The sequence below is a fragment of the Panthera pardus genome, unplaced genomic scaffold (genome assembly GCF_024362965.1).
Source record: "Panthera pardus isolate Hobbes unplaced genomic scaffold, ASM2436296v1 HiC_scaffold_20, whole genome shotgun sequence".
In the NCBI taxonomy this organism is placed as follows: domain Eukaryota; kingdom Metazoa; phylum Chordata; class Mammalia; order Carnivora; family Felidae; genus Panthera; species Panthera pardus.
In genome coordinates, this window is record NW_026526766.1 from 14,143,872 (window position 1) to 14,397,933 (window position 254,062).

Sequence of the window (254,062 nt, forward strand, 5' to 3'; positions counted from 1 at the left end):
ATGTCCATTTTCCTATGTGGAACCATCGCCTTGCAGTACCAAGGCAGTGAGAGCAGAACCACAGGTATCTGAAATTGAGCTTCCAGTTCTGGGACAAGATGGAGTAGACACATACCTCCCTAATCCTCTGGCTAAGTACAGCTAGAGACCCCGGACATTGCATGTAAAACAGACATAAGAAGATTATAAAAGGTGGAGAGAAGGCAGGCCTGCTAGGGATTTCGGGACCCAAGAAGCATGGTGACAGGGTTTTCTTTCTGACTCCTGAAGCCCACCCTGGGTGCTGGAGAAGCCACTAGTCACAGACAAAAAAAGCAGCAAGAAAAGTCAGCTCCCTCTAGCTAAAAGACAAGGAGAGTGGCAGCCTAGTGAAACAGATTAACTTTCGGACAGTAACTGCTCTACTCCAGCCAAACACATGGAAAAAAATGTGAGTTAAGAGCCTAGACTTATGCCCTTGCCCAACTATATCAAGACACTTCTCTGTCCTCCGCCTGGGTGGTGTCAAGGAGGCCAACTCGGGAGTCAGAACTTTTATCCACACCTGGCAGTAATGAGACCACCCTACCTCTGCCCCAGGTTGTCAGCAAAGACCACCAGGGAAGCCAGGAACCCCAGCCCTGCCCAGTGGTAATGAGGCACCCCTCCCTGCCAAGGTGGTGTCAGAGAGGGAAGCGTAGACTTTTACCACATGCCAGGGGTAACTAGGCATCCCCGCCCCCCTGCGGTGTCAGCAGAGGCTTAGTGGGGGCCCTGAGCTCCTACCTGCACCCAGCAACAGCGAGACGCTCTTCTGCTTCCAATCTCAAGGTTCAATGGAGGCCAAGTGGGGAATCTGAACTTCTACACCACCTGCCAGTGATAAAGCATCACCACCCTTCTTCCACTGCTGTGGTGTCACAGGACGCCTGCTAAAACAGAGGATTGCAATATGATCCAGGATCTCATAACATAATACAAAAAATGTTCAAGGTACAATTGAAAATCACTTAGATCAGGAACCAGAAAAATTCCACCTTTTTAAATTTTTTATTAAAAAAAATTTTTTTTAACGTGTATTTATTTTTGAGAGAGACACAGAATGTGAGTGGGTTGAGGCAGAGAGAGAGGGAGGCACAGAAGCAGAAGCAGACTCCAGGCTCCGAGCTGTCAGCACAGAACCCGACACGGGGCTTGAACTCATGAGCTGTGAGATCATGACCTGAGCCGAAGTCAGATGCTTAACTGACTGACCCACCCAGGTGCCCCCAGAAAAATTCCACCTTAAATGAGGATATAATCAATGCATACCATACCAAGATTTTACAGATGTTGGAATTATCTGACAAGGATTTTAAAGTAACTATTAGGAAAAATGCTTTAACAAGCAATTACAAAGACAACATGCCATTTGCTGTATTTCTGGCCATATTGGGTGTATTATCAACTTTCGTCTGATAGTCTCAGGAATCAGAGGTTTCATTGGGTGTTCTAATTCTTTGGATAATGGTTCTTTAATTTTTCACTCCCAAACCATAGAAATAAATTCCTTTATCATGTGACCCTATTTAGTATCCAGAATACTGCTAAATACTTTCAACTGGAAGCCTGGTGAACAGTTAAAAAATCTAAGTAAATCTTTGCATAGATGTTGTCAGACCTCACCCTTCCCTTCTCCAGCCAGCATAATGGCCCAACTAGAAATTCTCGTAACAAGAACGTATCAATTTGTTATCCTTCCCTCCCCCAAGAATCAAAACTATCCTCTTCATCTATTTCTTCTTCTTCTTCTCCTTTTTTTCTCTCCATTCTTTTCATATCCAAGTGAGTTCTGCCAGTTAGCATTTCCCCAATGTTTTTCTCTCCCCATCCTTGCCCCATTTGATCACAGGAATTGCAAGAACTGCAGAGTCACCTTGATTCTGTTGAGGTTTGGTTTAAAGCTTTGCTATAGTGAGTGCAGTGTTGCCTTTGTTATAGGGCCAATTAGCCCTCCTACTAGATCCTTCTCAGATCTCTTAATGACCCCAAATATCCAAATAAGTCCATCTGGGTCAGATGAATGGAATTCAAATGTCCTCAAGTCTGTGTGAACTCGTCAAGTCTGTCTGTCTGTCTTTCCTCCCCCATTCCCTTCCCTTTTCTTCTTTCCTTCCTTCCTTCCTTCCTTCCTTCCTTCCTTCCTTCCTTCCTTCCTTCCTTTTTGCCTGGCTTTGTGGAATTTCACTCTGTGCACACACAGAATAGGGTAATATTCAGTCAAGAGGCCAAGAGGACCCTTGGAAACATTTCTGGGGCTCTTTCCCTATGCATCTTGTTCCCTAATAGTATTTTGCCCTGCAAATTCCAGCCACTGCAGCCTCCCCATAGAACTTGTTTCCTCATCCTATAGAAATTAGCACATTCCATATGAGTTTCTTCCTTTATTACAGCTTAAAAATTGCTTCCAGTAGGGTTACTGGATTTAACAAAATCCCAATATTGCATTTTTATATATACTTATGCTAAAAATTATTCATTATGTATCTGAAATTAAAATTTCACTAGATATCTTGTATTCTCTCTGGCAACCCTACTGGAGGAAGAAAACCAGAAAAATTGTGGGGCTCAATTCAATCGTTTCTCTAATCTCAGGAATCACAATTTTGAACATCCTGTGGTCCCAATATCTGAAAACAGCTGTTTCATAAATGTTGTCCAATTTTCTAGTTGTTTACAATGGAAGGACAATTCTAAACCAGTTAGTCCTTCTTGACTAGAAATGAAACTCCGTAGTGCATCTTTAAAGCAAGCAAACAAATAAATAGGATAGCTGCCCTATGTGGAATTGTTCAGGAGAAGTCATTAAGAAACAGTACATAAATGTGCCACTTCTACTCATCCTGGACTCTGCTATATATATATAATTACTCACGTGAAAAAGAGCTCTATTACAATTTAAGGCCCCCCCCCCTTTTTTTTTAAGAGCAAGAGTATGAGCAAGGGAGGGGCAGAGAGAGAGGGAGAGAGGGATTCCCAAGCAGGTTGCATGCTGTCAGGGGGACATGGGGCTCGATCCCACAAATTGTGAGATCATGACCTAAACCTAAATAAAGAGACAGACGTTTAACCCCCAATTCAAAGCATCTTATTTAAAATGTCTTACCTAAAGTCACTATTTCTCCTTTGCTCTATGGGCTTTACATTGATCTGTTTCATCTGGTCTGTACAATGTTAACCCATCTCTTTGGGAAGTCACAAGAATCCTGCAAGGTGAATTCTGGACACTTCATAGTCTATTGTTAGAAACAGCAGTTCTAATACACCCTCAAAAGTAGTGAGATGTTGTGCAGCCCTTTTCACTTCAGAGAGTCCATTTTATTTACATAGATTATTACAACAGTAACTCATTTCTTGGGAAGGTCAAAGAGAGAGTGTTCATGAAACAACAGTTACATGGCATGGTAAAAAGAACCTGTGGCTTGTGAAGATGAGAGGGCAACTACTATTTATTGAGTATCTACTCCATGCCAAGTGTTTTATATTCAGTGGTGTGCTGGAGCCAGTCTGTGCCAGCTCACATGTGCTTGTGAGAGGCGATTGTTAAGTGTTCAGGAATCTTGCCAGCCATTTCTTAAACTGCTGGAAGCTTGAAATTGACAACAGGGGGAATATTTATGCTCTGAACATTATCAAATGCCCCAAATCATGGTTCCTCCATCAATTCCAAGAGCTGATTATTAAGCTTTTACCGGCACACCACTGTCATCACAATTTTCAATTTATTTTATCCTCCAAACAACTCGATATTTATTAAAATGCAAAGTTTAAAGATGGAAAAAAAAGATGCCAGTTACATAAGTAACATGTCCAAATTTTCCTAGAGAACAAAAAACAAAACTAATTCTGCGTAATTCTGTCCTTTCTGCTTATATCTCTACACCTTTGAGCTAGGAGACTTAAAGCGGTTTGTTGCCATAACATTGACCGTATATTCTCGGACCGATACCTGATCACTATGGATCAGCATTTGTTCATCTGTAAAGTTGGAAGCAATGAACTACTTAACAACCAAGGTCTCTTTTGGATGTAACAGTCTCTGTTGTTTACGAATTCTACCGCTGCCCAAATGTGGCAGAAATGCTAAGAACAAACACCTACCAGGTGGTTGTTAGAAAAAGGGATTTGGACCAGGAGGGGCTTCATGGGACTCAAAGCTATGATACTATCAGATTTTTCTTTTCTTTTTTCTTTTATTTCTCCTTTCCTTCCTCCCTCCCTTTCTTTCTTGCTTGCTGTAAATGTCCACCATCAAGGAGATAAAACAGAGAAAAAGTATGTAGCAGGTTGATTTATTAAGAATTTGACAGGGCAAAGTAACTTCCTGTGAACTCACTGTCTTGTTTTCTCAGACTTTGACCAAAAGTTATCCACCAGTACCCTCTGGTCCCAAAAGAATAAACAAGTCTTTGTGTCACTGATGAGCTTATCCCCGAGGACAGCTATGTAGATCTTTGTTTTCAATGGATTCATTAAGGGAAAAAATTAAGGAAGAGGACTTCATAGGTAGAAGAGAATAATCCCATTTTAGAAGATGGATATATTTCTAAACATTGGGAGAAAAACTGCAGGTTGTAAGGTTCAGAAAACTCAGTTTATGGGTTGCATATGGGAAAGATTGCAGGGATGCCTATATGGACCAGGTACTAAGTACCTTGGCTGCAGGGCTCCAACAAAGTTTCTATTAATGGGACACCACCAGAGTAGAGTCTCTAGAACAATTGCTAACCTTTGAATGGACCAAAAAGTGATTTCTGAAGCAACCACTGAGAAAGCAAGACTGAGAATCAGGACTTCCTTGCTTAGCTTAGGAAACAAAAGCGAGTTCTAAAGACTGACTATTGTTTGATTTTAATTATTAGGCCTTACACCAAGTCGAATCTGGTTGTCATGGAGAAATGTATACCTGTTAAATACAAATAGACATAATTCATAATATAATACTATCAGCAAAGAGATTTCATAATTACACCTGTGTAGCTGAGTGCAGAAAAATGATGATCTTACATGCTGGCATCATGGTCCTTCTTAGGGAGTATTTTGGTTCAGGTCTTCCAAGAAGCAGATGGAATTATATGTGCGATAGATTTACTGGGGAGAAAGATGTGAAGGATAAAGCAGAGAGGGGAGGAACAGGCAATAAGCACCTTCCAGTTATGGTGAAGATCTGATGGTGGTAAGATGAGACTAAAAGGAGGAATTTGCAGGGTAAGCAGCATAGTGCTGAGAAAATCTTGGCCAGGTCAATGGGGAGTCCCTGAATAAAGTTCCAGGGACTCACATGGAGGACTCCCATGTCAGGCAAGAATGACCACTCCAGTAGACTCACTGTGTATAGTCCTTGGCTGGGAGCTGCTTGGGGAAAGCACAGACTCAATGTGAATGCCACAGTGGAGACAATGGCATGGTGGCTGGAAGATATCTGAGGTCTGTGGTCCTGCAGGACATTCCCTTGAAGGGAATTCAGAGGGGTGCCCGCCATGTTTCGGAAAATTAAGTTTTAAAAAACATACAGGAGGTTCTGTTGTGAGGTACAAGGTAAGACCCTGAGGCATGAGCTCACTGGGGAAAGAGCAATAAAAGAGTGATCACGTTTTCACCTGGATGGGATTAGAAATTTGGGGGCATGAATCAAGAATAAGGTAGACACAGGCTGAACATGGCAAAAAAATTCCTTTTTACAGAGAGGGGTATCTAATATTCAGAATTAAATTTTTTAAGCTCCAAAGCCCCTGTACCCTCCAAACCTTAAATAAAATCTAACATATGTACAATCGCCTCATGGGACTGTGTGTGTGTGAGGTATGTGTGCGTGTGCGTGTATGTAAATTAAGGAGAAAGGCTGAGTTCTATCTATGAGTCAATAAGATACAAAACAGAGACTTTGCACATGGAAAAGAAAGACAATAGATGACTGAATTGATTCTGTAGAAGCCATTTCAGAGTCAGGGTGGTCACTAAAGAGCATAACCTCTAGGACTTCACAGAAATCTTGGGAGGTCATTAGAAATTCCACAGGTTGTGCAATGAGAACATTGGATCAATCTTTAGCTCTGCTAGGGTCCATGAAGATTGACTCCAACTATAAGGCCTTATGCTTAACCACAGCCAACCCACAGACGTGTATGGAGATGTGAAACCGAGAAAAGAAGCCAGGAAATCACATTGCTCTCCAGGGTTTCCCTGCCTTTCTGTCTTCTAGGCAATGTCTAGTGTAATCTTGCTAACCTCTCTTTCTTCCTTCTGTACCTCTTCTACAGCAAAATAGTTTCCATGGTCTGTCACATAGAACCCTACTCCTCAGGCTGGGCAAGGAAGAAACTATAAAATCTATAAAGTACTAGACATTATTTTTCTCCATTCTGTAAACAAGATTTTGTTTTAAGGCCAGCCGATCTATTAGCATTATTCCCAAAACCAACCACCTGCCTCAGGCCTAAAATGCCTTCTTTCTTCATTTATCCTAATTTCAACAGTTGCCTTGAAGCTTTCCTCAATTAATAATTACAACAATAATAATTTGTGTATGAATTTCTATCTACCTATCGATAGACTGATCTATCCATCCATCCAACTCTTTTAACTGCATTATCTAATTAAGTCTTTGGCAAGACCCATAATGTAGACTGGACAAGTGTTACATGACAACCACTTATAGATGAGGATTGTGAGGTTTAGAAAGGATTGCAAAAGTCATACAGCTAGTAAGACATTTAAATCTAAATAATTTTTGCTCCAAAGTCCCTTCTCTGCCCATTGTACTACTTTTCTAACATTCCTTCCATGTATGTAGGTAACTTCTAGGATTCAGTGACTCTAGGAGTTGCAAATGTTTTAAGCAATGGCAGTATCTTTTAGGAATTCCCATAAGTAGAAGTAGATCCCAAGACAAAACTTTCAGTGCAAGCAGTTTATTTGGAGGGGTGAAGGCTATTCAGGAGGGGAATGAGGAGGTGAAATGGGGGAAAAACAGCCAATAAAGTCTATAAAGTGAAGCCTGCTAGGACAATGAGTGACTAGAGCTTAATCCCTTAATCCCTCTGGGAAAACTAGTAGGAGACTGTGTAGGACACATGGCTCTGAGTTATACCACCTGGGAGGCAAGGAAGCTAGAGTGTAAGCTCATCAGTCTTTGATTAAAGGTTGCTCCCAATGAATGTTATTCTGTAATATTTCCAGCTGGTTGGACAGCAAAGCTGGCTCAGAGAGCAAGAGATGGCTCTTAAGGAAAGAAATACAAATGCTGGCAGATGGTAACTGGGCCTGAGTGCACGAAGCGTAAGACTGAGGGAATGTGAGGCACCAACAGTACCTCATTGGAAGCATCAATGAAATATTTTATACACGGTCACCATACATTTTTTCCTAATAAAAAATAATCATTAGAATTAAATATAGCATTACAATGTAAAGAGGCCTTTCACATCTATCATTTCATAGGCTTATCAAATGGGTCTTTGAAGTAAGCAGCATTGCACAGGTAGAAAAGCAAGATGTATAGTTTATCTCCTTTTAAATATTTAATTTATTAAAAAATTTTTTTTCAATGATTTATTTTTGAGAGAGAGAGAGAGAGAGAGAGACAGAATGTGAGCGAGGCGGGAGAGACAATCTGAAGCAGGCTCCAGGCTCTGAGCTGTCAGCACAGAGCCTGATGCGGGGCTCAAACTCACGAACTGTGAGATCATGACCTGAGCTGAAGTCAGATGCTCAACCTACTGATCCACCCAGGCGCCCCTCCTTTTCTCTAAAAAACTTTTTTTAAATTTAAACTTTATTTATCTTGAGAGAGAAAGAGAGAGAGAGAGAGAGAGAGAGAGAACATGAGGTGGGGAGGGGCAGAGAGAGAGAGATAGAGAGAACCTGACATAGGGCTTGAACCCATGAACTGAAATCAAGAGTCAGACGCTTAACCGACTGAGCCTCCCAGTTCCAATTTTCCTTATTTTGGGAATTTGTAGAACGTTTTTTGGGGGGCAGGCATGCAAGTCAGAAATTGTAAGAGGTGGGAGTGATAGAGAACATCTAAACATCTTTTTCTCAGAACTATACAAGCTCAAACAGCATATTGGAACATTAAAAATATACAAAGCAGATATTAGTTGTAATCAGAAAACAACAAAGCACATATAGGTGAAATTTAAGTCAATTAAATTTGTTCATTTAAACACATTTTGTCACAGTATGCAGAAGGAACATTTTTTTCATTAAGTGGTTTAAACCAGTGTTCCTCCTTACCCCTTCTCCAATTTTGGCAAAATGAGCTCATTTCAATGAAGCCGCCACTGGGAGTATTGAGAGAATCCTAGGACAGTCACAGGCAGGTTTTGTATTTACTGGCTTGTGTTTCAGGGTGGCTAAGTGAACGGTAACTCTGCTTGGACCACACTTTTAATGAGATTATCTCTTCTTGGTTGAATTGCTGTTTTGAAGAATTTTCCATTCATGGTTGGCTAAAGCAATGACTCTGCTGTCAACACATTATAACGAGAAAACGAAAAACACAGATTATGACAAGAACTCAGTCAAGGTATAGTTCCTTGTAGGCCATATTTTTGTATGGTATTACGTTAAGAAATTAAAGGATTTACATTTTGAAATTCTCAATAAAAAGGATTAAATCTTATTGTTTATTAACATGGTAGTAGTTACGTTTTAAAAGTTAAACATCAAGGGACGCCTGGGTGGCTCAGTCGGTTAAGCATCCGACCTTGGCTCAGGTCATGATCTTGTGGTTTGTGAGCTTGAGCCCTGTGTCGGGTTCTGTGCTGACAGCTCAGAGCCTGGAGCCTGCTTCGAGTTCTGTGTCTCCCTTGCTCTCAAAAAACAAAAACAAAAACAAAAACAAAAACAAAAACAAAAACGTTAAAAAAATAAATAAATAAATAAAAATAAAAGTTAAATGTCAAACCTCTAACAAATTATTCTTTTATCAGTGGAGAAGCACTATGATTGAAAAAATGTATTCAGGATTTAAAATTTTAATTTTAGTAAAAATGAGCACTAGGGATTTGATACTACAGGCTAAATCTTTTCTAAAACCATGGGGTTTTTCATTTCAGTTGTTCCAGTGTTATTTGTTTGTCCTGCCTCCATCCTTTCCAGTTTAACTCTCAAAACTAAGAACACAAAGGCAGTATGTTTAGGGACAATAGGACACATTTGGAGCCAAAGCGTCATGGGAGCATGGCAGGCAGGGTTGGACAAGACAAAAGGTGCATTTGCTCGCACTTGCTATGGTTCATCCAGCTGTTACTGCCTTCCCGGACTGAGTAACACTTTAAGGCATGTCAGATAGGAACTTCTGGTTGCTTTAGATTCAACAAGTCACATAAATATGGCCAAAGGAAGAAATGGGCCAGCATTTATCACAGAGTTGCACAGACTCAAGTTCTCTGCAAATCTGCCAGTAAATTGGCACATTATCAACAATAAGAATTCCTTAAAAATTATCTGAAAGTTAATTCATGGCCTGATCTTCATTTGTTCCTTCCTTTTTTGTTTTTTTAAGTTAATTTATTTATTTGGAAAGAGAGAGAGAGAGAGAGAGAGAGAGAGAGAGAGAGGACATACGAGGGGGAGAGAAACAGAGACACAGGGAGAGAGAGAATCTCAAATAGGTTCCACATTGTCAGAGCAGAGCCTGATGTGGGGCTTGAACTCATGAACTGTGAGATCATGACCTGAGCTGAAATCAAGAGTTGGACACTTACCAACTGAGCCACCCAGGTGTCCCATCTTTTTTTGTTGTTGTTTTTTTAAGTAGGTCTCACACACTCAGCATGTAGCCCTACATAGGCCTTGAACTCACAACCCCAAGATCAAGACCTGGGCTGAGATCAAGAGTTGGACACTCAAACAACTGAGCCACCCAGGCCTCCCTAATCTTCATTTCTATACACACATCCACTTTTAGAACACAAATAACCCCTTACATTTTTATATTCCTTTAGAGCAATGAAAGTATTTCCATTTAGTATTATCATTTTCTTCATAGTTAACATCCAAGGTCAACAATGGATACTGTCAATATTACCCTTTAACTGAAAATGAAACCTCAGCTCCAAGACATTGATTAGTAGGTCTAAGATTTCAAAAGCTGCCCATCCTCCAACCCCACTTATACCGTTAATTTGCTGGTTTTTCCTCTAATAATTTAAAGATTAAAAAAGGAAAATATAAAGTCACAGTTCTGACTTATGAGGGAAAGTCCTACCTCATAATGAAAGAAAATACAACATTTTCTGCTCCTGATATTAATTCAAGTGTCAGGAAGTTTTCAGTTACCAAGAAAGATAAGGGTAAAGATGTATAAATAGGGAAAGACACATTCTCTGCTCTTCAGAGTTTCTCAATCTAAGATAAAATAGCATATAATGTCTTGAAGGGCAAATCTGTAAAGTGAAAGGCTTCTGTCTCTGAGGTTCTTCTTTCTTTATAATGCTCTGTAGGACACTCTTTATAGAAGTACCTAGAACTGGCAGCATTAAGAACGTACATAGTCCAATATCTCATGTTTCATTCCACCTTGGAATGGGGCTTCATGTAGATGTTTTCTGTGAAGCAATGGGAAGGACCTGAAAGACTGGTGTAGCCACTGGCTACTGTTAGGCTTTATGACGACGTGTCCTTTTATATTATTTAATCATTATTTGTTGCTTATTTCTCTTCAGTTGTGAAGCACAAAAATGCAGAGACCAAATGCAATGTAAATAAAAGCTTAATAAGTGCTGAAGAGTCAAGACTGACCCCTGGTCAGACTGCCACCATTATAGCCTGTTTCTACCATTTAAAAGACATTTCCATACTATTTACTCATATTCAAATTAATTATTAACCCAGGCTTTTTTCTTTCTTTCTTTTTAACATTGTGTTCTAGGTATCTCATGAATTGTAAAATATTTCTGAATTGACAGGATGTTTGGGCTGTATTTGCATCTATCTGCCTTTCTCCTGATTGTGGGTATTTGGAAGGATTCATTAGTCTTAAAGCACACTGCATTATCTCCTCCTATTCTGCTTCTTTCTAATATGGATTAGCCTTTTCCTTCATTTTCAGGGTCACTCTAAATTCTATTTCCTATTCCCTGATATTGCCAATTGCATACCTTTCTATGTTCATGATTCTCAAGAGGAGTACTTTCAAATCCATCATCTTGGTCAATGATGGTTATTAATGCTAAGCTGAAGGCTGATTATGCATAGAACCACTTCATATGTCCCCTCTTAAGTAACTCAGATTGGTGCTGTCATTTAGAAGCCACGGTTTCAATGGCAACATTGGAAATGGTATGTTGTTTTTGTTTCTTGGAACTTCATGACTTTTTAAAATAAGAATCATAGAAGACAATGGCTGTGAATCTGGTAGGTGAAGCAGGCTCCTAGCAGCTTTCTAGGGAAATGCAGATCTTCTGGACAGAACCCGATCTCTTGAGCAGGTAGCAACTAATTCTTACCTCAGGGTGGGGGTAGCCTTGGTTCTTGGTTCAGGCAGTAGCTCATAGCATGGTCTTCCAGGGCTTCAACAACAGTCACGTTGCTCTTAACTGAGACACACTTTGAGTAGTTCAGTTATCTGGTTTCCTAGATAATCTGAGTAGAAACACAGGAGTAATCAAGTTAGAGCAGAGGAAATAAGCTCACAGAAGCAAGTGGTGGCAGTTCACAGTGTGAAAGGACAACAGAGGAAACTGGAAAGCAAACATTGGAACCCAAAAAGTAGAGCAGGCTGCGGCCTACTAACGTAAGAGCAGATGACTAATTTCGTAATCCTTGCTGCCCTTGAACTGAGGATACCAGGAGAAAAAGATGAAAATGTTTGAAATGTGGCAAGAAACTTCCCAAATTTATTGAAAAACAATAACCTACACACCCACGAAGCCCAAGGAAGAGACCCACAGACAGACCTTTCAGAATAAAAAGGCTGATAGTCCAAGACGAGGAAAATATCTTGGAAAAAGCTGGAGAAAAACAAAGCATCACTTACAAGGGAATCCAGTTTTCAGCTGACCTGTCAGCAGGCACAGTGGAAGCCAGAAGGCAGTGGGAAAACATTCAAAGTGCTCAAAGAAAATACTGTTAACCAAGAATCCAATATCCAACAAACCTATCTTAAAATGAATGTTAAATACGGACTTTCCCGGATAAACAGAAATTGAAAGAATTCATTGCTAGCCAACTCATCTTACAAGAAATATTGTAGGAAATTCCTCAGACTATAAGAAAGTAATATCAGACAGTAACACAAATTCACAAGACCAGAGAACACTGGTTAACTATAAATGCATATTCTTCTCATTTATTTTCTTAAATAAGTTAAACAGCAATTTCATAAAATATGTATATATAGCTGACCCATATACCACACCAGGCACTATCTCCCTACACAGTAAAAAATCCACGTAGAACTTTTGATTCTCTAAAAACTGAACTGACAGCCTGAGAAGACTTACCAATAGGTGATTAACATATATTTTGTATATGTACTGTATATTTACAATAAAGTAAGCTGGAAATGAAAAGGTTAAGAAAATCATAAGGAAAATAGGGGCTCCTGTGTGGCTCAGTTGGTTAAGCACCTGACTTTGGCTCAGGTCATATCTCGTGGTTCATGAGTTCTAGCCCTATGTGGGTGGGGCTCCTCTGCTGTCAGCATAGCGCCCACTTTGGATCCTCTGTCCCTTTCTCTCTGCCCCTCACCTGCCTGTGCTTTCTCTTAAAAATAAACTAAACACTAAAAAAAAAATTTTTTTTAAATCATAAGGAAAATAAGGTACTATATTCATTGAAACAAATCTGCAAAAAATGGACTTGTGCAGTTCATGGTTGTCTTGTTCAAGGGTCAACTGTAACCTATTACTGGGCCTATAACATTTGGAAGTGTAATATATGTGTAAGTGCCAACAACAGCACAAATGAGGTGAATGCCAGCAAAGCTGTAATGAGCTGAGGAAATGACCACAGATGGTAAAGTAACAATTGTTAACAATGCATTGTGTAACATTAACAGATGTAAAATGAAGACACTGCTTAGAAAATACTTGTTACTAGACTTGGTACTCATGGAGATGTTTCAGATACTATTCAGTTTGTTATATTCCCTGCAAACCATCTCCCACCCCCCAGAAAACATCATCCAAATGCAAGGAATCCTTTTATTTGCTGCTCTGACAGCCAGCCCAAAACCTTATTTGGAGTTACTTCTCTTTGGTTTATCATGGGATCCTGATTTCAGAAGCCCAGACTTCAAAACAAAACAAAACAAAATCTTTAACTTCGGTGAAGCAATCTATATGACCTCTGACTTTGCCAGTTTTAAATTTGAATGTATTTACAAACCCACATTTCATCTAAGATTTATAATGTAAAATGGTAATTGAATGTCTTGATTTATAGTCCATGAATCCACCATACTTTGGATAATTTGGAATACAGCAAGTACATTTAAAAATTTAAAATTCAGATACTCCTATATCCATAAACCTACCGGCTACCCTTACCTCCTCATTTCAATGTACTGCTGTAGGTAGCAATTTTGAGGGGGGGGCGGGGAATAAAATCCCCAAACCCTCAATCCTGAATTAATCTAGGACAATTGGAGACATTTGCATTTTATCAGTAAATACAAACACCATCAATAATTTAAAAACAGCATTTCCCCATGATTTTATTTTTTCTAATATAAGGGTTTCATTTAAGGCACACACACTATTGAAACATTTTTCTAGAAGCACTATAATTGTGTTATGCAAATTTAGTACATGGCCTACAAGATAAAGAGGAGTAAAATAATTTCAAGTCCATCTGGTTTCTAATGAAAGAACCAGTTTAACAGCTTTTAGTTCATGGACATTTATAAAGACTCTAGGCTTTACTTCCTGTTTTTTTTTGTTTTTTTTAAACTCAGGTCTAGTGGGTCATTCCCAGGCTTCCTTCCTTAGCATTACTCAACTATTGAGTCAGATGCACAATCTATTAGCAATGTAGTAGACAAATGTCTTCTCTCTCCTTTCTGCATATTGTAACTCACAACACCATTTCAAGTATCAAATGCATAGTTTTTTGGTTACTGGGCATTTGGCATGTTTACCATCATTAGAATGCAGCATGCTACCACAGTATTTGAATATAATGCCTGTTTTAAAATTAAAGCAAAAAATAAAAGCCCACCCATCACCGATCTGTAATAACTGCTTTGATCCTTTTTTCAATGTAACTGCTTCTCCTCAATGCTATACTTTGTAGTAAATGTGCTGCTTATAGTAAATACCTGTTTATTCCTGTGACCAAAGTTACCATCTTCATTAGGTTGTAACAACCAAATAGCTGTTACTGAGCCTAGTGAAATGAATTAAAATACTTAAGATATACAAATCATTAATTTGACAAATGTGAAAGGCACAAGCTACCAACTTAAATAATATAATTCAAAAGGTTCACTGGTACATTAGTGCAGATAAATTTGATGAAGAGAAGATAAGGAGTACAACTAATGACAATTACATTGTAGATTTTGGCAAAGTTACTTCTGTTCTTTGGGTTTGCTTCTTTGTCTGTAAAATGAAGGGATTAAGCTACTTCACATCTAGTTTTTATGAGTTCATCTGGCTTTCCATAATTTGTTCTTGAAAAGTTGTTTTTGTCATATAGAATATCTAAATGCACCAAGAACATTGTTTATAGGACAATAGATGTCAGTTTACAATTTAAAAAATTTTCTTTATCCAAGCGTTTGTAAAGTGAGCAATACCTATATATTTATAGATATCACCAAGAAAAACTGCAATATATTCTCAGGTAGGATATAGAACTGGTAAATTTAAGTTAGAAGTCTGGAAAAGTGTATAGATGATAAACCAACTTATTAAAGTTCTTGATCTGCTTTATGTACTCAAGTACATATTACCTGACAGGATTTAGGTACACTGCTGACCATTTCCCCAGGATTAGTGTTATCATCCAGATTGTACCACATTGGTATGCACCAGGCCAAATATCAAACTGAATTATCTGAGGCTACAGGTTAAAATTTTTTAGAGGGGTCATTACAGATGAACGGGGTTGAAGTTTTCATTATATCAGAAATCTTAAGGGATTACATCAATCAGTTCCATCTCTTCATTTCTAGTGAGGAAACTTCTAGTGGTTCAAAGAAGTAACTTGGCAAGGGCACAGATCCAATTGGTATCAGTTGAGAAGAGAACCCAGATCTGATTGTCAATTCTTCTACAGGATACTGTCTTCTGGATATCACAGAGTGGGCAATACTGAGAAGGTAGGAGAAATAGAAATGGAATATAAAATCTTTAATTAAAGGGGACATTCCATGGTCCATCTAGTTCAGCTTCACATGTAAATCTGGAATTTCTTCTGCAGCACTGTGACAGACGTCATTCGGCTTCTGCTCTGTTCCTTTGGGAAGATCCTCATTGACCTTAGGAGGCAATCCCTTTCCCTCATGGACAAACGACCATACAGTTCTTTCTTATGCTGAGCTCTAACCTGCCATTTTGCAATTTTTACCTAGTTCTACTCTTGAGTCAAAAAGAATCAATTATACATGTCTCTCAAATACTTGAACATAGCTATCATTCCTTAGTTACATGGTTTGTGCTTTAGTTTGTGGGACTCTTTCCAACTTGGTAAAACATTCCAGAATTTGCACTAGTTTGTGAATATCCTTTCACTGGATCCTGAAATGAAATTAATATTTACAGATGTGGCCTGACTGGCATTTTGTATGAGATTATCTTCCCATGATGGATTTTTCAGCATCCTAAGATTACAGCCAATTATAACCGGCTCACATGCTATTTCTGGCAAACTAAAAATATCCAGGTTTTTTTTTTTTTCATCTATAAACTCCTGACAAATCCAATTTCATAATCCTATCAATGGCTTTCTATTGTGTCTAGGGTAATGATCAGGGCCCATGATACCATGTATGATTGTGCCTCTAACTAATCTGCCAGCCTCATCTTTATGCCATCCATTCCCCTTGCCCACTGGGCAGTCTTTTTACATTTTAAATGCACTATCCTTTCTTTAGGCTTCCATATACTGTTCCCTTCAGGCAGCAAGGATTTCCCTTGGCCACCATGTTTAGTCATTTCTTAGTCATCCTTAAAGCTCAGATCAAAGATCACTTCTTTGTCAAATTCTTCCTTGCCCTTCCCACCATGTTCCCCTCCCAAGAGTACCTTTTACCTATTATATATAAGCTACAAATGTCCTTCAGCCCTTATCCAAATAGCAATACTTGTGCAATAAGGTGTCTGTGTCCTTGGTTACATACACCATGAAGTCTATGAGGACATGGTTGACTTCCATCTTTATCTGGCACAGGGTTCTACATGACTGAATAAACAGTTGTTGAATGAATGAATGAATACTGAATTGGTATGATCAATATTTTAAATTTAACAGGTAATCAAAGAAAACACTTAGCTACACTTTGGTGTTTATGTTGTACAAAAATAGGAATTGTACAGGCTCCATTAACAATCTTGAGAATCAAAAAATTCTCTCCAAAAAAAGAAGTAATGATAAAATTTAGAAAACTACAGAACTACGTTCTATTAAGATGAATGGTAATTTTTTCCCGACTTGATGGTAAGGGATGGGAAACATGGAAGAAGGCAAACAGGCACAGCTGGGTGGTATATTTGTTGTTTTACTGTTAATTTGACACATCTGAACCAAAGCATTCACAATACTTGATATACTTTGAAGAGAATCATATACTATAGTCTTAGACATAACCACAGAACAAGCAGAACAATTAAAACTACATAAGGCCTTAAAATATATCCACAGTGTGTATTATTTCAATATTCATTCATTTACAAATTAGACTACATACCATTAATTTTATTTTTATTTTTCTTTCATTGTTTTATTCAGGCAGGATTCATTCAAGGAAAGGCAACTTAGTTTTTGTGTGTGAGCTTTGTTTTTTACTACATTGGTTAATATAAAAGTTATGAATTAAATGTTCTCTTATCTCCTGTATCAGGAGTGAATCCATGAAATTCTCAGATAGTAATCTAAAACAACAGGTCCTATTAAAAATAGCCAAAGTGAAAAATGACCAAATAGCCAGCCTGTTTGTGGTCTTGAAGAACATCTAACGAACGGACTCTCAGGTTTTCTTATAATGGAGAGTACAGCAATTCTATGAGATTAGTCAAAATTTAAAACAACATTGCATACAAAATCATTCTTGAAGCTCTAAATGCCTTTTAAAAAACAAAAATGAGAATTTTAAGTAGTTGCCTCATAGTACCAAACCTATAAATCAGAACTAGTTAAAATCCAGTGCTATCATGACTTCTCATTTACAAGGTAACTAGTTGGTAAATTAATAGATGGCATAAAAATTAAGACTTACATCATTTGTTTTTTAAGGAGAAAATGTATGATAACCAGAGAATACAGAAAATTCAATGTATTTTACAATAAAATAAGTGTTTAAACCTTTATCCCTGTACAACAGGGCTTAGGTCATCTCTAGTGAACTTGCACATTTTCATACAGTTTATTCTATTATGAGTACTTGAATTGTTTTAGATATACAGCTTTTTATTGAAAGAATATTACATTTGTATACCTGGATAAGATTTAGTACATTGAGATGTTTTAAAAATATTTATAAATCTGTTTCTGATATGCAAAAGCATTTGGCAATACTTTTACAGCATTTGATTTTATAGAATTAAAATTTCATACAGTACTCATTTTGATGTTTAAAAAAAAATTCACAGAAAAAATATAAATTACACAGCTTGACTGCATGATACTGTTATTTCCAGTTTCTAGTTCTGGTAATTAAAACCTTCATTAAGTCTGTTAACAAATCATTACCTGTACAATTATGAAGGCAACTGACATGATTTGCAAACAAAACCTTCAGGTTTTATGTTATTTACCAAAGAGTGCAGTTCAGCAAGGAAAGAAAACCCAGTATGCAAATTTACAGAATATTTTACAAATTTACCAGTTCCTGTGACACAAACTGTTTCAACCTTTCGAGGTACTGTCCATAAAGTTCCACATCATTGTGACCTGCCCCTTCAACCCACAGAGGCTCCACAGGTCTTTGGCAACGCTCGAACAATGCGAGGCCATGTGAAAAGTCAATGACTTCATCTTCAGTCCCATGAATTATTAATACTGGGGAGGTTATCTTAGAGATTTTGTCAATGCTGTAAGAGAAGAGAAGGCAGAAGGAAGTCAACGAATTATCTATGAAAAGAAACGTAAAACAAATTCTCTTGTGCCATACCGAATACCAAAATAGTCTTTGAATCAAAACAGAAGAAACAGATGCCTCTTGGATTTCAAATAAGATTTAGAAGTCACTTTACATACTCCTTTTCTTAAGATTATCTGAGGAAGCTAACTTTAGGCACTTCTGTTTCAGGGGAATCATTCAATAGTTACTGTTAGCCTCCTGTACCTTTCTACAATATTGAGCACAAAGAAAACTTAGTTTGGAAGAAGAGGAAACTAAGGACCATTCAAACATATGCTAACTTTATACCTCCCTGCACTCGTATTTTTTTCTGCCTCTTAATCTACTAAAATGACAACAAAATGTTTTTTTGTCTTGTGGCATCAACTCCCTGAAATAGGGAGAATATAAAAAAATACATAATTTTGGAGCTGGGTAACAAATTAAAAGTATAAGAGAAAACCAATTTTAAGAGGATAGAAGATAAAGTGAAGACACAACCCAATTTATACCACCGCATACACCCGAAGGTCAGAAATTGATATGGGGATGAAGGCAGGTGATGGGAGTCTACAGAATCTGTTCAAAGTTTGTTTAGCTCAGAGGCTGACTCGGGGCTCGATCCTTTGAACTGAGAGATCCTGACCTCAGCCGAAATTAAGAGTCGGACGCTTCACCGACTTGAGCCACTGAGGTGTACCCAGAGGGGACTTTTAGAAAGAATCTTTGTTGAAGACCACATCCACTTTAAGAGGAAAGATACAGAAAATAGTGACATGGGGTGGGATCCCCAACTAACTGATATGAACAGATCCCTGTATAGTTAAGCTCAGTCAACAAGCCTTTGTCACCTGCTTCAGGTCCACTCTTTAGTTCCTCTCTTACACATGAACAGACAACGAAGAATTATCAGATATCAGAGAACATTTTAAATATCAGAGATCAAAGCAATTTTAAAAAGGCAACATTGAGACATAAGCTACACAAAGAACTCTTACAAACAAATTTTAAAACTTAAAATTATGACCTTTTTCAGACAGTTTGCAGTTAAGTGCTGCTTTCTTTGTTGGTGTAGCAGAAATTCAAGAGAGAGCTGGACAGAGAATATAAGCTGGCAACAGCATTACCCCAAATACTCCCTACCATTCCTACTGTTCAGTTAGAAGCAATATAATGCACATACCTTCCAATAGACTATTCTCTAAAACAAAAACCCTGAATTAATGTAAAAACAAAACCCTCTCACAGCTTGCTCTGGTGATAAGATCTTATGCTCCCATCATTAGCTTCCCTACAAAAATGACCCCTTACTGGCTAATGATGAAAAATTTGCTTTTGAAATGACCTTCGTTGTTTTTATGAAGAAGCAAGTGAGGACTCTGGCCTTGGGCCCATCTATCATTCACAAAAAAATTCTTTGTATAGCTGCCAGTTGGGGAAAAGAAGCGAGACTGAAATTTGCCAGCTTCTCACTTCTTGCCTTTGCCCTCTGAGAAAAAAGGGCCATCCATTTTTTCCCAATTATGAAGAGGAGCTGGAGGAATTTCCATTTATCTTGTCTTGAGAAGCAGAAGTAGTTCTTTCAAATTTGTATAATACTGTGTGTTTGCAGACTATGCAGTGGCAACACGTTTTAAAAAAAATTGTTTTAGTGTTTATTTTTGAGAAAGACAGAATGCGAGCAGCGGAGGGGCAGAGTGAGAGGGTGACACAGAATCCGAAGCAGGCTCCAGGCTCCGAGCTGGCAGCACAGAGCCCGACGCGGGGCTCGAACTCACAAACTGTGAGATCATGACCTGAGTTGCAGTCCATGCTTAACTGACTTAGCCACCCAGGTGCCCCAATACTGTTTTTTTTCTCATGTTTTTATTTTATTTTTGAGAGAGTGAGAGAAAGACAGCAAGCTGGGGAGGGGCAGAGAGAGAGGGAGACAAGAGGATCTGAAGCAGGATTCGTGCTGTCAATGCAGAGCCCAATGTGGGACTCGAACTCACGGTGAGATCATGACCTGAGCCAACTGGACGCTTAACTGACAGAGCCACCCAGGTGCCTCTAGGATGGCAATACTTTATTCTTAAGACTCAACTTGTTTGCAATTCACTTCTTTTGTAAACCAGCTATCCTTAATTAGACATCATTCACTAATTTTTATGCACACGTGTCTCATTTCTCCTCTACACTTCCACTCTTCCAGTATCATGTCTCGCTGAATTGTATCATCCACTAGCAGCTCAAGTCAGAACCTTAGGAATCAAATTCAAGTTCTCTTGTTTTGCATCCTACATTCACTGTGACACGCAGTTCTGTCAATTTTATTTCTCAAATTATCCCCTTATCTCTAATACTATTGGTGCCACTCTCTGGGGTGTGAGGCCCTTAGCACTTTTCACCAGGGTTACAACTGCTCAAACATTACACCCTCCTGACTGGTCTCCTGCCACCATCCTCTTCAAAAACTAGTTTTTCACAATTTCTATAATATGTGTAAAATAGACGCTCATGGCTGAATGAATCATATTATGGATTCCTAAGTGATGAAAAAAATTCCCGCAAGATTTCTTTGAATTAATTTGGAATATCGATACTTACTTTGGGAATGCATCAAAACAGTAGGTCTTCTTGGTATCAGGAAAAGCGACTCGCATTCCCGAGGTCAAAGGAGAATGAAGAATAACAGCAGCACTCTCATACCGAGCAGCGAGATCCACAGATGGTACTGTCCCTATACTTTGGCCATATATAATCACATTTTCAGGGCGAATGCCATATCTACAAAGTTCAGGAGTTAAAAAAAAAAAAATAAAGTGGAGAGTTGGACTGGTATGAAATATTCAATCATTTTCTAGGGACTTAATCTTATAATAGAATGACTCAGAATGAGACCATGTCAACAAATTTATATTTAAAATATACACTTTCTTAGCCATCATTATCATATTTAATGCTATAATAATATCTGTATTCTTAGCATTTTTCATCTGTTTCATCTTTTAGAAAAATAATGGCTGAGGTCTTTTAAAATTTTAAACTTAATTCATTATATCATTTATGCAATTCAATGTGGCGTATTTTTTACTAAATGCTGAACATATTGTATCATTGACATTTTAATGGGTTGAGACTTCATAGACATTTACCATCTATCTTCCATTCAAAGTAACAAAAAGTTCTTTGTCTAGATATTAAAAGTGGCTCATTTTATTTTCTGAAGCCAGTCACAGTGATGAAAATCTTGACATACAGTTACTGTATGTTATGAATAAAAAATATGTATCATTTTAGCCAAAAGCAAATTACTACTTTTTCTGAAATTTGCCTTTATTTGCTCATAGAAATGGACTAATGATTGGAAAGATAAACAGATGAATGAGAATTCCAAATGCCTTATGATTCAGTTAATTATGAATAGACTTCATGCTAAAACCTCAAGAGAACTGCCTTACCCCCTTTAAAAATGCTGCAGATTTAAATGTATCAACTCACTGATTCAATATCAGGTATATACTATGCTTCAAGCACTGTTTACTGCCTATAGTACAACTGTCCCAACTGTAAAGTACTCCAAGCAGAGTGGAGGTGCTACGGGAGCTAATAAATACAGAATTAAGGGTTAGAGTGAGATCAAACATGCCCTTCCACTCTAGAAATCTGAAAGAAGTCACTTCTGGATGGGAAGGGCCACTTGCACAACAGCCTCTGGTCTTCTGAAAAGGTAATGGAGCTTTTCAAGTATCGGAACACAAAAAAAATAGCAAGACAAACCCTACGTGCTTCCTCTGGCCCTTTCCAGGGGTGCAAGACTCTGAACCATCCAGGTAATAATGACCATCCATAATTTCTTCCAATCAGTCCTATGTAAGCATTTGGATATGTCCCAGAGGTTGGACATATCTACTCCAGACTGACTCCAAATGTAAATAAACTCAGAAAACCCTTTTCTTTAACAAGACCTAGCTGCACATATTTCAAACAGTGAAGAAATTTTATGAAAATGAACATTTGCAGCACAGCATTAACTCTTGAGGCTGTAAGGCTGCCGTTAGCTGAATCGCAGCACTGTTGGTGGCAACTATGGATTTTAGACTAATGCTAGCAATGGCAAGGCTCCAGAGTAGAAGCAGCTGCCAGTTTAGCAGAGAATTCAAAGCAATAACAGAATTTCAGAACAGTACAAGTTAGAAAGGACTTCAGAGACCATTTAATCTAGTTCAGCTGCTTCCTGAGCAGATGTTCAAAGTCAGAGTAAGTCAGAGGCAGATCTATAATTAGAACCCAGGTACCCTGACTCCCAGTCCAGCGCCTTTTCCATTATAGCACGCAGATAATGAATTCAAAGACTATTGGACTATTTAGAAATGTATCTATTCTGCTCTTGTTCCTCATTCATCAAGTATGCATGATCATTAAGTATGTTTAAAATTGTTTTTTAACATTTACTCATTTCTGAGACGGAAAGTGAGCGGGGGAGGGGCAGAGAGGAAGATACACAATCTGAAGCAGGCTCTAGGCTTAGCCGTCAGTACAGAGCCCAACGCGGGGGCTCGAACCCACAAGCTGTGAGACCATGACCTGAGCTGAAGCCGGATGCTCTGCCAACTGAACCACCCAGGCGCTTCAATCATTAAGTATGTTTAAAAAGATTAATTAATCAAGACTAGAAATCATTTCATAAATATTTCTTCAAATTGAAATCAGACAAGATGCAAAATAAAAGTTAACCACTTACAAGAGTGGATTTTTTTTTTTTTCTAACATAGGCAGAGAACACTCTATTGGATTCTAGTGTGTTTTGGTTGAATAAGTTATCTTTTCATGTTTTTGAGAAGCACTAACAATAAAGGCTATCTGCTTTAACTTAGCATCCTTAAAAATTGTACTAATCCACTGAAGTTGTACTTTAAAAGAGTTATATCTCAATAAATCTGTTATTAAAAATATCTATTATCATACTTTCCTGACAGGTATTATACTCCATTCAATTGGCTGGGTCTGGAAAGTGTGCACTCATTTATTTTGGTTTGTAGGACTGAGACGATTTTGACTTTGGTCATTTAAGGCAGTTTTTAAGTTTATAAATTTTTATCATTCCCTGCCCCCTCCCCAACTATTTATTTCTTATACTACTTATCTATTTTTTCCTACTTGTCAGGTATGTTTTCATATAATTGCAAATGATTTAAGAATCCCCTTTATATGGACCTCAGAGACTATAGTTTTATTGTATCTTAGAGTAAATGTTTCTTTTTTAAAAAAAAAATGAAATATTTTGCAAGAGAGAGCGAGCATGAGTGAGTAACGGAGGGGCAGAGAAAGAGGGAGAAAGAGAATCCTCAAGCAAGTTCTGTGCCATGAGGACAGAGCCTGATATGGGGCTCGAACTCACAAACCATGAAATCATGACCTGAGCCAAAACCAAGAGTTGGATGCTTAACCCATTGAGACCCCCAGGTGTCCCAAGGAATAAATGTTTCTAAAGGTATTTTCTAACAAAGGTTATGCCTGCTAACAAAATTGAGGTTCTAATCGAAACCATTAATATTTAAACATTAAATTAGAAATGGTAAATTTTCTTTAAGTCCTTTAGCTTTAGTCTAAAATACTTTGGGGAAGTCAGGCAGCTTTTCAGGAGGTAATATGAAGAATAACTTGAGCTCAGGTATCTTTATTTATTGTACATGAACCATTTGATTAAAAAAAAACACCTGAAGTCTACAAAACTGCAATGTATTTCATGAAAAATTTCTAAGTATCTTGGTGATTAGGAAAGATTAAAGCAATTTCTAGTTCCCAAAAATGTATTGTTATAACCAAGGAATAACTGACATGATAAGAAAATCTGCTTAAATGATTTATCATAACATTACCTTTTTTTTTTTAGCTTAAGATCATCTCTCCAAATTTTATTAGTCCAGAATGTAAAGTAAAAAATCTCACTTTTACAGAATGAATACTTTAAAAATAGTTCCAATAAGGTATCTTTGAGTCACATTGTCTAAGAGATTGTTATAGAAAATAATGCAAACTCAGGACTCAGGCTTACAATTCACCAAAACAATCCAGTCTCTTACACTCTTAAGTAAATGATTAGCTAATCAGTGTTTATTCAAATCAACATTTTTTCTTTATTTTAGAGAGAGAAAGTGCAAGCAGGGAAGAAGGGCAGAGGGAGAGAGAAAATCTTAAGCAGGCTCTACATTCAGCACATAGCCTGATGTGAGGCTTGACCCACAACCCTGGGATTGTGACTTCAGTTGAAATCCAGAGTCAGACGCTCAACTGACTGAGCCACCCAGGTTACTCTGAATAAAGATTTTTATATCACACTCTAGTAAGTTTATAAAACCAAAACTTGTCATTGGCTTAAATTTTAAAGAAAATCACCCACGGGCACTAACAGACACAAATTAGATCTGTGTAAAAACTTTACGCTGTTTGTAAAAATTTTTAATTACATTCTAAGAGCTTAACTCTCCACAGGTATATTTTGGTACATATAATCTCTATTTACTACTTCAAAACATGTTATGTTATAAAAACTACTTTTATTCTTTTTTTATATAAAGCAATTTCAATTAAACATCATAATAAATGTGGAAAATACTCCCAATCACCATTTACCTTGTCCTAAGAGCAAGCCAAGCAGCTTCTATATCTGCATAGAGGTTTTTCTCCGTTGGTTTCCCAGAACTTGCGCCATATCCAGAATAATCATATGAGAATATATTACAATTAATCCGTGATCCCAGTCCTATGTAAAAGCTGCTCATCTGACCAAGATCAACAGCATTTCCATGTGAGAAGAGTAAAGTGTACTTGGCATTGGGTGAACAGCGCACAAACATGCAGGCAATTCTGTTGCCTTTACTGGTTCTAGTCATGAAACACTCAATAGCATCTTTTTCCCTAGAAGAGTACTGCCAGTCTGCTCGTTCTGATAGGTGTAAAGTCCAGCGGCTTCCACTTTCATCACACATCAGTGTATATGTTGGATCAGGTGGCAAAAATGCTAATTTTGAAGCAATTTTCCCAGGGCAAGGTGGACAGCAGAAGAGGCAACATAACTCACTGAATGAAAGATTATTCATCTTCTGAAAAAGAAAAGGAGACAGTAAATGTTTTAATTACTAAATATGGATTCTGCATTTGCATACAATAGAAGGTTAAAACAGAGACACCAGTAAATTCTACTGGTGTTCAGTGTCTACTATTATTTCAAGAATCCTCTGCCCAAACACATTTTTTGGCATCTTTCTAGAAATAATTTAAATCCTGTGGTGAGGCAAATTTTCCTGACCAGGAGACACTCAAACAGTATAGGATGTTTCAAATAGTAGTTATTATATATTATAATATTTAACCAAAACATGAAAATATGAAGAGTAGAGGTGATATTTGTTACTTCTCCACCGATAACAACATAGGAGGTGTGAAGTATCATTAGAGTAGCGCACAATTTCTGGGTTAACTTAGTGAAAATTCTCAGAATCTCAGGGAGAAGCTAGATATTTAACATGATAGAGTGAAGATATAACAATATTGCATGTATTATTCCTTTTTAGTGCTTACAATTTGTCAGGCATGGGCTACATATTCTATGTGTTTTAATTCTCAAAACAACTCTGTATGTCAATCTAAGAAACCTATACAAGATTCATGCAGCCCAGATCTGACACCAGACTCAACCACTGTCTTTCACCCTGGGCTACACTGCCTCAGAGGCTCAGAAAACTATGTCTCAGAAGCCTGTTGTTTTAGTCATGGTGCCAGAGGCGCAAATCATGTATAAGACTTTGAAATATGTCTGTATGTAATTACTGCCCAAATTTAAAAGGCTACAATATAAAGTCCATTATGGAAAAAAGGTAAAATCTGCTAAAATTTTCTCCTCTTCTATGGTTAGATTGGAAGGAGTATAAGATTTGAAGTCAGAGAGAGCTGGGGTGGAATCCCAACTCTATCACTTACTAGCTGTTTGCCCTTGGGTAAATTATTTATTTTACAACCTTCACTGTCTTCATAAGTAGACGAAGCTAATACCTTCACTGAACAGAGTGATTGTGAAGAACAAATACAATGCTTATAGTTTTTTTTACTACAGATATGGGTGGCACACTTAAGGATGGTCCACCTTCCCCTGTCTTTTTAAAATATTAATATTTTAAAAGTTTCTAGCTGATATGAAGCCAGGAACAAAACTAGAGTAATTAATACTTGTTTCCCTGCCAGCATTTCTTTCTATCTTGTCCTTTCTCAAATTCCTATCCTTTTTAGCAACAGGTGACCATTGCTTAGTTCCAGGAAGAAGGCATTCAAAACACCTCCAGAGATCTGGTGACACGTAATTTTTTACAAAAAAAAATCTAATATAAGGACAGAAAAAAATGTCTACCATACCATTATGCCAAATGTAATTACATAAGAGAAGAAATTACCTCAAGAGACTGACTAAAGTAGTGAGACTATTCAGAAAGAAAGAAATGACCTTTATATCCACTACTCAATCAAAATTCAAAATCTAGTTTATATGCTCAATACGAATATACTGATTTCCCAAAATCTAATCCATATGCTCAATATACATGTGTTAATTTCCCAGTGTAAACTAATTAGGTAGAGAGAATAAGAAACAGCACAGATAGAGAAACAAGGATAGGAGAGATTAAAAAAAGCTCTCTAAAAGAGGAGTAAGAGAAGGGCAGAAGAGTGTCCGCTGGATATTAGAAAACACTTTTACTTGCTATTCTACCTTTATTTCCTTTTCAACCTTCAAAACAAATAAAGCCTGAAGGGAAAATAGTCTGATAGAACAGAAATGACAATGAGGTATCATCTTTAGTGGTAGCTCTAATTGGCTCCCTGAAATATTGTACTCAGAAGCATTTTGAGGGCATGCCCAAGGCTTGGTAGGCAAAGAACGTGTAATAAACTAGTTATGTCTACTATAGAATTCGGCTATGAATTAACCTGGTCATGAGGATACAGGACCTGGTGAAGAGGATGGCAAGAAAGAAAGCTCAAAGGGTCAGTTCGAGAGGGGACAACCTAGGGAAAAAAACAAAAAGATGAGGTCGGGGGCACCTTGGAGTCGGTGAGGTGTCCAACCTCAGCTCAGGTCATGATCTCACAGTTCAAGCCTGCTTCAGATTCTGTGTCTCCCTCTCTGTCTTCCCCTCCCCTGCTCATGCTCTGTCTCTCTCTGTCTCAAAAATAAATAAAAACATTAAAAAAAAATTTTTTTTTAATTTCTATCAAGAATAAAATGTTTTTCCTCAGTAATTTGTTTAGTTCTGATTATATTAAGGTTATTTGTTTTACTTATACATTTTTTTAAGGAAGTCTATGTTGCTCTCTCATTCCTGTTATTAGAAAAGTGGTAATTTGCAAGTTATTTGGTGGATACCAGTTATCTGGTTTAGGGCAGCAGAGGAAGGAATAGTTTCTGCCACCACCATTAAGAAGGTCAGGTTGTCCTTTCATTAGACTAGACCCTGGCACTGCACCTTTTCTCCTGCTTCTCTCCTTTGGTGTTCATCCCCAGATTTATTTCAAAATTACTTTTTCTTAACTTATTTTCAAGAGAGAGTGAGAGCACAAGCCTGGAGGGGCAGAGAGAGGAGAGAGAGAATCCCAAGTAGACTCTGGTCTGCCAGCACAGAGCCCCACACGGTGCTCAAACTCACAAACTGTGATCATGACCTGAGCCGAAATCAAGAGTCACGGACGCTTAACCAACTGAGCCACCCAGGAGCCCCTCTTGATAGGAATTTTAAAAATCATTGAAATATCTTGCTAAATTTAGATAATTTTAAGTCCAGTGTGTTTTATGTAAAAATCATCTGAGTAAAAAATGTATCATTTGCCAGTTATTTCTTGGCAACAAAATCTTGAGGAGACAAAGCAGTGAATAATGATAAACATCTGAGAGTACACAACAGCCATAAAAGACAAACAACAAATTAAGTAATTTAGAGCAGAACTTTTAGACCAGACATAACAAAGATTTAAAATAGGGTACCTGGCTGGCTCAGTCAATGGAGCATGCAACTCTTGATCTTACAGTTTTAAGTTCAAGTCCCACGTTGGGTACAGAGACTACTTAAAAATATTTTTAAAATTTAAAATAAATTAAAATAAACCTGTTAAAAAAAAAAAAAAAAGAACAGGAAAAGACCTATCTGACCTCAGCCGTAGCAATCTCTTACTCGACACATCCCCAAAGGCAAGGGAATTAAAAGCAAAAGTGAATTACTGGGACCTTATGAAGATAAAAAGCTTCTGCACAGAAAAGGAAACAACCAACAAAACTAAAAGGCAACCAACAGAATGGGAAAAGATCTTTGCAAATGACATATTGGACAAAGGGCTAGTATCCAAAATCTATAAAGAGCTCACCAAACTCCACACCCGAAAAACAAATAACCCAGTGAAGAAATGGGCAGAAAACATGAATAGACACTTCTCTAAAGAAGACATCCAGATGGCCAACAGGCACATGAAAAGATGTTCAACGTCGCTCCTTATCAGGGAAATACAAATCCAAACCACACTCAGATTATCACCTCACGCCAGTCAGAGTGGCCAAAATGAACAAATCAGGAGACTATAGATGCTGGAGAGGATGTGGAGAAATGGGAACCCTCTTGCACTGTTGGTGGGAATGCAAATTGGTGCAGCCACTCTGGAAAGCAGTGTGGAGGTTCCTCAGAAAATTAAAAATAGACCTACCCTATGACCCAGCAATAGCACTGCTAGGAATTTATCCAAGGGATACAGGAGTACTGATGCATAGGGGCACTTGTACCCCAATGTTTATAGCAGCACTCTCAACAATAGCCAAATGATGGAAAGAGCCTAAATGTCCATCAACTGATGAATGGATAAAGAAATTGTGGTTTATATACACAATGGAATACTACGTGGCAATGAGAAAAAATGAAATATGGCCTTTTGTAGCAACGTGGATGGAACTGGAGAGTGTGATGCTAAGTGAAATAAGCCATACAGAGAAAGACAGATACCATATGTTTTCACTCTTATGTGGATCCTGAGAAACTTAACAGAAACCCATGGGGGAGGGGAAGGAAAAAAAAAAAAAAAGAGGTTAGAGTGGGAGAGAGCCAAAGCATAAGAGACTGTTAAAAACTGAGACCAAACTGAGGGTTGATGGGGGGTGGGAGGGAGGGGAGGGTGGGTGATGGGTATTGAGGAGGGCACCTTTTGGGATGAGCACTGGGTGTTGTATGGAAACCAATTTGACAGCAAATTTCATATATTAAAAAAATAAAAAAATAAAAAAATAAAAAGAATACTTGGGCTGTGTCTCTTGATTTCAGCTCAGGTCATGATCTCACAGCCCTGAGACTGAGCCCTGCGTTGGGCTCCAAGTTGGGTGTGTAGCCTGCTTAAGATTCTCTCTCTCCCTCTCCCTCTGCCCCTCCTCCTGGCATGTGCTCTTTCTCTCTCTCAAAAAGAGAGAGAGAGACAGACAGACAGACAGACAGACAGTACTTAAAGATGAAATGCAAAAGTGTCCTAAAGAAAAATCCAACTGGAATCCCGGATATAAACAAATCAGTATCTAAAATAAAGAACCTGATGGATTGGATACAAGAATCAATAACTTACAAACATGTTAGTGAGATGGACAATCCAATTGAGGAATTCCCAAATGGAATTTTTTAAGATGAAAGGGATGAAGAGACAGAAAATATGAAAGAAACTTTAAGAAGGACAAAAGTAGAAATACCAGTATCAATACTTTGGGGGTACCAGAGGGAAGAAAAAGAGGAGAAAACAAAGATAAGAATCTAAGAATTTCTCAGAATTAAAGAAAAAAATCCAGACTGAAATAGCTCAGAGTGCCAAACAGGTATTTAAGGAAATTTTCATAGACAAATTATAGTAAATATTACGATTGCCAGAAACAAAAATATGAAAGCTTCCAGAAAAGAACAGATTGCCTACAAAGGAACAAGAATCAGATGAACATCTGACTTTGCAAAACTGACACTAGAAACCAGAAGACACTGGAGAGATAGTTTTAAAGAAAGAAAGAATAAAAACGCACAAAACTTTGAACCTAGAATTTTACAGAGATAAAATACCATTTTAATAAAACAATAAAATAAATTTAGCTATAAGCATACTAAAACTCAGAAGGCTTACCAAACTGAGACCCTCTTTGAGAAACTCCAGCAAGGACAAAATAAATCCAAGGGAATTCTATGAAATATCTCAGATATGATAAAGAACAGTTAATATAATGTGTGTGTGTATTTGTGTTTAAAGCAAGCAATGGAGGAAAAAAAGCAGCAAAGTATACCCCTAAACAATCCAGAATCATAACTTTGGGGAATACCAATATAGAGAGAATTGGAAAGAGTTAGGGATTTAAAAGTGAAAAATGTGCTGAGGTACTTGTCACTTAACTTGTTCAGAATGGTATAAATGTTAATAAACTTCAGACATGGAAGAACATACCTATGACTATTAAGAAGTCAGATATACCATCATAAAATTACAGGTTGTAGGATACATCTGAAGTAGTTATAGTTATTCATTACAAATGTCCAGCTTTGAATATTTGTCCGTGTGTTAAACTCAAGAAGTGTAAACACAAAGAAATAAGAATTAAAGGACAGATATCAACAAAATAGAGAATAAAAAACAATAGATATTAACAGAACCAAAAGCTGACTCTTAGAAAAACCTTCCACTATCAATAGCAACTCGCATTAACTGAGCAGTTATATCAGGCACTATTCTGAACAGTTTTCATTTATTAACTCATTTAACCCTTTCACGACCTTCTGACGTAGAGACTATCAATTCACCCATTTTCCATTTCAGGAAACCAAGGCACAGAGTAGTTAGGTAACCTACCAAAGGTCACAGCTAGAAAGTGACAGAATTGATATGTGGCAGAATGATTCTGGAGCCTGAACTCATAACCACTGCTTTGTAAAAAGAGTACCCACACAAGACTGATGAAGAGAAAGAGATAAGCGAAAAACTAATATACTAAATGAAAAGACATACATAATTTCTAAATTAAAAAATACTGTGTCAATAAACACAGTAAGTTTGATGAAATGCATTAAATTCTTGAGTAACATAAAAGAAAAAAAAACCCAATTAAAAAATGAACAAAAGATCTGACTAGACATTTCTCCAAAGAGATACAAATGGCTAACATGAAAAGATGCTCAACATCATTAGTCATTAGGGAAATGCAAATGAAAGCCACGATACCACGTCATATCCACTAGGATGGCTATAATACAGACAAGACCAAAGCTGACAAGGATATGGAGAAATTAGAACCTTTATACACTGTTAGTGGGAAGCAATTAATTTGGAAAACAGTTTGGCAATTCCTTAAAAAGTTTAAACACAGAGTTAACATTTGACCAAGCAATTGCAATCCTGGGTCAATAACCAAATACCCAAGAGAAGTAAAAAACCTATGCTGACACAAAAACTTGTACATGAATGTTCACAGTGGTGTAATTTGTACCAGTCGGAGGTAGAAACCACCCCAAACATCCGTCAACTGATGAAAGGCTAAACAAAATGTGGTATATCCACATAATGGGATATTATTCAGTCATAAAAAGGAACAAAGTATTGACGCATGCTATACAGTGGATACATCTTGAAAAAATTATACCAAGTAAAAGCCAGTCACAAAAGACCATTTATTATATGAGTCCATTTATATGAAGTATCTAGAACAGGCAATCAAAAGAGACAGAAAGAGATCAGTGGCTGTCTAGGGCTAGGGAGGATGGAAGGGTTGGGAAGCAATGGCCCAAAGAGTATAGAGTTTCTTTGGAGGTAATAAAAATGCTCTAAAATTTATTTGGGTAATACTTGCAGAGATTTATTATAATATATTAAAAACCACTGATGTGCATATTTTAAATGAGTAGGTTGTATAGTATGTGAATTATATCTTAATAAAGCTATTTACTGGAGTACCTGGCTGCTTTAGTTGGGAGAGCATGTGACTCTTGAGTTTGGGGTTGTTAAGTCTGAGCCCCATTATGGGTGTAAAGATTACTTAAAAATAAAATCTTCAGGAGTGGCTGGGTGGCTCAGTTGGTTAAGTGTCCAACTTCAGCTCAGGTCATGATCTCATAGCTTGTATGTTTGAGCCCTGAGCCCCATGTTGGGCTCTGTGGTGATAGCTCAGAGCCTGGGGCCTGCTTCAGATTCTGTGTCTCCCTCTCTCTCTGCTCCTCCCCCACTTATCTTCTCTCTCTCCCTCCCTCTCTCTCTCTCACTCACAAAAATAAATAAAAAACTTAAAAAAATATATCTTAAAAAAAAAGAAAGAAAAGAAAGCTGTTTACCATCCCATCTAAGTCAATGGGAAGCTAAGGTAATTTTGCCGAGAGCTCAAGTGTGTATGTATTTGTGGGGGTAGCTGGGAATTTTCCCTCCCAGGTATTGAGACAGTCAACACAAAGCCAGCCAAAGTCATAAAGACAAACTAATGCTGACACAAACAAACACACCTAGTAGTAATAGAATACAGAGCTTATTAAGAGACCAAAATCCACAAGAGATAAAATATTGGTCGATTTATCTTCATTCAAATAGAGATTTTTATTCAGTGAAAAATGCTTCGGGAATAATGATTTCTTCATCCAAAACTGACAGAATTGATATCTTAAGTACAAGGAACTTCTACAAAAACAAACAAAAACTCAGGAGAAAAAATGAGCAGAAGATACTAACAGGCAACTTATAGAGGGTTAAAAGGCTATCAAATATATGAAGGACTCTCACCAACCATCAGAGAAATGCAAGAAATATCATTTCAAAAGTGTAAGAAAAATAAAAAGTAGAAAATTGAGTAATATGAAGTACTGGTGAGAATAGGGGAAAGTAGGAACCTTTTTGTGAACTTTTTGATAAGCCATTCTGTTAACCAATGACCCAGAATTCTACTCGTAGGTAAGTACTCCAAAGAAATACTTGCAGAGGTCCTTGAGGTAATATGTATGGGGTGCTTGCTCACTACAGCATTATTTGTATCAGGGTACAGGAAGGAACATAGATTCCATCATCGGGAAAATGAATACATAAACGTGTCGGATGCAGACAATGGAATATTATGCAGTTTGAAGTAGTGACTTTGATGGTTACAGCTTAAAAATATAGTACTGGGTGAAGAAGTAAGGAATAAACTGAGATCTATACTACCATTAATGTAAATTAAACACATACATTAAGTGTTATATATCTAAGGACATGTGTATTTGAGTGGATGCTTGTGGAGGGGAAATGGGTAAAGAGGTTGAAGGCAAAGAAGAAAAAAAGTTAATAAAACAAAAGTAGGTTTTATGTTCACAGATCAATGATGATAATGTGCCATGAACTAGACTACAAGTTCCAGAGGCAAGAATCCCATCTGGTTGCTTATCACTGGACCTTTAGTGCCAAGGCAGGACACCTGACACATAACAGGGTTTCTAATATTTTTTGGATGAATGAGTTAGTAAATTAATAAGATTAACTCAATTCTCTGCACCTAAGAAACTCCCACAAAAGGAAAAAAGGTTTACTAAATCATATGTTAAAAAAGAAAGCAAATGTTTTGTGGTAATTAGGTTTTTTTGTATAGGTGCAAAATAGAACCAGTGTGATAAAAACCTAGGAACCTGAGCTAGGGTGGGGAGTGCAGGAGGGAACAGCACAGCTAGTTAACCAAATCAGTCACCGCACTATGAAGCACACAACAGGGCACTCTTCTGGGGAGGAGGCAGTCTGGCCCCTCTCAAAATAAAAGGTCAACTGAATGTTAAACAGATGGTCCATTGTGAAAATTAAGGTTTTCCTTTTGGCAGGAGACTTAAAGTTATTTCACTTATAGCCGGAGGAATTTCCTAAAATTGTATGAATTAATAATTTCAGAACCTGCTTCTCCTGATAAGTTTTTCCTGCTTGATGACAAAGGATAAAAGATGAACATCTGAGTCCCTTCTCAGCAAAACAGGAAGACTAATGTTAAAAAATGTCTTTAAATAGAATGACCTACTATATCTCCTTCCTCTCTTCACAGAAGAAATTATTGAAGTGACTCCTGTCAATTCCTGATGTAATAACAGTTGACTGAAAAAAATTTCACTTTGATTGATCTCCTTTTTTAAAACATTTTTTTTAACATTTACCCATCTTTGAGAGTGAGAGAGACAGAGCATGAGTGGGGGAGGGGCAGAGAGCGAGGGAGACATAGATTCCAGCAGGAGCAGGTTCCAGGCTCCCGCTGCCAACACAGGGCCCGATGAAGGCTCGAACTCACGGATTGCGAGATCATGACCTGAGCTGAAGTTGGACGCTGAACCGACTGAGACACTCAGGCACCCCTGATCTCCTTTGTAACAGTTTCTTGGTAACACACATCAATTCACATTACTACCATCTACAAACTACAAATGATTCTTTTTTTTTTGACAGAGAGAGAGAGGGAGAGCGAGCGAGCATGAGCGGGGGAGGGGCAGAGAGAGAGAGAGAGAGAGAGAGAGAGAGAGAGAGACAGACAGACAGACAGACACACACAGAATCTGAAGCAGGCCCCAAGCCCCCGAGCTGTCAACACAGAGCCCCATTCAGGGCTGGAACTCACAGACTGCGAGATCACGACCTGAGCCGAAGTCAGATGCTCAACTGACTGAGCCACCCAGGCACCCCCAACTGATTCTTTTTGGGTTTGAGATGTTGTGATGAACTGAACTAGTACTTAAGTGTTTTTAGAGAAAACATTTTTATTTATTTATTTATTTATTTATTTTTTTAAGGTTTATTTTTGAGAGAGCGCAAGCAAGGGAGAAGCGGGTTTCTGTGCTGACCAGAGAGCCAGCCCCATGTGGGGCTCAAACTCAGGACCTGTGAAATCATGACCTGAGCTGAAGTTGGAAGCTTAACCCAGGCGCCCCGAGAAGACATTTTTAATTTTTTTTTTTTTTTTTGGAGAGAGAGAGAGAGAGCGTGAGCATGAGCAGGGGAGGGGCAGAGAGAGGGAGACCCAGAATCTGAAGCAGGCTCCAGGCTCTGAGCTGTCAGCACAGAATGCAACGTTGGGCTCCAAACCCATGAACAAACCATGAGATCATGACCTGAGCTGAAGTCGGACAGTGAACCGAATGAGCCACCCAGGCACACACAAGAAAACTTTTAAAACATTTTAAAACTTTTAAAAACATTTAAAAATGCTTATATCTCTTCTTCATTTTGAGAGATATTTTGACAACTATGCTCTAAATAGGATATATGCTGATTTAAAGTCTCATCCAATTTAGAGTGTAGGTAGGTATATAATAAGCCACTTAAACAGCAGCACTTCTTAGAGCTTATAATTTCTTAAATAAATCCCTGAGCATTCAAAAGTAAAAAAATATTTGAAGATGAGAAGTCTGCACAAAATGTAAAGACTGGTCCATTTGCCACCGTAAAAACAAGAAACAAAAAACAAAAAACCACCAATCCATTTTGGATGCTTATCCTTGGGTACAGAAATTAAAGCCTGATGTTTTCTTAGATACACTGAAAGAAAAAAACAAAATAATGAGATTTATAGCAGACCCTGACTAACACGAGAAATCAACACATGAAGTGGATGCTTAATTATTAACAGCAAGAGGCAGCAAAGATCAGAATGGATTAAAGTCAGAAGTGATGAAAGAAAACTATTTAACTATGAAAAAGCTGAGGGAAAAACCAGATTTTAGGTCAATTCTGTTCAATGGGGCCATGAGTCCAATATATCCCAACAGACTGATCCAAAGGAAATCACAATGATACCACGCAAAGGTGGTTAATTATGTAACAGTCAGTAGCCTTATGGGTGTGATCACTACCCCAAAGTAAGGAAAATGAAACTGAACTTCAACTTCAAGGATACCAAGTGAGTAATCTGTAGCAGCATTTACAAAAAGTACAGCAAGTGAAACTACGAATGTTATAATGTATACATTACAGACTTTAGTGCATACAAAGATGTGGAATATTCATTCACCTTTATTTTTTTGAAGTTTTAAAAAACTTATTTATATTGGGGGGGGGGGGGGGAGGATCTGAAGCAGGCTCTGCTTGGACAGAAGAGAGCCCAACGCGGGGCTTGAACTCCCAAACCATGAGATCATGACTTGAGCCAAAGGCAGACGCTTAACCAAGTGAGCCATGCAGGTGCCCCATATTCATTCACCTTTAAATGAGTCTGGCAAGGGGTGCCTGGGTGGCTCAGTCGATTAAGTGTCCGACTTCAGCTCAGGTCATGATCTCTCGGTCCATGAATTTGAGCCCCGCGTCAGGCTCTGGGCTGATGGCTCAGAGCCTGGAGCCTGCTTCCAATTCTGTGTCTCCCTCTCTCTCTGCCCCTCCCCCGTTCATGCTCTGTCTGTCTCAAAAATAAACGTTTAAAAAAAAAATAAAAAATGAGTCTGGCAACATGCTCCTTTTTCAGTCAAGACAGCATCCAAAATACTTATGATGATCAAAATAAGTGTAATTTAGAAACTAGGTGTTTAGGATATTTCTTCAAACACATTTTCTATCTTATTTGTATAAGTCTTATGTGGAAATACAGCTTGTAAAACGTTTTTGGGGGTGTAGGTTGCATTTCCTTCTTTTTTTGGACCATTTTATATAGCATTCAGCAGCAAAGGCACTCCCCTGTCTGAGATCACAGGACTCGATGAGGTGACTTTGGTAGGAAAACTCAACTCTGACTAAAGACACCTTACAAGGGCTGTACTAACATGGGAATAGAAACTTGAAACCTTAAGGAAAAAATTTTTTTGAAGTACTATATTTATTTCAAATCGAAAGGAGAAATTTTAGTAAAACGATTTTCTTTTAAAAGGAATCATGTCAGTTACTTTTTAAGGTAGAATTATACTTTTTATTTATTTAATTTTATTATTTTTTTAATTTACATCCAAATTGGCATACAGTACAACAATGATTTCAGGAGAGTTATCCTTTTTAAATACTAGTAAGATTCTAGAAATACCTGGAGAACAACTGGGTCAATGAGTCACTTGAAAACACCCTAGGAAATGTAATTTTAGTGGTAAATGGAATAGATGCCTTAATTAACTGTGAGTTTAGAAAAGTTTATAGGAAAAACTTACCAGGTCGTGACAAAATAAGATTCCTTTCCCACTGGTGAGAAGAATTGGGGTTAGACACACAAAAAAAGTTGAGGTGAAGGTGACAACAATCTACCAGAGTTACCAAAAGTCTCAATCCTAGCATTTCGTTATGAACCTATTTTTTTTTTTTTTAGTTAAAAAACAAAAGAAAACAAAACAAAACAGGCAGTAAGGATTGGAAGATCAGAAGTGAGGAAGTTGCAGAGCCTATAAACTATTCCAAACAAACTTATCTGGACCAGAAATCCTAACGTAAGTCAATGTGACCACTTCTATACTTATGTTCTCCCTCAGTTTCTTAATATTTACTGTAATATAGGAGCCATTAATTATATATAGCTATCTAAATTAAATATTCAGTTCCTCAGTCATACTAGCCACATATGACTAGTGCCTACCAAAATGCATAGTGAAGAATGAACATTTCCAACACTGCAAGAAAGCCCTATTGGGCACTGCTGAACTAGAATCTTTCAAACTCAGGCAATCAAGAATGAGAGTTTACATGCTTCCTATCCATACTAGCTTGAAATGCTGGAGAGCTTTCCTTCCTGGCCTGTCCACCAAAGTATATATGGGCAATTTTTGTAGATCCTATTGAATACCGTAAATGTCACACAACAAAATGAGATTACCTACATAATACTGTTTTAGAAGAATGTATTTTGGGAAAAACATTACAACATCTAACCCAATTCTTTTTTAAGTTTTTAAATTCCAGTTAACATACAGTGTAATAGGGGTTTTCAAGTGTACAATATAGTGAATCAACATCTCCATACAACACCTAGTGCTAATCACAGCAAATGCACTCCTTAATCCCCATCGCCTAGTTCACCCCTCCCCCCACCCACCTGCCCTCTGGTAACCATCAGTTTGTTCTCTGGTAGTCTTTTCTTGGTTTGCCCCTCTTTTTCCCCCTTTGCTCATTTGTTTTGCTTTTAACTTCTACATATGAGTGAAATTATGTATTGGGTCTTTCTCTAACTTATTTTGCTTAGTATTATACTCTCTAGCTCCATCCATGTAAATGACAAGATTTCATTATTTTTCATGGCTGAGTAATTGTGTCTGTGTATGTGTACACGTACACACACACACACACACACACACACACACACCTTTATCCATTCATCAGTAGATGGACACTTGGGCTATTTCCATAATTTGGCTACTGTAGATAATGCTGCTATACACATCAGGGTACATGGATCCCTTTGAATTAGTATTTTTGTATTCTTTGCATCAAACCCAATTTTAATGTAAAGGCCATTTTATTAAAAATGAGCAATGAGGGGCGCCTGGGTGGATTCAGTTGGTTAAGTGTCCGATTCTTGATTTCAGTCCTAGTCATGATCTCATGGTTTGTGGGATCAAGCCCCACCCACATCATGGTCCACGTTGACAGAGTCTTGCTTGGGATTCTCTCTCTCTCTTCTCTCTACCCCTACCCCTGCTTGCACGCACTCTCTCAAAATAAACGTTTGGGAAAAAGGTGTGTTAGAAAAAAAAGATCAATACAAATCAATTAAGACATTTATACATTTCAATGCATGTTTTTGATGTATCAAAGGGATTCACATTCTTGAAAGGTTCTCCATGGGCTGGAACTGCCAGCAAACCATAAGAAACTATAAAAACATTTGTGATTATATGCCAAGTAAATTTTTTTTAATGTTTATTTCTGAATGTAGTCCATCCAATATTCTAAACACTTACAATCCTGATGATGCACTTAAGCCCTAACAAGCAAATCAAGCCTTCCTAATAATTAAGTAGAAAGATAGTTTGTTGACTTTTATATATGTCATTATCACAGATTCCTATAAAGCTTTTGGTGACTGGAAAATGAATTATAGCTTAGCTTTCAAAGTCACACCTGTACATGTTGCTGAGCATAAACTAAAACATGAACAGGCACATGTTTTCCCCCCTTAATCATCAGTTTTTGGCACCACTCCTGAAAGACTTTCCAAAACATGATTATCCTCAAAGTTCATAGAAAAGCTTCATAATACATTGGTACTATATACCAATACATATTCCACAAATATGTATTATTCCACAAATACATATTATTCTCTTCATTTCTTTAAAGAGTTTATTTATTTATTCTGAGAGTGAGAGAGTGAGAGCGAGCACGTATACACGAGTGGAACAGGGGCTGAGAGAATCCCAAGCAGCCTCCACAATGTCAGCACGGAGACTGATGCAGGGCTAGACCTCACCAACTGTGAGATAATGACCTGAGCTGAAATCAAGAGTCAGATGCTTAACTGACTAAGCCACAGGAGCCCCTCTCTCCTCCATTTATAAGCAGTAAGATCTTTTTCTGGGAAACTTCTCAGGTGAACACTTACTCAATGTGTTCCACAGTATATAATACCCATCTATAGTAGGATAAAATCTAAATGACTACTTCATTTAGTAATCGAAATTAACGACTACTTCATTGCTGACTATAAATGATAAACACAATCTTTTCACAAAGAAGACTCATATTACTGGTATCTCAACTGAATTCCTAAGAGTTAAAAAAAAAAAATTCAAACCACACAGGAGGTTAAAAAATAAAAAAAATAAGGCTCACTGCCAGGCTAAAATAGGGACTGGTTAAAAGTCAATTGAAAAATTCAGTTTCCTAGATATCCTCCCCAACTAAGAAGACCAGAAGTTACACTGGAGGAACTATTAGACTAATCTGAAGGAAAGATCCAGAAATATGGGAGGTTCCATGGATCACTGGGAGAATGGGAAGCATGAATGTTGTCACGGTAACGGAGAGCTAGATCCTCTTCTGTAAGCAGATGTCAATATGTAAGAAATAGTGATATAATACCGTTATCTAAAGATACAGAGGTAAACATACAAAGAATCCTTCAAAAATAAGTACATGCCCTGGGAAAGGATATATCAAAGAGATAGAACGGGGGCCTGGGCTTGCCAATTTTCATAACTAACAAATCATTCGGCTTCTTAACCATGTGCTTATATGAATTCAATAAAAAAAATAACTTAAGACAAGAAATCTCCTAATTCCAGTTCAAACCCAAACTGGGTTCAAATCAAATCCAGAAATTATGACTTTGGGTCATTTGTTTTTAGTTTTGGTGTTTCCTACTATACTCATTTAACCTTTATTATGATGTATCCTCATTCTAAGATTCAGAAAATTTACCCTATTTTCTTTCATCTCTGCTTATTCTGTATATTTGTAGTTTTCATTGGTTATTTTAATAACTTTAATTATTATAAATAATTATATTTATATAATTGAACCTTTACTTCTTGTTCCATCAAATTTAGGAAGTTTCCACTGGCTCCTCATGTACTCACATACCTAAGTTTTATCTTATTTGCAGCTTGTTTTACAACTATTATGTTTTCCTATGTTTTTTCTTTAGGTTGATTTTTAAAAATTGAGTAGCAACAAAAACTATTTATAATATTACTCACTGCCATCAAAGCAGTGCGATAAAACCCAGAGAATGAATAGTTATTTTAGGTCACTTAATTCCAAGTGTTAAGGTGTTTACAGTCAGGTAATTGCTCAAAAATAAGGCACATGTCAGTTTGCTTCATATTTGGACTTTCTGAAAAGATTAATTTTACCCCACAAGCTTTTTAGCATATTTAACACATTCTAACTTCTTACTCTTGGAATCTGTGCCAACAGAATCCATGTTGTTTTTGAAGACATTCGCAGACCCCAGTGAGTTCTGTTTTAACCTGAAACAATTATGATCTGGGCCAGTACATAGCACAGTTGTTGGTCTACCCAGAATTTCATTTTTCATTACATATTTGTGTTGTTTCTTAATCTCACATTTTAACCTTTTGGTGAGATTCTTTGGTTTTGTTGGAATATATTTCCAAGTCTTTTGCCCTGCCTTCTTCCCAAGGACCTGGGGAAGAAAACCAGATTTTTACACACATACTTTCAAAAAGCTCTTATTTTGGTTTCATACCTAGGAGAAACTAGGTAGGCATGCTTCACAATTATAGATTGTTTTTAAAACTTTCCCTCAAAATTTAAATTATTGGCTCACATCTTCTAGCATCCTATGGTGATGTGTAACACCAATCTAATTTTTGTTTTTTGAAGTGATGCCCATCTCTATCTCACAAAAAATTGACAAGATTCTCCTTTATCTTTCGTTAGCTCTGAAATCAACGTGTGTGTTATTTTTCATCCATTCTATTTGCATTTAGCAGGTCCTTTTGATCAAAAACCCCAGGACTTGATTTAGCAAAGACTTTTCCTTCTATTATTTTTTAAAAAATTATTTCCTCTACTGTCTCTGTTCCATTAGGAATTCCAATTTAAAACTCCTAGGATCATCTATTATACCTACTTTTCTTTCCTTTTCCCATCTCTTTCAGCTCTGTGCTCCAGGGAATTTTTTGTAAGTTCATCTTACAGATCATTACTTTAATATTCTAGAGTGTAGAATCAATTCTAACATTAGGATTCTGTTTTAGTTTTATGGGTGCAATATCATCCTCTCAAATCTGTCTTAGAATATTAATGTAGACAGATTTTTGTTGTTCTGTCCATCTGTGTTTTTTGGATAATGTTTGTTGCCCTGTTCATCTTGGATTTTCATGCTGTGGGATTGGTTCTTCACTGTTCATTCTAATAAAATAAGGAAGATTTCTGGGGATATACTACTTTATGTGAGAATAGGACTCAAGTCTCAAATCTCTCTCTCACATACACCTTGTACACACACACACACACACACACACACACACACACACACACACCATCCATCTATCTCTGCCTATGGCACAAACAAGTGTCTTCTGTTTATCATGCCTAATGGGAATAGAAGATACTGTACAAATACTCAAGGACACAAAATAGTTTAGCTCAAACTATTTGATCTAGTAATGCAATTAGGGCTTCTAACAGGTACAGGGTGGGCCAGAAACCACTAAGCTAACAATTAAGAGACTTGGCTTTGGCTTTCAGTTCTAATTTTACTACTAAAAAGTTGGGAGTTTAGGAAAGTTAAGCTCTTTATATACAATTTTCTTTTTCTATAAAATGAGAAGTTTGGACTAGATATTAAGGATTCTTCCTTATGCAACTTTATGACTAAGATGCTTTTAAATTCTCACTTCTGATTCATTCAATATTCTGTAGCATGTAAAAGAATAAAGAAATTTATAATTTGACAAACTTCAGATATGCTCAAAGCTTCCCCCCAACAACTAAAAACAAAGCACCTCAAGGACATTAATTTGTATTAGGCAAGTTATAGTTAATGACATAATTTGGGAGAGGGGGAGGTAATAAAGGTAGAGGAGGAATGTGCAGGTGTTTGTGAGGGGGTGAGAGAGATTTCTGAATCTTATAACTATTTTCCAAAATTAGTGATTTCTTTATCTCCTGGCCACTGTGGGGAAACAATGCTTAGTTTTAAAAATTGTGGTAAAATATACATAACATTTATCATTTTAAGCATTTTTAAGTGTACAATTCTGTGGCATTAGTACATTTACATTATGTTGCACTCATCACCATCAGCTGGATCATATGATATTTGTCATATAAAATATCCTATTTGTCCTTTTGAGACTGGCTTATTCCACTTAGCATAATATCTTCACGTTTATCACATTGTAGCATGTGTTAGAATCTCCTTCCCTTTAAAAGCTGAATAATATCCCACTTTATGTATATACCACATTTTCCTTATTTATTAATCTGTCGGACACTTGTTGGCTGAGAGCAATGCTATTATGAACATGGGTGAATAAACATCTGTTACAGTCTCTGATTTCATTTCTTTTGGTAGGGAATAATGTTTTGAAAAGCATAAAAATATTTTTAGTTTTACTCTAATGTAGATTTATTGTTTGAATTATTTCTTACTTTCCATCAATCAAAAACAAAGAGATGTCACATCCAGCAACTTGTATAGTTAAATAAAACTGGCTAATATTTCAAAGTAAATTTTAAAGTTGGAGTTAAATATACTTAAAAATTTAACATATGATACATGAAAATTATGTGAGCTCTCAAGTATTCAAAAAAAGAAAAAAAAGTTCCTGGGGCTCCTGGCTGGCTCAGTCGGGAGTGAATGCAACTCTTGATCTTGGGATTTTGAGTTCAAGCTGCATGTTGGGGGTGGAGTTTACTTAACAACAACAACAACAACAACAACAACAACAACAACAACACTTAAGGTCCTAAAATAAAACTTTATGTATTTCAATTAAAAAAATTTTTCTTTAATATTTATTTTTATCTTTGGGAGACAGAGTGCAAATGGGAGGGGCAGAGAGAGAGGGAGACACAGAATCTGAAGTAGGCTCCAGGCTCTGAGGTGTCAGCACAGAGCCGGACACGGAGCTTAATCCAATGAAGCACAGGATCATGACCTGGACCTAAGTCGGACACCTAACCAACTGACCCACCCAGTTTAAATTTATATTTAAACATTCACCCTGCAAATTCTCTAAAAAGTTTTGAACATTTTATATCTACAGTACACTGAATTATCACTAAAAAATTAAATTCCACTCCATACATCTTTTTATTTAAAAAAATTTTTAATGTTTATTTATTTTTGAGAGAGAGAGAGACAGACAGAATGCGAGCGGGTTGAGGCAAAGAGAGAGGGAGGCACAGAATCTGAAGGCGGCTCCAGGCTCCGAGCTGTCAGCACAGAGCCCGATGCAGGGCTCGAACTCAGGAGCCGTGAGATCATGACCTGAGCTGAAGTCGGATGCTGAACCGACTGAGCCACCTTTCAGAAAAGTATCTTCTGAAAGTATGGAAATGTATGGCGCACCTGGGTGGCCAGTCGGTTGAGCGTCCGACTTCGACTCAGGTCATGATCTCGCGGCTCGTGAGTTTGAGCCTTGCGTCCGGCTCTGTGCTGACAGCTCACAAAGCCTGAAGCCGGCTACTGATTCTGTGTCTCCCTCTCTCTCTTTGCCCCTCCCCCGCTTCCACTCTGTCTCTGTCTCTCAAAAATGAATAAATGCCAAAAAAATTTTTTTAAAGTATGGAAATGTATATGAAGGGCCCAGGAAGTCCGGTTTCAAGGAGCTAGACTTCCTGGGCTTAAAAATGTTTCTTTTTTGTATAATTAGCCAACTGACTACTTTGTAAATTACCAACGTTTTGAACCTTATTACATACATATTTCATTTCATATACTTAACATTCAAGTATATCTACTTCTCGCAATGGCTGTCACACAGAAGTCACTCAAAAGCCCATGTTAGCTGAGCTTAAGGTCATAAAACAAGACAAATCAAATAGTATTATCACTAACTTTCACACTGAAGAATCTAAATTTGCAGGTTTGAAATTGTGGTAGGTTATGAAAGCCAAGCTACTGTTCATTTATAAAAATACAATTATATGTAGCTAGATCCTATAAAACCTTCCTAAGTATTAACCTTATTTAATCCTCAGAACAACCCTGTAAGACAGATGCCATTATCCTCCCCCTGGTGCAATTTAGAGAAGAAGAAACAGAGAAGTTTAAATCTTCTAAGATCACATTGCTAGTAAACAGTAAAACCAGTATTCATATTCAGCAGTTTGGGTCCAGGGGACATGCTCTTTAATCACAGAGTTAAATTAGTGTGTAAGAATGAAACGTTTTGCTATGGTGTGAACATGGAGAGAGAATAATAAATCCAGCAGCAGAAGAAAAATAAGGATGAAAGACCTTCCCTTTTCATATCCAAAAACCCCAACAAATATTAAGTTAAAAAAAAATCCAGGGGCACCTGGGTGGCTCAGTTGGTTAAGTGCCCGATTTGGGCTCAGGTCTTGATCTCAGGGTTCGTTAAGTCTGAGCCCCGCGCATTGGGCTCTGTGCTGACACCTCGGAGCCTGGAATGTGCTTCAGATTTTGTCTCAAAAATAAACATTAAAAAAAACTAAGACTGGATGAAGAAAATAAGTGGTTCAGAATGTGAGAGAATGTATCTGGGGAAAGAGGAAGTGGTTTTGGTTACCAGACGGCAAAAAATAAGTAAAATCTGAACTGGTATCTATATATTCACAGCTTTGCTTGCTCTTTCCTGAAGATTGAGGTCGCTCTTTTAAAAAGGCAAATTTTGGAGCGTTTTGGGGCTGGCTTAATCAGAAGAGCATGTGGCTCTTAAACCAAGGATTGTGAGTTCCAATTCTACATTGGGTGTAGAGATTACTTAAATAAAACTAAAAACTAACTAAATAAATAAATAAAATAAAAAGGGCAAATTTTACTTATTATGTGAAAATAATATTATTTCAGTGAGCTTCAAATGTGTAAGGATTTCACAAGTCTTTGGATATATCCTTCAATATTATTAAATGGACCACCAAACTGTTCTCAAAGGTGGTATCAGTTTGTAGTAACATCTGTACTACCAACCCATGGGGATTTGTCATTTGGATTAACTTTGATACGTTAATGAATGTAAGTGATACTCTGTTAAGATGTCAACATCTAGACATGTACTGCATCTAGAAATTAATTTGGGAAGAACTGAAATCTTTCAGTGTACAATTTATATTCTTGAACAAGATATCCCTATTTACATCTTTTTAAAAATTCTATTTGCAACTACGTGGATGGAACTAGAGGGTATTATGCTAAGAGAAATTAGTCAGTTGGAAAAAGACAAATATCATATGACTTCACTCATATGATTCTAAGGCACAGAAAAGATGAACACAAAGGAAGGGAAGCAAAAATAGTACAAAATCAGGGAGGGGGACAAAACATAAGAGACTCTTAAATATGGAGAACAAACAGAGGGTTACTGGAGGGGTTGTGTGTGTGTGGGGGGGGGGGGGCTAAATGGGTAAGGGGCATTGAGGAATCTACCCCTGAAATCATTGTTGCACTACATGCTAACTAACTTGGATGTAAATTAAAAAAAAAAAAAAAAATTCTACTTTCTTATCTTTGTTGATGTATAGAAATGCAATGTTTTTGTGTACTGACAGTACACACGTGAGTTTTTGTAAATTCTTATTCTCTAATTGTTTTTTCTTCTTTTACGGCACTTTACTACCAGAATTCCAGCACACTTTCTTAATGTTGAAACACTGATGGTATTCTTTTTCTAAGGATAACTTTTCCTACAGAATTTTTATGGATGTCCTTTAGAGATTAAGGAAGTTTCCTTCTTTCCTAGTTTTTCAGAGCTTTAACAGGATAAATTCCAAAAAGCCAACTTGACATTCGTGGAATAATCCTAATTTGGTGATAATGTAAATCTTTTTAATGTATTACCAGACTCACTTTGCTAATAAACTAGTTTACATAGAATTTTTTCATTTATATTTAATGATTGAGAATGGCCTTTCATGGTCTATTTTCATATACTCGTCAGGTTTTTGTAGATTACATGTTAACCTCATATAATTTAGTTGGGGAGTGTTCTCTCTGTGCTAAAGAAAAATTAGTTGTATTTTCTTATAGTCAATAATTAGATTTACTAACGTGTTTTTTGTTTTAAAGTATTTTGATCTGTTGTCTCTTACTATCTTTTCCCTCTATTTTTAACTCTTTTTAAAAATACTTATGGTCAACTATACTTCAACTGAAAAAAAATCAAATTGTGTACTTTTAATATGTGCAGCTTATGGTCAATTACACCTTAATAAAGTATTTAAAAAACAAACACTTCTGTAGTAGCTGTCTACCCCAATGAAGTCAGAGAAATGGATGATACCTCACAAAACAATGCTACCTACCGCACAGAAACTGCTAATATAATGAGTCTATTGAACAATGTCTGATATTTAGACTTTTAGAATTAATAGATTCACCATTCAGTGTCAATTACTTGAGGACAGATGAAGAGGTCTGTCCTTGCAATGATGTATAATGGGAATACTACCTATCTCACAGGGTTGCTTTGAGAATTAAGTAAAATAAGCAAGACCTAACACAAATCTGAAATTCAAACTGAGAGGTTTTCTGTTTCAAGAAACACTAAGAGCTGAGATCCAATCAGTCACTGGTACCAGAATTCTATCTCCAAGCCTTAAATGTGCTATTGAATGATTTGTTTCTATGAAAGCTTGGCAACCTCCCTGGGCTATATGTTAGCATGGAAATAGAGACGGAATTGGTATTGGTGATACATAAACCAGCTTGGAATGTGAGCCACTTTGGAGCCCTTGAATAATTCCTTTCCCACTAAGGTACTTGTGGCCATTGTTGTTGTATTTCAGGATTTTACATTTTACTTTTTTTTTTTTTAATGTTTATTTATTTTTGAAAGAGAGAGACACACACACAGTGTGAATGGGGGAGGCAGAGAGAGGGAGACACAGAATCCGAAGCAGGTTCCAGGCTCTGAGCTGTCAGCACAGACAGCTATCAGCACAGCCCCCCTGATGCGGGGCTCAAACCCACAAACCATGAGATCATGACCTGAGGGAAGTTGGATGCTTAACTGACTGAGCCACCCAGGTGCCCCTATATTTTACTTTCTTTTTGAGCCCTCTTTCTCTAGTCTGATATTTCTGAGTTTTATTCTGTTACCTTCAGATAGAAGTTTGAGTTTCTGTCCAGTTTCCTTATGCCTGAATTCTCCCTTCAATTTTTAAGACTTGGTTATGTGCTTTATTTCACTTTCAAATCACTCTTAGCTCCATGCTTACAAGCACATAAATCATCCACCCAACCCCTACACTAAATCCAAGCTTCTACTTGGGTAGAGGGGGCTAAAGATAATAATGTGCAGAAGGCACTCACTGTAAAGGGAGGCAAACTGGCTGCCCAGTGTACCTCGTGAGAGGGCAGACTAATCCCCAGTCTGAGAGCCACTGGGTCCACTGGGGACCCTGGGTGGCTTGTAACTGAAAAAGATCTGAAGGCAATGTATATGATAACTGAGTTTACTGGCAGGAAGCCTGATGACAATTCTGCTTGTGCTTCAGGGTGACAGACCATTTTAACAAAGGTAGGCCACCTAAAATGTCTCAGTTCTAAACAGGAAAAAAACCTAGGGTGGCTGGATCCAAATCCATCCCTCTTTTTTTATGTTTCATTTCAGAATTTTCATCTCCCTGAGAATAGCGTCTCTTGGAATTATTAGGAGGCATGGATATGGTAGACTCCTGAGCAATGGAAAGCTTGGTAGACCTTGCACTTACCCAATGGACACATTCACAGTGAGACCAAAAGTCATCCCTATCCAATGAAGTATCATTATCAAGGGAAAGTAGGTGGATAAATGCACAAGGATGTTACACAGGAACTTTGACCTAGACGTCTGACAGGGGCTTTGAGGAGCAGCATGTGTTTATGTTGCTCCTTTACTCTGTCAGTTGTGGGGCCAAGTACAAATCACCAACCCCATGATTACACATTGCTTAGAAGTCCTATCCTCTGTCTCCCCCACCATGTCAACAACAATTTGAGTTTCAGTGGTTGCCATCAGGAAGGTGTTCTTAGATATGGAAGCCAAGATACTATAACCCTTCAAGGACTGACTAGACCTAATTACATGCCTAAGGCCTATGTCCTGGTCAAATGGGCATATTGTCTCTCAGGGCTGAATTAACTATTTTTTGCATCTTACTCAAGATTTTCCTGCTTTTTGCAGAAGAGCAGTGTGGAAAATTTCAGCTCTGCCAACTTTAAGTGACATTTCAGGAACCGTTCTCACTGCTGCTTGTTCTGCCCTCTTAGACCAGCTTTGACTGAACTAGGGATGCATTAAGAAAAGAAGGCTATAAGCCAGAGGCACCTGGGTGGCACAGTCGGTTAAGTGACCAGCTCTTGGTTTTGGCTCAGGTCATGATCTCATGGTTCATGACTTCGAGCCCCATGTTGGGCTCTGCACTGACGGGGCAGAGCTTGCTCGGGATTCTCTGTCTCTCTCTCAAAGTAAATAAATACAACTTAAAAACAAAAAAGAAGGCTATAAGCCAATGTTGATCTGTAAAGTAGAAAAGTGCTACATTACCTTTCTTTGAAAAGTGTGGGTAATCTGAAGAATGTATCAAGCCTTTTAGCCTCTACCATGCCATCTAGTCAATACTCTAATGCTTAATAAATTGTTTCTTATTAACATCCTCTACCCCAAATGGCAATACAGTGATATACTGCTCTCAGACTTGACGTTGGACAAACCCTTATGTGGATGGTTCTGAGCTAGGTACTCTTTATAATCAATCCCATGCAAAATTGAAATCAGTATGTTATCAGCTTGGGGTCAAACCTGAAAATCACCTGAGCTACCACCACTATTAAGAATATCCGGGGATGCCTCAGTTGCTCAGTCAGTTAAGCGTCCAACTATTGATTTTGGCTCAGGTCATGAGTTCAAGCCCCACTTCAGGCTCTGTGATGACAGAGCAGAGCCTGCTTGGGATTCTCTATCTCTCCCACTCTCTGTCCCTCCCCCACTAGCTCTCTCTCTGAAAATAAATAAACATTAAAAAAAAAAAAAAAAAGAGGGCCTCCTGTGTGGCTCTGTTGATTAATTAACCATCTGACTTTGGCTTAGGTCATGATCTCACAGTTTTTGAGTTTGAGCCCCACATCAGGCTCTGTGCTGACAGCTCAGAGCCTGGAGTCTGCTTCAGATTCTGTGTCTCCCTCTCTCTGCCCCTCCCCTGCTCATGCTCTGTCTGTCTGTCTCTCTCTCAAAAATAAACATTAAAAAAAGAAAAAGAACATCTGTGGCTCTAGAACTGCCAAAACTGTATGCAAAGTTTGTAGAAGCAGCATCCAAAACATTTAATAACAGAGTGCCCTGGAAACAATCTTCTCAAAAGTCTGGAAGTTCTTCAGTTAAGATTTCTGTTACATATTCATTTTATCCTCAAGTCTTACCATGCACCCAATCTAGAATGACTATGGCATCTTACTTTTTATAGAGGTATCTGAAAAGCTATAAAAACTCATCCCTTTTGCATGTATGTGACGGAGATCTCCAAAGTTGCACGGAGGCTTTTCCGTCACAAAAGAAACCAACCTGGATGTTAACCTACCTATACCTTGATTCTGTAAATACTCATTCTGTCCCAAACTTTACTTCTCATATGATTAATAGTCTCAGTTCTAGGCAGGAATTTCTACTTTGTACTCCTGACTTCAATTTCTTTTTTCTCTTTTGGCACTGCACACAAACTAAATTACAATTCTGGTAGCTGACTTCTTATTCTTGGTCTGGGGATATGCCTTCACCTGGCCATTAAGGAATACCCCTAGTTCTTTCACCTTCCCAGTGGAGGTTCCAGAGGACTTGGTCAAGATATTATACTTCTAAAAAAATACCTTGAGCCCTTATTGGAGGTAGATTTACAGATAACTGGGGAGGGGAGAGGATCAGAATTCTGGTCTGTGAATATAACGAGATGCCAGAGTTTTACAGTAAGGCTGCCAGCTTTTCACAGAAGATCTGTAAAAAGGTACTAAAATCATCACGCTAATATCAACTGAAGAAACAGGGATATACACATTTCTCTTCTCCTAAAAGACATACACAAACTCCTTTCTAAGGACAAAGGACTATCACTTTCTCCCCACCTTTTATTTAAATGTTTGTTTCTTTATTTATTGAGAGAGTGTGAGCCGGGGAGGGGCAGAGAGAGAGGGAGACAGAATCTGAAGCAGGCTCCAGGCTCTGAGCTGTCAGCAGAGCCCAACATAAGGCTTGGGCTCTAACTCGTGAACACTGAGGTCATAACATGAGCAGAAGTCAGAGGCTTTAGTGGACTGAGCCACCCAGACACCCCTATCCCCACCTTATTTAAAAGGCAAATGTGCTTCCCTAAGAAAAGAGAAAACACCAAATGGTGGAGGACACCAGTGCTGTGGAAGGGTCCTGTGATGGGAGGCCAGAGCGTAGCTTCTGGTAGCTTTTACAGCAGCATCCAGGAGTCAGGGTCGTGGTGGGAGTCGAAGCCGCCAAGACCACAGAGCTCACAGAGGCAAGGCTGAGGAAAAGGAGTGGATCCTCATGACCAAGCTGTGCCGCCTGGTCAAAGACATGAAGATCACTTCCTGGAGGAGATCTATCTCTTCTCCCTGCCCACCAAGGAATATGAGATTACTGACTTTTTCCTGGGGGCATCCCTCAAGGATAAGGTTTTGAAGACTATGTTGGCACAAAAGCAGACTCCCAGTGGACCAGGTTCTAGGCATTTGTTGTCATCGGAGAGGACAACGGACATGTCCATTGTGGACTTAACTGGGTGTTAAGTGCTCCAGGGAGGTAACCACTGCTGTCAGTGAGGCCATAATCTCCGCCAAGCTTTCCAGTGACCTGTGTGGTGAGGTGATTGGGGGAACAAGATCATCAGGCCCCACACTGTCCCATGCAGGGTGAGCAGCTGCTGTTGCTCTGTGCTGGTCGGTCTCATCCTCAGCCTCAGGGGCACTGGCACTGTCTCAGTCCCTGAGCCCAAGAAGATACGGACGATGACAGTACTGACGACTGCTACACGCCAGCCAGGGTCTGCCCTGCCACCTGGGCAACTTCACCAAGGCCACTTTTGATTCCCAAGACCTACACCTGTCTCCCCTCCCTGACCTCTGGAAAGAGAATGTTCATCAAGTCTCCCTATCAGGAATTCACTGACCATCTTGTAAAGACACACACCAGAGTCTCTGTGCAGAGGACACAGGCTCCAGTTGTGTTTACCACATAGTCTTAAACAAGAAAGAAGATAATTAAAGCCTGTTAAAGAAGAAAAAGGCAAATGTCATGATTAAAAAGAAAACTAGAAAAGAGAAAATTCATCAAGTCTATGTATACATTTTCATGTTGATACATAAAGGGTTCTTTTTGGGTTAGGAATATTGTGTGTGTGTGTGTGTGTGTGTGTGTGTGTGTGTGTGTGTGTGTGTGTGTATCTTCCAGAAGCTTTGGGGCTGTTATATAGAAAACTTCTTAGAATAAAATAAGGCTTGGGATATCTACTTGTAGACTCCACAAAGTAGGGAATAAGAAAATTTTTATGGAAGACACATAAATTTCTAACTAGAAATAATTTTAAATGCCAATTAATGCTAATAGATTGATTTACCCTTCTTACCTAAAGATTAATCCAAGAAAAGTTACAGCTCTCTTTCTCCCTATAAAGAGGAGCTCCAATAAGTTGTAAAATTAATAACAGTTGGCTTAGAGGGCTTTAACAGATCCATATTATTAACTTCTTGTAACCTTGTTATATAGGATATGAAATCATCTAGCAAAGAAACTACTTCCTAAGACATAAAACCTCTAACAATGTCAAGGGCTGGAAAAAATCATGAGCTTCTCCTTACAGTGAGGAAGAAATGTCAACTATCATTTATTTTAAAAATCAGAAGAACATATAAAAGTATACACAATGACTACTGTGAATTTAACTACGTATCAGGTTTCATCCTCCCGCCTTTAAAATTTTTTTTTTCCATAACTGGTCTGTGGTATAGTATAAAGAACTCTAGTCTATGAATGAGAAAGGCTGGATTCTATTCCCTACTCTGACACTAACTAGCTCTGAGACATTAAGGAAGTCCCTTTTCCCTGGATCTCAGCCTCCTTATCTCTAACATCAAAGGCTTGAATTCAATGGCACTTAAATTACATTCTAGGATACAGGCCTCTTAATCTTGAATGTAAGTATAAAGTAGCTAAGAACGACTAATGGAGTAAGTGTCTGAATATAATGGGAACAAAGTAATAATTTATTCATTCCAAAAGGTTTTTTGGACTCTTGGACTTTCCTCTTATTAAATGTACCTAGGGTCTTATCTTTTTTTCTCTGACAGTTACCTTTTCCCTTAGTTTCTTTAGCTTTTATCTTCTACTTTAACATTTTGTCCAAAAACTCCTTTTTTTAAGAAAAAACATTTTTTAATGTTTTTATTCAGTTTTTGGGAGAGACGGGGGGGGGGTGGAAGAGAGACATGGAGGGAGAGAGAGACAGAGTGTGAGCAGGGGAGGGGCAGAGAGAGACAGATTCTGAGGCAGACCCCAGGTTCTGAGCTGCCAGCACAGGCTGGAACTGTCCACGGGACTGGAACTCACGAACCACAATATCATGACCTGAGCCCAAGTCGGATGCTCCACCACTCACTCAACCAACTGAGCCACCCAGGCGGCCCCCCGAAGACTCCTTTTTGAAAGGAAAGAAATTTCTAATGCCTTGTTTTGATGACATTCTTCTCTATTATTGGACAGACTGAAAATGGAAGTGGTCCAAATCAGCATTTATGTATTAAACATTAATTCTCAAAAGAATAGGCTCTTTCACTAGGCCAGTTCTGAGATAACCTCTTAAAAATGTTTATTCGGTGAAGGAGTGAAACTTCAGTTATTTACATTAAGTCAGTGTTACCCTACCATTTATTCAATAAAGCAGTAGAGCAGATATAAATCTGTTTTGGCAAATAAGAAGCAAAACCAAACCAAATGACATGATGGTTTTGATCCACAGAGTGGATGAGAGTAGAATTTCAACTGTCCCTCCAAATATTCATTTTGAAAAAGGTATTTTTATCAACCATGTGGAAAAAAGAACAACAGAACTGCATGATAAGCAGCATGTAAGTATATTCCTCCTATTAGTCTATCAGTCCCTTCTCCATCTATATAATTTCTATGTTTAGTGGGGATACAGGGAGGGATTATGGCACTTATGAGGTCAAGAGTAGTATTCCTGAACAACATCATTGCCCCTCTTTACACAGACTGTAACAAGTCGGCCAGTCCTCACTAATATGGCCTTCAGTCGGTCTACCAACAGTCTGGCCATCTATACACGCTGCCATCTCCACCACTTCCTTTTCCTCTTCCTGCCAGCTGCGTTTCCTTAGCTATACGCATCAGTAAGTACAGATTTGAAGAAACACCACTACTCCTAGAAAATGTGTAATCACCACTTGTCACCCTCACTTGTGCTTAATACCTTTCCCATCTCAACAAATCAACATTTTGTCAATGTTTCTTCAAACATGAAAATTTTACCTTTTGTGTACATTTTCTTAAGGAGTACATAACAAGAACTAGAATAATTACTTCAAAAAAAAAGTTTACATGCCTAATTAAAGAAAACAACAGCACACCTGATCAATTGAGAGTCAATTTAAATTCTTTCAGACTTTTGGTAAATCATTTAATGGCTCTGAGGTTTTTTTCTTCAGTTGAAAACATGGCAACTAGTTTCATGTTCATTCAAGTCTCTTTTTATCCTAAATTCATGTGTTCTTTTGTAAATTGGTAGTCAATATATTAAACGCATTATAATGAATGATACGTATAATTTATTAGTAATAAATCAACGCTCTTTTCATCTTATAAAAAATTAAGTACTTGTAGAACATGGGGTAGATGTTAAGCTTCAGAAATCAAACATAGGTATCAATAATTAGGAGAAACTTTGTGAAGTTAGAACTGAGACCAGGATGTGATTTCCAAAAGCAGAGAAAAAACTCTCCGGGGTGAGAGAATAATACAGGTAAGAGTACGATCATAAGAAAGAACTAAAGCAAAGGGTGCATAGTAGAAAGGAGGGGGAAAAAACTGGAAAAGGGAAGAATTAGATAAATGAAAACATTTTAAAAACTTAAAATTTAGAAACAAATCTCTGTTCAACAATGTATAGAAACGACTGTAGTTCTTTACACATGCATTAGACAGAATGATACAGTCATTTAGGCAACTGCATAAAAGCCTACATACCGATGACTTAAGCGGAGCACAGTGACTTGGTAACTATGGTACTGCTGAAGAATTACATTTTTTTATAATGTTTATTTTTGAACTAGAGAGAGTGTGAGCGGGGAAGGGACAGAGAGGAGAGAGACAGAAGATCCAAAGTTCTGTACTGACAGCAGAGAGCCCAATGTGGGGCTCAAAAATCATGAATCGTGAGGTCATGACCTGAGCCAAAGTCAGATGCTTAACTGACTGAGCCACCCAGGCACCCCAAGAATTTATTTAAATTTTAAGATTTCAAATTTAAGATTTTCAAAAAGAAGCCTCAAAAAGGCACATATTTCAACCTACTACATGGTGGCATGTGAAACACACTATTAGGAAGGTAGAAAATCAACAAATGGTTATCATATTGCAAAATATATAAACCACATCCTTCAGTTAAATATCAACACTTGAGTACATTTAAAATTTTTTTTAATGTTTATTTGAGACACACACACACACACACACACACACACACACACACACAGAATGTGAAGCAGGCTCCAGGTTCTGAGCTGTCAGCACAAAGCTCCAAGCAGAGCTTGAACCCACAAACTGTGAGATCATGCCCTGAGCTGAAGTCGGACACTCATCCGACTGAGCCACCCAGGTGCCCCAACACTTGACTACATTTAAAAGTAATGTTTCTTCACATTAGTAATACATATATCTACTCTGCAAAATAAAGATAATCTTGATTTACTGGATGTTTCTGTTAATAAAAATTTCATCTTGTATTTTTTTTTAAAGAGGCAAGTAGCAAAGAAACAAGTGAATATTCCAGACTTATTTCCTTTTAGAGACAATTTCTACACGACATCTACAAAGTCTTAGTCAAAGCTGACAGAGAACAACATTTCTGATGCTTAATGCCAAGTAATGCAACTAGAGAAGAGGAACAGAGGCTTGCAAAAAAACCGCTGGAGCAAATCTTTGATATCTGATTTGAGAAGTATCCAATAGCTAGTTTTTTGGTGATCTACATGTGTAGTATACCTCTGGTGTAAATACTTGTTAGGATGAAAGAGAAAGCAAGCATTAAAGATGGGTAGTCCATTCATCCTTCATTAACTGGGTTACATACCAATCGGGTTGTAGTTATAATTTTATTTAAAATGAATTCTTATATCCCTAAGTGTGTCAATTTTAATGAGAGAGCTGGAGCTTTCCAAGCAAGAATATTTTATTTTATTAAATCTCTATTTATTTATTTACTTATTTATTTATTTAGAGAAACAGAGAGAGCAAGCGAGCATGAACAGGGAAGGGGCAGAGGGGAAGGGGGAACAGAGGATTTGAAGTCGGCTCCTCACTGACAGCAGACAGCCTGATGAGGGGCTTGAACTCATGAACCGCAAGATCAGGACCCAAGTCAGATGCTTAACTGAGTGAGTCACCCGGGCACCCCAAGAATATTTTATTATATTGAATCCCAAAGGAAAAGGAAGCTTTTCCTTTGTAATCTGCCTGGATTTTTTTGGCATCATATCCTATGTTCACATATCTTTCTTTATACAACTAAATACAGTTCTCTTCCCCTCACTGCCCCCACAGAAAGAGAAATCTGATTGTACATTCTATTAATAATACCAAGAATACAAAAATAGTCTCTAAATATGACTTTCCAAAAAAAGGAAACCTATGGAGCATTACTAAATACAAGTCAAAACAGCATCAAATAGCAAGAAGTTTACACTGGCCTCCATAGCTTAAAGTAAAAATACAAAAAAGAGAGTTCAATGGAGAAGTCATTCAATTTCTATTATCCTTAACTGTGGATAAGACACACAATTCTCTTCATTAAGTTACTTTTCTATGCTTTACTACAGTTCCCAGCTTTCGCAAATGAAAGGACTGACCAGGGTTATGTAGAATAAGACAACAGAAGGAATTCAAAATGTGTGAGTAAACAAACAAATGGAAAGTATTTGAGAGTAACTGTGAATTTCTCCCATATGTTCTCCAAATCTACAATTTCTTTTCTATACAGCCTACAAGGTGATAACCTGCTTAGGAACTCTTCTATGGCTTCCTTCAGTACTTCCAAGAAAATCTTACTTCTCCACAGGTTCTTCTTTTTTTTTTTTTTTTAATTTTTTAATGTCTATTTTTAATCTTTATTTTTGAGAGAGAGACAGAGTGTGAGCAGGGGAGGAGGAGGAGAGAGAGAGAGAGAGAGACACACACACACACAGACACAGAATCCGAAGCAGGCTCCAGGCCCCGAGCTTGAACTCATGAACCATGAGATCATAATCTGAGCCGAAAAGTCGGACGCTCAACCGACTGAGCCACCCCGTCGCCCCTCCACAGGTTCTTAAAGACCTTACGGGATCAGGCCTCTGTTAGCTTTTCCAAATTTATTTTGATACCTCTCCTTTCATCACTTATGGTTGTGGATGCTCTCCTCACCTTCCGTTTCTTTAAAAGCATGAAAGTTGTTTCCACTTCAGGATTTGCACACTCTCTACCTGATTTCTCATTATTCCAATCTCAAATGCCCCCTTTTCAGAGAGATCTTGTCAACCCCAAATGTAAGTTAGGTTATTCCTTTTCATAGCACCCAGTTCTTTTCCATTTCAGTTGAAAACTGTGGTCCCTGTCGTGTATTCACCTGTGGGCTTACTCGATAAATGCCTATGGCCTTTACTATGAGGTCAGTGACCATGTGTTTTCTCTAGCACTACATAGGAAGTACCTGATCAATAACAATCTAAATGAAAAAGAGTAAAGAAAATAAGAACTTACAGTTATACCTAAAGACCTGATAGAATATAAACTGAGTTCATGCTAAATATAATCAAAATAGATTTTATTTTGTTGTTTTGAACCAGGATTCACAACACTAATGTAACTTATGGCTTGAATCTTTCTGGAAATCATGATGATTAGCAAACTGTATTTCTATTTACACTGCACTCTATGCATTAAAACACCTTTTGATATATTTAAAATCCTTAAGAGAGGCAGTTAAATAAACAGACCATTAAGTTGAGGACAATTACTGCACATACAAATTACTAATTTGCCAGCTAAAGATGTTTTATCTGGCCAATTCCCATTAAATGCAACACAGCAAATCAATTTCCTGATTATAAAGCTGTAATATTTTTATATATCAAGTTATATCATGAGTGTCTTTTGAAAATGTTGGGAAATACTTTATCTAAAGGATTATTTGATGGCTGGCCAAAAAGAAAAAAAGTTGAAATGCTTCCCAATTGATTAATTTGGGAGGCCACTGTAAAGAGGCTAGTACTCATGAATTATTTTGAAGAGATAATTTAAGTTTCCTTTTGGCAAAAATGGAACAACATTCTGTTACGTTTGAGGGTTTCTTTTGATATAAAATGTGTGCTAACAAGAAGGATTTACATCTTGAAGCATTCATTTTTTTAAAACCGTTTGTTTATTTATTTATTGAGAGAGAGGCAGAGAGAGAGAGAAGACAGAGAATCCCAAGCAGGTTTTGCACGGTCAGCACAGAGCCCAATGTGGGGCACGATTCCATGAAGTGAACTGTGAGATCATGATGTGAACTGTACTCAAGAGTTGGACACTGAAGTATTCATTTTTAAATTGTTCAGGCATTTAAAATAAATGATTTGTTCCTGTAGCCCCCAGGTGCAGCATATTGTCTTTAAATGCTAAGGTACCAAGCAATGCCCTAACACACCCATAAAAACAGCAAGTTTATCTTTAAAGGCGACTTGCCTTGTATCTACTTAGGGTAGTCAACTGACAGCTGCCCAAGGCCTCAGGTGGCAGAGACTACCCTCACTCAAATTTGAAAGTAGACTATCCAGTGACCAGGATACCCAGACGGTAAGAAGCCGAGTCCTTCCCTTTTCCTTTTTTAGCATCAACATCAGGGAATATCAGCAAATGTCTTGCTAACCATGTCCATACCCTTCAGGACCTAGGGGAGGAGAATACTGGCAAGAATGGCGGCTATAAGCCTCTGAACCTTGATTTTTTTCTGTATTACTCTAATTGCTTTCCAGTATTATTAAAGGCAGAAGCAGAACTTCAGATTTAAAGAACATGGAGCCTACTTAGCTCTGTTCTTCACTTTGGTAGGAACCCCCAAAAATGTGTTCATTAAAGATGTGCTGTTACAGCTGACTAGGCAATAGCTACATTTCTATAAGCAAATAAGTTTATGCATACAGGAGAATATTCCCAAACCAGGACAAGGTAAGAGAGTAAGCGGTGGTATGTTAGAGCAGTTTGATGCCCTATTTCTAAAAACAGTTGGGGACACCTGGCTGGCCTGGTCCGTGCAGCATTCAACCCTTGATCTCAGGGTTGAAAGTTCAAGCCCCATCCCATGTTGGGTGTACAGATTACATAAAAATAAAATCTTAAAAAGAATAATAAAAACAATTGGATTTACAATGACTTTTGGCAATTTTAAAAATAAGTCATAATAAACAAAACCCAGAAGTATCTAGTAAGTTAACAAAAGGAAATAGTTCATGAATTAATGCTGTGTATTTCTGAGTTGCTTCAGTTTAAAATTTTGTTAATTTCTTAGAAATTTGGTAATGAGGAATAACTTTACTGCGAAACAAAATATGAAAGAGTTTCTAACAAGGGAAAAATACAATATTTAGTTTTTCTTTTTTAACATAAGTGTTCAGCTATAACAATTGAAGTTTGTTATACAACAGTAACAATGTACTATATTTTTGTGTATAAAATTGTCATCTCAGAAGTCTTTCAGGAAGGGTTGTTTGAGGACTGGTACTGGTATATGATAAAGTTATCATTCTTTGGAGAAATGAGAAAAACTAAGGACAAGAGTAGTGGGCTTAATGATTTTAAAGGTTTCCCTTCCATTTGGACATTATGTCCTTTCTATTTTTGTTAAAATACACATTGTTGTGAAAAAGAAAACTTATGTAAAAAATTGTAACAGGCACTAATGTCAAAAAATTTTTTTGAAGTAATTTCAAAACTTAAATTGGTAGCCTCTTCTTGTTCTTTCCTTTTTGGGGAAATTTGACCCTAAAAAAAAAAAAGTTTTAGTACTAAGCTTTAGATTTAGACATAAATGCAATCAACCCACACCTTAGTTACCTTAAGTTTAATTCACCCGAACCCATGGGTTTAAATAGTATTTTGGTCTTTTGTCTTCCAGTCTTTTTTTTTTTTTTTAAGTTTATTTATTTTTGACAGGCAGAGAGAGAGTAAGTGTGAGCCTGGGAGGGACAGAGAGAGAGGGAGACACAGAATCAGAAGTGGACTCCAGGCTCTGAGCTGTCAGCACAGAGCCCGACGCAGGGCTTGAACTCACGAACTGAGATCATGACCTGAGCCGAAGTCAGACACTCAACTGAGCCACCCAGGTGCCCCTGTCTTCCAGTCTTTTTATCTCAATCATACCCGTGGCTTTAACTACTTCTTACACAGTAACAAGGCCTAAATCTAAAAACTTAAATCTTTAGCACAGACATCTCCCCTAAGCTACAGACCCTGAACATTTCCATCTGTATAGCCCTCTCCTCCCTTTCCCTTTCTTCATTCCTCTCGTTCAATCAAGGCCCATCATCTCCTATGTATCTCTCTCCACTCCCTCAGCCACATCTTCGCTCAATCACTTTAAAAAAATTTTTTTAATGTTTATTTTTTTAATGTTTATTTACTGGGAGAGGAGGGGGGGGGGGGCAGGCGGGGAGGGGGAGGTGGGGACGGACAGAGAGGGAGACACAGAATCCGAAGCAAGCTCCAGGCTCTGAGCTGTCAGCACAGAGCCTGATGTGCGGCTCAAACTCACAAAGGGTGAGATCATGACCTGAGCTGATGTCAGATGCCAACAGACTGAGCCACCTAGGTGCCCCTTTGCTCAATCACTTTTCATTTAACATTAGAAAATCACTCACTAAAATCTATCTCATATCCCTCTAATCCACACTCTATACTGATGCCAGGTGATGTTACTTTTTTGTTTAACATCTTTCAATGGGCCCTACAAGCCTTCTTGAATAAATTCTTTAGTATGTCATACAGCATTTCCTCATCCTGTTTTCCCAGTCTCTAGCCTTATGTCTGAGCATTTCCCTATTCATCCGTTCTACTGAACATCATACTATTCCTTAATGACAGACCTGTTCTTTCTTCCCTCTATGCCTTTGTGCATACTGTTTCTTTTCTGTTGGCTGATTCCACCCCCCGACCCCACCGACTCAATCACTTCCCCTACAAATAAATGAAACAACTTTTACTGTTTTAAAGCCCCTGTTTAAGTTTTACTCCTTTCCCTAGGGGGAAAAAATCTCCCTTGAACAATGTTCATGCTGACAGATAGATTCTCTTCGGTGAAACTTTCTGAGTGTGCATATACATGTATCAAGTCATGAAGCAAAATGTCTTTCTTATGTATTCTAACAAAAAAATTGAAAACCATTACCCTAGAGGATTATACCTGAATGTCCTTAATGTATAATTTTAAAAAGTTATTCTCACTCTTAATAACTTTACTGCCCTAAATCTTTATTAATAAAAAGCAACATTAAAATCTGTTAAAAAGCTCTGAACAAAATGTACTTGTAGTACATTTCATTTCCGCTATAAGCTTGCCCAAACCAGTTACCAAATAACTGATATGCAGAGAATATATACCTTTGGGGGTGGGGATGGCTAAGCTACAGAGTAAAAAATTAAAGTATCTAGGTCACAGTCAGTGGATAGTATTTTTGGGAAAGGTTTATTAGAGGAATTATTTCCATTGATTTTAACTTAAAAACACATTTAAGAACAATCTAAATTCAGAAGCATAACAAGTTTAGTGCAAGTGATAAAATGATAATGTCTTCTATTTTTGTTCCTAGAGGCATTCTTGTTTCACTCTGGGTTTGTTGAGATGAGAACATATACTTGCTTACTACACCAAGTTAATGAGGTTATTTTCAACCCCCTTTCTTCTTCACCCTGACCTATACTAAGCATATACTTATTACCCTAATCCTATTCTTTTAATGTGACTACCTCTTAAAAATAAATGTTTCATAATCTAAGACAACCATAATGTTTGAATTTCTTTAGCAGTATGTATTTTTAAGAGTAAAGACCTCTATTGCCAGTTCTTTTTGTTGTCATTATTTATTTTGAGAGAGTGAAAGCACAAGCAGGGCAGAGGGACAGAGAGAGGACAGAGAATCCCCAAGGAGGCTCTGCGCTGCCAGCACGGAGCCCTAAGCAGGGCTTGATCCCACGAACAGTGAGATCATGATCCGAGCTGAAATCAAGAGTTGGATGCCTAACCTACCGAGCCACCCAAGTGCCAATTCTAATAACGCATCCTTAGATACTACGAGAAGCTTCATGGAAGAAAACTGAAAATAAAGTCATAGCTAGAATATTGTTTGTGTCCTAATGATTTTCCAAAGGCCACGGTTTAACAATATAACATAAGCTACATATTTTTGCTTTTATACAGTCAGTTTTAGCAATGTTGTAGAAAGGAAAAAAAAGGAGCACAGGGAAAATGTAACCAAATGTAATCAGATTTCATCCAAATTCTCCCTGAATTTCTGTGTCATTTATACCATTTAGCAGCTTCAATTCTTTCCAAGTGCAAGAGGATACATACCCACTGCCTCCATCACAAAGATGGTACGTGGTGATCAATGAGCTAATGCCTGTAATACAATTTGAAGCTCTAGCACAAAGACATTATAAATACAAAACACTTTCTCAACCAAGCTGAGAGGATTTTCACATATAAAAAGGGTTACAGGTAGTTTACAAATGAATGTATGTTAATAAAATATATTATGACACTGACTTGTTCTTCCCATTTGTATTTCAGAATAGGTGGGATAAAATTTATCAGCTGGTGAGACAGATAATTACATGGTGATACATGCTATGAAACTAGAGTACAGAGTGCCATATGAGAACCAGGTGGGGGCAAGAGGTAGGTGTTTTCACTTGTTATCTCCTCTCATCTTAATAATACTTTTCTCAGGTTATCATCCTTTGATACAGGAGGGAATCAAGGCTTCAGTTAATTTGTCCAAGTTCACACAACTTATTAAGTGGCAGAACCAGGGATACATGTTTAACCTGAAGACTATATTCTGTCCATTCTTCCAAGATTTTGCTAGTATCTGCATGGCTATTGCCCTGGCTGCACATTTCTGCTCGTGCTCCCCTTCTCAGTGAAGCTTACCCTAACCACCTTATTTAATGTGTCAAACTGCCTCCTTTTGATTTCTCCTTAGCTTTCACTACTTTTTCTTTAGAAGTACTTATCACTTTCTAAATATTAGATATTTAAAAATTTTTGTATATTCCCTATGGTCCTCTGCTAGGTGGCAAGCCCTAGGAAGCTAGGGATCTTTGCTTGTTTACAGATGTACCCCCAAAATCTGTAATAGAAACTAATACACAACAGACACTAACCTAATTTCCCTTTACCACTTTTCACCTTTCACTGTATCCAAGAACTTGTGTAACCATTCTCACTTCCAATTCTAGGGAAAACAAAATAGTTAAGAGCTATATCTGAGCCAAATTAACATTAAAATAATATTTAAATTTAGTCTAAAATTGTTTAAAAATTAGGGTCATAAATAACCATTAAAAAAATTCTAGCCCAAATACAAAGTGATGAAAACACATGTAAAACAAACCAAAGTGTGTAGGGTGTAAATGACGATGAAAGATCAGTATTTAATGAATGCCTGCTCACTTTCTATGATGCTTCAGAAGCTTAATGTAAGACAGAATGGAACATGGGAATTAGAGTACTCTACAGCAGTGGTTCCCAAAACTTAAGAATTTCAAAAACCAGTTAAATTTTTATTTTTTATTTTAAAAAATTTTTTAATGTTTAATTTATTCTTGAGAGAGAGAGAGAGAGAGAGAGAGAGAGACAGACAGACAGAGCATGAGCAGGGGAGGGGCAGAGAGGGAGACACAGAATCCGAAGCTGACTCCAGGCTGTGAACTGTCAGCACAGAGCCCAACGCAAGGCTTGAACCCACGAAACTGTGAGATCGTGACCTGAGCCAAAGTTGGATGTCAACCGACTGAGCCACCCAGGCACCCCTAAATTTTTTAAAAGTTGGAATGGTAGAGTTCCCAAATTTTAATTTTGCCACAAAAGTTATTAAAAACTAAATACAATCTACTATCACTCATTTCATCAGAACACATTAGCATAAGCAATGACATAATTTCACTATGGAGAGTAGTGATTTTATTGAGTAAATTTAGGTTCACAAACACCTCATATAAAAATAGTCCCATGTGAATTTAAGATCTAAATATGGAGATGTAAAACTTTAAAAAGGTGTATTAGAATATTTATAACCTCAGGATAGAAAATAATTCCTTTTAAGAGAAAAGGCACAATCATAAAAAAAAATATTTGGGGGCTCCTCCTGGTTGGCTCAGTTGGTAGACCATGGGGTCGCTGAGTTGAGTTCCAGCCCAACGTCAGGTGTAGAGATTACTTAAATAAATAAATCTTTTTTAAAAAATAATATATTTGACTAGAATTAAGAATGTTTAGTCACAGGGGCGCCTGGGTGACTGTCGGTTAAGCGTCTGACCCCCGGTTTCAGTTCAGGTCATGATCTCATGGCTTTCGTGGGTTCCAGTCCCGCATCAGGCTCTGTGCTGACAGTAGGAGCCTACTGGGGATTTTCTCTCTCCCTCTAAGTAAATAAATAAAACTTAAAAAACCCAAGTAAACAATTCACAGAAAAGGAACATGAATGGAAAAAAAAATGGCCAAAAAATAAATGAAAGTGTTCTCAACTACAGGACTAACTGGTGACATGCAAACGAAAACTGTAGTGGGGTACCTCTTCATATACTCCTCAGAATGGCAAACCATAAGGAGTCTAATAAAGTTATCTGGAAGGTGAGAATATAGACCCTCTCATCCATTACTGATAGAAACATTGAGAGAAAACTGGTAGTTATCCAATAAAGTTGAAGCTACTCCTACCCTTTGTTCTAGCACTCTACCATTAGATTTACATCTCAGGGCAATCTTCCTCAATGGGGGCTTTTTAGTTGTTTAACAAATGGGGGGCACTACTGAACAGCTGCCAGGGACACCAGGCACTCTTGGTGCATACAGATAATAATGCTGCCCCATGTCTTGTGACTTTTGAATATTCTGCTTGACACTCATTTAAGGGGATGAGGAGGGGGTGGGGGAAATAAGGTCAGATATTTATAAACAGGACTTAACACAAAGTATATTTGTATTGCTTTAACATGGATGAAGATTTTAAAGAATGTGACCAGTATATAAAGAGAGAAGACCGCACTTTTATTTTTGTCCAAACTTTACCAAAAATAGTTACTTCAGAAACTCATTTATCAATGATAGTGCCACCATCGGTACTTAATCCCATTCAACACACCTATCGTAATTTGCATCAGCAGCTTACTCTATTCATGGTGATACTAACATGGATGCAAAGTATCTGGGTACTACTGTTTCTTCTAGCAGTGCTTCTTGGACTTTAACATGCAAACAAATCACCTGGGAATCTTGTTAAAATTCAGCATCAGTCAGTAGGGTAGGGTCTGAAATTCTGATTTCTAACAAGCTCCCAGAAAGCTGATTTGCTAGTCTACTATCACCCTCAGTAGCAAGATTAGAGTGTGGTTTGGTCTGAGCATTTACACAGTGAAATATACTACTTTGTTATAAGTTCTCATATTTTAGTAAGAGCATTACTTTAAAATATAATGTAAAATTTACTACAAGTTTTAATGTTACTAATAAGTTTGTAAAGTCATTTAAATTTTAAATGAGTGTATTATTTTGAATTTCATTTTAGGGCAGTATTGGGAAAGCTATAAAATATTTTTTTAATTTTTTTATTTATTATTTTTGAAAAAGAGAGTGAGCAGGTGTGCAAGTGTGGGGGAGGGGCACAGCAGAAGGGGACCGAGGATCTGAAGCAGGCTCTGCACTGACAGCAGAGAGTCTGATGCAGGGCTTGACCTCAGGAACCTTGAGATCATGACCTGAGCTGACGTCAGGTGCCTAACTGACTGAGCCACCTAGGCACCTCAAGCTATAATATACTTTTATAAAAATGGGAGACAGGCTCAAGAACCACTGCCCTAGAGGAAGTCTTGCACGTGAACCCAAGTAAACATATACAAGAATATTCCCTACATCAGTGTTTAATAAGCAGTTGGAAAAAACTAAAATGACCAAAGGAATGTGACAGCCACATAATGGAACACATACCATTACCGCAGTAAAAATAAACTAGAGTAACCTGAATAAACATAGATAAATCTTGGAAAATTGAGTTTAGAAAACAAACTACAAATACAAACATATTTAAATAGTCTTAATCAAAGAAATATTATATACGTTCATGGACATAAAGGCATGTAGTGAAGTACAAACATAGGAAGGATATATTTTAATTTCCGGTCAGTGGCTGGGAGTGGGGGAAAGAGGAAGGAGGATTTAAGAGGGGTGTACAGAGTACAAAGAAAGCTTCGTTTCATTTTGTATTTGTTTCTTCAACTGAGTAATGAGTGCATGAATATTCATGATATCATATGTTGCCAATACTTAAAACTGCTGTGCTATTTCTCATTTCATCCGAATTGGCAAAAACTGTTGGGTCCAGACAGCTGTTTGGAAACACTACTCCAAAGCAAAGAATTCAGGGCTAGAAGTCAGAAAACCCAGGTTCAAGTCTCAGTTCTGCTTCTTAAAAATTATGTAGCTTTAGGCAATTCAAAGAATTAACTTCTCTGGGCTTTATCTGTAAAAATGTCATAAAACATCACTTGTCCTCCCCAACTCACAAGGCTGAGCTTGAAAGGTATAAACACAGAGCAATGTATATGAGAATTTTTTAACAAGGTAGGAAAAGGAGTAATTTTTGAGAATGAAGAACAAAACCTTGGATATATTAGAAATAAAATCTACCAGTAAAGAAACCAACAAAGCAACAAATTTGTCACTATGTTCTTGTCATTACTGATTCTAAAGATATTAACACCAATCTTAACAAGGAAGCAATTGAGTTATCAATTCTTAGATGATGGCCCAAGGGTAGACGGTCTCCCTATTACAATTCTATTTTTTTAGGCTAATTCTTCAAGGATACCGAAATAAGAGAACTGCATTAAAAAGTACTCTTATTAAACTAAAACAATTAATGCCATATAACCAAAGTAACTTGGTTCTCGTTGCCCTCTCTACAAAGTGAGCAGGTGGCACATTGATTAGCCTTATATCACAGATGGAGAAACTGATTCAGATGTGGGATAGCTTGCTTGTCCTAAACAAATTCAGTGACAGAACTTAGAACAGACACTAATTGCCCAGTACTTCTGTGTTCATTAAGTTACCAAAAACATTATTTTGCCACGATGACTTATGATAATTTTGTTTGTCACAGGATACAGAAAATTCTTTGTCAGATACCACTGCATCCATATTTCAAAATAGGCAAAGATATTCAAGGAAACAAGCCACTTACCCAGTACAGTCCTTAACAGCAAGGGACAAAATTAAAACTGCCTAGCCTGCTACAAATCTAATCCTATCCTTCCCAATTAACCTTATTAATACCAGAGTAGGAGAAAAGAGAGGTCAAAATATGGGTGCGGGTGCTATTCATTACCTCATGGACCTCCAATAATACAGCAACTATTTTACAACAGGGATTTTATTTCCTTTGTAAATAGGAACATGGCTATCTCCACTGTTCTTTAAGCCCCCACCTCTATTCTCACAATAAAAATTAACCAACAAGCAAAGACTTAGGCATAATTATGAATATTAAAATACTGATTACGATTAGATACTAGATATGTTACACAAATCAGTTTATGCTATCAACGTATAAAAGAGACAAACTATGGAGAAAAGTTCATTTTTTGTTAAGTTTTCCTGTTAACGTAAGGAGATACTATTACAACATGTACCTGATTTTTTTACTCAGACACATTAGGCAGTTCCAAATGCTGACACAAGCTCTCCAAAATTCTTTTTATTGGAGCCTTAGGAAAAAAAAAATCAATGAATCATCTTGCGCATCAAGTATTATATACACATATACTACGAAAGATATTAAAACAGAAAAATACCTTTTCATAAACAGCCAAATTTAAAGGTCACCCTCTCTGTATTCCGTTATTCCTCTTTTTTGCTTATCAAACCCACCTCACGCAGACTGAAATCAAAGCACCGTGAAAAAAAAAAAAAAAATCCAACCGTGTTCTGGCATTGGCAGAAATCTCCCCAAGGATCAGAGCTCTTAACTTCTTTATTTTTTTAAAACAAGAAGCGAGGGTTAAACTCACTCTTCTTTAAAAAAAAAAAAAAAAAAGCCTTCAAAACCGTACACTGTAACTCGACAGAACTTTCGTTTCAGGGTTAAAAAAAAAAAAAAATCCAAACAAAACCTCTCATTTTCCAACTCAAAGCAATTACTGATGAGCCTACCCTAGGGCTCGAAAACAGAATTCGGAACAGTTCAAGCTGAGCCACCTAGAGAAAAAGAACCCTACGACGGCCCGCCGGGAACACACAAATCTTCGAGAACGGGGCCGATTCGATCTCAGATCGAGGCTGGCACACACACGAGGACATTCAGGAGAAAGCTTACAGGCATCGCCAACCTCACAGGGAGACGGGGAGGAGAACGTGAACCTGACCCTATCTTGCGGTCCGCAGGGAGACCAGCAAAGCAAGCGAAACGTGACCCTTTTCTGCAAGGAGGACCCAAGACCTTTCCCGGTCTGTCTGTCCGTGTCTCTCCCGCCCCCAGACCCCCGCAGCCTCTCCGATCGCAGGGACTCTCCTACCGCTCTCGCTCCCGGAACCACCGGAGAAGCCTCTCAAAACCAGAGCCGATCCGAAGTGGCTTCCCCGCCTTTCGCCGGCGCCGAGAGAGGTCCCGGTCGCCAACAACAAAGACGCCTCCCGCTCCCCTCCCCCCTCCCGGCCCGGGCTCGGCCCTCCCGCGCTGCGGCTCCGGGCCTAGCGCCCCCTCCCCGAGCCCGGCCGCAGCGCCCGGCCCGCCGCGGCCCCACGCACCTGCACCTGAGGGGCCGCGGCCAAGGTGTCGGGAAGAAAGGGCCGGCAGAGAGCCTGTGCGGACGCGCTGTCCTCCACAAGGTGCGACCCACGCTGCTGCCGCCGCCACCGCCGGACTCTCCCGGCCTGCGGGCGGGCGCGGCAGAAGAGGGGGGGACGAGGGCTGCAGCCCCCGGCGCCGGGACGAGGAGGGACGGCGGCGCCCGAAGGGGCCGGCTCGCGCTCTGGAGTCTCGCCTCGCGCCGGCCCAGCTCCCGCACACGGGCTCGCGTTCTGCTGACTAACGGCCCCGGCGCGAGGCTCTGGAGCGGCCGCCGCCGTCGGCTGCTCTCGGGCCTCACGTCCCGCGCGGCCGTGGTCGCAGCCGCCGCCGCCACCTCCCTTTCTGGCACTGCAGACACCACCCAGACCCAGCGAGGTCTTTCTTCTCTTTAATCCTCCCTTCTTCGCTCCTCCTCAGCCTGCCACCGCGGGGCTAGGTCTGGTGGCGGGAGGAAGGCTGGAAGGGAACCGAGGGGGGCGAGCAGAAGCCTCGCTAAAGCAGGAGTTGGTCACTGACTGGAGGGAGATGCCAAGCTGACCCGGGCTCCAGCCTCCAAGCGGGCTGGGGGAGGGACGCAGCCCAGCTTTGCCGGGCTTCCGCCAATCACAAGCCGCACAGCGGAGTCGGGCTCCGGGAGAGGCTGAGCTTAGTCGGCAGGAGGCGGGGATTGCGGAAAAGAAGAGCCAATAGAAGCAAATGCTCTCCGCCTCTCCGCCCTGATGGACTGCCATGTTCGGACCAATGGGGGAATAGTCGCTTCGAAGGAAGCGGGATTCAGATGCCAGGTTTGAGAGAGAGGTTGCGCGGAGGGGGATGGGTCGAGACTGGTTAGCATGGAAGAACCTTGAGGGTTCTGAGGCACCAGAGGATGTCCTTTGACCGCCTTGATGAGTCACGTGGGCTGACGGGGGCGGGGCGGAAAGGCTGGATAAGTTCCTTCCGGGTCAGTGACAGAAGCGTGGACTCCGCTGAGTAGTTGTTGGCGTCTTGGTCCGCTCCGCGTCTTCCTCGTATCAACGCGAGGTGATTGTGGTTTCCACGATGAGCTCCCAGAAAGGGAACGTGGCTCGTTCCAGGCCTCAGAGGCACCAGAATACGTTTAGCTTCAAAAATGACAAGTTTGATAAGAGTATTCAGACCAAGGTAGGAACCTGCCTGTTGCACCAAATCTGACTCTAGAAAGGAATGGTTCAGTGGAGGGGAAAGAGGAAATGCGAGGAGTTGGCGCGAGCGATTGTGGACCGCCGCCCAGAGTTAGTTTTGGCTGCAATACAACCTTTTCTAAAATGATTTTCCCACGCCCTTTCTTTGACCAGGACGTGTTATCTCCTCCTAAATATATTTGGCGGTCAACAATTAACCAGTTGCACAGTGAACCTAAAATGCAAGTGGAGAATTGAGTTGTTGAAGGGTTCCCATGTCGATCACATATTTGCAGTGGGAAATGAGGATAATGTCACGAGTGTCTCTCAAAGTTTGCACCAAGTTTATACAACCGCTATTTTTTTTTTTTAATGTTTATTTTTGAGAGAGAGAGAGAGCAAGCGAGTGGGGGAGCAGCAGAGAGGAGAGACATAATTCGAAGCAGGCTCCAGGCTCCAACCTGTCAGCACAGAACCAGATGTAGGGCTTGAACTCAAGAACTGTGAGGTCACGACCAGAGCCAAAGTCGGACTCCCAACCGACTGAGCCACCCAAACGCCCACCACTATTTCTTTGTGTCAGCTCCAAGCCCACACGTTTGTAGGAAGAAAGTGAAGGCTTAAGTGCTCTTAGCCCCAAGTGTCCTCACCAACATAATTGGAGCATCTGTTTCTTTTGCAAGATTGTATTGAGGATCAAAGTATTTGGCTAATGTAAAAACGCTTGTTTTGTTGGTTATAAGTCCTTTACTTCTTAAAAAAAAATTTTTAATGCTAATTTATTTTTGAGACAGAGAGATAATGCGTGGGGGAGGGGCAGAGAAAGAGAGAGAGAGAGAGAGAGAGAGAGAGAGAGAGAGACACACGTAGACACAATCCTAAGCAGGCTCCAGGCTCCTAGCTGTTAGCACAGAGCCTGACAGGAGGTTGGGGGAGGGGATGGGGCTCGAACTCATGGACCCTGAGGTCATGACCTGAGCAGAAGTCAGAGGCTTAACTGACTGAACAACCCAGCTGCCCCAGTCTTTTACTTATTTAGGAGGATTTTTTGTGACCTGGGAGAAAATTCAGACTTTTTATAGATGCCCAGAGGCCTTGGATTGTACACAACTAATTTGCTGTAGGTATCTCCCTCTTCTCCCATAGCTTTATGGAAAGGAGATAATTGAAGTCATGGGCATCTTGGGTGCGGCCATCATATTAGATAAAACTGATTTCACATAAATGAGAGTTTGGATTTACTAAGTGTGTGGCTTGCGTCATTTAATATTTAATTCTCTGAGCTTTATTTTGTCTCAAATGGAAACTTCCTAGGCTTCTTGTGAGGCTAAACTAAATGATGTAGGTAATTGGTCTGGATCATAGTAAGTGTCTCAACCTTAATTAAGAAAGCAAAGTAAACTGTTCGTGGTCACCTGTGATCTCCTTTCCTTTTTCTCTGTCTTCACTTACTTACCTTGCAGATATTTAATGAGCACCCTCCATGTACAAAGCTATATGTGCATATATTTGCAGTGTTATAAAGAGTTGACTCTGCCTTCAGGGATCATATAGTTTTCTGCATCATTGGACAGCAAGCAAGCACAATAATATATATGATATATATCATTATGATAAATTCTGATGAAATGAAAGATCAGTAAGAAAAGAGGGGTATTTTTTTTTCATTATTATTTTTTATTTGAGAGAGAGAGAGAGAGAGAGAGAGAGAGAGAGTATGTGCGGGAGTAGGGGAGAGGGGTAGAGGGAAGAGAGAGTCCCAAGGAGGCTCTACACTCAGCGGAGCCCGATGCAGGGCTCAATCCTATGACCCTCGGATCAGGACCTGTGCCGAAATCAAGAGCTGGTCACTCAATGGACTGAGCCATGCAGGCCTCCCAGGAGGGATAGTTTCAATTGGGTGCTCAATGGACTTCTTTCCCTTACTTAAGTTCAAATTCAGAAAGAAAACCTGAAGCAGCATTTGAGAAGACTTTTGCAAGTTTTTGCTCATTGTTAATAGGTAAACCAGGATAAAAAGCTATGCTATTCCGAGTAGAGGTCTGCCTTGTCCTGTATTTTTGCTGTAAGGTTTTGTACAAGCATTTAATTCTGATTATTTTTCATGAGATGATAAAAAGCAATTTTAGTAAGTATTTAGCTACAGTGTAGCTTACTATACCTCTTGTAAGTATGAGACTTCTTGGACTTGTACTTCTTGTGCTAGCCTTTCTCCCTAGACTCCTTGTACTTTTCTTTGTTCATTTTCCTGATGTTCTCTAACAACCATGTCATTAGATCTTTCCATGAGTCTCAAATTCAGTCACTAAGTTTCATTTTATAATTTTTATCAGTAATTTCTTTGCCTCTTTTAAATCACGAGGAAGTCTCACTTGTCTGTTGATAGAATGAGCAGGTGTTTTGTTATTGGAGAATCTGACAAAAACAGAAGAAATATTTTACTGATGAAAGGCCATTAGGTTGATTGTTCATCTAATGGAGGAGTAATAATTGGCTGTGTTCGTAGCAAATTCTCTTGATCCAGCTATGTGCATCTATCTAAAGCCAAGATTTTGTCAGAAACATCTGACCCTGTCTTCATTCCTATGCTTCATACCAAAAAGCTGCTTGATTCAGTGCCATCCAACAAAAGGGTGGTGAGAGTGCATGGTTGTCTGTAACTCTCCTTAAGGGACTGTAGTGACAATTGCTTATTTGTACCTCATTTGTAAGAGTCCTGCACGATAGCTTCCCTTTTCTGCCAACCGGTTCGTCAAGACTCGACTGGGATTAGAAGTTGAATAATGACAGATGTTTTATTGGGAAGTTTGTCTAAACAAAGGACTCATTCTCGAAAGGACCCAGGTGATAGCTGTCTTCATATGCTTGAACATATTCCAGAACAAGAGAGAAGCTCATTCTGTGGTTTTCTAAATGGCCAAACTTGGACCAAAAGGTCAATGTTACAGAGAGAGATTTCAGCTTAATATGAGAGTTGTCTGATAGGAACATGCACTAGGATTTTGTAACCTACCCTTCCCTGGGATTATTTAAGAGAGGCCTCTATGGCCATTGGTCTGCAGTGTCCTCTCATGACTTGCTGAGATGGAAATAGGTTTAAATCTCTTCTAGTCATTTCATGCTAAAATGTTGATTGTATCAGGACTGCCTTGTGTCCCTGGAAAGGCAGTGATGTTTAATGAAAAGACCATTGATGAAGAAAAAGGATCTACATTTTAGCCTCTGTTGTTTATTTTGCTTTGTGATGTTAGGCAGTTTACCTAGATTTTAATTTGCAAAATGGAGTTAATACTATCTCTTGTCTTATTTGTCTCTCAAGATTGCCATAGGGATCATTACAAAAATGTCTTTACGAAATAATATACAAATACAAACTGAGCATAAAGCAGATGAGAATTTATGTAGACATACTCAAAGCAAATTAATTAGAAAAGAAATACACTTATTGGAGAATACTGAAAATGGAGAAATGTGGATAGTATAAAAGTAAAATTACCTTTTCCCAATCCTATTCCTCTTTAAGTGTAGTCACTGTTAATTTTTTTTTGTTAACAGTTTATATATGTATATGTGCTGCCGAAGCGAGCACCAGTTTATATATGTTTTTAGACATCTATGCACAATATGGTATATATGTAATAAAAGAACATTTTTTCTTCCTCATTCAATTAAGGTGGGTATGTCAGAACACAAAAATTAAACTTACTCTTTTTAATGGCTGTATAATATAAATGTAGACTACCTTACTTTCCTGTTAGTAAACGCTTGAGTTATTTTCAGTTTTTCACTATGACAAAGCTGCAGTGAAATTCTTAGATTCACATATGTGTTTCACATTTATTATCTAGCACCAAACACTGTGCTAGATGCTAGAGATATAGGGTTGAACGTAATATAGTTTGGTGGGCGAGATGAAAGCAGTAATCAATCTTTCAAGTATGTTAATACAAATCACAGTAAGGATGATGAAGGAAAAGTCTCAGGGAACCTGAGTATCAAGCAGGAAGTCTTGATTAAGTTTGGAGGCTTAAAGAAGGCTTCCCTGAGATCTGACAGATGGATAGCATTTAACTAAATGAAATAGGAAGAGTGTATATCTTTTTGATAAGAATACCATTTGTTTTATGTGTGTAGTTAGTGTTGTTTCTACTAGCATTTCCCAAAGTGCCCCAGGATCCTATTTTCTCGATAGGGCAGGAGTTAGTTTCGTGGTCAAATTACTTTGGAAATAAGTATATACCGGATCTCACTGTTAGGGGTCATAGTGTGCATTGGCATACAACACTAAGATGTTTCGCTCTCTAAAAGTTGTTTAGGGGGGCGCCTGGGTGGCCAGTCGGTTAAGCATCCGACTTCGGCTCAGGTCATGATCTCACAGTCTGTGGGTTTGAGCCCCGCGTCGGGCTTTGTGCTGACAGCTCAGAGCCTGGAGCCTGTTTCAGATTCTGTGTCTCCCTCATTCTCTGACCCTCCCTGTTCGTGCTCTCTCTCTCTCGGTCTCAAAAATAAATAAATGTTAAAAAAAATTAAAAAAAAAAAAAAAAAGTTGTTTAGGGGCACCAGGCTGGCTCAGTGGGTAGAGTGTGCATCTCTTGATCTCAGGGTTGTGAGTTTGAGCCCAACACTGGTGTAGAGATGACTTAAAAATACAATCTTAAAATAAAGTTATTTAACCAAAACTTGCTTGGTTATGGAACCCTTTGGTTTCCATAATACCTACTGACCTTGAACTTATTTCGGGAGCAAGAAACTCATTTGGGAAACTCTGGTCTTTATCTTGAAGTGGAAAAGGAAAATGAAAATTGGAGGCAAATGAAAATTGGAGGCTATACTCTCTAAATCATTTTGGAAGAAAAGTTTTATTAGTAATAGCTAATACTTGTGTGCTTAAATGTGTTAGCCACTATGCATACTTAATATACATCATCTAATTTTGGTCTTCAAAATGACCCTAAGATAGATGCTATAATTATCCCATTCTGTGTATTGGGAAGTTAGGACTTAGTGATAGTTACATAATTAGCACATGGCTATCCGCTGATTAGGTGATGTCTCTGTTAGGAGACCTCAAAGGACAAGTAAATCAAAGCCCCTTTTTTGTGTATGTGTGTTGCAGTTGTTGTTTTTAAGTGATCTACACCCAATGTGGGGCTCCAGCGCACTACTCTGAGATCAAGAGTCCGGTGCTCTATAGACTGAGCCAGCCAGGCACCCCGATGTTGTTTTTTAGTACTGTATTTTTGCGTGTAATAGAAACACTGTGACACCACATTAGGGTCAGAATAGAGATGCGCTTTATTGCTACTGCCCCTAACTACTACCTATTTGAAATGTTCCAGGGGAAGGTCTCTCCTCACAAGGTTTATTTAGCTGACTGTAGTGTGACATAGCACAAGTATGGGCTGCTTGGAGTGGGTCTCATCTTTTCAGCCAGGGCTCTGGCAGAGGTAAGGGTCCTTTCCCTCTCACTGTAATGCCAGTAGAGTCAGATCCTTCAGCTTCTGGTTGGGTGGAAGGCTATCTTAAGTTTAAGGTGGTATGATTACATTTACAGCAGAACAGGATTCTGTGTTTACAAGCACCTTTATTCACAATAGGCAAAGACTGGAAAAAAAACCAAAACACCCAAATATTTATCAGCAGGAGAGTAGATAAATGGATTGTGTCAGTCATCGATTGGGATACTACTTTGTTATTAAAAAAGCACCATCCCTGGGTGGCTCAGTGAGGTAAGCACCTGGCTGTTGATTTTAGGTCAGGTCGTGATCTCATGGTTTGTGGGGTTCAAGACCCTCATCGGGCCCCTTGCTGATGGCGTGGAGCCTGCTTGGAATTTTTTCTCTCCCTCTCTCTCTCTCTCTCTCTGCCCCTCCCCTTGTCCCATGCGTGCTCTCTCTCTCTCAAAATAAATAAACTTAAAAAAAATTTTTTTAAATGGAGCACCTGGGTGGCTCACTCAGTTGAGTGTCCAACTCTTGATTTCAGCTCAGGTCATGATGGCAGGGTTGGGGATTGAGCCCTGCATATGGAGCCTGCTTAAGAGTCACTGTCTCCCTAGGGGCACCTGGGTGGCTCAGTTGGTTAAGCCTTCAACTCTCAGTTTTGGCTCAGGTCATACTCTCAAGGTTCGTGAGTTCAAGCCCTATATTGAGCTCTGTGCTGACAGTGTGGAGCCTGCTTGCCATCTTCTCTCTCTCTCTCTCTCTCTCTCTCTCTCTCTCTCTGTCTCTCTGTCTCTGTCTCGCACTCTCACACTCTCTCTCTGCCCCTCCCACCCCCCAAATAAATAAATAAACCTAAAAAAAAAAAAAGATTCTCTCTTTTTCCTCTGCCCCTCGCCCCCACTCTATCAATTAAAAAAACAATGAACTACTGATACATGCATCGTTTGCATATATTGCATGCATTGTGGACAAATCTCAGAAATGCGTGGAGAGAAGAACCGGGTGTTTCTTCTATCTACAGAAATCAGAGCAGCAGTTGCCTTCACTGGTGGGGGGATTGACTGGAAGGGGCTCAGGAGACTGTCTGGAATGATGGAAACGTGAGGATCACAAGAGTGAAAACATTTATCAGAGCTCATTGGATTGGGCATTAAAATCTGTGCATGACATAAATGTAAATTTTACCTTAATTAAAAATAGATACTACAAGGACTCCTGGGTGGCTCAATCAGTTAAGCATCTGACTCTTTTTTTTTTTTTGTCTTTTTTTTTTTTTTTTAACAGTTTGGCTGCTTTTTTTTTTTAAATTTTTTTTTTTTAACGTTTATTTTTGAGACAGAGAGAGACAGAGCATGAACAGGAGAGGGGCAGAGAGAGAGGGAGACACAGAATCTGAAACAGGCTCCAGGCTCTTAGCGGTCAGCACAGAGCCCGACGCGGGGCTCGAACTCACGGACTGTGAGATCATGACCTGAGCCGAAGTCGGACGCTTAACCGATCGAGCCACCCAGGTGCCCCAAGCATCTGACTCTTGATCTCAGCTCAGGTCATGATCTCATGATTTCAGGGATCAGACCCCTTGTTCGACTCTGTGCTGGCAGTGTGGAGCCTGCTTGTGATTCTCTCTCTCCCTGTCTCTGCCCCTATCCTGCACACCTGCATGTGCTTTCTCTGTCTCTCAAGATAAATAAACTTAAGAAAAAATAAATACTGCTTTTTCTTTAAAAAATTGATATCATGAGGTTGTATTCTTCCTTGTTTACCTTTTGTTTGGGGAAGGTATAGAAACACTACTTATACCAGTCTTTAAAAAAAAAGAAAATGATTAACTCTTCCAGAAAGAAAACAAAAAAGTTGACCTTCTTATATATTGAATATCTTAGCTGACCACAGGTTAAAATACTTCTAATAATTACATTTTAATATTTTCCCTTTATGTATGAGTGCTAGTCATGACCCTTGAGTTTACTTTTTTCTGTCAGAAAAGTACAGATGATCTTTACAAAGTGGACCTTGTGTATAAGATTACTGAGCCTGGGTATCATTTTTTTGTTAGTTTTACTCTTGGATAGAATCATAATTAATAGTGTATGAATACATATTAATAAATCACTAAATAATGAATAAAACCTTGGTGTGGAAAAGGATGTCCTGTTATTTGTAAGTCTCATTTTGTCCAGATAGCTTACAATCAAGTGGTATGGGATCTTTGTTCTATTTCCCCTAGCCCAGAGCTATTGCACTGTAGTGCAATATTGCACAGTCCCAGATTGGTTCAGATAATCCCTGGTGTGAGTAATTTCCTTGTGAGTGATCTGGCGCTAGTCACGGGAACAGATGTTATTTCTCAGTCAATAGGTATCAACAATGAAGGGTTAAACAAGTGGTAGCCATTGAACAAATCTGCAGTTGGGCAGATAACACAATCTATGATCCACTGTAGTTTCTAGCTAACCATCTCTGGGACTCTTAGAGATCACCTGGGACTCCCTTTGATCTTTTTCCAAATTAGGAAATGTTCTTTGGTAGGTTTCACCAATGCTGTCTATCAGATGGATTTATGTTAAATCTGTCCTCCCCCCAATTGATTTGTTAAATTCAACATGATTTTTCAGTTGACCAGGTGACAATTGACAATCTATGGTATGTTGGGCATTGCGACGTATGTGAGAATCTTATTGCTCAATAAAAGTCATAGTGCTAATGACACTCTTTACTTTTCCTTTGTGGTATTTTCAGTATTTAGAAGTGTTGTGTTTTTGTTATTTACATTTTATTTTCTCTTTTCCCTTTCATACGGGGATATTCCGAATGTCTGTATTCCCATGGTGCTTCCACTTGAAGCCAATAGGGTGATTCTGCATGTTTCTTAAAATGAGGGCTGTAACAATATAATTGTTTTTTTTCTATGTCAGTCATATATTTTAGACATTTCATTTATGTACGGTGATGACCAGAATTGATTTGTCTTGATTTGATCCATTGTATTAGGGGATAGTACTATGCTCACCACTGGATTATGAAGCTTTGTAATTATGTGGACAGCCCTTGCTTCTTCAGAAAGTTGAATACACACTGTTAGAAAAAGTAGTCTCAGAATTCCTCATCCGGGTAAATTAGTTCATCTGAAGGCGAGAAAGTCGTAATTTATATGAACTCTCTCCGAAGTGGGACATTCTTCTGTTTAGAGAAGGACTGTCTAGGGAGTGGCGTGCAGTTGGACAAAGAACCTCAGGGCTGACAGTTACAGGCTGTTGCGGTATTTGTTATTTTAGGCTGCCGGAGTCTTTCCACACCTGCACAAGTGTTACTGTGAGGTCACAGGCAGGTAGGTGCGCGGAGAGTCCTGCTTATCCTCGGAACAACCCTGCTCCTGGCTCACGCCATCCTCAACTGTGGTTGCTCTTTTTCTCTCCGCTGACTTTTGTGAAAGGAAGAAATGAAATGAGAAGGGGATAAAGGAAAAGCTGACATGCCTGAGATTCCTTTCTGGGATTTTCCCCTCCAGGCCAACTAGCCCTTGAACGTATTGAACAAATTAAATAAACATTTCTTTTTCTGAACTTCTGAGAGGGGTGCAAGGCCTGCTACATGTAGGTGATTATCATCAGGATTCTTCAGTTGCTAATTTAAACAGAAAGAAAATGTATTGGAAAGATACTGAGCTACTCTCATTAAACTTAGAAAAGGTGTTTATTTTGGTTGATTTTTCGGTGTCCAAGATTCCCAGGTTAGCTGTTATTACTGGGAAATTTATCCTCAATCGGCTCTACACATATCCTAAGCTGACACAGTCTTCCGGTCTTTCAGCGCCCCCTCCCCTCACCCTTCCAGTTGGCCTCCTGGAATCGATAGTTTATTATCATCAAATAGAGACATAGTCTTGAATTAAACTGTTTACTTTCTTGTCCTACCTGACTATTTCCAGGAACTCTGTTTCCTTATAGTCCTTAAGTTATGATGTTTGTTCACCCCACATCTTCAGCCTCACCTCTGCCCCCCGTTTCTCCCGTTTGCTGCTTCAGTTTTTTGTTTTGTTTTGTTTTTTTGCTCGAAACCCCGCCTCTTCTGAAATACACACCGTCAGACTGTTATCCCTTCTGGGTCTGTCATTGCCTCCTGGTTACACCTCCTCATCAGTCCCTGGCTCACGGCCTTTCCACAGTTCCTGTCATCAGACTTAGTGATCACCACAACCACGTGGATCGTCCAACATCTGATCTCTCAGCTTATAGACCACCCTCCACCCACATCAGAAATCTGCTTCCATGGTCCAAACCTTAAACTTTCTCAGTGCTGGGAACTGCTCCACTTATAAACTTTTTAGAAAAATGAATCACCATCTACTTACCTGGTTTCCTTATGTCTCAAATAGTTTTTTAACTCCTTTGGATGCTCCTGTTCACCAGCCTTTCTACTTTTTACTGTACCTCATTCATGTGCTTCTTTCCTTATCTAGCTAGGAGTTCATGTTCTATCAGTATACCTTTTTCTTTTTCTTTTTCTTTTTCTTTTTGTCCATATACCTCAGCTCCCTTATCCTTCTTCCTTCTGTGGTACTTGCCTGATGGGATCCCTGCTTAGAGCCAGTTTTCTATTATTCCACCATCACATCTACCAAACCACCTGCATCAGTACCCGTATACTCTACCTTCCTATGACAGTGGATAAAATGCCTGCCCTTCCCAAAGACTAGGCTCTCCCCTTGTATTCTGGACCTTCGTCCCTATTGCCTTCCTTCCTAAGGGCGTAAAGGCTTAGGGTGCCTCCGTTGTCCACTTTGTCTTGCATCATCAGTCTTTCCATCTCCAACGGGTTATTTAAATTTCTTAAGAAAAAAAAAAAAAACCCTCCTTAGGTAAAACCCATATTCTTTCCTAGCTTTGCCCTCTTTCTTTCTTCCTCTTTATGGAAGAGCTCTTCAACTTCTTACATCCCATTGCTTCCTTCCCTATCCAAATAGCTTTTGTATTCCTCACTCCACTCAAACCACTCATGTCAAGTTGTTGATGTCTGTGTTGCCAAATCCTTGGTTAATAATCCTCTGTCCTCATCTTTCTCAATCACTCAGTATCCCTGCCTCTTGAACACTCTTCTGAATTCTGAAATAATTTCTTCATTCAGCTCAATCCATGGCCTTAAATACTGTCTTTATGCTGATACCTTCCATATCTGGAGCTCTAGGCCAACCTCTCTGCTGAGCCGTGGAGTTGTTGCATATTTAACCGTCTACTTCTATTCTTGAATATCAACAAGGCATCTCAAGCTTAACATGGCAAACAGAACTCTTAATCTTTCTCCCTCAAACCTTTTCCTCCAGTGTTCCCCCACTCTGTAAACAGTGCCATCATTCATCCAGTTCTCACACCAAAAATATAAGAATCATCCTTGATTCTTGGCCTTTTCTCACATTCTGTGTTTCAATTTATCAACAAAACTATGAACCGTTTAATTTTAATTTTTTATAATCTCATTACATTCTGGCATATTATTTTTTTACTTGTTTTTCTTGCTTATAGTCCACTCTGCAATATGATTTTCACCCGGGCAAATACATATTTTTTATGTCCTCAATACCTAGACCAGGGGTTGGTATATAGGAATTACTCAGTAAGTAATTGGTGATTGAATGAAGTAAATAAATAATTTTAGCAACATATTAAATGTTGTAACAAGGGTAGTACAGGGGAGTTCTATAGTAATTCTGAAATAAAGGGACGGAAAGAGAATAATTAATACAGTGTGACCCTCAAAGAGATAGTACAGCTTGGGGATGGAGGGTGAAGGAGAAGTTGAATGGAAAGAGATAGAAGAATGGAATAAGGTGGAAAGGAAAAATGAGTACTGATGACTTTGTTGTGGGTCAAGGAATTGAGGGAGTTTAATCTGGAAACAGAACAAAGTGAAATAGGATCAGTAAAAATCGTTGTGACATTAAGAAATCTTTTGAAAATAAGGCTTCTCTTTTATTCATTAAAAAAAATTTTTTTTAATGTTTATTTATTTCTCAGACAGAGAGAGACAGAGCATGAGTGGGGGAGGGGCAGAGAGAGAGGGAGACACAGAATCCGAAGCAGGTTCCAGACTCCCAGTTGTCAGCACAAGCACAGAGCCTGATGTGGGGCTCGAACTCACAAACCGTGAGATCATGACCTGAGCTGAAGTCGGTCGCTCAACTGACTGAGCCACCCAGGGGCCCCTCTTTTATTCATTTTTGAGGGAAGAGTTCCTGACACATTGAAGACTCCTCAGTAATGTTGGAGTGAATATGTACAGATCATCTTAAAATGAAGAGAGAAGGGCAAGAAGAGGCTGTGAGTCTGTGAGTCTTTTTCTAAAGTAAGATTATAAATAGGTATTTATACTTATCATGTGGTGGCAAAAACGTAAGAATGAAAGCGACTCTTAGGTAATAAACTCTCTGGCTAGAAAACTGGTTGGCTAAAATCTTTTTACCAAAGAGAAGAGCTGAATGGATTGATCTCAGGCTGTGAATTAAAATTTCAGTGCTGTCAATTTAGACCATCATTCTTATAAGTGAATGTGGTCTGTTTTGATTTGGTGTTGGTCAGGTAACTTCGAAGAGTAAAAATATTTTGGGGGCCTGGATAGCTCAGTCAGTTAAGCATCCGACTGTTGATTTCGACTCAGGTCATGATCTGGTGCTTTGTGAGATCGAGCCCCATGTCTGGCTCTGTGCTGACAGTGCAGAGCCTGCTTGGAATTCTCTCCCTACCCCTCCCATGCTGTCTGTAAACAAACAAACAAACAAACATGAAAACATTTTTTGAAGTGAATACATTGGGTAGGAAAAAAAATCCCTTGTCAGTTTTTGTCAGATTTCATGTGTGACCTTTTGGATTTTTAGCCAAAGTTATCAAGCTCTTGTTCAGGACAGCGGCAGCATGGTGTAGAAGAAAGACACTGATCTTGGAGTCACAAGTTTAAGTCAAATTCTCTGCCGTTTACTGACGGTGTGGCCTTGGACAAAGTTTTCAGTGTATCAGGCTGTTAGTGGGCTTAGCCGTACTGTGAGGGTTGAATAAGGTTTCTGGGAACGCTCACATGGTGCCTGGCACGCAGCGTTAAGCATTCTGTAAACGCTCGTCCAGTCCTTCATCTTACTAAGTGATGTTTATCGTGCTCACATGCTGCTCCTTCAGTTATTCCTTTCCTGGTTAGTCCCACTGGAATGTCTCCCTCCTTCCCTAGGCATTTATGGCCCTCACCACACATAGGGTGCGTGTCATACTGGTTATTAGCATACATGCTTGGCTTCTTTCCCTTTCTGTCACACGTGTGTACAAAATACTATCCCTGTCTCAGAGGACAGGGACTTCAGCATTTTGAACTACTCATGGTCCTGTAGCAGCCATTCTGTGATGTGGGTTGAGAGAATGGAAGTCAAGTTATTCTTGTTGACGTTGTACAACTGATTACTGATCCGTGTTAAGTCACCTGTCTTTATTAAACCCCTAATATGTACCAAACACCAACAAAAAGGTGAGTGGGATATGAATCCTTCATTCAGGAATTCTACACTAGTAACTACTTTAAAAAGTGGAAAAAGGCTAATATGGAGCATTTTCACTTAATAAACTTGGTAAAGTATAACCTACAAATGTACAGAAAAGTGCAAAAATTAGAGAGTTCAGTGAAGTTTCACAAAGTGAACACAGTCATGTAACCAATACACAGATCAAGAGAATGCTATTCACCTCTCTTAGTCACTACCACTCTCCTCCTGAATTTTTTTTTAATGTTTATTTATTTTTGAGAGAGAGACAGAGCATGAGCAGGGGAGGGGCAGAGAGAGGGAGACACAGAATCCAAAGCAGGCTCCAGGCTCCGAGCTGTCAGCACACAGCCCGATGGGGAGCTGAAATGCATGAGCTTAACTGACTGAGCCATCCAGGCTCTCCTATTTCTCAAATTTAACCATTGTCTTGATGCATATGAAATACTTTAAAACAACCTTGAAGTCCCAGCTTTTGGAAGCAAGGGAGAGAAAGCTGGAGGTACCTGATGACCATCCTCTCTTTTCAGAGATAGTAGTAGTGGATGTAGAAGAGCATCCTGATGGATCATCTCAGCTCTTTAAATCTGCAATACAACCTCATGTAATACTTTTTTGGGCTGAAAGAAATTGGTGTGATTTGATTTTCCAACAGTGATTAATTTGGCCCCTGTTGGATATTTGACTTTTAAAAATATCAGTAGTAAATTTGAACTTTCCCATAGCTTTGGGGCTGATTATTTCAGCCTCAGTCCTAAGTCTCTTCCAATTTATCTGTTTATTCATGAGGTTGAATGACGTTTTTAGAACTTCGTGGTAGTCATTTTCTTGGATATTTTGTCAAGTTCATTTCTAGTTGGAATAGTTGGGTTTACATTCTAAACTTAATTATTCACATTGTCTTTTGAAACTAAATTGTACGATAGACTTCCTTTTTTGTTTTTGTTTTGTCTGAGTTGTATGTTGTTAACAAGGAAGTATTTCTTTTTTTTTTAATTTTTAAAAATTTTTTAATGTTTATTTATATTTGAAAGGCCGGGGAGGGGTAGTGAGAGAGGGAGACACAGAATCAGAAGCAGGCTCCAGGCTCTGAGCTGTCAGCACAGAGCCCAACGCGGGGCTCGAACTCACGAACTGCGAGTTCATGACCTGAGCCGAAGTCGGACGCTCAACCGACTGAGCCACCCAGGTGCTTCTACAAGGAAGTATTTCTTATAAGTGATGGAACTATAAATGTGTAATAATTTTCAGTGATGGTGTATCAGCAGTAGAATTCTATTGCACCTTTATATTAATCAGGTCTGGTTTTGCAGGTCATTTGGTGGTGTTCGCCATTTACAACATCATGGGTATGAAATACCAAGCTAAGCTGGTGATTATTTTAAATGCTTTGTTATTCTGTGAAGATTTATATGTTATTAAATGCTCAGCCCTCTCTTACCAGGTGGCTGATTTGTTTGTTTTGAAATTACTCATGTCACTGAAGTCATCAATTTGAGTAATATATTTGACATCATGGTTTATACTTGTATATCTGAATGTTCTGTGTACCATCATTAACCTTTGTCACAAGACATTATAGTAATATGATATCATATTTCTCGTAAATTTGAATGCTTATAAGGCATAATGCTAGATCTAGTTGTTTTTTTTTTAGTGTGTGTTCATTTTTGAGAGATGGAGAGAGACAGAGCATGAGTGGGGAAGGGGCAGAGAGAGAGGGAGACACAGAATTAGAAGCAGGCTCCATGCTCTGAGCTGTCAGCACAGAGCCCGATGTGGGGCTCGAACCCACAGACCGCGAGATCATGACCTGAACTGAAGTTGGTTGCTTAACCAACTGAGCCACCCAGGTATCCCTAGATTTAGTTTTTAATAAAGTTAGGATAGTCCTGTGGGATAAGTTGTCATCTATTTTCTATACATCTAAAAGAATATTAGGGTCACTTTTACCATATGTGATGCTGTTGCTTTCATTTAAACTCTATCTTTGAACCATGGGCTGTCCTTTGACCCTCATATGATATTTCTTTTTTTTTTTTTTTAATTTTTTTTTTAATGTTTATTTATTTTTGAGACAGAGAGAGACAGAGCATGAATGGGGGAGGGTCAGAGAGAGGCAGACACAGAATCTGAAACGGGCTCCAGGCTCTGAGCTGTCAGCACAGAGCCCGATGCGGGGCTCGAACTCACGGACTGTGAGATCATGACCTGAGCCGAAGTCGGCCGCTTAACCGACTGAGCCACCCAGGCTCCCCTCTCATATGATATTTCTAAAGTCAGCTGCTTCCTAGTGTACTTAAATAAAAAACTCTCTGGTTTGTTGTGGTGGTTAATTCTAATCTTAGTGATTCTCTGGGCCACCTTTATTAAGGTCTTTTTGTTACCCAGTAAGAAAAATCAGTTAAATTTTACTAAGGCCCTAATTCAGAATGACTCAAAACATGCATTTATCTTCCCAATTTGCTAAATTTCAGTGGAATGACAGAAGACAGTAAAACTACAATATTAGAAAACGGAAAAAACAGAAAAGAACACTAAGGAAAATTAAAATGTAAAGTAGATAGGGTTAGACTGATGCAGGCACACAATTTATTAATCTGTAACACAATACAGATAGAAGTCAGCATTTTTTCAGTAAAACTCTAGAATAAAGCCATCATCAGAATTAATAAGATCTGTACCAATCCTTTATATCAAGTGGCTTTCTCTAACATTTGCTCTCCAGATAAAGTCAGAAGAACAACTCTCTAAAATGAGGAGATGCCATGAAAGACCAAGCAGAGCAATATTCCTCATCATTTTTGGTCCCAGAGTGTAACAAGGAACCCCTGTACTTGGAAGCAGTAAACGTCTTGTGCTTACTAGAGCAAAAGCTATCAAAATGTTCATTTTCATTCTATTATCCAGAGTCAGGGATTATATAGTGGACATCTGAATTCACTTCCAGAGCAACAGCGATACTCAATTCTGCTTTAGTAACCCATCCCATATTCTATCTGAGCACTGTCCGAAAGAACTTTCTATGATGGTGGAAGTGTGCTATATTAGTGCTATCCAGTATGGTAGCCACTAGCTACATGTACCTATTGACTATTTGAAATGCGGACAGTACAAATAAGGAACCAAATTTTATTTTTAATTCAACCGAAATAGCCATGTTTGGTTAGGGGCTATCATATTATACAGTACAGATCTATGTCTGCATTTATTCATATGAGCAGACTACTACTAAGAAGCACAAAATCTATTAGGAAAACCAAAACTATGTGATGCATAACTAGAAACCCTACTTTCTGTACCTAGTTAACAGAGGTAATATATGACACAGAAGAGAACTTTTAAAAGTGTAATTGTTCTGACTTTGGCTCAGGTCATGATCTCAAGGTCTGTGAGTTCAAGACCCACATTGGGCTCTGTGCTGACAGCTCAGAGCCTGGGGCCTGCTTCTGATTCTGTGTCTCCCTCTCTCTCTGCCCCTCCCCCACTTGCAATCTCTTCCAAAGGTAAAGATTAAAAAAAACTATAATTGTTACCCATCGTTAATCATTCAAAAAGCTTTCAAAATCCATAAAACAAAGACTGCTGTTAAAAAAAAGTAGAAGAGGGGCGCCTGGGTGGCTCAGTCAGTTGAGCATCCGATTTCGGCTCAGGTCATGATCTCACAGTCTGGGGGTTCGAGCCCCGCGTCAGGCTCTGTGCTGACAGCTCAGAGCCTGGAGCCTGTTTCCAATCCTGTGTCTCACTCTCTCTCTGCCCCTCCCCCAGTCTTACTTTGTCTCACTCTGTCTCTCAAAAATAAATAAATATAAAAAATAAAAATAAATAAAAAAAAGTAGAAGATTCTTGCCTGTGACATTTCTTAAAAACTGCAACTGTGGTTTCAGACATATAAACTTCTTAAGGGGATGGCTAAACAGCGGTGTGGCAGGAATAAAGACTAAGTTGTGATTTGGGAGATCAAACCAGTGCTTGATCAGCCTCATCTGAAAGACCAAAGTGATAAAAATTATGAAATGAAATTTAAGATATGGAGGATGGAGGTAGGAAAGCCTCTATGTTTCCAAAGGAAATCCAGAAGACAATGAGGGTGAGGAAACAATGATAAAAAGTAAAGGAAAAACCCCCCACAAATTTTCCAAACTTGAAGAAAATCATAAGCCTTCAGATAGAAGGGTTCTACACATATCTTGGTGAAAGTTTTGAACTCCACAACATAAAGAAATGCCTACAAGCTTCTAGAGAGGGGGGAAAAAAAGAGGTTACCCATAAAACAACTATAATTTTGTAGGCATCAACTTCTTATCTGCTACTTGTAAAAAAAATAGGACAAGATCCACAAAGTGTTATAAGGGAAGTATATTAAATTTAGAGTTCTTTATAGAGTTAAGCTGTGACTCAGTTGCCAGGATCAAAGAATCATCCAAACCAAAAGCTTGTCAAAAACATGTATATACCTAAGGATGTATTCCAGAATACAAGAAGATATGTAGTAGAAGAAATAGTAGTGAACTAAGAACCTAATAAAACTGAGTTAACCTTAAATAACCATTGATGGGATGGTGGTAAAAGTTAATGCTGTTGTTATATTTGTGAATCACGTAATAAGGGAGGTAATTTTTCTGGAAGACAAAATCTATACCATTGTTGCCGATTTCAACCAAACCTGGGAATTAAGAATAAAAGCAAGCTGAAGATCTTGTCTTATTTGAGGTGGTAGAAAAGCCAGAGAAGGAAAATCAGTGTCAACATCCAAGTTGTAAACTCTAAGTGCCTATTATTTGTTCATACAATCTAGTATTAAAAATGTGGGATTTGGGGGCACCTGGCTGGTTCAGTTGGTGGAGCATGCAGCTCTTGATGTTTAGGGGTTGTGAATTTGAGCCCCACGTAGGGTGTAGAGATTACTTTAAAAATAAAATCTCAAAAAACGTGGTATTTCTCCTCTCCATAGAAGCAATTATTTGAACACCTTATTCTCTAGGTGATTTAATGTTCCATTATCAAGTCACGTTTCAGGAAAGGCTGAAACACAGTGTGCATACCTGCACATATTCTCTCCTGCTTCTGCTAGTGACTGAAGCCCACTTCTGTTTTTGTTTTTTTTTAAGTTTATTTACTTATTTTTGAGAGAGAGAGGAGGGGAGGGACAGAGAAAGAGGGAGAGAGAAAGAATCCTAAGCAGGCTTCACACTGTCAGCTCAGAGCCTGATGTGGGGCTCGAACTCATGAACCATGAGATAATGACCTGGCCCAAAACCAAGAGTCAGATGTTTAACCGACTGAGCCACCCAGGTGTCCCCCCACTTCTGGTTTTAATACATGAGTGATGGAAGTACAAGGAAGGAAGATGGGTTTAAGTTAGCCTGTGTATCACTTTAGACTTTGATATGACACATTGGTTGTTTTTTTTTTTTTTTTTTTGATCTGATACCTCTTGAGGACTTGCTTAAGATAAACAATGGCCTTTGAAAACATAAAATGCAATACTCGTTCTGTGACACCTTTGCATATTTGTCATAAGTAGTAGAAATAGTAGAGTATTAGAAATGACTCCCCACTTTGTCTCATTGGGTTGGGGCTAAATGAAAGGATAGTGTTTTGAAATCTGCAAGTCTACCAATGAGCACTGGATCTGTAGTGACTCCCCCTCAATCTAAGTCTTTCGAAACTCAGTTGGAAGATGCCAGCCAGTTAATCTCTTATTTTAAACACCATTTTAACTCTCACAAATACTGCTTACTCTCCATCTTTACTTCATGCCCATTATTTTCGTCTCTTCAACTAGATTGTAAGCACTGCGTAGAAGGGACTGTACATCATAAATCTCCTGAATCCTTGAGATGCCTGGCATAGTGCCGAGTACATACTAGCACATACTTTTTTGGATTGTTTCTACAGACAGTGGAGAGATAATCAGAATGCATGCTGTATTTAATTCTAATCCATGACACATTTTGTACTTTGACATGTTGGAAGAAGTCCTAAGCTTGGAGTCAGGACAACACAAGTATTCTTCAGACTTTACTGAGTCACTCTGTCTGTGATCATAGGTAAGTGATATCAATGCTACAAATTAGGATAACAATACCACCTTCCTGCTTACACACAGGGATGATAGGAGACTAAAATGAGAAGGATTATAGGACAGATTCAGATTTTTAAAAATCTGTAGAAATAAAATGTAGTAGTATTTTGTTATGGGTGATTTTCATCCTTCATTCAGAATATATCTTAATTTTATCCCTTAGTTTTCTATATTCTTGTCATCAAAAACATCTTTGTTTTCCTTTTAAGAATGAGAAAATGTTCCCAACTCAAGTTAGGTAAGTCATATGTGACTATTGAGCTCTAAACAGAATGAATCACGGCACAAACCTCATATTTTCCGTAAGTGACTTGGCTCCTGAATCAGTTATCAGCATATATATAGGTTATTCTTACGACATGTTAGTATGACCAGAACAAGGGGGCTATCTTTGAAGAAGTGAACTAACCAGCTTCAATATAGTAATTGTCCTTGTAGATCTGCCCCCAAGTAAGTGACTTTACAATGTTGATTTATTTGAAAAGATAAAATCGTTTGGTTTGTGGACATTACCAATTATTATGCTTCAAAGAGTTAAATCCATAAAATCTCAAAATATGCTATGAAGAGGAAATGAATACCATCCTTTTTTGTTTAATACACATTAAACAATGATCAGTCATTTTTGTCTCATTTAAGATCACTAACTTGGGGCATACCATACCGGTTGGACAAGATCTTAAATTGTGACTAACTTTTAATGAGTGCTTATAAAAACGTGTGTTGCCACATGACACTGCGCAATTGCTGCTTGAATAGGCTTTTTGCATTCCAGTCGTACATAGTTAGTCCGTGTGGCTCACCACTTAGTTACCCTTATTGTTTAGGTCTCAGTGCCTCGAAAATCTCCGAGGAGCAGGATAGAAAAGTAAATCCTCCTCTTTTAGAACATTGCTTAGCAAAGATAATATTTTCTTTCCTAAACGAGTTTTTTTTTTTTTTAACTTTGGAATTTCATTTTGTTTGTTTTAAACAAAGTGATTTATAATACTGCACGGTTACCTTACAAATAAGCCAGCAGGTTTGGCCATATTTGCAAAACAATGTACCAATGTTAGAATTTGAGTCAAAACAGAGTACAAATTGAAATGTATACTCTGCAAATTTGTTTTCTTTTAATATGTAGAATGCCTTGAAAGTTGTAGGAGAACACTTTCTACTTGTAACTTTAGTAGAATGCTCTAAACTAAAAGGCATCTTTTTATGGGTTCTGTCTCTGCTGCTTCTGATTAATTGTGTGACCTCAAGCAAATCTTTTAATTCTCTGAGCCTCAGGTTTCTCATCTGCAAACTGAAGATAATTATGCCTGCCCTAGCCACAGGAATGTTCTAAGAATAGCAGCAGAGAGAATCTTTATAAAGGATTAGACATGCGATTTATAGATTTATGATAGCAGTCTTCTGTGTAAAACTTAGTTTGGCCTTATTTTTATAGTGAACACCAAAAATACTTGTTTTATAATAAACCACATAAACAAATAACTCTTCCCTAAGTATGCTTTTGTCCAGACACCTGAACAAAGTACAGACATGTCCCTTGCATGTGAAATCATTCAAAGACTTGAGTAAGTGAAAGAATAGTGACTAGGAACTGTAAACAGCTAAGCATAGAGTTAAGTGAGAAGTGTAGAAGAAGATCTCCTGAGAAGATAGAAACACACTTTACCTCCTTTAATTCTGATAGAGACATCTTGTGTTGGGAGGGAATGTATCGGGATCTTTCTTCCCTGTCCTTCCCCCCCAATACTCTTAACTCTTGTTAATTAAGATTTTTCCTGTATTTGATGATGCAGGTAACCGGGGGATGTGAACAGTAGAGGCAGAAAGGAAGGTTGAGAATCACTGATCCACAAATTACACGATTTCCTAGATGTCTCTAATTCTAGATTCCCTCGTTAATTGAGATTTGTTCTGCCATTTGATTCTATGACTAAGACAGGGTTAAAACAGGGGTGATTTCCCCCCTCTTTCTTCTGTTTATTGTATCTAAGTGAGAAGATGGATGGTAACAGACCCTATTGTAATTATTTCAGTATATATATATATACATACATATACATATGTATATGTATGTATATATGTAAAACCACCATGCCCTATGCCTTACACTCACACACTGGTGTATGTCAATTATTTCGCAATAAAACTGGAAAAAAATAGGGAAGGATAAAGAAATAATTTCCCAGTTTTCATTATGTTTAGATTTAGCTTAAATTCCTGGAATAGGAATAAAGGTCAGAAACTACTGATATAAATTCTCTTTATTTGTATAGACCATGAGGAAATCAGGGTGGAAAACAGATGGTTTCTGCATAGTGCTGTATCAGTGTGACCATGTCTGAATTAAGGAACTTTACACAGATGAGTGAGAATTGAGGATAAAACATATTTTGAGGTGATGTCTTTTGATATAAAATTTTGGAAGTGCTTCTTAAATAATAGCTTTTCTGGATTCCTTTTTTTAAAAAAATGTTAATTTTTTTCAGAGAGAGCAAGGAGACAGAGCGAGAGAGGGACAGAGAGAGAGAAACCCAAAGCAGGCTCCACGCTGTTAGCACAGAGCCCAAAGCAGGGCTTGATCTCACGAACCATGAGATCACGACCTGAGCCGAAATGAAGAGTGGGACAGTCAACTGACTGAGCCACCAAAGTATCCTGGAGCTTTTCTGGATTCCTGATTTATGTCTCCAACATAGCTTTTACTGTCAGTTTTGAGGTCATTCTGGAGCCTCTTTCAGATATTTGCTGCATTATTCTGTAATACAAGTAGTCTAGTTGTAACACTGTATGTTTCAAATATTTCTTTCATTCACTTGGCTGGAAATCAAAGTGTAAATTCTCAAAGAAGTGATGCTCTCAACAGTGAAACTAGGAGTCAAACTAAGATTTAGTTTCTAAAAGAGAGGCAATATGGAATAATAGGGCAGAACATGGTATTTGGAGTCAGAGGACTTGGTCTTGAGCCCCCATGGTATTATTTTGTAGATGTGCAATTGTAGGTAGATGATTAAACCTGCCTGGACTTGTTTCTTCGTCTGTAAAGTAGGAATAATACTATTTATCCCCCAACATAGTTGTGAGGAAATGATGTACTTAGCTGTAAATACTGAGTTTTAAGCTGTAGACACTACATAAGTGTCATTTCTCATGATCATCATCATGTCTCAACCATAACAATTACAACTTTCTAAGGAAAAGTATATCACCTCCCTTGGAGTAGCACTTTCAGTAGCAGAGGTGAGGTAGGGAATATACTTTTTTTCCCTAGAAATGTCTACTTGCTTCAGCTACCTCCGGCAATGCTTCTTAAACTTTGGCATGCTTAAGGATCATCTGGAAAGCTTATGTAAAATGCAGAATCCCATTTGCCAGAAATTCTCAATCAGTAGTTCTTGGGTTGAGTCCAGGTTCATTCTTATTTTTTTTTAAGTTTATTTCTTTTGAGAGAGAGAGTGAGCAAGAGTGAGCATGAGCGGGGGAAGGGGAAGGAGAGAGAATTCCAAGCAGGCTCCATTCTGTCAGCGTGGGCCTTGAACTCATGAACCGTGGGATCATGATCTGAACTGAGTTCAAGAGTCGTATGCTTAACTGACTGAGCCACCCAGGCACCCCCACGAGTCATCATTCTTTAGGCCTCAAACCACACCTGAGACTATTCTGCTAATTACCTTCCCCCATACTTTAGTCCGTGTGACTAGCTTTCCAAGGATCAGACTCTCTCTGTTTATACATTTAAGTCTACACTGGGAATGTGGGAGGGGTTTTATTTCAGAAGCTCTGTCTGGGCTCTTTCTTGTACCAGAGCATTCACCCATCCTTCCATCATGGGTTCTCAAAGCATGATCTGTGCCACAGAAGCTCCCAAGTTAAAAAAATCACAGTCTCAGAGAGTGGGGCCTGGAGATCTGATTTTTATTTTATTTATATGTTTGTTTATGTCTATTTATTTTTGTAATCTCTACACCCAACATGGGACTCAGACTCACAACCTTGAGATCCAGAGACAAATACTCTTCCGGCTGAGCCAGCCAGGCGTCCCTAGAAGTCTGATTTTTAATATGCTTTCTAGTTGAGTCTTATGTACCCAAGAGTTTGAGAACTGATTTAAAAGTCCCTCTTCCCTGGAGTCTTGCCTTTGCTCTAACTCTGTTGTAGTCATTTGTTCTCTGCGCTGAATCCAGATCATTTCTATGTCTTTATTACCTCCCATGCCTGTGCCCATCTCTCTCATCCCCACTACCACAACCAAATTTAGTGTTTTATTATATAATTCTGGATGACTGTAGCAACTTCCATACTAATCTCCCTATTTCCCTCTAGTCTTGTCTTTAAGTCATACGTTAGGATCTTATCCAACCAGGTCCCTTCCCTGCATAAGAATCAAAATTCTTTAGCTTGGTAAATAATTTCTCTGATAGTTTAGCTCATTCCTCTCATTCTCTTCACACCTTCCTGTTCAGCTGTTCTGACTGCTTGCCATTTTCCAGAAGGGCCATAAGCTTTCTCATGCTTTCACGAGGTCTTCCTCGTATACTGGACGTTGTTAGGCATAGTATGATCCCAGAACATTTTTGGTCTATCTGTCTATCTGTTGTCATAATATTCACAGTGCTAAAGCTGTCTTTCCATTTGCCTGCTTACTTGCTCCAGGGCAAGGTCCTTACCTGGCTCTTTTTTAAACCTGTATCACATTAGATACCATCTAGTATCTAATATTGCCTGGCCATTGTAGGTGTTGTGTACATCTTCAGAATTGAATGAGGTGGGAGATACTACAGTGGATCTCGGATGACTGCTTGGAAAGCAGAACGGGAATTTGAATGAAGAATGAAACTTCAGTCCACCAGTACTGAGGAAAAGGAGGTAGAGTGCAGGCAGAGCAAAGACAGGAGGAGGCCCAGTGCAGTTTCTGTCCTGCCAGATTTGTTTACTGGGGAGCGCTTAGGTAGACAGGGAGGAAAATGAGGAGGTAGGACCAGAAAGGAAAGTAGGGATCAAATTGTGGAGAGTTCCGAATATCAGCCTTAGAATGCCGTTACAGAGTGTAGGTTTCTGACTAGCGGAGAGTTATGGAGGGATGTCCATTAAAATGTAACTGTTGGTGGCTTGGTCTCCCATTCTCTATCTTCTCCCTAATCCATCTTCCATTTGGGATGCTACTTCAGATCGGAAATGAGGACCTAATATGAGGAAGTAGGGGGATGTAGAGTAGAAGACACAGTTGGGGACATGGTGGGAAAACTGATTTTGTCAGTATTGGCATTTTGGTAAAAGGAGAGGGAGAAGTCAAAGGTCAAAGCTGACCTGAGATTTTTTTTTAATCTGAGCCTACAAGAAGACTTTCTAACAATAATGTTTGGGACAAAGGAGAAACAGATTTTATTGCTAAGATAGGGATTGCTATTTATTCCATGAATTTGAGATATTTCAAGGATTTCCACGAGGAGGAAAGTGAATATTGTGCGTGCAGTCAGAGAGAGCGGGACCTCCGGAGAGACAGTAGGACTGGGTATTGGTTTTGCATATAATCTTCATTGAGTTCATGGTTGAGGCTGGGGTTACAGGTTCTGTTGACCAAGAGTAAATACATAATGTGAAAAGAAAGGAATGCTGAACAGGCACTTAGGTTCAAGAGACAGAGACAGAGAATGAGTAAGTGAGTGAGTGAATGGAATACTAAATAAATATTAGGGAATGGATACTTTTAAGGGGTAAGCAGAGGAAGAAGCTTGAGCAAAGGATCTTGAGAAGGAGCAAATGGAGTTGGGGCTTCAATTCTACTTTGTGAGGTCTTTTTTCAGGAAATACAAAAATTATTCTTAGATAAAACCATTGACATTTTGATCATTTACGGCAAAAGTTTGAGGAAGAAAAGGCTTACTTCCCACAGAACTGCTCCAATAGTAAAGCTATTTATTTTCTATTTAGAGAAGGTGTTCTTGGGTTATTTATTTACTAAAAATGCCCCATACTTAATAATGAAAATGGCTCAAAGATAATTGGCGGCCCATTATCTTAAAATACTAAGTGCCCATGTTTTAATTGTAAGGCAAAATTTCTCTTGTCGGGAGTTTATTCCTTCTAATGTTCTGCTTATCGTTTGTTTTTAGCATTGCATTGTGGGTCCTTCCATAAAAATCTTTTTTTTTTAACATTTATAACATATCCTCCTAAATTGTGCCATTTAGAACAAAATGGAGAGAGTTAAAAATCTTCATACCAGAGTGCTCTTTGATCCAACTGACCACACCTTTTAAAGGTGTGGTCAGTTTAGGGGCACCTGGGTGTCTCAGTCAGTTAAGCGTCCGACTTTTGGCTCAGGTCATGATCTCACAGCTCTTGAGTTCGAGCCGTGTCAGGCTCTGTGCTGACAGCTCAGAACCTGGAGCCTGCTTCGGATTCTGTATCTCCCTCTCTCTCTGCCCCTCCCCTGCTCACGCTCTGTCTCTCTGTCTCTCTCTCTCAAAAATAAATAAACGTTAAAAAAATTTTTTTAAAGATGTGATCAGTTTATCAATGCATTGTTTTGGTTGTTAGTATCTTTTAGAAATATTTGCTTGTAAAAATGCATAGCACTACCTTATTTTAATTTTTTCTTAGAGTAAATGAATAAATATACTTTGGGAAGAAATGTGTTTTTTAATAGGTTTCTCTGTTGCCAGAAGATATTGCACCAGCACGTTTCTGCATGTAGGCAGGTGTGATTCCACTTAAGTGTTAGGATTAAGTTTGTCAGTGAAAATCTGGGTAGTTTGCTTGGCTGCTGAAAGAAATCAGTAGGTAGTTTGTACATAGGCCCTCTCTGTATAGTTGTAACCTACAATAGCTCTACCCACTTACTGAGATAATAGTCCTCTGTTTGGGATGATCAGGACTCATTTTATATTCAGTCTTTGGATGAAAATGCAATTGTTTATTTTCACAGATGTCATTTGTTAAAGATTCCAGCAGTAACAAAAAAAGTGGGAGAGGGAATCAGATATTATTTCTTCACTATAAAAACTTATGTTGTAAGTATATTGAGTAAGAGGAACAGTTTGACTATTTCTTGTGTATATTTTCACTTCTTTCAGTTTGGTATTGGTGCTTTAAGGATTTAGGATTAACACAGAGTGAATGGAAGATGGAGTAGACTTTGGGGAAGAAAATTATTTTAGCTTGTAGTAGAAATAGACCTCATTTTATGCTTTAGGTATTTTTTGTTTTGTTTTGTTTTGGTTTCCTTTTTTTTAGTAATCTCTACACCCAGCATAAGGCTCGAACTTATGACCCCAAGATCAAGAGCCAGACACTCTTCTGGCTGAGCCAGAAGTCTATGCTTTAGGCACCCCTATGCTTTTGGTATCTTTTAATTAGAGTTTTATATGGTAAAAAATTAACCATTGGTAGCTCAAATATTCATGTGTTTGATATATGTGTGTATACCAAGTATTTATTTATTTATTTATTTATTTATTTATTTATTTATTTATATTTGAGAGAGAGAGAGAGAGAGAGAGGAAGAGAGAGAGCACGAGCGGGGAAGAGGGGCAGAGGGAGAGGGAATCCCAAGTGGTCTCCACACTCAGCGTGGAGCCTGCCACCAGGCCTGATCCCATGATACTGGGATTACAACCTGAGCCAAAATCAAGATTCAGACGGTCAACTGACTGAGCCACGCAGGCACCCGCCTAAGTATTTTAGAACTCTAGGGTACTATTTTGCTTAAAGGAGACGTGGCCTGATTTTTTTGTGACAGATCGTTGTAAATGTTGGCAGCTAATCTGTAATGAGCTATATTGAGCCAATGATTTTCTAAAAAGAAGTAAGCCTATAGTAACTTTGGTTTTACAGTTTTCCTTAAATGACAATAAAACCAATTTCACCATCAGAACTCACTTCAAAAGTATTTCTAGGCTATTTACATGACCAGCTCATTTTGTGAAATAACACATAAAAATAGTAAGACTCAGTAACTTAATCCAAATAAGGTATTTCTGAGACTAATGGACATTCAGACTGTTCTTTATCACGTTAAAAAGAGATTTTGTAGGTTTGAAAGTGTGAAGTGAGTAGAACTCAGTATTGATATCCTGGATGATATAGTAGTGATGGTCTCAATGTGATATTAAGTTGATTATAGCAAGAGTGTTTTTTAATTACCTTTTGAAAAAGGAAAATGGCAATGTTTGCTTTTAAAAATCTTTACCTGGATTTTAAAAAAAGCAAATTTTTGTAGACAATTTTACAGACATTTGCTTCCTAATAATATCCATGTAATTATATACTTGATTCAAGAAAGGGATAATTAGGGGCACTTCTCTGGCTCAGTCAGTGGATCATGTGACTCTTGATCTCGCAGTTGTGAGTTCAAGCCCCACTTGGGTGTGGAGACTACCTAAAATAAAAATTTAAAAATATACTTTAATATATTATTATATTAATGTAATAAGCCGACTCTTATTTCGGCTCAGGTCATGATCTCACAGTCATGAGATTGAGCACCACGTTGGGCTCTACACTGGGGGTGGAGCCTGCTTAAGATTCTCACTCTCTCTCTCTCTCTCTCTCTCTCTGCCCCTACCTGCTTGTATTCCCTCTCTTAAACAGTTAAATAAAAGATAAAAAATATATAAAGAAAAAAAGGGATAATTCTTCTTTACTGCAGGTGTTTACCTCTGAGAAAATTCCTGTTAGTTTTACCCTCTTATTAAAATGGGACTAGAACTTGTTATGTGTAAATATAATGTGATGAGAATTTGCAAGTTCATTAGAAGTTTCCTGACATTTATAATGTAATACATTAATATATATACGAATATATATACATATATACATACACACACACACACACACACACACACACACACGTGTGTGTGTGTGTGTGTATATTCATTCATTCAGGGGTACCTGGTTGGCTCAGTCAGTAGAACATGCGACTTTTGAACTTGGGGTCATGAGTTTGAGCCCCAAGTTGGGCTTAGAGCTTACTTAAGAAAATATATATAAGGGCACCTGGTGGCTCAGTCGGTTAAGCATCTGAGGCAGTTATCATAGCACATTGGGCTATATGCTGACAGTGTAGAGCCTGCTTGGGATTCCTTCTCTGCCTTATTCTCTGTGACTGCCCTGTTCATGCGAGTGTGCGCACGGCCTCTCTCTCGCTTTCTCTCTCTCTCAAAACAAATAAATAAAAATAAACATTAAATATATATTCAGCCAGGAATTGGAAACAACCAAATTGTCAAATAATAGGAAATAGGGTAAGTTAAGTGATACTTAACTCCAAGAAAATGTGATGCAGCCAATAAAAACAAGCTTCCAAAGTCTATATTAATATGAAAAAAAATAATGACAAGTTATAAAACAACATGGACAGAAAAAAACACAAATTTTTGTAAATATACTTGAAATGCTGGAAAGTATAGAATCTCTGAATGTTGAGACTTGTCTTTTTCTCTTTATCTGTATTATAATGTTTTCTAATATTAATATTTAGATGTAAATGCACATTGTCTTGGGACTTGATCAGTAAAGTTATTTTTCATCTACAAAAGTAATTCTTATCATAAGAAAATGGTATAGTATAGTGTACCATTGTTAATACATAGTGTGGAAAAGTATTGAGGGGAAATAATCACTGTAGTTGCAAAACTAAGCAGTAAGGAGATGAACAAAGTTTACAGACTACTGGACAGAATACAAAAGGGATTTCTATCTAAAGTTTGAGCTCTTGGGGCTCCTGGGTGGCTCAGTCGGTTGGGCATACGACCTTGGCTCAGGTCATGATCTCATGGTTCGTGGGTTTGAGCCCCGTGTCGGGCTCTGTGCTGACACAGCTACAGCCTGGAGCCTGCTTTGGATTCTGTGTCTCCCTCTCTCTGCCCCTTCCCCACTCATGCTCTGTCTCTCTCTCAAATATAAATAAAACATTAAAAACCAATTAAAAAAAATAAAGTTTGAGCTCTGTCCTCTTCCCTCCCTGCCCCATTTCATATTTATCCACTTAAAAAATTTATTCCTAAAAGTGTTCTGGTAAATATGATCAAACCAATGGCTAGTTATAACTGTAAGAAATTTGAGTTCCATTATAGTTAGGATAATTCTCTTTCCTAGGTTTGTGACAAAAACACTTTTAAATATGTAAGTGTGCTTTTAAACATTTAAAAATATGGCTTTGCACTGACTCCACAAGATTTTTAATATTCTAGTATTCTTCCAAGATATAAAATTTTTACTACCATTTTAACTTTTTATACTCTGCATATGAATTCTCTAGAAACTGAGTTAGACACCAAGAAAAAACCTGAAACAACTATGGACCAGAATCTCTCACTGAACTTAGACAATTTTTAAGTTTTCAACAAAATATTAGCATATTGTATTCACCAATAAATAAAAATACAACATGTCACAGATAAGTGGGGTTTATCTCAGGAATACAGTATTCATGGATTGGAAGATTCAATGTTGTAAAAATGTCAGTCCTCCCCCAATGTATTCATAGTTTCAGTGTAATCCTAATCACAGTCATAGCAAGCTTTTTTGTTTAAATCAACAAACTGATTCCAAAATGTATATGGAAAAGCAAATGGACTAGAATAGCCAAAACAATTTTGAAAAAGAACAAAGTTGGAGGATGCACAGTATTGATTTCAAGACCCTAAAGCAATTAAGACATGGTGGTACTGGGGAAAGAGGAGAAACATAGATTACTGTGATAGAATATTGAGTCCAGAAATGGATACACACATACTTAATTTTTGACAAAGGTACAAATGCAAATCAGTGGTGCTGGAACTTGGACATACATGTTTAATTTAAAATGAAACTCTACCAATGCTTTGCATCACATACAAAAATTAATTCAAAATGGATCATAGACTTAATTTAAAAGCTAAAATTATTGAACTTCTGGTAGAAAATACAGGTGAAAAACTTCATGATTCTTCAATGACTTCTTAGATTTGACACAAAAAGTAAGATATGTAAAAGAAAAAAATGAAGAATTGACCTAGGTTAGGTGAGTTAGGTTAGCTGACTTCTGCTGCTAACCTTTTTATTTTTATTTTTTAAATTATTTTTTAAAGTTTATTTATGTTTGTATTCCCTACACCCAAAGTGGAGCTCAAATTCATGACCCTGAAATCTAGAGTCACATTTTCTTCCAACTGAGCCAGCCAGGTGCCCAGCTGGCAACCTTTTTTAACAAACTTAATGAAGGGGCACTCTGGCTAAGCCTCTGACTTCAGCTCAGGTCATGATTTCATGGTTTATGGGTTTGAGCCCCACGTTGGGCTCTACATTGATGACACAGAGCCTGCTTGGGATTCTCTATCTCCTCTCTCTCTGCCCCTCCTCGATTTGTGCTTTCTCGCTCTAAAAAATAAATAAACTTAAAAAAAAAACTTTTAAAAATAAAAAATTAAAAAAAAAATTTTAATGAGTATACAAAGAATGATAGAATTAGCATTTACAGTGACTGATTCAGTGGCACCTGTCTGGCTCAGTCAGCAGAGCATGTGACCCCTGATCTTAGGGTTGTGAGTTCAAGCCCCACATTAGGCATAGAGCTTACTTGTTTGCTTACTTTCTCAATAAGTAAATTAATTAATTAATTGATTGATTAAATAACTTAATAAGTAAGTATAGAGGTTACTAAATAAACAAAATTATTGATTCGGGCAAAAGGTCTTTTTAAATTTTTTTTAAAGTTTATTTATTTTGAGAGAGAGAGAACGTGAGCTTTAGCAGTGAAGGGTAGAGAAAGGGGAAGAAGAAGAACTCAAAGCAGGCTCCATGCTGGCAATGTGGACTGAGTCATCCAGGTGTCCCAAGGCAAAGGGTCTTGAGTGGGTGCTAAAACCATGAAATGAAATGTTATTGTGGAACAGTATATTGATATGACCACGTAGATTGTTACTAATCTTTATCATTTGAAGTGCTCAGGACAGTCACCATCTTATCCAAGTCCAATTTCATATCCCTGACTCCATGAGAACTGGATATTTTGTGTCTCCTGGTGGGAGTAATATGAATTGTGCAGAAGCAGCGTTATCAAAAAATTGTTAAACCTGGATCTAACCAGGCCTTTAAACCTAACTTACATTTTATGGAAATATGGTAGAAAGAACAATGAGTTAAATTACGTCAGGAATAAAGCATCAGATAAATCCAGAATCAGACAAATTTGCTTGCCTGGAATTTTGAAAAACATCAGTGCAAAAGAGGATAAAAGACGGACATCCTTCTAGAACAAAAGAGAGATAACAGCCAAACAGTACTTGAATACTGATTTAGGTAGCAGGGGGCAGGTGAGGAAATTTCAAGGTAGACTGGCTATACTCAATGACATTGGAGAGTTTTTTTTTCATTTTTTCTGAAGTGTAACAGCAGTGTGGTTAATTAGGAGAAAGTATTCTAGGGTATATTATGGTCAAGAGGTAAAGGGTCATGATGTCTGCAACTTAGTTTAAGAGTATACACACAAAAACAGGTTAAAAACGTTAATAATTGTCTCTAGATAATGTGTATGTGGCTGTGCATTACTATTGCTTTAAATTTTCTGCATGTTTGAAATTTTTCATAATAAAGGTGAATGTTTTTAGAACTCATTTAAGAGAAATACTATTTATGATGGCCTTATTATATGCAGTGCATTCCTATAGATCCTATTGATATCAGGCGTCTGTACTCCTGAGAATAACTTTTACCTCACTGTGTTTGACGTTACGTAACACCAGACTACTTTGAGAACCCTGGTAGAAAACAGCTCTGTGAACCGCTTTATCTTGTAAGGGTGTTTTTGAGACCGTGGCTTATTCCTATGAGTTCCTTTTTGGGAAAGATCAGACTTTAGGTTTCAGTAGCAAGAATAGTTGTGCTACCTCCGAGAAATTGGATTTTGGGCATGTTACAGACATTGAAGCAGATAGGGGAGTGGAGATCATGTTTTACTGGCTGCTAGAAAGCTCTGGCTAAGAAACCTTGGATCTCACTTGTGGTCCATCACTCATGGTGTGTTTCCTAGCTGTGCTCTTGACCGGCTTCATCATCTTCCCTGTCTACCCTCACTTTCCCTGTAATTTGATTCCCTCACCTACTTTTGGTTGTGTTTATTTTGAAGATACTGTATGCCCAACAATGTTCTGGCCGTATTTATTAAAAGGGTTTAAAACAGTTTTTGATTTGAAAGTCACAACCTAAAAGACACATTTTTATGTTAGTATTATTAGTCATATAAGTTCTTGCTCCCAAATCTAGAGATTATTAATCCTGTCTAAGGGGTATTAATAGAAAATTTTAAAAATATATACTTTTAAATATAAATAGGATATAAAAATCCTGTTTTCTGGAGTAATACTGTTGTAACTATATTAGCACCACAACCTTATTTTGGAGGACGGGGTAATGCCGGGGAAGAACAAGGCCATTTCATGGAAATGGATTTTCAGCAGCAGTTAGAATTGTTATTCTTTTTAATAATTTAGATTTTGGGGTGTCTGGGTGGCTCAGTCGGTTGAGCATCTGACTTCAGCTCAGGTCATGATCTCTCCTGTTCGTGAGTTCGAGCCCCGCGTCGGGCTCTGTGCTGACAGCTCAGAGCCTGGAGCCCGCTTCAGATTCTGTGTCTCCCTCTCTCTGCCCCTCCCCTGCTCATGCTCTGTCTCTCTCTGTCTCAAAAATAAATAAACAAAAACAAAAACAAAAACAAAATTTTTTTAGTTTTTTAATTCTTTTTTTTTAATTAATGAAGGGAAGAAAAATATACCATTGTTTACCTTTAGCATTTCTTTTTTTTAACACTAAAAAAACATTTTTTTGATGTTTATTTATTTATGAGGGAGAGAGACAGAGCATGTGAGCAAGGGAGGGGCAGAGAGAAGGAGACAGAATCTGAAGCAGGCTCCAGGCTCTGAGCTGTCAGTACAGAGCCCGACGCAGGGCCCAAACCCATGAGCCATAACATCATGACCTGAGCCAAAGCTGGACCCTTAATGGACTGAGTCACCCAGGCGCCCCTACCTTTAGCATTTCTTAAAGAAATATGATGTACAAAAAAATCCTAATGAAAGTTATTAGTTATTTATTCTTGAGTGGTATTCAAATTCCTTTCTCCCATAATAGTATCTTCCTTCTATTAAATGGCACTTTATATTTTATACAATATTTTTCAGTATTACTATGTTGATACAGATATTATATTTGCAGTTTGCCTCTTGGGTGGTAATGTCCTCATCTAATTTCTTCTTGAGATTGCTGTATTATATTACAAAAGACGCATTGTCTGACAATAGAATGTTTACTGCAGGAATAACATTTACTAGTGTCTTTTGATACACCTTAAATTTATTCTGACTAAAAAAAAAAAAAAGGTTGATAAACAAGGTTTTCTTCTTTAGCTAAGTTCCACCTAAGTTCAGTGGAATCTCATGAAGTTTTCTTCCTTCAAAGATCTGGAAAGTAGCTTGTTAAACAAAATGATCTTTAAAGGATTTTATACTTACAAAACTAAGTTTTGATTTTATATTTGGGCATGCATAAATCTGAACCTTAATAACCTATGATTTCTACCAGGAGGGATATGCTAAAATTAATTGCCAAAACAGGGTTAGTTGTAAACATAGGTGTGAGTAAGGTAAGATCGTCATCTTTGCTCCAGGCAGAATGGTTCCTAGAACTAGGATTAGCTTTCATCGTTCAAATCTCTGGATTTTACTTTTTCTGGTTTGCCAAAATATGGTAAAACAGAAGTACGTAATTTTCTCTCTTTTTGCAACTATTTTTAAGTGAAAGTACCATGCATTTGTATTCTTACTCTCATTCATTTCTTAACACGTGAAAATCAAGTTTAATTTTGTAGTAGTGCCTGTTAGTCATGTGAACTCTCTACCACGTCTCCATTTACACTGCTTCACACATCCCTCACAGGACAAGTTTCCACAAAGACCTGTTTTGTTCTACTGTCCGATCCACCCTGAAGAAACCAGTTGCCCAGCTATGTGCAGCTTTGTAAATCAAGATGAACTGGTCAGAAATTGGATACAGAAACAAACAAGAAACTAAATAATGCTCCCTGATTAACAAGCAGAGTGTGTTACATACAATAAAATTGCAATAACAAAATGTTTTGCATTCTAAGAATATTCTAGTTAGAAAGCTCCTATCACATTCATATTGTAGTCATAATTCAAGTCATTAGCTTGTTCCCATGACTCTTAGAGTTGGGCAAATACAAGTAATGCTTTAAAAAAATTTTTTTAGTGTTTATTTTTGAGAGAGAGAGAGAACGAGAAAGAGAGAGAGAGAGCAGGGGATGGTCAGAGAGGGAGACACAAGAATCAGAAGCAGGCTCCAGGCTCCAAGCTGTCAGCACAGAGCCTGATGCGGGGCTTGAACTCACAAACCATGAGATCATGACCTGAGCCAAAGTTGGTTGCTTACCAACTGAGCCACCCAGGCGTCCCCCCCCCCCCCCCCCCCCCCCCGCCATAAGTAATGCTTTTAGTAAGAAATTCCAGGCACCAGAGGGCAGTGAGAGCAAATGATGAGATGTAAACTTTAGTTCTGGGTATTCCTTAGCAAGCCTTATGTGGGACTGCTAAGTATCGAGTTTGATAAGAGTTTAGTATTGGACACAGATTTTCTTCTTTTTGGCAACAGGTAACAGACCACAATAAGCGAAGAATACAGCCTCATGTAGAATTTGTTTTTCTTTTTCTTTTTAAAATTTTTTTTAATGTTTATTTATTTTTGAGAGAGACAGAATGCGAGTGTGTTAGAGGCAGAGAGAGAGGGAGACACAGAATCCGAATCAGGCTCCAGGCTCCGAGCTGTCAGCACAGAGCCCGACGCAGGGCTCGAACCCACGAGCTGAGAGATCATGACCTGAGCCGAAGTGAGACGCTCAACTGACTGAGCCACCCAGGTGCCCCCAGAATTTGTTTTTCCAGGGACTCTGCATCTAGGTTTGGGAGAAAGGAATACCCAACACACAATTCATAAGTAACAGAATATGTTTTTCACCACAGAAGTAAAATCAAACAAAACGTATTCACAGCTTAATTTATGATTTTTGAACATACCCTTGAAATATTTTCTCTTTGAGTAAATGTTGTGTCAAATTATTTTACCTTCTTATGTAGAACTTTAAAGAATACCAAGCAAGCACTGTTCAGTTTTTTTTTTTCAGATGATCTTTAAACATTGTGCTTTTGACTCAGCATCAGATAACCTCCCAAAGACTCTGCATCTTTTGTGATGCTTTTCTGTCTCCTCTTGAGAAATTAAAAAAGGAAACAAAGGAAGCAAAGAAAACATAAAATGACCTCTTCTCATTGTTTCAACAATAGGCAGAGACCAGGCCTGCAGAGCCAAAGTAAGATAGAGAATTCTCAGAGGACTTAGTGAGAATATAGAGTCTAGGTCCTGAATCACACGAATATATTATAAAATATAAAACTGGTGGGGAGAACACATGACACATTAAAATTTTTTTCATCCTCCTAATTTCCCAACACATTTTGAGAAGAAAACCCTAATAAAAATGGGGTTTTTCCCTCTCATAAAGCCCTTTTCCCACCACAGATATTCCCAGCACACATTTATTTTCTATTCTGAAGGAATCAGATTAGAAATCAGTTTTCTAAAACATTTTTTCTTTCTGTGAGAATACAGAATTACAGCTGAAGACTAAGTACCCTTTTGCTTCAAGCTGCTTCTCCCTGACACTCCTTTCTCAGGTATCCTGGTCTCTGCTCACACGCCTCCAGGTTGACAATTTGGGACTATAATTTCTCGGCGTATTTTCTTGTTTCTCAGTGGTAAAGTTCGAATTGTTGGAAACAGTAGGCTTAAAATATGAATTAGGTTTTTATTATTATATTTTCATTGAATGTAACCTACACGCAGTAAAATGCACATATCCTGTCTGTACAAATTTGAGTTTTAACATTTGTACACATCAGGGGGAGCCTGGGTAGCTCCATTGGTTCAGCATCTGGCTACAGCTCAGGTCATGGTCTCACGGTTTGTGAGTTTGAGCCCCGCGATCAGCACAGAACCTGCTTCAGATTCTATGTCTCCCTCTCTTTCTGCCCCTTGCTTGCATTCTTTCTGTCTCTCTCTGAAAAGTAAATAAATAAACATTCAACACACACACACACACACACACACACACACACACACACACACACACACACACTTGTGCACATCAGAATCAATGGGGAGGACTTTGTAAAATAGTCCTGCCGGGGTGCCTGGGTGGCTTAGTCAGTTAAGCTGCCAAGTCTTGATTTTGGCTCAGGTCATTGATCTCGCAGTTCGTGGGTTCAAACCCTGCATCAGACTCTGTCCTGACATTGCGGAGTCTGCTTGGTATTCTCTCTCTCTCTCCTTCTCTCTCAGCCCCTCCCCTGCGCTCTCTCTCTCAAAATAAATAAATCTAAAAACATATACTCCTGCCAAAAGGTTAATTCTGAGCTCCACCTCATTAAGAATCTTTGCCTTTGTAAAAGAACCAACTTGAGTAATGCATGTAAAAATACATAGTGTAAAAAACATACACCTATTGTATCTTAAAATATTACACCAATTAAATTTAGGTTACTATTTTATTATTAATTAATTGATTCATTTATTAATGTATATTTTTGAGAGAGAAGCAGAGAGTGAGCAGGGGAGGGGCGCAGAGGGAGGGAGACACAGAATCCCAAGCAGGCTCCAGGCTCTGAGCTGTCAACACAGAGCCCAAGTTAGGGCTTGAACTCATGGACTGCGAGATCATGACCTGAGCTGAAGTTGGAGGCTTACCTGACTGAGCCACCCAGGCGCTCCATAGGTTACTATTTTAAAAAAAAGTTAAATTTCTTATGTGCCTTTTTCATGGGTTTGCAATGCTGGCTCACAAGTGAAATTTTTAATTTGTTTTTCTGTTTGTTTTTAAGAAAATTAATGCAAAGCTTCATGATGGAGTTTGTCAGCGCTGTAAAGAAGTTCTTGAATGGCGTGTAAAATACAGCAAATATAAACCATTGTCAAAGCCTAAAAAATGGTGAGTTATATTTCTTAATTACTTTATCAATAATATATGTATCATAGTTTATTCCTGCTTTATAAAGTGGATTCATCCTTGTCCACCCCATTCTCCTATAAATAATGTACCATTTTTATGGGTTCTTATTCATAAAAGATGGGTTAGGGAAGAGAGGAGAGAGTTTGTTTTGCAAAATTCTGTCTCCCATTAACCAGGTAATAATATTTATTGTGGATCATCTTTACCAAAGTTGACCAAAGTCTTGAAAGGAGTCTGATGTTTTTATTTTTATTTTTACGTTTTGAGTATAGCTGACTCACAATGTTACATTAGTTTCAGGTGTACAACGCAGTGATTCCTCAAGTTTATACATTATGCTGTGATCTCAAGTGTAGCTTCCATCTGTCACCTGGGGGGGGGGGTGTCCTTTTTTTCTTTAAATTTTTTTTATGTTTATTTATTTTGGATAGACAGAGATAGACAGAGCACAAGTGGGGGAGGGGCGGAGAGAGAAGGATACACAGAATCAGAAGCAGGCTCCAGGCTCTCAGCTGTAAGCACAGAGCCTGACCGTGGGCTCAAACTCACAAACCGCAAGATCATGACCTGAGCCAAAGTCAGATGCTTAACTGACTGAGCCATCCAGGCGCCCCAGGGGTGTGACCTTTTAATTCTATCCATGAAGATTACTGAAATGGTTTAGATCGAGTATCAAATAAATTGCTAGACTGATAACCTATGGTTTCATTTCTTTGAAGATTTGGGTGCAAATGAAAAGGTACTGGACTTTGTTTCTCATCCCTCAGTACCTTACCCTTTTTCTATAATTCTGGGATTCTCTTTTATCAGCCTATGTACATCCTGGTGCTGCTCCCTTATATCCTTTAGCTCAACTGAGTAAGAATCATACTGGGGGATAATTGCTGCTTAAAAGAGAAAAGTGATTATTTTAAATATAAAAATTAACATTAATATGTGCAGTAGTTTTTTTACACATATACTATGAGTTTTAATTTAGTAGTCTATATAGTAGATCTTTGAAACACATTTGCTCCTTGTTGCTTTATTTTTCTTTTAGCTATTCAGTAGTTGTATGTTCCTTCAATGTATTCATTTATTTTTCCTTTATGGGAAGAAGTGTTACCTGAAGTATGGAGGGCTCAAGCTATTGTTTTCTTGAGAATATTTAACATTTTTGAATGTTTTAGTTTGGGCAATTTATTTTGCATAAAATACTCCTTTTAATACTGAGAGGTAAAAGCCTTTAGGTAGGATAGTCTGACTTCAGCTATTTAGATTTTTTTTCCTGTTTACTCTTTGAGAGCAGAACACCCAAGTCGTTCATGGGTGTAACTGACCCCCTTTTCAACAGATACATGAGTTTCTCTCTCCTCTTCTTCAGTCTTTTCCTCATGTTCTTCAGCATTTCCTTCCAAAAGAAGATACTTTTAAACAAATCCGATGAGTTTTATGCTAACTGGCCCAAATTAGCAGTAGAGAATTTGGCAACTGTTTGTACTATCCAATGCTAAATTTCCATGAATGAATTAGCTGTGTTTTCTACTGTGTTCTCTATAGCTGGTTGTGCTATAAACCATGTAGTTTTAGTTTATAGGCTTACTATAAGATTTGTAGCTTTCTAGAAGCACCTGTCTGGCTCAGTCGATGGAGCATGCAACTCTATCTTAGGCTTGTGAGTTTGAGCCGCACATTGGGTTGTAGAGATTACTTAAAAAAAAAAAAAAATCTTAAAAAAAAGTGATTTCTAAGTGTTGGTGTAACTTTGAGCGTCTGGTTGGCTCATTCAGAAGAGCATGTGACTCTTGATCTTGGGGTCATGAGTTTGAGCCCCAAGTTGGGTATAGGAATTACTTAAGTAAATTTAAATTAAAAAAAAATAATAATAATCTTAAAAAAAAAAAAAGGAAAAGAAAAAAAAAAGAATGGTTGGATTTGGACACCTAGACCCAAAGGTTAGCAATTCTGGCCTGTCTTGGAGTCATTGAGGTGAAGGAAACTCATGATAATGTTGTCATTACCTAGGTAGTACAGTGACCCAGAGCCCTTTGAGAAACTTCAGGTGGGTCAGGAGATGAAGGCTAAGAGGACCTCAGGAGTTGCTGTTCCACATCACCCTAAGGCAGATGGGGTTAGCCACAGAATAGCTAACGATGAGTGCAAAATAAAGGAAACATATTACTGTGTAAATACCTGATTACAGATAACAAGACATTCAAGCCTAATGGAAGATCTTTAGGAATAAAGAAGCCCAAGCTAATGTAGAACAAATGATTACTTATAAGAGACTAAGAAACTGCTAGTTAAAACAAGGTCTGAACATGTTCTGTAGGAAGTCACCAGCCTGGCCCAGAACATCTTGAATTTCAGATTACACCAAACACATGACACATTAGGCATTTTGGAAAGCCTAGCCTTCTGACTCCAACCCAGGATTGGGAGTGTCGTAGAGAGTATAACTCACCTATATCCACGTGGCTTTTCTCTGCATATTAACACTTTACCAACATTGTAAGTGACTTAAGTCCACTGATGAAAGGTATTCATGGTAACATAACTTGTTCAGAAATTTTGAATGTTTTGTTCAAGTTGATCTCACTTAGACGTTAAATTTGTCCTTTGTCAGGATCTATATAAGAGGTTTTCTTTGACACTGGATGTGTCTTTTGTGGAAAGATTCATTTTCCAGCACCCTGAACATTGTCATTGGTTAAAGTGTTGAATATTCCTTGTCTAGCTGTTTCTTGCCACAGATTATGTAACCAAATGATGTACATAGGGGAAAGTTCAACCAAACGTAAAATTTAAGAAGAGGGAGGCAATTTATAGGTGACATCTCTTTTGGAATGAAGTAGTGTTCTGAATTTTGGGAAAATCGAAGCCCTTTTATCTCATTCATTATACTTGTAAATTACCAAAACCGCACACAGTTAGCAAATTTCCATTGCCCATGGTATCTAACCCCAAATTTTAGACCCAAAAAAGAGTTAGACATCTAAACTCCTCCAGGTTATCTATTTTGACGATGGAAGCAAAAATTGTGTTATATTTGCACTTGGCAGAAAATGTTTCATGTTTCCTTTTCCTTTTCAGTGAGGTGATATGCTATGGGACTTTTATAAGCATGTTCTTTATGACAGTTTCTCCTAATTACTGAAAACGACCCTGGGCTGTTCCTTGAGACTTTTCAGAAAAGACTAGATGTCCTCACCAGAGCTAGAAGAGGGAGGAGTTGAAACTGTGTATTTGCTGGAGGGGAATGGGATGAGGGGATAAAAATGTAGGTTGCCTGTTAGTGTGATGTTAACATACTGGTACTACCCTTTGATGTAAGGTAATTTTAACTATCATTGAATACTCAGATCTTCAGGTCTTTATAGAAATAAAGTGAAAGGCTCATAAAGAGAATGCTCAGCTTTTCACAGCTTTTCTTCTCTGTAAAAGAGCTAAGATTAACCACCACCCTGTTTTATGCCAATCGGAGGTGAAGGCGATTCTGTGGAAGGATCCCCTACTCCTTTTGGCTTGTATTTTGATCTTGCTCCTCTCTGGTGGAGGGCTTCTATGGTGCTATACCAACATCTCCCGTGATACCCAAATGGTAGAATTCTTATTAGGCTTAAAGATTACTTACAAATGTAAGAATTGTGGATGAGGACGAGTCTAAATCTTTTTGTATAAAACCTCATTGTTCAAGGGCCCTGTTTTTGACTTTTGAAAAAGAAACCTATTCATTACCATGCCTGGTCAGTCCCAAGTCGTTCATGGATCCTTTAAATAACCTTGGTGTGGAGCTGACTTATTGGAAGGGCAAGAGGTCTTACAAATATTGAATGATTTCTTAAAGAAGAAAGGAGTCTTGACATTTTTTACTTAAAATTCATTTCTTGACATTATTTTCCAGGTATAGTGGAAATACAGATAGGTAAAAGACTATCCCCTTCCTCAAGATAAGAAACAAAAGAGGCTTTTTTTTTTTCCTCCTATTTTCTGGGCTCAGAGGGATTAAATGTTTTACCCAAGATCAGAAAGTTCAGATGCAAATGCAAATTGATTCCATTCCAAAGCCATGTTGTCCTGTTCTACAGTGATTTCTCATTCTTGTATTATTCATTCAAAAAGTCCTCTTCCCTTCATCTGAGCCCAAAGCTGTATTAATTTTTATAGTTACCTATCTTGTTTATGGATGTTATCCACTGCTGAATACAACGTATAAAACTTTATTTACTCATTCATTCATTCATTCATTCATTTATTTTTAAGTAAGCTCTATATCCAACCTGGGGCTTGAACTCAGGACCCTGAGATCAGAAATTGCATGCTCTATTAAGTGGGCCAGCCAGGCATCTAGACAAATAGATTTTATGTTCAGGCACTGAAAAGCCTATTTTAGTATCTAGAAACTTCTTACACCTTGTGTTTCAAGTAACCAAGAAGCCTTTTTCAGCTATTAATTTAGAAGCGTTATAGGTAAATACCCATATTTCTGTTAGAATCTGTAGCCTGCCTCTTTTCTCTTCATAACAGAAAAGTTTACCAAGAATATAGTGTGAGCTTATGTTTAACATTACCATAGTAACCAAAGAGAGGGAGAAGCTGGTATAAAACAGCAACAGGCCACAACAAATTGGGGTCTGACTTTAGAAGTTGACTGAGTTATGGGGCGCCTGGGTGGCTCAGTCAGTCAAGCATCTGACTTCGGCTCGGGTTGTGATCTCACGGTTCATGAGTTCAAGCCCCACGTTGGGCTCTGTGCTGCCAGCTCAGAGTCTGGAGCCTGCTTCACATTCTGTGTCTCCCTCTCTCTTTGCCTCTTCCCCGCTCATGCTCTGTCTCTCTCTGTCAAAAATAAAGATAAACATTAAAAAAAAAAAATTAAAAAAAAAAAAGAAGTGGACTAAGTCCTCTGTATTAGCAGTTCTCAACCGGGAGGGGAGGATTTTACCCCCCAGGGGATATTTGGCAATGTTTGGAGTCGTTTTTGATTGTCTGACTAGAAGATTTGGGTGTAGCGATTCCTTAAAAATCAAATATTTTAAAAGTGGATTTCATCCTAAAAAATATTTTAAGTGAGGGGAAGAACGGGTGTAACATGCCTTGCACCCAGCATTGCTCTAGGGATGTCTTGGTCTAAAAGTTTCAGGACACGTGGGTGCTTAAAATGCTGTTTGCTTTTAAATGGAAGTCACTACCCCTGGTTCTCACATCTAGGTTTTTAGCAGAAATTATCTAATTGATAACTTTTAAGATTTATTGCCTCACTGTAGCCCTTAACTCTTCATATTTCATTGCATTAAATAAGTGAATTCTCCTCTATGTCACCTCTACTCAAATGTGTTCCTTGGCCCAGAGTTTGGATAAACTAGTATTTTAAAAAAGGCTTATTTCACATAAATGTTTCAAGGGCTCCTGCCAGGAGGAGTTCAGTCTCCAGCAGCAGGAGACTAAGTGGAGTTTTGTCCCCAGGAAGTTCTGCTTTTGTATGGCTCCTGTAGTGGGTGAGGGAGTGGGGGTGGGGATGAGGTTCTCTAAACTGTGGGAGAAAATGAAAAGTAACCCTGTTTGGGGGAAAAGGGGGAGGAGGAGAGGCTCCTAGGCGGGTCAAGCCACCCTGTTGGCTTGCTCCTCTCACCATATGCTTGTTTTCTCTTTGCCACCAAGCTTTTTTTCTGACCAAATTAGCCAAACTAAGACCTTCAAGATAATCTTGTACAGCAGGGCTGTTCTTTTTAAAGTTATCTATCTATCTGTCTATTTTTGTGGTGGTGTAAAAAACAAATAATGTAAAATTTACTGTTTTAATCATTTGTGAGCACACAGCTCAGTGGAGTGAAGCGTGTTCCCACTGCTGTGCGGCAGATATCCAAAACATTTCGTCTTGCAAGTTTGAACTCTACACCTATTAAACAATGATCCTCTTCCCCCCCTCCGGCCCCCGCTCCTTCGGCTCTTGGTAGCCATCCTTCTAGTTTCTGTCGCTGTGAATTTGACTACTTGAAATACCTCGTATACTTGGAATCATAACAGTGTTTGTCCTCTTGTGACTGGCTTATCCCTGCGTAATGTTCTCCAGGCTCCTTGTTATAACATGAGACAGAATTCCCTTCTTTTTTAAGGCTGGGTAATATTCCATTGAATGTTGGTGTATGTGTGTATATCACTACATTTTGTTTTTCATTCACCTGTTGACGGACACTTAAGTTGCTTCTGCCTCTTGACTGTTGTGAATACTGCTATGAGCCTTATCATGCAAATACCTCTTCCAGACTCTGCTTTCAATTTTTTTGCATATTTACCCAGAAGTGGGATTGCTGGATCATATGGTAGTTCTATTTTTAATGGTCTAATTTAATTGTTTTAATCTTCATACCTTTTTTTTAATAGTGATTGCACCATTTTACAGTCTTACCAACAGTGCCCAAGGATTCCATTTTCTCTGTATCTTTGCCAACATTTGTTTGCAGTTTTTTTTAAATAGCACCTTTCACATGTAAGGCACTGGGCTATATACTCTAGAAGATACCGAAATGAATCTCCAACACCAGGGAGTTTTTGATCTATTAGGAGAGACAGGCCTACAAATAATTCTTGGGCAGATTGTGAGAAGGCTAGTTATAAGTAAAAGGTGAGAGATACACGGTGAGACTGCAGAGGAATAATAAAATGAAAACAGGAGAGATAGATCTAGAAAAGATAGGAATTAAAGGTAAAAGAGTGCTGTAAACTATGCTTATAGGAAACCCTGTGAGGAAGTCACCAGAGAGTGGAGGGAAAATGAACAAGAATCCCATGTTCCCTTTGACAGATAATGCGGATAATCTCAAGCTATCTCTATATGTAGTATTGTCTTTGGGTTCCACATAGATTGTCATTTGTTCAGGGACAGCTGGCTGGTTCACACTCAGTCAGAGGAGTGTGAGACTCAGGCTTGGGATTGTGAGTTCCAGCCCCACATTGGGCATAGAGATTACTTAAAGAAAAACAAAACAAAACAAAACAAAACAAAACAAAACAAAACATAGGGGTGGCTGACTGGCTCAGTGGGTAGAGCCATTCAACTCTGATCTCAGGGTCGTGAGTTCAAGCCCCACCTTGGGAGTGAAGTTTACTTAAAAAATAAATAAATAAATAAAATTTAAAAAAGACTAAACATTGTTACATACTACAGTATTATCAGTCCCTTCATGTTAACAATGTGTGACAATTAGCTATATAGTTAGGGTTCTTTGCTTCTATTCTTCAGCTCCAGCATTTCTTATAATAGGTTGAGGCTCTGATGGTTAATCAGTGATATGAGAGTTGTGGAACCACATTCCAGGAGTATTAAAATGTCCTAGAGTGGAGTTTTGGTCACAGGTTGCTTTTCATGGGATATCGAAGTGTATGGTGACTATAAACCCTGGCTTTATTCTTGCCCAGAACCTCGGTCCTTAATATTTAAATGTCAAGTGGAGAGTTTTCATGACTGTCACCAGTTGTTCACCTGTTCATGAAACCTACTTTTTGACATTAATATTGATTGATACAGCAAACTTTGATGGAAAATTGCCTGCTCTAAAGTGTAATAATTTCCATTTTCTCTTTTTTTCTAAATTTACTCTTGGTCAGAGGGTGAATGCTTTGTACTCTTCTAAGAATTGTTTGAAGCAAATTTAGGGGCCCCTGGGTGGCTCAGTCAATTGAACCTCGTCCTCATGGTTTTGGCTCAGGTCAGTGGAGCCTCTGACTGTGGAGCCTGCTTAAGACTCTCTCTCTCTCTCTCTCTCTCTCTCTCTCTCTCTGTCTCTCTGTCTCTGTCTCTCTGTCCCCCCACTCCCTCCCTCTGCCCCTCTCCCCTGTTGACGTGCTCTCTCTCAAATTAAAAAAAAAAAAGCATTGTTCTAATCAAATCTACGTTGGTGAGAAGAGGTAGTAGAATCTCTCCACTTATTTTTTATTTTTAGTTTTTAAATTTTTTTTATTTTTGAGAGAGAGAGAGAGAGTGCAAGTTGGGGAGGGACAGAGAGAGAGAGGGAGACCAACCAAGGATCTGAAGGAGGCCCTGCACTGACAGCAGAGAGCCTGATGCCAGGGTTCGAACTCATTAACTGTTGACATCATGACCTTAGCCGAAGTTGGGTGCTTAACCAACTTAGCCACTCAGGCGCCCCCGCACTTATTTCCAAACACATCATTTAGGGACACAAGGAAGTGAATTGTAACTTTTTCTACTCGAAATTCTTAGAGTTTGGAGATACTGTTTCCTTAAAAGCATTTTCTAATTATATCATATGATGTAATTCCTTAATATAGTTTCAGAAACTTTCTACGTAGCAGATTACTTAGAGTCACGGCAGGAAGTGTGGCTTTATGGAATTCTGTCAATGTTAAGTTTCTATGATTGGTACACTAAGGGTGGAGTACCATAGCTCATTGTTTATGAAAGCACCTAGGCATCACATGTCAGGGTATTACAAGTGGAGCTGAATTATGATAAAGGTTAATGTGTAATAATATAACCAGGAAATGAAAGCGATCCTAGAGAAGTTGTGGCAAGGTAAAATAAGCCTTTTACTTCTAGCAAGTACTAGAAATATAATCTCAATTCTTTTTCCCTTGGTATTTCTTGTCTAGATCAGTGGTTCTGAAACCTTTTGTTTCAGGACCCCTCTGTAACTCTTAAAAATTACTCAGGACCTGAGAAAGCTTGGTTTATATGGGTTGTATTTATTAAGATTTATTGTGTTAGCTATGAGAACTCGAATTTTTTAAAAAATTATTTAATAAATAATATGAATATAGACAACATGTGCCCATTAAGGATTAATAATTTTTATGAAAAATAACTTTTGAAACAAAAATATTAGTGAGACAAGTGGCATTGTTATACACTTTTACAAATTTCTTCTGGCTAGTAGAAGAAAAAGGAAAGAGTACGTCTTAAAAGGATTAAAAGTACATTTTAATAGCTTTTTCAAGATAATTGTAGAAATCCTATCAAGAGTCACATGTTCTACCCACTGAGCCAGCCAGGTGCCCCCATCCCTACGTGTGATTTTGTAACATCATGAATTTGGAAAATATTATTCCACTCAGTTATACCGATCTTCTGAATGTCGGTATGTTTTATTATACAATATAAAAAATCATGTGAATATCACAACAATGTCATTAAAAAAGACTGAGTTTTTATTTTTGTTTTTTTAACTGAGTTTTAGGAGTTGACAAATAGAGTGATTACTAGTACAATTTGGTGCCCCTCTCTTTGTTCATGCTAAGGTGTCAGTAGTTTTAGTATCCATTATGAAGAATGAGACTCAAAGTGACTTTCAAAGATTATATGACAAGGGCATGTCAGAGCTGGGCTAGAGTCTAGGTCTCCTGCTTCCCAAGTCAGCGCTATTTTCAAAATAGTATTTGTAGCAGTTCTTCGAAAACTTCAAATTTTCACCCTTAAATATGTACTATATATTTTAGCTTTTAATTATTTATTCTTTCCTTTTGTGTCTTTCATTGTAAAAAAGTAAGTATGGCAACTTTTTTTTTTTTTTTTTAAGTATACTACTGTCTCCTTTGTCAATAAACATGGTTTATAGAGTGACCTGTGTTTTTGACCGTGGTTTCCACTGAAATGCTTAATTGTGATATATGCATGGTCAAGATTGTTTGAATGTTTCTGGGAATTATATTCCACGGAGAAGTAAAAAGAAGGCAAAACCCTTATTTTAACATCTCTGAAGTTCTTTTAGTGTTGGGCTCACAAAATATTTAAAATAGAGCCATTTTCAAGGGAAAATAGGTAAAATTTGTATTTAGGTTAAATTTAAAGTTTTTCTTTACTGTGTATTTTATAAGAAAATACACTCAGGAGTGATTAAATAATTTTCAGCCATTTTAAAAGATGTTTCAAAATGCTTCACAAATTTTATAGCAGCTTGGAATGTGTGTCTCTTATCATTAAAATAATATCAAAACCATTCATTCTTAAAATCAACATTCTTTGGTTACACAAATGCAGTCTTGAGGTGAAAAAAAAATGCAGAAACTCAATTACTTTCAGACCATCTTTTGTTCTACTCCTAAAGCCTGGATTAAGAGATTTGAAAGAGAAGGCACACAAAGGTACTTACGTGCAAGGGAAACTGGAAGGTTGTAGGTATAAGTGTATAAATTTATATTACATTTGCAAAAACATTTCACATTTATAGAAAGGAAACATTTTAAACTTGTGTCTCCTTAAAAAATGGGTATATTTATAGTCACAGAGTTATTAGCCTAATAAAACCTGACTGTTTTTCAGAATGAATTTAAATTTGAAAAGAGCATAATTGCTTTCAGCAATAGAATTCCTTCTTTTCTTTGAATTGGCCATTAGGGTCTCAACCATCAGTTGGAACCCTGGCAAAACCCCACATCTAGGCCATATTACTTTTATCTGGTCAAGAGTTCTCAAGTGGTAATGTGCATAAGAATTTCTTGAAGAGCTTAACAGATTCTTGGGACCCATCCCCAAGATTCTGAGTATGTAAATAATGGCTGTAACCCAGACATCTGCATTTTAATAAGCTATGCAGGTGTTCGAGTCAGTGTTAAGAGTCACTGTTTTGGGGACTCAGTGGGTTAGAGAATGTAGATTCTGGGATCTTTTGACTCCAGCTTCCAAAACAGGATATCCTATTGTCAAGCCTATTTTACATGTAAATTTTAACATTTAACAGTTCTGTAAATACAGTTTTATCCCTGAATTAGCAATTTGAATACTTAAGGATTGGCTCACCCCAGGACTCCTCCGTATGAAACAACACATCCATAGAAATGAAAACATTCTAATTTCCTTGAAGCTTCTGATGAACCTAACCAAGAAGGACTTTCTTTAAATTATTTCAAACCTTAAAAAGAAAATTGAAGCCAAAAGAAAACCTGAAACTGTTTCCTAATCCATTTGGATTGTTAGAACTTTATCCATGTGTGTTCTAATGGTCCACATTTTTAAAATCTATTTTTTTATTGCAGAATAATTAAGTAAAGCTTTTTAGAAAACCAAAATACAAACATACCAAATAATTTAACAAGAAAATTGTAATAATTATTTTCACTTAGATTGTATATCAAAGAGGGTTTTTTTTTTAGTTTTTTTTTTTTTAATTCTGAATTATTTTTCTCAGTCAAGTCCCTGAAGGTATGATGTGTATGCAGTACAGTTTTAAAGAACAAAATTCAACTGAGTGAATTTTAATGATCTTACTGGCTTTGGTCATTGATTCATGAATTGGGCAGCATACAGTCTAGCAGATAGGAAGCGTCTCCAAGGAGATACACAAATTGATAGGCATTTATAGGCAGAAGGGAGTGGGAACAAGGAGATTCTACTAAACAAAAAAGCCAGTTGGTTACTGCAGGCACCTCTCCTGGAGGCTGGCCGGGGGCTGTCGGGCAGATGACCTAACTGGTGCTGATTGGGAGATGCCTGATGGGTGTGGGATTCCCTTTCTGGCAGAGCTGAAAGTGAATTAAGCCTTGGTTTGGTGACTTGGGGCTTAGCATAAGCTGGTCCAATTTGGGCCTGCTTTTATGTTTTTAACAACAGTTTGATAATTTTGAGAAATGAATACAGTTGTGAGACTAGTACCACAATTAAGATATAGGACAGTTCCATCACCCCCAAAACTGGGTAGTCACTCCCATCTGGTCCGGGGTCACTGAACACAATGGCCAAGAAAGAATTCATGAGACATTGTATGCTGCAACTTAACAGGTTTTTTTAAGTAGCACGGGGTCAGGGGTCAGGACCCGTGGGCACAAAGAATTGCACTTTTGTTGTATGAAGCTGGTGGTTACACGCTTAGTACTCAAGGGGGGTGGAATGTGCAGGGAGTATTAGATCATAAATATCTTCTTTGAATTTGTACTCGTAAAAGTACGTTTGCAAGATTTCTCTGGTATTTATCATTCAGTTCAATATAACTATTGGTGAGATATAAGATACACAGGCAGTTATAAGACCCTTTAAGAATGTAGCAACCAGCACTTATTTGATCCTTATCAAAACTATGCAGGCTAGAAGTCAGCCTTTGGGGCTAACAGTGAACATTTTTCTGCTTCTATCCCTCATCATTTCCTCTGTGACCAATTCTCAGTCCTAAAATCTTTAAGGTTGTTGAAGGCTGAAGGGCCCATGTGCTGTAACTTCTTCAAGCTGACAGAGGCCGTAGAGATGTCCCTACTAATGGACTGAACTGGTTGCTCTCTGTTCCTACAAGTAACTATTATGGAAGCCCATTGCTGTAGAGTCCAGAGCCGATATTGAGGAAGGACTGTTTTGTGTAGTAAGGATCATCTGTCAGCTGGGTGAAGGAGTTAGGAAGTTTTACCTGTACCTCGACAATAGGAGAGAATAAAGCAAAAGAGACAACACACTAGGATTAATATTACAATAAAAATAAGAAGTGTGGGGTGCCTGGCTGGCTTAGTAGGTAGAGCATGTGACTTTAACTCTGGGTTGTGAATTCAAGCCCCACAATTGGTATAGAGATTACTTAAGAATAAAACCTTAAAAAAAAGTGTGATAAGAAGACCCTTTAAGATAGTCTGTAGTCCCATTCCCAACCAAGAATTTAACCAAACATTGATAGGGCTAGGAGTGAGACATTACCTTAATTTGTATGTGTATATCTGCTAAAACTTGGGATACATTAGCAGAGTCATCTGGGATATATATACACACACACACACACACACAACATTTAATCTCAATATTAGCATAATAACTTCCCCTTTATCTTGCAGTCAGGATGTCAAGGGACATTAAGTTTTGGAGGGCCACTTTTTGATTTTATGGGTGACTTGTGTGTTGAGTCGGGTTAAAGGTGGCTGCTGTATGCTTGGCTAAAGCCTCTATTTCTCACTTTTACGTCAATAATGGTGGCTTCCAGCACAAGTATGGCTAAGGGATAAAACCATTAAGAAGCCTTCTTTGCCTGATGTCTAGTCTTAACAATATTCTAATTATGAGGATTCATTGGCAAGTGGGAGAGGATGTGTCCCGGGAGATAAGGGCATTCCCCAGTGCATTCTCCAATCCAGCTAAAAGCAAGGTGGGGCCATCCATTATTTGTACAAGTTCATAGTTAATTAACCCCATGGAGTGGGGTGTGCTCTGACTTTTAAAGAGCAATTTTGTTATCCTAACCCCAAGGAACTGATCAAGGTGACAACTGACTTACACAGTTATTGGGGAGTCCATCCCATTGTCCAGCTGTGTAATCATATGTTTGTTGTATGAACAACATGGGGTCCCTTTTATTATCCCCTCAGAGTAACAAGCAGGAAGATTATCTGTATATGAGCTATTATGGCAGTCTCTTCGAAGTTTACCTCAAGTTGTCTAGCTTAGGCAAACAACAAACATTTAAAGAAATTAATCAAAACTAGAATCTGTGGGGCACCTGGGGACTTAGTCCATTAAGTGTCCCAGTCTTGATCTCAGGGTCGTAAGTTCAAGGCCTACATTGGGCTCCACACTGGATGTGAAGCCTATTTTAAAAAAACAAACAACCAAATAAACAAAAACAACTAGAATCTATGGCTATCATCAGGATGCATTTTTTAAAGTTTATTTATTTGGGGGCGGGGAGCATGAGCAGGAGAGGTGCAGAGACAGAGAAAGAGAATTCCAAGAATTCTGTCCTGAAAGCACAGAGCCCAATGCATGGATCCATCCCACGAACCATGAGATCGTGACATGAGCTGAAACCAACAGTCGGATGCTTAACTGACTGAGCTACCCAGATGCCTCTAAGGATGCATTATTGAAACTTGTAGGAGCCTCTTGAGGCCAGAGCCAAGCCAAGTGTTTGTCATCAGACTGCTACAATACCTGTAGATTTGGGTGTATTCCTTGAGGTCCCCCAAATATCCTGAAGTTCCTACAACTGCCAGGAATTGACCCTCTTTATTCACCTGGTAAGGCTGCGGGAACTCTGTAAGCAGGGTATCAAACCAACATTTCCAAGGTTGCATTGGCTCCATAAAGTCGGCCTTAATTCCTTAAAGCTGTCTCATCATATCTGAGTCTATGCATGTCTCTCTCAAATATGACGTTCTGGTTAAAGCTTTGGTGGTAAAATAACCCATGTTTTCAGTGGTGTCCCGTTACAAGAACAGATTCTCATTGAACTTACGCAAATAACTATAGGCTATGGAAGAAAGAGAACTCAACTGAGTTTCTGAATTTCAGAGGGTTCAGGTAAAGAGAAAAGTTGAATGCTTCAATTTGTTCACAAGGGAATACTTTATCATATTTCTGTAAACCATGGATATTTTAAGAGAAAGTTTCCTTAAATCTAGGAGAGCAAACATTAGAGAACAAGCAATGTTTCAAACAAAAGTCATAAAAACTATAATCATCTTCCTTAGTTCATTCAGCCCCATGTGATTTTTGTTCTGTTTGAATATAGCTTTCCTATTAGTTCTGGAAATTCTTACACAGTTTAGTTTTATCCTAAAGATATCAAATACCTGTATTTGTCATATTCCTTTTCATAAGTCTCTTTGAAGATGAAACATATTTTGCAAGAGCATTAGAACAATAACTATAAATAACCAAAAAAGCTCAGAAATGGATGTGGTTAAAGATCTGATATGAGGGGCGCCTGGGTGGCTCAGTCATTTGGGCATCCTACTCTTGATTTCAGTGTAGGTCATGATCTCAGAGTTTGTGGGATCGAGCCCCGGATTGGGCTCTGAGCTGACAGCATGGAGCCTGCTTGCGATTCTCTCTCTTCCTCTCTCTGTCTCTCTGCCCCTCCCCTTGCTGGTGCCCTCTCTCTCTCTCTCAAAATAAATGAAAAAATAAAATTCACTCATAAAAAAAATGAAGATTTGATGTGAGAGTTCATTGTAATGTAGCTGACTAGGAAATCCAGTTACTTCTGTGACACATAATACTTCAAAAATCAGAATATCAAGCAATGACCTTATGCTAAACATATTAAAACGTAAGGAATTTTATATATTTTCTAGAATAGTTTTAGCATTTACCCATATAACATAACCTAAGAAGGTTTATCATTATAAGCTTGACAGTGCTTTCCAAGCAACATACCAAATAAATAAGTCTAATTAGTCAAAAAGACTTCATTTACCATTTAAATCTCAGGAAGTTTGTTAATGTCAGAACTTTTATTTATTTATTTTTAATTTTTAATTAATTTATTTTTTAAATTTACATCCAGCTTAGTTAGCATATAGTGCAACAGTAATTTAAGGGGTAGATTCCTTAATGCCTCTTACCCATTTAGCTTATCCTCCCTCCCACAACCCCACCAGTAACCCTCTGTTTGTTCTCCATATTTAAGAGTCTCTTAGTTTTGTACCCCTCCCTGTTTTTATATTATTTTTGCTTCCCTTCCCTTATGTTCATCTATTTTCTCTTAAAGTCCTCATATTAGTGAAGTCATTATGGTATTTGTCTTTCTCTGATTGACTAATTTCGCTTAGCATAAATACCCTCTAGTTTCATCCACGTAGTTGCAAATGGCAAGATTTCATTCTGTTTGATTGCTGAGCAATACTCCATTGTATAGATATACCACATCTTCTTTATCCATTCATCCACTGATGGACATTTGGGCTCTTTCCATACTTTGGCTATTGTTGATGGTGTTGCTATAAACGTGGGGGTGCCTGTGCCCCTTCGAAACAGCACACCTGTATCCCTTGGATAAATACCTAATAGTGCAATTGCTGTAACCTCACAAAGTTTTAAAGCACGTGCCTAAATAGGATTACAGGCCATTATAAAACTTAATATTTAATGATATATTTACCAAAGGTGGCAATAGTAGATTCTACAGAAGGTTACACAATTGTTAGCAAAACTTAGCTTCCTTAATATTTAGAAGTTTCAATTCTCTTAAGTAATCAAAGACCTGAAAAAGACAAAACATAGCTTTGTTTTTCTGGACAGATAAAGAAAAAGAAACTGTTTACAATTTCTTATCAAGAGCAGACCAACAATCTGAAAATTTTTTGTCTTTATAACAGAGAGAGAAGCAGAATTTCAGTCTTATACCAGTGTACTTTTAAAATCCATTCACTTCAGCCTTAGTCCTGATCACGCAATGAAGTTCTTTTCCAAAGATTTCTCTTCACAAACCTTCTACAACTTTCCTTTTCATTCAAATTTTATCATAAGCCATTTCTCTCCAAATAACCAGCCTCCTTTTAGGACAAAATTACTTTCGTTTTCCCTCAACAAAATGTATTTCCATTCCTTCTATCTTTCCCATGTATCTCCTACAGAATTACTTTCCTTATTCCATTATTCTTAATTATATTTAACAGAATTTTAACTGTTAGAAACCTTAGTTTCCAATGAAATGAAAGAGTAACTGATTGTGAACTGTTACACCAGTATTCTTTAGATAGGCAAATTTATAAATACATTTCATAATTTCTAAAAACAGATATTTTTCCATAGTACAGTCTTTCAATACAGCATAAAGCATGTTTCCCGACAGGCCCAAGTGTCTTCAGTTTCTCTGCAACAAGAAGGCAAAGCAGATAAACCTGTGTTTGGTAAACAAAGCTTTAGCAGTCCATATCTTTTGGAAAAGATTTAGATATCCAGTCGATTCAATCCTATTTATCATCTCACTTAGCAAACCTTCAAAGTTTTAGGTTACCAAATATTTTGAAAGCAATAAACCTTTTTTATGTATTTAACCTACCTGTTTTTATTATTTTAAAGTTTATTTATTTTGAGAGAGAGGGAGAGAGAGCGAGCAGGCGCTCGGGGCAGAGAGAGTAGCAGAGAGAGAATCCCAAGCAGGCTCTGTGATAGGAGTGTGGAGTCTGACATGGGGCTCGAACTCACGAACCGTGAGATCATGACCTGAGCCCAAATCAAGAGTTGGACGCTTAACTGACAGAGCCACCCCAGGCACCCCTCAAAAATTTCGAGACAGCCAGATTTTAAGTCCTCTTTTTGCTGACAGATTGCAACAGTGATAACAGGAGCTTATTTGACCTTCGGTAAACCTTGATAGAATTAAAGTATTATATTTAAAGCTGATAACTTTAAAGATATGCCTGTCTTAATTAAAGTAACAAATTTAGTCTAAATACCGAACATGTTGCACTTGGGCCCCCTGAAAAGTCAGTCTATTTGTTCCCCACGGCCACTTTTTACCTAGGGAGCCTGTGTAAAGTGGGTGGTTTCAGCCCAGGGAGGGGTCCCTGGACCTCTTCATGTTGACTGGGAAGGCGCTCCCGTTTGAACTTCATGCGGAGGTGGCCCAGCTGGTTGGAGTGCCTTTCACTCCTTGATAGCGAGGGCAGGAGAAGTGGGAGCCAGTGGCACCAGGGACAGTGAAAATGGTGTAGGAGCCCCTTGTATAAGCTGGTGGTGCAGAAACAGGTAGAGGGGGAGGTGGAGGCAGAAGAGATGGGGTGCCACCAGCAAGGCTGGAGGTGTCTAAAAGCCCAGATGGCACGGAAAGAGGACTCCTGGTCCTGAAGCTCATCAGCTCAGACAGGTGAACAGATGCGGTTTTTCTTTCTCACAACAAAACGTGAAAATAGGCAGTCCCTGAAGGGCTGGAGAAGACAGGGAACCTCCCTGAAACAAAAGGAATGTCAGCAGCTGCTTGGGAATATTCCTTTAAAGCCCCTGTCTGGAGGTAGACTAACCAGACGGTTGGCTCCAGTTATCGCTGCCATTATCCAGGAGATGAACGAGGGAAAAAAAAAACCTCACATACAACAAGAGTCAGGCAACATTTATCTGGTCCTCTCAAGGTATATTCCAGATCTGACACATGGAAGAGGAAGCAAACAAAGAGGAGGCGAGTAACTCAGGAAAAACAGAGGGAGGCATGTACAGGATCTTGGCAGCAACCTGTTTACAGGAAAGAAGTGGGAGCTCATAGGGAACAGGACAGAACACAGGTGATGTGGCAGATTAACAGAAGTAGAAGGGCCTGAGGCAGGTGAGCCAATGGTGGATTGAAGAGTAGAGGGTGAGAAGATGGGTGTTCTCATGCCCTCTAAAGGAATCAGGACAGACCAGATACAGGGCCATGAAGAGCTGACCATATGGGGTTTTGGTCTATTTTTCCGGTCAGATTTCCCCATCCTCTAGTTTATATTGAGGCCAACTATGTTCAAAAGTAAGCAGACTTGGGAAGGAAGCATCCAAGGTGTCAGGGTCAAATTGGTTCCAGTTTCTCAAGATGTATCCCAAGGGAGTGTTGGATGGGATCGAGGATGGGAAAGATAGTGACAGCCTCCTGGGCTAGAGGCATCCCTGCTGATCCCCAAGAGCATTGCTTTGGATAGTCTGGGCCCTGGGGACATTTCTCTGGAACCATCAAATTATTGTCCCTGGTGTAGGTGGGCATCTCTGACCTGCTGACCTCTTTGACCTAGCATGCCTTCCAAAGAAGGAACCCCTGCCTATCCTTCCTTTCAATCAACATGGGTTTCCTTGGAAGACAGGAGAAGTCTCCCCAATACTGAGGTTGCATTTAGTCTGGCAATCAGCAGTTTTTGCTTCCTTTTTAGGCCTTTTCCCAGGTAGATTAGAAATCCTGTTGTCCAAATTGACTCTAATATGTTAGGAGACAGCTCAAAGGAGATTCCTCTGGGACTGAGGAAAGTTGATTCCATATTTAATTCCTACAAAAATGAGGAGAGTACATTAACTGAGTAGGAGTCCATTACCAAAATCCCCCTTTGCTTCTGAATGACAGAATATTCTCATCAGGAATATTGCCTGGGATTATTGCCCAGAATATTGTTCTGGGATTCAGAGTGGCAGCCAGCGTCCCTCTTCTTGACCGCTCTGACACCTTTGTACTTCTTGAGAAGGGATGTCGACCTTCCTTTGCTTCTTTATTGCATTCTAGACTGCAATAGGTGCTGGTGAATGGACTGCATCGCCACAGAGATTGGGGCTGCCTCTTTCCGTTTTGGGGGAGTCGATGTATTTGGCGACCAATAATAATCCCTTTTCTAACACTCTAGATCTAATATAAATGGATGAGGTGAAGGTCCTGGCTTTTGTTAAGAAGAGGCAGTTATTTTATATCATAATGAGTGTCACATATCTAAGCTAGAAGCCCTTGAGAGTAGGACAAAGAACACCGAACAGCCCATGGGTAAGGACAAATCTGAGACATGAAAAAAACGAAAGTATGGAACTTCTATCTAATCTGGGCAACTTTCTCATGAGCTTTGTCCATGACCCAGTCCCAAGGGAGTGGTCTGCTGTTGTGTGAGTGCCCCAACTAGGTCATAGTTTTGACTGGTCCTGATATGCCCCGATTCGAGAGACCCCCCGAAAACAAACCACCAGAGTCCAGAGTCAAAGCCAAGCTGCAAGGGTCGTTTATTGCAGGTTCGAACCCGGTCCTCCGTGCACTCATTGCCGGTGATGCTAAGAGGCCCCGAGCAAGGATCTTACAGCTTCTTTTATAGACAGGCACAAACAAGTTAGGGATTTTTTTAGAGGTTACAGAGCTGTTGTTGGTTGACATTTAAATTTGAATGCTCAGCAGAACTTGATTGGTTCCTGCCCTTATTTCAAACCACTCAGCAGAACTTGATTGGTTCCCGCCTTTATGTCAGACTACAAGTGGGCACGCCCTGGCTGGTTTTGGGAATGGCAGGGGGGGGGGGGGTCTTTTCTTTGCAGTTGTGAGTACACCTGGTAATTTTTCTCTTAGTCTCTCAGTCCCTTTTGGAAAGCACATGGTCAGATGTATCTTGGATTTTATGCTCACTGAGGGATCATGCTTGGTTATTTAGGAAGAAACCTTATACAGGAGTCTTAAGATCGGCAGCCATCCTAATGACATGTACAGCCATCCTGTGCCCTAGAAGAATACAGGTATTAAAAGAATAGGTAAGAGGTGCCTGGGTGGCTCAGTTGGTTAAGCATCCAGCTTCAGCTCAGGTTGTGGTCTTGTGGTTCGAGTTCAAGTCCCGTGTCGGTCTCTGAGCCTGGAGCCTGCTTTGGATTCTGTGTCTCCCTCTCTCTCTGCCCCTCCCCTGCTCATGCTCTGTCTCTTTCTCTTTCTCTCTCAAAAATAAATAAACATTAAAAAAAAAAAAAAAGAATAGGTAAAATAGAGAGGGCCTGATTTCTGAACCCAGTGCCATTACAGTCAGTTATTTATTTTGAGAGAGAGAGTAAGAGCAAGCTCAAGCAGGGGAGAGGCAGAGAGAAAGGGAGAGAGAGGATCCCAAGCAGGTTCCACACTCAGTGTGGAGCCCGATGCAGGCTCCATCTCACGACTCTTGGATCATGACCTAACCAAAAATCAAGAGTGGGACACTCAACTGACTGAGCCACCCAGGTGCCCCTTATCAGGAATTTTTGATCATGATTTTGTTGTAGTTAACAAATAGGCTCACAAATATTTTCTCCTGTGTTTTCTTTTAGAAGTTGCATGATTCTTGGTTTTATATTTGGGCTTATGAACCATTTCCTATTAATTTTATGAATATCCAGTTGTTATAGCATCATTTGTTGAAAGGACTGTTTTTTCTCCATTGAATTCCCTTTGTACTGTGCTGAAAATCAATTTGATTGTATATGTATGGATCTATTTCTAGATTCTGTTTTGTCCCATTGATCCATGTGTCTATCCTTTCACCAATACTACACTGACTTGATTACTGCAGTGTTTCAGTAAGTCTTGAAATCCAATCATGAGTCTTCCCACCTGGTTTTCTTTTTCAAAATTATTTTGTCAGTTATAGGTTTTTTTTGCCGTTTTCTTATAACTCTTAGAATCAGTCTGTCAATTTCTACAGAAAGACATTGGTCATTGCTAGAACACAGAGTTTATTTTTGTTTACTGACCATATATACTATGACTTTAATAAACTCATGTTTTATTTATTTACTTTTTAGAAAGATTTTATTTTTAAGTAATCTTTACACCCAGTGTGGGACTCAAACTCAAAACCTAGAGATCAAGAGTCGCATTCTGTACCGACTGAGCCAGCCAGGCGCTCCCTCCCTTTTTATTTCTAATACTTATTTAGTTAATTCATTGGGATTTTCTATATAGACAATGATTTAAAAAAATAAAGACAGTTTTATTTCTTGCTTTCCAATCTGTATGCTACTGTATTTCTTTTTTGCCTTTATTGCACTGCTTAGGACCCCCAGTATGTTTTTGAAAAGGAATGATGAGGGCCTGTATTCTTTCCCTGTTCCTGATCTTATAAGGAAGATATTCATTCTTTCATCATTAAATATGATGTTAGCTGTAATTTCTTTGTAGATGCTTTTTATCAGTTTGAAGAAGTTTCCTTTATAGTTTGCTGAGAGTTTTTATCATGCATTGATGTTACTTTAATGCTTTTTCTGTGTCTATTGAGATCAATAAATGGGTTTTCTTCCTTAGAACATCAATTCAGTGAATTATATTAATTGATTTTAATATATTTTTTTACTGTTTATTTTTATTTTTGAGAGAGAGTGTGAGCGGGGCAGGAGCAGGGGCAGAGAGAGGGAGACAGAATCAGAAGCAGGCACCAGGCTCCATCTGTCAGCATAGTGCCAGATGTGGGGCTTGAACTCACTAACCACAAGGTCATGACCTGGGCTGAAGTCGATACTTAACCGACTGAGCCACCCAGGCGCCCCTTCATTGATTTTAATAGTGAATCAACCTTGCGTGCCCTTGGATAAAGCCTACTTGGTCATGATGTATACCCTTTCTGAAATGTGATAAATTTCATTTGCTAACATTTTGTTATAGATTTTTACATCTATGTTCATTAGAAGTACCAGTCTGTAATTTTGTCTTTGTGTTATCACAATATTAGGGCCTCATCACATGTGTTGAGAACTTTTCCTTCCTATTTTGTTTTCTGAAAGGACTTGTGTAATTAGTTTTTTTTTTAATTAGTGCTATTTCTTGTTTTGATAGTATGCCTTTTCAGAAATGTGTCTGTATCAGTAGAGGTTGTTAGATTTATGTGCATCGAGTTGTTCGCCAAATTCTCTTATTGTTCTTTTAATATCTGTTAGATTTACCTAGTGCTGTCCCTTCTTTCATTCCTGATACTGGTAATTTGTCTCCTTTCTTTTATCATCGTCAGTCTGGCCATGTGTTTATGAATTATATTAATTTTTTAAAAGCATCTCCTTTTGGTTTTATCGATTTTCTCTTTCTGTTTTCAATTTTATTGATTTTTTTAAAAAAGTAAACTCTACTTCCAGTGTGGGGCCTCAAGTCAGGACCCCAAGGTCAAGAGTTACATGGTCTACTGACTGAGCCAGCCAGGCACCCCTCAATTTCATTGATTTTGGTTTGTATTGACATTGCTTCCTTCCATTTGTTTGCTTTGAGTTTACACTTTTTCCCAGGTGCCCCCCTCCCTGCTTTCTTAAAGTAGAAGTTCAGATAGTTCTTCTTGTTTAATATAAACATTTAATTATATAAATTTCTGAAGAATATTTTAGCTTTGTTCTATACATTTCAGTGCTGTGTTTTCATTGTCATTCAGTCAAAATATTTTCTAATTTCCCTCGTGACTTCCTCTTTGACCTGCATGTTATTTAGGAATGTTTTGTTTAATTTCTGGATATAAGGGCATTTTGCAGATGTTTTTCTGTGTACTGATTAATTTCATTATGGTAAAAGAACAAATTTCAGGTTAAAAATTTTTTTTAATTTGTTTTAATTTTTTTTTTAATTTATGGCTGAGAATATGGTCTGTCTTGGAGCATGCTCCACGTGTATTTAAAGAGAATATATTGCTCTTGTTGGGTGGAGTGTTCTATAAATGTTAATTTGGTTGATACAGGCTTCTATCAACCAGGTGTTCTATAACTTCATTGATTTTTTTGCATACTTGTTCCATCAATTACAGAAAGAGAAGTGTTGAAGTCCCTAATTATACTTATGGATTTTTCTATTTCTCTTTTTATCAATAGTTTGCCTCATTTATTTTAACACCCTGTTGTTAGGTGCCTAAACATTTAAGATTATGATGTGTGTGTGTGTTTTTATTAAATTTTGTATCTAGTGTTTATTTTTTTTTGAGAGACAGAGAACAAACAGGGGAGGGACAGAGAGAGAGGGAGACACCGAATCCGAAGCAGACTCCATGCTCCGGGCTGTCAGCACAGATTGGGCTCGAACTCACGAACTGTGAGATCCTGACCTGAGCCAACGTCAGTTGCTTAACCAACTGAGCCACCCAGGCACCCCGATTATTGGGTGTTTTTTAAAAATTGATCCCTTTATTGTCATGTAATAACCATTTCTATACCTGGCAATTTTCTTTGAAGTATATTTTGATAATAATATATTGACTACGGCTTTCTGGTTTTTTTTTTTATATGTTTATTTATTTTGAGAGAGAGGGAAGAGAGAGAACGCAAGCAGGGGAGAGGCAGAGAGAGAGGAGCAAGAATCCCAAGCAGGCCCTGCTCTGTTGCACAGAGCCCGATGCAAAGCTCAGTCTCACAAACCTCGAGATCATGACGTGAGCCAAAATCAAGAGTCAGAGGCTTAACTGACTGAGCCACCCAGGTGCCCCTCCAGTTTTCTGTTGATTAGTAGTTGCATGGTTTTTTTCCTTGTCCTACTTTTAACTGTCTATATGTTTCTGTTTAAAGTGGATTTCTGCTATCTTTTGTCTTTCATTCCAAGATTTTATTTCTAGCACTTACGTTTGACTTTTAAAAATACCTTTATGAAGATTTAACTCACACACCATCCTCTTCCATTTGAAGTGTATAATTCAGTTGCTTTTAGTATATGATAGAGTTGTGCAATCATCACCACAACCAATTTTGAACATTTTCATCATCTCAGAAAGAAACCCCATGCCCATTAGTAGTCAATCTGCATTTTCCCCCCAAACACCCCTACTCTTGCTTTCTGGCTCTATCACTTTGCCTATTTTGAACATTTCATATAAACAGAATCATATAGCATGCAGTGTTTTGTGGCTGGCTTCCTAGCATAATTTTTTCAAGCATGTGGTAACATTTATCAGTACTTAATTGTTTTTTTATTACTAAGTACTCCACTGTAGAGCTATGCATCTCATTTAGCCGCTATTCATTACTTGATGGACATTTAGATTGTTTCCATTCTTTTGGCTATTAACAAATAATGTTGCTGTCAACATTCATGTACAAGTTTTTGTATGCATGTATATTTTCATTTCTTTTCTTTTTTTTTTTTTTAATTTTTTTAACATTTATTTATTTTTGAGACAGAGAGAGACAGAGCATGAATGGGGGAGGGTCAGAGAGAGAGAGACACAGAATCTGAAACAGGCTCCAGGCTCCGAGCTGTCAGCACAGAGCCCGACGCAGGGCTCAAACTCACGGACCGTGATACCATGACCTGAGCCGAAGTCGGCCGCTTAACCAACTGAGCCACCCAGGCGCCCCTATATTTTCATTTCTTATGTATGTATGTATGTATGTATGTATGTGTGTGGAGTATTGTTTGTTCTTGGCTCCTTTGTTGTAAATTAAAAAAAAATTTTTTTAAATGTTTATTTATTTTTGAGAAAAAGAGAGTGTGAATGGGGGAAGGGCAGAGAGAGAGAGGGAGACACTGAATCCAAAACAGTCTCCAGGCTCTGAGCCATCAGCACAGAGCCTGATGTGGGGCTCAAATCCACGAATCATGAGGTCATGACCTGAGCTGAAGTCTGACGCTTAACAAACTGAGCCACCCAGGTGCCCCTCCTTTGTTGTAAATTAATTGACCATATATATGTGCTTTTATTTCTGGGCTGTCAACTCTGTTCTACTGATTTATGCATTTGTTTTTATGTCCACACCATACTGTTTTGATTACTGTGGCTTTGTAATATAGTTTGAAGTCAAGAAGTGTGATGCCTCTAGCTTTGTTCTTTCTCAGGATTGCTTTGACTCTTTGAGGTCTTTTGTGGCTCCATTTACATTTTAGGATTATTTTATTTTTGTGAGAAATGTTTTTGGAACTTTGGTAGGCATTGCATTGAATCTGTAGATTGCTTTGGGTAGTGTGGACATTTTAACAATATTATACAGATATGTACAGAACATTCCACCTAAAAACAACAGAATACACTTTTCTTCTCAAGTACATGTGGAACACTCTTCAGGATAGATCCTATGTTAGGCCACCAAACAAATCTTAAAAATTTAAGAAGAGTGAAATCATATCAAGTACCTTTTTCAACCACAGCAGTATAAAAGTAGAAATAAATTACAAGAACAAAAGTGTAAACCTCAGTAATTTGTGGAAAGTAAACAACTACTGAACAACCAATGGGTCAAAGAAGAAATAGAAAGAGAAAACAAAACCAAACACCTTGAGACAAATGAAAATGGAAAGAGAACACACCATAACATATGAGATATAGCAGTAGTTATAAGAGGGACGTTCATAGCAATAAATGTTTACATCAAGAAATAAGAAAACTTAACCTAATTTTACATCTCAAGGAACTGGAAAAAGAAGAACAAATGAGCCAAACTTAGTAGAAGGAAGGAGATAACAAAGAACAGAGCAGGAAAAAAGTGAAATAGAAAGGAAAAAGACAATAGGAAAGATCAATAAAACTAAGAACTGTTTCTTTGAAAAGATAAACAAAATTGACAAATCTTGAGCTCAACTCACCCAGTAGAAAAGAGAAAGGACTCAAATAAAATCGGAAGTAAAACAGAAGTTACAATTGATACCACAGAAATACAAAAGATCCTAAGAGACTACATGAACAAATGTATGCCAACAAGTTGGAAAACCTGTAAGAAATGGATAAATTTCTAGAAACATACAACCTTTCAAGACTGAATCTTAAAGAAATAGAAAATCTTAACAGACTGATTACTAGTAAGGAGATTGAATTAATAATCAAAAGTCTCTCCCAAAACAAAAGTCCAAGACCAGACAGTTTTACTGGTGAATTCTGCCAACATTTAAAGAATTAACACCAATTCTTCTCAAACTATTCCAAAATATAGAAAAGAAGAGAACACTTCCAAACTCATTTTATGAGGCCAATATCACTCTGATAACAAAACCAGACAGGGATGTCAGAAGAAAAGAAAATTGCTGGCCTGTATCCCTGATGCACACAGATGCAAAAATTCTCAACAAAATATTAGCAGACCAAATTCAATGATACATGAAAAGGATCATACAACATGATCAAGTGGAACTTATTCTAGGGATGCAGGGGTAGTTTGACATCTCTGAATCAAAGTGATATACTACATTAATAAAATGAAAGGTGAAAATATTATGTTCATCTCAGTAAATGCAGAAAAAGCATTTGACAAAATTCAACATCTGTTTATGATAAAAACTCTCAACAAACTGGGTAGAGGAAACATACCTCAATGTAATAAAGGTTGTATATGATAAACCCATAACTAACATTAGACTCAATAGAGAAAAGCTGGAAGCTTTTCCTCTAAGATCAGGAACAAGATGAAGATACCTTTTCTTGCCACTTTTATTCAACATAGTACTAGAAGTCATAGCCAGAGTAATTAGACAAGAAAAAGAAATAAAAGGCATCCAAATAGGAAAGGAAGAACTAAAACTGTCACTATTTGCAGATGAAATTTTTAAAAATTTATTTAAGTATCTCTACACCCAACGTGGGCCTCAAACTTACAACCCTGAGATCAAGAGTCTCAGGCTCTTAGACTGAGCCATCCAGGTGCCCGTGCAGATGACATTTTTAAAAGCTTTAAGAAAGAAGATAAATCTAGGGTGCCTAGCTGGCTCAGTAGGTGGAGTATGTAATTTTGATCTCGAGGACATGAATTCAGGCCTCACTTTGAGCCTAGAGCTTACTTAAAAAATAACAAACTGTTATTTAGAAATGCTATATAATGCAATAAATTGACATAAGATAAGTGAGATTGAAATATAGGAGTTTTGATTTTTAGGCTTTTCACTTATACATTTAGCTGCACCCCCTCATTTCAGCAGATAAATCTTAGGAAATTAGTAAAAAATAATACTTGATTTTTTTTCCACTTGTAGTGTTAAATGTTTACAAAAAGCAGTGAAAGATTCTTATCACATAATGTGTAGACCATGTGCCTGTGAACTTGAAGTTTGTGCAAAATGTGGAAAGAAAGAAGACATTGTTATTCCGTGAGTATTTTTTTTTCATGTCTGGGATTTACTCTTTTAGTAATTGATAAGTGGATTTTCTTTCAAGGAAACATTCAGTAGCTCTAAGAGTCTTAAGGTGCAGTCTATCACACCAGTTTAGATTCTTTCCTTCTACCTAACAAGAAAAAAGTCTTAATTATTCATTAAAATTTTCTATCATTACAGTAAAAATAAAACTTTATATTTTTAGGAAATGGAAATATTTATCCATAAGGCTTACATTCATCACTCATCACAGAAGAATTCATTCATTATATAACTGCTTTTCTTTAGTGGACATCATATATTAATTTCTTTGAGGCTATTTTGTTGACAATAATATTATAATTGGTTGGATCTTGACTGATATTAGTCTTCAAGGATCTTTTACTCTATACTTATTTTTTTTAGGCTCCTCCTAATCAGGAAATGTAGTATAAAGTTCTTGTCACTCTATAGTTAAATAATGAAAGCCTGAGAAATAAATAGAAGTTTTAATTTTTTTTTTTTTCAATTTTAGGTTTAATAAAGAACCAGAAAAGACAGAAAATCCTGAAAGTAATCTACGTTCCAACCCTAGAAGTTGCAGAAGAAATGAAGAAGAAAGTGATGATGATTTAGATTTTGATATTGATTTAGATGACACAAAAGACAATCAAGGGGATTAATATATTCAAAGTCAGTTTGAAAACATGAAATTCCGAACAACTTTTGACTTTTGAGGGTTTTACACAAAAATACTGTGAAATCCTAATGAGAAAAATAGCAAAAACCTATATAGAAAACAGGCAAAATTCACACATGGACTATATAACTTATGCATGATACTTGGATAATTATGAAACTTTCATGTAGTGTTTTCTTACAATACATTTTTTTTAAAAAGTTTTTTAATGTTTATTTTTGAGACAGGGAGAGACAGAGCACAAATTGGGGAGGGCAAAGAGAGAGGGACACACAGAATCTGAAGCAGACTCCAGGCTCTGAGCTGTCAGAATAGAGCCCAACACGGGACTCGAACTCACAAACTATGAGATCATGACCTGAGCTGAAATCAGACACTTCACCAACTGACTCAGCCACCCAGGCGCCCCTCTTATAATACACTTTTAAGTAGCATATGCCAGAGTACCTGCCAAAGTGAATATTAGGTTATCATATTGCAGTTCAAGGGAATTATTTAGAAGAATGTGCTACCTAATATCAAACTAAACAAGATTCAGAATTGTTACTTGTGTAAGAACTATCTCATGGAAAAATCAAATGATGTAACTATAGTGCAAGCTTCAAAAATTGGTCCTCAGCACCTTTTGATAGATTGATCCCAAGTAAATGACCCACATAACAAAGTCCCTTTACTTAAAGTTTGCTTATAAAAGACTTGTTATTTATTTTTTGTAATAATGTTTAATAAGTGTATTTAAGCAGTTTTTCTTGAAAGTATTTTTACATACTGGATCACATTTTTTAACCTTTCTTCTTTTGTGAAATATACATACAGAAAAAAATATATAAAATACATATGTGTAATTTAATAAATAATTATAAGAAACATACAAGTCTCCAGATGAAGAAGCTACTTTTAAACAATATAAATTAGTTTTGTCTGATTTTTAGTCTTTTTTATGTTTTTATTTTGAAAAATCTCAAACCCAAAGAAAACAGCAAACTAGTATAATGAAACCTTGTGTATTCTTCCCGTAGATTCACAATTGATCTGTTACATTTTCATTATATCTCATTAGGTATTAGATACATATTTTATTTCCTGAACCATTCGAAAATAAGTGGCAGACATTGGATTTGAACTTTATATGAACAGACTTATACATGCATGTTATTTTGTATCTCTTTATAATGAAATAAAGAACATGGATGTGAAATTGATCCATATTGTTGTAAAAGCTTTAATTTGTTCATTTTGCAATACTGTGTTTTATTCCATCGTCTTAACATACTACAATTTATTTATCCTCTCTAATGCTGAGGGACATTTGAGTTATTTTAAAAATTTCCTAGTGCAAATAATACTGCTGTGACCATTGTTACATGTGTTTCTTGGTATAAATTTCCATTAGATGTATATTTAGTAGCGGCACAGGCCATCCAGCTATGTACATCTTCAGGATTACTGTATAATGCCAAGCTATTTTTCCAGAAGAATTGTTATCTCCTTTCCCCACAGCAATCTATTAGAGTTCCAATGCTCTGTATCCTTTTTAACTAACACTTGATCTTTACATTTCTGTCAGTTTGATAAGTGTGTAATATGTCTTTGTCTTATTAATTTTATAATTTATATGTATATGTATGCATGTATATGTTACACACACACACACACACACACACCCCACATCTTTTTGTCCATTCATCTATGGATGAACATTTAGGTTCCTTCCACATCTTGGCTATTGTCAATAATACTGCAATAAACATAGGGGAGCATATATCTTTTCAAATTAGTGTTTTGGGTAAATACCCAGTAGTGGAATTACTGGATCATATGGTGTTTCTATTTTTTTAGTTTTTGAGGAATCTTCATACGGTTGCATAGTGGTTGCACCAACTGATGTTCCCATGAACAGTACACAAGAGTTCCCTTTTCTCCACATCCTCACCTTGCTGTTTGTCTTTTTGAGGGTAGTCCTTCTGACAGGGTATGAGATGATGTCTCATTGTGGCTTTGATTTGCATCAAAGTCATGGTGCATGGTTAGTGATGTCGAGCATCTTTTCATGTGTCTCTTGGCCGTCTGTGTGTCTTCTTTGGAAAAATGTCTATTCAAACCCTCTTCCCATTTTTAATGGCTTTTTTTGTTTAAAAATATAAAATCTTATTAAAACGTTGAGGAAAATGGAGACATAAATGGAGGAAGAGAAAAATAAGTGGAAAGAGATACCGTATTCATGCTGGAGAAAGAGATACCGTATTCATGGTGAGGAAGTCTCAGTATTCTAAGATTACAATTTTGCAGAAAGTTTCCCATAATTTTGTGGGCTTACCTTTTTGCATACAAAATTATTTTCTGGCTGAGGTAACTTTTGTGGTTAAAGAGCCAACTAAATTAATTATTAGACCTAGCATAAATTCTTTCCCATCTGAATAAGTTATAAATTCTCAGATTACCTTCTTAGGAGAGAAATTTAACAAAGAGCATCACCTAGTGACATATCCTAATATCTGCATTTCTGTCTTTAGTGGTAAGAAAGGTTTTGCCTTGTTTTTTTTAAGCAAACATAAACTTAATTGTTACATTTAGTTCATTTATATTTTTTAGATTGTATTTTGTACAATCTAAAAATTTCTTTTCATTGGAACTCAGCATGGGTCTAAATCCTGCTGTATCATTTACTAAGCTGTATGTCATGGTACAAACTAGTTAATCTTTCTGTGCCTTGGTTTTCATGAGGTTGATAGGAGAATTAAATGCATTAATATGTGAAATGCCTAGAACCTATAAGAACACTATGCAATTGATGCTATTATTGCTACTGTTTGATTATATGTATAAATTGGTAATGGATTAGTAATTATTAATAATGGAGAAAGCAATTTAGTTGTTTGCCTACATTCTACAAGTTGCATATATATAAATATCTATAATGTAATATATATAAAAATTCCATATGTATGTGTGTGTGTGTGTGTATATCTATATATAGACAGAGAGAGAGAGAATGCAGAATGTATATGTATGGAATCCTGTTAGTTGCAAATCCATGTTAACTGGTTTCAGGGTCTGTTTTTTAACTACTGAGCTACTGTACCAGTCTTAATCACATTTCAAAAGCAGTTCCAAAGGTAAATAGAGAAAACTGTATTAGATGAAGGACATGGCATGAACTTACTTGGTGACTAAAAAGGCTTAGAATAATGACAATATAATAATAGCATTCGTTCGTTCAACAAATAATCGTTGAGCACCTATGTGTGCAGGGCCCTGTTCAAGATACATGGGGTACAACAATGAACAAAACAAAGATCCTTATCATTTCAGAGATGACTTTTTAGTGGGTAGAGACAGACAATTAGCAATAAACGTAGGAAGTAAATTATATTAGAAGGTGAAAAGTGCTGTGGGAAAAAATAAGGAATGCTTGAGTGATTGGGGCTCTAAGAGCTTGGATAGCCTAGGGATGGGTGTACAAGTGGGTGGGAAGTGGGCTGTGATTTTTAAGTGAGGTGCCCAGAGTGACACATTGGGGAAGAATGTCCCAGGCAGAGGAGACAGCCACAATCTGGCAAGATTTTGCCAGATTTGTTCAAGGGACAGCAAGGAAGGAAGGAAAGGATTAAGTTGGAGAGTCATAAGCCATCAGGGAGGTAATGGATGGCCCGATCATGTGAAACCCGCTTTTGAGAGGTTTCTTTTTTATCTTTGGTTTTCAGCCATTTGACTATGAAATTTTGGTTCGTGCCTTAAGGTTTTCTTAGTTCTTCAAATCTGTTGGTCACTGTCCTTAAACTTGGAAAAAAATCAATTTGTAGGTTTTCCTTTCTAAATTTTTCTTAATTATTTTTTTTAAGTAAGCTCTACACCCAATGTGGGGCTTGAACTCAAGACCCCAAGATTAAGAGTCACATACTCTACTGACTGAGCCAGCTGAGTGCCCCCAGTTTGTATGTTTTCTATTAGCCTTTCTTGTCATTCATTAATTGTCTTCTAAATAAATAGGATTAAGGTGTTGAGTGTGCTTTTAAACCCAGCTAGTAAATTGTTAATTTCAAGATACTGGATTTTGTAGTTCTAAAATGTCCATTCAGTTCTTTTTTTTACTGATTGTAACTGTTGAAATGTTCCATGTTACCTATCTTGCATATCTTTTCCTCTTTTTTTCTTTGACATATTCATTACAGTTATTTAGAAACCCTTTTTTACTTTCATTTCTTTTATCTTGATTATTGGACACTTTCTCCTGCTTTGCACATCTAATAATTTTTATTGTATGCTAGAAATTGTGGATGGTATGTTATAGAGGCTTCCTCTAAAAAACAAATTACTGGTCACATCAACCTAGTCCTAACAGAACTTGGGTGTAGGCTTTACTGGGGTGGTCTGTTTCCGTTCGCACTTATTTCTAGAATTCCTTATTCCTATCTTCTTATTCCTCAAGTATGGCCTTTATTTTTGGAAATGTATTTCCTGCGATCTTAATGTGGGTAAGCTCAGACTCCAGCACTGTGTGACCTCTGTCATCTCTGCCTGGCTCTAAGCCTCTCAGCAGCTGTTCTCTGCTAGGACTCCTTCGCTTGTGCCCTGGCTGTGGCCAGCTTCGGAGACTAAGGAATGACCAGAGAAGCAGAAGGAGAACCAAGAAAGGGTATCCTCCTGGAAGGCAAGAGGCATGTGGATTAAGTGTGGAATGTACCCTGGTACCGTTCAAAACTAAACCCTCTCCATGATAAGCTCATCAAATGTTCATCATGGCTCTGTGTAGTGCTAACAATCACTGTCCACATTTTACAGATGAGAAATCGAGGCAAAGTAATTTGGCACACAACCAAAAGTGTCAGGCCTAGGTTTTGAACCTATTCAATCATCTGATCCCAGAAACCCTTCTGGATATTAGGGTTAGTATGCATACGGATAGTATGTGAGTTGCTGACTGGATAATTCCACTGTTTTCCATACTATTACTATTCCAGGGCTGTGCTGACAGTCCTCCGCTATGCTTTCGTATTCCATTATTTCAGACAATCCTGAGCTTTTTTTCTAAAGAACCATTGGGTCCCAGGCATCCCTGGAGAGTGCTCATTGCTGATGCCCTTGAGTTCAAATCACTTTTTTATACTACTCCTTTCTGTGACTGTTATTTCCACATCTGAGTCATAATACCTGTAATCTTTCTAAGTAGGTGATGTCACTTTATTGTGAGACCTGCTTGCGTTATGGAAAGAATATAGGTGTTTGCAAGCAATTCTGAATATATCCGGTAGGTTGTATTGGGATTATCTTGCATTAGAATTATCCAGTAGGTTGCAGTGATTATCTTTTAGTACAGTAATAATTACGAGGAGAAGAAAAAGAAAGTTTTTATATGTACTTGGTACATGTGTACGTATTTTATCATGTAAGATAAACAACAGTGTTCTGAGTTAGGTGTTCTCAGCTTTTCAGGTGGCAAAACTAAGTTCAGAGGTTAACTTGCCACAGTCAAAAAGATAATAAGTAATAAACTTAAGATTCAAACCAAGTCTATATGGCTCCAAAGCCTGTATTATTTCAACCACATTTATCCAAAATTACCCATACTCCATGTCCCTAAACATTTTTTTTCCTTAAGTGAAGTTTGTAACATCACTAACTTGAACACCCCTCTGTCCCTTACTATCTCCCTCTTTCTAGGTCTTTTCCTTCCCCTGTAACATTAATTGTATACTGAATGATTGCCCTGTTCAAAAGCTACATTATTTTTTAATAGAAAGGTATAGATATCTTCCATATAGCTGTGGCTTAGAATTTTGTCACTCACGCTGTTCGGATTTGCATGGAATAGTGATGTTGGAAGACCATCTTTCATGGTTTTTATTGGCAACCCTTTTGGAGTCAGGGATGTGTATTGGGATTACATATTCAGCTCTCTACTAATGAGTCCTATACTTTTGTTAGTAATTATACAGATGGAAATGATTATGCTAGCCCAAATCTCTTACATAAGACTTTTTAATGAATTAAAGCACCAAGCTTTCAAGAGAGGTCACTACAGGGGCCCTGGGTGGCTTAGTTGGTTAAGCTTTGGCTCAGGTCATGATCTCACAGTTCGTGGGTTCGAGCCCGGCATCTGTGCTCACAGCTCAGAGCCTGGAGCCTGCTTCAGATTCGGTGTCTCCCTCTCTCTCTGCCCATTCCTGGCTCATGCTCTGTCTCTCTGTCTCAAAAATAAATAAACATTGAAAAAAAAGATATCACTACATAATAATTACACATGAGGTTGTACCTTTTATGTCTATATAGTCTTAAAAGTTAAAAAATTTTATACTCTTAAAATTGGTTTCTTCCAAAGGCAAAATGTGCATTATCATAAAATGTATAGTTAGTACTTGGACTAATATGGAGGATTTTAAGATATATATTCAATGTAAAAATATAAATAGTCCCTAGGTGTTCAGAGTTGATTAAGTGATACAATATTTCATCAAAATTTGGTTTAGAAGTTTCTGTAACCTCTAGAAATATTAATATGAAGTATAAAATTAAATTTTATTATTAAATATTTAAATTCTTAAATACTACTTAGATTTTTTCAGTATGTTTTTCGAAGACTTTTTTTTAAGTAATCTCTATACCCAACATGGGGCGTGAACTTACAACCCCAAGATCAAGAGTCACATGCTCCTACCGACTGAGCTAGCCAGGGACCCCAAGTTTTTTCATTATGTTAAAGCGAATCAAATGTCTTTGAACTCAAAATTAACATTAAGTTGTAATTAACATTTTAAAAGGTAGACGTTGTCCATTGATGAAGCTCACAGATATGATGAGCAGAAGAGTCCAAACACAATGAGATTATATATTCTATAATTCTATTTATACCTAAGTTCAAAAATAGTCAAATATAATTCTATTTATACATAAGTTCCCAAATAGAAATGTAAAATTCAACACTTACTGTATGTAAACGTTACCTGAATTGAATACAGTTGTAACACTAAATTAAAAGCACTTAATAGTATAATGTTGTCAAAACCATGTCTTGAAGTAAAGCAACATAAATCTTAACTTCAGGGGAGTAGGAAGCAGAGTGACTTGGAGGCAGAAGGATGTTTGAATCCCAACCTCGCCTGTTACTAGTTGTATGACCCTGGACCAACTGCCTTACTTTTATGACATTACCTTACGTGTACGTTACCTATTTGTAAAATAAGGATAATGACTTCTACAGTATAAAATTTCCAGAAGTGTTAAATATAGTATCCATGAAGCTCCTGGGTAGAGTAGGTGCTCATTCATGATGTTTATAAATATTATAAATTTTGGTTTTGAGATTTTCTTTTAAATTATCCTAAGAGGCTGTGTTGGGGTGAGAAGTAGGTAAGCTGGAAATTCTTGGATTAGGAAAAAGAAGAAAAAAAAAAAAAAGCTTGATTCAGAATTCTATTACACTGAAAGAGAAGAAGCAACCCCCCCCCCCCCCCCCCCATGAAAGCATTTGTACAAGAAGCGTCAGAACTGCTATTGGCTGTTTTTAATGCTTGGAAGGGGTAGACGCTTCAGTGACAACATACACAAACGTGTACAATGACAGGCTTTAGAAATAATATTTCTGACAGTAACACGTTTACAAACGGCCTTTCATTTCTTTGTTAAAACTGAGTAGGGGACGCTGGGTGGCTCAGTTGATTAAGCACCTGCCTCTTGACTTCGGCTCTGGTCATGATGTCATGGTTCGTGAGTTGGAGTCCCCCTATACGGCTCTGCACTGACAGCACTGTACCTGCTCGGGATTCTCTCTCTTTCCCTCTCTGCCCTCCCCGGCATATGCTAAGTCTCTCTCACTGTCTCTCTCTCTCTCTCAAAATAAATAAACATAAAACAAAATAAATAAAACTCAGTAATGGCATAATGCTAACTATAATATCACACACAGAGAAACTTTCTGAGAAACTTCGATAATCAAATGATCAAAAATTTTATATTTTAAAATTACATAATGAATTAAAAGTAGAAAGTTAGGGGCGCCTGGGTGGCTCAGTTGGTTGAACATCTGACTGTTGATTTTGGCTCAAGTTACAATGTCACAGTCTGGGGGATTGATTGAGCCCCCAGTCGGGCTCTGTGCTGACAGCACAGAGTTTGCTTGGGATTCTCTCTCTCCCTCTCTCTCTGCCCCTCCCCAGCTGTGCTCTCTCTCTCTCTCTCTCTCAATGATAAATTAAAAAAAGAATGTTAATTGGAAAGGCATATTCCATTACACTGAAGTTTTATTTAAATTATAAATTTGCATGTTTAAATTACAAATAAATTTTGTGTAATTATGACCTTATTTATTCTACTTTTGTTAAAATGTTTATTTTATTTATCATGACCTGAGCCAAAGTCAAGAGTCGGACGCTCAACCAACTGAGCCACCCGGGTGACCTTGTTCTACTTTTTATTTTTATTTTAATCTAGTCCCAGATTTATTTGTGGAAAATATTTTCTTTAATCTCTAAGAGAGTTTTTTTTCTTTTAACACGATAAAGAAAAATCATGGTAACATGGGGAACAACGACCTAAATGACCAATATAGGAAATGAATTGGCCCTGAGGAAAGCCAGGACCAGGTGAGGTTAGGAGGATGTTCTCCTATGGGACAAAACTGATGTCTCTCAGCAGCGGACATTACAACATGTCCGCAAACTCAGGAAACAGACGATAAGCTGACTTTTAAACTCTGTTATTTACACTTTCAAATAGTATACTCAGTATGTTTTCTGGGGAAGTACTCTAAAGCAATAGATCCAATTGTTATTCTGGGGGGAAAAAAAAAACATAATTAATACAACTACAGAGTGTCCAGAACATCTGGTAACACAGGAAGAAGAGTGTATTTATTATGCGTCACCCCAAAGCATACTGAACATAGTATTTGGAAGTGCAACTGAACAGTTAGTTACACACTGTTTAAAAATAAGTTTCTCCTATGTTTCTCGCCTTTGCAACACTCGTGACTGCCAGCTGAACAAGGCAGGTGCAGCGTGAGTGGCCTGCCAGTGGACGGTGACAAAAACAAGACTTACTGAAACAAACAAGTGTTTCTTATAAATAATTTGGAAACGATTTTGGAATCCATTTCTTGGCATTGAAAACAGTACATTTCAGATCCTGTTAAGTGATTGATTTAAACATGGGAAGTCCTCAGTCGGTGGTTCCAGAAATACCGAATGATGCTGTGCTACGGTCAGTAAAGTTGAGAGGATATCCTCCAGCAAATGAAAATCCCAGAGGAGAGAAGCTGCATGGGGGCATGCTGTCTCTGCACGGTCACGGTCATTAATATGGGGTTAGTGCTGTAGAACTGTGGTGACACATCGGTTGCAACGAAACAGACCCTGGGGGCTAGACTGGAGACAAAACAGGAATCCCAAAGCAGCTCCGTTATTTGTTTGGACAAAGCATCCGACCAGTCAACTTTTCTGTATTTTTCCATTCATATGACTTCCTCTCTTTCTGGGACCCACTTGTCAAGTACATTTTGCCCACACATGGGACAAGCCTACGGTCCCGAAGTCAATCCTGTTCTTCCCAGCTGTAAACTGACTGCAGAGGGGACCACACACGCCATGGAATTGAACTTAAAGTAGTATTTTTGTTTTTTTTATTCACTGCTGCATCGGGTGGCAAAAAAATTTTGAGGGAGTTTCGACTATGGGGTCGCTGACTCCGCCATTATGCACGAAGCCCATGAATTCCACATGTATACTCAGCATTGTTAGTAGACTGAATAATAATATGTCTTGCATATCTGTCTCCTCTTTTTATATGCAGTAGATATGATTAGTTAATGCAAATTCAAATTATTACTGAGTTCACAGTATTCTTGAAACTATGTATTTCCTCGATTTATACTAAAGGTTCAATTAGAATACATAAGGCTGTCACTGTTTTTCATTTTATTTATTTATTTAAAAAAAATTTTTTTTAACATTTATTTTTGAGACACAGAGAGACAGAGCATGAACGGGTGAGGGTCAGAGAGAGAGGGAGACACAGAATCCAAAACAGGCTCCAGGCTCTGAGCTGTCAGCACAGAGCCTGATGCAGGGCTCGAACTCATGGACCGCGAGATCATGACCTGAGCTGAAGTCTGACGCTTAACTGACTGAGCCACCCAGGCGCCCCTGTTTTTCATTTTAAAAAGGGATTCTCGGCCTGGGAATGGTTGGGAACCACTAATAAAACTATCAGCCTCATTGTGCTGTAAATCCTGTAACACTCTATGAAAGCTTCTTCCATAACATAGTGATAATTTCGTCTATGTAATTTTTAAATGTTTTTTTCTTTGAGGTATAATTTACATACCATAAAATTCACCCATTTTAAGTGTAAAATTCATGATTTGGTAAATTGACAGTGTTGTGCAGTTATCACCACAATCCAGTTTTAGTACATTCCCATCACCTCAAAAAGATCTATTGTGGCCAGTTTTAGTCATTCCCCATTCCCACCCCCAGCTTCAGGCAACTAATCTCCTGAGTCTATAAAATTGCCTGTTATGAACCTTCCATATAAATGAAATCATAAAATATGTAGTTGTTAAGTCTGGCTTTTTTTTTTTTTAAGTTTATTTATTTATTTTGAAAGAAAGCATGAGCGGGGAACGGACAGAGGGAGAGCAAGAGAAAGAGCCAGAGCAAGAGAGAGAGTCCCGTGCAGGCTCCACACTGTCAACGCAGAGCCTGACATGGGGCTCAAACTCACAAACCATGAGATCATGACCTAAGCTGAAGTCAGACACTTAACTGACTGAGCCACTCAGGCGCCCCAAGTCTGACTTCTTTCATATAACATAACATTTTTGACATATATATGTGTTGTAACATGTATCAGGAGTTCATCATTTTCTCTCTCTCTCTCTCTCTCTTTTTTTTTTTTTACTAAATAGTACCCCTCTCTATGGACATACTAATTTTGTTTACTCATTCAATTTCACTTTATAGCTATTGTGAATAATTCTGTTGTGAACATTTGTGTGTCCTTGTGTGAACCTATGTTTTTATTTTTCTTGGGTATATATACCTAGGAGTGAGCTCTCTTGGTCATGTGGTAAATTTATGTTTAACTTTTGAGAAACTACCGAATTGTTTTCCAAAGCAGCCACACCATTATACCACCTACCATCGATGTTGAGGGTTCCCCACTGAGAAGGTTCCACATTTGTAATTATTAATCCATTTTGATTATTGCCATTCTAATGGGTCTAAAGTCTCAATGTGGTTTTTGTGTGTTCCTAATGACTACTGATATTATTGACTCTGCATCCTTTTATATGCTTGTCTACCAGTTGTATGTCATCTTTGGTGAAATGTTTATTCAACACTTTGCCTATTTTTTTAACTTTTAATTTTTTTTAAAGTAATCTCTAAGCCCAACTTGAGGCTTCAGCTCAATGAACCCAAGGTCAAGGGTTGCATGGGGTGGGTTGGGGGAAAGGGTAGCTTCTGGCTGGCTCATTTGGAAGACCATGTGACTCCATCTTGGGGTTGTGAGTTCAAGCCCCATGTTGGGTGTAGAGATTACTTAAAAATAAAATCTTTTAAAAAAGTTCTTTAAAGACAAACAAACAAATAAACAAACAATGAGAGACTCTTAATGAGAGACACCTGAGTATCTCAGTTAGTTTAGTGTAGGACTCTGCTGGGTGTGGAGCCTGCTTGAGATTCTCTTTGAGAGAGAGAGAGAGAGAGAGAGAGAGAGAGAGAGAAACTCTTAACAACAGAGAACAAATTGAGGGTTGATGGAGTGAGGTGTGAGGGTGGGCTAAATGGTTGATGGGTGTTAAGGAGGGCACTTACGATGAACACTGGCTGTTATATATGTGATGAATCATTGAGTTCTACTCCTGAAATCAATACTACACTATATGTTAACTAACTAGAATTAAAAAAAAAAAAATTGAGAATAAAACCAGTGCATATTCTACCTACTGAGCCAGCCCAGCACCTTTATTTTGCCTACTTTAAACATTGGGTTGAGGCGCCTGGCTGGCTTAGACGGTAGAGCATGCAACTCGTGCGCATGTGACTTGTGATCTCAGGGTCATAAGTTCAAGCCCCACATTGGGTGTGGAGCCTACTTTTATTTTATTTATTTATTTATTTATTTATTTATTTATTTATTTTTTAATTTTTTTTTTTTTAACGTTTATTTATTTTTGAGACAGAGAGAGACAGAGCATGAACAGGGGAGGGTCAGAGAGAGGGAGACACAGAATCTGAAACAGGCTCCAGGCTCTGAACTGTCAGCACAGAACCCGACGCAGGGCTCGAACTCATGGACCACGAGATCGTGACCTGAGCCGAAGCCGGCCGCTTAACCGACTGAGCCACCCAGGCACCCCCTGGAGCCTACTTTTAAAAAAATTGTCTTGTTTTCTTATTAGTGAGTTGTAAGATTTCTTTGTATATATTTTATATACAAATCCTTTACTAGCTATAACTTGGAAATATTTTTCTGCCAGTCTGTGGCAGAATATATATATATATATATATATATATATATATATATATATATTCTGTGACTTGGTTTATATATATATATTAAATATTATATATACATATATATAATATATTTTTAAAATATATATTATATGTATGAAATATGATAAATATATCTCAATTTAAAAATATCCTTCACATTACATAATTAATAGTGTGCAGGCACAATAATCCATCTGGTAGCCGTGGAGATTTGGAGTCCTGAAGCCTAACAAACTACTACACCTCCAGCTACGTGCTGCATCATTTATGAAAGTTTTGGAGCAACCATTTGTGCGCACAGTTTTGTTGGAGTAAATTTTTAGAATTGGAAGACATGTAGAGAGCATGTCCAGCACGTTGCCTCAGTAGGTAAGCCAGGATAAAGAATTTCTGTTAGGAATTTCTGTTTTTCTTCTGTGGTGGGTATGCTATGTGCATGTCTCGAACGACTGGGGAGGGTGGGGTGCGGCACCCCTGGCAATGTGGGGAGATGGCCTTCATTTATCGTTAAGTTGAAGTGGGATTTCAGTGAGTAAATGCATTAGCGCACGCGCGTGTGAAGGGGGTGGTTCCACTAGGGTCTTCATGAAGGAAAGAAAAAATAAGTGGATCTACCTTCAATAATGAAAACTTGTAGATTCAGCAAACCAAAAAAGTCAAATGTGGATTCTCATATCAGCTCTGATTTTTCTGGACTGGCTGCTTGTTTGCTCCCCATCAGAGAATACTTAATATCTTTGCTTGTTTTTATTCAAAAATGAGTCTGCATCAGTTATTTTTTATAGAAAATACCTTTTTGTATCTTATATGCAAATGCCCTATACCTGCAGTCTCTGGCTGATGCAGTTTCTTTTGTCTCTTCCATTTGGTAGAATGAATTTGTTCCTGCTTGAATCTTTTTTTTTTTTTAAAGATTTTATTAGTTATTTATTTGTTTGTTATTTTTTTTAACGTTTATTTTTGAGAGAGAGAGAGAGACAGAGAGACAGAGCACAAGTTGGGGAAGGGCAGAGAGAGAGGGAGACACAGAATCTGAAGCAGGTTCCAGGCTCTGAGCTGTCAGCATGGAGCCCAGTGCGGAGTTCAAACTCATGAACCGCGACATCATGACCCGAGCTGAAGTCGGACACTTAACTGACTGAGCCACCTAGGCGCCCCTATTTATTTATTTATTTATTTATTTATTTATTTATTTATTAAACTCTACACCCAATTTGGGGCTCGAACTCACCATCCTGAGAGTCCCATGCTCTACCAACTGACCCAGCCAGGTGCTCTCATTCCTGCTTGAATCTTGAGCTGAAAATATTTTGTCCAGTACCCAAAAGTATAGATGCTATGAAGATCACTGTATAATGCTATTAACCCGCCCCCACCCCCACAAGAACATCAACTGAGATTAATGCTTCCTCAATAATATGATATTGGGCAGTGGTCCCCAGACCTGGGTTACATTAGAATCACCTGTGGTGTGTATTTAAAATACTAATCATCTAGCCCCTTGGACAAAGCTCTCCTGATGTATTGATAACGATCATTGTAGTTCGGGGAGCCAGTAAGGCAGGCCAAAATGGCTTGGCAGACCAGCATCCAGGCTGTGGGTGCATTTGTCATTACAGCGGGTTTAGCACGGCTGGAACGATGGGCTCACCCCTCTCGACAACATGGTACTATGGGCCCTTAGGCACAGAGCTATCTAAACCTCAGGTGTGGGCCGTAAATGTCGGGGAGAAGCCTGCCATATTTGGAAGCATTGTTTTGTAAGGGACAAATGTGGGTGACATTTAAGAGCCATAGGGAAATACAGCAATACAGATTTCTCCTGTACTACGAGAGAGATGTGGGAGAAACAAATTATTGGCTGAGAGGTCTCCTGACTCCTGATCAGGTGACTTGTGACCACATGGCTCTTCTGGGTTGCAGCAACTTAACCTCTGAGGGGTGGTGGAAGGAGGGAGGTGCATCCTTTCCTGAGCAAGGATCAAAGTTCAAGCTGACTCTGTTTCCCATCCCTGCTGGCCTTCTCAGTCCTGGTTCTTTAGTGTGTGATCTCCTCACTTCTTTGGAGTGATTAAGTCTTACAAAGAGGTTTATAGAAAAGAGTTACTCCCACCCACCCCTTAAACATCTCCTTATTTTGTGTTTTTGTTGGAGGGAAGTAGTCTGTCTCTTAACGTAGACTCAGATGATGTAACTTTCAGAGATACCTAATTATACTTCTATCAGATGAGAGGAAAAGTGACAGTGAGGCTCCATTCTAATTATAACTTTGTCACTAACTGGCACTTTGACTCCAGCAAATTACTTCAAATGCCCGCCCTGAAGTTTCTGCTCGTGTAAAATAACAGAGTTGGTCTAGATTATTGGTTCTCATCATGTGGTCCCAGGACCAGTGGCATCAGCACCACCTGGGAACTTGTTAGAGACATAGCACCCACATTTTGGAGCACCACCCACACATACTGAAATATACTCAGGGTGGGGTCCAGCAATCTGTGGTTGGACAAGCCCTCCAGGGAATTATGATGTTTAGCGAAAACTGTTCTAGATTGGTAGTTCTCAGCCCTGGCTATGCATTAAAATCACCTAGGCAGCTTTTATAACCTACCAATCCTGGACTCTCCCTGCCAAAGATTCTGATTTAAATGATTTCTAGTGGGGCCCAGACGTTGTTACGTGGTTCTAATGGACATCTAGATGCTATCCAAGGTCTATTACAACTAAAAGTCACTGTTTCCAAATGTAAATGCGCACATCCAGACCTATAGCCTTCTTAAGCCACTAGGTGTTGCTATGATAAAGAAAGGCACTTTCAAAACTGCCAGTGGAAATGCATAAGAGGAGGAAAGTGTATCTCTTAATTTCTGGTAAGAGGTTATTCTGTGATTTGTATCTGAATACCATTTGTTAAATATTTCTTTGCAATTTGTGCAATTTTACTGAGGGGAATTAAATGGCCACCAATGATAAAATGAATAAATAAATTGTGGTATATACATACAATAGAATATTCCAGAGCAGTGAACGTAAATAAAATAGTGATAACACACAACAATACTGCTGAATCTCACAATTCAATGAGGAACAAAAACTAAACTGGACACAAAATAGAAATAATGTATGATTCCACTTAAATGAAAAAAAAAAAAACCAAGCAAAATTAATTTGTGTTGATAGAGGTCAGAATAGTGGATACCCTTGGGGGTAGGACTAAAAGTGAGCACAAGGGAAACTTCTAGGATTCTGGAAATGTTCTTCTTGATCTGGTGATAGTTAGGTACATAAATACACATAGATGTATACTGAGCTATACTCTTAAGATTGCACTTTCCTGTATGTATGTTATTCCTCAATCATAAAGACTTACAAAAATTGAAATGTAATCCTCAAGGGGAAAAATTGGCACACTAGCCCAATATCACTCACTAAACTATTAATTTATTGTGCCATCTGTGGTCATGAGAGATGAACATAGCACTTTGATTTCATGTTGATATTAAGTTAAAATGTCAATCTATATGGCCCCAAGTTGAGAAGGTAATGGCGTGATCACTGTATTTAAAGCCCTTCTTGGGGCGCCTGGGTGGCTCAGTCGGTTAAGCGGCCGACTTCGGCTCAGGTCATGATCTCGCGGTCTGTGAGTTCAAGCCCCGCATCGGGCTCTGTGCTGACAGCTCAGAGCCTGGAGCCTGTTTCAAATTCTGTGTCTCCCTCTCTCTCTGACCCTGCCCCGTTCATGCTGTCTCTCCCTGTCTCAAAAATAAATAAACGTTTAAAAAAATTGTTAAAAAAAAAAAAAAAAAAAAGGCCTTCTTTGTTTTGACTCTTGTATGCGTCCAGGGCACACATTCTGCAGGAATACATTTGGGTGATTGATTTTCTTACAGCAAGCCACTGCTCTCTGTTCCTTACTCTTCAAATTCTGTAATAGAATCTAATAAAATGATCTCTTCTTTATCATCCTCAGAAAAAGACCAACGCTTCTCCTATCACTGATAGGAGGTCAAATGCTTCCTTAACAAATCAAAGTGAGATAAGAAGAATCAATCTGTAGCAGAGAAAAACAAATCCTGGCAAATTGTACTAAGCCATTGACTGTCAAAACAAGGCTTGTTAGAAGGGCATTCAGGGGGAAAAAATGAAAATCAGAGTCACTTAGCAGAATGCACAGAAACCTGTTGGAAAGGGAGACTTAGCCTAATAGATGGGAAATTACTATCCATTACTCAGCTATTACTTAAAAGCCACAAGCTGGGTGATCTGACTTCATCTGAAGCCCTGCTAATCAAAAGCAGGGCTGGACTGGCTGTCGCCTACCTATGAAATAACTCAAGGACAGCTGAAATCTTTGTTCAGCTGGGAATATATTAAATGCTGTCAGAGTTTCATCTGATCCAGTCATTTTGTAATACTATGTTCTGTTCTACTATGTACCAATCTCTTGGGAATTGGGTAGGCTACAGAGGGCAGATTTTTCCTTCAGATAATTTTTTTTATTATGCTCTGTAACTTGGTTTATGGACATGTTATAGCATGGCTATGAACGTTGAAGTACTTTCATTCATTCACTCATGCCATACTGTCCCAGGTGCTTTGGGAGGATCCACGGAAGGGTAAGGCTGTCTCTGCCCCAAGGGGTTTACAATCTACTTGGGGGAACTGAACATAAATATACACAAGTTAATTTTTTAAAACCATAGACCATCTTCCATTTGTCCTAGATTTACTCTCTATCCTGCTGCACCCTATTCTGTGACCTGGCAGACTGATTGTATGGGTTATATCCATGGGAGTCCTTACCTTTTGGCTTCCAATTGGAATCATGTAATGGGGATCCCTGAAAGGCAAGTCCAGATTCTTCCCCTGGCTCACTTCCTGTGTGGTCCCGATGGGTAGGCTGAGGATAAGTAGAGAGATAGTCTGATGATTCTGCACATACAAACCTTTCTCTCTTCAGAAGGGCATTCTCATTGCTCCCTGAGGTCTAGAGGTGGTAATGATGTCATGTTCTTTCTAGCCTCAGGATACTCTACTATGCTTTTGTGGATTTCCTCTACCCTACTCAGTTCCTGGTAAATAGTCTCTTTTTAAAATACTCCTTAAACTATCCAATTTCTTTATTTTTTCTTTATTTTCTTAAGTAAACTCTATACCTAATGTGGGGCTTGAATTCTCAACCCCCAAATCAAGAGCCACATGCTGTATAGACTGAGCTAGCCAGGTGCCCCTAAACTATCCAATTTTAGTGTGTTATCTTTTTCTTCCTGAGATCTTGATTGACATAAAAAATTGCTCTCACAAGTGTTCCCAGAAAATAGACACTTAGAATGGGATTTTGAGTTTGGGTTGCCCATCTATTTGAAGAGCATTGCGATGACTTATTTGCCAATGGAAAATGGGACACATAATCCCTGGTATACAGCAGCATTATGCTTATTCAGATTTTCACTGCGTGGGTATGAGATAAGGCACAGGAGGAGGGCAAGGCATTGGGAGATCAGGTAGCGTGGCACTCACTCATTATGGTGGTAATGTGAGAAATAAGCTCACTGACCCAATCAAAGGAGGGACTCAGAGACTTAGAGCACAGTGAAGCTGATCAAGGATCTTGCAAGAGTGGGTGTCTGAGGGACAGGCACACTCTGGTTGGTTACAGCAGGCCATTTATCTCCTAGCTTGAAGTCTCTCCTCTGATTCCTCATTGGCTGAGTAGTTCAGAGGTACAGCCTTACCCAGAAGTCGCCTATGCCCATTCCATGTAAGGCCAAAAAGCAGTCTGACCAGAACAAATGTACATTCCCTGAGGTGTCGCAGAGACTTCAGTTCTTTGGCGCATGCTCATCGCAAAGCCCGTGAAAAATAAACCCGCAAAGTGGAGAGGGGAAGAAGAACCAGGAAGTGAAGTGTCTAAGGGCTTGGCACTCCATTGTGGTTAGGGGGTTCGCACGTAATTCCAATAGGTTGTAAACCTATTGTTAAGTAGACAGCACTGCTTTTATTTGGTATTTCTGAAAAGGAATTATCTCACTTCTCACAGTAATAATGATTATATAGATCATGGAGCCATCTGGCTTCCTTTAATAGTCCTAGAAACTGTATAGAGGATAAAGGAGATACGTAACTGTGAGTTTCCAACTTAAGTGGATAATAAGAAAGCCTGGGTGGAAGCTTTCGAAGGAAGAGAGCACATCTCCTATAGTTGCTGAGCAGATGACATTGTGGTTACTGGTATAGAAAAGGTCAAGCGAAAATTCTGCAATTACACAACTCACCCCTTCAAGACAGTAAGCCGAAAGCCGTTCCCTGTCACTGGAGGAATTCTAGAGGTTGGTGCAAGCACCAAACACTTGAAAGATGCAGTGATACGATTCTATCACATCCCCATTCCACTGTGTGTGTGGCTAGTGTAAAAGTCAGATGGGTTATGGAGATGATTATATATCACTGCAAACTTAAACAAATGGTAATGCCCATCAGAACCATGGCCTGGCTGCAGTATCATTACTAAAACAAATCAATGTAGTCCCATGTATCCATTTATAGCTACTGACTTAACAAATGCTTTTTTCGCATCTTTACCATTAATAACAATGAGAAGCATTTTGAAGCAGTTTGCCTTTGCAAGGCAGGGCAACAGTATACCTGTACTGATTTGCCTCGAGGCCATGTGAACTCTCCTGCTTTCTGTTGTAAAACAGTCCAAAGGGACTTTGGTCATCTTGATAGTCTACTTCACATCAGTCTGACCCAAGGCAATGATGACATAATGCTAATTGGACCTGGGGAGAGTGAAGTAGCAAGTATCCTACACATCTTAGTAAATCCCATTTATGCCAGAAGGTAGGAGATAAAGTCTGTGGAAGTTCAGGGGCCTGCCACATGTGTGATATCTTGAAGGGGTGCAACAGTCTGGGGCACATCTCTTTAAAGTGAGAGACAAGTTGCTGTATCTTGCATTTACCACCATGAAAGGCGCAACGTACGTTGGTTCTCTGGATTTTGGAAGCAATGTATACCACATTGGAGCATGGTGTTCCAACCCATCTACCTAGCAAGCTGTGAGGCTAGTAGTTTGAGTAAGATCCAGAGCAAGAAAGCATTCTGAAGCAGGTGCAGACTATGGTGCAAGCTTCCATGCCACCTGAGCCTCATGGCCTAGCAGACCCAATGATACTCAAAATGTCTGTGACTGATAGACTGCCTTATGGAACCTCTGGCAATCCCTAGTAGGGAACTCATAGCCTGCTGGCAACTATCACCCTTTGAAAGCAGCTCTGGCTTGCACCTGTGGCTTGGTAGAGACTGAAAGCCTCGCCATGGGCCATCATGTATGTGTGTGACCCAGACTACCCAACACGAATGGGAGCCTCCACTGAACCATCAAACTCTGTATGTGCAGCAGCGATCCATTATAAATGGAAGTGAGATACATGCAGTCAGTCCCATGCAGATCCAAGGGTCAAGTGAACTGCCAAGCAGATGACTCAGCCTCCTACACTGCCTGGTCCCCTGTTTCACTGCATGTGCATGGTCTCCTGGGAAGGTTTCTATGACCACTTGATGAAGGAGTATGGGTCTGGTAGGATCTTCTGATATGCATCTGTAGCATCCGGTGTACAGCTTCATTTGATGGTGGCCCTGAAAGATCATGGGGAAGGGAAATCCTCCCAGTGGGCAGAACTTTGAACAGTACACCCGGTTGTCACTTTGTGTGAAAGAAGAGACTGTTCAGATCTCAGCTGATCCAAAAACCGTAGTAAACAGATTGTCCAGCTTGTTAGGGGCTTGGGGAAAACAATATAGGAAAAATAGTATCATGAAGGCATGGGGGCGGGAGAAGTATGTTAAGGTATGTTTCAGAACAGAGACAGAGTATATACTACAGAAGATGCTCGTAATAGGTGGGTTGACCAGATAACTTGTCATGTGGATACCAGTTGATTTTTTTCTAATTTTTTTAATGTTTATTTATTTTTGAGAGAGAGAGAGAGAGAGACAGAACACAAGCAGGGAAGAGACAGAGAGAGGGAGACACAGAATCCCAAGCAGGCTCCAGGCTCTGAGCTGTCAGCACAGAGCCCGATGCGGGGCTTGAACCCATGAACCGTGAGATCGTGACCTGAGCCAAGGTCAGATGCTCAACTGACTGAGCCTCCAGGTGCCTCATGGATACCAGTTGATTTCTTTCTCCAGCTACTCTGATGCTTTCTCAATGAGCCTACCTATGCACAGAGTGGCCATAAATGACAGGGACAGAACTAGGCATAAGTTGAACAATATGGACTTCCCCTTATTTGGCTGCCATCATTGCCAACTGCCCCACTTGCTCACAACAAAGGCCAGCCTTTAGCTCTGATACGGACATTTGTGTAAAACAAGAAACAAATTAAAACATGAGCACAGGGCAATATATGAAAGTGTTGAATTACTATATTGTACACCTGAAACTAACAGAACACTGTATGTTAACTAACTGGAATTAAAATAAAAACTAAAAAAATAAATAAACATTAGGAACTTGATAAAAACAGTAAATAAGTAATCAAACAGCTTAGCCTTCTCTCATTTTCTCTTTCACTTCCATTGATCAGACAAGGGCTTAGAGGAAATCTAGAAGGTTCAGTGCTTAGTTTCAGAAGGCCAGACGTTGACACTTGGGACTTAGGAGTCTCAGGCTTAGGATTTCTATTAAAAAAAAAAAAAAAAAAAAAAAAAAAAGAAGAAGAAGGAAAGAAAATAAGGGCTTAGAGCTAATTTGAACACTAATTCAGCTATGAGTATCCTGTGTGTTATAAATGACTGACCCATAAACTTTTAAAATAATATATTTATTAAATATCCACTAGAATGGCTCAAATTAAAAAGACGAACCATACCAAGTATTGGCAACAGTGAGGAAGTACTGGAATGCTCACACGTGCTGGTGGGAATGTAAAATGAGACAACCAACCACTTTGGAAAACACTTTGGCAATCTCTTGAAAAGTTAAACATGCACTTAGGCTATGGGTCAGTGTTTTCAATCCTAGTCCTTATCCAAGGGAAATGAAAGCCTGTACGTACACCAAATTGTTCATGGGGGCTTTATTTACAAGAGCCCAACATTCCCCAATGTTTTGGGGAAAAACCCAAAATGTCCATCACAAGGTGAAAAGAGAAACTTTGCAATTCATGCAATTGAATACGACTCAGCAATAAAAGGGAGTGAATTATTGACACATGTAACGATATAAATGAATCTCAAAATGATTGTGCCAAATGAAAGGAGTGACATAAAAAAAGTACATGCTGTATGATTTTATTTATATACAATTTTTAGAAAATGCAAACTAATCTACAGTGACAGAAAACAGATCAGTGGTTGTGTGGCATAGGAGGGAAGTTGGGAGGATTGGGAGGAGGAATCACAAAGGAGCACATGGAAGTTTTGGTGGTGATGGGTATGTCTATTACTTTGATCATGGTGAGCGTTTCATGGATTTATATATAGGTCTAAACTCACCAAATTGTACATTTTAAATATATGCTAGCTGTAGTATATCCATTACTTCTCAGTAAAGTTGTTTATTTGTATTTATATATTTTTACTTATAATCCAATCCAGTAAAAAAGATTGTCTGGGTTTGATTAAGCATGTAGTACAGGGGTTTCAACTGAGAAACAGATCACTGAAACCTTGCACAGTTAGCAAGAAGTGGGAAGGAAAAGGAAGAAAGGATGCTGTGTGCCAGGTACTTTTTAGGGTTTTCTGGGTTTTTTTGTTTTGTATTTACTTTTACGTACTCCTCATGTCACTCCTAAAAGACAGGTAACATTATCCTTTTTTGAAAGTAATCTCTACACCCAACATAGGGCTTGAACTCATGACCCCCTAGATCAAGAGTCACGTGCTCTACCAGTGGAGCCAGCCAGGCACCCCTAGAAGTAAGGAAACTTTAGCTCTGAGAGGAAAAGCAACCTAAGTCCATCTATATCTACTTTGTGTTTTTTTGCCTGTACCATGCTGTCTGTCTCTGTCTCTGAAGCCAGATTTAAATGGGCTTCATATGACAAATATAAATCAAAGTAAAGCTTTGGGAAAGGAGAAGGCAAATGGAGGGAAGCAACTCCAAAATGGCGACAGGGACAGCTGTATTCAGGAAACAGTGGACAAGCCAGCTCGACCAAGGAAAAGCATTCCTGTGGGGAAGCAGAGTCAAAAAGACTTCTAATGGTGAACAGTCAGATTTTTGAAGGCCATGAACATCAGAACAGAAAGTTAGGACTTTGTCCATAGGCTGTGGATCTTAGTGACTAGCAGGACCGACTTGCCAGTTAAGCAGGAGGCACAGTGTCTAGGACCCATGGTACATTCAGGAGTCTAAAAAAATATTTTAATTTTAATTTATCTCAACATGAAAGAAAAGAATATATAAAGTGAATGCAGTTTGGATCATATACATCCGTCTTTGTAATCATGCAGTTGTAAAATATATGTATATATTGAATATAATTACATATAGTTTTTTTCTGATGGAGAAAGAGACCCACGAAGGCAAAGTGCCTAGGGCCCATGGCGTCACAATGTGGCCCTGGATATGAGTAGGAGGATTCAGGAATGACTTCAGACTTTGGAAACTGCAAAGTTCACACCAAATGGCTAACTGTGTTATTGACTGAGATGGTGAAGTCAGGAAAAGCAGTTTAGGGGAAATACTGCTCTGCTGAGTTGGAGGCTGATGCAGAAATTCCGGACTTTGATCAGGGTGGTGGCTTTGGGGAAGAGGAGAATTTCTTTGAACTGGGATCTAACTGGGATTGAGAAGAGAAAGTTGAATATGAGAAACCACCTCAGGAATTTCCCACCCCAGCTGCTGGATGATCCCAGGCTTCCTCTCATTGCCGTGACAGGAAGAAAAGGGTTGAGAGATGGCTCTCACCTCTGAAGGCAGTGCTGGTTCATGACCTCCTGTGTCATTAATTTGAGCCTCTCTTGTCTCCTTCACGTCACCTCATTCTCTGTGGTCCTACACACTTATGTAGGTTACATTTTCATTTATAGAGTATTTGAATTTAACTGTAATGTCATAATAATATTAGCAATCACAGTTTTTATTTGTAAGAACTTTCAAGTGCAAAAGTATTTTCTAGTAAGTGTTTTATAGGATATAATGTGCACAAGAGATAGGAGAGGCAGATGACTCGATTTCCCACTCCACAGATGAAAGAGCTTGACAGAGCTCCCCGTCTTTGGTAGAACTGGGATAAAGATCATACCCCTTGACTCCCAATTCTCTTTCACCCTTATCACCAGCAGCAGTAAGCTTAGATTTAGTTTAAAGGAAGTCGAAGTCATCACCACTTTGCAGGTTACAATTCAATTTTACAATACCAAAAACTTTTTTTTTTTTAAGTTTTATTTACTTTATTTATTTATTTATTCATTCATTTTAAGTTTCCTCTCTTCCTTTCTTCCTTTATCCACTGTCTCTCACTCCCCTCCTCCTTTTCCCTCTACCTTCCTCCCTTTTGTGTTCACATCTTGACATTACTTCCCCAGTATTTGTCTTCCATTCATCATCATTCTGTCTCCTGCATCTGCATTTAAACAGCTGCAATGTCATCAAATAGCCCTATCACACTTCCCTCCTGCTTGCTCGATAAACTTGCATTTCCAGAGTAAATCCATAAACTTTTTACCAGTATATGTTCAAACAATCCAGTTAGAAAATGGGCAAAGAATATGAAGAGACATTTCACTGAAGAGGATGTTTGGGTGGCAAATGAACACACAAAAAGATGTCCAACATCATTAGCCCTTAAGGAAATGCAAATGAAAACCACAGTATGATATCACTATGCTTCTGTTATAACTGCTAAAATAAAACATAGTAACAAGACCAAATGCTGGCAATAGTGAGGAGTAATTAGATCTCTCACGCATTGCTGTTGGGCAGGTAACATGATACCCACTCTGGAAAATAGTTTCTTAAAGTACTGGGGCTCCTGGGCGGCTCTGTCAGTTGAGCATGTGACTCTTGATTTCAGTTCTGGTCATGATACCAGGGCCATGGGATCGAGCCCTGTGTTGGGCTCTGCTCTGAGCATGGATCCTGCTTGAGGTTCTCTCTCTCTCTCTCTCTCTCTCTCTCTCTTACTCTCTCTCTCCCTCTCTCCCTCTCTCCCCCTCTGTCCCTCTTCCCCACTTGTGTTCTCTCTCTCTCTAAAATAAAAAAAATTAAGAAAAATACTAAACACACACTTAATGTATGAGTTATAATCGTACAACCTGAGCATTTATCCCAGAGAAATGAAAACTCATGTTTGCACAAAACCTGCACACAAATGTTCATAGAAGGTTTACTTGTAATAGCCTCAAACTGCAAACAATCAAAATGCCCTTGATAAGGGAATGATTCAACAAACCATGGTACAATGATACCATCAAATACTATTCAACAAAAGGAACAAACTGTTGGTACAACAACTTCATGGATCTCAAGGGCATTGTGCTAAATGGAAATAAGTGAATCTTAAGAGGCCGCATGTTATATCTTTCCATTGATGTGAGATTCTCAAAATGATGAAATTATAGAGATGGAAAACAGATTAGCAACAGCCTGGAGTTAGGGATGTTACTGGGGGAGAAGGTGGGGTAGCACAAGGGAGATCTTTGTGGGGTGGGATAGTTTTATATCCTGATTACAGTAGGGTTGCATGAATCCACATGTGATGAAATGGCATAGAACTATGTCATTGCATAGCATCAATGTCAGTTTCCTGATTTTGTTATTGTCCCCTATTACACTATAGTTACATAAGAGGTAATCATTGGGGAAGACTGGATGAAGTCTACAGGAGAACTTGACTCCATTGTGTCTACTATTTTTGCAAGTTTCTGTGACCCTGTAATTATTCTAAAATAAAAGTTTAGGGATGCCTGGGTGACTCAGTCTGACTCTTGATTGTGCTCAGGTCATGATCTCACAGTTCATGAGTTTGAGCCCCACGTGGCAGAAGCTTTTCTTTGCTTTTTTTAAATGTAGTAAAATGTAGCAATTAGCCAATTTTTAATGACTACTAAAAATATCTAGTAATGTCTTCATTATTTCAAAGATATGAAAAAATTCCCATATGTTTTCATTAATTTTTTTTTTTAGTGTTTATTGGTTTTCAGAAACCGAGACAGAGTGTGAGTGGGGGAGGGGCAGAGACAGAGGGAGACACAGAATCCCAAGCAGGCTCCAGGCTCTGAGCTGTCAGCACAGAGCCCGATGCAGGGCTCAAACCCACAAACCGTGAGATCATGACCTGAGCCAAAGTTGGACACTTACCTGACTGAACCACCCAGGCACCCCCCATATATTTTCTTTCCAGAACTTCACATTTTACACTTAAGTCTTTGATCCACTTGGAATTTTCTTAGAGTAAGGTGTAAGATATGGTTCCAACTTAATTTCCAGATTTCAGTCTTTCCTGCCTTCTCCATACTTGGAGACTTTTGGACTTCTCTCTGGTCATCAGTGGGGAGCTGTTTTTAGCTTTAGCCAGAAATATTTCTCAGGTGGTCAAGTTCAGTCCTCCTGGATTAAGGCTGGCTGTTCTTTTGGACCTAATATCTCATCACTTAACCTTATAGAGAATTTATTCCTGGATAATCTGAATCAGTTTGTGATTTCTTGTTTTGTTTTGACCAGAAGCAGTGCATAAAAAAATTACAATGCCCAGGGATCAGCACTTGCTTCCAGAGCTCTCCTGAGCATGCAACCAGCATCAGATATCATCACTGGTCATGTTGCATTTCTAGGATTTGTGGATTCAGAATGGATAGAGAGTAATAGTTGGATTTAGGGGTGTGGCAGTGGCCCTAACTGCCTCAGAAGAGAGCCTATAGTTTTGGGGTGACCTCTTGGTTTGTCCCCGACTCTCCCTGTGGTGGATGGGAAAGTAAGAATAGAGGAAGCTATGGGAATGCAAGCTGGTGCAGCTGCTCTGGAAAACAGTATGGAGGTTCCTCAAAAAACTAAAAATAGAACTACCCTACGACCCAGCAATTGCACTACTAGGCATTTATCCAAGGGATAGAGGTGTGCTGTTTTGAAGGGACACATGCAGCCCCATGTTTATAGCAGCACTATCAACAATAGCCAAAGTATGGAAAGAGCCTAAATGTCCATCGATGGATGAATGGATAAAGAAGAAGTGGTATATATATATAATGGAGTATTACTTGGCAATCAAAAAGAATGAAATCTTGCCACTTGCCACTACGTGGATGGAACTGGAGGGTGAAATTAGTCAGAGAAAGACAAAAATCGTATGACTTTACTCATCTGAGGACTTTAAGAGACAAAACAGATGAACATAAGGGAAGGGAAACAAAAATAATATAAACACAGGGAGGGGGACAAAACAGGGAGACTCATAAATATGGAGAACAAAGCAAGGGTTGCTGGAGGGGTTGTGGGAGTGGGGGGTGGGCCAAATGGGTAAAGGGCACTAAGGAATCTACTCTTGAAATCATTGTTGCACTATGTGCTAATTTGGATGTAAATTAAAAAAAAAAAAAAAATAGAGGAAGCTGGTCCGACATTCACCTCCTTGCTCATATGCCCGAACACAAGCAGGGGTTTGCATCTGGCCCCTGTGCTGATTGATCTGTGACCATTTGCTCCGGTTGTTAAATATTTTTAATATCCGTACCCGAGCCCCTACCTCCAGTAGAGGCTTTGTTCTACTTTCTCTTGGGTACAGAGTTTAGTTTCAGAGGTCATAACTTGACCCTGTTCGTTTCTCAGTCACATGATAATTTACTGAAAATTGGGATCTGCCCTACCTGATGACGGATGTTTTTATTTTGAAGTCTTGTTGGGACTTTCTTTTTGTAACTATGTCTCCATGAGCATTTTAAAGGGGAGCCAGATGGATGACTCAGCCGGGGTTCTTTAGCTGCCCACGTAACCAGGAAGAGCTTAGAAGCAGGTTTTAGAGCCAACCCCTGGAAGTTGTATCCATTTTTTGGTTTGACCTGTCTAGAAGTTGGTGTGCTAATAATTGTAAATAATATAATGGTTTACTGGATTGTTCTTTGTCGAGTTAAGAAACAATGGCTATAGGAGAACCAAATACTAGAAAGCGTCGTCTCCCTGAACTTGTGATCTCCTAGGGCCGTGGGTTGTAACTGGGGGTGTGTCAGGATCACCAGAAGCTTAAAGACCCAGATGCCTCGCTCTTACAGCTCCCATCCGGCCCTCCTGGCAGGTGCGTACTTGAGAACATGGGGATAGATGTTTGACAAGGGACAAAGGAAGACTCGTCTGCTTAACCTACTTACTGATGTTCACCCAATCTCATCTGATAGGGTTAACTCTTTACTCCTAGTGTTTCATCCACTTGGAGTCTCATCAAACATGTGGAAAAGAATAACTCATTGTGAGCTTCCACCTAGTAGCCTCACCTCACCAGGGCTCCCTTTTTCATGCTATAATGTTGCTCTACTTCTCATGATCTTTGAAATAGACTTAAGTGAATTGCTAATGCTTTCCTGCCTTAAAAAGAAAAAAAGAGAGGGGTGCCTGGTTGGCTCAGTCAGAAAAGCATGCAACTCTAGATTTTTGGGTCATGAGTTTGAGCCGCATATCGGGTGTAGAGATTACTAAAACAAAACAAAACAAAACAAAAAAATAAATAAAGTGATCCACTATATTAAATTATCTGCTGATGGTTACACAGGCTCCTGACAGTCTATGCATCAGTGTCTCTTTTCACTCTACTATGTAGTCTTCCAATAAAACGGAGTTAAACCAATTGATCTCTGAGAATGCAAACAGTTCAAAAAATCTTGAAGATTCTTGAGTGTTTTACTAATAACTCTGTCAACAGCACCTGCAAGCTCCAGAGCCTTCTATTTCTAACTATAAATTAGTGAATAAATTGAATTCTTTTTTTAATTTTATTTTTTAATTTTAATTTTTCAAGTAATCCCTATGCCCAATATGGCTCCCAAACTCATCATACTGAGATCAAGAGTTGCATGCTCTACTGACTGAGCCAGCCAGGAGCCTCTCTATTTGTTTATACTTACCAATGTGTTACCAATTTTGTTTACCTCCTCCCCCTATTTTCTTCTATCTCCTGTGATCATTTTCAATCTTTTTTTTTTTTTTAATGTTTTATTTATTTTTTGAGAGACAGAGAGAGAGCACGCGCAAATGGGGGAAGGACAGAGAGAGGGGGACAGAAGACGTGAAGCAGGCTCTACTCTGATAGCCTGACAGCAGCCTGAGGTGGGGCTCAGACTCAGGAGCCCTGAGATTATGGCCTGAGCCAAGTCGGAGGCCCAACCGACTGAGCCACCCAGGCAGCCCTCATTTTCCATCTTTAAGAATGTCTTTTAACATTTCCCTAGTGAGGGAGTCATTTGGTGATAAGCAATCTTAGTCTTTGTTTTTTTAAGGAGGAAAAGTTGTAGGGAGTATATGGTTGTGGTTGAGCGTCTCCAGCCTGGCACTCATTCTGTGATTTCGTTTCCTTTTGTAGGGTCCATCTTTTGTGTATCCCATGCTGCTCCCTGTGTTGTTTTTGTTGTTGTTGTAACTCCTTTATTTTGTGAAGCCCGCTTTACAGTGGCATCTTAAAGAGGGGCATGTCAGATATAGTTTTGGAGCCTTTGCATATCTATAAATGTCTTTGTTTTACCTTCATACAAGATTTGTAATTTGATATAGAGTTTGGCAGGCATGCCTCCTTGAACATTGTAAATAAACGTCCTAACACCTTTCAGTATTGCCCTTGAGAATTAAATGTCCTTTTGACATTTAATGGGGACATTGTCTGTGACTGTTTTTCCTCTCTGAAAGTGGTGAGAATCCTTAATTTATGTTGTTTCTCCAAAATTTTATGATTGTATGCTGGGAGTCTTTTTCATTTATTTAAATCAGGCAATTGGTGAGCAGTTTCACCCTGAAGACTATGTTCTTCTAGTCTGGACTTTTTTCTTTAATCTCAGTTCTTTGATAATTTTATTCCTTCCATTTTATCTGTCCACTTTTTCTGGAACTGCTATGAGTTACCTGATAGGTATCTATGATTTCTTCTCTCAGTTTATTGTCTTTTCTCCCTTATTTCCATATCTTTTTCTTTTATAGTTCTACTATCTGGGAGATTTGCTTAATTTTTGTAGTCCAGCCTTTCTACTGAATTTTTTAAGAACTCTGATTTTTCCAGAACTTTTTAAAATTTTTATTCTTTTTTCATAGCACCCTGTTTAGTTTTTTTTTTTTTAATTTTTTTAACATTTATTTATTTTTGAGACAGAGAGAGACAGAGCATGAACGGGGGAGGGTCAGAGAGAGGGAGACACAGAATCTGAAACAGGCTCCAGGCTCTGAGCTGTCAGCACAGAGCCCGACGCGGGGCTCGAACTCACAGACCGCGAGATCATGACCTGAGCAAAAGTCGGACGCTTAACTGACTGAGCCATTCAGGCGCCCCTAGCTGTCCTTGATTCTTAACAAACAGCACATTCTGTGAAGGGAGATTAAGAGAAAAGGGATAAAAAAAGACTTGCTTTTACTGCTACTGTTTTGAACTAAGCACCTAATTCTTTTTTTTTTAAATTTATTTTAATTTATTTTTGAGAGACAGAGAGAGAGAGAGCAAGTCAGGGAGGGTCAGAGAGAGGGAGACAGAATCCCAAGCAGGCTTTGTGCCATAAGCACAGAGTCCAATGTGGGGCTTGAACTCACAAACCAGGAGATCATGACCTGAGCTGAAGTCGGTCGCTCAACCAACTGAGCCACCCAGGCGCCCCTGGGGGACTTTTAATAGTGTTGACTACTATAGTAAGGACATATTTCTTTGTCTTGAGTTTTGAGGTCCCATACATACTTATTAGAGCCCTAGAGCCCTAGTTAGGAGGACTGTGTTCTACTTCCTGGTTGTTACTGTGTGATCATTGGTGTATCTGAACCTCGGTTTCCTCGTGTATAAAATGGAATCCATTTCCCTCACTGGGCCATTAATGGGGATCAAATGTGGTAAACCAGTTGTCTTCAGCCATGAACCATCAGTCCAAATGCTCTTAAATCCCGCCATTCCACAAAGATATGCAAGTGTAACACTTGCTCTCCAGGAGGCCATTCTTTCAGGAAAGATTACTTTTTGGCTGAGAGTTGGCAAACAGCTGCCACATTTTAATTTACTGTGATTTTTTGTTGTTGTTGTTGTTTGTTTTCTTGTTTTGGTTTTGTTTCCTAACCTGGTCTAGTTCCAGTTTGTTGGCATCTGGATGAGAATCCTGAGGCCATATTCTGTTTTATTCAGCCTCTGATTGGTCTTTTAAAAACAAACATGGTTGCATGAAGTTGATGTCAGGAAAATGACTTTAATCCATTAGTCACCTTGGGTAGATAAGACAGGTGGCCACTGCAAGTACAAAGGAATAATCCACAGTGACTAAGGCAAAAAGTAATCCCTTTCAGAACCAGGTCAAGCAGTTTATTTAGGGCTAGGGTGGTGACTCAGCCTGTTGAGGCTTGTACTTCCAGGTTGGGGGACCTGTGAGGTGTTTTGGGAGTGTGTGTGTAGCTTGGTGGGAAGAGTGATTTATCCTTCTGGAAGAGTCGCTTTGCATCTCTGTCTCTCTCTGTCTCTCTGTCTCTGTCTTTCTCTCTTGGTCTCTCCATCTTCCTCTCTCTCATTTGCTCTGGCTCTCACACTCTTTATAACTCCCTTTTGTTCTTTCTCTTCAGACTTGCTTTGACTCCTCTTTCTCCCTGGCACATTCTTTTAAAGTCTACTGCAAGGCTTTTGCCTGAGGCCTGACAGGGCAGGGGAGGGAAGAAGACTGGTAGGTCTGTGGCTGCCCCTGGTGGAGCCTGTTCTGCACCCTTTCTATTACTCTTTTGTCCATTCCATTCTCTATCCTGTCCTCCATTTGGAACCCAGTGATGTCCAAAGAGATGCTTTAATGGGAGTCTAGATGCTATGATCATCTTTCTTGTGACTTCTCATTGCCCCCACTCTTGATGTAGTCTGTGTTTTTGTTGTTGTTCTTGTTGTTTGAGAGAGAGAGAGAGAGCGAGAGCGAGAGAGAGAGAGAGAGAGAGAGAGAGAGAGAATCTTAAGCAGGCTCCACACTCAGCATGGAAATCATGACATGAGCCACAATCAAGAGTCAGACACTCAACCGACTGAGCCACCAAGGTGCCCCTAGTCTATGTTTTAAAGACCCCCTAAGTCTTTGGAAATATTTCTGTGGAAGAAAACATGAGAGAGCTTTACCAGCCCTTTATCTGCAAGAGGCACACAACTGCAAATGAACAGATAAAAAGGGAAACATAATTGGGGGCGGTTAATTTTAGTTCCCAAGAGGATCATAGAGGACATCAAAGAGTAGCTAGGGATTGATTATCTGTAAGGAAAAAAAAATGTGATGCATATTTTTCTTCAAAAACAACCCAAAGTCATGACAAGCCATGACACAAATAAATACAAGACTAGTAATTAAGCACAGATCTCTAAGATAATGATCCAAGAAAGACATAGTACAGAGATAAAGAGGAATACACCTGTATTTATTGAGCCTGTGTGCTATCTGGAAAGCTGTTGCAATAAATGATAAAAATAATAAATGATTCAAAGTTCTTGGGCTAAATATAGCTGGGTAAGAACAAACGAGTAAGACTAGCAAAGTAGACTGTATTTCTGTGCACGAAGAGATGTTGTGAGCCATAATTCCATTAACTTCAGACATTTGTTAGGCACATACCAGGGACAAAGCTTTGTTCTAGAAATTGGAAGGAGCTCTACAATAAATAAGCCACTGTTATTAAGGAAATAAAGATTTTCTATTTCATATGTATTTCAGTTAATCAGATCAATGTGTTGTAATCTGTGTTGTAATCTTGTGTTGTAATCTGTGTTATTGCTCATTGGTCTTATTCCTACTAAGGCCGGGGGAGGATAAAACTTGTTACTCTCTCTATAGGGGATGTTCATCTGCCCTAAAGGAAGGAGCTGGGGAAGAGAGGCCACTCTCAGCCAGAAAGCTAGAACTCAGAGGGTTCTCAAAACTCAGAGCTACAAAGTATAAGCCACATATATGGCTGGGAGGAGCTCTGTGATTTGTTGTTGTTGTTGTTGTTGTTGTTGTTGTTGTTGTTGTTTGATTGTTTTCCTCCAGAGCCTTAAGCAAGGCCTCCTTGCAATGTTCCGGCTTTGTTTTCTCTGTACTTCTGATCATACAAAGAAGGGTCTCGGATGCTTTGTGCACAGTGGTTCTCAAAGTTGGTCTGTACCAGCAACATTAGCCTCCACCTGGGAAATCATCAGTAATGCACATTCTTAGATCCCACCCAGACAAACTGAATCCGAATTCAGGGTGGGGCCCAGGGATGTGTCCAGCCTCCCGGGGCATTCTGACGCTGGCTCCTGTGGAGACCCACTACTGCGCCTAAGAACTGAGGGAGAACAGCGCCCTCTGGAGGCCCTGTGGTCACAGCAGCCATGGAAAAGGATCCCTCTCCAGGGGAAAGGGGGACAAAGTCAGGGTTTCCAAGCCCATCTGTCCCTTCCCGCACAGAGACTTCTACCATGGTCAGTTTTGGAGGCTCTGGATTGATTTGATTAATGGATATTGCTCTTCTCTTCATAGAAGTCCAAGCTCTCAAGAATTTTAATTTGAGTATTTACTGTTCCATGTACTTTTCCAGTTCTGGCGTTCCTATCACTCCTTTACCTTCGGTGCTTGTGCTTAAACAGCCCTCTCAGCTGGTCCGCGGTGCCTCTGCCACGGGTCCCTTTCCGTTCTCAGCTTTTCCCTCTCTTCCTCACGCAGAAAAGTGTTGTTTCCTTTCCTCTGTACTCGCGTAGCTTTTGCTACAGCAACACCTCTCACTGTGTGTCAGTTAGCGACTGAGTCCCCTCTCTAGACTGGAGGGCAGGGAAGACATTCTGATCCTTTTTATCCGCCAGCATTTAGCACAGTGCCTGGTTAACAACAGGTGATTGGAAAATGGTTTCCAAGTGAATAAATGGATGAATGTAACCCATAGTCTAGTTATGTAGAACTAGTTTCTGTTCCTAGAATGTCCCACCTGTCTTCCTCCATGCAGTCCTTTTCAATGTGAAATGCCCTCCCTTGTGCATCTGTGGCCTCTCCGGGTCTTACTTATTCCTGTTATTTTGACTGTTCAATAAACACGTTGGGAGTGAACTGTAGAGTATAGACTATGCACTTGATCAGGCAGGGCCACCAGCGGGCAGGTTTGCTAAGTCACACTGTTCCCAAAGGGCATACATGGTAAAAATAGCACAAATAACAATAATAACATTAATCTATAATATTAATGGGTTACACTGATTGAGTTCTTAGCATGTGCTAAGCCTTGTGCTAAGCCTTTTACATACATTATTTAATTCTTAAATTAGCCGATGAGAAAAGTGTCGGTATCTGTAAAATAATAGAGGCATTAGAGGGGTTAAATAATTTGCCCAAGAGCATATAGCTAGAAGTGTCAAAGTAAAGATTAAAATCCAGATCTGGCTGACTCCAAAGTCAACTTGAAGCTAAATTGATCACTGACAAAATATATAAGTAGTAGAGACTTTGGTAGGGCAGAATTGTGAATCTAAACATAGTAGCAAAAAACCTGAACTCATATGCCACTCCATGAGCAAACTGATATTTATTGAGCCCCTCATATGGGGCAGGTAACTTTCTAGGAGCGAGAGGATATAGGGGGTGAATAAGACAGACAAGATCCCTGCTCTCAGGGAAGTTACTTTCGTTCTTTTTTCCTTCTTCTTTAAAAAAATGTTTATTTGTTTATTTTGAGAGAGAGAGAGAATCCCAAGTAGGCTCCGGGCTATCAGCACAGAGCCTGATGCAGGGCTTGAACTCAGGAACCGTGAGATCATGACCTGAGTTGAAATCAAGAGTCGGATGCTTAACCCAGGCACCCCATCAAGGAAATTATTTTCTAGTAGGACAGTCTCTTTGAGGAGATAACATGTGAGCAAGCCATGGATAAGTAGAAGCCATGGGAAGCTTGGGGAAGAGTCTGTTTCAGGTAAAAAGAAGGAAGGGAAAAGGCCCCGAGGCTAGGAAAACTGGTAGAGGGACCAGCAGCCACAAACCACAAGTAGAATTGACTCTGGATCAAGCTTCTGGCTCACAGGTACTGTAAGAGTGGGAGCCAAACCCAGATTGTGAGTGGCCCAGAAGTTGAAGGTAAGCACAGTGAGTTTTACGCCATCTAGGAGACTGGGTTCTACATTCTGCTGGATATTTCCTACTTTGTTGCCTTTTTAGAGTACTTTTGCAACAACCGAGCTACTTTCTCTCTGATGCTCCATTTACAGTGGCAAGATCCAATTCCCACAGTCTGTAGGGATAACATGGAGAGTCAGGAGGGAGGCCCAAGTGAGAGCGGATCTTTTGGTAAGGACACATAATTGAGAAACAGAGCTAGAGCAGACCCAAAGTCAATCTGCTTTTTATGATCACAATGCCCTAACAGTTGCATACAAGGTCCTGTTTTGCTGGGACAGACCATTCCCCACAGCAGCCCCGCTGGCATGTTGCCGCTTCGGCTCCAAATCCAGTTCACGAGGCCCTTTTGCTCCTTCTTCTTTGACTCCGTATTTGACATCTTCCACGTGGTGTCTCCTGGGTCTGGCTTCCCTCTCAGTGATGGTTGCCTTCTTATGGGTGCTGTGACGCTCTCTCTCCTTTGTCTGGGGGCTCACAGCCCTCCTCTTCACAAAAGGACTTCCCCACACCGTGCCACATGGTGTGGTCTAAAGTGATACTTCCTTCAGAATGTCCCTAAGAAAGAAGGACTCTGGGATGTGTGGAGCTCCTCTGCTCTCTTGGCCATGGCCAGTCACTGCAGTACCTCCCCCAGGACACCTGCATCCCTACACCTTTGTGGAGCATGTCGATATGTATTCATGCAGAAATATTTAAGGAGCATCTCTCTTAGGCCAGGTGCCGTCTGTAGACGCTGGGTGGGGAGAGCTGTCAACCAAACAGACATGGCCCCTGCTGTCAGAGAAAACTGTTAAGTGAATAAAGCAAGATAATTTCAGATGATGATAAGTACCATGAGGAAAATAACAGAGAGTGATGTGGTAGCAATTGGGGGCAGGGAACCCAGACTAGGCCGGCCGTGTGAGCCTCCAAGAGGGATATTTGACAGACGCACACAACAGAGTACACAGTCTGGGAAGGTCTGGAGGAAGAACGCTACAAGCAGGGGAAAACAGGGCAAAGTTGCAGAGCTACGAGTAAACGTGGTGTTTCACGAATAGAAAGAGGCCAGTGTACATGGAGCAGAGGGAGGGGAAGGGAGGTGTGGGGGTGAGATCTGAAGGCAAAGCCCATGCTAAGGAGTTTAAATTTTGTTCTAAAGACAAAGGGGAGCCACTAAGCAGGTGAGTGACCCCATATTATTTACATATACACAAATTATATTATATTACTTATCTCATTTAATCGTCTCAAGAGATCTCCAGGTAATTGGTACTTGAAAACAAAGAAGGAAAAACACTAAAAAGTTATAGGTTGGATCCAGAGGTCACTGACCAAAACACTACGCAGAGCCTGAAACCTGAATCTTCAAACTCCCAAGTCCAGCGTCATGTTCCAGCCGCAGCTGAGCACAAAGTAGAAACAATGGCCAGGATGAGAATAGGGGTGTGATGTGGTGTTTCTTTGTGCACATTCTGGGTACATGACAGAGGAATTGGGAATGAATGTCATAGAGGGATGTATATCTTTCTTTCTTTTAAAAAAATGTTTAATTCCAGAAGAGTTAACACACAGCGTTATATTAGTTTCAGGTATACAACATAGCGATTCAACAATTCTGTATATTACTCAATGCTCATCAGGATAAATGTGCTCTTTAACCCCCATCACCTAATCACCCATCCCCCCACCCACCTCCCCTCTGAGAAGCACCAGTTTGTCCTCTGTATTTAAGCGTCTGGTTTTTTGTTTCCCTTTTCTTTCCCTTTCTTTCTTTTTTTTTTTGTTTTTTTAAAAATTTTTTTAATGTTTATTTATTTTTGAGAGAGACAGACAGAGACAGAGCACAAGCGGGAAAGGAGCAGAGAGAGAGGGAAACACGGAATCCGAAGCAGGCTCCAGGCTCTGAGCTGTCAGCACAGAGCCTGACGCAGGGCTTGAACTCCCAGATTGTGAGATCATGACCTGAGCCGAAGCGGGAGGCTCAACCGGCTGAGCCATCCAGGTGCCCCACTTTATTTTGTTTTTAAATTCCACATATGAGTGAAATCATATGGTATTTGTTTTCCTTTGATTTATTTCACCTAGCATTATACCAGATCCATCCATGTTGTTGCAAATGGTATGATTCCATTCTTTATTATGACTAATATTCCATTGTGTGTGTGTGTGTGTGTGTGTGTGTGTGTGTGTGTATCACATCTTCTTTATCCATTCATCGATTGATGGGCACTTTGGTTATTGTAAATAATGTTGCAATAAACTTAGGCGTGCATACATCTTTTCAAATTAGTGTTTCATTTGTTTTTTTTAAGTTAATTAATTTTTATTTTTAAAATTTTCTAAATGAAATTAATTATCAAATTGGTTTCCATACAACACCCAGTGCTCATCCCAACAGGTGCCCTCCTCAATGCCCATCAACCACTTCCCCCTCCCCCCCCAACCCCCATCAACCCTCACTTTATTCTTAGTATTTAAGAGTCTCTTATGGTTTGCCTCCTTCCCTCTCTGTAACTTTTTTCTTTCCCCCTTCTCCTCCCCCTTGGTCTTCTGTTGAGTTTCTCAGGATCCACATATGAGTGTAAACATATGGTATCTGTCTTTCTCTACCTGACTTATTTTATTTAGCATAACACTCTCCAGTTCCATCCACATTGCTACAAGTGGCCAGATTTCATTCTTTCTCATTGCCAAGTAGTATTCCATTGTGTATATAAACCACATCTTCTTTATCCATTCATCAGTTGATGGACATTTAGGCTCTTTCCATCATTTGGCTATTATTGAAAGTGCTGCTATAAACATTGGGGTACAAGTGCCCCTATGCATCAGCACTCCTGTATCCCTTGGATAAATTCCTAGCAGTGCTATTGCTGGGTCATAGGGTAGATCTATTTTTAATTTTTTGAGGAACCTCCACACTGTTTTCCAGAGTGGCTGCACCAGTTTGCATTCCCACCAACAGTGCAAGAGGGTTCCCGTTTTTCCACATCCTCGCCAGCATCTATAGTCTCCCAATCTGTTCATTTTAGCCACTCTGACTGGTGTGAGGTGATATCTCAGTGTGGTTTTGATTTCTGTTTCCCTGATGAGGAGAGACATTGAGCATCTTTTCATGTGCCTGTTGGCCATCTGGATGTCTTCTTTAGAGAAGTGTCTATTCATGTCTTCTGCCCATTTCTTCACTGGATTATTTGATTTTTTGGGTGTGGAGTTTGGTGAGTTCTTTATAGATTTTGGATACTAACCCTTTATCTGATATGTCATTTGGAAATATCTTTTCCCATTCCATCGGTTGCCTTTTAGTTTTGTTGATTGTTTCCTTTGCAGTGCAGAAGCTTTTTATCTTGATGAGGTCCCAATAGTTCATTTTTGGTTTTAATTCCCTTGCCTTTGGAAATGTGTCAAGTAAGAAATTGCTGCAGCTGAGGTCAGAGAGGTTTTTTCCTGCTTTCTCTTCTAGGGTTTTGATGGGTTTTCAGTAATTTTGAGTTTATTTTTTGTGAATGGTGTAAGAAAGCGGTTTAGTTTCATTCTTCTGCATGTTGCTGTCTAGTTATCCCAGCACCATTTGTTAAAGAGACTGTCTTTTTCCATTGGATATTCTTTCCTGCTTTGTCAAAGATGAGTTGGCCATACATTTGTGGGCCCAATTCTGGAGTCTTTATTCTATTCCATTGGTTTATGTGTCTGTTTTTGTGCCAATACCATGCTGTCTTGATGATTACAGCTTTGTAGTAGAGGCTAAAGTCCGGGATTGTGATGCCTCCCACTTTGGTCTTCTTCTTCAAAATTACTTTGGCTATTCGGGGCCTTTTGTGGTTCCATATGAATTTTAGGATGGCTTGTTCTACTTTTGAGAAGAATGCTGGTGCAATTTTGATTGGGATTGCATTGAATGTGTAGATAGCTTTGGGTAGTATTGACATTTTAACAATATTTATTCTTCCAATCCATGAGTATGGAATGTTTTTCCATTTCTTTGTATCTTCTTCCATTTCCTTCATAAGGTTTCTATAGTTTTCAGCATACAGATCTTTTACATCTTTGGTTAGGTTTATTCCTAGGTATTTTATGATTCTTGGTGAGATTGTGAATGAAATCAGTTTCTTTGTCTTTCTGTTGCTTCATTATTAGTGTATAAGAATGCAACTGATTCCTGTACATTCATTTTGCATCCTGTGACTTTGCTGAATTCATGTATCAGTTCTAGCAGATTTTGGTGGAGTCTTTCGGGTTTTCCATGTATAATGTCATGTCATCTGCAAAAAGTGAAAGCTTGACTTCATCTTTGCCAATTTTGATGCCTTTGATTTCCTTTTGTTGTCTGATTGCTGATGCTAGAACTTCCAACACTATATTAAACAACAGCGGTGAGAGTGGACATCCCTGTTGTGTTCCTGATCTCAGGGGGAAAGCTCTCAGTTTTTCCCCATTGAGGATGATATTAGCTGTGGGCTTTTCATAAACGGCTTTTATGATGTTTAAGTATGTTCCTTTCTATCCCGACATTCTTGAGGGTTTTTATTAAGAAAGGATGCTGAATTTTGTCAGATGCTTTTTCTGCATCGATTGACGGGATCATATGGTTCTTATCTTTTCTTTTATTAATGTGATATATCACACTGATTGATTTGCAAATATTGAACCAGCCCTGCAGCCCAGGAATGAATCCCACTGGATCGTGGTGAATAATTCTTTTTATATGCTGTTGAATTCGATTTGCTAGTATCTTGTTGAGAATTTTTGCATTCATATTCATCAGGGATATTGGCCTCTAGTTCTCTTTTTTGCTGGGTCTCTGTCTAGTTTGGGAACCAAAGTAATGCTGGTTTCATAGAATGAGTCTGGAAGCTTTCCTTCCCTTTCTATTTTTTGGAACAGCGTGAGAAGGATAGGTATTATCTCTGCTTTAAATGTCTGGTAGAATTCCCCAGGGAAGCCATCTGGTCCTGGACTCTTATTTGTTGGGAGATTTTTGATAACTGATTCAATTTCTTCGCTGGTTATGGGTCTGTTCAAATTTTCTCTTTCTTCCTGTTTGAGTTTTGGGAGTGTGTGGGTGCTTAGGAATTTGTCCATTTCTTCGAGGTTGTCCAGTTTGTTGGCATATAATTTTTCATAGTATTCCCTGATAATTGCTTGTATTTCTGAGGGATTGGCTGTAATAATTCCATTTGCATTCATGATTTTGTCTATTTGGCTCCTCTCCCTTTTCTTTTTGAGAAGCCTGGCTAGAGGTTTATCAATTTGGTTTATTTTTTTCAAAATACCCAGTAGTGGGATTACTGGATCATATGGTAATTCTATTTTTAATTTTTTGAGGAGGAATGTATTTCTTTTTTTTTTTAAAGTGTATTTATTTTTTTTAGTAAACTCTATACCCAACGTGTGATTCGAACCCGTGAGTCACACACTCTTCTGACTGAGCCAGCCAGGCACACCTGGGAATGTTTCTTTTTCTTTTTTAAATAGATTTTTCTTTTATTTTTTTAGGTTTATTATTATTATTATTATTATTATTATTATTATTTTGAGAGAGAAAGATAGAGCATGAGAAGTTGAAGGGCAGAGAGAAAGGGAGAGAGAATCCCAAGCAGGTTCTGCACCTTCAGTGCAGAGCCCGATGCAGGGCTCAAACTCACAAACCATGAAATCATGACCTCAGCTGAAATCAAGAGTTGGATGCCCGACTGACTGAGCCACCCAGGCACCCCGGGAATGTGTTTTTCTTAGTGGGCTAGTATATGAAGCAAAAGTGCACCTTGCTTTGGAAGAGGTTAACAGTTTCTGGGAGATAGAGGAACTAGTTCCAGAGAGGCTGACCTCAGGATTTTCAGAGTTCCGTAGAATTAAAGAGTAATAGTGACATTGCAGTAGCTCAATTTTATGGAACACTTACTAGGTGCCAGGCACTGCTCTAAATGCTTACACACACACACACACACACACACACACACACACACACACACACACCAATTACAGGCAGGGGAAAGGGCAGGAACAAAGTTCCTGAGATACTAATAAGCCTGGCATGTTTGATGAATAGGAAGAGGTCAGTGTACTAAGAGCAGTAATGTTTTTTCTCTTCACAGCAAGCCAGCGAAGAAGGTATTGTCATTATCCGAATGTTGCAGATGACGAAACTGAGGCATGGAGAAGTTAATAATTTGCCCAAGATCACTCAACAAGTAAGTGGCAAGAACTCAAGAGCCCACACTTTTTAACCATGACACGCTGCTATTTATTGAGTGCACAATATGTATGGAAACTCTACACAAATTATTTATGACATGTCCCTGAAAGATGGCCATTATTAGCCTCCTCCTTTGATAGATAAGAGAAGTGCGGAGACTCTGAGTAATTTCCCCGATGTTGTTCAGTGAGCTGGGACTCAAATCCAGATGTGCCTGATGTCTAAATCCATGCTTTTTGCTTTACATTCTACTACCTCTTAGTATCCCCAAGGAGGAGCCCTCTCAGACTGGACTGAGTAGCTGCTCTTTCCAATCCGAAGAAGTGCGGTGCTCAGAACTGAGCGTTTCAGGTGTTCTTGTTATTAATCCACTGAGACGCTTGGATTGAAAGAAAGTAACTCTGGAGTCTTGCTGAGAGGGGAGTTGGGTCATAAGGCCTAAGGGGCAGGACCCTCCCAGAAGTGATGACTGAGAATGTGATTTTAAAGCCCAAAGCCACAACTTCTCCTACAAGGCAGAGGTAGATAAAGTAACAACCACCAGGGAACTAGACAGGTGCATGAAATGACTTCGAGGGAAGCTCATTCTGTGTGCATTGCACCAGACCTGCTAGTCAGTCTTCTTTTTTTCATGTTTCCTCAATGATCTGACCCATTCGATACTCATTATCTTTCATATCTCCCAAGAGGAGACTTATGGGGACTTTGGTTTTTGGCCTAGAGAAGTCCAGGGTCATGCACGTACACAAGTTCTTCAGGTCTTATTTCTCTGAATACTTTTACATATTCCTCACTAATCTTAAATATCTCTTATGATTATTTCCTAACAGTCAAATTCTTCCAAATGTATTACCAAATGTAATTGTGCATATGTATGTGTTTGTGTGTGTTTGATGTTGAAGGGACTATTTATAATGACTATTATGTTCTCACGTTGGAGTTTTATAGCATTTAATCACCATGAAATTTGTACAAGGAACAACCTTTTGAAATCTAAAGGTCAGTGCCAAGATAATTAACATTTTAGACAATAAGTTTACGGCATAATAGACCTACTGAAATCTTAGTCAAATTGGTTATCTATATTTAATCTTGTTAAGAATTCCTTTAAAGTTTCCACTGCTTATTTTCCTAGGGCTTTCCAGTCTTATGAAAAGAACTGAAATAGAGCTTTAAAACAATCTATTTCAATGAATCCATGTAGTAAATAGGTAGTGTTGCCATGAGTCAGTTATAACAAAACCCAAAACTGTATGAACATTATCAGCCTGTGATTATGAGGGTCTTTTCTATTAAAGAAAGGATTTATGTCCACAGGGCTCAGAATTCATGAGGTTATACTATTTCTATAGATTATTACTTTAATTAACATCCAAGGGTAACCCTGCCAAGTGCAGCCTGGAAGTGAGGGAAGTTAACGGCTTCAGGAACAGCCCTCAACCAATGGGAATAAATGTTCCAGGCCTCCATCCTTCACATGGACAACTCTACTTTTCAGGAGGTACCAGGGGTCAAGTTAGGAGTGACCTTGACAACGCACTCTTAATATTGGCTTTTCTTCCTTCCCTGATTCACTTTCCCCCACTCCTGTTTCCCAGAATCATCTCACAAATAAACAACCTGCCCTCAGTCCAAGTGCTAGTGTCAAGTTCTGCTTTAGGGAAAATCTGAATGAAGACATTTGGTACCAGATCTGGCTCTAGAAAGCAGACCATTGTAATGGGCCTCTTGAAATGTCTTACCTACTGATGTCATGGCTAGTGGTAAGTGGGGTGGTGTTAATCCTTTGCAATGCTATAGCGTCACAATTGCTAAGGCTCTTGGTGTATGCGTTGGGATGAGGTATAAACGAAAGGGAAAGCACTGAGTTGGTCAGAGGCCCAGAACTTGAGTGGTATGGGGCAGTGGTAATTCTAAAGATGGTGGAGTTGGCTGGATGTCTGCCTTGGAATCCCTGAAGGAAAAGAAGAGATGCAAGTCAGCCAACTATTAACTCAAGGGAAGCTGTAAATGCCAGAAGGCTTGCTTGGCAGCATATGTGGAGATCTTGTTTCTTGTAGCTATAGGGCAGCCTGTGCTAACAAGCAGTCTCTCAATTTAATAATAAGGTGGCAGGTCTGCAAAGAATACTAGAATGCACAGCTTCCACCAGTCTCCCATGCTAAAGTCAGGGTTCCAGGGTAAATAAATTTGCAAGGATGTGTCTGAGAACCTTGGAGCCCTCCCCGTATTCCTCTGAACCCACCTAGCTGGCAGAAGCAGTGGTCCTCCTTGCTAGAGGAGAGAGAACAGCCTCCCTTCCCTGGAGACCATGCAAAGCCTTATCTAAGATGGCTGTGTTGCAAGATGATGTTTATTCTCAAGATCTGACACTCTCTGACACTCTCATCCCCACCTTCCACCTCATTGCTTCCAGACCAATAACTAGGGTCAAGTCTCAGCATAACCCAAGAAGGGAGGTTTAATACCTGCTGTGATAGAAATAGATGTTCACCAAAATAATCTCAGGGCATGGCTAGTCTGTACTGTGTAGAACCAAGGAAGCATGTGCAGGAATGGATTTTGACTGTGTTGAGGTGGATGAGGAGGTGGAGGAACAGAATATAGAGCTCGTTAGGGACAGTGAAATGATTCTGGAACACTCTCCCATGACTCAGGATGAAATGTCCTGGCAAAGAAACACGAAGCTGGTTCCAATATCCTTCTGGGTGGCTGCGTGAAGCTTAAACATGATGTAGAAGCATATGGAGGACGGGGTCCCTATGCTCAGAGAGGTGGGCATGCTAGAATAGATTTATTAGATAAGATTGGGGAAGCTGCCTGCTGACTAGATTCTCAAAGAGGGCTCAGAAGGTACCCCTTTTATAAAGGAGATGAGGAATGCACTAGCAAGAGGCACCAGAATCACTGAAAGTGTCAGTCGTGGCTGCCTTTGTAGGCTGGGACTGACGGTAGTAGGTGCCGTTGCAGAAATGATCCTCCTGGTGTCGATGGGAGCAGTAAGATTTCAGAATAACAGAGACCAGTGGCAGCATGTAAGCATCAGGCGCAAGGGAGACATAGATATTATAATGACCAGCAAGAGGAGTGTCAGGCAGAGCGCCTTGACCTGCAAGGATCTGCAGTGATGGTTAATAGACTATGGTGTTCTCGAGGCTGAGACAAATGGGTCACCAACTGGGGAATGCTTGATTACTATAACCAGAAAGAAAATAAGACTTGATGAGCCAAAGAGTGATGTCAGTTTCCACTATAAATGATTTCTCTTCCGGTTTTCATATTTCAGTAGTTCTGACACACAAAGCCTTCTGAAAGGGGGGGTGGGTCCCTGAAGGTAGGCTTCTGCAACCCTCCAGCAAGTAAATACAGTACATATTCCTGTAATTCTTCCCCCCAGTAGAAGTCCACACTGGGGAAGTTTCATATGAGCCCTGTCCATATAGGCGTAGGGTCTGAGCTCAAAATGTTAAAGGCTCCCCATTATATTCCTATTCAATTCAGTTGCATAACCTTTGCAAAAACCAGATGGATGGTTGCAATAAAGGTCGGCTGTATCAACTTAAACAAAGGTAGCCCCAATGATAGCTGCTGTAATATAGGTGGCATCTATTTGTTACAGATCTGCTACTCCATATGTGGCTATTGGAGTATGCCATAAGTGGCTGCTCCCCATATGGGGAATGTAGTTTCTTTTTTCCCCCCAATTCTGTCAGTAACAGATGTCCAAGGTGTTCACAACATAGAGCAGACAGTGATGTACTCACTGGCTTGGACTAAGGTTATATTAACTCTCCTGATAGCTGACACAAAATAATCTCCATGGACCTTGACCCTCTTGATATTTTGCAACATAACATGTTGATCCATTATAGCATTGATATAATATTAATTTGACCTGGTGAACAGAAAGTAGCATATACTGTATATACTTTAGTTAGAGTTATGTTCTCCAAAGGATGAAAGATAAAACGAAAAATATTCAGAGGGCTGCCATATTGGGACAGTTATTAGAGGTCCAATTGCCTGGGGTTTGCTGGGATATCTTCTTTCAGTAGAAAACCAAATTCTAGCACATTGTGCCCTCAGCCACTAAGAGGGAGGCTTAATGCTTATTGGGTCTCTTTGGATTTGGGACATAACCAGTTTTGAGTGGAGAGCAGAACAAGGGAGGACTTTACCGTAGGCTAAGGTTATATAGCAATCTGCCCCAAACTTGTGCTAAATGATCCAGCAGATCCAGTCATGCTAGGATGTATCTGTGCTAGATGTATCTATGTGTATATCTAGTGTTTAGTCTCTGACCTCCTCCACTAGGAGAATTGCAGCACAGATTTACAGGGTTCTGGACATAATCATGCCTTCTGTAGCAGAGAACCACTCACTATAGGAAAAGAGGTTCTGTAAAGACTGAGTAACTGATCATAGTGATGAGAATAGTGTTGCTCACCATGGGCTGGACATCATCATGACCACTGAGTCACAGGAGCTGCCACAATCCATCGTATGATGAAATGGTTCATAAAGGTCACGTCCAAGCAGGTCTAGAGAGTGTCACCTTTGTGACACTAGTGCCTTTTCCTCAATTCATGCACATGATCTCACAGTAGCTTCTAGATGATCCAGTGGTAGGAGAGGAAAATTCTTGTGTCTGGTTCATCAGTGTATTGGAGGAGGAAGAAGATGGACAGTTGTCACACTATATTCATTCAATATTGACTTTCAAGGACAGGCTGAAGGGAATTCTCCCAGTGGACAGAGATACAACTGGTGCACTTGGTTGTTTGCTTTGTAGGGGAGGAGAAGTGGGCAGTGATATGGATACACATAGGTTTCCAGGCAGGGACAGATGGCTTGGTTAGTTAGTCAGGGACATGAAACTAGCAAGATTGGAAGGTTGGAGACATGAAGGTGGACCTATAGGAGTGGGCACAAGGGCATCTGCTCCAGGGGGATGCTCAATAACCAGGTGGACAGGATGACCTACTCAGTGAATAGCAGCCAATATCTCTCCCTGGCCACCCATTGCTTGAGCAAGGAGTTGGCCATACTGGTAGGAATGGAGGCTCTGGCTTTTCCCAAAAGAATGGTCTGCCTCTCACAAGGCAACCTGTTGGCCACTGGCTACTGCCAATGCTGAATTTCCAGCATGTTAGCGTCAGAGAAGGAAATCACACCCTCAGTAGGGTATGCTGTCTGAAGGACATCAGCCAGCTGCTTGGTGGCAGGTTGATTACATTAGGCCTCTTCCACTTTGGAGGTGACACTTCAGACCGTATTCTGCCAGTCTATAGCTGGGACTTGATTCTATTTAAGGAGAAATATAATTCTTTTGAGAGTAGAATCATAAAAAGGATCCATAAAATTCTTTGAGGTATTTCTGGTTTCAGCATAATTACTAACAAACCATTTGGCCTCATTCCCTCCAGTTCTTCCTTTAGTGGACATGAGGTGGGACAGTGGCCCATTACCATTTTTCATGAGAGAGCCTTTATTTAAAAAAAAAAAAAAAAGGTTGTAAATGGCTTCTCCATGAGTAAAAAGTCCTAGTCCCAACTTCTCAGGTTTTTCTGCATATCTAACCCCCCTCTAAATTTCTAGCATCGCTTTCTTACCAGAAGCACATGAGTGTTTGCCTAGTCTTAACAAAAAAGATTCTGACATTTTGAACCATCTTTATAGAAACATTAATTAAAGCAGTGACGGGGCACTTTCTCCCTGCTAGTCGCTAGGCTAGGTGTTTTTAATAAGGTATTTCATTTACTTTCCAGAATAACTGTACCAGGTAAATGTTATAATCACATTGTCGATGAGGACACCAAGGATCAGAGAAGTTAGATAACTTGCCCACAGCTGGCCAGTTGGGCAGCTAGGATGGAATCCACCTGTGGTCTTCAGCAATGTGTAGAAGATTCTCACTTGTTTTTTGAACTTCAGAGTTACATAACCTACTGGACCAATTGATTCGTTATGCTCCAAGCATTACCTTTCCTCTTCTCTTTTTCATCCCCAAGTATTTATTGGACGTCACATCACCTGCACAGGCACTGTTCCAGGTTTTGGCGCATTTACTAGCCACAAAGATCACATGTGTTTTGGTAATGCAAGGCTCTTGCCTCTGCATTCGTTGGTGCAGGACACTGGAAACTAGAGATTACAGCTAGGGCATTTTGGCTTGATGGATGAGGAGAAAGGAGTGCAGGAGGCTGGTTGGCTGGACTAGCAGGGCGCGGTTATACCACTGTTGGCCACCAGATGGCAGAGGCGTCCAGGGCAGCGCAGCCGCAGGGAGGCTCTGGTGCGCTGAGGCCCGGCTCCAGGCTTGAGAGCCAAGGGCCGAAGGGTTTGTTAACACTGTTTTCACCAGGGACGTTCAGTTGCTTAGACAAATATAATCCAGAAAGATAGAGAATAGGATTCTCTGGTGACTTTCTTTTCTTTTCTTTTTTTAAGCTTTATTTATTTTGAGAGAGAGTATGCGTGCACAAGCAGGGCAGGGGCAGAGAGAGAGAGAGAGAGAGAGAGAGGGAGAGAGGGAGAATCCCAAGCAGGCTCTGCCACAGAGCCTGATGCAGGGCTGGAACTCACAAACTGGGAGATCATGACCTGAGCCGAAATCAAGAGCCAGACACTTAACTGACTGAGCCACCCAGTTGTCCCTCTGATGACTTTCAAACAGGCTCATTGGGGTTCTGATGGAGGATTTATGCCCAGAAAATGAAATCTAGAAGAGTATGTGTCTGAGTGTGTGTGTGTGTGTGTGTGTGTGTGTGTGTGTGTGTGTGTTCACGTGTACGCTTGTGTTATGTTTTGGAGGTGGGGGTCATTGGAAGAGATAGTTTCAAAGAAACGATCAACACAGAAAATGAACAAATGAACCAGACAGTAGACTAGATGTGATCAGCAGACAAGATCCAGAAGAAATGATTTGTATCTTAAGGTGAGTTATGGAACGTGAGTGAACTTCGGTTGTGATGAGGTTCTAGAAGGGGATTCTTAGCACTTTTTTTGTTCCCCCAGTGCAACGAACCCATTTGATAGGCTGGTGAAATTTATGGGTCCTGTGGTAGACTATCTTACAAAAATGGCCTCAACCATATCTTGGGTCTCATTTTTTCCCAAAAGCTTATTTCTTTCCCACCAAGTGGTGGAGTCTGTGGACTCTCCCCATGAACCTGCGTGGGTCTTCGTGGCTGCCTCAACTCATAGAGGAGGGTGAAGTGCCACAGGACTTTGCAGATAAGCAATAAAAGGTGGTACAGCTTCTGTCTGGCTTTGTCTCTCGACACTCTGAGCTGCCATTGTAAGAAGTTGGGCAACCCTGAAGCTGCCATGTTCAACCACATGGAAATTCTCTGAAAGAGATTCAGGGCAGGGGTGGCGCGGGGAATTAAAGAGTACATTTATCATGATGAAAAAAATAAACAAAAATTCAAAAAGTTAAAAAAAAAAATTAGAGATTCTGAATGAGCTCTGCCCTGTCCTAGCCCCTGGCTGTTCAGGTCCTCCCAGCCTAGGTGCTAAACACGTAAATGGATCATTCCAGTCCCAGCTACTCTGTATTTCCATGAGACCGCAAGCAGGAATTCCTCAGTGGAGCTGTCAGCCCCAGAACCATGAGAGATAATAATAATAATCAGAGGATCGTTGTTTTAAGCCGTGAAGTTTTGTGGTGATTTGTTACGTAGGAACAGATAACACAAATAGACCCTTTTTCAGAATACTCTTTCCAAATGCTTCAAATAAAATATGTAGGATTACAAAGGACTATTGAAATATGAAATACCCCAATAAATGATAATACATGTGCTTCTTTATTAAGATATTAGTGCTGGATATGATGACTACTCTAATTTCTAAGCGTTGATGAGCATAAGTGATATCTGGAGATAGTCTGCATAACAAAAGTTTTTGTCTGTAAAACAAAAATATGATATAAAAATATCTTACTTTTTTGATAACAAAGTCACAGTTACCTCTATTACTATCGTGACATGCTTGTTTTATTCGTAATAGAAGGAAGTACTCAATTTCAGTTACAGATGAGTGAAAATAAAGGAATCAAGTTATAATTTTTTTTCTCCAAGTTCTTGGATTGCTTTCCTCCACCCCCACACCCATTGGGAACCATCAGCAGTGGGTGCTTGTGAGACTCTCAGGGACTATAAAACAGTCCTGTCTTTTCTGGATGGTGGAATGGAGGCTGTGACATCAAGTCCTTGCCAGAGATCATGTGACTCCTCGGTAGCAGTGTGTTTTCCCAAGCCACTGCTCTGCTCCTTTTCTCTACAGCTGTTTTGTCTTGCATTCCCCTTTCATGGATCTGTTTCTCGCTTTGTACCATGGCCCTTTCTTCTTCCGTGATCCCTCCTCATCATGGAATTAAATGGCGATCTTTAGTTTTTAATTTTTTTAAATGTTCATTCATTTTTGAGAGTGGGTGGGTGGGGAATACAGGATCTAAAGCAGGCTCAGTCCTGACAGCATAGAACTCGATGCAGGAACTGTGAGATCATGCCCTGAGCCAAAGTCAGACACTTAACCGACTGAGCCACCAGCTGCCCCTCCAGACACTCCCATTTTTAGTATTGCTACTTATCCTGCCCTGCTCTTCTTGATGAAAACTTTCAGGGCAGAGAGAAAGGAGTAGGTAGTGAGCATCGATCATGTACCAGATCCTCTGTAAGATCCAGTAAAGTAGATGTCATTGACTTTGTTTTACAAAGAAGGGAATTGAAGTTCAGAAAGTTGGGTAAACGGTTCAGGGTCACGCGATTAGTAAATGGTAGAACTGAAACTTAGAGCCTTGGTATTTTTTAGCTTCAGAGACTCTGCTCTTCTTGTAACATAGACCTTATTCCACTTCACCCCAGGGTTGAAGCTTAGCCACTTTTCATATGCTAAGTCCTAACATGTGTTCCTTTTCTGCAATAACCTGAACCTAGCCTTAAGCCTTTATACATTGCTTTCTCATTTCTTGCTGAACCACATTTGATGAATGTCTTTCTAAAAGTTATCTTCTCTTTTCTTATTCTTTATACTGACCTTATTTTTTGACCTAGATGCTGGGTGCACGAATCTATCCCCAGCTATTATTTCCCCCTTGAGCTTCAAATCCATATGCCCAAACGCCTAGTGCCATTTTCATAGGTGAATGCAACTGAAAATTCAATAAGCTGGACTCTCTCTTGGCCTTCCTTCCCACTGTCTTTTTCTACAGACCACCTCCGTCACTGTGGCAGATTCTGTGGAAGGGCTCTTTTGGAACATCTCTTCCAGCCTCTATTAAGTGGACTTCTCCAATGCAGAAGTTGGGCCATTCTTTCTCTTCTCTTCTACCACGAAATTTCCCAGGGTCCCAGGGTTCAGACCTACACTCATTCCTCAAGTGGTCTCGTCCAGGTCAAAGGTATTTAATAACGTATTTTTGCTGATGAACCTCAAATTTCTGTCTCTCCAGCCAGACCTCTCTCTTGAGTTCAGACTTGCATATTTGACCGCATGTGAGCATCTCCATAGGGGTGTCTAATCAGCATCTCAAGCTTAATATATCCAGAGGAGAACATTGAGGTTCCTGCTGCCTATAAATGCTCACCTTCCACGTCGTAGATGACTTACCTTCTATCTCTTTCAGGTCTCCGCTTAGAGATGGCTTGCTCTACCCATCCTGTATAAAACAGAGCATGTAGGGGCGCCTGGGTGGCTCAGTCGGTTGAGCGGTAGAACTTCGGCTCAGGTCATGATCTCGCGGTCTGTGAGTTCGAGCCCCGCGTCGGACTCTGTGCTGACAGCTCAGAGCCTAGAGCCTGTTTCAGATTCTGTGTCTCCCTCTCTCTGACCCTCCCCCGTTCATGCTCTGTCTCTCTCTGTCTCAAAAATAAATAAACGTTAAAAAAAATTAAAATAAATAACATAAAATAAAATAGAGCATATATCATCACCTTAACCCATCTAACTTTATTTCCATGGTATTTGCTTGACATCAAGTTATGAGACATTAGGCTATTTATTGCTTGTTCCACTACAACGTAAGATCCACTACAAGGTAAGCTGTCTAAAAGCAGGAACTTGTCCACTGGTGTATCCCTCGAACCTGGAAGGCTTCCTGCACTTACTAAGTGCAAGAAATACTTCTTCTTAGATGCCCCCTGCCACTTACCTATTGTAGGCACACCATCATCTCTCACCTGGCTTGCAGCAAAAGCCTAAATGCTCTCCTAGCCTCTAGTTCCACTTATTTTCCAAACTGAAGCCACTTTGACTTTCCTAAAGTGAAAAGCTGTTCATCCACTACCCTTAGGCTTTTCTGGGGGAGATTCTGTGTTCTTCAGGACTCTGGATCTCAAGCAACAGAAACCTCCAATCTCCCAGCTGTTCTGGTTGATTCCCCACCGTTCAGATTTTGGCTTAGTCATACTTGCTTTGACAGCCTTTTGTGACCATCATTGGGGTGGGTACCTTCCTTTTGAACTCCATATATCATCCTGTAATTATTAATATTTCAGACCTACTATATTATATGACAAGTGCCTATTTTTGTGATTTCTTCCCGCATACTGGAAGTAACTGCGTGAACATCTAAATTACTCACTGATGTATCCTCATCACCTCCACTGTACCTGACATGTAGGAATTGCTCGGTAAATATTTATCAAATTAAAGAGTCCTCTGTGCTTCCCATTCCTACCGTCACTGACTACTAGTTCTTGCTGTCTCTTCTCTCTGCATAATCAGAGCTGTTACTCTACCTGGCCACTATGCTATTGCCCCAGGGCTCTGAAATCTACAGTGTGTCAATTTTTTTTAAATGTTTTTATTTATTTTTGAGACAGAGAGAGACAGAGCATGAGCAGAGAAGGGGCAGAGAGAGGGAGACACAGAATCTGAAGCAGGCTCCAGGCTCTGAGCTGTCAGCACAGAGCCCGATGTGGGGCTCGAACTCACACACTGCGAGAACATGACCTGAGCCCAAGTCGGACGCTCAACTGACTGAGCCACCCAGGCGCCCGGCAGTGTGTCAATTTTAAAAATGATTGTGCAATTAATCCAACAGCACATGCATGTAGGATCACTGAGCTTAATACCTAGTTAGCAGGGGCGCCTGGGTGGCTCAGTCGGTTAAGCGTCCGACTTCAGCTCAGGTCACGATCTCGCGTGAGTCCGAGCCCCGCGTCGGGCTCTGGGCTGATGGCTCAGAGCCTGGAGCCTGCTTCCGATTCTGTGTCTCCCTCTCTCTCTGCCCCTCCCCCGTTCATGCTCTGTCTCTCTCTGTCTCAAAAATAAATAAACATTAAAAAAAAAATTAAAAAAAAAAAACCTAGTTAGCAAGAATTAGTTGAAACAGGAAACCACCAGATGGTAAGTATTATCAATAACACCAATATAGGAGCCAAGACATGAATTCCAAAGTTAATTTGAGGGCATATTTTGTGCTTGCCCTGGCACCAAAATTGCTAGCTATGGCTCTATCTGGAAGTTCCTTTCTACACAATAATTTCTGATGGCAGATCTCTTGACTTTATTCACTGTCTGTGGGCCCGAGAAGGTAGAAAATACACTCACACCACCAAGTTATGGGAAGGATAGATTATGGGGCTGCCTTTCTGGATCTGTCCTGTTAATTGGAGTGTTAGGATTTGAGGTGCCACCAAAAGAGGTTACAGCATGACTTACCAGTGGTGGTCTGCAAAGATCAATGAAATGCAAGATAGAAATGTGTCCACCAGCGAGTACAGCCACCTCTAGTGCCTTTAGTTCTAGGACCTTCAGAAATATGAGTTGGTGCCTTAGAGGGAGAATGTTTACTCTTCTGGACAATCAGTCAGTGCTGCAATGGCCCCCGATCTCCCCAAGGATGTGGGTGTTTCCCATGTCTCCAGCATTCAGTTTTAGCCAGAAAAGTATCAGCACATGGAGTCCTCTACTGAAGAAAATTAAAACAAACAAAAAAAGATGACTGCCTGTGGACATAGCGTGCAACATTCAGGGCTCTGGATTTTTCCCATTGTCATCTAATGAAATTTTTCTTTCTGTCCAAAGTCCTGAGTCAGACTCAGAGTTGCTTTGGAAACTCAAGAGGTCAGTCATCAACCATCCCATTTCCTTCTATTTCTTCACTCTTATGCTTCTTTCAGAGACCCCCAAGTCTTGTGTCTCATACAGCTGTGCCAAGGAGTCAGTTGTATCATCACGCTGGCTCAGCTTCTTGTCTGCTTCTATGGCTCCCCCGGGGCCTGGCATTTGTGATGGAGAGAAGATCACATAGTACATCACACCACAAGCCTCCCCCCCCCCCCCCCCCCGCCACCTATGAGCTATGGGGCCTCAGACTCCTCATCAGTATACTGGGGAAGACAGCAGTGGCCATCTCACTTATAAAGTGTTCTCACAGGAACTTCTGAAAATCTTGAAACTGAGTGCCAGCAGGACAAAACATCCTATCCCTCCTCTGCTAATGGAATAAATTCCGTCTCTTCCCTGCCACATCTTCCATATGCCCCCAGTTGATTGATTGCAAAGGCTTTTCTCATAAGTAAATTATGGGGCATTCACCACTGAAGCTTCTTTTTCAGTTGCAGGAAAGAATGTTATTAACAAGGAAGCCAACCTCGTATTCAGAGGATCAAGCGAGGTCCTCAGATCCATTGACCCCTCAGTCTGATGTCTTATAAACTGATAAAAATCAGGCTATCACTTTGTCTTTAGGTGTGAGGGATAAGCAAAGAATAAACTTTTATCTTGAATGGATAGAGGCTTGAGTGGGAGGCGTAGGCTGGAAAGATGTGATCACATGTCTATAGGCCATCTGTGTGTTTCAAGGGAAATCATGACTGAGAAATTGTTAGGATGAAAGGGACATAATAGGACACTGAGATACCTCTCTTGAAATCAGATTCATGTAAACCAAGTGTTGGGTGTGTAAACCTTGGGCGGAGGGGAGACACCATATCATCCTGTGCGTGATCAAATGTATTTGTTTCCCATGACAAATACTATAACAAATCATGTAAAAAGAAAGCAGATGTTCTGTAACTGTGTATAGTGTTGGATGTTAAGGTACATGTATGGTGGTGATCATTTTGTAATACACACAAATATAAAATAATTATGTTTCACACCTAAAATGAATATGTTACATGTCACTTATCTCTAAAATTTTTTTTAACAATTATTTATTATTGAGAGACCGAGAGACACAGAGTGTGAGCAGGGGAGGGGTAGGGAGAGGGGGAGACACAGAATCCGAAGCAGGCTCCAGGCTCTGAGCTGTCAGCACATAGCCCGACAAGGAGCTCAAACTCACCAACCATGAGGTCATGACCTGAGCCGAAGTCGGTCACTTAACCAATTGAGCCACCCAGGCACCCCTCTAAAATTTTTTTAAGCAAATTTATCTTACCATTATGGGTGTTAGAGGTTGAAAATGTGTCTGCAGGGCTTTGTTTCTTCTGGAAACTCTAGAGGAGAATCTGTTGTCTTGACTTTTCCAGTTTCTAGAGGTTGCCCACATTCCTTGGCTTGTGACCCCTTTCTCCATGTTCAAAGCCAGCGTGGAGCGTCTGCAAATCCCTCTCTGACCATCCTACTTCCCTGTTATAAAGACCTTGTGATTGCATTGGGCCCACCCAGATAAATCCAGGAGAATCTAATCTCAAAATCTCTAAGCTCATCTACAAAGTCCCCTTTGCCATCATAACATAACATATTCCCAGCTTCCAGGGATTAGAATGTGGGCATCTCTGGAGAGGCATCGTTCAGCATACCACATCAAGGATGTGAAAATTATTTTTGTTCTATGTGACTTTTGGGTCATGTTGGCATGCAGGCAGTCAAGTGCTCCAGTGATGGTCACTGCTTGTCATGACTTCCATTTCTCCTTTAGGTTTCCTGGACTCCACTGTGCTACAGGAGTGCTGACCATGTAACCAGGGTCTGTCTCCTAGACCTTCAGCACCAGAGGAGTCAATGTCAAGTCATAAAGTATGGGGACTTGAAGGGATCTGAGAGATTATGTGATCCAATCCTTTTCATTTTGTATGTGAGGAGGATGAAGTACAGAGACTCCAAGGTGACCTGCCAAGGTCAATGCCCAGTTAGTGGCACAAAAAAAGGGTACCTGCTTCCTTCTTTTCTTCTCGTTACATCACTGGGATTTCAAGTTAAGTTTGGGAAGCTTTATGGAGCTAGTCACCAATTGTCTGAGCTTGTCATTTGTTTCCTCCTGTGACATTGGGTAAATAACATTATGTATAAAAAAACAACTAAAAGTCATGTCTCCATGAAGTTCACCAATCTGTTTAACAATGTGGCTAATGTGTAAAGTGACAGAATAATGGCAAATGAACTTAAATCTTAGGATGAAGAAACTTTTTCTTTAGTTCATAAATATGGTCTAAATCCTTGGGCTTTTTTTTTTTTTATAAATTTTTAAAAAATGTTTATTTATTTTTGGGAGACAGAGACAGAGTGCAGGAGAGGCAGAGCATGAGGGAGACACAGAATCTGAAGCAGGCTCCAGGCTCTGAGCCGTCAGCACAGAGCCCGATGTGGGGCTGGAACCCACAAAGCGTGGGATCAGAACCTGGGCTGAAGTTGGACGCTCAACCGACTGAGCCACCCAGGTGCCCCCGCTGTTTTTTTTTACACTTCTTTTTCTTAAAAGGGTATAGAAGAGCATTTATTGATGGCCAGCTGTATGTGAGATACTGCTTTAGGTTCTGAGGAAAAGACAACAAAGAAGGTTTTGTGGCGATTTATTATTTACCATTTGGATTTCTCAAACTCCTGAAAACACAGAGAAAAACAACTTTAACATTTTAAATGAAGTAACTTGGAGGCAGCTTAAGTAGAGCACTGAGTGAGAATAATTGAATATGTGGTACAATATGGAGGCCAAAGTATATTCACAGTCCTTTAACATTCCTTGTGGATGGGCACCTGTTCTTTGCTCAAAATGAATTGCTTCGCCTGCCAATGTTAGAAGAGCCAAAGCACGGAGACGTGGCTATGGTGTGGAAATCCAGCATTTGGACAGATCCAAATACGGACCGGAAAAATAAGTGTAGGCGCCCGGGTGGTTCAGTTGGTTAGGCGTGGGATGTTGGCTCAGGTCATAATCTCACAGTTCTTGAGTTCGAGCCCCGCATCTGGCTCCCTCCTGACAGCTCAGAGCCGGGAGCCTGCTTTGGATTCTGTGTTTCCCTCTCTCTCTGCCCCTCCCCTGCTTGCACTCTGTCTCTCTCTCTCAGAAATAAATAAACATTAAAAAAAAAAAAAAAAGAAAGAACGGAAAAGAAGATACACCTGCCAGAGCTCTTTGCATTTGGGTTCATAGATCTCACAGGCCTGGTTTTCTTATTTGTGACTTATTTTTCCTATGGAATTTGTTAAATCAGTTCCTCCTATGCCATAAATTACTCCCCCAAAACAAGGCAGTTTGCTTTGGAAGTCAAATGAACATTCTGAGGTCCCTTGGTATCTTGTGATACAATCTATTTGTAACTGTATTTCGGAATGCGGAAATATTTAAGGAAACCAGTAAACTAGAGACGATATGCATTATTTGCCTCAGGGAAATACGTTTTTACTTCTTTGTAGCTTTGAAGTCACCAGAAAGGGAACTGAGCAGAAAGAGGAGAGGAGAGACATAGTGTTGAAAAAGGATGTTTCTGGGAGAAGTTGGAGGTGGTGGGGAAGAAGGGGGGCACCTTGAAAACCAGAACTGGTTTTAGACCACAACTCGTATGACCTGCAGAGATAGGAGGTGTTTTGCAGAGGGTGGATTAATGGCAGCCTGTTGTCTTGTGATGACCAGATCAGACTCTGAGGCAGTTGATCAAACAACTTGGAAATGGGCCACTGGCTCAAAGATTGCACAAGGAATAAAGGCAACAGTGAGTAGAGAGAATTCCAGAAGGCTTTGTTACTCTCTTGAAGCACTCATCTTGGGTCTCTGTGCAACCTTGAATGGAATACCACTGAATTCCACCTGAGGGAAACAAAAGAGGTAGGGTTGGGGTGCCCGGCTGGCCCAGTCAGTACAACATGCAAATCTATCTTGGGGTTGTAAATCTATCATGGGGTTCAAGCCCCATGTGGGGGGGGGGGGGTAGGGGTAAGGAAATTCCTTGTGAAGTGCAACCTACCTGACTTAGATGCTTCAAACTAACAGGTTAAAAAAAAAAAAAAGTAACAGGGTTCCTGGGTGGCTCAGTCGGTTAAGCATCTGACTTCGGATCAGGTCATGATCTCAGGGTTTGTGGGTCTGAGCCCTGCTTTGGGCTCTCTGCTGTCAGCACAGGGTGCACTTCAGATCCTCTGTTCCCCTCTCTCTGTGCCTCTCCCGTGGGCTCTCTTTCTCTCTCAAAAACAAACAAACAAACAAACAAACAAACAAAGAAACAAAGACAAAGCAAAACTTCTAGGTTTATGAAGATACATTTTGTCTTTAAGAACTCCCACCTAAATGTATTCTAGTTAGCTACATTGCAATACAGTAGCTTTCAAATTTGAAAGCAAAATAGCTTTCAATTTCAGATGATAAAACCCATGCAATTGCCACTGACTTGTAAAACTTTCTGAAGTGTTAGCTTCCATTATCATTCCCCAGCTTAACCCAGGTCATGAGTTATTCAAAGGGCTTAATCCACAGAAGGATCATTTGGATGTGTAAGTGCTTCTCAGAAAGGGAAGTGTGTCCTTGACTTCGTTTAATTTTCACCCTGATTTTGGAAGTAATGCATGTTCACTGCACAAAATGTGAAAAATAAACACAAGTGCAAAATAAGGGATAGTGTTGTCCTGTAATCCTGCCCAGCCTCCCCCCCACCCCCACCATCTTCCACGTGTATGAAGGGAGAACACGAAGGAGCAGTTCCCCAAAGGCAGCCAAACGTGTGATGGTTGGAAACTTCTCAAAACAGTAGTCACTCAACCAGGGGCAATTTTGCCTCCCACCCCCTGGACAGTAGATAATGCCCAGAAACATTTTTGTTGTTACAACTTGGAAGATCATAGTTGCGTGGAGTGACATGCTAAACCTCCTACGGTCCATAATATAGCCCTGCATAACAATGAACTATCCTGCCAAAGTGTTAATAGTGTCAAGGGTGAGAAACCCTGTTAATAAAGCTCTCAAAGTGTTCCAGTTCTATTTGTTTCACGACAAAATTTGCAAGTTAGGAAACTGCTGTGCCCACGACACTGGAGTCAGACTAGGTCCTTGACCGGTCAAGAGCCATTGTCAATATTTTGACACATCAGCCTCCAGACTCATGTGCAGAGACCTTTGGCACTTGTTCTGAAGTTCAGCTGCCTTGATGAGTGAGTGTGTGTCCACGTTTTGAAAGACAAGAGCAATCACCGGGAGCCAGCATCTCATGGCTCCAGGGGTCCCTGGTACCTCTCCCCTTCTAGAAGGAAGGGGTTCTGACCGGCAGAGGCATGAGCCAGAGGGAACACGGGGCTTAGAGAGTGGACTGAATAAGCACAAATAACCCTCTTAATACCAAAACCCATCACGTGGGACCCCCAAGTTCTCTTCCTCTCTCCCAACTAACTTTGATCTCTAACTTTTTCTTTTCTCCTTCCAACTCCATAGAGGAATTTAGAGTTTTGCCTTGTGGAGATGTTTATTCACGGTTGGTATTCCATGCCTACTGTTCTGCAACTGCCTTTCTTTTGCTCAAGAATGTCTTAGAGATTGTTCCCATGTTAACAAAGGGATCTAGTTCATGTAAGTGTTGCATAGCATTCCATAGCCTGAATATACATCTCAGTTTGTTTATTTGTTTGTTTATTGAGAGAGACAGTACCCAATCTGGGGAGAGGAGCAGAGGGAAAGGGAGAGCGAATCCTAAGCAGGTTCCACACCCAAGGCAGAGCTCGACACAGGGCTTGATTCCACAACGCTGAAATCATGGCCTGAGCTGAAATCAAGAGTCTGATGTTCAACCAACTGAACCACCCAGGCATCCTTGCATCATAGTTTGAAGTACACTTCGTCCGTAGATAAACATTTAGGTCATTTCCATTACTTTACAATTAAATATAATATTGAGGGATAACCTTGATAATCATTCTTTTTTGTGTTACATGTGAATATTTTGCTGCAGTAGATATCAAGAAATACAATTGCTTTGTAGAAGGCTGTGTTCATTTAAAATTTCAATGGAAATTCCCAAATTGTCTAAAAAATTGCTAACCTAATCTAAATTATCACTGGAATCTTTTTTTCTGTTATTTATATTCCAACTATTTTCATCCAGTTTATTCTTTATCTTTAAAATTTGGGGGTTGTCGTTCATTTTATAGGTCTTAAAATATTGAAGTATTCAAATTTATCTTTCATTTCCTTTACAACGTAGGTCTTTTGGATGTTCAAGAGGCCTCCTCTCTTTCAGTCTTCTTCGGTATTTTCTTCTAATGTTGTCATCGTTTGGACGTTTGCACTTACCCTTTAACCTCTGCAGACAAGGCTGGCTTCCTAGGCATGTCACCTGTGCACTTGTACAGGCTCTGTGCTTAGGAGGGCCCTGCAAACTATTACTAATTTTTTGTGAGGATGTGAGTGGTGTGAATGAGGCAGTATAGACATTCACTTGAATTTGAATCTTGCCTCCAATACTCATCAGCTGTGTGACACCATGCACATGTCTTAATCTTCCAATGCCTCAGATTTCTCATCTTTAAAATGGGGGTAGTGACAAGATCAAACCCATGTCATTGTTTTGTTGGTATAATGTCATCCAGGTTAAGGCCCTTAGGACAGCATCTGGCACACAGTAAATGTTTACTGATGTTTGCTTTTATATAAGGATTTTTTCCTGTCGTCATTTTCATATATATATATTTTTTAAGTGTCAAGACTTACCTTTCACGTGAATCTCTTTTACGCAGTACTGACCAGGTTTTGTTTTGCAGGTTCCAAGATCCAAAAGACATCCATGGAAGGGGATTGAGAGGTTGCATAATCTACAAATCACACCTCCAGCACCTCCAGGTACAGAAGATAAATAACTAACTAGATAAATAAATAAATAAAGGCAAAACAGAAGTGATGACCAGAAAGGAAAAAAAAAAAAAGAAGAAGAGACAAAGGGGGAGGGAAAAAAAAAATGTGATTTTCAACTGGAAAAGGTAAGCAACAATTAAAAAAAGAATTCTAAAAACTCCTATAAATTAAAATTATTTTTATTTCGAGAGTGGGAGAAATTTCAAAGCATATGCTACATTCATGCAATTGGAAGCACCCCGAACAGATACTAATTAGAAATGAGGCCAGGTGGTCTAAACAATTTAGTTGGGAAAAATTTACTCGACTCCTCGGCACCTAATTAAATCAAACCAGTTATTTAGCCAGAAATTTGAATTTCAGCCATATAGTCACTATTAGGCGGCCCCCACTTCAATGTCTATGTATTGTAGGTTCTCTGTGACTGTGTATTGCTTGATTAATGTTTACATACAGGTTATCTCCAGCATTCAAATCCAGCGGCTTAAAATGTTATTTATTTTGATTACACAGAAATGGCCCAGAGATTCTCAAACTTAGCATAAGCAAGATTGGAAGCTAGCTATTATCTAGAGGACTGGCTTCCAAATTTGACTGTGCATCTCATTTACGTAAACAGTTAAAATACAATAAACACAAATTCCCAGAGCCCCTATAGACCTGTATTAGAATATATAGGAAGTGAGGCTCAGAAATCTGTATTGTAGATATGCAGAAACAGTGGAGGGCATGTGATTGGGACATAGATGTCCAGACCAGTGTTTCAGGACCACTAGTTCCATTGAATTCAGGCAGCGCCTTTATAATAATTTCTACAGGGAGCCTTGGCTAGTGATGGAGAGCTCATCACCATTAAAAACACCTCAGCCTGTTAAAGATTCTTCTAAAATTGAGTCCAAATCTGCCTCAGTGTGCATAGTTTTCATCTTTTAACATAGGAAGATCATTGCCATGTCACTCTTATTCACTGATGACCCGAAGGAAGAGTTTATTAGACAGTTTGCACTTTGTATTTTTTCCATCTCCCTCTGCCATTTTCAGGGTTAGAAAAGATCACTTTTAAGAGAAAATAGTCAGCTGATGAGGCTAATTAACCTCTGTTGACTATTCTCATCTCAAGACACTTTGGAAATTTCACAGTTGGTTCTCTCTCTGAGTGAGGCAGACTTTCAATCCATAATCAACAATCCATCAACAAATATTTTCTTAAGAACTAAGCTTATGCCAAGGACCCTGCTAGGCAATTTACATGCATTAGCTCCATCATTGTTCACAGTAGGTCTTCGAAGCCAGTACTAAACTGCTCAAGTCTCACATGAAAGAAGACTAAATCTCAAGATTTTAAGTAGCTCGTACAAGTGGCAGAGACAGGAGTTTAAAAAAGGCTGTTGAGGGTGCCTGGGGGGCTCAGTCAGTTACGCGTCTGACTTCGGCTCAGGTCATGATCTCACAGTTCGTGGGTTTGATCCCTGCATTGGGCTCTGTGCTGAGGGCTCAGAGCCTGAAGCCTGCTTCAGATTCTGTGTCTCCCTCTCTCTCTGCCCCTTCCCCACTCATGCTCCGTCTCTCAAAAATAAACATTGAAAAAAATGTAAAAAATAAAAAAATAAAAAGGTCTGTTGGAATCTCAAGCCCTTGTTCTAAGCAAGCACCCCATGTCCCTAGAGCTGCCTGCCTTTTTGTATCCCAAACGTCCTGATCTTGCCCTCTTCTTTCTGGATGTTTTGATTCTTAGTAGATTCTGAGTCAGTTGCCTGCCCAGAATACTAGGGCTGCTTGGATCTTTAAGTCATGCCTGAGATAACTTTCCTCCTGCACTTGTGACCTCTGAGTCTCACCCCTTGCTCTTCGAGATCACTGCCTGGCTCAGAACTGTGGTGCCAGGGGCTCCTCCGTGGTGGACAGCTCTTTCTCTGCCTTGCCAGAGACCCATGGACTGTTTTCCTGGGGGAGTTCTGCTCTGGCTTCTTTCCCTCCCTTTCACATAGTCCCTCCTCCTCCTAATCCCCCCACCCAGCATCCATATCTTCTTCCTAAAACCTTGGCTCTGACGTTATTTACAGCTGAAGATGAAACCTTAGCTTTTAGGCTTTTTTGTTGACTGTATCTGTTCATTTGCTTGAGTAATTATAAATATGTTCTCAGATCCCATGTCCTTTATTCCAGTGTCTTTTTTATCTGAAAATTTATTGTTGGTTTTATTAACATTAGCACATAAATATATGTCTTTGACAACTAAATTTACAGCTTTGGGTTAAATGTAAAATGAATAGTTTCCTTAATGATTAATTCTGAAGTATGCTATACTATTTTATGACTTTATTTATTAACAGGAAACATCCAATAGATTACATTATTTATATAAATTATATAAATACAATCACATAATATATGACATATATAAATAGTATATAAATATATATTATATAAATAAATAAAATAAATTTATTTAAATTTATTTAAAATATATAAATATATATTGTATATAAATTTTTATAATGTAAATTTATATCTAAATTATATATAAATTTAAGTTATATATATAAAATATAAATGTATATATTTATACTTTATATAATATATAAAGTTCTAGAGTATATATGCTTTATATATATTTATATATTATGTATACTTTATATGTTATATATACTTTATATATTTTTATATATTATACATATACTTTAGATATATTTATATATTATACATATACTTTATATATTTATATAAATAAATAAATTATATAACTTAAAAATATAAGCGTATATTACATAAATATATATTATATATTAAATTACATACATAAATATATATATTCATATTTATACTTTATATAGTATGTAAAGTTCTAGAGTATATATACTTTATATATGTTTATATGTATTATACATACTTTATATTATATATATTTTATACTTTATATATATTTATATATTATACATATACTTTATATATATTTATATAAATAAATAAATTACAAAATTAAAAAATGTAAGTATATTATATAAATATAAATATATGTTAAATTACATACATATATAAATGTAAATATATATTTATATTTATATAATACATAAAGTTCTAGAGTGTATATACTTTATATATTTGTATGTATTATATATACTTTATATTTATATAAAGTATATTATTTAAAAATATGAATATAGATTATATAAATATAAATATATTATATTATTATACATAAATAATCTAGAATACAAATTATATAAATATAATTACATAATATGTAATATATTATATGTAATTATTTTTATAATTATATTATTGCTTATATTATTATAGCATCCATATGATTATTTAAAGGTATATTCTAAATAATATCTAGTTATTTAAATATATATTATAATCATGATGATAGTGATATTTTTTATTTTAATTTTTTTAGTGTTTATTTTTATTTTTGAGAGTTAGGGAGAGAGAAAGAGAATGCGAGCTGGGGAGGGGCAGAGAGAGAGGCAGACACAGAATCAGAAGCAGGCTCCAAGCTGTCAGCCAGAGCCCGATGCTGGGCTTGAACTCATGAACGGTGAGATCACGACCTGGGCTGAAGTCGGACCTTTAACCTACTGAGCCACCCGAGTGCCCCAGCAATGATCCTTTTAAATAACCACTCCTTACCTCCTGGCACCCATTACTTCAAGGTTTCTATTCATGCAGAATTTTCTTCTTTTATCCTCACAACTTCCCTGTGTATCTGGCAAAATTAACATGGTCCCCTCCGTAAATCATTTTTCATGGTATGCAAGACACTGGGTATGTTCTCATGTGGTCTTTCACCTATTCATATGCTCCTGTCCACATTTTTTACAAGAGACTAGTATAAGGACGTAAAATGCAAGAGAGATATTAGCTGACCAAGCACTTTAGGCATTTCAGTTGGTGACCCCAGTATTTGCTCCTCATGGTCTCCAAGTCTCAATCTTAGAATTTTATCTCTGGGATGTGTTCTAGAGTCTCCCTACTGACATGTGGTCTCCAGACCAACAGCACCAGCATCACTTAGAGGCTTGTTGGAAGTGCAAACTCAGGCCCCACCCCAACCTGCATTTTGGCGAGATTCCCAGGTGACTCATTCATCCATTAAATCTTGTTGACTTTAAAAGAACCCTGGGTGCAGCATAGAGCAATTGTCTTCGTTATCATCTTACCGCTTTACTAGAGGGAGAATCCCCATGATGGTGCTTGAACATACCTGTTGGGAGGTATTACCTTCATACATATCTAAATAATTTGAGGAGACCTAGGAATTCTGTAAAAGGAATTGGAAGTGCCCTATTATCTCCTTTATTGGTTCTTTTATAAATGAAGGAAGATGGTGAAGAGCACATTTAACAGGCAAAGTGCTAGAAGGCCCGTGTCTATGCTTATTCAATTTAATTAATTTTCTTTGCCTTTTTTTTTTTTTAATTTTTTTTTTCAACGTTTTTTATTTATTTTTGGGACAGAGAGAGACAGAGCATGAACGGGGGAGGGGCAGAGAGAGAGGGAGACACAGAATCAGAAACAGGCTCCAGGCTCCGAGCCATCAGCCCAGAGCCTGACGCGGGGCTCGAACTCACAGACCGCGAGATCGTGACCTGGCTGAAGTCGGACGCTTAACCGACTGCGCCACCCAGGCGCCCCATCTTTGCCTTTTTTATAACAGCTTCCAGCCTCCTTTGGTTAGCTCCAGCCTAGTGATAACTATAGCAACATGGGGCCGGCATCTAGCAGTGCAGTTTTCTCATCTATAAAATGGGAAATAACAGGACTTAACTCATAGGTTGTCGTGAGGGTTCAATGAATTAATACAAATGAGATGTTTAAACCAGTTCCTGGCATATCATAAATGCTCAATAAGTGTTAGCTCTAGCTGTTTAAAAGTGCTTCCTCAGGCCTTGCTATAAGCACCTTAATTACCTTATTTAAGGTCATCTTCCACTGATATTGTAATTCTGCAGTCTCTTAGATAATTTCCCCTCTTTTTGATTTATGCTTTCTTAATGACTTACCATCCAAGAGGCAGAGTAAGGTAAAAACATCACTGAAGACAATCCTCATTCTTTGATTTCTAGCCAAAAAAAGAAAATGGAAGGAAAGATACATCCCACATTAAATCTTTCCTGGGGAGGAAGTAATAAAGTTACACATTTATGTTAGCTATTATAAAAAGGGAAATAACTAGCTGAGTTTTATTTTCTTCATTAAGACATGAAAGAGGGAAACTAAGGTAACTGTCTTTATCAAAAACTCACCATAAAACTTCTAGTTCCAGAATATTTTAAGTTTAGCTGTCTTTTTTATTACCAAATACCATTCCCTCCCTTACTTTCTTTCCTGAAATATAATTGCTTACAACAAAAACAAAAAAATGAAATGAGATTGATAATGTATAGAGAATAATACCCTGTTAAAAATCCTTCTAACTATTAGCCTAAAGGAAAATATTTATGTATGCGTTCTCATAAACTAATGCTTTCACTGCACATGATCATATTTATAAGGTAAAACATTACATGATAGTTAACAGTAGTTAATACTTCTTAAAATTATGGGAAAGAAATAGATTGGCTAAAAAATAGCATTTTTTGACCTTTTCATTTATGACCTACCTGCCTTCTTGAAGGTTTTTGGGGAATTTTCCTAGGTTTGAATTTTTTTAGAGGTTAATGACGAGTAAAATTTCTGACGTAATGAAGTCCGTTGTAACTGAAACCAACAAGGCAAGTTCCTGATCTACTACATTCCAAACAGTTTAAACAGTAAAAATCATCCAAGTCCAAGGAAATAGACAGGAACTTTTTCACTTGAGCACGCCTATGTCTACAGAACTTAAGTTCCTTACTCATAAAATCAATACAAGACTAAGTCAACACTTAAACTGATTAACTTTAAATTTGGCTAAAGATTTTTATGTTTACTATGCTATATATTAGTTCAGATGTACAGAGCCTTCTGGGCATATATTTCTTCATTATATAAATTAGTTGGTTTTGATTAAAAAAAAATACCATATAATCTTTATAGCAGAACTTAGTTGGTGTATTCAGAAAGCCATTTGATTTTAAAAAATAATGTTTATTTCTAAATGAATATTTAGTTCCAAATTAATGCATTCTTTTTGAAACAAAATACCAAGAATAGTAACATCCCACTTGACCACGTTCCCACCAAACCCCGTGGCTTCCCCAAATGTAACCACATTATCAATATGTTGGATATCTTTTTTTTAAAGCTTTTTATTTAAACTCACGTTCATTAACACACAGTGTTATATTCGTTTCTGACGTACAATACAGTGCTTCAACACTCCCACACGTCACCTGGTGCTCATCGCAAGTGCACTCCTTAATCCCTATCATGTATTTCACCTATCCCTCTCCCTTCTGGTAACCATCAGTTTGTACTCTATATTTAAGAGTCTATTTTCTTGGGGCACTTGGGTGGCTCAGTCGGTTGAGCATCCGACTTGGGCTCGGGTCATGATCTCCTGGTTTGTGAGTTCAAACCCCCATTGGGCTCACTGCTGTCAGTGCAGAGCCCGCTTCGGGTACTCTGTCTCTCTTTCTCTCAAAAATTAAATAAACATAAAAAAATAAATAAAAATTCTTGAACCTTGTCTTTAAAAAAGAAGAGTCTATTTTCTTGGTCTGCCTCTCCTTTTTCCCCGTTTGTTCATTTGTTTTGTTTCTTAAATTCTACATATGAGTGAAATCCTGTGGTATTTTATTTTTTTAAATAATCTCTATACCCAACATGGGGCTCAAAATTGCAATCTGGAGATCAAGAGTCCTACACTCTACCGAATGAGCCAGCCAGATGCGATATATATTTTTAAAGGTTCTATGGGGTGCATGGGTTATTTCAGCATCTGACTCTTGGTTTTGGCTGAGGTCAAGATCTCAGGGTTGTGGTATTGAGCCCCATGTTGGGCTCTATGCTGAGTGTGGAGCCTGCTTAAGATCCTCTCTTTCCCTCTGCCTCTCCTCCACTTGCACTCTCTCTCCCTCTAAAAAACAAAACAAAACAAAGCAAAACCAAAACCAAAACCGAAACAAAAAAGGTTCTGTAATGTTTAACCATATGGATTTACTATAATTTATTTAATAATTTTCACAGATTGGGTATTTCTCATATTTTTGTTCATGTTTGAATATCTCTCTAGGATAAATTTATAGAAATGGAATTACTAGGACCAAGACATAAACCTTATTTAAAGCTTTTGACACACATTAGCAAATTTTTTTATTTTATTTATTTTATTTTTTATTTTTACTTTTTTTAAATTTTTAAATTTTTTAATTTATTTTTGAGACAGAGAGAGACAGAGCATGAATGGGGGAGGGTCAGAGAGAGAGAGAGACACAGAATCGGAAGCAGGCTCCAGGCTCTGAGCCATCAGCCCAGAGCCCGACGCGGGGCTTGACCTCACGGACCGCGAGATCGTGACCTGAGCTGAAGTCGGACACTCAACCGACTGAGCCACCCAGGCGCCCCAGCAAATTTTTTTTTTAAAACATACCAATTTAGACCAATGTGTGACATATTCATTTTCAAATCCCCAGTGCTTAGCTAGCACTTTGCCTACACTATAATAAACTCTCAGTGGATGCTGCTTATTTTTTTCTTTTCCTCCTGGACATTTTCCTTTTGCTTACGTATCTTTATTACGAGCTCGTCTTTGGCTCTGATGGCGCAGTGGCAGGCAATTATTTCCTTGAATCAAGATGATATTATCTGATTAGTCAGTCCTCAAAGCTATGTTTATATAGGTATAACCTCTTAGGTAGTAATCATGAGACTATTTTCCTTGATATACAGTATCTATACCTTCTTTCCTTTAATGAGAATTTGTTTTTCATATTCTTTCTAATTGATATCTGTAGAAAATCGGTTTTGGTGAAAGCAAAGAGTTCAGTATGGATTGTGGGGTCCTGAAAGTGGCCCCTGGGTGTCTTGGAGCTCAGGGATGGAAATTTCTATCTGAGATGCTCAAGGAAAGGTGACTGGATATAAAATAATGATACTCAAGTAAATCACAGTAGATAACTATATGATTGCATTGAGCATATGAAGTTCAAGAAGGGGCAACACAAATGTATAGCGACTGAAGATAAAATAGTGGTTAACTCTGGGAAGGCAGGCTGAACTGAGAAGGAGCACGAGAACACTTCTTTGGGTGAAATGAAAATGTTCTATATTCAATCGGAATGGTGGACATATGTTTACACAAATGTAAAATGTTATTGAGCCGTACATCTTGCATTTGTGCATTTTAATGAAAAATACCTTCAGGGGTTTATGTGTTTTCACTTCCCTTCTTATAGGGGCAAGTCAGTGGGAAAGTTTGCAAGTACCCCCATGTGAATTAGGAATTTACTAAATTGTAAATTAGCGGACTGATGTTATTTATTCAAAAGGTATTTATTCATGTCTACTATATTCCAGATGTGTTGGTTTCCGTTAATAAGATCATTCTGGTAGAAGAGTGAAAGTTAGGTTGGCAAAAGTGATACTGGAAGCAGGGAGAAAGTTAGGAAGATGTTACACTAGTTCGGTTAAGAGACGATAAAACCTGGAACTAGAGCAGAAGCAGAAGGGATGGGAAAGAGGAAATGAACGAGAGACATGCTAAGGGCTGTGTGTACAGTCTCTTAACCTACTGGTCTGTGTGTGAGGGAACAGCTTAGTTCTAACCTTTCTACTTTAGCACATCACTCAACACCGTGTTAAACAATGATCTCTTTATATTCTTCCTCACCACGTTGCGAGCCCTTGAGCAAAGAAATGCTGTCTTGGTATCTCCAGCTTGTGGCAGGATGCCTGGCACATAGCAGGTGCTTGGTAAATGTGTGCCAATTAATGGAATATCTTTTTATTTTTCAGTTTTTTTATTATTGAAGTGTAGTGAACATGCAATGTTATATTAGTTTCAGGCATATAACATAGTGATTTGGCAGTTCTATATATTACTCAGTCCTCACCACAATAAGTGTAGTTGCCATTCGTCACATACACAGTTATTATAGTATTAGTGACACTGTACTTTACATCTCTGTGATTCATTTATTTTCTAAGTGGAAGTTTGTACCTCTTAATCTCCTTCACCTACCCATTCCCCCACCTACCTCCTCTCTGGCAACGACTAGTTTGTCCTGTATATTTAAGTGTCTGTTTAGTTTTCTTTTGTTTGTTTGTTCAGTTGTTTTACTTTTTTAGATTCCACATACAAGTGAAATCATGTGGTATTTGTTTTTGCTGGTCTGACTTATTTCGCTTAGCATAATGCCTTCTAGGTTCATCCATATTGTCACAAATGGCAATGTCTCATTCTTTTTTTAGGGCTGGGTAATATTCCTTTGTGTGTGTGTGTGTGTGTGTGTGTGTGTGTGTGTGTGTGTACACATTTTCTTATCCATTTATCTATCAGTGGACATTTGGGTTACTTTTACATCTTGTCTATCATAAATAATCCTTCAAGAAACATAGGGGTACTGTGGCCCTTGGTGGCTCCTTCAGTTGAGTGTCTGATTTGTGATTTCAGCTCAGGTCATGATCTCATCGTTTGTAAGATCGAGCCCCACATTGGGCTCTGTGCTGACAGCACGGAGCCTGCTTGGGATTGTCTCTCCCCCGGTCTCTCTGCCCCTCCGCCACTCTCTCTCAAAATAAATAAACATTAAAAAAATAAACATAGGGGTGCGTATATCTTTTTCAGATTAATGTATTCATTTTCTTTGGGTAAATGCCTAACAGTAGAATTTCTGGATCATATGGTATTTCTGTTTTTAATTTTGTGAGGTACCTCCATACTGTTTTCCTTAGTGGTTGTACCAATTTATAGTCCCACTACCAATGCACAGGAGTTCTATTTTCTACATATGCTCACCAACACTTGTTATTTCTTGTATTTTTGGTACTAGCCATTCTGACTGGTATGAGACAATATCTCATTGTGGTTTTGATTTGCATTTCCCCGACAATTAGTGATGCTGAGAATCTTTCCGTGTGTCTGTTGCCCATCTGGATGTCTTCTTTGGAAAAATGTCTATACTCATCCTCTGCCCATGTTTGAAGTGGATTGTTTGGTCTTTAGGGGTTCAGTTGTATAAGTTCTTTATATATTTTGGAGATTAACCTTGTCTCAGGCATATACTTTGCAAAAATCTTCTCCCATTCAGTATGTTTCCTTTTTGTTTTGTTGATGGTTTTCTTTGCTAGGTAAAACCTTTTCGTTTGGGAAACGAGATATCTTTGGCAGCAGGAAGATCAGGGGAAAAAATGCAGGAGTAGTGTAAGGTCAAAAGGCTGTGAGAGGGGTAAGTGGCAAGGATGAGCAATGAGATTGGATCTTCTTGGGCTGGTATGGGCTGAAGTTCCACGTGATGTTTAAGGTCTAAGGGCACGAGCAAGCCCTAGTTTTTTCTAAGGGTTGTTTTGCTATCTTTTTAGATAGTTCTCCCCTGATACTTAGAAGGAAGAATTTGCTGGCCTCTAGGATGTCACCTTCTGAATGAAATCCTAGAATTTAAGCTAGCTGGGAGTCCAGGGTCTTTAAAGTTGGATAGGCTGAAACACCGCGGGAGAGCTCTCTCTAAGCAAATCAGGACAGGATTGTCTGCCTCCCTGGATGGTCACCTCTGTGATAATACAAAGACTTCACATGATCTTAAGTAATTCACTTCATCCTGGGCCTTAATTTTCTCCACTCTGTTATGAAGGGGCTTGATTATAATATTCTGTAGTTCTCTCAGCTCATAAACTTGGTAGCTTTATTTCAGTCCTCCAGTTGTTTGTGAGCAGAAGGAGGAACCTAAGCCTGCAGCTTAGACAAAACATCCTTAGTAGAAGCAAATGATATTTTATACTCTACAAACCTTGGTTTCTTACCTACAGTAAGAGGAGTGTGTATGACGTAAATGGGCTGGTGCCTGTCCTGTGGACACAGGACCACTAGTGAGTCACATTTTGGATGCTTCCCTGTTTTCTGGTATATACTGTGATGAGGAAAAATGTGAAGGGGCATCATTTTAGCTTTATGCTGAGGAGGATAAGAGCAGGACTCAAAAGTGCTCTAATACTTATGGTAAGAGGAGTGATTTAATTGTGGAGCCCATGTAATCCCATTCTCTGCTGAGGACTAATGCTGAATTATATTGCAATGGAGCTAGAAAACACTGCCAGCCACCTGCAGCATCCAGAGGTGGAATATTCTTTCCTCTTTCTTGTTTTGGTTTAAAAGTCAACTACTCTTGGGACGCCTGGGTGGCTCAATGAGTTAAACGTCTGACTTTAGCTCAGGTCATGATCTCACGGCTTGTGAGTTCGAGCCCCGCATCAGGCTCTGTGCTGACAGCTCAGAGCCTGGAGCCTGCTTTGGATTCTGCGTCCCTCTCTCGCTCTGCCCCTCCTCTGCTCATGCTCTCTCTCTCTCTCTCTCAAAAATAAATAAATGTTAAAATAATTTTTTAAAAAGTCTACTGTACTTTTTAAGTGACTTTGACTTATTTAGCTTAGACAGAAGTTGCTAATTTATCATTTCTCCACCCTTAGTCCTATAAATGATGTTTTGAATAAAAAGTGTTGCATGGTCAGATAAGTTTGGAAAAAAATGTATATGATGCTGTATTATAGAAAACTTAAATATACTTTGCACTGGCAGAACTTCTGAGAATTACTGAGTTGTTTTAACCTGATCTTGCCTGAATTCATTTGACCAGTCAGATATTTTTCCTTTCAGTGTTTCTTGATATCTTTGACAGGAGGTTGGGATCTGAAGAGTGTCTCACTAGTAACCATAATCACCATAAAGATAATAATTGCTTGCAATTCTTTCTCACCCCACATTCCACAAAGCATGGGACCATAATTAACCTTTAAAAAGCCTTCTGATATTAAGGATAGGAAACATTTGTATTCTCATTTGGGGAGATTCAGGGTCAAGAGGTTATAAGAGTTCCTTAACATGACACAATGAATAGATGGAGATCTGGGACAAAAAACACCAAAGTGTCCTCATTATTCATGAGGCTGCTAGTCTGAACTTCTTTTAAGGGTTACAGAGATGTCACAGTAGAATGTGAATATTGTAGTTTATTGTAGTTAATAACTAGAGTCTATAGCAGTTCAAGATCCTAACCAAACTTTAGATATTGCCATCTATTAATTTGTTCAGTAATTATTTATTGGTCTCCTACTCTGTATCTGGTGCTATGCAGTTACAGCAAAAGACAAGGTAAACATCAGCTTTCCCCCATATTCTACTGAGAGAGAAAGAAAACCTGAAAGTAAATATATACACATATAAAAATAAACAAAATGACATCAAAAGATAAGAAAATAAATAAGTGTGACAGAAAGTGATGGTGGATAGGGAATCTCTATTAGAATTCCAGCAAGTGTTATGGGTTGAATTGTGCCCCTCCAAAGTTCATATGAAGTCCTAACCCCTATACATCAGAATGGAAATAGGGTCATCGCAGATGTAGTTTATGACAATGAGGTCATTGGAGTAATCCCTAGTCCAAGAAGACTGGTGTCTTTATAAAAAGGAGAAGTTGTACACAGAGACACATACACAGGGAGAACATCACGTTAAGATGAGGGCAGAGATTGGGATGATGCACTCATCATTCCTTTGACAAGCCAAGGAATGTCAAAGATTGCCAGCAATCCACCGACCCCTAGGGGACAGGCATCGAACAGATAGATTCTTCCTCACAGCCCTGTTGACAACTCGAACTTGGGTATCCAGCCTCCAGAACTGTGAGACAATAAGTTTCTATTGTTTAGGCCACCCAGTTTGTGGTACTTTGTTGTGGCAGCCCTAGGAAACCGATATACCAGGAAACAGATGGCATGCTCGAGGAAAAAGAATGTAATGAAGGGAAACTAACAATGGATGCTGAAACATTCCAGGCCTCCAAATAGGAAGAAACTGTTACACCTGGGCCTGGAGGGATGAGGGAAAGGAGCCATTAGTGGAGCCCTATGGGAGGCTATGCCTATAAAAGTCGCCAACTGTTAGAAACTTTGGTACAGGAACATGGCCACCACTAACCAGCAACCTAGTGTCGGGGGAGCCAGGGAAATAAATACCCAGATCTTTCTTTCCTCCTGTCCTTCTATTTTCTGTCATGGATTCCCATTGGCAAAACCCAATGGAAAGAGAGATCAAGGAGGCCTGATTGATTTATCCCACGAAGGTCAGCTTTCTAGTGAACAGAGTAGGTATAGGTAGATGGTGGATCCAGAGGAACAAATAGAAAATAGTTAGCAGTGGTTAGAGATGATCTTTTTGAGGAGATAACATTTGAGCTGAAACTTCAGTGAAGCAGATATCATAGGGAAGTGTGCTCCTGCAGAGGAAACAGCAAGAATAAAAGACTTGAGGTAGGCATGGACTAGTATATTTGAGAAACAGGAAGACAGCCAGAGGGTCCATAGTGTGAGGAGCTCAGGGGAGCATGTACATGATCAGCTCAGAGAGGTGGACAGTCATTGGAGCATTTAAAGCCTTGTGAAATGAGGGTACGACTTTTATTGTAAGTGTAATGGAAAGCAAATGGAGAATTTTAAGTTATTGAGATGTGATGTGAGGATCACTTTAGCTGCTCTGTGGTGCCTCATTGTAGGAGGGTTAGTATAGAAGCAGGTCCCTGCTTAGGAGGCAGTAGAGGTGGCCAGATGAGCTACACGAAGGTGGTAAAAAAGGAGGTGGAGAGAAGTGGACAGATTGAGGGCCTGTGTTTAAAATAGGGAAGACGGGACTCGTTCTTGTATTGCATGTGGGAAGAAAGGAAAAATGAGGAATCAAGGTTGATGTCTAGGTTCTTTGGCTTGAGGGATTCAATGGTTATCATGATATTTACTGAGATAGGGAAATTAGGGAAAGAGAAAATTTGAGAGGAAGACCTTGAATTCTGATTGGGATACATTAGGTTTTAAATATTCTGTAAACTTCCAAGTAAAGATGTCAAGTAGCAGCTGGCTGTGAGTCTCAATCTCAGGAGAGAAGTCAGGGCTGGAAATATAAATTTGATGTGTTATTTGAAGCATGTATACGAGATTGGATAGAATTGCCTACTGCAAGATTATACATAGAGAAGAGATGTCTTTTTCTGGCAATACGAAAAGCTAGAGATTTTGAAACTCATGTCTGCTACGTGACACCTAAAAATACTCAACAACAACAATTAAAAAAAAGAAAACCCTTTTGAGATAATCTGATGAGCCCTTTAAGAAACTAATGGAAATCCTCTGAGGTTAGGAATAAAGAGGTATAGGAAAACCTGGAGGTACATGACATGGACAGAATATTTGTGTTCCCTGCCCCCAATTTCATATGTTGAAGCCCTAACCCCACCCCTCACCCCCAGTGTGACTGTATTTAGAGATGGGACCTTTAAGGAACTAACTAAAGTAAAATGAGGCTATAAGAGTGGCACCCTGATCTGATAGGATTAGTGTCTTTATAAGAAGACACCAGACCTCATACTTCCCCCTAGTTCCCCCAGCATGCAATTGTTGAAGGAAGGTCCACATGAAGACAAGACACAGGGAGAAGGTGGCCATCTACAATCCAGGCAGAGGATTTTCACCACAAACCAAATTTACTAAAATATTGATCTTGAACTTCCAGCCTTCAGAGCTGTGAGAAAATAAATTGTTTAAGCTGCCTGATCTGTGATATTTTGTCCTGGCAGCCTGAGCAGACTATGACAGTAAGTGAACCCTGAATCCTTTGCATATATTAAAGCCACTGGATGTGGGTGACCTACAGCTTTGGAGCATTAGGGATATTGGAGGCAAATTCTTGGGTCAGTGCAGGACATAGATTTACCACCTTACATAGTAACCGCTTTATACAACTCCGGGACATAGGAAAAGCTGTGTCCTTGGGTAAAGGGTGAATTAGAAAAAGAAGACTCACCCCTCAGAAGCAGACTTCAATGTTGGCTGTGGTATTATTAGCAGGAGGTAAAAGAAAAGAAATGCCTCCTCTTAAGAATCCCTTTCATAGATTTGGCTGAATTTATATTATCTCTGTGGTCTTAAGAGCTACAGGTTAAGGACTGAAGTTTCTTTTTTTTTTTTAATTTTAAAGATTTTATTTTTAAGTAATCTCCATACCCAATGTGGGGGTCAAAGTCACAATCCCAAGATCAAGAGTCACACATCTCCAACAATTGAGCCAGCCAGGTAGGTGCCTGTGGGAATTAGAGTTTAAAGTAGGCTCTAGTGTCCTCAGGTAGACTAAAACCAGCACAAATCCTCCTTGGAGGACTCTTCCTTCATCTTGGGCCTCAAATAATCCCAAAAAGTTAAAGCAAGCTTAAAACATAAAGGAAATAAGTTACTTTGAACAAATGTTAGCAGAACAATACGCAGAACTAGAATTGCAAGATATTTAAATTTGGAATTATTAGATACAGGATACAAAAGAGTTTTTTTAGTGCTTACCAAAATAAAAGAAAGAAACAAAACCTAACAAAAGAAATAAAAGATTACCAAATCGGGCAAATAGATGGGGGGAAAAAAAGCAAATTCAATTTACAAGAATACAACATTTAATAGTTTATCAACAAATGTTTGTTGAGCACCTGTCATGAAACAGGCACTCCTCTAGTGGTTGGGTTTCCTGCAGTGAACAAAATAAGCAAACGTATTTGACCTTATAGAGCTCAGTGTCTAGATGGGGCAATAACTAAAATTTAAATATAGTGTAAGGGTTGGAGGGCAGGCAAGCTTACGTAAGAACTGGTGAAGTAGAAAAGAAATCTAAAGAAGCAACACAGAAATCAACAAAGAAATAAAACCACCACCACAAAATAAAAAACAGAATTCTGCATAGAAATACAAAGACATGAAAAAAATGTGACAGATTAAGTGATTAAGGTGTAAAAGATGAAGTTACAAAAGGAGATAAAAGAAAAAAGTAGGAAGAGCAACTTGTAAAAGTTAATGGTTGATAACTTCATGAGAGTCATGGTTTTTCAGATTCCTATTATAGAAGTAAGATGTTAAAAGTAGCCCGAGAGAAACGACACTTCATAAACAAAGCCTGGCAATGACACTGACACTTGACTTCTGAAGAGTAGAACCCAGAAGATGCGGAGGAGTGTCTTCAGTGTGCTGAGATAAAATAACCAGCAACCTGGAACGTGTATGCAGAAAAACTGTACTTGAAGAATGAAGATTAATTAAAGAACTTTCAATACAAGAAAAAAATGGAGTCTACTTCCCCCCAAAACCCAAATATGCCCAAATAAATTTCTCACAGGTATACTTCAAGGAAAAGGAAAATGGTCCCCAAAATGGTTTGAGACACAAGACAAAGTAGTGAGTAAAGATTATGGTAAACTCTCTAGGACTATATAAACAAATACTGATATTCTAAAATGCTAATAATGCTTAAATTATGGCATCAAAATTAAGATAGAGCTAAAACGTAGGGTCATAATTGCATATGAAAGAGAAAGGTAATTACATCTAAAACATTTCAAAATCTGTATATTGTATGTGAGGCAAGTAAAGACTAACTTTATATTTTGTTAAGCTGAGTGTCCGTTTAGTGACTAAGAGAATAGAAATAAGGTGTATATCTTCCAAACCAATTAAGGGATAAAATGGAAGGAGAAAAAATATCTACAGTCAGTGTAAATGTAAGGAGAAAGGGGGAGGGAGAGAGAGCGAGAGAGGGAGGAAGAGAGAGAGAGGTGGAGGAAGGGAGAAACAAGGGGCAGGAAAAAACAAAAGCTTGAAATGTGATGGAAAAATAAACCCAAATGTATCAGTAATCACAATAAATTTAAATGGACTTAATTCTACAGTTAAAGATCATAGATTCTCAGAATAGCTTTTCAAAAACACATGCATATATTGTTTATAAGATATACACTTACAAGGACAAAATGAAGTTAGGAAAAAGAGAATGGAAAAAGATATCCAAAGTAGACATAACCAAAAGAAATCTGGTGCATCTATATGTATGCCTAAGTAGAATTTAAAGAAAGAAATATAATACTAGAGATAAAAAGGATTATATATAATGACACAGAACTGAATTTTTCAGACAAATAGTGCTAAATTTGTATATTTCTAATCACTTAGCTTCCAAATATATAAAGCATATAGATAATAGATACATGATAGATAAACTGATTAAATTAAAGCAGCAATAGACAAATATACTATTGTAGAACATTTTAATACCTATGTCTCAGTGTTTGACAGATTAAAAAGAAATCTTGATCTAAAGAACAAAGAGCTCTGTACTTAATAATTGGAGAATATACCTGTTTTCAAGAATACCCAGATCATTTAAAAAAATTTTTTTAATGTTTATTTTTTGAGAGAGAGAGAGACAGACAGACAGACAGAATCTGAAACAGTCTCCAGGCTCTGAGCTGTCAGCACAGAGCCTGACATGGGGCTCGAACCCACAAACCATGAAATCATGATCTGAGCCGAAGTCCGACGCTTAACCGACTGAGCCACCCAGGTGCCCCTAGATTGTTTTTAAAGTGGACTACTTCTTAGGCCTGAAGTAAATCTTGACACACTTCAGAGAATCAGTATCATATAGATTTTTTTTTTACCAATGCATTTAAGGAAAAAGTCAGAAACAAACAGCTAACTTAAAAACATGTATTAGAACACTAAGAATTAGACTTCTAAATTGATATATCAAGTATCAAGTATCAGAAATTAAAGCTGACTGGTAATGAGAATGCTACATAACTACAGATTTACCTTTAAAGCTTTTACTTGGAGGAAATGTATAGCCTCAGCTGTTTATTTTAGAAAAGGGCAAAGACTGGAAATGAGATAAGCATTCAACTTTAGAAATGGGGAAGAGAGGGGCGCCTGGGTGGCTCGGTCGGTTAAGTGTCCGACTCTTGGTTTCTGCTCAGGTCATGATCTTGCAGTTCATGAGTTTGGGCTCTGTGCTGACAGTGTGGAGCCTGCTTGGGATCTCTCTCTCACTCTCTCTCCCTCTCTCTCTCTGCCCCTCCCTCACTTGCTCTCTCTATCTCTCTCAAAATGAATGAACTTAAAAAGAAAAAGAAAGAAAGGAAGAAGAGAAAAACAGAATAAATCCAAAGGAAGTGGAAGAAACTGTAAAGATGGGAACAGAAGTTAAATGAAATAGAAAAGAAAGATACAACGATCCTTTCTTTAAAAATACTAATATAATAGGGGCGCCCAGGTGGCTCAGTCGGTTGGGCGTCCAACCTCAGCTCAGGTCATGATTTCATGGTTCACGGTTCAAGCCCCGCATCAGGCTCTGTGCTGACAGCTCAGAGCCTGGAGCCTGCTTTGTGGATTCTGTCTCCCTCTCTCTCTGCTCCTGCCCAGCTTATACTCTGTCTTTCTCTCTCTCTCTCTCTCAAAAATAAATAAAACGTTAAAAAATTTTAAAAAATTAAAATACTAATACAATTGACAAATGTATAATAAAATTATTTAAGCAAAAACAAAATGCAAAAAACAGTGATTTGAATACTGTGGATTTCCTATCAAAAAACCACAAATGGCCAGAAGACAGTAGAACAATGTAAAGTATTAAGAGAAAAGAATTGTCAACCCTGAATTCTGCATCCAGAAAAAGGAAATATCCTTCAGGAACACAAGGAAAATGATGACATTCTCAGGTGAAGGAAAAGTAAGAAAACTGTCAACCATCAGAGCTATTCTAGAAGAAATGGTGACGTTCTAAGCTCTTCATGGAAATTATATCCGGGAGAACCTTGGTGCTTCATGAACAAAGGAAGACTAACAGAAATGGTAAATAGGATAGACTGTTTTTTCCTTTCTTATGCCATTTAAAATACATGTGACAGTTGAAAGCAGAAAGGATAATATTACTGGTGGGGTTTTCAATGTAGTACAAATGATGACTATAAAATCAAAAAGGAAGCATGAGGGAACCAAACGTGGTTGTAAGGCTTTTATGTTTTATTTGAGGTGGCAAAATATTAGCTCTAAGCAGATTGAGAGAGAAGGTTTGTGTATTATAATCACTATAGTAACTACTACAACAATTGCCCCAAGAGATATATTCTCTTGGCAATAAATAGAATAAGTAAACAGAAAATCAGCAAGGACATAGAAGACCTCGAATTCTTTCAAGTGCAATTGGAGTATTCACTAAGACAGACCACATAATGATTCATAAAATGCATCTTAAAATTTTGAAAGAGTACAATTCAGACAAAGTAGGTTCTCTCACCATAATGAGAGTAAATAAACCCATGTGTGTGGTCTATAGATTTCTGGTAAAGGCTGATAAAGGATAGTTTTTTTCAACAAATGGCAATGAAATAATTATGTATCCATGCCAAAAATAATTTGCCTGAACCCAACCTTCATACTTTGCACAAAAATTAACTGGAAATTTATCATACAGCTAAATATAAAACATAAAACTATACATCTTCCAGAAAAAAAATAGAAAATTTTTGTGATTGTAAATTAAGAGTTCTTAGACACCAAAAACATGATTCACAAAAGAAAAAAAAATAACCCCAAACACTGATAAATTGAACTTCATCAAAACTAAAAACCTTTAGGGGTGCCTGGGTGGCTCAGTCAGTTGAGTGGCTTCGGCTCAGGTCATGATCTCACGGTTTGTGAGTTCGAGCCCCACGTTGGGCTCTGTGCTGACAGCTCAGAGCATGGAGCCTGTTTCGGATTCTGTGTCTCCCTTTTTCTCTGCTTCTCCCCCGTTCATGCTCTCTCTCTGTCTCTCTGTCTCTCTCTCAAAAATAAAGAAACATTAAAAAAAAAAAACAACCTAGAAACCTTTATTCTCCAATGGATGTTTACAAGAATAAAATGAAAAATCACAGACGAGGAGAAAATATTTGTAAATCGTATGTCTGAAAAAAGGACTTGTAATCAGAAAATATAAAGAACCCTCAAAATTCAATGATAAAAAACAAACAGCCCGATGTAAAAAAAAAAAAAGTAGGCGAAGGATTTGAACAGACATTTCCCCGCAGAAAATACACAGACGGCAGATAAACCATGAAAAGGTGTTCAGCATCATTCGTCATTAGGAAAATGCAAACTGTAGTCATAATTGGATGTCAGTACACACTGTTAAAATGGATAAAATAAGGTGAAAAGAAACCTGATAATACCAAGTTATGACAAGGATACAGAACCCCTGGAATTCTCTCATTCATTGCTGTGGGAATGCAAAGTGGCAGTGTGTTGGGAAAATGGTTTGACAGTTTCTTATAAAGGTAAACATACATTTGCCATATGACACAGCCATCTCACTCCTACGTATTTACCCAAGAGAGATGAAAATGTATGTTTACACAAAAATCTGCACATGAATGTTTATAGTAACTTTATGCTTAATTGCCTCACACTGGAAACAATCCAGATGTCCTTCAACTGGGGAATGGAATTAACAAACTGCAATACCTCCATACAATAGAATCCTACTCAACAATAAAGAGGAATGTACTCTTGATGCACAAACAGCATGAATGGATTTCAGTTGCATAATGCTGAATGATAGAAATCATATCCATAATGATACCTATGCTTTGGTACCATGTACATGACCTTCTGGAAAAGGCAAAACTGGGTGGTTGGCAGGCTGAGGGGGAGGGGAAGGACCGACTACAAAAAAATAGCATGAGGAAATTTTCCTCCCCTAGGTGATGGTTGCAGTGGTGCCCACTTTATTCATAAAATGGTATATATGTGTGTTTTCTTAAAAAATATTCACTTTTTGAAACTTGAAAAAAAAAAACCTGTTCACTTATTTTCAAGAACCAATCTCTTGGCAGCCACCAATCTCTTCTCTGTGTTGATAAGCTTGGTTATGTATTGATTTGTTTATTTTTAGATTCCACATATGAGAGTGATCATATGGTATTTGTCTTCCTCTAACTTATTTTACTTATTAGCATAATGCTCTCGAGGTACATCCATGTTGTTGCAAATGGCAAGATTTCATTCTTTTTGATAAATATAATTTCTTTAACTATGCATCTATCGATGAACACATAGGTGTTTCCATATCTTGGCTGTTGTAAATAATGCCGTAATGATCAGGGTGGTGCGTATATCTTTTCTGGTTAGTATTTTCATTTTCTTCGGATAAATACCCAGCCGTGGAATTACTGGGTCATATGGTAATTCTATTTTTAATGTTTTTGAGAAATTTACATCGTGTTTCCCATAGTGGCTGCACAGTTTACATTCTCACCAACAGTACACAAGGGTTCCTTTTTTTTTTAATTTTTTTTTGTTTAATTTTTTTAATGTTTATTCAGTTTTGAGAGATGGAGAGCAAGCAGGGGTGGAACAGAGGGAGAGGGAGACACAGAATCTGAAGCAGGCTCCAGGCTCTGAACTGTCAGCACAGAGCTGGATGTGGGGCTCGAACTCACGAACTGCAAGATCATGACCTGAGCTGAAGTCAGACACCTAACTGACTGAGCCACCCAGGTGCCCCATGGGGTTCCTTTTTTTCCACATCCTTGCCAACACTTATTTCTTGTCTTTTTGATTCTAGCCATTCTGACAGGGGCAAAGTGATATCTCATCGTGGTTTTGATTTGTATTTTCCTGCTGTTTGGTGATGCACTGCATGTTTGCTTATACCTGTTGGCCATGAATGTGTCTGCTTTGGACAAATGTCTATTCAGATCCTCTGCCCATTTTTTAAAAATTGTATTGTTGGTGTTTTACTGTTGAGTTGTATGAGTTGTAAGAGTTCTTTATATGTTTTGGCTATTAACTCTAACAGATAAATCATTTGCAAATATATTATCTATTCAGTAGGTTGTCTTTTTATTTTGTTGGTTGTTTCCTTTGCTGAGCCAAAGCTTTTTAGTTTGATTTAGTCCCACTTGTTTATTTTGGGGGTGGTTGCTTTTGCTTTTAGTGTCAGATTTTAAAAATCATCCAAAAAATAAATAAATAAAAATTTTAAAAATAAAAAATATCACTCATCAAGACCTATGTTAAGGAAGTTTACCATCTATGTTTTTTTTCCCCTTAGAAGTTTTATGGTTTCAAGCCTTACATTCAAGTCTTTAGCTCAATTTGAGTTAATTTTTGTATGTAGTGTAAGATAGTGGTCCAGTTTCATTTGTGTATGTGTGTGTGTGTGTGTGTGTGTGTGTGTGTGTGTGTGTGTGTATGACTATCTAATTTTGAAGAGACTGTTCTTTCTCCATTGTATATTCTTGGCTCCTTTGTTGTAAATTAATGGGCCATATATGCATGGGTTTATTTCTGGGCTCTCTATTCTGTTCCATTGATCTATGTGTCTGTTTTTATGCCAGTACCATACTGTTTTTAAATGACATTTAAATGACATTCTGGAAAAGGCAAAGCTGCAGTGATTGCCAGGTTGTGGGGGGACTAAAGACACAAAAAGATACAACGAGGAATTTTTGTGGTGATCAAACTGTTCTGTATCTTATTTGTGGTAGTGGTTATAAGACTGCATTTGTGAATTTCAGTGACTATAAATTTTTAAAATAAAGTTTACCTTTTTAAAGTTTATTTATTTTGAGTGAGTGAGAGAGAGATAGAGGGTGCAAGCAGGGAAGGGGCAGAGAGAGAGAGAGGGAGAGAGAGAATCCCAAGCAGTCTTTATGCTATCAGCCTGAAGGCCAATGAGGGGCTTGAACCCACAAACCATGAGATCATGACCTGAGCCAAAAACAAGAGCCAGGCACTCAACTGGCTGAGCCATCCAGGCACCCCTCAGTGACTATAAATTTAAAAATAAGTTAAAAATATTAGTAGAAAAAAAATCCATGGGTGCTGGCCAGGAGAGATGCTGAGAGTTAAAAGAAATAATAGGGAAGGTGTGTGTGTGTGTAGGGGGGGGGGGATTCTAATTTATTATTCAAATGGAAGGATCTGGGAAGACTCAGGAAGTGACTCTAAGCTGAACTATGAGGGATGTGAGGAGTCGGCCAGCAGAGAGGTGGGGGAAAAGAGGATTTTAGGTAGAGAAATAGTTTATACAACTACTTGACAGGCCAGGAAGCACTTTGATTCTCAAATGCTAAGAGAGAGCTAGTGTGTTTGCAACCCAAGGGCAAGGGTGATAAGAGGTGAGACTTCCCGGGAGGGACCAAACCCTACAGTACCTTATGGGCCATTTAAGGACTTTGGCTTCTTTCCAAGAACACTGAGTTCTTTACTAGCACTTAGGAATAGCATGATTAGATTTATAATTGTGCTTTAAAATTAAGGCTACAGGGGAGCCTGGGTGGCTCAGTTAGTTAAGCAGCCAACTCCTGATTTCTGCCTAGGTCACGATCTCTTGGTTGGTGAGTTCAAGCCCTGCGTCAGGCTCTGTGCTCACAGTGCAGAACCTGCTTTGGGTCCTCTGTCTCCCTCTTTCTGACCCTCCCCAACTCGTGCTCACTCTCTCTTTCTCTCTCCCTCTCTCTCTCAAAAATAAATAAGTAAATGTCAAAAAAATTAAAATTAAGGCTACAGGCTCAGGATGAAGGAGAATAGAAGGAGGAAGCCCTACTTGTTGAAGTAACGATACTATCAGAAATGAAAAAAATGGTCTGAGCCACAGTCCTTTTCAGGCTGTAAATCACACCCTCCTTCTTAGAAAAATTAGCATTTTCAATAAATGCTTATGTCAATTTTTAATAAATTTTGATGGAATGAAGACTTGCTCTGGGTAACTAGTGACTCACACAGTTGACTATCAAGCTGTCAGCTAAGAATCTGGTGACCTTCAACCAGAGTGTTCTTTCTTTCTCTATCTAATCCATTTTTTTTCCCTAGAAAGTTTCCCTACCAGGAATAAATGTTTTATTTGACATACAAAGAGCCATATTTTTTCTTGCTTGCATACAAGATTATAGCAAAATGTTGACGCATGTTGATTAAAAAGAAAGATTTTAACAAAGTTTCTGGAAATAAGGTCAACATCCAAAAATGAATTGCCTTTGTATATATCAATAAAACACCAACAAACATAGGTTCTAAGATATAAATGCCATTTATAATAGCATTAAAAAAAGAAGAAATTTGGGGATAAATGCAACAAGATATGCATGATCATTGTGAAGAAATTTTAACTTTGTTAAAAGCACAGGAGTTTCCTATGACTGCTGTAATAAATTCCCACAAACTTGGTGGCATAAAACAACAGAAATGTATTCTTCCCTGTTCTGTAGGGCAGAGCTGCAAAACCAAGATGTCGGCAGGGCCTCACTCCCTCTGAAGTTTCTAAGAGGTAATCCTTCCTTATCTCTTCAAGCTTCTGGCACTTTCAGGTGTTCCTTGGCTTGTGGCTGTATAACAGCAATTTCTGCCTCCCCCTTCACATGCCCTTCTCTTCTGTGTCTTCTGACACTTGCCATTAAATTTAAGGCCCGGGGTGAAAGCATCTTAATTCCATCTGCAAAAAGTCCTTTTTCAAATAAGGTCACATTCATAGGTTCCAGGGGTTATGAGCATATCTTTTTGAGGCCATCATTCATCCCACTACAGTAAAGAACCAAATAAATGGAGGGGCGTACTGTGTACAAAAGAAGACAAATATTATAATGTCTTATATTATAATATTATAATGCCAAATTGATTCGATGTATACTTATATCCCCAAAGAATTATTTCAGTTGAACCTGACAAAATTGGTCCTAAAAGGGACAAATAGTCAAGATACTCTTGACAAGAAGTAGGTAAGGGGGGGGGGGTGCCTTTGTTGCTCAGTTGGTTAAGCATCTGGCTCTTGATTTCGGCTCAGGTTATGGTTTCACAGTTTGTGAGATTGAGCCCTGCGTTGGGCTCTTTCCTGACAGTGCAGAGCCTGCTTGGGATTCTCTCTCCCTCTGTATGCACCCCCCCATAAATAAATAAACTTAAAAAAAAAAGAAGTAGGTAAGGAGATGATGGAGCGCCTGGGTGGCTCAGTTGGTTAAGCATCTGACTCTTAATTTCTCTTGATTTCAGCTCAGCGTGGAGCCTGCTTAGGCTTCTCTCTCTCTCTCTCTCTCTCTCTCTCTCTCTCTCTCTCTCTCAAAAAAAATTAATTAATTAAAAAAAAAGTAAGGACATGAGATACCACCAGCTAGATATCAAGATTTATTTGAAAACTCTCCTACATACAACTATGTGGCATTGGTGCAAAGATTTAAAAACTGACCAATGAAACAGAAACTAGCCTACACATATATCAAAACATGATATATGGAAGAGGTTGCATTGCATATCAGTGGGGAAAGAATGTCTCTTTAAGAAATGCTCCCAGAGCAATAGGTTATCCACATTGAAAAAACTGAAATCAGATCCCTACCTCACATCATATCCAAAACATCAATTCCAGATGAGTGAAAGGCCTACATGCAAAAGCCAAAACTTTAACACTATTTGAAGAAAACATAAAAAAATTATCTTTATGACAGCAGAGCACTAAATAATTTCTTAAGCAAGAAACAAAATATACTACTAATAAAAGATAAGAATGATATATTTGACCATGTTAAAATTAAGAATTTTTGAATGAAAAGGTATTATAAAGAGTAAAAAGACAAGGTGAAAACTTAGAGAAGACATTGGAACACACACAGCAAAAGATTGATGGCTGGAGTATATAAAGAGTTTCTAAAAAAATGAACGACCAACAAAACATATGTACATATTCTATTATATCCCTATATGTTATTATATCTATATCTATTAAATTCTGTTCTAATATAGAATTGGGCAAAATAGGTGAGCAGGTATTCTGAAAGAGGAACTGAATAATTAACGAGAATATGAAAACATGCTCAATCTCATTATTGATCATGGAAATACAAGTTAAAACACCAATGAGATCCCATGTCACACCTTCTAGCTTAGCAAAAATTAAAAAGTTGTAAAAAGTTGGTCTATTCTGTTGGGCAGAAACTCTCGTTGGTAGTAGTGGAATTTGGTGCCAGCATTTTAGATCATAATATGCCATTATCTAGTAAATATCAACTTGCACACACCCTGTGACTTAGCAATTCTCTTCCCAGGAGTAGACTTGGGGGTCCAGAGAATGTGTCAGACTGTGGATAGCAGACATGTACAGGAATGTTCACAGAAGCAAGGTTTGTGATGACAAGTAACTAGAAACAAACCACACATGTCATTAGGAACACACACAAATAAAAGATGTAGCTATGGGATCGAATGCTGGAAAACCATAAATATCAATGATTTATAGCTGCTCACATAAGCATGGAGAACTCTCTAAGACTTAACATTAAGGGAAGAAAAAAGTGTGGCTTCAGTTAATGCATTCAAGTTCTTTAAAGTTTACATTTTAGTTTTATAAAGTTTACAAATAAGCTAAAGGGCATTTTCCATTTCATAAATTGGGCAATGGGCAGGACCGTGACTTGTCTCAGCTGCAAATCTAAGGGGTCCCCTAATCAAGACAAATCCTATTTTAATGCTATATTTAAAAAAATCAAATTGGCAAACCACAGTCCTCAGGCTAGATACCTGTTTTTTAAAATATAAGTATATTGGAACCAAGGCTGGGATTACAATGAGCCAACTGAGGCAGTGTTATAAAACTACAGGATCGGATCCTGCTAGCTATTTATTTATTTATTTATTTATTTATTTATTTATTTATTTATTTAAGAGACAGAGACAGAGAGAGACAGAGAGGAGAAGGGAGTGGCCGAGGGAGAGAGAGCGAGAGAGAGCACATTCTAAGCAGTTTCCATGCTCAGCATGGAGCCCAACTTGGGGCTCAATCCCACAACCCTAGGATCACAACCTGAGTGGAAATCGAGAGTCAGACGCTCAACCAACTGAGTCACCAAGGAGCCCTGGTCAGATCCTGTCTTTATTTAAAATGTTCATGTTTGGTTTGCTATGGATATTTTCACATTAATTTTGATTTTTATCTAAGATTTTTAAAAAAGTTTCTTTATTTATCTATTTTGAGAGATAGAGAGAGTGCAAGTGGGGGAGGTGCAGAGAGAGAAAATCTCAAGCAGGCTCCATGCTGTAGGTGCAGAGCCCAACACGAGGCTTAAACTCACAGACTGTGAGATCATGCACTGAGTCGAAATCAAGAGTCAGATGCTTAACTGCCTGAGCCACCCAGGTGCCCCTTAATTTTGATTTTTAAATATTGTATTAAAATATTATTTATCCTAAGTATTCGTGTTTTTGTTGGTGCCCCTTAAATTTTGCACCCACAGCAAATGCCTCACTTGCCCCACCGTAGTCCTGGTCCTTGTTGGTTTTACTCTTATGCTTCATAACTTGCAAAAATGTTACATGCATTCTTTTGAATTTATCTAGTATTTCAAAATTTTTAAATTAAGTAAAACATGAGACATAAAGAAGAAAAGAGAGCTAGGGAAAGAATTGAGTGGTTTCTTCAAATTTCAGTAATCTGGAAGAGGAGCTGTTGCAAGTTAAAGGGAGCAAGAAGGAGAAGCAAGCGAAGTAGGAGGAAAAACAGACTGGCAATTTCCAGGAGTGGAAATAATTTGGAACTCTATCGGTCAAGGCAATGGCTGCTATAAATAGCTAGAAAATCACCTGTTAAATATGCACCTTTCAATCATGTAGACCTTGATTTTGAAAATCTTGCTTAATTATAACCAACTGCAAGAAGAAAATAGAGTGTGCATTCATGCACATGAAACATAAATTATAATGTAAAATTACGAAAAGCTAGCTTTTGAACAATCAAAGGTTTTTAGCATTTTGCATCTTTGAGATAGCATGCTAGAGTTCATGGGAGAGGCTGCTGTACCTGCCCCCCCACCCCCCACCGGCTTACTGCTGGCCGGTGTGTTCTTATTACCCTCAAGTTTCAGCTCAAGTACTGGTTATTCCTAGACAACTTCCTTGAGGTCACTTTCTCTTCTGTTTTTCACAAATTCAGAAATTCTTCTGTTTTCCATAATTGGCCTCTAGAACAGTGTAGACAAAAATATTTTGAGGCATGCTTTGGACAGGAGAAAGGGCCAAATTAGAAGTAAGGAGAATAGATACAGGATCTCAGATGACTTAAGACAATGGGGTAAGCTGAGATCCTCTGGAGGAAGAACTTGGTTTATTTCTAAGCTTGTTAGAGCAGAAGTGTTTGAGAATATGAACCAATACTTGGAATTTGAAAGTATGAGAGGGAAGCTGGTTATGTATAGTTCTGAGGACTGTATTCAGATGCTGGACAAATCAAGTCCTCCTCCCTTCCTTCCTTCCTTCCTTCCTTCCTTCCTTCCTTTCTTCCTTCCTTCTTCCCTTCCTCCTTCCCTCCCTCCCTCCCTCCCTCTCTCCCTCCCTGCTTCCCTCCCTCCCTGCTTCCCTCCCTCCCCTCCCTTCCTTCCTTCCTTCCTTCCTTCCTTCTTCCCTTCCTCCTTCCCTCCCTCCCTCCCTCCCTCTCCCCCTCCCTGCTTCCCTCCCTCCCTGCTTCCCTCCCTCCCCTCCCTTCCTTCCTTCCTTCCTTCCTCTGCCTCTCCCTTTTGCCCTTTCTCCATCTCTCCCTCCCTCCCTCCCTCCCCTTATCTTCAACACTTATTAAATATCTGCTATATGCCAAGTGTTGATTTAGACACAGAGGCTTCTGAGATTAAGATGCCAGACATGACAGCTTAGGGGTATTCTCATATTTTGTTGATTCCAATTTGTGCATTATTTTTTTCACATTGCATCATCTATGAAATTGGAATATATCTTATAAGCATGTTATAGTTTGATAGCATCTTACTTCATTACATCTTTCAGTTTGAAAGTGACTTTGATTCGATAAAATACTGTAGAAGCTCTATCTGTGTCAATTTTACCTGACAGCTAGATGTAGGTATACAGCCTCCTACAGGGCTTCTTCTTAGAATCCCAAATAGGGTGATAGGGAACAAGCTTCCCGCTCTTCATGATTGCCTCAGTTCATATCCCTCCATCCCTTTAAATGAACAAATTTTGGAGAGGTGAACTTCTGACCATGTCTTTCTCTTTTCTCTTTCTTGTCCTGCATCTTCCAACCTCAACCAAGGAAGAAAAAAATATATGTGGACTTTTTCTTCTTTTATGTCATATTATCCTTAACCAAATATAAGATCCATTGTTAAACTCTAATGGTATGATGAGTATCTTCTGTAGTCTGTGGGAGGGACTCTATACTCTTACTCATAGGAATTGATTCTTGACGTGTTTAGTGGGAGCCACAGGAATTTAGCAAAACTCATTTAACAGCTGTCTTCTGTCCTGAATTTGTAAGTCTCACAAGGGTGAAAGATTGTAAGAAACATGAGCTAACGTGGGAAGGAGGGAGGATTAAAATGTGCCAGTTTAATGGATATGGTCCCTTTTGAAATGATTTTCTTTCTTTCTTTCTTTTTTGGTCTTTTTGCTTGCTGAGAACAATATTAACTACTGCAAACTTCAACAGACATACATACAGATTTTGCCTAACTGTGGTCCTGACTGCTTTTTTGAGGAAAAAAAAGTCTTAATTGTATTAAGAAAATGTCTTAGTCTTAGAGTTTTTATCAGAAAATGATGTTGATTTATACACATGCCTTTGATTGATATATCAAATCTATCAAAATTATCATGGGATTTTTTTTCTTTGATATATTAATACAATACTATATATTTTCTAAGAGTGAATAATCCTTGCATTATTGAAATAAACATTGCTATATTGTATTATTTTATTTTAGTATGCATTCAATTTTCTGGTATTTTATTTTTGCTTTTTTCCATCTATGTTTAGAGAAATAACCTACATGGTGTGTGTGTGTGTGTGTGTGTGTGTGTGTGTGTGTTTGCTATTTCAGTCAGGTTTGCTATCAACATTATGGGAGTTCTTAATATAAATTGGGAAGCTTTACACGTTTTTTTTTAAGATGCTGTGAAATTTGAAATTCATGCTCTGCCTCTTACAAGATGTATAACTTTGGGCAAGTTGCTTTACTTGTTTTTAAGTTTCTTTTGTAAAAATTAAATACTCAAGTTTTTCCCATGTTCGAAGTAATTTTTATAATTTATAATTATTTATTTTATATGTATATTTATACTTTATATCTTCCTCTATGAATTTCAAATATATCACCAAATATATACAAAGGATTTTGAAGTTATAATGTATGTCAAATCTGTGGTAAAGTTTGCATATAAATTTTGCAAATCTGATTGCTAATTTTGTACCTTGTACTTTTAAAAAATATTTTGTTTTTTAGTCTTTGTAGTAGTTTGTAGTAGTTGTCTGTCTTTTTATAACCTAGACCCTAGGTTAATTTATCAAATATTTCCAGATTCTCCAGTGTTACAGTTACATTTTTATCTCTTTTTTTTTCATTTTTATCTCTTTAAAAAATTTTTTTTAAGTTTTTTTCATTTTTGAGAGAGAGAGTGGGGGAGGGGCAGAGAGAAGAAGACACAGAATCCGAAACAGGCTCCAGGCTCTGTGCTGTCAGCACAGAGCCCGACGCGAGGCTCAAACTCATGAACCACGAGATCATGACCTGAGCCAAAGTTGGATGCCACCCAGGTGCCCCTACATTTTTATCTCTTAAACTGACAAAATCAGTTAAATTTAATGTATTAAATGCATATTCGATCTCCTGGATTTATTCTCCACAGCTCTTAGCCTTTCTTTTACCCTTTTTATTTATTTATCATTTTCTCCAAGTTCTGGGAGGATTGTTTAGGGCCTGGGTTCTAATTCACTGATTTGTCACTTGACGACCAGGTTTTCTATTTTTTCAATGTCAGCTCTTCTCCTGTTTCATTATTGCTTATTCTAGTCCAATATGCAAAATCCTCTTCAACTAATCAGAGAATTTCCAAAGTTTCATATAAGAACATTCAATCTCATTACTCAGATCATCATTCAGATTGGTGCCTTTTTTTTTGACTTGCACTCTTTTCCTATTTTTCCTTATTTGCTAAATGAGAGAAGGAGGACTGAGTTGATCCAGTGTTGGTTGTTTAAGTTCTTTTAGAGATCATGGGGATTTGAAGTTTCAGATCAAGTGAGCCTGAGCTTAGCTGGGACAGTAGCATATTCTTCTGCCGGAAGAGTTGTCTTTATGCAGAGAAAATAGCGGTAGCCTTTTTCTGCTTTTTCTAGCATGGCCATCCACGTTCAGTGCAAGATACTTGGAAGTACCCCAAGATTCCTGCTCTTTGTGGCTCTGGCGTACCGTGCATTCCTTTGAGGTGGGGGCTGACTTATATGTGCCTCTGACAAAGTCACCAGTGACTTATCACTACCTCTAGCCCTTGCCACTGCAATGAAGGTTATGGTCAGATTTTGCAGAGGTCTCTTTTCATTTAATTTCCAGACTTCAAAGTAACCTAGAGTGATAGGCCTCTTCTTCATGGTCTCATCTTTATGATACTTAACAAAGATACCTTCATTTCTTAATTACCAACATCGCTATGTTTCCTGTTTATGATATCTAAAGGCTATTTCAATAGAAAACTTGGATGGAAAAAAGGGGCGTTAAATGTATCCTCAAGTCACCATTTTTAGCTGGAAGCCATCTCTGCCTTTCTGAAATCTGGGACAGCTACCAAATTAAAACCTACGTGTACTAGTAATGGCTGGCAGAGTAGGGAATTGGGGGCAGAGATTTATGCTATATATTTATTCCATTTCTCAGTCATCACCTACAAGCAGATGTCTTCCACAAGAACATCAATTCAGTGGCCAAGAGTATCTTGGAAAGAGGAAGCCAAGATATTTTTCATAATGGCTGGCCTTCCGATGTTTTTGATATCTCGAAGTCACCAGATCGATTACATGTCCAATTATGACCTGCTGTTTTTTGCATTCTGCGGTCCCATCTGTTGCTGCTGTGAAGGCCTTTCAGGAACAGAGGTGGCTGCCTTTATAATGTCTCTGTTTCACGCCCTGCAAACCATTTCTTGTTCATGAAATTCACCTTCAGGTGGGTAGAAATTCAAATCATTCCTCCCATATGTAAGTTTTCTTCTTCTAAATTTAGATTGTCAGCATCCCAGCGCACATACATCTTCCAGGAATAAGGAATTTTGACGAATGTGCCCAAATTTAATAGTGATATCAAAGTGTCCTTTTAAAATTCTAGAAACACATACATAGCTTATCATTTGACATTTAGGTTCTGTTTTTTTGTATTTTTTTTCTTCGGTTCTGGACAGATTTCCTCTTACCTGCCCCTAACCACAGTATACTACACAGTGCTCAAATTCAGTGAGTCAGGAGCAAAACTTTCAGAAGCTTAGCATTTGGCCAAAGCCTCTAAGCTTCAGCAAGGAGAAGAATGCCAAGGCTTCAGTTATTTCTGGGAGGTAATGCACGATAGGATCCTTGAGCAGAAAAGCCTGTAAATGGCTGAGGTTTGATACAAAGGCTACCATGGGGACTCAGTTCAGGAATACCTCCTTGGTATGACATTTAACGTGGCGCATGCCCAGAACGAAATCAGCAGCCTACTAAACTTACAGGCGATTAGACAAATTTCAGCAGAGTAATAGTGTTTACTACTGATGCTAGAAGTGATTGTCATGGGGCTGCCTGGTTCCTCAGTTGGGGTGAGCTAATCATTAAGGAAAAGATTATAGTAAAAAGAGGGACTTAAGAGAATTCCGTCATTCTACCAATTGGGCTTCATCTATTTCTTTAATAAATACTGATGTTTAATATTTTTTTACTTTAGAGAATTTCAAACATATATAAAAGTAGAGCAAATAGTATAATGAATCTAATGTGTTCATTACTTAGCTTCAGAAATTATTAATACATGATCAAGCTCTTTTTTGTCCATATTTCTTCAACTCTCCCCTCATCGAGATTACTTTAAAGTCCTGAATATCATATAATTTCCTCTGTAAATATTTCAGTGTGTATCTCTACAAATAACGACTCTTTTTTTTTAACATACAGATATACATTATCATTATATGGAAACAAATTTACAGTAGTTCATCAATATTATTACATTGAACTGATTGCTCTATTTAAAAAAAAAAAACCTTTTTAGGGCACCTGGGTGGGTCAGTCGGTTAAGCGTCCAACTGCAGCTCAGGTCATGATCTCACAGTCTGTGAGTTTGAGCCCCACGTCGGGCTCTGTGTTGACAGCTCAGAGCCTGGAGCCTGCTTCAGATTTCTGTGTCTCCCTCTCTCTCTGCCCCTTCTCTGCTCATGCTCTGTCTCTCTCTGTTTCAAAAATAAATAAAAACATTTAAAAAAATTGTTTTTAAACTTTTTTGTATAGTTTTTTTTGAATTGCAATCCAGGTAAGGTCCATAGTTTGTTATTGTCGATAGCTTTTCAAAGTCTCTTTTAAACTATAGGATCCTCCTACATCTCTTTTCTTTTTCTTGAATTTTTGGTTGTAGTTTATTTCATAGCTCCCATAGTTTGGATTTTTGGATTGCATCCCTATATTAAGTTTAAAATATTCCTTTATTTGCTGTATTTTCTATAAATTGACAGATTTAGAAGCCTATTTAACATTAAAATTTTTTTCAACACTACTTTGTAGGTGTGTTTTTCCGTCATGAGGAAAATAATGTCTTCGTGTCTCTTGTCTTGTGACACTCATTGGGGGTTACAAAATAGTGATATTCTATCGTTACTTTTTTATTTACTTTTTAGAATACTTCTATAAGAGAAACGTGGCCTCAAGGGCAGGAGTGGCTTGATTATTTCTCTTCACTTATCAGATTTCTAGATAATGCGATGTTTTCCTGGCATTTCCAAAGGTGACCAATGCATTTAGTTTTAGTATAATGACAAACTCATCGTTTTAAACATGAAAGTATTTCAGGCCATTGAATTATTATGTTCATTGATGCTCAGATCTATTTCAGCCCAGCAGAGTTCATGTAGGTTGATGTCTGACTACTTCTGACACAATCCTGGTGGTTTTCAGTAGCTTCCTTCTTATTTTGAATAACACTATGTTCCAGTATTTTTTTTTTTTTTTTACAGTTCTTGTTCTAGACCCAGAATTAATCATTTTTCCAAAGAGGCTCTGTTTGCTTAAAGAGAGAAATGATAGTTAGAGATCATAATCTGGACCCTTGAGTGCTCATTGCTACCAAGTTAGTCATTGGTTCTTTGCCTTGTCAGTGGTTAGAGTTAGGGAACGTGTCTGGATTCTGTTGTTAAGATGAAGTACATCATGAATTTATACTTATACTATCAACTCCAAGTTATAACTAGATTTTTATTTAACTTCATCAGTTGTACTTCTGTATCTCCGGGTAATGGCACACACACGGATTTCAGTTCTCTATGGCACCAGCCTAATTAGACATTTTATTTTTACCATACAATGCACATAATCATCTCAGAAAGCAATTCTAACACTTACCACCTCCAACAAGATTACTGAAAATGGTTGGTTTCTTTTTTTTCTCCACAGCTCTTCTTGTCTTTAGAATATGTCTCTAATGTACCCTCTTAGGAATATACAATTATTGTGTTCTAAAATCCTTTGTTGTATCTTCTCTCTCTCTCTCTCTCTCTCTCTCTCTCTCTCTCTCTCTCTCTCTCTGATTATTCTACCAACTATAATACCTACAATATAGTTAGGTTCATTTGTTTACTATTGCTTTTAAATTCAGAGACTGCTTTTATTATTTACTTTTGTTTTACTTTTCATGTTAAATATTTAGATCATTCTAAAGTCAAACACACTAAAGAAGGTATATTTATAGAAGTCTTCTGTTGCTGTCCTTTTTACCGTTTCCTCCTTCTTCTTATAACTAGCCATTTAAAAAGCATTTTATCTCATCACTTAAAAATATATAATTATATACTATATAATAATTATTTATTGACCTTTGGACCCAGCTCAACTACGGATGAATATAGTTGAGTCAACAACCCACATGGAACTGTTAAAAACAAGACAATAGTTCCCAAATCAAGTTGCTTATGCTAGGCCTCATGTTACCAGATGAAGACTTAACTTTTGGCTCTCTCAGAAATGGAATCTTAAACCAGACATTCAAGAATCATCTGCAGCACTAATTAGGTAATCTGCCTGATAGACCCCTGCTCTCCCCTAAAGGAAAATAGCCTTCCAATAACCAATCTGCTTTATTGCCTAGTATGATTTCCTTGTTCCTGCTCTCATATGCATATAAAACTCTTTCTTTTGTATATTTCCTTGGAGCTCCTTGGATGATGCCCAAATTGAATCAATTTTTGCTCAAACTTTTTAAAGCTTTAATATGCCTCAGTTTATCTTTTAACAGAATAAAAGAACTACACAGCTGAGCCCTGACCAAATCCTCATCCCACAGAATCACGAGAAATAGTAAATAATTGTTTTAAGTAACTGTGTTTTGGGTTGGTTTGTTACATAGCAATAAATAGATTAAACAACATGTATCCTGGCCTTACTACTATAATAGTGCATAAAGATAATGAGTATTTATTTTTTATTGTGCATCATAAAATAGGTTTGTCACCGCATGCAAAGGGTTCACTGCTTGGAGTGCCTCAGCCAATAAATCGGCCCAAGTCCATTTAGCTTGAGCAAACAGCATTTATGACGTGCCGCAAGTAGGGAAACGGGGAGATAGTCTCAAAGCACTGTCTTCCCATGGGGTTAGTACAGGAAGCTTTTATTAAGTGTGTTAGCTTTTATTCAGGGTATTTATTCAGAGGCAGGGAGCTTGCATATATATTAAGGGACTTAAACATATTCTATTACTTAGGCATCTTGGTTTAATTGCGCATGCTCAGCATGTCAACATTCTAATACATACATTGTATGTTCAGGAAAATGGTGGAAAATCCCACCTGCATCATTATCGTATAGATAAGATCTATAGTATAGATCTTAGTATTATAATAAACTAAAGGTGACTTCAGGACAGCTCAGCTTCAGTCTGGCTCAAACTGGCTCATGGAAAGGGGCTACTAGGTGAAACACTTAACTGCGCATCGCCTTGGCTGGACCTGCACAAAAGCCCCATGTTCCTTCTCTTCTTTTGTCCCTTCCTCCTCCTCCCTTCCACGGTTAACTTTCAGCCCTCCGATCTGAGTAACTTCCTGTTGCATCCTAGTCAATGAATTTCCAAAATTTTTCATTTGAGAGTAACAGCTAGGCTGCAAATCATCATTATTAGGCTGATGTGGGAGGGATTAGCCCCACAATCAACTTCATCACAAAGATACTCTCTATGGAGAAGTGGCATGAAAATATACCATCTGCTGGTGTAGGGGAGGAAAAATAATTTTCCCTGTACCATTCTGAGTCCTTGGCTGAGACCCCCTATAAGAAAACACAGATTAACAAGAGAAAACAAACACATTTATGAACATATATATATATCATGTGTGCCGTGGAAATACCAGGGAACAGTATCTCCTGAAGACGGCCTAAGCTATCACCTTAAATACTTTATTCAGCTAAAGACAAAAGAATGATGTGTGTGGGAAGTGGGGAGGCCAGCAATAGGAGGTTACCAGGAAAAGCATAGTATACAAGGATAAGGTTTGTTCTGCAACTTAAGTACCTTCTGCATTGATGAGTTTCTTATGATTTAGTCATTTTTCTCTTTCTGGTACAGGGAAGGAGACACTCTTGGAGACACAAATGGAGATTTCTTTTATAAATATAAATTCCCTTACAAAAGGGTAACTTCTACTCTGTTTTCAGAGCTTCTGTGCCTGCAATTTCTCAAAATAATCAGCTCAAAATAATCCCTGTGCCAAGGAGGCATATTTTGGGGTGGTACATTTCGCTACTTTTTACTAGATTTGTTCTGTGGCCTAATAGAGATGTTGCCAGAGTCTTTGGTTTACAGGTAAATTTGAACATATGATCTCAGCAACATTATTAGACATCCTCGAAGGTATCATAACACAGTAGTGTTCTTATCATTCATTTAGTACAGATTATTTATTGCTGGCTTTTGAAGGTTCTTATTGAACATGTGCATTCATTTTCTAGGCCTGCTGTAATGAATCACCACAAACTGGGTGGTTTAATACATCAAGAATGTATTCTTTTCCCACTCTGGAGGTTTGAAGTCTGAATTCAAGGTGCTGGCAGGGCCATCCTCTCCCTGAAGGCTTTAGAGGAGGATCCTTCCTTGCCTTTCTCTTTGCTTCTAATTGTTGTTGGCAATCCTTGGCAATTTTTTGGCTTGCAACTGTGTCACCTTAAACTCTGTTTCCATCTTCACATGACCCTTGTTGGGGAGGAAAAATAATTTTCCCTCTACCCTTGCAGGTTCTTGGCTGAAACACCTCTGTTATTTAAGACAGATTAACAGAAGAAAAACAAACAGAATTTTAGTATCATGTATACATGGGGGAGACTCAGAAAAACCGAGTAAATCCCAGAAATAGTCCAGGCCACCTCCTTAAATACCATACTAACTAGAGACAAAAGATGTTTGGGGTTGGGGTGAGGCCAGTTAGAGGAAGTTACCAGGAAAAACATAGCAAACAAGAGTATGATTTTGATGCTGGCAGGCCAGGTCTGAGGACCCAGAGGGGATCCCTCAGGGTCAGCCAAGAGGGTCCTTGGCTTCATTCAGGATGGAAATCAAACATGAGCCAGCAGGAGGTGAAAACAGAGTTTACTGAAGATATATAGAGAGAGCAGACACAGACAGAGTTGTCTGGGAAACTCAGAAAGGAAAGGACCATGACTCTTATCTTTGTTTGGGACCTGGGAGTTTTTATTAGAGGATGGTGGTCTAATGTATTTGTCCCCTCAGACATTCAGGAAGCCATTAGAACAAAGATGAGGGTCTGGATGTTATTTCTTGGAGCCACGGGTCCTTGGTGTGGAGAAGTCTAGTGCCGGGTGAAAGTGAAAGTGATGTGAGCACAGTGTTCCTGAGTTTGTGGAAAAGGCAACAGTAGTGACATATACAGTACCCTAGCCTGTAGCCATGAGACCATTAGCATACCTCCGTGTGTCTGATGAGACAACACATAGCGAGCATCTAAAAATATCAAATTGATCTATGGCAGGTCTTTGTAAATATAGAACCAGGTTGCTGCCAGAGCAACTTTTTAAAAATGTTGAGATTTAGGCTTAACCAGATCTACTGCACCAGAATTTTGGACATACGGAGTCTGAGATTCTGTATTTTAATAAAGTCCCTCAGGATGATTCTCATGCTCAGCCAGGATTGGACACTAGTAGTATATAATCAGAAATAGGAAGAGAATTCGTTCTAACCACAGGAAAAGGGGAAGCCATCCTGTTCCTCAACATCCTTGCTGGCATTCCCAAATTTACCTTCTTTCCTTTGACTCTCCTAAAACAATATCCATAAATCAAAATTGAAAGCAAAGATATTGACACCATTGCTATGTATCATTCCTTCTGCCTGAGAGTGTTTCTGGGTTCTTATTGATGTTTGGCAGTCTTGCCAGCACATCCTAAATTAAATAAAATAGCTCTTCTTCTAGCACAGCATTGGAATGACTCCAGCTAAGAATTGATCTAGTAACAAACAGCTTAATTTATGATGCTATAAAAAGCCTCAGCCTCAGAAAGTCTATAATGAGGAAGTACCCAGCTGAGATGGAGGTGTGCTAAAAGGATTATTCTCCTCGGTTTTCTTTGCACACTGCACACACACACACACACACACACACACACACACACACACACCTCTTATTTTCATAGATTCTCACATTCAGAATACTTGGGAAGAAATTGTTTGGTCTATCATGTGGGCTTTTAGGCTTTTTGAAAAAATAAAATAGCCTGAAACCGTGATAATCTTAAGGAATGAAGATGCTCCCACCAGCCATTCAAAGTGGAGAGGAGATGAAGAAAAGAGAAAATAAGAGTCCTTTATAAAGACCATCCATACTCTGGTATGTTTCTAAACTGTAAAATGGACTCAATAATAGAAATCTACTCCCATTTCTACTCCCGAGTCACCCACCCCACCATATCCCAAATCAGTTGTGGTTAGCTTCAACTATGAGTGACACAAACTTTCACAGACCATTGTTTCAACATGATAAAAACTTATTTCTGTCCCGCAAAAACAAAAGCTCAAAGGCAAGCACTTCCAGGCTGGTGTAATGAGGCCACTGTTCTCATGGACCCAGACTCTTTTCTGTTGCTTTGCTATTGTCAAAATGGGGCTTTTCTCTCATACTGAAGGTAGGTGGCTTAAGTTCCAGGAAGCAGTTCCATAGTTTGGCTGGCAGGAAGAAGTGAGAGAGGAGAGGAGAGCAACCCCCTTTATGGCCAAAATGTTGCCCATAATTAAGCCACATCTGTTTGCAAAGAAAGCTAGGAAAATATCATCTTTATTGTCATGTAGTTGGCCTTGAAGTTAGCTAAAATCCAAGGTTCTTTTACTAAGGAATAACTGGAGAATAGATAATGGGAAAACAAATCATTGTTTTGAGCCCATCTTTTTATAGGCAACCGTTATTAGTAGTTTCTTGTGTAACCTTTAAGAGATATTCTATATAAATAAATAAGCATATATGGACGCATATACACACCCGTTTCTTTTCTTTCTTTCTTTCTTGCTTTCTTTCTTTCTTGCTTGCTTTCTTCTTCTCTTTTCTTTTCTTTTCTTTTCTTTTCTTTTCTTTTCTTTTCTTTTCTTTTCTCTTTTTTAACAACTAGACCTGTACAAAGTATACTTCATTGTTTCTGATTGGTTTCATGATTTTTTTTTTCTGTATAAAATAGTTTTAGGAGATCATTCCATACCTGTCATTATAGGTTTGTCTTGTCCCTTTTTAATGTCTGCAGGGTTTCCCATTAAAGTGATACACTAGTGGCATTTAATTATGTTTTGGGCTGTCCTACCATAAATAATGCTACAATGGCGATCATTCTAAATTTGCTCACGTGTGTGAACAAACCTGTAGGATATCTTTCTAGAACTGTGGGTCTAAATTTGGATAGCTGTTAACAAATTGCCTCTGAAGAGTTTGTTCTATGTTACACTTCCTCAACAAAAGGTGTGATGATGCCTATTCCCGAACAATTTCCTGTACTGTGTTCTATACACCTGCCCCCCATCACCACCCATAAGTGAAACATATTGCCATGTCATTTTGTGTACAATTTTCATCTTTTCATTGGTTTTAAAAGCCATTTGTGGTTTTTGTTCTGTGAACTGTCTTCGTGTTATCCGATCATTTTTCCATCGGAAAGTGAATTTTTCTCTTACTGATTTGATCTCTTTTGGTATTAAGGAAATTAGTCTCTTTCCTGTCTAATGTGCTACAAGTATTTTTCCCTGGTCTGTTACTTTCAACTGTCTTTAAGTATTTTTTTTCCATGCTGAAATGTTTCATTTGTATGTTTTAAATATATCAGGAGGCTTATTAATATCCTCTAGATTTTGCTTCTTGCTTAGTAAGGTCACGTCTGCTCTACTCTTATAAAAATGTTCTCCCATATTTTCTTCTAGTACATTTATAATTTCATTTTTCAGGCTAAATTCTTTTCTGTCTGGAATTTATTTTCTTATAAGAAATGAGGAAGGAATCCAATTTTACTTTTGCCAGATGGTTAACCAGTTGTATTATACTATTGTTATTTATTGAATAACCCATCTTTTCTGCACTGAATTTAACTGCCACCTTTATCATATTCTAAATTCCCATATGTATCTCAGCCTATTTCTGGGTTCTTCATTCTGTTCCATTTATCTGTCTATTCAGGCACTGTTACCAAACTGTTTCAAGTACTTGTAGATTTATACTGTCTTTTCACATACAATATAAGCATTAATTTGCCTTTATCATTGGTCTTTTTAGAATTTTCCTAGCTATCTTACCTGTTTGTTCCCCCCATCCTCCCATCCCCCCGAAATTCTGGAATCTGCTTGTGTAGTGCAAAAAAACAAAAAGTCTTTAGGGTTGGTGATGTTGTAAGGATTACAGCCAAAATTTTGGAGGACGTAAGGGAAGAAGTAGAGATTAAGGGTATGCGCTCTGGAGTTGGACTGATCGTTTTACTTCCTGACACCATATTTATAAACATCTGTATTTGGACCCGTCATTATGTAGCCAACATTTACTGAGTGCTTAGTAGGTGCCAGTTACTGTGCGACATAATCATAATAAACGCTCAGTAAATGTTAGCTATCATATTGTTTAGTGCAGTACCTGGCACTTGGTGAGCACATTGTACATTTTAGCTCTCCAAAGACATGTTCGGATATGGATGATTTTAAATTAAAAAAAAAAAAACAAACAGGTTGAACATGGAATAATTTCCATCGTCTTTGTGAAACATGGATCAAAGAAATCTGGTGAAAGTGTGGCTGTGGGTGTCAGGAAGAGCAACGGGGAGTGGGAAAAAAGCTTAGGTCAAGACAGTATAGCGTTGTTAAATAGTGGTGAGGGTCTGCCGAGACCGGATGCCATAACCACTAGCTGCTCCACTCCTACATCGTTGAGAAAATGAAGTCATTTTCTCCAGCAGTCCTCGGCAGCCTGGAGGCAAGTGTTCGGACCAATCCAGGTTAGAAATTGGAGAGTGAATGAAATACAGGAACAAGGGAATAAAAAAGGATGGCATAATAATTGTTGTAACACAAAGTCCCACGGAGTCTTACTAAATAGGAAAGGAAATGAAGCCAGGAGGGCATAATACACGGGTCTAGATGGACAAGAGGGAAAACTGTAGGCTTGGTAGAAGTATGGAGGTGAGAACATTGATACCGAAAATCTTTTTAAAAAATGTTTATTTATTTTGAGAGAGAGAGAGAGAGAGAGATGGAGTGCGAGTGGGAGAGGTGCAGAGAGAGAGGGAGAGAGAATCCTAGCAGGCTCTGCACCAGCGCAGAGCCCAATGCGGGGCTTGAACTCATGAACCATGAGATCATGACCTGAGCCAAAATGAAGAGTCAGACGCTTAACCGACTGAGCCATCCAGGTGCGCCAATACCTAATATCTCGATAAGAGTGCAGGCAGAGTCCTCAGGGATCCAGCCTTAAGCACAAAAGCCTCATCTCAGATCAAGAACTTAAAAGCTTTATAAAAAATTAATTAAAAACCCTATCACTTGCTCTGCAGGCACAAAGCTGTAAGAATGATCAGCCTGGCTTATTTTGTTTTGGAGGAGTCATTTATACATGTCTCAGAAGAACACAAGAACTCTGTACTCTGGATTCTTATTTATGATATTAAACACTCAAAAAGAAGGGGCACCTGGGGGGCTCAGTCTGTTAAGCGTCCTACTTGGGCTCAGGTCATGATTTCACGGCTCTGCATCGGGCTCTGCACTGATAGCTCAGAGCGTGAAGCCTGCTTTGGATTCTGTGTCTCCCTCTCTCTCTGCCCCTCCCCTGCTCACGCTTTGTTTCTTTCTCCTTCAAAAGTAAATAAACATTAAAAAAATTTTTTTTTAATAATAAACATTCAAAAAGACAAAAGTGACACAGGAACAAAAGCTCAAAACGGCAACGTCTCCCCTTTTCCACTCCTGATTCCCAGGTGTAACCAGGGATGATGAAAACATTCTGGAAATGGTTAGCGGTGATGGCTCCATGACAGGTTGAATGTACTTAATGTCACAGAATTGTACACTGAAAATAGTTACAATGGTAACTTTATGTTATGTATATTTTACCACACACATAATACGCAGAAGGGCTCCCAACCTTGTCTTTTTAAAGGGGGTGGGTAGTCTGGGGCATTCATCCATTAGCTCTTATTCCCCATTGGTTGAGTATTGCTTCTAGGGGTGTTCACTCACCTGCCCCTCTGGGGTGACTCTTGTTTGCAAGGCCCAGTAGGTTCCTTTGAGCAGTCCCCAACACAGAGTATGGAGAGACCACAGTCGTGCTCTTCTGGTGGGACATTAATCAGCATGCATCAGAGCCTGTGTGGCATCATCTACCACAGCTGTGGCTGAAACAGGTCTCTGGCACAATAATGTGCCATTTCAGACAATTCTCTCATGTATTTACAAATATACAAATGAGGCTATCCATATCCATACCTACATACATTTTTTAAAATGTTTATAAATATATTTTTGGAGAGAGAACAAGTGAGCACACATATGAGTGGGGGAGGAACAGAGAGAGAGAGAGGGAGAGATAGAATCCCAAGCAAGCTCTGGGCTGTCAGTTCAGAGCCTGATGTAGGGATTGATCTCACGAACTGTGAGATCATGGCCTGAGCCAAAATCAAGAGTCGGATGGATGCTTAACCAACTAAGCCACCCCTACATGCATTTCTATAACTGATAGTTTTACTGTCACAAGTATGAAATCACACTATTATTGTTTGGTGACTTGGTTTTCTAAATCCAATTTAAAACTTCATTTTTAGTTCTCTTCTTATATGGCCCTTCCTTGCTGTCATCTTCTTTGATGTGTTTTCTTTGATGTTCATATTACGATGGGTGTATTCTTTGCTTCAAGTCACACCGATTTCAGACATGATTTAAAAAGAGCAAATGTGATGGTAGATTCAACATCAAATAGTGATAGAAGAGAAAACAGGGTCTGTTTTTCTTGCCCTTCTTTTTTGAATGAAAAATGTTTTTCTAGGCTGTTTGCAACTGAATTTTCTATGAGCAAGAAAAAACTCTCAAAAATGTTTGACTTGATGTTTGAAGAAGATATCGGCTAATTATAGTTTGCAGGCATGTACAACAAAATAACACACATGTGGATGACAGCATTTTGTATTCTTTGCTGACACTGAGTGAAATAGGCTATTATTAGTTGAGAATTATGTGGGCAGGATATAGATGGGGGATTTTTAACAATTAAGTGAAAAGACTTTTTTTTTTTTATTTTTTTCAATGCCTGTACATGTTATTGTCTCTCAAAAGTCAATCTTCTTCCATTGAAATTATTTCAGGAGATTTAGGAGTATTTATGTTGAGCTTTTATTAACTCATTTAATTTGGGGTTGACACTTGGGACTAAAATTATTACAAAGTATAATGTTCATATTAGTTGGAATGCAAAAAGCAGAGGTGCAAAGCACAGGCTCAGACATCCTGGGTGTCTTAGCTCAGGCGGCTGTAACAAAATACCATATACTGGGTGGCTTTAAACAACAAACATTTATTTCTCATAGTTCTGGAAGCCAGGAAGTCCAAGATCAGGATGCCAGCAAGGGCTGAGTTTTGGTGAGGGCTCTCTTTTTGGCTTGCAGACAGCCACTTTCTTGCTACATGCTTGCTTGGTGGAGAGAAGAAACTCTGGTGTCTCCTCTTCCTCTTATAAGGGCACTAATCCCATCATGGGGGGACTATACCCTCATGACTTCATCCAAACCTAACTACCCCCTCAAAGTCCCACCTCCTAATACCACCACATGGGGAATTAGGACTTCAATATATGAACTTGAGGAGGACACAAACGTGTAGATAAAACTGGGATATATATGTGTTTTACTACTTATTACCTGTGTGACCTTGGTCATGACATTTAACATTAGTTTTCTTACCTGTAAAATAGGAGTAATAGTTCATAGTCTCATCCTCCGGGAAGGATGGAAAGGGATAATGTTTCTAAAGTGTACGATGAAGTGCCTTTAATTTAGATCATTGTTATGAGGACTGTTTTATGAGTACAGAGTGTCAGTCTTTGCAACCGTCAGTCCAGTGGTGATCAGTTGTGTTGGAAGAGGAAGCTCTCCGTTGGACACAGTGGAACATCAAATTATTACCTGTACCAGGAAGAACACCTACTTGGAAAGATGATTCATCAGCACTGAATCATCTACACTTGATGGATTTTGATAAGGTTCAGGGATGTACTGGGGCTTCCAATAATGCTAACTGGCTAGCAGGTGGGCCAAATTCATGGGCTTTGTTTTAGCAGCATTACACTCTAACTCCCACAGGGAACCAGAGAAGTGCTAGAAGCTGAGACCTGATATAAGCTTTTAACTTAGGATCCTGTGGCATCCGAGATTGGAGGGAACGGACAGGCTTCAAGTGAACACATGCCAATGGGCTTTATCTGCAGAGAAGTTTAGAGTGTCCTCAGATTTTCAAAGGGGTGACCAATTCAATGAATTTAGAAGTCTTTGACCACAAAAAAATACTGTGTTTCAGAGCATCCTCCTTAAATAAATTTGCTGTGTCCCATACTTTCAAGTGAAAAACTTGTATTTGTGTTCTCTAGGAAAAAGATTAAATTCTGTTGAGATTCTCAAGATCTAAAGTTTGATAAATTTTTATTTTTGGGGGGGGGCGGAAAGGGAGTTTTATATTAAGGAAAAGAAAAAAAAAGCTATCTGTAAATTGGAAAATAATGAAGGAAAGAGAGCTGCAGTCATTTTTCTTAATTTTAATATTGCAAAGGAACCTGGGTGGGTCAGTGGGTTGAACGTCTGACTCTTGATTTCAGCTCAGGGCGTGATCTCCCAGTTTGTGAGCTCTGCACTGACAGAGTGGAGCCTTCTTGGGATTCCCTCTTTTCCTCTCTCTCTGCCCCTCCCCTGCTTGCACGCGTGCACGCATGTGCACGCTCACTCTCAAAATAAATAAATAAACTTTTGATTTTAATATTGCAATGTAACCTGAATGTTCCTAGCTTACCAACCCAACCAGTGGGCATAGATGAAGAACATTAATAAGGTCTGAATTTAGCTTCCTCACAGCCCGCTCTGCCATATGTCAGGACCTCAGCTCATCTCCAGTTTTTTGGCAATTTCACGAGTATCCCACTTGGACTCGGGAATAAGTCCACACATGTCCTGATTTTGTATCATTACTCAAGTCCATTGCTAGTAGCCACTGTATTGCAGTTCTGCAGCACAGCCATCTCGGTGAGGATCTTCAGTGGGAATGTTTCCTGGCGTTCCCACTCCACAGCTGCCCTTAGATTCCTGCCAGATGTCCCCCTGTGGTGTGCAGAGATTGGGGTCATGCCCTTCTCCTCTCTAAGTAGCAATATGGCACCTAGTCTTATTGCGTAGGCAGAGTTTCTTAAGAGTCTTTAATCATAATGCTTTTTCTTTCACTTATAACCCCTGCTTCTCTATAAGGAGGCCCTGAGAGTTGGGGTGGTTAGCAGATTCTTTTCCTCCTTCTGTTCCACATCACTCTTTTCTCTATCCCAGATGAGCATGAAAACCCTCCCTGCCTTCTTTCTCTGTATGTGTTTGAGGGTGGGATAGGGTATAAGTCCTGCATACTGAGTGACAAATGCAAATAAATATCTGGGGTTGGGGATTTGAGGAAGTAATGTTCAGCTTATGTATTTCATTCACTTTTTTAATATTAGTAATAATGAACCTTTTGTATCACTTAGAATACTTTGGGCTGCAAAGTAACACAATATTAATTTATAGTGTCTTAGTAGTGATGCTAATATTTTCGGCTTCATAATATGCTCTGGATAAACATCCAACGTAAGACTGTTCTATTTACTAGTGTATCCCCAAATCTTAGAACGCCCAGCAATAGTAAGTGTTCAATAAATATTCACTGAATGAGCAAATGAATATCTGTGCAATTTTCCTGGCTTTTCCTTCACAAGAACAAGGTGGCTGCCATTGCTCTAAGCATCACGTTGTCATATAGCAATGACCAAAGCAAGAATAAAGGATGTTGGGAGATGAATGATTCTATCCACATATACTTTTCCTAGCAGGAGGAAAATCTCTAAGAAGACCTCAGCCAACTTCATATGTTTCAATGCCTAGAAATAGATTACTAGCATGCCCCTGGACCAGTCACTGTAAGAGAGATATGGGATTTTCGTAATTTTTTTGCATTATTATTTTTTAAAAGATATTTGTGTGTGTGTGTGAGAGAGAGACAATGTGTAAGCAGGGGAGGGGCAGAGAGAGAGGGAGATACAGAATTCGAAGCAGGCTCCAGGCTACGAGCTGTCAACATAGAGCCCAGCGTGGGGCTTGAACCAACGAACTGTGAGATCATGACCTGAGCCGAAGTCAGACTCTCAACCAATTGAGCCACCCAGGTGCCCCTGGGATTGTCATAATTGACTTAAGCCAGTCTTGAGTCCTCAGATGAGGTGGAGCACTTTGAGACCTAAGCAAAATTGGTAGCCAGGAAGGAGAGAATGTCTGTTGGGTTGTTAACTAACACTGTCTGCCATGCTCTTTCCAACATACCTAAACCCAGTTTTTGTATTTGTTCCATTTCCTCCCTTGCAGCAACACATTTGTCACTGGAATAAAGTCATTAATCACGTCCTCATTTTTAAGAGTCTTCCACTGGATAGAAGTGGGCAGAATATCTGGTCTGTGTATTATTTATTTAAAAAAAATTTTTTTTAATGTTTATTTATTTTTGAGACAGAGAGAGACAGAGCATGAATGGGGGAGGGTCAGAGAGAGAGGGAGACACGCAATCCGAAGCAGGTTCCAGGCTCTGAGCTGTCAGCACAGAGCCCGACACGGGGCTCAAACCCACAGACCGTGAGATCATGACATGAGCCGAAGTCGGACGCTTAACTGACAGAGCCACCCAGGCGCCCCAGGTCTGTGTATTATTTAAATGAAGAAAGAGGCCAGCAGTCCATATCCTTAGCATCCTTAGAACTAGAATTTGGCAGCGGTCTTCAGGTTGGCCTCCCTGCCTCCAGCCTCTTCTTGCTCTAATTCGTCTGCCTCACAGCGAACTGAGTGATTAATTCAGATTCCATACATGACAATTTAATTTTTCTGCCTAAGAATTTCTGCTGGTTCCCATCACGTTTCATATGTAAACTTCTTAGTATCACAAACAATGCTCTTCAGTCTTGACTCATCCTGTCTCTCCAGCATCATCTACAGGTGCCATTTCTGTTTTTGTTTGTTTGTTTTGTTTTCAGAGAGAGAGAGGGCACAAGTAAGTGAGGGGCAGAGAGAGAGAGGGGGAGGGAGAGAGAGAAGTGGGCTTATCCACAGCAGGGCTCACGCTTGCCCGCAGCAGGGCTTGAGCTCACCTGCAGCGGGACTTGAGCTCGTGAACTGTGAGATCATGACCTGAGGCTAAGTCAGATGCTTAATGACTGAGCCACCCTGGTGTGCCGCCGGTCCCATTTCTTACCCATCCCAGCTTCACTTTGCCATGACAGATGTTCTCACGCACTTGTGGATTTTACAATGCCATTCCCTCTTTCTGGAGTATCTTTCCCACTTTGTCTACCCGATTGTCTCCATTTTATGAGCTTTCCTTGTTGTCTCCAGGAGTTGCAGGTGCAAGTATCTATGGTTGTCAGGTGAATGAATGAGGTGGGGTAGGTGTAAGGGAAAAAAGTGCTATTGATCGTTGACCTCAGTATCTTAGAACAGGGGGTTGTGGAGACTGGCAGACTGGAGAACGTGTGCTAAAGAAGGTCATTCAGTATTCAGCTTCGGCAAATTGTTGCCATGGTGGAACATGGGCCCTTCATTTCCAAATATTCTGACTATTCCAGAGAAGCCAGGGATCAGTATTAGAAGTGAAGTCTCCCAATTTTTATGTATTTAGAGTTTTGATATTTCAAAATATTGTAGGCCCAAACCAAACACAAGCCAGATGGAGTGGGGCACCAGTTTTCCATCTCTGCTTTGGTCGTGTCCTTCTCTGAACAACCATGGTATTAGATTGAACCACAGGAAATTACTGAATGGCAATTTCATAGGTTTCAGTTTGATACTTTGAACCTCCTACTGGTATAGCATGCAATACATTCAAGAATGATTTTTTGAGAATGGCTTGAGTTGTTTCATAAACCTTGGATGCAGGATGTTAGACTTCTTCTTATTTACTTATTTATTTTTTTAGAGAAGGGGAGGGGAGGAGAGAGAAGGAGAGAGAGAATCTTAAATAGGTTCCACACCCAGCGTGGAGCCCAACGCAGGGCTCCATCCCATGACTGTGAGATCATGGCCTGAGCCAAAATTAAGAGTTGGACACTTAATCAACTGAGCCATCCAGGCACCCCAAGGCTTCTTCATTTTTTGAAATAAAGTTAATTTTGGCTTTCCCTTCCCAGAGTCTGCCCCAGCCAGCATTGGTAGGTATGACATACAATATCATTTAGCTTTTCATCGTTCACTCCCTTCTCTTCCCTGTGGAGAACACCCCTAACTTGCCCAATCTACACTGTGGGACAAGGCCATGGTGTTGGTTCCTGTGATGCTCTGGTCCACTCAGAAGCAGGCAGCTTTTTTGCTGTAGGCACACTCTTTCTCTGTCCTATGCAGTCCTGGAACATGGCTGTGGCTTTCAAGGACATAATAGTAAGGAGACATTCACCTTTGGGGTGCTGTATGAGAGTAGAAAGCAGGTCCTCACCACTGGTAGAACCACACCCTCTCTCTTACAGGCTTGGGGAGTCCAGCTTTTCCCAAAGTTGGGCCACTCTCCTCTCCTCCCAACTTTGGAGCACATTCCTTCTCAGACAATCTAGACTTTTGCATCACTGGGCCAGGATTTTGAAGAGCGAAGAAGGAAGAGGAGGATTAGTTTTTAAGGGTAGAAATTCACATCCAACTCTTGAGCCTTTAGTCAAGAAGACATTATGTAGTTTAAATTTGCCTATTAAGTTATAACACAACACTAGAATATCAATAAATCATGATGCTACATTCGTTCACACAAAACCCTCCTGACTACACCTTACTAGCAGGGTGCCTGGCACATAATAGGTACCCCAAAACTAGTGAATTAGCCTAAATATACCAGTTTTATTCTGAAAAAGAAAGGGGTGGGGAATGGGAGGGAGAGAGAAGCAGGGTGGGGAAAGGAGGAAGAGCAGGGGGGAGAGAAGCATGAGGGAGAGAAATGAATAATTACCAAGTACCTACCATCATCTGGCTCTTTATTGTTATTAAAATTAACCCCCCCCCCAAATTACCACAGAGATATTTTCATCTGCATTTTATTGGAAAGGAAACTGAAGCTGAGTGAAAGGTTAAGTAAGTTACCCAACATCACAGAGTTTCTTAGTTGCTCAGTTGGGATGAGACCAATCCATCTCTCACGCCACAGCAGTTACACACCTGTGCCAAATATTCCCAATGAGTCAGGTGATCCTTGAGACCCTAGTTGCAGCTGCCTGTGTTTGACAGATTCAAAATAATATAAAAAAATCCTCCTGTAGTTTGGCCTGGCGTCACCATGGAGTAAGCTGCAGGGAGCTGGAGGCCAACCCTGAGGGATGGTTTCCATAGTGGACAAATGTGTTGTGGCACAGTGTGACTTCCACTATGTTGTCTCTGTAAGAAGTCCAGTGCCCTCAGTTAACCAGTTCTGTGCATTATAATGGCTCTGAACACCCTTTTTCAAAGGAAAGGACCCCCCTGCTACTTCTTAATAACCTTTTTCTGGTATGAAGCCTTTTACTGATGCTGGTGGCTTTTCATCGTGAGCTCCTAAAAGGACTAAGCATCAGGATGCTCATGCTGTCCATGAGAAATTATATGTGATTATTCCTCTAGCTGAGAAAGAGTGCCTTTCGTCCCTAGAGTGTAAAGTTGAAAGTTCCAGATGGACAAGAGCTCTTGGGGTTCCACACCACTCTAGGGGACAGTTTGTTCCTTTCTTTTGCACTTTCTTTATTTTCAGTGCCTCCTGATGTCTACGTGTCTACAGAAACTCCTTTAAAGGATTGCCTGTTCCAGCTAAGACAACTCTCTATGTCTAGAAGTCTCTAATTAGTTTCAGTCCAGTGTTGGCAAGATTTATTTTCTGTAGAAATCAGATTAAGAGAGAATGAATTTGCCCATTACTGGTGTATTAACAGAATATCAATTCAACAGAACTTACTCAAGCACCCCACAAAACAAAGGACATTTTGAATGCAGACTTCTCAATGTGCATGATTTACAAACTTGGGCTGGTTGTGAGGGAGGTCAGCCAGAGTTAACAAAAACTCAGAAATATAGTTTAATGTGCTAGAAAGAACACTTTCAAAATACGCATCTAGGGATCACTTGGGTTACTCAATACGTTAAGCGTCTGACTTCAGGTCAGGTCATGATCTTGCAGTTTGCAAGTTCAAGCCCCACACTGGGCTCACCGCTGCCAGCACAGAGCCTGCTTCAGATTCTCTGTCCTCCTCTCTCTGCCCCTTCCCTGCTTGCGCTCTCCCAAAACTAAGTAAACCTTTTAAAAACAATTTGCATCTAAGAAATAGAATTAATTCGGTCTAATGTATTTCCAAGTGGAGATTCACCTAAGTCCACTTTTATATGTAGAGGCTATGTGTTAGGAACACTAATTTATACTTTAAAAAAATATGACAGGTTTTTAAAATACAGGCAATCCTCCTGAGTCATTGATCTTGAATATGATACAAATTTGACAAAATCAGAAATTTTTACAAATGTAAATCACAACTCCACCAGGCTGAACTGCTTGAAAATGAGTAAACCTTCAAAGGATGACAGCCATAGCTACTCTTCATCGTGTGCCAATACGTTACCAGCAGCGTAATCTCACAAGGCAATAATTATTATCCTAACTTTTCTGTTAAGTTACAGTGTTTGAGGAGGTTAAACAACTGGCCCAAAGCCATGTAGCTGGTAAGTAACAGAACTCTGGGCTCAAGCTGAGATGCCCTCAGTTTGCAGACCCTTTGTTCATAATGCCCAGTTTACACTGCTAAGAGACGATATAGTCCAGTGTTTCTCAAACTTGAGTGATGAGCCTATGTCTTTTAAGAAAAAACAGCTTACGTGGATTCACAATGTTGACATAAATGATTTGTATTACCAGAGGCTTCAATAGGTATAAAACATGTTTCTTTTATGCTCATGGTTGTTAGATGAGCATAAAGTCAAACTCCATTACAAATTAAACACCAAGAAAATTAAAAAAACAATAGAATTTTAATTAGTAGCAGTAACATGACAGAAGATGCTGTTTTGCTAAAACAAAATTGCCCAGATTAGCTTTAAAAATACCAAAAAATATCTACTAGGCACCACTATCGGTAATAAGTCTGCAGTTATGGGATAGTCACATAAATGTAATGTTCAGAATGTTACTAATAATTACAAGGCATGAGAAATGTTCAGATGCCAAATTTTTTTAAACATTAAAAAAAAGTTTATGTATTTATTTGGGAGAGACAGAGACAGTGCAAGCGGGGAAGGGGCAGAGAGAGAGGGGGAGAGAATCCCAAGCAGGCTCCACGCTGCCAGCACAGAGCCTGAAGTGGGGCTCAAACTCACGAAACCATGAGATCATAACCTGAGCCAAAACCAAGAGTCAGATGCTTAACTGACTGAGCCACCCAGGAGCCCCAGATGCCAATTTTAATGGAGTCATTGATAACTCTATAAATTATCTTATTTTCTTGAAGAAAATTCTGCCTTTTTGGAAATCTACATTAAAGAGTACTTAATTGAATTATCACAGGAATGTGAAACTAAAATTTTCTCATTATGTGTTAAATTGCTTTACAACCCTGTTCTTGAACTGTTGCTAACTAGTACCCCAGAAAGCAGGTTTCACTAGGATTCAGCAAGTCTAAACTATTGCCATATGCCATGTGATGGTTCAATTTTCCACCTACATTTCTCTTTTCAAGGAGAATGTTTATACTAGTTAAAGATGGTGTTGGCTCTGATAACATGTAAGCCTTTCAGTGACTGCACCCAATAAAGGTTCACTTCTCACTCATGTCAAAGTCTGGTTATGCAGCCTTCCATATTTCAGGATTCCTTCCATTTTGTGGCTCTCCCTGCCTTTAGTCCTTAGTGGCCCTTCTGTTCAGCTGGTAGATGGGAAAAAGAGCAAAGGCTCTATGTGCCGGAGGGGACGTGGGGTGGGTGCTTACATGGGTGTGACTTGGAAATTGCACATATAACTTGTGGCAAAGTTCTACTGGCCAGAATCATCACCTGGCCACATCCAAATGCAAGAGAGGGTAGTAAATGTAATCCAGCTGTGTGTTAAAAAAAGCAAAAGGAAACAAGAAATACATAGCAGAATAGTCCTCATTATGAAAAAAAAAGTCACTTCTTTTTAGCGAACCGGGAGTTCTCACATGAACCAGATCATACATATGAATACCAAAATTGGTCTGTAATGATGTAGCAGTGACTAGGTTTAAGTGGCCATCCGTATGATCTATGAATACTTACACTAATGTTTTAGAATATCCCTAAAACAAAAACATTAAATATAAAAATTGTCTTTGAAAACTCAGACATCTGAGAAGACATATACCAACCTGAAAGACATCTGAGAAGACCTACACAATCCTGAAGGCCCCTAAGTCCTGATTTTAGGATCCATCACCCTGAATGAAACGTCCATCCTAGTCAGGCGGGAGTGCTCCCCCACGCCTGTTCATTCGCCATAACTGTTCCTGGCCTCGAGCTTTTGTTCATGCAGTTTACTGCCTAGAATGCTCTACTCCTTTCTTTTCAGAAACTGATCTAACTTGTACTAACCACATGGCTCATGGCCTCACACCTCTATTAAGGTTCCCCAGGCTTCCTGTTCTCCAGAATCTCTGATTTTTCAGAAATCTTATCTTAAATAGAACTAAAAATTTATTCATACCATTATTTACTTTATGAATATATGACTTTTCTTATCAAATGGTTTCTCAGTCAGAATATAGAGGAATTTTCACTCCACAAAGAAATGAGAAAGATAAAGATAGAATACTGTTTTTTTTAAGGTTTAGTTAATTTAACTTCCAAAATTTTTCCCTAAGATCACATCTTTTCTATTTTTTTATATTAAAATGACTTTTGCTTTTATAAAATAATGGTTTGAGATATACAGAACAACTCTTTCTCCCTCTCTCCCCACCCTTCTCTCTCTCCCCCTCTGTCTCCCTCTCTCTCTGTCCCAGTGAAGAAACTGAATTCAAAGAGGCGAATTAACAATCTTAAAGTTTACATTGTAAATTCAAACCAAAGTATGTCAGTTAGGATATTGTGGGCAAAAAGAACCAGGAAACTCAAATGAAATGTCTTAACCGATAAAGACAACTATGAGGAAGTCATGAAGAAAGGCTCCCATGCAGGGTTGATATTTTTCAGTGACTCAGTGATGTCATCGAGGATTCAGATTCTTTCTGTATTTCCTGCTTAGCCATTCTCATCTGGGTAGCTTTGGTTTCAGGGTGGCAGCCATGGTCATAAGCAGACATGACAGTGTTTGACAATATGAGATGGTCTCTCTGTGTTTATCTTTTGTAAAAGCGAGGAAATCTTTCTGAGAGGTTACTAGCAGATTTCTCCTTCAGCTCATTGGCTGAAAGTGTATCACGTGCTGAGAGCCAAACCAGTCACCGCAGCAAAAGGAATGGAATAATCATGATTGGTTAGGATGTACCATTGAGCGGGGTTAAGGGTTATCTTCACTTAGGAGTGGAAAACAGAACAAAATTGGGTTCTGCAAACACAAAAGAAGGGGGGCAGTGGTAGTTGTCAATAAACAATCATTAAGGTCCACTATGTCAGACTGCTCTTAGGGGTCTTTCTGCTGAACAAAATGCTGTTTCCATAAATAGAAGTAAAAATATACATGTAGGAGAAAGATATTAAGAATGTAAATTCAGGCATAGAGAGGGAAATTGGTTCCTAATTCCTTTCTTTAGAACCATCAAATACCTTTATAATTTATGATAATGTGCATTTATATGTGCAATATAAAAATTCCTCCTTCTGGGGCACCTGGGTGGCTCAGTAGGTTAAGCATCTGACTTTGGCTCAGGTCATGATCTCGCAGTTTGTGAGTTCCAGTCCTGCATCGGGCTCTGTGCTGACAGCTCAGAGCCTGGTGCTGCTTCGGACTCTGGGTCTCCCTCTCTCTCTGCCTCTCTTCCTCTCACATTCTGTCTCTCTCTCTCAAAAATAAATAAACATTAAAAAAAATTTTAAAAATTCCTCCTTCATTCTTCCTTATGGTGTTATAAAGATAAATAAGCTCTATAAAGTCGTATGCCATAAGTAAAAGTTTTTATCACAATATTGATTTCAACTCTATTTCTAAAGAGCTGTAGAAATTTTATAAAAAGGAAAAATGAGACTTTAGGAGCAGCAAAGAAAAGTCTTACAATTGCACAGAGTTTTAAAGCAGGATTTCCCACAAAATATGTCAGAGCAGTATAAATATATTAAAAAATATTCAGCTTCACTAGTAATCAAAGAAATGTAAATTAGCATGAGAAACGTTGTCATTCATCAAACTGACTTTTTTTTTTCCTTAGGCTTAGTATTAAAAGTCTGTGTGTGTATAAGGAAATAGGATTGTAACTTGCTGCATTTTTTCTAGTTGTCATTTTAGCAATATGTTACAAATGATGGTTTATTTTCTGTCTTCGCTAGACTTTAGGGTCATTGGGCATAGAAACTGTATTTGCTCTACTGAGTATTCCTGTTGTCTACACTTCTACCTAATAATTCAGTAAATATGTATCTAATCTATTGATGGTCACTAAACATCTTTCGAAGTAATAAACAGGTGTTTTAAAAAGTAGGCATAGCTTTTTTACCTGACTTTAAAGTCTCTAGGAATATATACGAAAGAAATAACAGTTATATACCAAGAATTATCTATAAAGATGTTTATTCTATTGTAGTTTATAGCATCAACAACAACAAAAAATGTCAGTGGAGAAATAATGTTTAGCGATAAGGGACTAGTATTCTAAATGTTAGCACATTCAGATGACAATCGCTCATAAAAAAAAACACTGCTGAAGATTATTTAATAACATTGCATACATTCATAAATGTATATTATTAAACCAAGAAAATTTTCAAAATAGCATGATATCTTTTGTTAACCCCATGGATACATGCAAATGCTTAGAAAAATGCTGAAAATACATACAAGAAAATGTGAACAGTGATTACTTCATTATGATGGTTCTATAGCTGATTCTTTTTAATGTTTTTTTTATACTTGACATGTACTATTTTTGTAATAAGGAAGAGAAGAATAAATGTTCTTTTAAATGAGTGATTAAAAAAAAATACCCATTTGATTACTCCCAATCACATGTCATTATTTTATTTTCATAATGGTGGCTTGATAAATATATACTCTTTATCAACCAAACTAAAGCATAAAGAACCCATTACCTGGTATTTTTGTGACAGACTGTAGGATATTTTCCCATTGTGATTCCTCCAGCAAAGATACATGTTTTTAAATGATATTTTAAAGATTACCAAAAAGAGTCACAAATTTCTGTGTAAATTGTAGAATCACATCCTCCAGTTCTGACCCTCAAAATTTACTCTATTATATTTGAAGTTAAGCTTCAACCTCATATGCTTCTTATGCAAGAACAGCAACTTAACGTTTTAAAAAGCTGCTTGCCTGCTTCTCTCTCTTTGCCAGTGCCATATAAAGAGCAGCGCAAGCATATTATCAATAGGATGTGTGAGTCATGTCAATAATTATGAGCAACAGCAATACTTTTCTCAAAGATGTGTGGGGTTTTTTAAAAAAAAAAAAAAAACTAAGCAAAATGGCATCTTTATGCAACTGAATGAGATTAGAGGCTGTTTAGAAGCAGTGGCGTCTTGTCTTGTTTTCCATCAGTCCATATCATTGTTGGTGAGAAAGCAAATGATTCAGAAAACACAAAGCATGGCATTTTTAATGTGACACATTTGATACACATAGTATCGGGCGTAAACCCATTGTCCCTAAGACGTGATTCAAATTCCGAAACAGCGTTTTATAAGGTCCACCATGTTTATCAGCAACCTCGAAGTAGCTCCCTGGGTTCTCCAGGGTAGATATTTAAAGTTTTTTTTCTCCTTTTATCAAACCTATGCTTCTAGCACCTGTCCCTTGATGGGATGATGACCTCAACACTTGCATTATTCAGAAAAAGAGGAAACACAGACAGAAAATGACTCTACTTGGCACCACTTAGCCTGCAAACTTACCTACCCTACCACCTGCCAATCCACTCTCCTCTCTGTGGTCAATCTGTGCTTTGGATTTCATCTTCCCTCGGCATTCCCATAAACGGTACTCCATACATTAGACCCCTTTCCTGTGTCTTCAGCTTCTGACTTCAGCCGTGGGCATTTCAATATCCTCTTGGACGGTACGTGAAGAGCATCAATAAAATGGCGATTCCCATCTACTAAGCATTTTGTCTGTACGGGAGTGGAGGCAGAGGCTGTTAAATCTATGAACTTACTTCTTTCCACCTCTCTTCAAGTTCAGTGCTGTTTTCCATATTATGCAGATGAAGGGACTGAAGCTTAGGAAGGTTGAGCAGCAGCTAAGATCATACGACAAGGATGTGGCAGATAAGGGAGTCAAACTGAATTCTGTCTGATTACAGGATTGTATCTTGACCACTTTGTTACTCTGTGCTTGTTCATCTCTGAAAACCCTTCTTTGGGACCTAATTTCTATTTCATCATAGACAAACTTCCTGAAAGACTTGTATTCACTCTCCATCTCCACTTCTCACTCCTCAACCCACTGCAGCTCAGCGTGTGCCTAACAACACTGACACCACTCCAGCCAACGTTGTCCATTACCTTCTTGTTTCTAGAGCCCTAGAATCTTCTGAGTCACCTCCAGAACTTAACTTGCAGCAGCTTTTGACTCCATTAGCAGCTCTCTCCTTGCAACATTCTCTTCTATGGACTTTCATAAAACATCCATTTGGTGAGTTTTTCTCCCATTTAATCTGTCTTTGGGGTTGCGAGTTTCTTCTTTTTTCTCTGTCCCTTATGTGTTGAAATTCCTCCAATCTGTCTTCTTTTTATTACAAATACAAATACTTTCATCACGAATACTATCTTGGGGATTTCATCCACTCCCATGGCTTTATGTCTAAGTGCTGATAAAGCTCACATTTCTATCTGGAGCCCAGGCCTCTATCCTGACCTTCAGACCTGAATATCTGCTGTCTATTCACATCTGACTTAACATGTCCCACAGGTCCAGAAGTAGAGTAGTGATGTATTGAGAGCATCCTATCTAGACTCAGATCCCTAGACATGAATCCTGGTACCACCGCCTAGAACCATGTACCTCTGGGTTTTCATCTCTCTGGGCCTCCATTTCCTTACCTGTACTTACTGACCACACACAAAAACACACACATGCATAGTTTTTCTCTTTTTAAGCGAAATTACACAAATAAAGATATATAGAATTAAGGATACTATTATACTATTGCATGTTATTTTTCATAAGTATTATGCAAGCCACCTGTCACCTCATCAAATGAGAAAATGATGTTATGTTCTTTATTTTAATATTCCAATATTGTATTTGTTATGGAGCAAAAACTATAAAGGGGAGAGAGAGAGAAAGAGAGAGAGGGAGAGAGAGAGAAAGAGAGAGAGGGAGAGAGAGAGAGGACAGAAATAAAACAGAGGAAGGGAGAGAGGAAAAATGATTGAAACTTGAAAAACAGAAAAGAAAACTTGAATTTTCACAAAATTTTATACATATTACTATTTATTTTTTAATTTTTTCCATTTCTTTTCTTTCTTTCTTTCTTTCTTTCTTTCTTTCTTTCTTTCTTTCTTTCTTTCTTTCTTCTTTTCAATATATGAAGTTTATTGTCAAATTGGTTTCCATACAACACCCAGTGCTCATCCCAAAAGGTGCCCTCCTCAATACCCATCACCCACCCTCCCCTCCCTCCCACCCCCCATCAACCCTCAGTTTGTTCTCAGTTTTTAAGAGTCTCTTATGCTTTTACTATTTATTAATGGTATCACTCAGAGTAATTAGTATAAATTATTCACTAAGAAGGACTAGTTGCTTTAGGAAGATTAGTACTCAGTAAACAATAATTGAGTAGTGTTTCTCAAATCTGATGATCATCAGAATCACTGCAGAAAATTTAAAATGTATGTATGTGGATTTCTCCCCAGGCTTACTGAAACAGAATCTCTGAGGATGGAAGCCAGGAATATGTATATGTTAAAGTGGTCAACTGATTCTGGTAATGAGCCTTTTTTGGAAACCACTGACGAGCAGGGTTTTAGTCATTTGATATACCAATGTACTAAAACCAATATAATAAAATAGTCATGACCTTTTTTAAAACAAATGAAAACTATTTTCAGTGCTATCTGAT

General features: G+C 38.8%; 3 protein-coding genes across 9 annotated transcripts; 1 reads left to right on the forward strand and 2 right to left on the reverse strand.

Annotated features, from left to right (window-relative positions):
* Positions 1-16,672: 16,672 nt before the first annotated feature.
* On the reverse strand, positions 16,673-69,747 carry ABHD17B (abhydrolase domain containing 17B, depalmitoylase). 3 transcript variants are annotated; one of them, XM_019463609.2, is made up of 6 exons: positions 69,134-69,747; positions 68,020-68,094; positions 57,701-57,799; positions 24,869-25,338; positions 20,840-21,019; positions 16,673-18,221 (listed from the first exon to the last, which is right to left on the reverse strand). In XM_019463609.2, the coding sequence occupies exons 3-6, from the start codon at positions 57,752-57,754 to the stop codon at positions 18,002-18,004; spliced, it is 924 nt and encodes a 307-aa protein (XP_019319154.1). In that variant the 5' UTR covers positions 57,755-57,799; positions 68,020-68,094; positions 69,134-69,747; the 3' UTR covers positions 16,673-18,001. The 3 variants fall into 3 exon arrangements, with proteins under 3 accessions (XP_019319154.1, XP_019319155.1, XP_019319156.1); XM_019463610.2 differs by lacking the exon at positions 57,701-57,799; XM_019463611.2 differs by lacking the exons at positions 57,701-57,799; positions 68,020-68,094.
* A 33-nt stretch (positions 69,748-69,780) lies between these two features.
* CUNH9orf85 (chromosome unknown C9orf85 homolog) lies at positions 69,781-195,149 on the forward strand. 4 transcript variants are annotated; one of them, XM_053907810.1, is made up of 4 exons: positions 69,781-69,961; positions 107,291-107,397; positions 134,406-134,519; positions 135,040-136,051. In XM_053907810.1, exons 1-4 carry the CDS (start codon positions 69,896-69,898, stop codon positions 135,185-135,187), a joined length of 435 nt encoding a protein of 144 aa, XP_053763785.1. In that variant the 5' UTR covers positions 69,781-69,895; the 3' UTR covers positions 135,188-136,051. The 4 variants fall into 4 exon arrangements, 2 of the variants coding, with proteins under 2 accessions (XP_053763785.1, XP_019319153.1); XR_008424147.1 differs by lacking the exons at positions 69,781-69,961; positions 134,406-134,519; positions 135,040-136,051 and adding exons at positions 69,970-70,319; positions 176,030-176,125; positions 195,049-195,149; XR_008424148.1 differs by lacking the exons at positions 69,781-69,961; positions 135,040-136,051 and adding exons at positions 69,970-70,319; positions 127,996-128,071 and having other exon boundaries at positions 134,406-134,508.
* On the reverse strand, positions 191,682-200,876 carry CUNH9orf57 (chromosome unknown C9orf57 homolog). 2 transcript variants are annotated; one of them, XM_053907812.1, is made up of 4 exons: positions 200,749-200,876; positions 200,149-200,207; positions 194,999-195,121; positions 191,682-192,115 (listed from the first exon to the last, which is right to left on the reverse strand). In XM_053907812.1, exons 2-4 carry the CDS (start codon positions 200,195-200,197, stop codon positions 191,991-191,993), a joined length of 297 nt encoding a protein of 98 aa, XP_053763787.1. In that variant the 5' UTR covers positions 200,198-200,207; positions 200,749-200,876; the 3' UTR covers positions 191,682-191,990. The 2 variants fall into 2 exon arrangements, with proteins under 2 accessions (XP_053763787.1, XP_053763786.1); XM_053907811.1 differs by having other exon boundaries at positions 194,999-195,148.
* Positions 200,877-254,062: the final 53,186 nt, after the last annotated feature.

What these genes read in the sequence shown, in the direction of transcription:
- CUNH9orf57 (XM_053907811.1), bottom strand. Translation starts at nt 200,197, where the DNA reads ATGAGGATTGTCTTCAGTGATGTTTTTACCTTACTCTGCCTCTTGGAT. An exon ending in CTTACTCTGCCTCTTGGATG is followed by an intron (nt 195,149 to 200,148) that starts GTAAGTCATTAA and finishes TTATTTATCTAG; the next exon opens with TTAGTTATTTATCTTCTGTA. An exon ending in AAAAGAGATTCACGTGAAAG is followed by an intron (nt 192,116 to 194,998) that starts GTAAGTCTTGAC and finishes TGTTTCCCTCAG; the next exon opens with GTGGAATTCAGTGGTATTCC.
- CUNH9orf85 (XM_019463608.2), top strand. Translation starts at nt 70,218, where the DNA reads ATGAGCTCCCAGAAAGGGAACGTGGCTCGTTCCAGGCCTCAGAGGCAC. An exon ending in ATAAGAGTATTCAGACCAAG is followed by an intron (nt 70,320 to 107,290) that starts GTAGGAACCTGC and finishes TTTGTTTTTAAG; the next exon opens with AAAATTAATGCAAAGCTTCA. An exon ending in TTGTCAAAGCCTAAAAAATG is followed by an intron (nt 107,398 to 134,405) that starts GTGAGTTATATT and finishes TTCCACTTGTAG; the next exon opens with TGTTAAATGTTTACAAAAAG.
- ABHD17B (XM_019463609.2), bottom strand. Translation starts at nt 57,754, where the DNA reads ATGGTCACTGACCTCATAGTAAAGGCCATAGGCATTTATCGAGTAAGC. An exon ending in TGGCTTGCTCTTAGGACAAG is followed by an intron (nt 21,020 to 24,868) that starts GTAAATGGTGAT and finishes TGAACTTTGTAG; the next exon opens with ATATGGCATTCGCCCTGAAA. An exon ending in TGTTTTGATGCATTCCCAAA is followed by an intron (nt 18,222 to 20,839) that starts GTAAGTATCGAT and finishes CTTCTCTTACAG; the next exon opens with CATTGACAAAATCTCTAAGA.